Source organism: Parasteatoda tepidariorum, chromosome 12 (genome assembly GCF_982258835.1).
Source record: "Parasteatoda tepidariorum strain Cologne lab strain chromosome 12, Ptep-v5.0, whole genome shotgun sequence".
NCBI classification, from domain to species: domain Eukaryota; kingdom Metazoa; phylum Arthropoda; class Arachnida; order Araneae; family Theridiidae; genus Parasteatoda; species Parasteatoda tepidariorum.
In genome coordinates this window covers 13607783-13869020 of record NC_141766.1, presented here as the reverse complement: position 1 = coordinate 13869020, position 261238 = coordinate 13607783, and the positions used below count along the sequence as shown (strand labels likewise).

Here is a 261238-nt window from a genome sequence, read left to right as displayed (position 1 = left end):
CATTTATCTGGGTGAATTAAAGGATTCACAGATACCATTATGATTTAGTTATTTCTGATTAGATCTGGAATTATAAGGAACAAGTACTTTTTGATCCATCAAAGACTCTTTGAATGCTCTAACAGTAGAAAAACCAATTAATTTCGAAAATATATTATACCGCTTTTTCCATAAAACCACTTTTTGTATCATTTCAATATATAAATTCGGGACAAAACGGGTTAAGGTGAGTGCCCATGAATTTTAAAGGACTAAGACACTTATTAAACAGCATTTTTTACAGTGAATGTGAGAAGGCTGTTGGGGAGCAGAAGAGAAATTGCGATCGAAGAGCGAGGTGATTCATATTTCTCTCCAGAAAGTAAGTGACAATGAAGGAAGTGAGTGACTGGGGTTTGGCAAAATTTGCATACGGGGAAGGGAATCGCATTTGAGGAAGGGGATTTAACTGCATCATATTTTTTTCGTAGCAATCAAATAATTTGCTGCCAATCATCATGATTATTTCATCTTAATTAAGGGCAAATAAGTTATGTTCTCACAATGGACTTATCTTAAGACACGGTTCCCAGCAAGTCACTGAAGTCAAGCATCATTGGCAGTTGTCAGTGAGAGGGTGGGTGACCACTTAAATCAGCCTGTAAAGAGATCGGGAGTACGCGATATTGGTTCTCGTTAAATTGTTCTATCGAAAAGCCCTCAACGTCGTGCACAAATCGTCGGACTACCAAGACATCGGAGCCATCCCCTCCGCAGAGGCATGCCGTCGGATCATCCTGAGGGGTGTTTCCTAGACCGTCGACCTAAATAAAGTACTGCTACTACTTCATTTTGATAAGGCCGTGCTTTGTGATGAGCATCTATAAATAAGTTTATTTTCAGTTTCACACTTTCAGACTATTGTATGTTTCCTTTCTTACTTATTATGCTAAGTTTTAGGTAAAACTTAGAGAAAGTTTGTTTCCTCGTGAAAGTTTGTTTCCCGAACCTCCGTAAAATACAAAGGATAAAAGCAAAATCCTCCGATACATTATCATCAAATTTATGCCTCCCTCAAAACATTCTGTAACTTGGAGGTAGCGGGGTTCGAATCCTGCCGTAACTTTGTAATATCCCTCTATAACGTATGGTGTATGTTCTCCAATTTGCCGAAGGTTTATAAGCCGTGCTTAATAATGAACATACAAGCTACATATGCATGTAGTCTATTTTACTGCATCAATCGAACCTGCTATGTATTGAAGCGTTTAGTGGAAGAGATGTAGCCTACATCCTTTTACAACTATATGCCTCTTACCACGCCCCTTTAGTTGCTTGTTCTAAACTTTAGTGGCTTATTTTCTACTTATACATAATTTCTCTTTCATCTGTTTAGTTTCGATCTTACTTTGTCTTGTGCTATGTTGATGGTAGTCTTATAGTGCTAAATTGAAAATGAGGGTGAGTACTTTCTCATATAGGCCGTTGTTTAGCAAAATTATTTTGTTTTGTTGAGTTTTTATTTAGTACTTCCATAAACTTTAGTTATGTATTTAAAAAACTGTTAACGTAGCTGCACTGCAAAAATTTGATTTATCGCATAATATATGATGTCTTAATGCTGTAATGTAATAAAAATACTTATATGTGTGTGCAATAGAACATTTTTTACTCTTTATGAAGTCAATTTAAACTTGCATGAGTTATTTCTGGACTTTCCAATACATAAAGACAACGTAATAGATATAACTATATACGGAATAGTGCAACAGAAGTTATATAACTTTTAATATTTTGCGGTCATTCAATCCAGCAAAGAGCCATATTGAACAATGTCTTAATCTTTGAATATTCAAAATAATAATTTACAAAAATGCCTTATTGAAAAGGAACGATGTTTAACTTTATCTTTCGTATTATGGTAGTCTAACACAAAAAAATATCCCATCAGTATGATAAACTTTATAGCCTTCATAAATAAAGCTAAAGTATGAAAAATGCTGTTTTGCAAAATTCTACATGCGCGAATTTTTTGTCTACTTATAATTTCGGGATTTTTAACTTGGATGCTGGAAAATTATGTAAAAATTTGTTTCTAGAAATATATATCATACATTTTAATAGAATTTTAAAGAATGTTTAATTATTTCTTTATCATGCATGCAACAATACATTGGGAAAGAAAGTAACATTTCTGACATAACTTGTATCGCTTTAGCGTAACTTAAAACATTTCAAATGACAGTGTATTCACATCAAAATATGATATGTCTTAGGACTATTTAAAGCGCGTAAATACGACCAAGATAATACGCCATACCTAAAATAGATACAAATCTGTGCTTTATTTATATTTAAAAAATATTAAGCAATGAGAGTTTATTTTTTGACAAGTGAAACATTATTTTATCCAATTTGTTTCAGAAATTTTCCTATCTTTAAATTTGGTGAAAGTGAATGGAGGGTAAATTAAATATAAATCGCATTTTATTCAAAAAATCTCTTTGTGCAATTTAGTTTAAAATGATTCTAATCACTTAAATTTACATTAAATTCTTTTAAAATGCAGCATTTGAAATTCTTTAAGTAAAAAACCTAATAACAATTTTCAACTGAATTTCCAAGTTCACTCTTAGTAAAAGTTTAATATGAAGTGAAATTTTGAGATCAACATACATAAATATTTTTTAATTGTAATTTATATAATTTCATTTGTAATGAGTTTTTATTCAGCATTAATTTAGATAACAAATTATTCAAATTATGGACGAAATTTTTTGTATCCTACCATTGAATACTCTTTAAAAGAAATTACTTTCAGATCAGATTAATTTATTTTATAATTTATTGTATTGCTTATTTGTGTTCCATTATTTTAATGTACTAATGAGTTTTTCGATTCCATTTTAAATCAAATGTTTGAGGATAACGAATAGAAAATAAATTTTAGGAGAAATTTTATCGTTTATTTTAAAAATATTTTATAGAGACAGTTCTAATGTTTATAACGATAAGGAATTTCCTTTCAATTATGAGCTATATTTTATCGTTATAAAATGATGCATCAAAAATTAGTTTCATTAATATTTAAGTATTTATACCACCCCCGTATCAGAATTTAAGGAGTGAAACACTACTTCATAAATAAAGCTTTGTCTGTGATCTTAAAGTCAGAGATTGATTGTAAAAATTCAGATTCATGTAGCTAACTTTGAAACCTTAAAAAATATACATAAGAATTTTGTTTTTAAGTATTTTATATTCTAAAAATTGAATAAATTCCTTTACTGGTTTGTCTGTTATCAAATAACAGATTAAAAAAAATTCCTTGTTCTTTGTGGTGCTTTTAATTTTTATCACATGCGAAATGTTTTAAAAAGGAATTTCGACTGTTTTAACCTCATTTGTTTTTAAGGATAAATTTTGATAAATATTAATCTGCAGCTGCAGAAATAATCTGCCCTGATGAGGAGTTTCGGCTATCCCCGTTCATCATATGGAATGAATGTTAAAACTCTTTTGAGCATTCATTTTTGAAAATAAACTGAAGTAATCCATTTTGGTCACCACCTATGTCTTCGATCACACCTTCTTAAACTGAAGAAAACTAACTTATTTGCATTCCAGTGATTTTTATTAAGCATACTTTTTTCATTACATACTAAAATAAAGTGTTTAATAATTAAAGTGTTTGAACGGAGTTTAAAATTGTGTTCAAAAATTTCTTGATTCAGTTAAAAATGTTTCTGAAATTTAACAACTGTAGCAGCCATGCCAATTTGCTAAGTAGAAATTCGGTTTATTATATATACAATGATGAAATGACGAAAGTACTATAGTCTTAACTACAAAGCCAGTAAGATAAATAAGAGACATTGAATATTTTATATGAGTAAATGGTAACTCGGGTACAAACTTAGGAATTGAATGTTTAAATAAATACAAAAATTTCGGAGTGTCCGCACGGATAAACTTAGTGTCCAAGGCTTGTGGTGAAAATGAATTCTACGCTAAATATAGAAGATTGTTTTCTTTAAATTTATATCGAATTCAATAAATACCTATTAGAAGGATTTTTATTGGAACAATTTTTTCCTTTTCAGTTTTTTTGTTTTTGGTATAATTTTATACAAGAGAACTTAGAAGTATTTTCTTATTTCTGCGATTTTATAAATATGAAAAGCGTCACGAGTAATTTTGGAGCACTTTAATAAACTTGATTTAGCTTTTAATGATCCTCCAAAGAAGAATTTGCGGATAATTAATCCATTTATTGAAAACCAAGATAATCTTTGTTCCAAAGAAGGAAAACTTTTAGAATCCTCGCCATATCTAGGAATAAAATCGCAAATAAAAACACATCAGTTCTGGATAGAAACTAGGAAAAAAATACCCCATCTTTATGCAAAAGCAGTTAAAATTTTATTGCCTTTTTTTTCCAACTTATTTACGTGAAATGAAATTTTCTGTTATGAGAGTTATTAAAGCAAAGTATCGAATTCAACTTGACTGCTTTACGTGTCTTTGAAACTAAAAAGGCACTTAGAAGTGATTCGTTAGTCAGCAATCATATTAAATTGTTATTTACTGTTGAATACTTATTTTTATTTCATATTTAGTTGTATTCTTTTACTATTACGCACTATTGTATAATTTTGTTTCGCCATTTTGTTTGATAAATAGCAAAATTAATATTTGTATTAAATTAGTATAAATTTTTATTTTTAAATAGAGTATAAGCTTGAAATTTTCGTTGTAGAGTATGTGAATGATCACTAATAAACTTGTCAAAAATGTGTTTAAGTGCCACAAATTTGGAAAAATGAAGCCAGTAAATCTTACATTAATGATTCACGATAAAATACTGAAATATTTTACCGGTTCTTCGAGTAAATTTGATTGAAAAACACTGCATTAAAGTACTTTCAAAATCCCAACGACCCGACCAAGTGGTTAGCATGCTTGATTGCGAAGCAAATGGCTGCGGGCTCAAATCCCGCAAAGGGCATAGAATGTTTCTCTGTGAATATGTGGCAGATTGTGGTATCTGTGGCGTGGGTAATGTTGTATCGATAAATGAGCAACACTTCCGGCATCTTCAAAGTTCAGTGCCTGCCGTTATTTTTAAAAAAAGATCCTAAAAATATGATTCAGTCCAATACAAAATCAAAAATTTTGAGAGATTCACTGAATTTATATTTCAAGGTCATGTAAATAGTTCCCAGAAAATATTTTCTGTGGCAAAACAAAAATAAAAAAAAGATCGTTTTAGTAAACAATGTGAAGTAATACTTTTAAATTCAAAAAAGTTAATAGCCGTGTAAGTTTTCATTTCTCGCTCACTAAATGACAAATATTCTTTCAAATTTGGTTTTGTCAATATTACAGTTAAAAATTATGTAAACATTTGCAACTACAAATTTTCAAAGATTTTTTTTTAATTAACATTTAATTAAATAATAAATCTTTTATTATTAAATGATTTATTTTGAATGAAATTATCTTTTAAAAATACAAATTTTAAAACTGTTTAATATTTTCTTTAAGCTCCGAAGATGAAGAAATACTTTAAAAAAATGGAGTTTACGTTTAAAGGTACAAATGTTTGACTGCACTCTTGTCAAAACTGTCAAGTCATGTTTTTAGGTATAAGAATCCGTTTGAAAAATAGTGTTTACCAAGAAAATGGTTTTTGAGTTCCGTAATCTTTTTGTAATCTCTGCATTAATATAGTATTTTTATGGTGAACCCGTAATCGGTGGAAATGTAATCATTAGATTATAATGCATTCAGGTGTTAATCATCTACGGGCAAAAGCTTAACTCGTAAATTTGTTCAAAAATTTCGTAGAATATTATTTATAAATGAAGATTTCTCTTGATTTTTAACAATTTTGCATTACATCCCAGAGGTTTTTATTCTGGACACAGCACAAAATGCGTTTTTACGGAAATAGACGCAGCAAAATATGCGCCTTTTCAATGTTCAACCCCAATTTAACTGATCAAGGAATTTCGCAGTAAATTTTTTGAGTACCAAGCACAATAATTATTAATCAAAATCCCAAAGTCTGGGTGGTTAGGTAAATTACAAATGTAACTTTTTAGGCTATTTCTTTGTATTCCGACTTCTAGACGCTAAAGTGATTTTTAAACACCTCAATTCGTACTTAGAAAAATTAATACTATGATAGATAAGACGCCCGGTGACTGAATGGTAGCGCTTGAGTTCGGTCTGTGCTGAGTCGTGCCTGAACGGTTCTGAGTTCGATCCTCAGGCCGGGCAAGGTTGACTCAGCCTTTCATCGCTTCAGTAGGTCGATAAATAAGTACCAAGCATGCTTGGGAACTTAACACTGGGGATTTCGCGTTCGGCTGACCACCTAACCAGAACATCTGCTCCTGTACCTCAGAGTCCAAGATCAAGAAAACTGAGATGGGCACAATAGGCCTTCGCCCTCTGTGGGCTGTCACGATACTGAGTTCAGTTTATAAATTTATAAGGCCCGTGACAACCTTGCAAAAACAACTTTTGAATTTTAGTCTTTATCAAAAGACTGATTTAAAAAAAATATTAAGTGATTTACGCAAATGGACATCGCGTTACAAATTTTTTTTGGATCCACTTGTTTATTCTTTTAAAGAACTATTTTTATAAAAGAAGTTCGAAAAATCGAATCAAATGTTTTGACCATTTTCTTAAATATTCATTTGAACCAAATGTACATATTTTTTCATCCGGTTATTACGAATAAAAAAAAAATTCCTTTACTCTAAATAACGTAGATTTATCATGTAGAATATTAGCAGAAATTTATTGCATCTTTTAGCAGTTTCTCTAAGACCAAACTGTAGAACTCGTTTGCATAGCAATAATTGTATTCTTTCAGAGCAGTTCTTAACTCTTATAACCTTACACTGAAAACAATTTTGATTGCAAAAATTTTTCCGAAATAATACTGACTGCCTTAACTTTTTACAAAATCTGACAATTTAGGAATGACAAATCTTGAAAGGCCTTGCTTTTTTGAAAAGAGGAGTAAAAAATTTACGGAAAACAATTTTTTGAGCAAAAATTTTATGACCTGTTTTATTCTGAACAATTTCACGCAGTGTCCTAAAAAACACTTACAAAGTTGCAGTAAAAATATTGAAAACTGAAAATAACATTCATTTTCTGAATTGGAATCTTCTGCTAATTTAAAGCTACTTGTTCGAAGCTATATCATTAAATCTATTCTAAATTCAAATTTTTTCCGATCTGATTCGCAAACCTGCTCGATTTTTAATAATCCTATCAAGTTAAAGCTTGGTAATTAGTTTGAGTATAGATTTTTGCTTAAATTCATACTTGCACATGAATATTGGAAAAAATTTTCATCTTTTTACTCAATAAATTTATGAAAGTTCAAAAAATGAAGCTTTTTTAATTAGAAAAAATACCTTTTTAATTCAATTTCTTTAAGCTAATATTTTAAAGGGAAAATTTGAATGCCTTTTTAAGGTGTTGTTTAAACATGATTTTTTATGACTTCTCCACACTTATGATCTTTTCACCTTCAACTTTTAACTGTAATAAAATTATATTACAAACGTCATTTTCATTATTTCGTAAAAGAGTTTTACGTTTAATTAATGCTTGCGCTTATATTAAGCTCCTATATTAAAAAAAAAAAAAAAACAGAATCTAAAATTTTAAATAAGTTGTAGAAAGTTGAAAAAAGTTGCTCATTGATAAAATCAGAACCACCTAGACGAGTTAAATTCCTTCTATTTAGTCTAATTCAATTATTCTAATGTTAAAATTATTCTAATGTAAAAAAAAAAAATATTTAAATGCCGAGAATATTCAGTGTTCTTAATTTCAAAATTATTTTGAAAATTTTATTTCTAAAGATCTATGCTTATTTAAAATTAAATTTCATAATTGAAATGATAATTGTATAGTAAGTATATAGATGCAGTTCATATAGACTCATGGTTATTCATAACTTCGTCCATATTAGAGTATCTATGTTAATTATGAAAATGTTGCAAAATGTCACTAAGAAGCGCAAATAGTTTTGTGAAAATGAAAAACGATCTAATTGGAAAAGACAACAGAATAATATTTAAGGTTAGAAATAGCAAATTCAGGTGTATGCATTTTTCTTACCAGAGCTCTTAGGTTCGGTTTAAATTAAGATTCATAGGTTTACTATAGACGACATAGATGTCGTTACATATAGTTAATATATAAATCAGAGAAAATTAATGAATTCACATCTCAACAGCGCACTGCGATGAGTGATTGCAGTTGGTTGTAGATATTTTTAAAACAAATTATTGAATAATGTGAATTTCGTTTACTGAAAGATTTTTCGAAATGTTGATCACTGTGAGTGATTTTTTTCAAATTGTTTAAAGCTTGTTTGTTTTGAACTAGAATCAGAAAACTATGCTAAAAACATAGAATGCTATCCTTTCACCTAAATTTAAGACTATTACTGTTTAATGCTTTCCCTTAAAAATTTAAGTCTTTTATACGTAATTTTAAATGGGAGTCTACTTGATCCCTTTTACAAGGTTTAACAACAAAACGTCAGGGATCTTTAATTCTGGATCAAAAGGCGTGCTCAAAGCATTTGATTCAAAATTCTCTGAAAAATGTTTAATGAATAATGGATTCGTAGTGTGATGTCATTTATTTGCCTAAATCACTTAAAACGGGCGGGGACAGCCTGGTCGGTAGGGCGCTGGGCCCATATCCAAGAGGTCGTGGGTTCGATCCTCGCCGCCGAAGACTCCCCGTGTAGTAAATGGTGACTGATGCACGTTAAATCTGTCGAGTCTCAAAGTCCTCCATGTTCCCACAACAAATCAATACCTCTGGGGGTACTGATCCAGGAGTTTCCTTGTCTTCTGGATTGGTTCAAAATTACAAGGCTACGGAGTTGAACGTAAGTAGTCGTAAACCCATGAAATTGGGTCGGCTGTTCAACGACGGTTATAAAATAAAATAAAATCACTTAAAACATTTTTTTTTTAAATTAGTCTCTTTTGAAAATATTTTTAAAGTCAACAGTTGATTTTACAAAGTTGTCACTGGTCTAATAAACTTTTAATAGTGATATTAAATTTTCGTAGTATGATTTTTCATTCTTGAAAACAGTTTTTTCGTTTAGTAATGCGAATAGGAAAAGATTACTATTATAATATACCCAAGCCTCCCGACAAAGTAATGAATGCGCTTAGTGTTTAAGTAAGTACAAAAATCCTCCCTTAGCTGCTAAATTTGTTTTGAATATTGAAATGGCTAATTTTAGGACATTTCCTTTAACACTCATTTTGAGCTGTGACTAGAATAAAAAAAAGCTTACAAACTAGTTTTATACACATCATGCACGTTATTTTCAGCTTTTGGAATATTTAGTCGTCACAATTGGCTTTTTTCACCACCAAGTAAATGCAAAGGCTTTCTGGGCTAGCAAAGATAACGTTAAAGGTATGACTATTCGTTGATTTCATTAATGTCAATAAATTTAAGGCTACTAATTATTTTCTTTCCTGTATACTTAGGAACATATGGCCATATGAATGAAAATTTATATTTGAAGGAAGTGTCTGGTGGTTATGAGATGCGATATGTGCCACACGTGGATGGAAAACCGATTTTTATTCCTTTTGGCGAAAATATTACACCGCCAAATATATTAAAAGCACGACCCACAAAAATGTACCAAAATTACATTCCAAAGAGTCCTTTTGAACCCAATGTAAAACGAAAAGAATTGCCAAGTGAACAACTATTCCCAACATCTGAATATATAAAAATTGGAAAAGATTCGGAAACTAAACAAACTAAAGTGGATCATCCTCTTGTAATAGACGTTGTCACAAAAGCCAATCATTTGAAATATGATCATGATACAGTTACTATTAGACCTGTAAAGAGGAAACCCGAAGTTACTAAAGCAATTAAAATAAAATCTTCTGAACATGGTAAGAAACATCTTAAACATAAAACTTATGAAACTGATGGTTATGCTGTAAAAGAAACCCAAACAGACAGCTTTATAAGATTTGATCCAGTGAAAGTACCAAAGCATGAAGTAAAAGAAAAAACGCCAATAAATTATGAAAAGAAAGATGGAATTTTGATACATCAGGACCATCATTCTCCTACAGATCTAGAAAGCTTAACAAAAGAAATCTCTGAAAAGCAGACAGAAAATATTAAAAATGAAGTTATAAATAAGATGCCATTTCCGCAATATCATAACGAAAAACTAGAAGCTGCAGCTCATAAACTACAAAAAGAATCCATATCAACTGGACAACTATTCCAAGCATCTGAATATATAAAAATGGGAAAAGATTCCAGAACTAAACAAATTCATGCAGATCATCCACTTGTTATAGATGTTGTTACTAAAGTCAATCATTTAAAAAATGATCATGATACAGTCATCATTAGACCTGAAAAGAAAAAACCTGAAGTTACAAAAGCAATTAAAATAAAATCTTCTGAACAGGGATTTGATCCAGCGAAAGTTTCAAAACATGAAGTAAAAGAAAAAACGCCAAACAATTATGAAAATAAAGATGAAATTTTGATACATCAGGACCATAACTCTCAGACATATCTAGAAAGTTTAGCAAAAGAAATCTCTAAAAAGCAGACCGAAAATATTAAAGATGAAGTCATAAACAAGAAGCCATTTCTACAATATCATAATGAAAAACTAGATACTAAAATATCAGAGGAAGAATCTAAATTTGGAAATAACTATGAAGATAATAAAGATGTATTAACAAAAAGTCAAAATGAGATGGAAGCAGTTGATTACGAGGAAATGCTTGAAAACAAATCTATATTTCACCCTATCGAACGAGACCAGGATTACGATAGTCCAGTCATCGTCGAAGCACTTGTTAAAAAGAACCAAGATTCAGAAAATCCTGTAAATGAAATGTATGACAGCCCAGTTATCATAGAAGCTCTTGTGAAAAAGGAAGATTTCACAAAGAAATACCCAGTCAAAGACCATTCAATCAAATCTCATGATCCCGTTGTACTTGACGCTAGGTTGAATAAAAATCCCAACAAGCATAACGAAGAACACGTAAAATACTCTACTGAAATGGAATATTTTCCAAGCCATTTAGAAAAGCTTCCTCCAAGCCATTTAGAAAAGCTTCCTCCAAGTCATTCTAAACAAGACATTGAGTCATCTGAAAGTTTTACAAATGAAGATCTCTTCATCGATGACAATGAACAATTTGATGCTGGTAGTGGACTTCTAAATGAAAGAGCTTCAGAGACATTTTCAAATTCCAATTTTTGGCCAGTATTACCAAGTTTTCTTTCTCAAGAACGTAATAAGTTTAAAAAATGTACGACTTCAAATGATGAACCCGGAAACTGTATGCCAATTCAATTATGTCCTACACCGAACTTTCAACTTACGTTGGATGACTTAATAAAAAAATTGTGTCCTATAGATGAATTATTTATTGGCATTTGCTGTCCTGAGTTTCCAGCTGAAATCTTAAAAGTTGATTGGGAGAATGTTTCAAGTAATGATCAAGAACCTTTTGAAACGAAATCTGAAGGTAATAAACCTGCTTCACTTCCTAATATAACATATAACCGTCTCAACATTAGGACAAATTTTCAATATATTCAGTTATTATACAGTAATTCCAGTTTTCATATAAGGCTTAAAAATAGTAATCGACAACGCACTCAACTCGTTTAATTTGATTTAAAGCAAGATTTGATGAGTAACTCAAATTGCGAAGATTTGACACAAAAGAGATTGCTGTCAGAATTATTTTAAGGATAACTATTTAATTTTATGAAAAAGTGAAAATTAGTTACCTATTTGTGTAAAAAAAATTTTTTTTTATTTGTTTTGCAGAATATTCTGAACATAATAAATCAAATTGTATAACTGTTTGATAGATCTTTATAATGATTTCGATCCAATCAGCAGTATATTTTCACTCTAATAAAAACGAAAAAAAAAACGCTACTATTTTTTTTCCAGCCTAAACTTAACATCGAGCTTGTAAACTGAATTTAGCGGTTAAATAAGTGATTTAATAAAATTGAGAAAATTATGTTAGATATTTTTTACATGATGAAAAGAGGTGTATCGATAAAATTCAAAATGTTATTGCCTTTATTTTTTTGCTTAAAAAATGTAGCACGACTCTTTAAAACTCGTCAGCTAAATTCGTTTTTTACTTTTCTTTTGAAAAGCATTAATTCAATAATATAAGTATCTACAACATTTAAAAACTTCATATATTTAATGACATTTAGTCCACCACTTGTTATTGAACTTCATCAGCCAAGTCTTTTATATTTGGTTAGTCTTTAACTGTTACAAAATTCACTTAAAGCTGTTTTTTATGATAGATTTTTATAGAATTTATTGTTAAAACTGCTCCCAACAATTTCATAAAATTTAATTTCATTTGCATTTTAATTGCACTTCTTCAACATTCTTTCATAGTACTAAAATTAGTGTCCTAGACAATGACACCCATAGTCAGATTTGTTTATCAATAGATTTTAATGTTTTCAGTGTTAATAGTGAATAAAAGTAGGTGGGATACCCATTTGTATATTTTATTAGTATACCCTTTTATATAGTAAAATATATTTTGGTATTTTTTAATTATAAGAAAACCTTCACAAATGTGCACTTAAATAAAAAAAATTAAAAAAAATGTAGTTTTTTTTCATTCATATTCCAAAATGTATCAATAATTAATTTTGTAAATGAAAGAATGATGAAATACTTTATCTAAATAGCTGCAAATTTGAAAAATAGTTAGAAAATGAGCCATGTTTGGAAGATTTTACCTTGTCCCATGCTGTATTTCATAACTATGAATTGTTAAAACATATTTTCCATTTATTTTGACCTAAAATAATACAAATTAATTAAAAATATGTAATGAAAATTCTGCGTCAAGGGGTTAATATGCACTTTGCCTTAAGTTCGTCATATTCTATCGTCAAAAGATAGTAGTTTCATAAATTGAAAGAGAAATTTATGTCAAAATTTTATATTGAATAAAAACTAACTTTTGTTTTTCTAGAATGTGGTAAAATGCAAGAAGAATCTGACACGTGGCCATGGATGGTAAGACTTTCAAATAACCACAATTTTTACTGGGTTGGTTAGAAAAGATATTTAATTCATCCTGCATTATACTGAGCATACTGAAAGTATAATCAGAGAACCCCATGCTCATAAAGTGCAGTGCTCAAAATAAAAATCTTTAACTTTTGATCTAATGATCGGATTTTCCCGTATTAGGTCTCAATGGTTTAAGAGCTTGACCCAAAATGCTAATTAATTAATGCAAATGATATTTTAAATTACGAAATTAGACACGAAACGTACTTTATATGAATAAACATACCTTTTGTTGACTAATTCCTCGCCCTAAAAATATATTAGTCACATTTAGGAAAAATATGGTCTGAATGAAATAGGAAAGCAGTCGAAAGTTTGGATCCCTTAATGTTTATTTCACTTTTTGCGTATTTCGGTACGTATTGAGAACTTAAGGTGGCTTTCTGTTCTGGTGGTCCTATTTAAACTTCATGGTTTTATTTCATCCCCTTTCAGTAAAATTTTAAAAAAAATTCTAGTTCGAAATAATTATAAATTATCTTTTAAAGCGATGGCAGTGCGCGGCGAGCACTGATGGACAGGGGTAGCTCTATTATTTTCATATTTGTGGAATTTTTGAGGACTCTTTATATAAAATTATGGTTTTTACATAGATATGAGGAAATTTACTGTAATTTCCTTAAAATAACTACTAAACACTATATTTTTGAAAGGAATTTTGGCTGAGTCCTTAGCTGCCCCCGTCCTTGAGTACGGCATTGATTACATCCCATGTTAATTACATGCATGATTTTCTTAAATTGTCATAACATAGAAATGTGTGCTACTTTTTCCACTGAAATTCTAATATTTCTAAATTTTCCATAGTGTCTGCCCGGTACGACCAGATTTTACTTTTTCTAGGAAAAAAAATTTAAAAAAAATTTTATCTTCGAGTTCACAGGTGTGATATAGTGTACACAACTAATCAATAAATATCTTGATAGTGTCTGACAGTTTCTAAGTCACGTGTTTTTGTGTCTGATTTCATAACTTAAAATATCGTTTGCACTAATTTGCATATTTATGGTCACGACTTGAAACCATTAAAATTGAATCATAGTGCGCGAAGATCCGATCATTAGATCAAAAGTAATTCAGGGTGTCCAGTTTTTTTTCCTTCTGCACTGTGCACACATGGCTGGTCTTAGCTAAGCCACCACTCGTGGTTGCATTAAGTACCAAAATTTTAATACAGAATATGAAATAGAATAACGGTAAAAAAAATGTTTGGAACAAAACTCGCTGAATTTGAGTATTAAATAGTTAAGAAACAGTTCACGTTAAGTAAATTTAACCTGATTAAAAGTGGAGAGTAAAAATGAGACCAAAACCCATATTAGTATTCTATAAAGGCTGCTCTTATTATATATTTTTGCTCTTTATTAAGAAGAGAGACAAAGTATGCACAATGAAGGTCATATATAAAATCGATGGAAAGAAATTCTAATCGAAAAAAGACGTCACAACGAAGGAAGGTGGGTTTGCAAACACAAACTTTCCTGTTTGCCCGATGAATTAACCAGCTAAGTGTATTTGACGAGTTTACACGTAGGGCTAAATCTCCATTGAGATGCATATGTCTCGTTCAATAGTCGTGTACAATGAAGATTTAGCATTAAAACTCAAATGTTTCCAAAGTATTTTATATTGCAGAGTCTCATATCCCGAAGTCCAGCTTCGTGTGGTAATTTGCTTCAAGAAATATCACACCGAAACAAAATCTTTAATTTCTTTCATGTGTAACTCTTACAAATACATCTGTTTAGATTTTTTATTCTTGTATTCTTATATTGTATCCTATGAATCTGATTATCTTTTGAAATTTTTTTTTCAAAGTTTCGCATAACCTCTTCAAAAATTAATTCCTGCTTTTCGCAAAATAGGACAGTTTGCGTTCATCGTGTATTCATTATTTTAAATAAAACTATTGTTTTTATTTAAAATGACGTTTCTCTTTTCTAAACTGTGATTTGTCAGATTTCAAAAGCGTTTTTTTTTCAATTATTGATTTTCGACTCTTAATGTACATACATTTTAGCAAGAATTCGAAAATTTTTACGAAAAGCGTAGCAAAGTTGTCAGACCTAAACATAGCGGTATGTTTTTTTTAAAATTCTAATTTATAAATCCCGAAAGCTTTTTGCATATTATTCAAAATTTTTTAGCATCAATGATTATTGTTGTGCATTCATTTCACTATATATGAATTAAATAATTTTTTACGGATATTCAAAAAATATCAGACTTAACTTTTAAAATTCTTATTCTATGCATGCATTTATCATACTAATTGCGGAAAATTTTAGTTAAATTCTATTTACTATCCTTAAGGATTCAAAAAAGCATCCATGCAAAAAAATAAATTTTGTTTTTGCCTAAGACCGCTTCATAGCTTTTTAAAGCGTGTAAATAAGGATGAATTTCTTTCAGATAATTTTATAATAGAATTTGTTTCGATTTGTTAAATTTCTTACATGCAATACATATTTTTACAAATGTCAATTTTAGGGTAACGTGACTCTTTATTTGCCTTACAAATAATCTGATTTAAAAAAAAAGATTAATAAGCATTGAAATTGAATTTCTTTTAAATTCAGAGTTGTAAATAGGACTCACGCTAGTAATTGAGTTCTATAGAATTCGTATGCCACTGAAAATTTAATATGCAGTACGTCCAAAACGTACGTGAACGGTCAAATATCTCTATATACGATCAAAAATCTAAAAAATCTAAATCTAAAAATAAAATATTTTAAATTTGCTGTATTAAATTTTCTGTATTTTTTTAAAAAAAACATTTGTAAAATATCTATCTTTTGCGAAACCAAAATAACATTCAATAAATGCTTGAATTCTTTTGTAGGCACCACTCATATCTGTTTCAACCCGTAAGATCTTTTGTGGTAGCATATTGATAAATCCTCGATATGTTCTAACTGCAGCACATTGTACTAGAAAGTGAGTATTCGAGTATTCTCTTTTTATTGGATCTATAAGGTTTTCCTTTACAAAATTTTCGATTATTTTGACTGAACACTTAAGTTAACTTTGAAACACTTAAGTTAACTTAAATGTTTTTACTACTTAAAGTTAACTTTTAGGTAAATTATAGAAAGTCTAATGAAAAGTTGTACGTTGAATGAAACAATCGTAAACTTAAAAGCATCGGAAAATACTCAAATACGTCTATGGGCTGAAACATGGTAACATCACGTAATCATTGAGGAAGGCCATTTAGCTTAATATTTGAACGGTATTTATAATTATTAACACTAGTAAAATGAATTTAAAGTAACATAAAACACTCTCTGGGGTCAATGTCATTTTTAGGTAGTCTTGAGATACCTATTTTATTTATGTTAGTCTTATAAACTTTATAGCAGTTATCAGCTTACTCAGAATGTATATCATTTGGTACTTTACAGCAAAGTTTGGCTCTTGTATTAAATTTTGTATCCAATTCAAAAATAGTTTTTTTCGCAAATTTTTGCAATAGCGTTTTTAATGATTGTAATGTACATAATTGCAGTAGATTTGGTTCGTCGTGTATATCCGACAAACCCATTTCACTCGTAAATTGTACAAAATATTTTTGAAATGGCACCGCTTATTAAACGACCGTATTAAATATTTAAAAATGTGCTTTCAATGTAATTGAGAAGATCTTAAAATTTTGTAAGAAATGTAAATAGAACGAGAAGCATTTTTATTCATCAGAATACTGCTCAAAATTTATTGCAGGATTCCACATAACCAAATAGTGGTTGTTTTGGGACCTTCTTCAGAAGATAGTAATCCTCAAGAATATGAAGTTATAGAGATTAAAAGACATGCTCAATACAATGCAAGAACGATGCAATATGACATCGCTTTGTTAAAGCTCTCAAGAAAAGTCTCAAGGCCTTTTATTTGTTTACCTCGTGAAGAAAGTTTTGTTGGAGAGACAGCTCTCATGCTTGGATGGCGGGGCACTTTTAGTAAGCTATTTTATTTTTACAGTACTTCTTTTAATTGAAATAATTTGATAAAAATATAATATGTTGGTTTACATCTTTCTTCATACTTTTAATAATAAAAACCTTTCGATTCGCGACAACATTTTGACTCCTTTGACCAGGGATGGGCAAACTTATTTGGTCGAGGGCCAAAAATCGAAGGAAAAAATTTTTGGCGGGATAAATAAAAACATCTAAAATAAAATAAAAAATACTATATGCGATTTTCAATGTAAGTATTTAATGAGATGAATGAAATTGCGATTTCATTTTTAAAAGCTCCTTATATTGAGGTTCCAAGTGAGATGTACCTATTTTAAGGAACAAGGTTAAATGTTTATCTGTTATTCTACTTCTGAAATGATTTTTTATCAGGTTCGTAGATGAAAACACCTGTTCACACATAAATAAAAGGAAGCAAGCATAGCCCTGATTTTCTAGGTATGAAATATTTGGGAAACTAGCTTTTTGTAATGATTTGTAAAACCAATCTACGGCTATTCTATAAAGAACTTCTGCTTTCAACATTTTACCAATTGAAGCTGTCTGTGCTAGCTACTTCCATCAATTTATGTTTTGTAGAACAAAAATAGGGAAAGTTAAAAGGTCCGCAGAACTTAGATAAAAAAGAAAGAAAAATAACTTTAAACAAAGTAGACAAGAAAATGGATGTATGTTGTTTATATTCGCCAAAGATCAGCAAGTTAAAATTCCATCCGCGGGCCGGATAAAACCTTCCGGCGGGCCACAGTTGGCCCGCGGGCCGTAGTTTCCCCATCCCTGCCTTAGACCCACAGCGATATAATTCGAAATAGAGCACAGAAGTCAAGCATCAATGAACAGATTTTATAATTTTATAACCGTCGTTGAACAGCCGACCCAATTTCTGGGTTTACTACTACTAATGTTCAACTCCGTAGCCTTGTAATTTTGAATCCAATCCAGAAGACAAAAGAACTCCTGGATCAAGTATTGGGAGAATTTTGCCTTCGTGGAGGACTTTTGGATGGAACTAACCCGCATTTGCGTTACATGGAGAGGAAGACCACTAGAACCTCCCACGGTTAGCCTGACTGCAAGGGGGGTCTAACCCATGATCAGTCTTCCACTGAGGATATTTCACGTCAGCACTGTGGTCGGTGCAAACCGGATGCGGAATTCGTATCGACTTGGATTCAAACCCGGTTTGCCTCATTGGAAGGCGAACGCTCTATCCCCTGAGCCATCGTGGCTCTCAGTGAACGGATTGATCAGCCTGGTAAGGGACCGGTCATCAGACTACCAAAGTAGGGAGCCATCCCCTCTGCAGAAGATAAAAATTGTGAGAGTCAACACGACTGCGGCATAAATAAAGTACTACTTGCACCACTTTCTAGCGGTTTCGCTGTATGACTCTTTAAATCGCTAAATTTTACGACTTTTTAAAAATGATTTAAATAAAACTTTCATCTAGAAAGTATACCAAATAACTGCACTAATATATAAAATAAAACTACTAAATATGTGATAATAGCTCATTTAAATCAAATACAGTTTATAAGTGGGGTTGCACCGAATGAAATTTTATGTTTGTTACTGTATCGTTATTCTGTTTTGAACCGGAAAACGAAACGAAAACTTATATTGAAGGTCAATCCCCTGTGAGATATTTGAAATTGTAACTGATTTCAACAAAGGTTCAAATTAAATTAAATGGTTCAAATTGAACTCTCGTCCGTGTGATCATGGCCTCTTAAGCCATGATTTGACACCGGTTTCTATGCGTTAGATGCAAGATATAAATGACTCGCGAAAAATGAATAGCCCTTTATGTTCTCAAAAGTTTTGCAGATTTTCTGGACCTCGGTTTAGTTAAGCTTCTATTTCATAGTTTGGCGAATCAAAGCTTAGTGTTGAAAATAATCAGTGAGGATCAGTTTGAACATTGAGATCTTAGAAAAATCAAACTAATTAGTTGCTGAGTGTCTAAAATAAAATTTTCCTAAAAAAAAATTTGAATGATAGGAATTGTAACAATTCTACTGTATTTAATGAATAGTTAATTATTTATTCTTCCTAGAAATGTTTATTTTATTTATTTTTAATTTTATTCAATGTGATTATGATAGTTAAATCGATAATCAGATTTTCAAAAGAAAAATCTATTTGAATGCCAAATAAATAATGCACAAAATACTGTAAGTCTGTAGTAACAATCAACAATCATATTTATGTATTAATCGTATCTTAAAGGCAAAACAAACAAAAAAAATTAAATTATGCCGATCTGGATTTGATGCATCAAGGGTTAAAAAGCATTAGTTTTAAAATCATTTTAATAGGCTGTGGACAAAGTGAAACTACAGGAAACTGACTATGACGAATTGAAAAAAAAATCAGAAACCCCTTCAAAAGTGTATTAGATATTTAAAAAGAATAAGGATAAAAAAATCTGTCTGTTTAAATTACAGTCGAATTGAAATGTACCCTCGGAGAATTTTCAAGAAATTTTTAGCAACACCATTAGTTTCCTATTTGCAATTGATTGGCTATGTCATACCAGTAGAATTATGGCAATTGTTATTAGTCTAAGTATTATACATATAAAAATCTTAAGTGATGATAATTGAGCCAATAAATATTTGAGCCAATAAAAGAAATTCGAAAAAGTTGAAATTTGTGTGAAAGTTAGAATTTTTATTGCTTAATTAGATTGTTTATTGGTAGATTGTTTTTTTTAAAAAAAAAACTTCTTTAAAGAAAAATACTTTTAAAAAATTCTGTTAGACCTAAAATTGTATGCAACAAAATGATACGACAATACCTTTCATTGATTAATAATTTTCTTTTAATTATTTGACGAGACTATACTACTATACTTAAATGAACATTTTATAAATTTGCACTGTTTAAAACATAGATATCGGCAAAAATTTAAAATATATTTCTAAATTTGACTAAATCTTCTTTCAGTCCAATTTAGAAAATTTGCTTTCATTCGTTTCTATTGTTCATCTCCTGTTTTGGTGTACCTATACCTTAAAATTCAAGGGATTTTTTGACAATCGTTAAGTAAGATAAAAAATTAAGTATTTAAAGCTTTTTTTTTTTTGCATGGTAACATTTTTATATACACTAGTTTTCTTATTGTGTGAAAAATTTTCGATTCACTTAAAGTTACCCGTGTATGGCGAAAAACGCAAAAATAACTTCTTTCGATAACTCTCCTGACTAAACTATTGGGATAGGGACCAAATTTTCCAGATTTCGGCAACCCACTCTCATATTCAAGAATCCAAATCCACAAAAAAAAGTTATGTTTATTCAGAGAAAGTATGCTTTGGGGACTATTTTCTTAAGATAATAGTTAGCATTAATTAATTAGCAAATTTAGTCAGCGTTCTGAGCCATTGCATACGATACATAAAGCAAGTTACTCAGGGTGTTCTTATAATTAGCATTTTAATGTACATAGTTGGTCTTCCGCTATTGATATTGCTCCTTCTGATTTTTTTATCCTTATATTTTGCACACCAGTGCAAGATGAAAGCTTTGCTTTAAGAGTTAATTTTCTTTAGCAAATGAAGGTTATTTCCTAATTTACCTTCAGGGTTGTTCTTCCGAGGGAATTCGTCATGCTTATTTCTACCTTGAGGCAACAGTTTAGTTGTCCGATATTATAAAATTTTTGACTGAATGCAGTTCGATCATCGAATCATGCGATAACTGAAACATGTGATCACTGAATGCAGTTCGAAATCATTCCAACAAATTTATACCATTTAAAATTTTTGCAAACTTCGAAACAAGTGATAAACCGAGATTGAAAAACCTGGTGACATGATTTCCCAATCAAGCTCCAATAATTCCATACATATTGTTAAAGATGTATGTCAATCCTAGGATTTTAATCAAATAGATTAGGGTAATATGGATTTAATTTTTTAAACGATTAGGAAAGTAATTTCAGATTTTTGGAGTGAAATAAGACTGTTTTCTATTCAGAAAACAATGAACTTTTGTCAGTCAAATATATTACATTTTGTAGAATAATCTTTTGCCTTCTGTTTAGTAACCCTCGCTCATAGAACTTCTGGTCCTTATCAGCAGAAAAACTTAACAATTCAACAGGTCATTGTTATTGCTGAAATTTTTACCATTTAAAAAGTTACTTAAACTTCGAAATAAATGATAAATGGTCCAAGACTAGATGAGAGTAGCAAAGAAATAGTATTCCACCAAGGCTCATACATCTATAACAATACATATTGAATTATTATTGGAGCTTGATTGCGAAGTGATGTCACCCGAGTTTGCACTATCGGTTTATCACTTGTTTCGAAGCTTTATTTTATAACTGTCGTTGAACAGTCCTCCCAATTTTATGGGATTACGACTACTAATGTTCAATTCCGTAGCCTTGCAGTCTTGAGCGCCATCCAGAAGACAAGGGAACTCCTGGATCGAGTATTGGGAGAAATTTGCTTTCGTAGAGGACTTTTTGAGCTAACCCGTATTTGCGTTACATGGAGAGGAAGACCAAGAGAATCTCTCACGGTTAGCCTGACAGCAAAGGGAGTCTAACCCATGATCCGTCTACCACTGAGGATATTTCACGTCAGCACTGTGGTCGGTGCAAGCCGTATGCGGAATTCGTATAGACTGGGATTCAAACACGGTTCGCCTCATTGGAAGGCGAACTCTCTATCACCTGAGCCATCGCGGCTCTGTTTCGAAGTTTGCAAAAATTTTAAATGGTATAAATTTTTTACAGCGATTTCGAACTGCATTTAGTTGTGACTGATAAGGACTAGTAATTATGAGCATACCAAAAAGATAAATGGAAGATATAATTGAATAATAAATGTTCATTTTTGTGTAGAATAAATTTGGTTTTATTTCACATTACAAAAATTACTTTCCTGCCAGCTCAATAAATTACCCCATAGCTTCTCTGTACTTTAAATAATAAATTGGGTCATTTGACTATTTCTTTAAAAAATGTTTCTGTAAAAAAGAAATTGTTCTGAATTTTCTCTTTCTAATTAAGCCGCAAGTAAAATAGAAGAAAAGCTCTTAGTTCTGTCATCAAGGGAATGTTCTAAAGGAATTGGCGATATTTTGTGTACTGAACCTAGGACAGAAGACGTCATGTGTAATGTAAGTATATCTTCCCTCTCGATGGTAGAGTAATATTCGAAAACCCTTCTTTTTTAAAAAGTAGAAAATGAAGTAAAATATTGTAGAATAATTTTTCTCAAATGTGTGGGCTAAAGGCTACCGACAATGTCAGCCTTCATCTATCAAAAGGAATCCCAAGAATAAAATAGAACAGAATAGAGTTAAGGGGAGTCGGTAGGTCATATACTTATAATGCTATAACTGACCTTTTATGGTGTACCTTTTCTCAACATATAAATGAGATATTGCTTCATTTTTTTTTTCTTTTAGACTATTTAGATATACATGTTTACACTGTGATAACTGTAAATACATGAATTTGAAATCAAAGTAAGACAGATAAGAGATTATTTTCTATAAGAAAAATAATAATTGGCACACCCGAAAATAATAAACAGTAATTTAGCTGGCACACTAATCTAAAATTATAGACAGACTGTGAATGGAGATATGTGATGTTCCTCAATTTTTTCGTTCATTAAAAGTATTTTTGCGCAGAATTTGTTAACAATCATTACAGATCCAGTTTAAACATGCGCAAAAAAAGTTTATTTGATTTGTTCAGTGCAATTTCAACATAGTTTGCTTCGTTATCTATAAGTGCAATTACAATCTTTACTTTTAATAAACTCATTCGTCATCGTGCATATAGCTATTTTTTTAAAATAACTCTATTTCTTTCGCTTAAAGCTTTCAAATAGAAATAATCTCTGATATGTGATTAAGCTAAATAAAATGCTTATTTTGCTAACAAATTGTTCATTTTCATATGCACAAAAGACGCAGTATATATAGTTAGTTAATCTGCATTTTTATTTTGACAGGTATTGCGCGAAACAAAAATTTAGCTTAATCTGCAGTCAAAACTGCCTAGTGCGTCATCCTAAATTATACAGTTTGAAGTTGCGCTTTCAAGTAAAAAAAGGTGACCGATCAAGAGAGAACCTATTTGAGAAAGATCCTAGATTATTTTCGATTAACTTTTTTTATTTATTAATCCTGATATTGTTGAGATGCACTTTACTTTCCAACGCGTAAACTGTTTACTTAAAAGATTATAATTTTTTTTCCACGATCACGATATTTTTCTTTTTTAAATTTACATTATACTTAAATATTCTTTTTTGATTGGTAAAAAAAAATTCTAAACTTTTACCAAAGCAGAATTTTAGAAAATATTTTACTATTGAATTTCTTGAAATGTGATTGGTTGTGAGCACAACAGAAAAAGTCTATAATAACATTTTATCGCTTTTGTATTTTTGGAGCGGAAACCCACGCTGTAAACAAATGTATTGCTTTAAACAGATATATGTAAGCTATATATTGCATCCCAAAATATTTTCGAATATTAGATTTAGAATATTAGAATTGGAATTTAGATCTTGTGTGTGCTAATCTGTTTTGGGCAACGATATCGCAATATAAAATAATTAGCTGTTCTGTATTGGTAATATAAAGAAATACACCAAAAAATTTATTGAAATTTTGAGTTTCAATACTCAGTGGTAATTTATTTTACAAAAGTATATGCTTTGATTTGGTCCGGCGTGTATACATACTAAACACGCTTAACAGGTTAAATGAATGTCTTGAAATTGCTTAATTGAATGAATTAAGTAATCTGCTGGAGAAATTTTGGAAAGTATAAAAAAAAAATTTTTAAAGTTTTGAGGGCCATAAAATCTTTTTTTATAGATAAACTTTGTCATTTCAGGTTGATTCTGGTGCTCCATTGATAATAAAGCATAATGAAAGATATGAAGTAATAGGACTTCTAACATGGAACAGGAATGATTGCAATTTTCCAGCTCTTTTTACTAGGATCTCTCATTTTAAGGGATGGATTGAAAATCATTCATCTTTTTAAATTCAATGTTAAATACAATGTTTTTAAATCCAATGTTTTTCAATAAATAATCTTCATTTTAAGTTCTTTTGTATTTTTCAAAGCTTTTCCACTTTTTGAGATGCTTTAATTTTGAACTATCTTGCTGAAAAAGAACTTTCTTTTAACAAAATAGCTTAATTTCTTTTTTTTAAAAAAAACCAGATTTGAAATGTATCACTAAAATCTATCAAGTCTAAGTGCAGTATTTTCGGAGTCTAAACAAAATAGCATCTTTTGAAAGATTAAAAAAATTAGATCACAAATGCTTGTCAGTTTCCCAAAACAGGGTCCCCCCCCCCTTATATTTACATTTATATCAAACATATTTATGCAAAGGAAACCTATGCATTATGAATCCCAGTTAAGAAGACTATATCAGAGCAAGAAGCTTTTATGGTAAAATCTATTCCACTTCCGTTGGTATTATAAAGTTTGGAAAAGTTTAGGTAAATCAGGGAAAAAACGAAAAACGGCAGTACCCGAGGAGGGAAATAGAAAATAAAAATTGAATAAAAGCAAAAACAAAAAACCACTATAGCCGGAAAAGGCAAATCAGAGCAAAATGCATTTCCTTGAGCAGTGTGGTGAAGCTTATATCGTTAACAAAGGAATCCGCATTCATATGAATAAAAAAAGATTCCCGGGTATCCAGATGAGCTGATGTATCAGGGGCTGACAGGATTTTGGCATTGTTGAGATTAAATTTATCACAAAGAACCTGCAGTCATAGATTTATTGAATTCTTAAAAAGGGACTTATCTGCAGTGTTCTTTTAGTCTACATTTCGTACCTGCCAACTTTTAAACCTATCGAGGATGATTTTCCATAGTGGTAGTAAAATGGAATTTTAATTAAAATTTTCAGCAGAAACATGCGCTGTATTTTGAAAAAGCTTAGGCTAACTACCACGACAGTATTACATATTAATATATATTAATTTTTTTAAAAATAGTGGTTGTCGAAAAGATTATAAATTAAATGATAGGAATATATAGAATGCATACATTTTACTACCACTTTAAATATGGAAATAAAATTTTACGCCAAATGCGTAAAAGTTGGCAGGTATGACATTTTAAAACCAGTCTGGTTTACGCAGTATGGTCAGGGTTTGATTGGCAAGGAATTCATTCCCTGTTTCACTCTCGGCAACCGCGGTTTCTCTAGTTTTCCATTTTTCGTTCGCAACCATGTATTTTTTTTTTATTTTAAATAACTTCAGTTTCCTTTATTCAAATCTTCCGAGCCTTAAATATCGGTGCCTGTTTTTGGGTGCTCAAAACATTTTTCCATATTTTCATATTTTTTATTTTCATTTTAAGAAATCCTACTTTAAAGATTCCCACTTTAGTTTCTTGGGGATTCGTTTAGTGAGACAGTAAATTACAATACTTACCACGATATTGAAATTAGTTTTGCGTAAGTAATAGTTATGGCTCCTAGGTTGAAAGAAAATATATATATTTTATCAATACTTTCAACAGCAAAATATTCAAACCAGTAAATTTCTGTTTTTTAATTCATCTTTATTTCATTTTATTTTGTTTTATGTTTTGACGGCTACCCTGAAAAACATTTTTAGGATGTTAAACAAATCAACCGACAATTAAAATTTCAAAAGTCTGAGACAATAGAATGACCCCTCTCTCCTGGGTTCAAAGTTAAGTAGTTAAAATGTGAATTATTTCGAACAAGTTAACGTCTCTGCCCTATTTGAAATTTTTGGAAAATATATTTTTTATTCATCGATCCAAAATCTATTCTAGATATGTCTTAGTGTATACTTAGACATATTTCAATAGGGTTTATATAATACCCTTTATTTTATTTTTTTGCTTAAATTACTCAAGTAATAATATATTAATATATATTAATTATAATAAATATGATAATAAATGTGGTTATTTTTCCTAATCTTTCCTGCCGTTCTACAGAAAATAAAGGAATCGGTTTAATTTCTAATAATTTTAATAAGTTTGTTTCTGTTTCAAACAATTAAATGTTGCATCCAAACAGATTTTAATTCTGGAGTCAATTAGATCATTTTCGCGTTTCAATTGAGCATAAATGAAACATTCTTTTTTACGGCGAAATAAGAGAACAATTTCTATTTTTAATTTCTAAAAAAAAATGTATTAACTATTTCCTGAACATATTAATTACAGCTATAAAATAATTTGTTTTCAAAAATTCTCCTAATATATCTTGTTTTAGTATTAAGGAAATTCTAAATTTAGGAAGAGTATTTTTTTGAGAGGAATAAGGTCACAGTTGAGATGATCGTGATTTTAGAATGTTTTTACAATTTTCTATTTTTTGTATTTGATGTTTATCAAAATAAAGCATATTTTCCTGAAATTACAGTATTTTTTGAACTGTGCTAATGTTGAGAAATAATAACTTTTTTAAGCAAGTTTTTTCAACATTAATCTTTTTAAAAGGGCAACTTTCGTTTTCAAAGTTAGCGGGTAAGAATAAGTGGGAATGTCAAAATAAAAATGTATGTCCATAATTTTTATTCATTCAAAAAACAGTAGTCTGTTGCATTTTTTGCTATGCACATGCATTTAATTTTCATTACTCAAATATGTAAAAAACAATAATAAAAGACAATAACTGATCTTCATTTTTCGAAAAAAAAAATAGTATGCTTAGTAAATAGTCAGCCGTTTTGCATCGAATAATTTTAAGCAACAAAATGTTTTTAATTTTTTATCAAGACTTAATTTTCAACTAGCTAACACTATTTTAAACTAGCTAGCAAAAGTTTTCTTTTAATAAATATTGGCAATTTAAAAAGGAATTTTACTTTAAAGGAAAACTTAAAGTTCTAAAAAAATTGATTAGTATTTTAATGAAAAAATAATATACGCGTTAGCGTAAAGGATAAGATTTCTAAAAATGTTAAAATTTGATTAAATAATTATTAAAATAATTCTGCGAAACACGCTCGGACAGGTAATTAAAAAATTTATTTTAACATTAAGATTATATATAGGGTGTTGAGAAATTTTAAGATGTTTAAAAATGTTGACTACGTATCGTATTCTTATTAAAATTATAAGATAAGTATAAGAGAAATTGATAAGTATATTCTAAATCTATACACACATGTGTATATTATTGAAATTGTGTCAATTTATTGAAAAAATGAACTAAAAATTAAAATTAAAAAAAGTTGATGTATAATCGCATTCTATCAGAAACATGCTTTTATAAAACTCTACATTCGTGGAATAAAATGTTTTATTCAAATTAATTTACTGAATTACGAATAAAGTTTTAGACTACTAAAAGGAACCATCGTACTTTATAATTAAAAAAAAAAAGATTAGCAATCGGCCATTAGCGAAAAAAATATTATGAAATTTTACGCAGAGCGCGCGTAAGTTAACCGCATAAGTTAACCTCGTGAGTTAACCGCATTTAAATATGAATCGCCCCATTTAAATATTTCTTTATTGTCACCAAATTAACTTTTAGAAGACTTCAACTTTTAAAAAAAAGCAGATGAAACTTTAGGTTTTTCAATGGAAAAAAATATGTAGATTAACGTCGTATAAAAAATTTATTCCTCATAAATCATAATTTATTTCATACAGAAATAAATAATAAAAAATAAAAAATTATTACAAATTATATATTGCACGAAATTATCTTTGGTTAAACGGGCTTTATGAGTGGGTGCAATTTTTATTAATTGCTTAATTAGTTTTAAAAATATGAGTAAAAACGCACAAATTGAAATTAATATTAAGGGCTCCTGATCAAACTATGGGGACCAAATTTCCCTAATTGCGGCTACCCCCTATATCTTTAAGGTTAAGAATCCAAATATGTATATATATAATCAGAGAAAGTATATTTTTGCGTCAGATTCCCTAACTGAATAGTTTAGTACAGAATAATTAGCCAATTGAGGTCATTTCCTGGAACCATTAAGATTGACACTTAGTACGTGTAAATCCGAACATTAGAACGAAAGTTTTTCATGGTGATGTACACACACACACACCTATATATATATATATATATATATATATATATATATATATATATATATATACAGTCAATTCGCTATAACTCGAAGTACGATAACTCGAATATTACTATAACTCGATTTTTTTATGAGGTCCCGACCCTTTTATCTCCAATTTCATGTTAATTATTCTCGATTACTCGAATTTTACTCCCTTTAACTCGATTTTTTTTGGATCTTTTGAAGCAAGAAAAAAAACCTAGGAGCTGATATCTTGTCCCTTCCTTTGCAACACACACACAATGTCTTTCGCACTCTTCATGGAGAAGCTAAAGCTGTCCCTCTTGAAGTATGTGAACAGTGGTTAAATGAAACGTTACCAAATTTACTTCAAGGATACAATCAAAATTATGATTTCAATATTGATGAAATGGGTTTATTTTTTAAATGTCTTCCAAATAAGACTATGATGTTTAAGGATGAAAACTGCTCAGGGGGTAAAATGAGCAAGGAACGTTTGACTGTCCTTGTTGGAGGAAATGCGTCTGGGATGGAGAAATTGCCCTTACTTGCTATCGGAAAATACCGAAATCCCCGATGTTTCAAGAATGTAAAAACGTATCCTTTGGATTACAAGTCTAGCAAAAAGTTTTGGATGACATCAGTATTATTTGAAGACTATGTAAGAAAATTGGATCGGAAATTCTTCGCTAAGAAAAGAAAACTGATACTATTTATGGATAAATGCATAGCGCATAGTGATCTACCTAATTTGAAAGCAGTAAACTTGCAGTTTCTCCCGCCAAACACAACAGCAAAGTTGCAGCCGATGGACCAGGGTGTCATAAAGTGCTTCAAACAGTCTTATCGTAAATGGCTTGTCAGAAAAATGATCTTAAATATTGTAAGCGTTTAGAAGATTTGTAATTAATAAGCATTAATTAAATAATCCGACAATATTTTGGAAGTCCAAAACCGAAACTAACGGTAAGTCGAACTTCCGATATGTCGAAGTTTTTCGTCAGTCCTTCAGATTCGAGTTATCGCGAATTCACTGTATATATATATATATATTTCTTTTTTTGCGCTCTGTACGTACATGTCGTAGCATTTACTCAGACTCTGAATGTAACATTTGGGAGTGGCATTCCATATGACTTCGAATTGAAGTCAAAGTTCAGTCATACTGTGTGCCCAATCAGCCGTACAAGCAAGACGCCGACTGATGAAATCCTGGATATGCTCAATGGGTGACATATCCGAGGAATAAGCAGGTCATGGAGGAAGCAATACCTACTGTTTGCTAAAGAAGGCTTGTGCAGTCTTAGAGACATGTGCCCGGGCAATATCTTGCTGAAATACAGCTTCCGGAAATCATCGAAGAATGGGAATGATCTCTGGCTCTGTAGTTTCCCTCATGTAGTGATCATTGTTGAGATTGCCCGCAATTGGCACTGATGGGATTACAATGACACCCCATAGCTTCCCGTTCCACAATACCATACGTTTTTGCAGTATGGCGTTCGATAATAATCTGTGGGAGTAAACATCTCCCTCTGTAACGTCTGATGCGTACTCTTACATTATTGTACTCCAGATTGTAGCGAGATTATCAGAGAAAATTACTTAATTGCCACTGGGTATGTTACTGAGCTCATTGAAGTGGCAGGAGTTGATGATTGGTGGTCGAAATGGGCTGCAGATAGCGTAGAACAGAACTCTCTACTTATGACAACACTTCACTTGCTTTCACCAATAGCGTGTGGAGAATCATAGGAGTAGTTAGTTTCTGTTTCTGTCTTGATTTTCAAATAGATAAAAAAATTTTAAGTAAGGAAACTATATGGAACTGAAAACTACATTGAACATAATTCCAAAAGAAAGCGTCATGGAAATTTTAAAAATATTTGTGACAATTAAATACGAATAATTTTAAGAAAGGTGAAAATATCATTCCTATACAACTGAGGATGAAGGGTCAAGCCATGGAACCGGTCTTCTCTCCAAATGGCGTATTCGAGCAGTTGCGATTGTGAATTCAAAGACAGGCATCATGCGTAGAGGACTCCTTTGTTTCGAATTTAACTTCACATAATGCAGAGAAATCAGTGACCTTTTGTATCTTATTAACATTCGCAATGCAATATTACGTTTGATTTCTCTGGTTATCTAATGCTATCTAATATTATGTGTTATTTGGGGTTAATCATGTTAATGAAAATAAAACAAACCAGGAATGTAATTATATTAAATTTGTTTCGTTCTCTTAACAAATGAAAATAAACTCGATTTTAAAGCTTAAATTCACATAAAGAGTAAGTTTAAAATATTCATAGTTTGCAAATCGTACGCGAACGCTTATGCTATCAGAAAAAATATTCATTAATGTAAATCAAATATTGTAGAAAAAGTTACCTTTTTTTTTTTTTTTCTCTTTTTTTAAATTTTTTTTTTTTTTTGTATTTTTTTGAAAATATTTCCGTAAAAAATTGATACTGACATTTTATGCTTAACCAACAATCTTTGACTGAAAATTAATATTCTTAACAACATTTAAATTTTAAAGCAAGGAAAAAAAGTTTAATATTTCAATACTTTAAATTAAATATGTTACGAGCAAGAGTACAAAAAATAAAACGGTAAGTACAAGTATTCTACAATTTTTAGGCAAAGAAATTTGCTAAATGTATTTTAAAATTTTCTTTTTTGAATCACCCAGATTATGAATCAGAGTGATTTAAGAATATGTTGAAATATGTATGAGTATTATTTGCAATTATTTAAAATAATAACAGTTAAAAACAAAATTTTTCATTTATTCGAATTCTAAGAAAAGCTTCTTTTGACACAGCTAAAAAGTTTTTAATAATTGATTTTAACTTCTGCAGTTTTTCGATCACACTCTGATTTATTTCTCTCTCTCATTATTGATTTACTGCTGCCATCTGTTAGTAAAGTTATGAAACTAAAATAAATTCCAGTAAAAAAAAAATAATAATAATAATGAACTTATGAACTTGAGAATAATAATAATTCCCCTTGACAATAAAATTTGAAATAATTGCTAGAAAATACTTTGTGAGAGCCGCCTAATTAGTGAGAGCCGCATTGCAATTTTTATAGCAAAGCGACCCATAGTATGAATCGAATTATTTTCAATTTAAAATAATTAATGAATTTATAAAATGAAAAAAATTGTTCAAGATATCTAGTGACACTTAAAAAGAAAAATAATAATTTATTTTTTTAGGTATTTCTTGATTTTTATTTTAGTTTGATAATTTTAATCTTGATGTTCTTTTTTATTAGCCTACGTAAATAAATGTTAAGCTGTGATAATCCAGCATACTTTTTACATAAAAAATTATTTAAAAAATTAAAAGATCTGTTTCTTTTAATTAAAAAAAGTAATAATTTAAACAAATTTATTCTTAGCTTAATTTCATAATATTTTATATCAAACTGATTAAATAGCTAAGGTTAATTTGATTTTGAAATATATCATTTATTTTTAAAAATTAAATTTTTTTTGATGGAAAAAAAACCCTTAACGACACGTCACGCAAAATAATGCAGAATTTTTTTAAACTGAAATAAAAAATTCATTTTTTGTGAAACATTTTCTAAAAAAATTTGGAATGGGTTCCACCAAAAATTTTATAATTCTTTTTAGATATACAGGAGGTGGACAAAATAATTGAAGTACTTCTATACAAATACATTTTTTATATTTCTTCTGAAATACCTAACGAATTATTTTAAAACTTAAGAAGTGTTCAGATCATGCTATTTATCATACACATCAGGAAAGTTTAAAGCTTTCAGAGATTTGAGGAACCGACAATAAATTACAAGATGAGAAAATAATGTTTTTAAACACCCTATGCTTAAAAACGTAGCAATAGATTTGTAATTTCTGACAATTATTATAATTATTATGTGTAATAATCACATTAAGTTTTGTAAGCCAACCTTAAATATTTATGGATATATAGACGTTTTTATACAAACTAATTTTAAATGATTTTAATTTTATAAAAACTAATTAATAATTTTATAAAAACTAATTTTTTTTTGTCTTACGTTTTTTTGCTATAACTTTAAAAATATTTAATATAAATGAACAAAATTTTTAGAGCACTTTAAAATTAATTACAAAATGATTGTTTTAAAATTTTAGAAAAAATTGTTTAAAAGTGCCGAAAGATATGAATTTAAATAGTTTTTTTATACTGCACATGCGCGGGAAAATTTTGAAATTTTTTTTCTCATAATTTTGTTGAGAATTGTAATTGCCAACTAATTAAAAAGAAGTCAAATTTGAATATCTTAAAAATCAGTGAGAATGTAAAGTGCATTAGATTTAAACGAAAGGCGAAAAGTTTTTAATACAGAAAGGAGATGATTACTGGAGAAAAAGTGAAGAAATCTTGACTGAAAAAATCTCGCCGCTTTATTTAAATGTCGATTTTTTTAAGCTCCATTAATTTGATTTTAAAATTGTAAATTGCACTAAGAAATGAGTAAATAATGATATATACTTAACAGTCTACTGTTTTATGTTTTATTGTTCCTTTTTAACAGTACTTTATACTAATGCATTACTAAGAAAACCATGCTTTTTTTCAGTTCTTTATGGCATAACGCCTCGGTGTTTTGTCTCCCATAATTATATCTTTCAATTACAGAAAGAGTTCTTATAAGATCTCTTTATTTTAGCTTATTTAGAAGGGGAAGAACCATTATTACTGTCTCAAATAGGAGGAAGGATTAGATTTATCATTTATTATAACAGAACTTTATACAAATTCATTACTTAGAGAACTATGCTCTTTTACAGTTTCTTATGGCATAATGCCTCGGTGTTTTGTTTCCCATAATTATATCTTTCAATTACAGATAGAGTTCTTATAAGATCTCTTTATTTTAGCTTATTTAGAAGGGGAAGAACCATTATTACTGTCTCAAATAGGAGGAAGGATTAGATTTATCATTTATTATAACAGAACTTTATACAAATTCATTACTTAGAGAACTATGCTCTTTTGCAGTTTCTTATGGCATAATGCCTCGGTGTTTTGCCTTCCATAATTATATCTCTCAATTACAGATAGAGTTCTTATAAGATCTCTTTATTTTAGCTTATTTAGAAGGGGAAGGACCATTATTACTGTCTCAAAAAGGAGGAAGGATTAGATTTCTATCATATCATTTATTATAACAGAACTTTATACAAATTCATTACTTAGAAAACTATGCTCTTTTACAGTTTCTTATGGCATAATGCCTCTGTGTTTTGCCTTCCATAATTATATCTTTCAATTACAGAAAGAGTTCTTATAAGATCGCTTTATTTTAGCTTATTTAGAAGGGGAAGAACCATTATTTCTGTCTCACAAAAAAAGGAGGGATTAGATTAACATAGCATTTATGTGCAACTTTGGTATTTTTTTTTTCTTCTTGATAATGAGAGTGGAGATCGTCCCATTGATTTTTCTTTCCCACGTGTTAGTAGATACTTTTACCTATAAGATGGTATAGTTAGCTTTTTTAAGCGACGATAAATAAAAAAATGCAGATTATGCATTTTTTTCAAAGTTTGAATGATTGTATCTTCTAAAAGCATCAATATCCCAGGAGAGTGCTAGATCACAGAGTTTGTCCTAATAGTGAACTTTATAATTCAGAAAAAAATTATGAGGGGGCTGATGTTTAATCAAGATTTTCAGAGCAGAAAAAAGCCAGAAACTGAATTTTTGACAGCAGCACTGCTCCATGGAAACGAGTGTATGTCCATAACTAGACAGCGATATACTAATAATGTAGCGAAAAAAAACTTTGGGGTGCTAGCTTTGTTTAGATAAACCCCTTAAAATATGCTTTTCTTTCACTTTTAAAAAAATGACCTTGAACTTTGAAATTTTCTGCAGAGAAAGGAAAATTTTTAAGAGCTTAAACTTGACATTTATTTTTCATAACTTACTTCAAAATAAAATGATCAAGTCAGTAAAAAATACAACTATCACACATTCTCTGAAGTTCAAAATAATGGCTCTTAAAATATAATTATCCTTATTACGCAACTAAACATACATATTTTAACGGTGAACTTTTGATTCAGTAGATTTAGCAAAATGGCGTTAAAGAGAACCTACGCCAACTCTTACTCGATATAAACAAACTACTGGTGATATACAAAATGCGCCAATGTTGGTGTTTTTACTAATGAAAATAATTTTGAATGCATATGATCTTGATGAAAAATTTCTCATTCATTGAAATTCAGATTTAACAGCACCCTTTAAAGTGAATATTTGAATCGGTATTAACTTGAAAACACACAAACTTTTTAGACTTCTCCAACACCAAATGCATTATGGTGCATAAGTCATAAAGGTGAGTAAAAATGCTGTGTAAATAAAAAGTTGTCCAAGGATGTTTTATATCAGTGGTTTCCAACTGGCGGCCCGGGGGCCGCATCCGGCCCGCGAACTGAAATATATTAGCTGTCATTTTTTTGCGGACAATTTTCGTAAAGACTCTATGTGGGTTCTAAATACTTTTCTCGCTTATAAAAACCTAATTTCTTCGCTTCTGTGAAATTATCATACCAACGGTGCAAAAAAAATAATTTCTCAGGTTTTGCATCTAAGAAAATATGTATTCAAATACAAAAATAATCGTGTATGTTGCTCTTTTTTATTTCCTTTTTTTGTATTTTGTGAACATAATTTAGCATGTGTGTATCAGAAATTTTCTCGAAGAAATTCTCCGATTTAACTTTTTGAAACCACTCATTTTGGACGAAAATATTTACACACACACATTTGTAAATTTTAAATTTAAAATGTAAATATCTATTCTCTGGTGGTTGCAGCAGACAAACCTCAATTTTGTCACTGAACATTTTTTTGTGCTACTAAGTAAGTTTTAATACTAACCTTTTTAAAGTTTTATATCTTAACAATTAGATATCTGTTGCACATTAATTGTACCCCGAATTTTCTAATATGCAATGAAATATTTTTAAAAATCTACTTATTTCAGTTTGTAATTCAATACTTTTGTTTCGTACAACTTGGTAAAAATCTGACAGTAATATTTAATGTTAAAGCATAAAAGACATAAAGAGTCCTCCAAACATAAAAGAGTCCTACATAAAATTTTGATAAAGTTGCGGCCCGCCATTTGATTTATGTTCTTAATTGTGGCCCCCGGCCTCATGTAAGTTGGAAACCCCTGTTTTATATCCTTTCCGACGACTACTTGGTTATTCCTTTTACATGCCCACATTGATATTCTGAAACACCCTATAAGTCAAATATTTTCCCAACTGTAATTGTAAAAAATGGAATTGAAAACATACTGATCAATCATACAATAGTGTGACGGAAAAAAAAAGGAAAAAATATTTTTTCCAGGAATTGTTTGCGAAACTTGATAAATAGTAAATAGTTAGAATTCCAAGCAAGGACACAATGGAAATCTGATACCAAATATTGAAGGAAAAAAATTACTTGATAAGTGAAAACAAAATCCTATTTTTCCTTATCGGGAAAAGCTTAAATGACTTGAGCTGTTTTCCTCCTTACAAAAGTCTAACTTTAAATTTAAGCTGTAAGCAACTTATTATTTTTTTCTTCATAGAGTAAATATAATATTTCTCTAACTGTAACGTGATTATATCTTCGAAGAGAAAAAAATTTCTGTCATCTCATTATTTTTTTATGCATCCTTAAAATGACTTAACAAACATTTTCTTTAAATTTAAGAAGATTTCTTATAATAGATTGTTTTTCCTACTAATCCAAAAATATGAAGGCATGCCCTTCGTTGTGAAATAAGGATATTTATATTTTAATTTTCAAGTCTATGTAAGCAATAGAGTGATTAAAAAAAAAAAGGAAAATTTATTTTTTCCTGGAATTGTTTGCGAAACTTGATAAATAGTAAGAATACCAAGCAAGGATGCAGTTAAAATCTGATACCAAATATTGATAAAAAAATGACTTGATAAATAAAAATAAAATCTTTTTAATCTTGTTTTTCCTTACCAGGAAAAGCTCAAATGACTTATGTTGTTTTTCTCTTCATGAAAGTCTCACTTTAAATTTAAGTTTTAATAACTTTTTTTTCATAGAGTAAATATAACATTTATTTAACTAAAACGTGATTATAATGCAATAGGAAACATTTTCTGTCATTTCATTATTTTTTTACGCATCATTAAAATGACTTAACATTTTCTTCAAATTGAAGAAGTTTTTTTTAATACTTAGTTTTTCCTACTAATCCAAAAATATACTTTTCGTTGTGAAATAAGGATATTTATATTGTAATTTTCAAGTCTATGTAAACTGTATTAAATAATTTTATAATACATAATTTCCATCTGCTCCTTTTCTGTTGCGAGGACGCAGTACCGAGGAAGAAAATGTTCTTCGTAAATTCTCCTTTTCTTGCATTACTAATTTGAAATTTTAAAGAAAGAAAAAGTAACTGCAGGAAAACTTAGAGTTTGTCACGAGTTTTCAATTGCTGAATTGATCATTTGCATATTTTAAGATTTTCGTTTCAGTATTTGAAAATTCATGGCTTACTCTAGGTTTGTCTGAACGCACATTTTCTACACTTTAAATTTCAAATTAGTAATGATCATATATGGCAGTACTTTTACTTTCGTTACTTGTACCGCCGGTACAAGTAAAAAGTACGTACTTTTACTTGTACTTCGTTACTTTTTAAATTTAGTACTTTTACTTGTACTTTCGTTATTTTTTTAGGGAAAAAGTACAAGTATTTGTAACGGAAATGTCGAATGAAATCGTTACTTTTTTCTAAAACTCGGTAAGCTTTCTAAAAAAAAAAATGCTTTCGAAATGCAATTATTTTGCAAAATGAATAAAAATATTAATTAGCAAGTTATTTTCATTCATTTTCGAATTTTATGCATTTGTTTAATACATTTTAAATAAAAAGATGTTGGATTTTGTTATTACGTTTTTCAATTTTCTTTTTGAGCTCACTAATAATACAATTTTTGTCTTAATACATTTTTTACTAAATACATTTTTACCTAGTACACTTTTTACTAAAATTATGTTTATGCCCGACCTTGTCAAACAATGCCCAGTCAAATCTCTAAGAACTTCAGAACAATTTGTGCTACTGAAAACTATTATAATTACTATTATAATTACTATTTTAATTCTTGAAAACTCGAAGGTATTAATTTAGCCGCTGATACTAAAATTCGTTTGCAAATTTTAATTATTCCGTTAGGCAGAAATGTTCGGAAAATGATTTTCTTGCATAACTTCAGCATTAGCCATTGTTACAAATAAAACTGTAGACTGTTCTGTTTCAACTTATACTGCACATTCAATTATTTTTTACTAGCTCAAAGATCACAAAGCTTTCTGAAACCCCGTGTTTGCTTTGTTTATGTTTGTGTTTTTAAAACGCGTTTCTATAAAGTAAAACAATTTTATATCAATGGTAATTTAAATAAATAAAAGTGAACTAAAAATTAAAATCAATAGATAAAATTTCTTTCTCGTGCAAATCCATAAAAAGTTTGATATTAAAATTATAGTTGATTTTAAAATTATATTATACGATTATATTATAAAATTATATAATAATATTCTTCCGAATTTAAAAATAAATCCATAACTTTCAAAATTAAAAATAATTAAATAAATAACTACAATTTTGCAAAAACATTAAAGAACATAAGAATATTATTCAATCAAATTTTAGGTTACTTTGAATTTTCGATTTCCTAGAATTGTACTTTTAAATCGTTACTTTTTTTGTTTAGTACCTGTACTTTTACTTGTACTTTTTACTCGTTACTTTTTAAAATAAGAACTTCTTACTTTTTACTCGTTACTTTTTTTAAAAATACTTGTACTTTTACTCGTTACTTTTTAAAAGTAACGTTGCCATATATGGTAATGATGCCGATCCTTGAGAGAATTTTCAACGAAACTTTTCGTCCGCAGGATGACGTCCTCTTAAGCTTAGTTCAAATTTATCTTAATATTCTCTCTCGGCTACCATATGTTTAATTTACAAACTAATTTTATATTAAGAATTAATGTATGTATGCAACCTAAATTACTAATTCCTACTTTATAATATCTCGTAAAAATAACTTTACTGATTCTTGTATGTACAAGGCTGCCATCTTTCTGCCCTTTTTGAGAAAATTTCACCCAGTGGTAGTTTATGTTTTAATGTATAATTCTCTGTTTTTTCAAATTTAATTTAAAGTTATTTTCCACACAACTAAAATGATTCTTATATGAAAATCATTTCGTCTCGTGGTAAAGCTTATAAAATATCAACAAAATTACCAAAAATTCAGAAAATTTTTTAATTGTCAACCTCTCAGCAACCATTAGTTTGATTTACGAACTAATTTTATTTTAAAGAATTAATGCATGTATACAACCTAAATTACTAACTCTTACTTTATGTTGTCTCATAAAAATAGCTTTACTGGTTCTTATATGTATGGGGCTGCCATCTTTCTATGCTTTTTGGGAAAATTTAATCCAGTGGTAGCTAAGTTTATGTTTTAATGTATCATTTTTTGTTTTGTTTTTTAATTTTAATTTAAAGTTATTTTCTACACAACTAAAATGAAACCCATTTTGTTTCGTGTTGAGACTTTTAAAATATTGACAAAATCACCAAAAATTTCGAAAGATTTTAACTGTCGACCTCTCTTTAAGATATTTAACGTTGGCAGCCCTGTGCGTATATTTACTAAATTTCAACGAAGAGCGTGGTTGGTGACAAGTAGTAACCATTCCAGGTATTTCAATGCACTATCCATGTGTTTTGGTGTAGTGGAATACCAATTTGGTGTAAAGTAGCTGACACCATTTTTAGTGTTATTTTTTGTACTATATGAACATGTAAGATAATTTTTTCCACTGACACCAATTCTAGATGATCAAACACAGGTTCCCAACATGGATGCTGCTACGCAAAAGGAGCGATTCCAGATTTTTAGATGGGATAATAGAGCATTTTAGAGAATCAGCTTTCAAAGGAAATCTTTATTCGACGTTTTAAATAACACATTTTTATTAATCCATTCTTTTGCATAAAAAGTTAAAGAAAATGTTTGCTCTGAATGTATTATTATGAATATATATATATATATATATATGATTATGAATTGTAAATTATTGTGAATTATAACTTTATTATGAATTGTGAGTGCGAGAGAAGGAACTGACGTGTAGCATGAAGACAGTATTTCTAATCAAGAGCAAAAAGCAAATCACAAAAAACGAAGCTAAAAGTCGGGGAAAAAAAAGAGTGAAATTTGAAACGCTTTTGAGGCATTCTTTCATACATTTTTACTGACGATATAATTACAAGCAAAACTATATTTTGGTATGAAGTCTAATAGTTAATCTGTTAGATTGTCGTAATTATATTAGTACTAAAAAGCAATTTGAAAAATAATTTATTTTGTAAATTAAAGTAATTTCAACGGTAAATAACTATTTCTTTTAGATCTAAATAACTACAAAAATTTTTGCTCAGAACTGAGCCGTGTTTGCTAAATTTCACAGTGTTTCGTTGTGTTTCATGCTAAATTACATAGCCATGAATTATTAAAAAGCTAAATATAATATTTTCGCTAATTTACCTAAATTAATACAAAATGATGAAAAAATATGTTTAGTAAAATTTCTAAGGGTTATCAGGTGTTGAAGGAAAGAAATTATTTCGCCGGGAAACTCAATCGCAAGCGACAAATGTTCCGTCCAATAAGCAAGATGAGTATCAAAGCAGAATATCAAATAAAAATTGCTGTCGGTAAAGATACCATTCATAACGAGAATGCAAATATATGATTTTGGAAAAAAAATATTTATTTAAACTTTCAAGAATGAACTGAGCAAAAAATGGTTCTGGAACTTAAGGTATTTCTTCTGAAGGAAGGAAGGATTTAATGGGCCAATCTTAAGGGAAAATCTGAGACAGCCCTGAGAAGAGCTGATTGTATAGGCCACAAAAAATTCTTAACAACACTCACTAAATTGGCCTGCTCCCAATCCAATTAAGAACCCTCTAAGTATATAGAGCAATATAACGAAGACTATCCCCCCCCCCCAGAAGATTCAATAGAAAAACGTGTATTATTTAGAATAATGGAAGATTCAAGTAAGATTATTTTAAAACTGTTGTCGTTTCAAATCTTGTATTTTAATTTTTAATACTTTTTTTTTATTTATCAAAATTATAATAAAATACGTTTCCTTCCGCTTTTTATTATATCACATGAAAATGTCTTTTTGTAAACTTTCTGTTGCCTTTAAAAATCAAAATTTGTTGTTTGTGTTTAAACTTTTGAGACTTGTCTAGTCACTCGCTTTTTTTCATAATTTGTTTCTAAATTCTTTAAGAGACGTTAAGAGATTTCTCCATAAAAGCCTCAACTTGCGACCAAATCATGCTGAGTAAATAGAATCTATGAAAAATTTTTCCAGGAAATCTATGATTTAGCTTAACTATTTCCTAATTTATAATCCTTCTTTAATAGAACCTTTAGAAATGTGTTGAGTGTAAAAAATACACAATATATATTTTATAAAGACAAAAAAATTAAGAAATAATAATAATAATTGGAATATGTTTAATGACTCTCAGATTTTTATCCAAATATTACAAACATTATGGAAATTAGATTTAAAATTTGATTTCGGCTCAAGTGTGGTTGCCCGACGATCTGCGAGGCCCAAATACGGCACATCCGCTATTACTTCCGAGGCTGATCAAAGTGGTCACCTACCCGCTTATTGACCTCCGCCAGTGATGCGTATCAATTGATAACCATATTATAACACACTTTTCGATTAAAAATGGTTCTTTTTCTTATTGCCATTTTCAAAATTAGCATAGTGTTATATATTAATTTTCAGCCAATTAAAAAAAAGTGAAAAAAGAAGAAAGGGGGAAAAGAAATGGAACAAAAAAAGAGAAAAAAATCAAGACATCACAGACCAACCAATATTTGAGTTATAAATAAATATTTTAATTATTTTCAATATTATTTAATTTTAGATCAAGAAATCCCTTCACGCAAACGATAATTCCCTAATAAGCGGTAAATGGTTGAAGATGAATGACGTATTAGGACGAGAACCAATCGCGGGCAAAGTTTAATAAACAATGATAAATAAGTGATACATAAATACTTACCTCGCTATAATGAACCCGGGATATAGTGAACGATGTACCAAACGTTCCAGTACGAGTCATTATTTAACTAATCTTATTTAATCCTCTAATAGTGAACAGATAAAGAATTGGTAGGAGACTCAAATTAGTAGACAAAAAAATTTCTGTCTATGTTATCAGTTAAAATAAACATTCTAAAGTAATATGTTGCTTGATAATATGCTGCTAGAGTAATAGTTTTTTTTAGTTCATTTACGTCACATTAGAGCTACAGCAATGGGCTATTGGCAACGGTCTGGGAAACATCCCTGAGGATGATCCGAAGACATGCCATTACAATTTTGATCCTCTGCTGAGGGGATGGCACCCCACTTCGGTAAACCGACGACCCGCACGTGAAGTCGAGCACTTTATGGTAGAATAGTTTAACGAAGACCAATACCGCACACCCTCGGTCCCTACGCAGACTAATCCAACTGGTCACCCACCAGCACACTGACCGCAGCCAGTGATGCTTGACTTCGGTGATCTACTGGGAACCGTGTCTTAACGATCAGTCCACTGCGGGACTTAAAGTAATATGTAAACATGTATTATGTAATATGTAAATATAATGCAATGTTATATAATGTAATGTCAAATATAATATAACATAATATAATATAATATAATATAATATAATATAATATAATATGATATAATATAATATAATATAATATAATATAATATAATATAATATAATATAATATAATATAATATAATATAATATAATATAATATAATATAATATAATATAATATAATATAATATGCAAAGTTATAAAGTAAAGTAATAAAATGAGTAAATTTGCTGCTGATTCCGCAGACACAGGAGAGCACAGAAATTTCTACTTTTAAATGGCTTCAAAATAACGAAAATAAAGAAGATTTAAAAAATGACGAAAATTTAAACTTCTAAAAAAATTCCTAATTTAAAATTTTGTTATGGGAGAAAAATTTTGTAGAGATTTAATTAGTTAATAATTTAGAATGCAAACTATACTATCACTATCACAATATTACTACAATATACTCAGAAATATTTTTTCACGCATTTTGGGTTCGGCGAATGCAGTGGACTTTTTGCTGGATCAGCAAACGATTTCCTATAGACTGTATTCTCGAAAAAGCGTTATTTTATATGATGAAATTAGAGAGCGCTCATCAAATAATTTAGAGAAGAAAAAGAGCAGCCGATGGGCCTATCAGGTCATCACCCTAGGTCAGGTCAGAAAGTAAAACTTGTTTTCTTGAGAGCAATACTCCATTCTCTCTAGAATATTTTCAATTTTGGAATGCATTGGATTGTCTTTCCTTAGAATAAATGCAAGGGTAAATGAAGTAAAAATAATATGTCGGAAGTGTTTTCAGCAATATTTCAAGATTTATTATTGCTTTCGGTCAAATGCGTCATTTTTTAGAGAATTTGTTTTGTTAATTATTTAGAGTAACATTCAGTTAGAGCGGATTGCAAGATACAATATTGTTCAAATCCAATATGAAATAATAGAAAAATTTAATTCGAAAAAGTTAAATTACATTTGTGTTATGTTTGTTCCAGTTTAAGAGGTTCTGTAAATAACAGAAAATGTCACTGTAAATTATACATAATAAGATTTATAATCACTTTTCAAGCACTCTGCAACATTTCTCGTACCCAAAATTAAACAAAAAAGAAAATTCTGTTGATTTAGTATGGCAACATTCATTATGAATTGTTGGATGACAACCGGCTTTACCATCAAAATTCACGAAGTTTTGCCATAATATTTTGTTTTATAATAAGATTGGATCACGTACTTTAAATATATTAGTGTTTTCATTAATTTAAAAAGCATTTAAGAGTTAATTTACTTTATAGCCGATGCTGACATTTCAATCAATATACTAAATATGATTTTTCAGAAACTATTTTATTTTTGAGGTTTTCTTCATATTTCGTTGTTTAAAATGCGAATTATTTGAAGGAAGTGTACTATAGTAAAATGAGCTAAATTCTCTACTGATAATTTGTTAACAACATTTGAAGCTCACTAAATTTTAGTCGAGATGGAACTAAATTTCTCCCAAGGTTTTAGTGCTCCCGGGAGCGTATTTCGAAACTTTTTGGTGACTTGGCGGATTTTAAAGGAATTCGGAGACAAGACGGTGTAAACTATAACTTTACGTTATATAAAAAAGAGAATAAAAAAAAGGTTTTGCAACAGAAAAAAAGAGTGAATCACCTTTATGCGTACATGCTCTCAAACGCTTATTTTTTTTTTCAGTCTGCTTTCTATCAAAGTTTCATATAAGAACGTAAATTGTAGAATATTTTCGCTACATAGCATATATATTTTTACAATAAGCTTCTTATTTCAGCCAAACAATACAATTATTAAAATGTATTACAAAGAATTCCTTTTATCAGAATGCTTGTTTTTCAAAAAAAAATTTATAAAAGATTTTTTTTCTTCGTTTCCTGCTCTAATTCAAAATTTTATTAATACCGTGTTAATAAATTTCATTTTTAAAGCAAATTATTATTTATATTTTTTATATTATACTCTGAATATGGTTTCAGAAAATGAGAAGTAAACTTTTGAACTAATACAGGCGGTAAGACTTCGTATTGAATACTTCAAAAATTAAACAAAACATTATTTCACAGAATATTCGTTCTATAAATATTCTACTTAATCATTTTTTAGTCCAAATTGAAAAGTAAAAGCTTTTAAAGTTATGGTAGGAAAGAAAAAAATTGAGAAAATGGTTATGGTCAAGAATATTTAAGTTTTTGTAAACAATGCTTATTCTATGCAATATTCATACTATAAATATTCTTCTTGATAATTTTTCATTCAGAATTGAAAAGTAAAGGCTTTTAAAGTTATGGTAAGAAAGAAAAAAATTGTGAAAATGGTTATGGTCAAGAATATTTAAGTTCTTGTAAGCAATGCTTTTTCTATGCAATATTCATACTATAAATATTCCTCTCGATAATTTTTCAATCAGAATTGAAAAGTAAAAGCTTTTAAAGTTATGGTAAGAAAAAGAAATTGTAAAAATGGTTATGGTCCAGAATATTTAAGTTTTTGTGAACAATGCTTATTCAATGCAATATTCATACTATAAATATTCTTCTTGACAATTTTTCAATCAGAATTGAAAAGTGAAGACTTTTAAAGTTATGGTAAGAAAGAAAAAAATAGTGAAAATGGTTATGGTCAAGAATATTTAAGTTTTTGTAAACAATGCTTACTCTATGCAATATTCATACTATAAATATTCTTCTTGATAATTTTTCATTCAGAATTGAAAAGTAAAGGCTTTTAAAGTTATGGTAAGAAAGAAAAAAATTGTGAAAATGGTTATGGTCAAGAATATTTAAGTTTTTGTAAACAATGCTTATTCTATGCAATATTCATACTATAAATATTCTTCTTGATAATTTTTCATTCCGAATTGAAAAGCAAAGGCTTTTAAAGTTATGGTAAGAAAGAAAAAAATTGTGAAAATGGTTATGGTCAAGAATATTTAAGTTTTTGTAAGCAATGCTTTTTCTATGCAATATTCATACTATAAATATTCTTCTCGATAATTTTTCAATCAGAATTGAAAAGTAAAAGCTTTTAAAGTTATGGTAAGAAGGAAAAAAATTGTGAAAATGGTTATGGTCCAGAATATTTAAGTTTTTGTAAACAATGCTTATTCAATGCAATATTCATACTATAAATATTCTTCTTGATAATTTTTCATTCAGTATTGAAAAGTAAAGGCTTTTAAAGTTATGGTAAAAAAGAAAAAAATAGTGAAAATGGTTATGGTCAAGAATATTTAAGTTTTTGTAAACAATGCTTATTCTATGCAATATTCATACTATAAATATTCTGGCATAAGAGTAAGTTTTTATTCCTTTAATTTTCTTTAATTCATGCCAGGGGAAAGTTTTACTTATGAATTTAATCAAACAAGTTTGGAGGCTTATATAAAAATAACTATTTTTCATTTGCTTATTAACTATCTAACTTTACTCAAAACTAAATTAAAATAAGCAAATTAAATTGCTCCATAATTCGTATTAGTGTGAAAATACAATATGTATCGCGTTTTATTTTGATGTTTTTGTTATCTTGTTCGATGATTTTATTTTTTAAATGACTTAATTTTTTAATGTTTAATTCATAAAATTTTAGGAGGGTTGTGTAACTCATTTCTGTCGAATTTTTAATGATTAATTTGAATATTATTAAAAATAGCAGTTTACTTTAGTGTCACTTCTGATGACATATATTTAAATTAATATAAAAGATATTAAAAATTAAAGTGAAATTTGTTAATAACTTCAGCTTACAACAATTAAGCTTAAAATATTATGAGAGTCATGAATTCACGTAATGCAAACAGTATTTAGCAAGTTTATTCAAAATTATAAGGTGGTGCTTTTCTGATAGAGTTTTCAATTATGCCAGCTACTGAATATGAACTTATGTATCAAAAAACTTATGACATAAAAATAAATTTTAAAAAAAACTACTTTTTTATATACAGGGTACTTATACTCACCGGCCTTAATATAGAGCTTTTTAATAGCCTTCTCAAAGGGAATTTAAAAAAAGAAATTGGGAGATGCAAATTAATATTAATCGAGCGATGCAAATTAATAATTAAAGAGTAAAGAAATGCATCCTCTAACTTCGTCAAATTTTTAGCGAAAAAAGCAGAATAAAACAAAACCAGTTTGATTGCCCGATAATGCATGGAAATGCTAATAAAAATCATTTTTTAATTCCTTTCCAATTCCATAGGCAATCAAACAGGTTTGGATACTTTTAGCCTCCCTTTCCGTTTTACTGTATGTCGTTGGACTTTAATAATATTTTTGTTTATCTCTTTACGAAAATATTGATTAGCGATGACTAATCTTTTTTTTACTAGAAATTCGACAAAGATTTTAAAAATATATAATAAGAACGGTAATTATGGAACACCTGCACTTAACGTGCATAATTAACGAAGAAACAATTATCTACGGAGATTAATCCATAACGATTGCCTTTTGCATATTTTCTTTAGAATTCTTGTTAAAAATGAAACAAAATATTTGATACATTAAGGATAGCAAACTAATATTTCAATGAAGGGAAAAATCTATCAAATCAGCTCGTAGATTGGTATTGGCGTATATTTTTTGCAACATGATTTCAGTTTAAGGATTTCAAGGAGCAGATAAGTTAAAGGCAAATAAAATATATTTATATCAAAATAATTATGCACCCTTAAACAAAATGTATTCAACCAGTTAAGCGCGGTTTTTAATTTTAAAAATCTCCCCAAGGGTACGGAATTTAAATCGAGCAATGACGTGTATAAATTTCGAAAGCAGGGCAAATGTTCCTGTTATAAATTTGACGAAAAACGAGGACGAATTACATTTTTAGTTAATTACAAATTAACAATTCATTTCTTAGATGGTTATCAGAAACTTGTTACTAAAATTGTCAAAAATAATAAAATTTGAAAGATACAATATAGGAATAAAACATTGCAAAAGTGAGATAGACATATTCAATGTCTGTGCCTCTTAGAGCTCTTATTGTTTATGCAATTTCTCTGTAAATCGAAGCTCCTCTTCGTGGTTGACGTATGAGGAACGCAATATAAAATATTTCTGCTATGTACAATATTAAACATTGAAACATACAATCAAATTATATATAATATTAAAATTTCGAGTTTTGATAGCTTTTATTTTTTTTTATTTTGCAAGACGAGTATATACGCCCTGCAATAGATTCCAAAATGTATACATTGCCTTCCTTTTTGATAAAAAATCTTTTACCCTCAGATTTTCACCTAAATTATATGACATGATTTATTTATTTAGGATTTTCTTGTAAATTTCATATCTAGAAAAAAACGAATCAATTCTTTTTTTTTTTCAAATATACTTAAGTTCTTATGAATGTTTTCTTAAGCCCATGAATTTAAAATGTTTAATGTTTTGTTAAATCATCAACTAAACATGTTATATTTTCTAATTCTATAGTTTCGATTTCTATAAATAGTTTTCTTATGAAATATGTAGGCAACTGAATTGAAGGGTCATGCTTAGGTTTTACCTATAAATAATTTTTAAGAAATATTAATGTAAAAGAAAATCTAAATTTTACAAGTATATATCTATAAATGCATCTATATATCAAGATTCCCACTACCTGGAAAAAATATATGAGTGGTAGCTAAGATTTTTCAAAATTACTGAAAAATCTTTCATTTGTAAATGGCGAAATTGTTTTCGAGTTATATTTTGCATATAACGAGTTATATTTCACTATATATAATTCTTTTAAATTAAATATTTATTAATAGCTTAAAACAACCAGATATATCTCCTTTTACTACCACTTTAAAACCTTTATGACTTGATATATATATATCAAGTCATAAAGGTTTATATATATATATATATATATATATATATATATATATATATATATATATATATATATATATATATATATATATATACACAAATTAACATGAAAAACATGAATAAAATAAAAATAAAAAACAAATGGTAGAGAAACAAGAATGGTATAAGCAAATAGTCGTTGTCAAGACACATCTAATTGCCATAAATAATGCGATATTTCTGAATAAAGAATAATTATCCTAAGATAAAAATTATTCTTTATATGTGTCGATATCGCAAAAAACCTTATTTTGAAAAAAATCATGAAATAAAAGAAAAATGTAATAGGAAATCAAACTTACCGGCGTGAATTAAAACGCGGTTTAGGTTTAAAAGTACAATAATAAAACAGTTAACAAAAATCGCGAAGATGTAAAATATTGCTTATAGCTTGAATCGAATATAATAAAATTAAAAAAACATTTGATCGAAGAAGAAGAAAAAATGTTTAGGTAAAATATTAGTGCTGCCATCTATGAGAAACAATTAGTAAAAAGGTAATAAAATTGAAATAATAATAAAAATGTTTAACGGATTGAATAAATTAGCAGTCTTAAAAAAATAAAAAAATAAAAAAATAAATAAATAAAAAAATAAAAAAAAGTAAAAATAAAAAATTTAAAAAAATTAAAAAAATCATTAATAGGGAAATTAATTTAAAAGTCAGTCTGTCAGGATAGAAAGCCGTTTATAGACTCATCCATCATTCATAATTTTACAGAATACACATATCCATCTTTCATAGGGTGACTTATTTAAAAATCAGAGCCTGCATACAGGAATAGAAAACCGTTTATAGGTTTTATTCTTCATTCATACAACCTTACATAATTTTAAAGTATACACGTATCACCTGCATTCATTTGGGGTGGTTCTTTATGAACCAGAGCCCATTCCACTTATACAAAAATAAAAAATAATTAAATAAATAAATAAATAAATAAACTGTTTATTATACTGGACAATTAAAATTAAATTAATTTTAAGAGGCTACAAATATTAAAAAGTAACTAAAAAATATTTAACTAATCCAGTATAAAAGGTCATACATCCAAACTATTCCGTCCAGTGGCTTTAGGAATAGTTTATCATAGTTAGTTCCTACCTTGAAAAAATCAGAGCTTATTCTTAAAACAGAAAAATTAAATAAAAATTAAAAATTAATGTACCAAGTTTTTTAAGATTTTTTTAAAATAGAAATTAAGAAATGAACTAGGAAAATGGCTATTAATTAAATCGTTTTTATATATATCAGTATCTAATAAAAACTCGTTATAGTTAGAATTATTCCTGTAAAATCTATGAATTTGATTGGCAATAATATTAGAAAAAACCTTATTGGCTAAGTTAGAGTTGAAATCTATGCATTTTTTAACTGGAAATTTAAATTCATTTCTTTTGTCAAAAAGTTTAAATGTAATATTTTTATCTGCATTAATATCAAGAGTCAAATCTAAAAAATTTGCTGAAGAATTACTATTATTTGTTTTATTAAGAATTAATTCATTTGGATAAATATGTTTTGCTAGAATATCGAAATCATTAAAATTAATAACTAATAGATCATCAATGAATCTGAGAAAGAGAGAATCAATTGGAAGATTAACATGTGATTTTACAAATCTATATTCTTGTAGAAAAAGAAAAATATTGCAGATGTTAGTACTAAAATTATTTCCCATGGGAATACCATTAATTTGTTGAAAAAGGTGGTCATTGAAAAGAATATAATTGTTGTTAAGGTTAATATGTACTAGAAAGTTCCAGTTATCTTCATTAATAATATCACTGAGATTAAACATGCTATGAATTTGAAGAAGGTCATCATGAATTTTATTAGTTGGAAGGGAAGTATAGAGGTTTTCGAAATCAAAACAGTGAATTGAATCTACATTTTTTAAAGTTTTTAGTGTATTTAAAACCTGAATGCTATTTTTAATATTCCAATTTAAATAGTTATTATTTTTAGTAAGTTTATTAATTTTGTTATAAACTTTTTTAAGAATGTTCTCAAAGTAAATACCGATTTTTTTCATGTTACTATTAACGCCACTTGCAATAAACCTGAATTTGGTTGGAGTCTTATGGAATTTTGGATTGGCAAAAAGAAAAGGAAAATTGTTAATATTATTTGGTTTAATTTTAAGTCTTTTATAGATAGCATTAATTTTATTAATAATAATATCACTGTTGGTGTTAAGTTTTTGTAGGTAATATTGCTATTAAGTTCATTGGAAAGAAGTTGTTTGTAAAAAAATTTTCAAATAATTGCAAAATTATTACTAGCTTTATCAACAGTGGTTATACAAAATTTATTTTGAATATTTTTAATATCTTGTCTTAAAACAGAGTTAAAAATTAAATCCTTTTGAAAAACTAATTTGTCCCTTTTAATATTGATTTTAAAATCTTTAATGATATTCTCTCTCCATTCAAAGAAACCTTCAATTATATATATATATATATATATATATATATATATATATATATATATATATATATATATATATATATATATATATATATATATATATATATATATATATATATATATATATATATATATATATATATATATATATATATATATATATATATATATATATATATATATATATATATATATATATATATATAAATATATATATATATATATATATATATATATATATATATATATATATATATATATATATATATATATATATATATATATATATATATATATATATATATATAAAATACGACTGGCTGAGGCTCTCCTAGAAATGGGGCATCTAGGGAAAACTTCTATACCGTTTTTTAGAAAACTTGCTATATTGATCAATCTTTATGTTGATTTTAATTTTGATTATGAATCGAAAAATCTGTTTCAAACAATAAAAAATTTATTATATTTATTTTTTGAAGTTATGGGGTGAAAATTGAAGAAAAAACAGCTTAAAAATAACAGATTTTTACTAAATCTAAAATGTATAATTAATCTGTGTGCCTTCACTTGAGGTTATTGATTATGAATCGAATTCTTATTCATTATGAATCGAAAAATATTCCTCAAACAGTAAAAAATTCATTATTATCTTTTTTTCTTGAAGTGAAATTGGAAGAAAAAGCACCGTTCCTGCAAAACATGATTGTTGGAAAAATTTACTTAAATCTAAAACTATTTTCTGTGTTAACGTCACTTGTGATTATTTTAGGAAGCTAACTAGATCAGGGATTACATAAATTTTTTTTTCTAGAAATTAAATTAGAAGAAAAAGCACCGTTGCCGCAAAACATGATTGTTAGAAAAATTTACTAAACCTAAAACTATTTTCTGTGTTAACGTCACTCGTGACTGTTTTAGGAAGGTAACTAAAGATCAGTGATTTCAAGAATTTTCTTTCTTGAAATTAAATTAGAAGAAAAAGCACCGTTCCTGCGAAACATGATTGTTGGAAAAATTTACTAAATCTAAAACTTTTTTTTGTGTAAACGTCATTTTTCATTGTTTTAGGAAGGTAACTAAAGATCAGTGATTTCATTATTTTTTTCCATGAAATTAAATTAAAAGAAAAAGCACCGGTCCTGCTAAACATGATTGTTGGAAAAATTTATTAAATCTAAGACTATTTTCTGTGTTAACTTTACTTGGTATTGTTTCTGGAAGGTAACTAAAGATCCGTGATTTCATTATTTTTTTCCTTGAAATTAAATTAAAAGAAAAAGCACCATTCCTGCAAAACATGATTGTTGGAAAAATTTACCAAATCTCAAACTATTTTCTGTGTTACTGTCACTTGTAATTGCTTTAGGAAGGTAGCTAAAGATCAATGATTTCATAATTTTTTTTCTTGAAATTAAATTAGAAGAAAAAGCACCGTTCCTGCAAAACATGATTGTTGGAAAAATTTACTAAATCTAAAACTATTTTCTGTGTTTACGTCACTCGTGACTGTTTTAGGAAGGTAACTAAAGATTAGTGATTCCATTATTTTTTTTTCTTCTTGAAATTAAATTAGAAGAAAAAGCACCGTTTTATGATTGTTGGAAAAATTTACTAAATCTAAAACTATTTTCTGTGTTAACGTCACTCATGACTGTCTTAGGAAGGTAACTAAAGATTAGTGATTCCATTAATTTTTTTTTCTTCTTGAAATTAAATTAGAAGAAAAAGCACCGTTCCTGCAAAATATGATTGTTGGATAAATTTGCTAAATCTAAAACTATTTTCTGCGTTAACGTCACTTGTGATTGTTTTAGGAAGATAACTAATGATCAAGGATTTCATTAATTTTTTTTTCTAGAAATTAATTAAAAGAAAAAGCCCCGTTCCTGCAAAACATGATTGTTGGAAAAATGTATTAAATCTGAAACTATTTTCTGTGTTAACGTCACTTGTGATTGTTTTAGGAAGGTAACTAAAGATCAGTGATTTGCCAAAAATAAAATCTGGTAAATCATGTTATAAAGGACAAAAAAGCAAGGAACCAAACAATCCAAATAAAATATTTCAAAAAATAACTTCCTCCAATAGTGAATCTATTAAAAAAGAGAGAGAGAGATAAGAAAACCGGTCGCTACGTCACAGAGCGGAAGCATGCCTTCATTGGTTAGTGTTGCATAGAGGCTATTGTTGTTAACGGAGTATGTGGATGTGGTGTTTGTGTGCCTTTCTCATGGAATAGTTTTTATTTGTGTTCTGCTTATGGATAACATTTCTGGGTAATTAACATTCTTTTTTATTATATCAGACATTCCAATGGATTACCAATTTTGGTAACTGAAAATATCAAAAAAGATATATCATAAATAGGTAAGTTTGATTATTTTATAGTTTTTATTATTTTATTAGAATGATTAGTAAACAATTATAGAGTAAGTAAAATGTGTTATAATTCTTTTTTTTAATATTTTATAATCGATTGTTGCAAAAATTATGTCAGATTTTTACATGCATAAAGTAACCGACTGGGTTTTGTGGAAAAAACAGCCTTAATTGAAGTTTTATTTTTTTTAAGTTGGTTTTTGAAATTATAAATAAAAATAATAAATCAAGTAAACTTTAAAAATTTATGAAATATTTTTCAAAATAAGGGTAAATTTGAGGATAAAATCTACATATTTTTTACGTCACGTTAATAACTCTTCGAATATTTTATAGTTATTTTTTTTTCTTTAGAATGATTGGTTAACAATTAAAGAGTAAGTAAAATATGCAATAAATTTTTTAATATTTTATCCCCGATTGTTGCAAAAATTATGTCAGACTTTTGCACGCATAAAGTATCCGATTGGGTTAAACAAGTGTTTTTTTAAAAAAACTTCCTTAAAAAATTTTATTTTTTGTAAGTTGGACCCTAAAATTAAAATTAAAAATAATAAGTTAAGTAAACTTTAAAAATTTATTAAATATTTTTTAAATAAAGGTAAATTTGAGGATAAAATCTACATATTTTTTATGTCACGTTAACAACTCTACAACAAATTGTAATGCATAAATATCACTTTTTTTTTTATTAATAATATAGTTGCATGCCGACTTTCGCCCAATCGGATGCATAAGATATTTGAGATAATACTAATTCTCTTTTTAAAATCGAAAATGAAAAAGTAATTTAATATTCCTAATGAAATACAGTTTTATATCCCTGGCAAGAATAAAACCTCATAAAACTGACCAATGCTATACAATTGTCGAGCAAAAATATTAGTTTAATATTGTATTTATTTATTAAATACTTTATTTAACATAAAAAAAGCATCTTAGATTATTATTATTTTTTTTAATTGAGAACTGAAATCTTGCGTAGGCAAGTTGAAGTTATTCTCAATTTGCAACAATTTGATTATTAATTTTTTTTTTGGTCTGGTATTCAAGACAACCAGGTATGTTTATTTTATTTAAAGCAACTAAGTTTGCTTGAACTGTGCTGGTGAGTACTTTTATTGCAGGCGGAAGAACTTTTATTGCAGAAGAACTTTTTATTGCAGACGGAAAATTAGAGAGTTTTTATTGTGGAAGTATTTGGAGCAGTTTTCAAGATCTGCTTACAAAGAAGCTGAAACTTGATTGAAGTTTTGCACAACCTTGGAAGAATATCTTTTATATTTTAGTGAATAATTCATTAATACAGAACTAATTGTCGTAAAGAAATTAGACATTTCCACCAGATAAAAAGACACTAAGTGGATATGATGAATAAGTTGGGCGAAAAGTAACACTTGAGATTGCACACATTGTTTCGTTAAGATAGCCACATATTTTTTAAAAGAAACAAAAGACACACTATTTAAGTGAGTATATATTGAAATCCCAATTGAAAGGATATAAGAAACGCCTGTTTGATTGCGGAAACAAGTTTCATTCTGCAATCAAACAGGTTTTCTTATTTATTTAATTTTTCCTCGCTTGAAAAATTGACGCTAAACCAGGGGAGAAACTTTTCATAGCAAATTTTGATTCAATTCCATTATTTTTTTGAGAAAAGTGATCTCAGTTAAACCTAGAGAAAATCATGAAATTTCAAATGCTAAAAAAATCATAAAATTTCAAAATGCTCGTTTAGAAAATTCGTTTATGATCTGTATTATTGCATTTTCAATTGAATGACACAATTGCAAACTTTTGAACTTATCACATAGAAAAAATAATAAACAATTATCTAAATACTTGCTAAATGTAAATTTGAACTAACTATAAATTAGCAACCAATTTTTAGACCGTGCAGTATAAGCGAGTGAAATAACATTTGTTAGATAGCAATTCAGACGGGACAAATAAAAACGTTCACTATTGCCGAGTGTTCACTATATCAGGGTTCATTATAGCGGAATTACGCTGTATTTAATTGTATTTATTGTGTAAAAAAGTATTTCTTTGGTGTGCAGTAATAATAATGATCAGAACCCGACGAGTTTCTTTGATTTCATTGAAGTATCAGTGTTCTATTGTGAAAAATAGCCTGAGGCTGAAGAGATTGTTTCAATGAACTTTTCTATAGATAGGGTCAGACAGACAATCAGCCAACCATAAAGAGGAAACTGTTTTAACCAAGAGTTTTTCAACCAACAGAATTACTTTTCTAATAGTCTTTACTTATTGTCATGATTCTTTTTTTTTCTCTCTAAAGTCACAGATTTACTAACGTTTTTTGTTTCAAGTTTATTATTCTATTAACGTTTTTGTAATCAAATTGAAAACATATTTAGGGATCCCGGAATGGGCCTTAAGTTCCCCCTTAGAGGGGGAAAACGTTAATTTTAATTTTAAAAAGAAAAAAAAACACAAATATCAAAGAAATTTTAGACTTTAGGGAGTCCAGAGGATTTTTCCTAACAAATTGCTCGATTTCTTAAATAAAATTTACACAACTCTACAATAATTAAAGAAACGTCTTCGGTTTTTAAAATTTTTTAAACATTTTCAAAAAATACTTAGTTTTTTATTAAATAATTTTAGAGATGTTTATGTCATGCAATTTCTCATACTTGTCTATAAAGTTTAATGTTTGCAGAGGTTTGAAGGACAGGTAATGAATTACGATTGAAAGCAAGTTTGAGCACGCTATGTCAGAAAATATAGCAATAAACTTGCAATTTGTATCGATTACTTTGGCTATGATATGCATTAATTGCAAAATCGTGAACCTAGTTTAAATGGAGATACTATTATTTATTGTCTTACTTTTATTTCTTTGCAACAACTTTAAAAAGATTCAATAAAATTGAACGAAATTTAATAACAAAATTATTGCTTTAAAATACGATAAAAATCCGTTACAAATTGCGCAAGATATGAGCATTTAAAGCAATTCTTTCATACTGAACGTCCGCGGAAAATATTTTAGATAAATTTTCTCAATTCTTTAGTAATATTGATTAACTTATTTAGTGAATAATATTCAGTAATTATTGAGTAATATTTGGTAATTATTGAATAATATTTGGTAATTATTGAATAATATTTGGTAATTATTTAATAAAATTTAGTAATTATTGAATAATGTTTAGTAATTACTGAAAAATATTTAATGATTACTGAATAATATTTAGTAATAATTTAATAATATTTAGTGATAATTGAATAATATTTCGTAATTATTGAACAATGTTTAGTAATTATTTAATAATATTTAGTAATTATTGAATAATATTTAGTAAATATTGGAAAAATTCTGATTTGAATATCTTGAAAATTTAAAAAGTTTCTAGCAATCAACAGTTTTTTAGCGAAACGTTCCCAAGATAAACTCATAGAATTAAACTTTTACAGGTGCTAGAACTTATAGAAAAATCATATACAGAAAATTAACTGCTAAATTGCATTAGGTAGGCGATTGAAAATTGGTTTACGGTAATCAAACTCGTACAGTTATCAAAACTTGACAATTTTTCCTTTTTGAAACAAAAATACAATATGTTTTTACAACTTTATACTGAATTTACAAACGAAATATTTGAGAAACTAATCTTCGCAATCATCAGATCACTTGGAAAATCGAGAAATGTATCTTTCATGTACCCAGTATTTCATAAAAGATAATTCCTTATTATGGATTTGCGTCGATTTTAAAGGTTAAAGGTATCACAAATATGAGGCTTATTGAAGATGCGCATAAAACTTAAGCATATTTCTTACATCGAGCTCTGGATGCGTTGTTTTTTATACAGCGATCCATCGATAATGAAATCATTCGGGTTTTCAAGATACCCTGGATGTTCGTATATGTATGAACAGGTGTTTCACGCGTGAGGAAAACTGATTGTATTTTAAAAATATTGCCTCTATGGAACTAATAAGTTGTTTGGTCAATCTGGAAATTTTTCCACTTACTTATTAGGAGAATGAGTGATTTTAAGTCTCGTGATAATACGCTGTTGGTCTGACACTGTCAATCAAATCTCTATTTTGAAAGGGCGTCCAAGAATCCAATAAAAATATAGTTTCATCTGGTATATTCCTAAAATACATCTTCCATAAATATTCGCATTAATCCATTTCCCCAGATTTCGAAGCATAAGTATTACTAGTTTGAAAGGTATTTAGTCGAACTCTGGTTAGGAATTGTCCTTTGGATTCCGGACAGGACTGATTGTTGGCAATAAATCGTAGCATGGATAGATAATGTAACACTTCCGATTTTTGGGCTCCAAATAGATTGAGTCTGCCTCCTGAATGAACTTTCTTTTGAAATGATGATAAATCACAAAAAATATTTTACTATAATCAAATTGTGAATCTAAAAAAATTGTCCTTGCATCAGCAATAAGTGCTTTTAAAAAATTAACTCGAACTCGAGAACTTTTATTAAGAGAATGTTAATTTTCCTACTAACACTTCCGCATTTCTTTTTTTTAAATTGGAATCATTTCGGTGAAGGTTTAAAAAGTATTTTTAGAACTTCTTCAGAAGCCCAGTTTTTTCAAGTTTGACCCATGCACATTCAGAAGCTTGCGTTTTCTATCTTCAAATTAATTAAAAACACGTTTTGACTATCACCCCGGAAATGTTGATTGTCTTTCCCACAAATAAAACTGCAAAGATTATTGACAAATCTATACCTGTTTTGTGCGATGCTTGTTCGTTTTATTTATTTTTTTACTGCTAAAAGATCTAGTTTTAAAAAATAAACATTCCACGAGCAAGTTTTTTCATCATGAAAGAAAAAAAATAGCAGTCTTACTAATTGTTATAAAAATTCGAGTGCTACTTGTAGTTTTAAATTAATGTACGTTTTTTTTAATGATGTATAATGAGCATTTAAAATCATTCTTTCATAATACGCATGCGCGGAAAATATTTCTTTTTCTTCATAATTTTGTTCTAAATCGTATTTGGTAAATTATGAAGAAAAAAAAATCTAATTTGAATATCTTGAAAATTTAAAAAGTTTCTCTCATGTTTTCTAAGTAGTTTTTTTTAAATTCGGGAAGAAAGCTGTGAATGGTGAGGGGTTTTCCGCAAATTCTATTTTGTACCGTTAAACAAGATTTCTTAAAAATGACGCCATCATTATATAGGGCCACATCCTATTAAATTATATTTTATTTCACATGCTTCATTTACTAATACCATTACATTTTGTTGTCCAGACCATTATTTCAGGGTATTATAATTCATTATGATTTTTTATGACACAAATTTAAATTTTTGGGAGACCCCTTATCATTTAAAATTTTTTATAATATAGTGCAAAATCTACGTAAGAAAGCGTAACGCAAAAAAATTAGTCTTTTTTTTTTATAAAATGTCAATATCTCTATGAATATTTAAGATCAGTTTACGAAATTGTGTGCAGTTATTGTATGTGATAAATAAAGTAATCGATAAGAGTAACAATTCTCTCGCTATATTTTTTGGCGTAGGGTGTTCCAAAACATTCTTTTCCATTCAGAATTTATTGTTGCTTCCTCAAACCGCTAAAAGCGTTAAAATTTATTGAAATGTGTGAGAGATTGCATAATCTAAACTCTTCTAAAGAAATAAAACAATTATCTGAGTATTTCTTGAGAAATACGAAAAAATGTGTTTATTTAGAAATGTTTCTATAATTTCATCTTGCTTAGGTATCTTTAGTATGCGATTTGTTCATTTACTAGCATTAATAAAATCTGATTATGTTATTTTAGCTGTTCTTTATACAATTATAAAATTAGGGGTTGCTATACTGGTTTACATAAAGTAATGAAAAACTACTGTTATTTAAATTTCTTTAAGAAATTATATTAACTTGTCCCAATTGTTGGTTTTTAGTTTTTACTTATTTAAAAACTATATATTATATAGCTTGAAAATTAATGTTATTACTAAATCTAAATTACAATTATAAATTGTTTTAATATTTTTGATATTTCTTTTTGAAAAATGTTTCTTCTATTTGGGTACAAAGAACCTTCTTTCTTCCCCGTCGATTTTTTTCCATGGCTTTTTCCACGGTTTTTTCCACTGTGGAAGAAACTCGTCATCCCTGAATATATTTTTTCAACTCCGTTTATACAATTTTTAATTTAAAACCTAAGTATAAACTCCTTTTAATATATATGCTTTAAAAATCTTTAAAATATTGATTTCTGACAGAAAACAATAAAGATTCAAAGCCATTCTGGGAGACCAAAATATTTTTTAATTTGACTAAAAACAGTTATAGAAAAAATGGGATGTATTTACCAAACTAGTAGATTATAAAATTTTAACTACTTGATATTTTAAATTTTGAAGAAGAAAAAATCAATACACCTCATAAGTTATATAGAAAATAATTAAAATTCTGAATAATGTCCTATTGCAGTAACTTTTTACACTTTGGGGAGCCTTTTGAGTTAACTTCTTGATCAAAGCTTTATCCTACTTAAACTTATAAATTTATTATTACATCTTTATTTTGTCTTAATCATTATTTAATTGAATTTAAGATTTATTTTACCCGCAAAATATTTAGTCATTATTATATCCAAACTACCTTTAAGAATTCAATCTTTTACAAAAATTAAAATTTGGGAGCTTTGATTACGCACTTATGGAACTCCTTTCAAACTTCCAGCAAACCTAGGTTGAAAACCTCTGTCATATCACATTGATGTCAATAAGAGTTTACCACTCATTTCGCTATAAATATTTAATTTTTATTTATTTATTTATTTTACATCCTTTACATCCAACTTTTTACATTCTTTATTTTTTCTTACATCCAAACTACCTTTATGGATTCAATCTTTTATAGGAATTAAAATTTGGGTGCTTTGATTACGCTCTTATGGAACCCCTGACAAAGTTCCAGGGAACCCGGGTTGAAGACCTTTGTCTTATCACATTGACGTCAATAAGAGTTTACCACTCCTTTCGCTATGAATATTCAAGTTTTATTTATTTATGTATTTATTTATTTATTTTTACATTCAACCTTTAAATCCAACTTTTTACATCCTTTATTAACTTTTATACTTAAACTAACTTTATGAATTCAATTTACTATTGCACACAGTAAAATAAAAATTAAATTTGGACGATTTGATTACGCACTTTTATGGAACCCCCGTCAAAGTTCCAGGGAACTCAGGTTGAAGACCTATGTCTTATCACATTGACGTTAATAAGAGTTTACCACTCATTTCGCTATAAATATTTAATTTTTATTTATTTATTTATTTTACATCCTTTACATCCAACTTTTTACATTCTTTATTTATTCTTACATCCAAACTACCTTTATGGATTCAATCTTTTATAGGAATTAAAATTTGGGTGCTTTGATTACGCTCTTATGGAACCCCTGACAAAGTTCCAGGGAACCCGGGTTGAAGACCTTTGTCTTATCACATTGACGTCAATAAGAGTTTACCACTCCTTTCACTATGAATATTCAAGTTTTATTTATTTATGTATTTATTTATTTTTTTTTTGCATTCAACCTTTAAATCCAACTTTTTACATCCTTTATTTACTTTTATACTTAAACTAACTTTATGAATTCAATTTACTATTGCACACAGTAAAATAAAAATTAAATTTGGACGATTTGATTACGCACTTTTATGGAACCCCCGTCAAAGTTCCAGGGAACTCAGGTTGAAGACCTATGTCTTATCACATTGACGTTAATAAGAGTTTACCACTCATTTCGCAATAAATATTTAATTTTAATTTATTTATTTATTTATTTTACTATTGCACGCAGTAAATTTAAAGCTAAGTTTACGAAATTCCAATTAGTGGTTTAATGAATAGATTTTTCACGTATCGAGATTGCATGATTACGTGATCACGATTACGTGAAATACGCGATTGCAATCTTGTTCATTTTTGCCAAACTTTTTCGGAAACTATAATTTTTCATTTATTCTATTTTTTTTTTTTGATTAAATATCATTTTTAATCACTGTCTACTGCATCGATTTTTGAAAAAATCTTTTTGTTTTGTACCTGTTGCCACATTTTTAAGCATTAATACAGTTTTTATTCATCCTTAAAATCAAAGCCTTGACCTAAAGAGAAATTAGATAACAAATACAGATATAATCAAGTAAAATTCAAATATTTCATTTTTCTAAAAACTTTTTTTATTTTTAAAGAGTAAATAATTTTAAAAAAAATTTTTTTTCCATAAAAACAACCCAATACAAAAATAGGGAAGTGTCAGAAACTGAATTCAAATGTTGCACTAGTTAAAACATGTACAGCATTTCTGAAATATATTTATTTGCACATCAAAAAGAAGATATCATTTGAAAACGTAACTCTAAAATCCTTAACTATTCCATCGTTTTTAAATAAATACACAGATGTGAAATGAGTTAAAATTATCACACTGAACAACTTTTGTTCGAATTTTCACATAGCTTAATGGTTCAAAGGGTTGACTACACTGTAAAAAAGTGTCTTAAGATGGTGGCAACTACCTTTCATTAATAGTATTCCAAGACATGACTTAGTAGTATTCCAAGAAGCAAGAATAGTTCCTGGTGTAGTGGAACACTAAGAATGTTCCATTACACTACTTGGTGGAAAATAACTGCCACCATTTTTGATATTCAGTAACACTAAAAATTATTATTACAATAAGATAATAAACTCATAAAATTCAGTAAAATTATTTTTACAATTAAATTCAATATGAAGTAAGAACCATTAATATATGATGCATATGTATAATAATTTTTAAAATAAAAGTAGTTTGTAAATATACCCTTTAGCATACTGAGAATATTAAAAAAAATACGAACTAGGTTTAACAGAGCAGAAACGAATAGACGTTATAAACTTATTTAAAACAGTTCGCATTACTTAGAATATAACGCCTTTTTTATATTTATTTTTGTTGAATCCATTCAATTTTAGCGGAAAATGAATTTGGAAAACTTATACGTATTCTGTGATGCCTTCAAAAAAAAAAAGCTGCGATATTTTTCACAAATATAGCTAAATATGAGAAAAAAAGCTTTATTTATATTGTGATATTACTTTTTCTAATTTTATTTAAGTCTCAAAACCTTTTAAAATTTATAAATTGCAGAAAGCTCTTATGATTGGTGAAATTAGGCTTGAGTCTAAACACAAATCACATACTAAAACTTCCTAGAATATCAAACAGAGAGATACACCGGAAGTTTTCTAAATTTCTTCCGGTTTTTGGAAACACTACCTAAGAAACTATGACTCACTTACTCAGATAACAATGTCAGGTTCGTAAAAGGGTACGAATACAATTTTGTTCCATGAATTGTGCTCACGACGGATTGTCCTACAACAAGTTGTGCGCGACGAATTGACACAGAACCAACGGTTTTACGTTGTCCGTTTTTTACATTATCCCGCTTTCTACGTCATTATTCTGCCTGTTCGTGAGAATTGTCTATCGGTAATGTTAAATTATCTCGAATTTTACGTTACCCTTTTAAAGAAATTATAACTTGATACGCTTTTCTTGCAGATCATAACAATTTTTTTTCTCCACTAAGCTCGTAGAAACTTTTTCCTGGTTCTTTTTTTTTTCTTTTTCTTTTTTTTTTGAAAAGGGAGACTAGCTTATTAGTTGTTTAAAGTTGTTTTGACATTCTTCCTATACTTTTTGTCTGTGAGAGAGGATTTCTACCGTGAATCAAAATCAGAAAGGTGGTAGAAAAAACACAGGAAGGGTGATTAAATTGTAAAATTTCCGAGAGGATAAAACAACTGATTAGTTAATTGTTTCTTTTTCTTGATTTCGGTGACTTGCAAGATGTTTCAAAAGCAAAAATAAATGTTCTGGAAACTCTGCTTTTTATTTCTACAATGGCTGTCAGTGTCGACTAAAGTGCATTTCAAATGGATTTAATAAAGCATATTCTCGGTATCTACCTGGAATATTGAAAAGTTTCCTTGTCTTCCAGATTGGATTCAAAATTACAAGGCTACGGAGTTGAACATTGGTTGTCGTAAACCCAAAATTGGGTCAACTGTTAAACAATGCTTACAAAACAAAATAAAATAAAATAAAATTCCATGCCTGGATATCTTCTGAAGTCGATGGCGCGTATATGAACTACAATACACATCCCTATCATTTTCTAATTCCTACAATATCTGATTTAATATTTGATGCGATGATGGTGGTGAAAACCTACAGAAAGAAATGTCAGAGGATATACCAACAACTGACCAAGAGTTTCAAAACATACAAACACTGCAAATGTAAACTAAAATGCAAATTTTCAAACAATAGTAAATATTGGATGTGAAATTGTGTCTAAAAAATAAAAATAAGGAAAGATTACGCATTTTTCTCCTAATGGTCAATTCACAAGTGTCAATTTTTGAAAAATATGCTTATAATTTTTTATCCCGATGTTACGTTTTCTGCCAGACTATCGCTAAAAAACGCACGATGGGAAAATGTAAAACCGAGGGAAAAATATAAGTATATATTTCAAAAATTGACACAAGATGACTATTGAAAAAAAAGTGTAATCTTTACTTGTTTATAGATAAAATTTCAGCAATATCCCTCTCACTACTTACTTTCTTTTTCTAGTACTAAGCTTTTTGGTTTGCATTAGCAAATAAAAATTGATTCAGAGTTTTCATCTTTTGAAACTCTTAATCAGTTGTTGGTATATCTACTGATATTTTTTACTCATCTTCATCGCTTTCACCACTGTCAACGGGAGCAGACATTAAATCAGATATTGACGGAATTGTAAAGTAAAGGGGATTTGTGTCGCAGTTGATAAATTTTATTTTGAAATTCCCATGTTCCTGTTGGCTACCAAGAAGTTAACTTCATTAAAGCAATTTGAAATGCATTTTTGTCAACACTGTAACACTATAGAATTTGAAATCAGAGCTTCCAGAACACTTGTTTTTCTTTACAAAACATTTGCCAGTCACCAAAATCAAAAAGAAAAAGAAGAAAAATATTAACTAGCAAATTTTTAATGTAAAGTTCTTTAAATGATTAGATTATTCCAAAATCCAAGAGATGAAGTTAGTTGAAAAAAATTACACTCACAAATTTAACAATTTAGGCTTCCATACTTACTTTAACGACCCTTCCTATTCTTTTTCCATCTCACTGATTTCGACTCAAGATGGGAGAATATCTTCTCACAGACAAAAAAAACAGTACCATAGAATAGAAAGAATATCAGAGCAGCTTTAAACAGCTAATAAACAAGTTTCAAAAAAAGAAAAAATAAGAAATTAAAAAATTAAATGTTCGTGCAGGCAATAAATTTTTAATTTTTATAAACATATAATTTTAATATCCTTTTTATTGGGATTTTAATGATGACTAAGAAATTTGTCGCAATAGCGGATTTATCCTAATATGTTAAATCGAGCTTTTCTGCATGTTTTCATGTGATTTTATAATTTATCCATCGCCTTTCACAATTTATCTACCAATTTAAAGTTTGCTTTATTGAATCACCGTAGCGCGTAAAAATCCGCTTTTTAGATTAAAATATATTTAGAATATTCTGCTTTTCATTTTGTTTAAAAAAAATTGCTTGAAACTTTTACTGATCTCTAAACCTAAAAAGTCCCTATGTATGCGATGAAATCGCTACCAATTGTGTCCGTGACGAATTGTGCCTTAGATGAATTATGCTTCCGACGAACTGACGAGTCACATATGAAAAGGAGTTAGAAAAAAAATAATGGAAACACTTCTATACTCATTTTTTCATATTTCGCAAGAAGTATTCAGAGAATTACATTGAAACTTTAGAAGTGTTTAAGTCATGCGATTCGAATGGTAAAGGGTTTTCCAACTTTGCACTATTAAACAAGATTTATTAAAAATGACATCGGTAATGTGTACATTGGTGTGCAAAAATTAAGGACGAAGTTGCTTTTCAAATGTAATTTGAACAGCAGTGTTGAAAAGCGATAAAAATCATACCATAGGATTCTCAAAATGTAAGAATATTAGAAAGTAAATAACTTGCAAAAAAAAATGTAATCCATTGGAACAATAAGGAACTTTATTGAAATATGGGCATAAAACACAATTGTACAAATGACCAAAACTTCAATGTTGCACGGGATTGGCTAGGAAATTCCTACTCTTAATATGGGGTATGATCACCTGTGACTATGTAGGATTGACATCGTCTGCCCATGCTGAGTACCATGTTGTTAAGAAGTTCTTGAGGAATTGCTTCCCATTCCTGTTGTTGAACTAATCGCAGCTGCGAAATTGTTGCTGGCGGCTTGGTACGTGCCACCAAGCGTCTTCTTAGTGTGTCCCCTTCATGTTTAATCAGATTGAAATCCGGGGACCTCACCGGCCACTTCATGCGTACAATATCTTCACTCTCCAACAGTTCTGTGATAGCCTCTGTACGATGGGGTGTAGCTTTATGCAGATGAACTCAGAACCCACAACACCTCTAAAACGATGCACATAGGGAAAGATAACCTTGGTACATTAGCGGGCACCAGTGACTGAATCCTGAATCATTTTGGAAGAAGTATAGATCAGTACGGGTACCAAGCATAATACCGCCCCATACAGGAATTCCACCTCCTCCAAATCTGTCTCTTTCAATGTTAGAGAGGTTATTGCGTGTTCCTCGTACTCTCCAGATGTGTATGCGACCAGAATCCCTGGTCACACTAAATTCTTCTCATCCACAAAGAGTGCTCAACCCCAGTTCGCATCTATCAAGTTATGTTCCCAACACCCCATTAAAAAGCTCCACCGGGGAACTGGCGTTAATGGAACACACCGTACTGGCCGTCGAGAAAATGAATCACCTTTGTACCTCTGGACCACGGTAAAACGCGATATCGGGCGTCCGGTACTTTGCTGTATGTATGTGCCCAGCTATTTCTCCTGCTCTCAGCCGTCTATTCCTTCTAGCCTGTAGGACTATATACCGGTCGTCCTCTGCCATGGTTGTGCGATGACTAAACCTTTAGACAGATGTTTCTGTCCTCTAAAAGGTGTTTCAAACTTGTGAAACGATACTGTGGGTGATCCTGAACTCCACAGCCATACTGGTTACAATTCGACCTTTTTCCAACTTCCCAATGAATTTACATCGCGTAATCCAAATGTCGTCTTCTGTGTTGCCTGTTGGCCATATCAACAAATTAACTTAGTTTAAACTGATGTATAACCTTGCAACACTATTCACATAAATGCAGAGCTTCCACCGCTAGCTCGTTTTATTTCCTTACAACACGTCGCCCGGTACGTCATGGTGCATATATGAAAAATTTCTACTTTATCTTACCGTGATTGATCTTCTCAATGACCTTACGCTCCGTTGTAACTACCTCTTTTATTGTTATGCTAGTTTTCCATTTCGTCCTTAATTTTTTCACACCAGTATAGGACCACACCCTATTAAATTATGTTACATTTCCCAAGCTTTATTTTCCAATGCCATCACTTTTTGTTGTCCTGATCATCATTTTACGGTAATATCTTTTATTATGAAATTTTGTTTTATGATACAGATTTAAATTTGAGGAAACCCACTTATCATTTATTCAAAAGAAAGGTACAAAAGCTACTTAGAAATTTGCTAGAAACTTTTTTGCATTTTCAAGATATTCAAATCGGACTATTTTCATAAGTTATCACATACGGTTCTAAACAAACTATTGAAAAAATGTTTAAATTTTTTCCACTCTTGGGTAGCATGAAAGAATTATTCTAAATACACTTGGGCAATTTTGAAAGAATTTTTTCAGATTTTAAAATTATATTTTTATTATTAATTACAAATTACTCTAAAAATTTTTTTTAATTTCGTTGAATATTTCTGCAATTTTTGTAAGAAAACTTATGTCAAAAAAAAAAATTTCTTTTTTATGAAAGTGTATTTATCTTCATAACTATTTTAGCTAGGTTTACGAAATTTTGTGCAGTTATTTCATATGATAATCAACGTAATTTACATAATTCACAAGCTTTTCGCTGTATTATTTGGCATAGGATGTCCAAAAAAACATTCTTTTTCTCTAGATATGTATGAAAAATCGCTTGACTTAAACACTTCTAAAGTAATACATAAAACAATTATCTGAATATTTCTCGTAAAATGTGAAAAATAAATTTATATAAAAGTGTTTCCATAATTTTATCGAGCCATATTGTTTCCATAATTGTGTTTGTAGAATAGAATAAATAAAATACTTCAAACTGAAGCCAGCATAGTTAATTAAGAGCCATTATTTTGACTTTCAGACAATGTGCAATAGTTATATTTTTTGACTGGCTTTATTTTTTTTTATATTGAATTGGTTACTGAAATATGAATACTGTGTAAGTTTAAGTTCCAAAAAAAAAATCGTTCTTCCTCTGTTGAAAATTTCAAAACTCGCGGTCATTTCTTTAAAAGTGAAATATAAGTATATTTTAAAGCTTTCATCTAAAGAACACAGCAACGCCCCAACGTTTGGATTTGCTATAGTATTAATATTCCGTTGCTTAGCTATGGACATGCACTCGTTTCCATGGGGCATTTTTCAGAATTAAGTACTTGAAAAAAAAAGTGGAAAATTCAGTTTAAGTTCCGCTCTGAAAATTGGTGAAACAACAGCACCCCAATAATTTCCTTACTGAGTATTAAACTTTGCTCTTAAGACAAGGTCTATGACCCACGACTTTCCGTTGTTTTTATAGTTGAAGAGTTCTCTAATTTATTATTGCAAACATTTCTAGAAGACAATTAATGAACGATTCAAAATTGAAATTCGTTTCCAATAACAGAAAAGATTTATCCCTAGATTTCACGCATTAGAAGATTTTTAGAAAAATTCTCCAAAATCAGAATAAAAGCAGCAGAAGTTGCAGATAAAATTAGCGAGTAAAAAATTTCCAGCAATCTATCCGTCGAAAATATCTGTTTTTTCATCAATTATTCTGAAATATGTTGAAGTAGTTGTTCATTTACGTCGCACTTGTGTTGCACAATTTTATAACCATCGTTCAACAGTTGACCCAATTTTCGGGTTTACGACCACTAATGTTCAACTTTTTAGCCTTGTAATTTTTAAACTGATTCAGAAAACAAGGGAACTTCTGAATCAGGTATTGGGAGAAATTTGCCTTCGTGGTGAACTTTTTCATGGAACTAACCCGCGTTTGCGTTACAGGGAGAGGAAAACCACGAAAACCACCCATGATTAGCCTGACGGCAAGGGGACTCTTACCCATGATCCGTCTACCCCTGAGGATATTTTACATCAGCACTTTGATTGATGCAAGCCGGATGCGGAATTCTTATCAACCAGCCATCGCTGGGATTCGAGCCCGGTTCACCTCATTGGAAGGCGAACGCTCTATCCCCTGAACCATCACGGCTCTCCAATGCTTTTTGTAGATATAGCCATTTAACTGTCAAAAAAATGAGAAACCTGCAATTTTTTAAAAATTTTTATGATTGATTGTTTTCTCGTAAAAAACTTCAAATCAAAATAAAAATTTACTATAATTCGAATTATTTTAAAAAATGCAAATTCAAATCAAGAATCAAATTACAGTTGGGGTGGAATAATTGGGCAATGAATGGGAAAGAAAAAGAAATAGCAATAGGTTGGGGTTAATTTTCGATTACTTCTTAGACTGGAGCAGTAATATAAGGATAAACCTGAAGCAACATTATGTTGTTGTCACGTCATTGATATGTTATTGTCACGACGAAATATATTTTCTGCAAAAATAGTTGAATGATAATATGCATCTTGCTACCACGTAATCTGTTTATTGACACTAACTGTAATAAAGAATTTCGTCACGTGATATCGCGCTATTCGGTTACGAATGTATTAATCTGTATTTCACGGTAGTTTGTCGCATGCTTACGTAATAGCTCTTGTTACTTATGCTTACATTTTCTAGATATATTCTAATTTGTTATGCGACGTATGTAATAGAAATTATTGTAATCGAATGAAAAAATACAAGTTTTGTTCAAATTCCTCTTGATTTTTTTCCAGGATTGAAGGGAATATATATTTTCCTTTTCAGTTGAAAAAGATCATTTGCCAATACTTTCGCCAAAGAACAATTTTTCTCGGTGAATTTATGATTTTATCGTATTTGGTAAGGTGCTTAGAGCGAACCCTGATTATACATTACATAAAGTAAATATCAGAGCTTGCAAATCTGAGATTTATTTGAAAGAAATGCATATCCTTTCACACTGTTTATATATGTTGTGCAATTAAAAAAAGCAAGCTTTTATAGTAACGAGTGACAATATCCATTTAATAACATCGGTTTTCCGGATAAATTACTTAGACGGTAAATGTATGAATTGAGAACGGTGTTTGGGTTGGTTAATTGCATATTTTGAGGCCAGTCACTAGTTTTATATCTTTAAATTGCAGACAGGGTTCTTGCAAAATTTTACTATTTTTGCTTATTTGGAAGATCCCTCATTACTGTCTAAAAAAGGAGAAAATTTCCAACATAGCATTTATATGCAAAGTTTGAATTTTTTTAAAGGGGGGGGGGCAGGAGATCCCATTAATTTTTCTTTTCCTCCGGTTAGTAGATGCGTTTACCTTCTAGATGGTATAATTAGTTTTTTTTAGAGCAATGCTTTTTTAAGAGAAACTTAATAAAAAAATTCCAAATTTTGCATTTTTTTAAAAAATTTGAATGGCTATACTTATTAAATGCATTAATAACCCAGAAAAGTTCTGGGTCACAGAGCTTGCCCAAACAGCGAACTTCAGAGAAAAAAAGGCTTTGGAGTGCAGTTGTTTAACCAAGATTTTCAGCTCAGAAAAACATCAAAAACTTTAATTTTTCACTAACTTTGAAAGAGTATAACTCTGAAAAATATCAATGCCCCATGGAAATGAGTGTACATCCATAACTAACCAGAGGTGTACTAATAATATAGAAAGATCAAACTTAGGAATGTTGTTGCTTTCTTCAAGTAAACCTTTTAAAACATGCTTAGATTTTAATTTTAAAGAAATAGCCTTGAACTTTAAAATTTTTTTCAAATGTGGAAAAATTGCTTTAAGAGCTCTAACTTGCCCAGTGTTCTTCTTTCCTAACTTACTTCAATATTTAAATAAAAAATATTCAATCAAATTATACAGCTATCAAAATTTCAATTTTTTTTCTGAAATAATATTTCTTAAATACTATTTAACTTTTAATACAATTATTTAACATTTCTGCTAATTTACTTTTGAACTCTCTGATAGTGTTACTTTTGACTCTCTGATAGTAGAAGCTTAGCTACTGGTAGGTTTACCCAAGCCGGAAAGGTTGAAGGGAAAACTTTAGTCAAAGTGGAACACCCTGTCCCACCAGGTTGGACGTAGGGCTAAAAACTAGAAGGAAAGAAAGCTGTTCTGAAATCTCAAGTTATTAAAAATGCTCTGGACGGTGTTTGAGACCGTCCGCCTAGTAGTCCATTCACCCAGCTGTCAAATCGCTACTGGATGTAACAGGGGTGAACTTGATTAGCTGTTAAAAGAAAATCTATCCCAGCACCCAACTCATTAAAATCACATTAATCTTCAATCGAGAGAAATGAAGTCATGAATTATAACTTGAGATTTTTTAATGTTCTTATTAATGTTTAAACACCTACAGAAGACAAAGATGAAGACGAAAAAGAACTTTTTTTGCACTCTCTCTTCGCATCTTGCCTAAAAATGACGTTAAAATGACGTTATTAATGTTCTTATTAATGTTTAAACACCTACAGAAGACAAAGATGAAGACGAAAAAGAACTTTTTTTGCACTCTCTCTACGCATCTTGCCTAAAAATGACATCAAGATTATACAAGCGATTTTAACGCCAAGATAGGAAGAGAAGCTGAGAACAGACGAACTATCCGAAAATATATTCTCCATAATATTGACAATGGACAAAAACTTATTCATTTTGCCGAACACAGCATGGTTATATCTAGCGCATTATTTCAACACAATAGAATTTACAAAATGACCTGAAGATCTCCAGATAAAGAAATATTTAACCAAATTGATCATATAATGATTGACACTTGATACATGTCAGGCGCACAGTGCGAAAAAAAAGATATCACCCTGAACAACTTTTATTCTAATGATCGGATTTTCGCGTACTAAGTGCCAATCTTAAAGGTTCCAGGGAGTGACCACAATTATGCTAATTATTTAGTACTAACTATAATTTAAGTTACGAAATCGGACGCAAAAGCGTACTTTCTCTGAAAAAACATAACATATTTTTTTTTACATATCAGGATTTTTAACCTTTAAAATGGGGAAACTACAGTCGTGTAAATTTGGTCCCCATAGTTTGGTCAGACTCCATAATGTTAATTTCACTTTTTGCGATTTTAGTCATATTTTTAAAACTAATTAAGAAGCTTTTTAAGAAAAATTAACCCAATCAAACTCGTTTACCCAAAAATAATTTCATGCGAAAAATACTTTTTAATAATTTATTGTTTTTTATTTAATTTAATTATGGATGAAAAAACTTTGAATTATGAGGTATATTTTTTATAACGTATTAATCTTCACATTTTTCCATTGAAAAATTTCAATGTTTCAACTATTTTTATTTCGTGAAAGCCGAGAAAAATTTTAATTATGTTTCAGAAAATAATTTGGAGACAATGAAGAAATATTTAAATGGGGCGATTAATATTTAAACGTGGTTAACTTACAAGGAACTTGATTTGCGCTCGTGTTGTGCAAAATTTCATTCATATTTTTTTCGCTAATAACCGATTGCTAATCTTATTTTCTTAATTATGAAATACGATAATTCTATTTTAGTAGTCTAAAAATTTTGTCGTAATTTAGTAAAGAAATTTAAACAAAACTTTTTATTGAGTAAAAAATATTTTATTCAACAAATGTCAAGTTTTATGAAAGCATGTTTCTGACAGAATGTGATTATACATACATCAGCTTTTTAGAATTTTATTTTTTAGTATTTTTTAATAATTGATACAATTTCAATAGTATACATAAGTATGCATAGATTTGGAATAATATATTTATCAATTTCTTCAACTTTTTATAATTATGAATAGGAATACGTAGTCAATATTTTTAAGCATCTTAAAATTTCGCAACATCTTATATATCGTCTTTACTTTAAAATAAATTTTTTCATTTACATGTCCGGGCCTGTTTCGCAGAACTATTTTACCAACTGTTTAATTAAATTTCAACATTTCTCAAAATCTTATACTTTACACTACCAATTATATTATTTTATTAATATACTAATCTGTTTTTTAGTACTTTTATTATGTTTTCCTTTAAAGTAAAATTCCTTTTTAAATTATTGTCAAGTTTTTATTAAGCGTAAACTTAGACTTGTTGCTAGCTAGGAATTAAATCTTGTTAAGAAATTAAGAGCATTATGCTCTTAAAAATTATTTGATTCAAAACAGCTGACTATTTACACAGCATATTAGTTTTTTGAAAAATGAAGATAAGTTATAGATTGTCTTCTTTTATTGTTTCGTATTTATTTGACTAATGAAAAACAGCAACAAAAATACAAGAGATTGCCATGAACAGAAAATTACAATTTCATTTTGACGCTCAAACTTTAAGAAAGTTGCCTAAGGTACTTGGCCTAAAAAAGGTGTTAATGTTACTTTAGCACAGTTCAATAAAATATTGTTGCATCAGAAATGCTTTATTTTGTTAAACAGTAAATAGTAATTTGTAAAACGATTCCAAAACCGTGCTATTTTTAGAATCCCAAGAAATTTTTATTTTCTAACTTTAGAATTTCCTTAATACTAAAATAAGATATATTAAAAAAGATTTTTGGATAACAAATTATTTTATAGCTGAAAATAATATGTTCAGCAAATAGTTTTAATATACTTTTTTTAGAAATTATAAATAGAAATTGCTCTTTTATTACGCCGTAAAAAGACAAGAAAGTTAATGTTTCATTTATGCTCAAATTAAACGTGACAATGATTTAATTAACCCCTGAATTGAAATCTCTTTGGACGTAACATTTAATTGTTTGAAACAATTAAACTTATTAAAATTATTAGAAATTAAACTTATTTCTTCATTTTGTTCAGAGCGACAGGAAAGATGAGGAAAAGTAATGAAAAGCCTCGTTTACCATCATACTTACTATTCATGCATCTAATCATATAACTTGAGTAATTTAACCGAAAAATAAATAAATAAATAATGTGTAAAACATAAACCCTATTGAAATATGTCCTTAAGTATACACTAAATTATATCCAGAATAGATTTTTGATTGATAAATAAAGAATAAATATTCCAAAAATTTCGAACAAGGTTGAGATGTTAACTTGTTCGAAATAATTGACTTTGTAACCACTTAACTTTAATTCCAGGAGAGAGGGGTCATTCTATTGTCTCATTCGACTTTTGAAATTTTAATCGTAGACGGAATCGTTTAACATCCTGAAGAAATGTTTTTCAGGGCAGCAGTCAGAAAATAAATATATAAAACAAAATAAAATGAAATAAAATATTTTTCTTTTTTTATGTCAATCTACTCTTTTAGAGGTTAGAGGTTATCTACATTTTGAGCATCTTCTTTGACCGCCGGGCCTACATTTGTTTCTATATGTTCCAAAACTATCAACTATCCTTTGCAACCTTGATTAAAAACTATTACAGCTTCGTTAATACTCATTTCATTTTTAATGAATATTAAGAATTATTATTCATTAAAAATTATTACAAGTTGCAATTTCAGCTATTTATACTGAAAGTACCATAAATTCTTTTTACACAGTTTTAAAAAAATTATTTCAATCAAGTAGTTGAAATGATAGTATTTTACTAAAATGTTTTGATAGGACTGAGCAAATCCATCTATCAACTGAGCCATCACCACCGATATCAGAAAGTTTTCACGCTGTTTTTTTTATAAGTAGCCTGCGCAACTATTTAAAAAGTGAACCAGTTGTGCCCATGAACCCAAATTCTATTTTAAAAGTAATTGGGAGAAATTTATTTGAGAATTGAATCTGTAGTGGTTGATAAGTAAATAAGACAAACCAATCATATTCATAAATTAAACAAATGTTTAGACATATATTTACCACTTTCTAATTTTTAATAGGTTTTCTATTAAATGGCTCTTTCGCAAACTGGTTTACCTTCATAGTGGTCTACTAAGTATATACTGCCTATAAAAAATCGCGTGGAGGCTTTTGTTATAGGAGGCGTTGACTGAGCTCACATATTCACTTGCTAATACATATCACAGCGTGTTCAGCGCCCCACTCGACATATTACGCTGTAATTTTTGCATTTTACAAAAAACAATATTTTGGTACAATATTCTTAAAAAAGATAACATATCCGGGATTTCCAATGCTGAGAAGCATCAAGATAAATGCCTTGAGAAGTTTGATTGTGCACAGATCGCTTGGTTAGACATGATTTCCAGGAACAACTAGCGAAGAAACTGGAAGCTACTGAACGTATTGATAACGTAGATGAAAAATGAGTCCAAAGAGTTCAGTGTAGAGTTCAATGTTTTTTGTTTCAGTGTATATGGTGGTTAGAAAAAAAAGATGAGAAGAGGAATCTATTTGATCCAGACTACGATATTGTGAATCAAAGAAAAAATGACGCCCATAGAAAAATGTTATCAGAAATCATTCAAGAACGTTAGTAGAAGAATATATGAAGAGAGGAGAAAAGAATCCACAGGATCAAGAAAAAAATAGTTTTTTCAAACAAAATCTGTTGAATAGCTCAGAGGTTCAAATGAGAGCACAGCTTTCTTTCGTGAGATAAACCTTAGACGACAGGATTTTAAACCAACCTTTGCTGAAACAAAGATGGAGATATTTCGGAGAACAAAACAAGGAGAGAATGATTACTTTGATAAACTATTTAATCCAAAAGTACTTGCAAACTAAAGAGTATAGCACAGTATTAACCAGGATTTCACTGCACTTCCCAAATTAATTGATGTTGAAGGAATAAAAAAAATAAAAAAACTTATAAGCAACAAGGCCTCTGACCCAGACCTCAAAACGACCGAATTCTTCAAAATGTCGAGACTAGATGCGATGGGGGTGAAAGCAATATACCATATTCTTTTCTTAGTATGGGACAACAAGAAGACACTTCCAGATGAACAGAAACTTTCTACAATCTGCACACAGAAAAGGAGATATTCTTAATTGCTCTATATAAAGAAGAATTAGTTTAAATAGCATATAAATTGCTTTCAAACTTTTTGTTTGGTAGACTCTCTCCATATGTGGAAAATATAATCGGAGATTACCAGTACCGCTTCAGGAAGGAAAGACCTACAGGGGTTGGACAAAATAATGGAAACACTTCTATACTGACATATTTTTTCATATTTCTCAAGAAATACTTAGGGAATTATTTTAAAACTTAAGCAGTGCTTAGGTCATGCGATTTATCATTCACATCAATAAAGCTTTTTGAAGTTTCAGGGACGGGCAATAAATGACGAACGAAAAAGAATGTTTTTGAACACATAATGCCAAACAATATTAGCTTGTAGCTTAAGTTAATTGCGTTGGTTATTATATGGAATAACTGCACAAAATTTCGTAAACCTAGCTTAAATATTCATGAAGTTATTGACATTTTTTAAAAAAAAATTTGACTTGCAGTTTCTTACTCTAACAACAAAAATATTCAATAAAATTAAACAAAATTCTCAGACTAATTTTTAACTAATAATGAAAAAATCCTTTTAAAATTTGAAAAAATTCATTAAAAATTGCACATATATGAGTATTGAAAGTAATCCTTTCAGAATTCATTCATCACAGTTTTAAAAAAAAATTCCTAATTTTTTTTAAATCTTATTTGTTAACCTATGAAAAAAGTCTGATTTGAATATCTTGAAAATTTAAGAAGTTTCTAACAATTGTCAAAGTTTTTGTTTATTTGGAAAGAAAGCCTTCAATAGTAACTGGGTTTTCCACAAGTTTTATTGCGTACTATAAAACAAGATTTATTAAAAATGATATTGGCTTTATATGGGATCACACACTATTAAATTATTATTTTATATCCTAATACCATCACATTTTTTATCCGAACCATCATTTTAGTGCATTGTCATTTGCTATTAAAGTTGTTTTATGATACAAGATGAACTTTGGGGAAAACCCCTTATAATTTAGAGTTTTCAATAAAAACGTACAAATGCTGCTAAGAATTTTACTTAGAAGCTTTTAACGTTTTCAAGATACTCAAATTGGACTTTTTTCATAAGTTACCAAATATGATTCTAAATAGAAAATATGAAGAAAAAAAATTTAATATTTTCTGCGCAAGCTCAGTATAAAAGGATTAATTTAACTACTCATATATTGCGCAATTTTTAACTAATTTTTTTTCAAATTTTAAAATACTTTATTATTAATTGAAATTACTCTAAAAGTTTTGTTTAATTTTATTATTTCTGCAGTTATAGTAAGAAAACGTAAGTCAAAAAAAAAATTTTTTTATAAAAATGTCCATATTTTCATGAATAATTAAGCTATGTTTACGAAATTTCATATAGTTATTGTCTCAGTTATTATAATCGGTATAGGTTATAGCCTATTGCTGTATTTTTTGGCATATGGTGTTCCAAAGCATTCTTTTTCGTAAGTAATTTATTGCCCGTCCCTCAAACCTTTAAACGTTTTAAACGTTATTGCTATGTATCAGAAATCGCCTGACTTAAGCACTTCTAAAGTTTTAAAATAATTACCTAAGTTTATAGTAATATGAAAATATGAGTTAGAACAAATATTTAACATATCACAAATTCAAGGAAAAACCAAAGAATTTGGAACCACTTTGCACTTATTATAGCCTAAATAAAAATCTACTAGTTGAAATCAACTAGTAGATTTTTAAATCTACTAGTCCTAATCTAAATAAAAATCTACTAGTTTACCTGTCAAGCTATGCAAAACTATGCAAAGAGTTAAAATTAAGGGTGACTATTCAAAAATGGCACTGTAGAAGATCATGCAAAGATCAAAAATAGAGAAATCTGTTTTTACCGGAGCAAAAATACTTTCTGACCTGAAACCACATTTTTAGCTTTGTAGGTAAAATGCTGAACTTAATACATGCAGTGCACAAGACTCATTTCTAAATTGGTAATTTGAAAAAGTCGATAGTTTAACATATCTCAGCTCTGAAGTTAACACATCTGGAATACAGAATTGCCAATAGATGTTTTTACAAATAAGTATTTAAAATCAAATCTATTTCAAAAGGAAAACTAGAAAATGTTTTTTAGACTCAGCACAAACTATGATACAAAAGGATGAAAACGCTCATGGAGTCTTAGTGCGGCAAACTTGTTGGCGACACAAATTGATGGTCTTCTTAGTCTTTTTTTTTTACTCAATTGTGTTTCTAAAAATTGGTTTTGAACTTGGGTGATTTTCAAAGTTGAAGAATTTTTGAAAATTGTTATAAGAATAAAATTGTTGGTGATTCTTGGATATGTTTTGCTTTTAAGATTGAATAACTATTTAGACCTGTGTAAATTTTATACGCCATCATAAAACCAAAAAATCCATCTCACTTTTATGTCATATGTTATCATTAAACAATCTCGTATAGTTTTTTAACAATTTCTGTGATTCTTGAGAAGCCTTCGCAATCTCGGATTTATAAAAATTTTAATTATATATATATATATATATATATATATATATATATATATATCCCTTATTTGTGAGCTTAATAATTTGACTTCTGATTTTTTTTCTCAAAACTTTAAAGCAATAAAGCAATTTGTGGTTTAGAGTCAGTCATTTTAACTATACATTTGTCAATTTTTATATATAGTATAAATTTTATTACAGTTTAAGCAGATGAAAACTGATTTGGATGATGCGTAAATAATCTTATGACGTAAATTGCAGAAGCAAAGATAATAATCAAAAAACAGACATGCTTGCTATTTAATATTTTTCAAAAACTGCTGATTGTAGTTTTGTATTGCTATAATTTCGCCAGACTTCTCTGATTTCTTTCTCAAAACTTTAAAGCAATAAAGCGATTTGTGGTTTAGAGTCAGTCATTTAAACTATACATTTGTCAATATTTGGATACATTAAAAGTTTTATTACTGTTTAAACAGATGAAAACTGATTTGGATGATGCTCAAATAATATTATAACGTAAATTGCAGAAACAAAGATAATAATCATAAAAATTTTTTTAAGAAAACAGACATGCTTGCTATTTAATATTTTTCAAAAACTGCTAGTTTTGTATTGCTATAATTTCGCCAGGCTTCTCTGAATTTTTTCGCAAAATTTTAAAGCACTAAAGCGATTTGTAGTTTAGAGTAAGTCATTTAAACTACACATTGGTCAATTTTTAGAGAGATTAAAAATTTTATTACTGTTTAAACTGATGAAAACTGATTTGCTTAAATATTCTTATAACGTAAGTTGCAGAAACCAAGATAATCAAAAAACTGACATGTACGCTATTTAATATTTTCAAAAACTGCTGATTGTATTCGTAGAATTTCGCCACAAAAAATGAATAGAGAATCGAAAATTCCGCTCACTTTATATCTCAATTTCTGCCGAATAGAGTAAATATCCACCATTAAGTTACTTGAGTAATTAAATAAAGGGGATTAAAATTGGAATTTTCCCTTCTACAGATGAGTTCGGGTGGCCTCTTAATGCGGAAAGATATATTCATTTGCCGATAAACATTATATTTTAAACTAAATGCATTATAAAACATTATATTTTAAACTAAATGCATTATAAAACATTATATTTTAAACTAAATGCATTATAAAACATTATATTTTAAACCAAATGCATTTAAAATAAAGTATAATAGAACTTTTTATAAATTTTATATTAGTTTGTAAGTAGTGAAAAGTAAATTTCATTTTGTGAGAACGTCCCTTTAGGTAGACTAGATTTCAACAACTTTGATAGAAAAAACATCTGTCACCCATGTAGAGGTATTATTTCCGCTCTTCACGCACTGAATAATCTCGCATTTCCGGTCATGTCACCTGCTTCCACTTGTTACCTTCATAATTTTTGATCTCAATATTTTGCGGGGAACGCCTGCAAATTAATTAAACATAAAAAACCCTCTTTCCCTCTATCAAAGACTGCCAACGTTTTTTGATCACCGACCCCTCTATAAAAAAATGATTAAAAAAATAACAACTTACCTGTCTCTTAAATGATTTATTTTATTTTGACGGAATCAAATTCTTACATAAATCAATGAGAAGGATGTTATTGATTTTAACTATGTGTAATTATTTATCATATCGCAGAATTTATTAAACACTAATTAAAGTTAAAATTTATTAAAAATTTGTAGGAATATTAAGTAATATATAAATACTAATTACAGACATAATTTTCTTTCAGACTCCTTTTAACTTGTCTTTATTTTCATTTGATAGATTCTACTAATGAGTAATGAATAATCATAACTAATATATTAAAATAGTCGTAATTTATTTTAAAAACTTAATCTATTTTTTTTTTCAAAAAAGATTATCTTTTAAAATCTATCATTGAGAGATAATCATTTAAAGATAATCATTTGATCTCTTTGATTCCCCAATACATTACATTTACAAAAACATTAAAATTATTTTTCTTTAATTACATGCAGTCCCAGGCCAAATTATTTGACTCAATTTTCTGGATAAGATTCTAAGTAAAATCTTAATTATCAGATGATACTAAACAACTTTATTGTTTTTACGTGGCTGAAACCGGTTTGCAATATTTTACGTTCGTGTATCAATTGGTTAACAATGTAATGCAATACGCTAAAAATAAATACAAATAGGAAGTGTATAAAAATCTCCTGAATAAAAACCCATTACATATATGTTTAAATATAGAAGTATTGCATATAAACTCGTGCAAAACATGTAATTATTAAAAAACTACAGTGCGTCTAATAATTTGATATAATTATTACAATATAATAACATAATACATGATATAATAAATATTCTATATTTATATAATATATCTTCTAATTTATCCAATCGTCGAATTTATATTATATATCGCCTAATTTAACCAATAGATACACAAACGTAAGCAAGTGCAAACCGGTTTCAGTCGCGTAAAAACAATAAAGTTGTATAGTATCACCTGATACTAAAGATTTTACATAGAATCTTATATAGTGCGTCGAATGATTTGGCCATGGACTGTCTATCCAAAACAAATATTAGTTTTTAAATGAAATGTCAAGTTGTCAGAAAATTCTGTGTGTTACATTAAATGGTTGAAAATATGTTTATGGGAATAAAAGTTCCGAAAAGCGTAACACTTCGTATATAGTTTTTTACTGCATAATAAAAATCTCAGTAGCATAGGTATGAAAGAACTTCCTAAGAATCGCGAAATAGCACAGGAAAAAAAATATTACTATTACATTATTATTACTGTTACATTAGCTATTACATAAATTTTATGTCCGATTCTATTCGGGTCGTTAAACTCAAACTTATTATAAAATAATTATTCAACCGTAATTATTTTTTGTTTGTAATTGATATAGTAATTGATATTCAAAGTTCAATTTGGAATTGGCTAAACGGAACTTTATATACATTTTTGAAGCAATTATATAATATATAATGGCATCTTTTTAAATATTGTATCAATTAAATCAATGAACAGTAAGTCTCTCAGGGGCTGGATCTTTTGATAACTTAAAAGTATAAGCAAAAATGAATTATTTCAATTTAATACAACCTAAAGAATAATTAACTAATTGAAAAAGTATAATTTGTATATTATTATGTCGCAGTATAATAAGCGTAATTATTAAACAATTTTAGATTTGCTTAAGAATCCTATTCATTCTGCTGAAGTGGGGTATCTAATTTCGTTTAAATACATATTTAATTATATTAAACTTTGGCTCAAAGGCCCGAATTGAATTGGTTGTTAAATTCATATAATTACAAATAATGCGCTCCTTATCCGATGCTCTTTTTCGTTGCTTTTTGTCAGCTTTTTTTCCACCTTCTTGGAATGAAAAATTACTGATCTCAATAACTTCTATAATATTATATTACCTTGATATTTTTTTATCTATTTTTTTTTTAATGGAAAACCACAAAAAAACTACTTGGCTGCAAAATAGGATAAGGCTAAATTCATTCTGATTTATTGATGGCATAAATTTCTTTATTTTCCAATTGATCTGAAATAGTGCGAAAATAATTTTTTCATCTTCGATTAATTTTGGAGATAGTTTCAGGTGTGGAAATTTTTACGTTTATTTAAATTAAAATATAAAAATTGAATTTTGTTTTAAGTACTCTATTTAAATAAATAATTATATTTAATAATTATATTTAATAATTATATTTAATAATTATATTTAATAATTATATTTAATAATTATATTTAATAATTATATTTAATAATTATATTTAATAATTATATTAAATATTTATATTTAATAGTTATTTAAATTCACAATGCTTTTTCTATTGTAGTAATATAGTGAGATGGAAACTCTTTTTAAAACAATATTGTAAATTATTAATAACGCCTCGAGTCTTCCTATCAAAAATTTAGTTGTTTCGCCTTTCTTTTAATATCAAAATATCAGCCTTTTTCATTTTTTATTTATTTATTTATTATTTTTTTATTATAATTATTATTTTATTTTTATTGTTTTGGTACAGTCCGGACACTATACGAGAATAACGTCAAAATACTTTAAGATTAACTTAAGAAACAGAAATTCTGTCGAAATTCCATTCTATATCAAACAGGTTTTGATGTTGTTAATGATTTTAATTTCTACGTCGAAATCGAATTGGGTTCACATTTAATGGTGACATTGTTTAAGAGGTTGTAAAAAGCTCTGTGACTAATAATTTAATTTCTTTTCGATCATTACTTAATTAAATAAAGAAAATACAATAAATAAAAATACTTTATGTAAACAAATTGTCGTAGAGGGTGCAAAATATATTTCCCTCCAGATGTTTAAATTGCATCTATAAACTAGTCTGTTATAACACTTATTTTGTTCTCTAAACAGTACGGGAAAAAAAACACCCTGAATTGCTCTTTATTGATCTAATGATCTGATTTTCTCGTAATGTGACTTGACCTTAATGGTTCTTAAACGTTACCTCAAATATGCTAATTAACTAGTGTCGATAATATTTTAAGTTACAAAATCAGACGCAACGTACTTACTCTGAATAAACATATATTTTTTTTTCCAACAGATTTGAATTCCATACCCTTAAAATATGAGGAGAGGCCTCAATCTAAATCTCAATCGTTTGGTCTGTGGGATGTTGAATCACTTGATATTGTGTTGTTCCTATTACCTTATCCTATTACTTTTTGTATTTTGTGCTATATTTCTAGAATTTTTAAATCCTTTGCAGTGCAGTGCTTCTAGTCTATCAACACTTATTCCAAAAATATTTCACAGCACTAAAAAAGTTTTAAAAAAATTCATTCTTCTAAATGTCCACCCCTTTTTAGCAACCACTATTTTCTCAAGAGCATAGAAAGTTCAAGTACATCTGTTGACTAATAACGTATGTTTTACGGAAGCAGTGTCAAATTTGCTACATGTCAAACAATTTCAGTCAAAATTCAAATTCAAAGTTGAGTGACTAGAAGTAATATTACGGGCAATTATAAAATTCGTTTATCCAAATATAGTTTTATGCAAAAAAATTTTAATACTTCTTTATCATTAAATCATTATAAATTGTTTATTATTAAAAATTTTGAATTGTAAGGTATACTAATTTTTACATAATTTTAGGGAAAGTAATTTAAAATGACAAAGTATCAAATTTGAAAAATTTGTTCAAATAGAAATCAAGATATCGAATTTTAAATATACAACTTTTTTGAAGTTCGATATTTGAGAAACAATACGGCCGATTTCGATCAAAATTTTTATTCTGCCATGAAAAAGTATATTCTTTAAAATAATGTAAAAGTTTGTATCCTTACGGCTCAAAATATTTGCAACTATTACAAATAAAATAATAAAAATTGTATTTAGCGTAGAATTATATTTAGATTAACGAAATTTATTATTGAAAGTAAAATTCGATTAGCCTATTAAATTTCTTCAATTCACTTAAAAAGTCTTTCTCACAGATATCGGCTACCCCCCATAGGTCAGAAATCCAAATTCGTGGGGGGAAAAAATTATGTTTATTCTGAGAAAGTACATTTTTGTGTCTGTTTAAACTATCGTCGCTCTAGTTAATTATCATATTTGTGGCAACCCTTGTGAGCCATTAAGGTTGAGTCATAGTACGTAAAAATCCAATCATTAGGACCAAAAGTTATTCAAGGTGAGACTCTTAAATCATCTAATGACTTGACACACAATTTTAATGATAAAAGCGATAACAATAAAATTGTATCATAAGGGAGTCATAAAAGTTAACACAATTTCGAGACCAACGATGTGATGGGGGCAATATGATTTATTTACTTTCGTGACAAACTGATACCCCAGTCTTTCTCAATAACAGATAAATGCCTTAACTTTAATACGACCTTAAATCTGTTAATTGATAACTTCCTAACTATTTTGAATAAAAAGCAGCAAAAACCTGGATTATCTATTTTTCTATAAATAAATAAAGAAATCCAACATAATTTGTATATTTTAACCATTTCCAACACCCACTTTAGAAAGTAAAAAAAAATGAAAAAACACCCTAGAAATGTAAACAGTATTTACCTTTCTATTCCTTTTTAGAAATCGCTCTTTTTTAAGAAAGATGAGGTCTATTTATATAAAATCTACAATCGCAGTTGCAAATATTTGAAAATCGTGATTATTCGTGACAGATTCTCAAACAAAACTTCGTAAATTGAATATTTTCTGACTTAAAACGAGATTCTTTATTTTATAATTTCTTTTTATTTCTATGGATATCCTTTCAAGAAAAACTATCCATCTATCTGGAAAAACATAGATTGTTTTTCTATATATTTTGCTACATCTGAGAGTTTTTTTAAGTGCTGTAAAATTTATATTTATGCAAACTCTCTTATTTTGCCCCGTTTTTATAAAAAAAATAAATAAATAAATAAATAAAAAAAAAATCTACGTCTCAAGAAAGACTAATGCAACGAAAGAAAACAGATAATAATCAAATAAAACTTTGATTCTCTAGGAACACCGAATCATTGCTAATTCTCTGTCGTTTCTAGAAATCAACCATGCTAACTAGTGTTTTCCTTAGAACTGGATTTTTAAATTCTGGAACTTTAAATTTTCCCATGTAGTTTCTTAATAGCCCTTTTTTTTTTTTTTTTTTTTTTTAGCTTTTCAGCCTAAGATTTAAAAAAAAAAGATAGAGAGATTTTTGTGTATTGAATACAAATACAGATAATTTGTAATAATACAGATACAGATAATATGAATACAAATACATAAATGAATACAAATACTGATAATAATTTCTACTTTGTATCTGGCTGTATATATATATATATCTGGCTGTATATATATGTATATCTGGCTGTATATATATATATATATATATATATATATATATATATATATATATATATATATATATATATATATATATATATATATATATATATATATATATATATATATATATATATATATATATATATATATATATATATATATATATATATATATGTATGTATATATATATATTTGTAAATTGGGTTATGTAGCATTTATAAACGAGTTAGATTCAAATAAATAAACCCTTAACAATTTTGTGAGTTTTGCGTTTATAAACATACTAAAAAAATAAAGATTTAATGAAAAAACAAAAATAGAAACGTGTAAATTTTAGCTCTCATTTACTCAAATTCACTGAAGTGCCACTTAGCCTGTTTTTCCACTCAGCTCTTTATATAAGACGAGTCCTTCCGCAGACGTGATTTCAATTTACACCTTTTATTTCCAATTATTAAACAACAGTAGATGGCCGGTTATAATACCGAACCCAACAAGCACACAACTTTTGGGCTAGTGAAGGGACAATGCCGGCTCACCTAAAGTGCCATTACGGCGGGCTTTTCATTGCCGTATCGGTTCCGTTAATAAAGTGAAATCTGGGCCAGAATGAGGGCCAGTGCATGGCATTTCAGGCAAACTTCTGGCAATCGTTGAAGGACCGGGACTATTTTGTTGCCTCTGGATTGCTTTGCCATTTTTGCCTGTTAAATACCGGGGAAATTTTTTTTTTCACAGAATAAAGAGAAAATTGCCGTAAAGGCTTTTATTGAACCTTTATGATGTCTTTTTTGCCTTTTTATCAAAAGCTGAATACGTTCACTGGCATACGTCGTTGCCTCGCTTGCCGTTAAGGCACCTTAACTGTAGGCTGATTAGAAAACGTCTATGCCGTTTTCGCCTATATCGCACCTTTATTTCAGGTGTTTAGGCGAACTTCTTTGCCTTATTTACCAATGCACCACCCTTAACTCACCTCAAACTCGGTTCAATAGAAAGTTTTAATGGCGTCCTTGCCGGTATCACACCTTTATTTTAGGTGTCTCGGCATTTTTTTTATTTTTTATTATTAGAACTTAGCTTTTAATTTCAAAGGCTTCTTGCTGCATTTTGTTACAATTCTTATTTAGGGAACATAAATTGTCACGAGTGTTTGTTCTACTCGGCTGATATCAGTGATAGTAATTTATTGATTCTTAGCTTTTTATATTGTAATATAACAACAACTGTCATTACATGCATACTGTTTTATGACAATATAAAAAACAAAATGGTGTAAAACAATTATTTAATTTATAACCAAATGTCCAATGAATCTTCGTACAATAAAATAGACTTTTTTTTATTTCATTTTAAACAATTATAAGCGCTATCATTTAAAGTAGAAGCATATAAAAAAAAATCTTTTTGAATTGAGTATTTAAATTTTTTAAGCATTTTGAGATAGAGGAAATTAAGTACAAATTTTTATTCTAAAATAAAACACAATGCAACTCAATAAATAAGTTATTTAAGTTTTTAAAATAATGCTTATATATTTAAAACCTACATCTAGCTTTTATTGATAGAAACTTACACACAAAAGTTTATTTATCCTATAATTTTGTGTATATTCATCAAGTCATTAATTTTATTAAATATTAGATAAACAGTATATATCATAAATAGTTTTTTCAAAAAAAAAATATTTTGTACTAGTAAATAATACACCATTTTAGTAATTTTAAATATATAAAAGCAGGAATTTTAACAACAATAAAGCTTAAAATAAACCATGAAGGAGTTTTATTTCCTTGTAACAAATCAATACATCTGTATACACTATTTACATATGGACAAATATATTTTCTTTATCCCATTCCAGAAGCTTTATTTCAATGAGCCTTTTTCCTGCAAAAAATAAAGCAATTTATTTTACTATAGATATATTAAATGTTCACAGAAAAAAAAATATCATTGATTTAAATCAACTGATTTATTAAAAGCCATGGATTAAGACAAGCTGATTATTTTTACAAAAAATTATTAATTTAATTATAAAAATATGATATTGAATTTAGTTAATAAATATGCATTCTTTAGGTTGCATTTAAAAAAAAACAACTAAGATCTGATTTCAGAGATAATGATAGTATTTCACTAAGAAATAATAAAAGAGATATGTATGTAAATTATTATAGTCATACATCCCTTTAATGATTATACTTAAGAAAAGTATTGATTTAAAGAAATAGATTTGAAAAAAATCAATTACTTAAATAAACTTATCATTTAACTATTATAATTATAAATACTTTTTATACTATGTAACTAATAAAAACATTATTTATAGTATGTTTAATTCAAGTCTTCTTTTTTTTCCATTAATAAGGTTATTTACTAAGAAATGGTGAAAGGGATATGCAAGCAAATTATTATTTTTTAAAATAGATCAACTGCCAAACATATTAAAATTATTCACATTTCATTTTTTAATTATTTAAATGCAGTTCATATATATGTAGCTCATAGATATCAAGACTTATTCTACCCAAAGTAATTTAAAAAAGTTTTTTCAGCAATGCAATCTGATCTAAACTAATTTAATCTGCTTTAGATATCTAATTGAAAAATAGTATCACAAACTTTAACATTCATTAGCAAATTGAGAATGAAAAACATAATTATAATTCTATTTATTCAATTAGTTTTGTAATAATTAAATAATTTTAACCATCTTAGTTAGAAATGTTAACTATTGTAGCTATAATAATATTTTAAAGTAATGTTAAGTGTTATGAAAACAATTCATTCAATGTTTTGAATGGTAAACGTAGAAAAAAAATTTTTTTTTAAATGATTTTCTTAAACCCAACAATTTATTAACAATATTCATGTTATATTTAATTTTATTTAATGCGACATTATATTAATAACCAAATTGCTGGTACATTATACATTTATCAGTTAACTGTAAAAAAAAAATTAACAAAAAAGTATAATTTGCTCTAAATATAAATTTTTTAATTCCAGAAACAAAGCTTGAATAATTTTTTTAATTCTATTAATGAGCGATTCGTAACAGTTTGAGATTGATAATTAGGAAATGTTAATAGTACTTCTGTAACCAGTATCAATTATTTAATATTATTTCATACCAATATTTATTTAAAATCTGCAATTAAATTCGTGACATCCTTAATAAATTACTTTTAAGTGGAGTTTCAATTATTTTGAAAGGAAGGCAAAGTAAATATATGTGTCTTGGCATTTATATATACAGTAGGGAACCGATTATCCGGAACGATCGGGACCATCGCTATTCCGGATAACTGATTTTTCCGGTTTTCTGAATCGCTATAAAAAGCCGTTTTTTTTATTGTTAAACTCAACTAAAAAAAAAAAATATTAGGAAATAATCTTAAAAAGAAGAAAAAACGATGAAGTAATACAGTAATGATTATTTCTAAAGAGATGGTATGGTAAACATCTTTCAAAGAAGAAAGAAAAATCCTAAAATCTTATGAGGAAAAAAAAAATTTTTTTTTAAATTCCGGGAAAATTTACCGAATTTCGTTCCGGTTTTTTGGTTTTCCGGTTTTCTGATTTCCGGATAACTGGTTCTGTACTGTATATATATATATGTATATGTATATATATATATTACATCAGAAATACAAATCTTTTGATTATTCAAACTGATAGTTTTAGGAACTGCATTAGTATTTGTAGAATATGTGATAACAAAAACAACAAAATCGAACACAGACATTGTCAGAAATCAGAGCAAAAAGCTAAAAAAACATGAGAATAAAGTTTTTTTTTCTTTATCAGGAATTCAGAAATTTCAGGACTATGAACTCGGATATTATTTAACTTATTAAATAAACTATTATGCTAAAATAAATGGAGAGAAAATTTATACTTTATTATTAAACTATTAGTATAAAAACTTACTTTTATTATATCTTTCCTTATCAATTTTGTATCTTTTTTATCAAATAATTATAATGCACCATATAAGAAAACACTTTTTAATTATCATTCATATAAAATATATATGATATATTGCCTTAAATATATAAAAATTTATATTATGTTAATGGATTAAAAAATAATTATGTTCCATGAAATTTAATTACATACTAATATCATAAATTATACACATCTAAATAATAACATTAATTAAACAATATTGAAATATAGCATTTCTATATTACGGGCAAGCAAGGTAGAAAATCATTCTTTATGGTATCACTAAAATCAAATTTAAATGCTGAATGTTTATTTTGCTTGCTAAATAAAGCTGCATACTTAAATATTTAGTTCTTTCCTTTTTTATTAGATATTTTGTTAATATATTTAAAGAAAAGAGTGGATATTTTTAGTTGTTTATTGAAAATATTAATTAATAGTTAAAGGAATAGTTAAATGCTATGAAAGACCTTGAATTGGCTCGGTTAATTTCAATTGGCTTAAAATAATGTTCCACAAATTGTTTTAAAAAAACACAAAAACCCCAGTTTAAACAAAAAAAACTGGTTTCTTTTCAACCATATGGTAACCTAAGGTAAAATATAAATTTATTTCTTACCATCCTTTTTGTTGATTTTTAAATTTTGAGTTTTATCTTCATTGTTGATCTTCCATCCTGACTCCCTATGAAAGAAAAAAAAAACTATAATTAGAATATGATAGTTGTAAAATTAGTTAAAACAAAAACAACAAAATCGAAACATTAAAAAAAAAAACTGTTTCTAAAATCATGTATGAAGATTAATGTAAATATTTTTATTTCAGTTATGGAATATGACAATAAGTTCATTGTTTATCATTTATCTTGTTTATACTCTAAGCATGTGGTGTGTTAGAGGAACTAAATGTGAATTGATAAATTCAATAAAACTTAGCACGAGCTTGTAGGGGAATACTTTTAGCCTTTCAGCCCAAATTTAATGTGGACAAAGTTTTTAATTTTTTTCATGTATTTTTTTAAGTAAAAAATATTTGCTAAAATAATTGCTTTAATACGAATATTATATGCTGGTGAAACTTATGGAAAAATGAAATGTTATATAATATTATCATTTCAAATAAAATAACGAAAAATATTTCATTATTCATTCATAACTTTACGTAGTTATTTTAACAGTAAAAATAATTTCTTTTAAAATTTTGTTTTCTAACTAATTAAAAAAATAGAATGATAAAAAAATGTTATAACAGGCATGAAAACAGAGAAAACAAATACTAAAATATCGTAATGATATAAAATTGTCAGCACATCTTTTCACCTAATTTATACATTTATAAAGTGCATTTTTCATTTATTACGAAACCTTATTAAGAAATTATTAAATAAGAATATTGCAAAAATATAAATATAAAAGCTTATATGAGTAATAAAAACACTTGTTATTAATAAAGACTGTGTTAGAGAAATACATAAAGTGAACTTAATTTTGATAAGCACAATAATTATTAATTAAAAAAATCAAAATTCTTTTGCAAATCAAAAATATGTGATTTAATTGAAAAAAATATTAATATTTAATGTTTCACTATGTTCTTACCTTATTTAGCTGTTGATGGCTGTTGATCGCTGGATTAGCATTTCTTGGATCTTTCGCCCTGTCTTTCCATAAAAGAAAAGGAATAAATTAGAGTATGATCGTCATAAAAACAGTTAAAAATCAACAAAATCAAAACTGTTTCTAACTAATTATATTTTATAATTTTTGTTAAAAACAATTTTTTGATTTAAATGAAATTAATTTTGATTTAAAGGAAAGAGAAGGATCATATATTAAAATTACGGCGAATATTTATATTTTTGGTAACTGACGATAAGTTGAATGTTTACCAAATTTTACCTTACCAAATTTTCTCTTAAAATTTTTTTGATTCTAATTTAGAAAAAGAACTAGTCTTTTAGCCAATTAGAATTAAAATAAATAGATAAATTAGAATTAAAATAAATAGACAAATTCTAAATAAAGCTTTTGTTAGTTAGGGCTCCCTCTCAATTTTAAAAATATAATTTCCTGAATTTTTGAGGAATAGTTTCCAACAATTTTTAGATTATATATTTCCACTACACAGTTATCATCATAAATTTTAATTAAACAATTAATAAAAATTCTTTTTTGTAGAAAATGTATACACTTTCTTAAACACAAAATTGTCAAAGGTGAAGGCTGAACAGGTATATTTTAGAATTAACAACCATTTAAAAACTCAAAATAGTAAATTAAGAAGAAGATAAATTACATGAGATAAATTATAGATTTTGCACAATAACTGGAAAAAAAGAATTAGTAATCGTCTTTATAGCATTGAGGACCAACAATATTTAATACAAAAAGCTTTATTTCATGAAAAAAATTATTATACAGAAAATATTATTATACTTATGAATAAATTTTAAAAATAATAACCATGAAATAATATTCTAATTTCTATTCAAAAAAATTGAACGTAATTTTAAATTAAATTTGCTTTATAAAAAATTCAGTTTTACAACATAATAATTTTATAACGAATTAATTCATTTTAAAACAAATTTAATCGTAAAATTAAACTTAATATAAAGATTTGAAATGTTCTTATACCTCTACAGCAATTCATTAAATGCAAAAGAAGTATAAAAACAACAAAATAAAAATTAGAAATACTGTCCTTCTATTTAATATGTCATTTTGTTATTTATTTATTTAGAACAAAGAATATATTATATTGAGTATCAAAACAAATATTTAAATTGTTTAAAAATATATTCTGAAAATACTCAAAAAAACTTTAAAAGTGGAAGTGTTTAGTGGAACAATTTTTACATGTTTACCAACGTTATTATTATTTTTTTTAATTTAAAAAAGTCAAAGCAGAAAAATATCAAAATTAAAGTATAATTTAAATATAAAGTAACTAATTAGAGATGAGAAAATTTAAACTCTTACTATTTATTTATTTATTTTATGGTGGTTCAAAAAAATATTTCTTCTTATATCTAATCAAAATTATTATTTGAAACAATAAGTGACACCCGCGGTTTAGATAATTCAAATAATGTTTTTTAACAATCCTTCAGAGAAAAAATATGGCTACCGAAATGAAGTAAATTATTAAATTAATCAATGCTTCCGAAAAATGAAAGAAGCATTTTTAATTAAAGCATAAGAAATCATAAATTTTTCTTTCATTAGATAGAGTTAATTGAACTTTTATTTATTAAAAAAATCGTCTAATTCATTTTAAAACTAAACTAGCAGCTTAAACTAAACAACAGGAAAGCATAAGATAAAATAGCCAACTGAAGTATTATAGTTATAAAACATAATTTCTAAAAACTTAGCAAATAAAATCAAAGCGAATTAAACTAATTTTAAAAAGCTATTTAATAAATAAGTTAAAAATTTTTTTAAATTACATGAACTAAAGAGAAAAAACTTGTTACTTACTTGTTACTTAGTGCCACCATTTCTATTTTTCGAAGAAAGAAGAAAACTAGGGGCTACGTTTATCTCCTTCTTTTTACACCCTTTTCGCCAAATGAATCTTTTAGCTTGTTCTATACATAGAAGTAATCAACGACCTCCTACTGAGCAGCTTTTCCGTACTTGAAAGGAATGTTTCTTAGAATTGGGGGTAGGGGACAAAATGTGCTTCCCCACATTCTTTTTAGTTCAAGGACTTCAAACATACTTATCTGGTGATTTCAAACCGTAATGAATATCTATTTTGAATTCTTAAAGACAATTTCTGGTCCTCATAATAAAAAATTAATCTGCACTAAAATATTTTATTAACTATTAGCAATAAGCAAGCTTACTAAATTAAAAAATTATTGAAGTCAAAATTCATTTGAGTACTTTTCGTAAGAAAAATTTTTTATACATATAAACTGGGAAATAATGCTTACATATATATTTTGATTTGCGAAGTAGTAAATTAGAATATCGTTTCTTTATAATGAACAGTAAAGATTCCATAATTAAGGACGTTTAAGTAAATAAACCATTTTTTAGGTTTCATCAGCTTTTTAACAATTTTAGTACATAAAAACACGTTCTACTTTTATGAATTATTTTTTATAAATAATTAAATAACTTTAATTGGGCAAATTTATTTACATTAGCAAACTGGTTTAGTAAAATATAATATTAGCACTACAAAATTATAAATTTTTAAAAAAATATATATATATTTTCGTCTAAAAGTCTTTATAAATCACTCCCCGAGTTAAGAATTTTTTTGTTTTTGTTTATGAATGAATGCATGACGACTGGTTTTTTTTATATCATTCAATTACATTACTAAAAAATAATTATATTTTTGGTTGAAAGCTAATGATCAGAAAGATTTAAAATCCTAAATAACCAACTGCAACAAATTCATTACCTTGGATACTTAAAGCAAAAATTTGAGGTTACTTTATTTTTCTACTAAATACTTACTTCTTTTAACTATCTTTATAAGGATAATGATGTTCTTTTAACTTTCTTACAGACGATATTCATACGATGAAATTCTATTTAGCTATGCATATTTATACTTTCTATGGCATTAAAATTCAGGATTTTTAAATTCTTTAACATAAAAATCGTAACTTTAACTTTAAAACTTTATTTTATTTACGTTTAAGCAACAACATTGATTTTAGAAATCCATTATTAGTTTTCAAACAGTTTTATTTAGTTTATATTTTAAATTTATACTTTGAAACACACTTATATACACGCAGTTTATATTTCAAAACATGCATCGAAATTTTTTGAAGTAACATCAGTTTTTATTTTGCTATTATTTGCATAGCTATAACACATGAAAAACGTTATTTTTTATTTTATCATTTGAAACTTTAAATATTTCATTAAATGCATAGTTAAAAATTACCTGTCTATTTTTTGTTTAAAAATCATTCCATTTATACAAAAATAAAAAATAGCAGGCTTTACCCTTTTCTTACTCCGCTCACTCCCGTAATTGCTTATCGTTCATTCATCATTGATTTTTTTTCTTTATATATACTTCCTTAAGCTGCAATATTTTTCACTTTTCGCAAAACACATAACATTTTATTTTCAAAATATACAAGTATTGCAGCTTTATGTAAGAACATTTTGCTAAGCATAATGAAATAGAGGATTTAATAAATTTGAAAAATAATTATCTGTACTTGAAAGAAAAAAAAACTTAAGGAATTTAGATTGTGTAACTCAACTGGAAAAAAAAAAAGAGAAGTAATATTACTCGTTAACAAGACTTATTGAAGTTTAAACAGGGAACGGTTTTAGCGTTATTTATTAAGTTTATTGTTTTTAAAAATGTCAATATAATTATTAAGAGTGATATTAGGCAACAAACAAATCTCTCTCTCTCTCTCTGGCTGTCTTTCGCTACTTTTTATTGACAACAACTTGAGCGCATGTTTATAAAATAAATTTTTTATGACAATGGATAAATAGTCAATGGTCAATATTTAAAGCAAAAAAACTTAAAGAAAGATATAACGAATGAGTATTTAAATTTTCAATTGCTTTCAAACATATTGGAATTTCAAAACAAAATTCTTGTTAAGTTTACACATAAACCCGCCCTTTCAGCAAATTAAATTTTAACCAAGTTACCTTTCAGCCAACTACGCGAAGAAAAAGTTTTTCTTAAATTACCGCATTCTATGATAATAACATTTTTTCAAAACAAAACCATAGCTCTGTTAATAAAACCAAGTATTTAAACCATTTATTTGGTAATTTTTTTGTTAAAATGATAGCAGTTAACCGGATACTCTAGCTTTCAAAATTATAGCTCTTTTAACCTCACATTTAGTAAAAAATATAAAACTGAATAGTAAATTTTTCTGAACAAATGGTTTTTATACAGTGCTCTAAACTATCATGGTAAAATTATAAAATTTTACCACGTTTTTCGCATTTCAACTCATATTATAAAATCTAAATTTTTTATTACTTTACCGAAAACATTACTAAACCACTTCGTTAAAAAATACTGAGCTTTTTGGTTTTTCCCTATAGCCGGAAATAAAGTAAGTTTTACAATATTTTGGTAGTTTTGATTAAATTTTCTTTTCTAGCAAACATATCAACCAATCGCAGTATTTTTTTATTAACAATTAGTGATTTTTAAGTTAACAATCGAAATCGAAATTTTCTCTACAACTCATCATAAGAACAATCACGTGAAAAGAAAAAGAAGAAAAAAGGTGCGTAAAAGGCAATAATAAAATTGCAATTAATTTTCGAACATATTTGAATACCGGTATTAATTTCAAGATCAAAATTAGCCTTTACAGAGCGCAAAATTTCTAATTAGTATTTGCATTTCTGTGTTCTACAAAGCAGCCAGTACAGTATTTTTTTACACCAGATTTTGCAGATAACAATTTCCAAACTAATTATAGAATAGTCATTTTCATTTTCATCGCACTCTCTGTTCATTTTTCTGTAATCCTTTGTAATTTTATTTTATAACTGTTGTTGAACAGCCAACCCGAATTTGATCTCATGGTTACCAGTGTTCAACTTTATATCCTTGTAATTTTGAATCTAAACCAAGAAATAAGAGAACTCCTGTACAAAAGTATCGGGAACGAATTGCCTTCGTGGAGAACTTTTTCATGGTGAGATAAACCACGAAAACCTCCCGTGATTAGCAAGACGAAGATGGGACTCTAATAATCCACGATGCGTCTATCACTTGGAATATTTTATGTCAGCCGGGTACGAAATTCGTATCAACCAGCAATTCTTAAGATTCAAATCCTCAAAACTCATTAGTTGGCTAGCGTTCCTTCCCCTGAGCCTCCACCGCTTATCCTTCGTAATTTGAAACTTCTAAATCTTATACTTTTTGTACAGCAAAGCAAAATGTAAAGTTAAAATAAACACCCAAAAATAGCGGAGGGGACTTCGCTCCTTAGGACTTTTTTATTCAGAGGGAAACGTATTATAGTAAATATTTCTTTCAGGATTCGGCTCAATAATTTAGTAGTTTTCCTGCCACTGTTTATGAATTTTTTCATATAAAAATTAAATAAAAATACAATATATTGATAATTTTTTGCAGAATATTTTTCTAATTAAAAAGATTAAATCCAGTTTAGAAGTATCTGAGTTAACTCCTCAAAGTAAATATACTAAAAAATAGACATTTAAGTGCATGATTTATAAAAGATCCAACATTTTACGCATTTGTGTCTAGTTGAATAGTACTAATTTTTGAAGTTGCGAAATAAGAAGACTTAACAATTTTATTACCATTAATTTTCTTCCTTTTTTTAATAATTTATTAACAGTGTCTAACTTGTGCTTGAAAAAAAATATTAAACATTTCTTTAATTAGTAAAACAAATTCTAACAAGAAATTTTAAAATAATCCTACTTAAAAGTTATTACTATAATGGGGAAAAAAATACTATGATGCTTCTTCAGAGTTTCATAACAGTTAAACTTCTGTTTGCGCATTTGTTTAAGAAATATAATGTGCTTACGTTGTAAAAAAATCAAGATATTCAAGAAATATCGCAGTGATGCATGAACACGAAGCTTATTACAAATTTATCAGATAAATTACTCAAATTTTTGAGGGATCAAAGAATCTAATTTCTTGTTTTTTAATGTTCTTTTTTTACCTGCACAAAAATATATATGTGTTTATATTTGAAGCATTTAAAGAAACTTGATTAATTTGTATCATGGCGTACTATAAACGTACTATATTATCTCAATAGTTGTGAAAGACTCAAATAGTCGTTCACCATGATTTAAATAATTTACAAACTTTCGACTGCTTAGATAAAGAGATGGAAGATAAAGAAAAGAACGAAAAATGATGTTGTGTAGTCTGAACATTTTAGCCAATTTAATAAATGAAATACGGTTAGAAGTTTCCACCTTAACTCATAAAAATTAGGACATTAAAAAATTAAAATGTATGAATTACAAAAGATCTAACTTTTATTGCATTTGTGTCCAGATGAGAGAAAAATTTGATTTTACTAATTTATGAAATAAGAAGATTTAACAATTTCGTTACCGTTAATTTTTCGTTTATAGTTTTCTTTTTATATTTTAGCTTTCTTTATTAGTGCACGAACCACGAGATATAGCTAATTAAGTAAGCTACCGATTTATTATATCAATTGTTAAAATTAAGGAAGGTTGAAACTGATTTCTCGCTTTATAATGTTTTTTTTTCCTACAAACAAATATATCTGCTTATAATTTTAAAACACATGAATGAGAATGAATTTGATTTATTTGAATCATTTACAAACTCTTGACTGTTCAGATACAAGGGGTTTAAAAATCCAAAAAAGTGCAAAAAATTATGATGCTTAGTTGTACCCATAAATCATAAAAAGCGAAACTCTCTCCATTTTTAACAAGTTATATTACTAATCAAATAAGACTTTAATATTGAATCAAAAAATATTTTTAAAAAGTTAGAGTTTATTTATGTATTTATTTTTTATTTACTTTTACAATTTCCCATATCCGGTTGAAAGATTTTTGTTAGATGCATAAGAAATAGAATTTTGATCTGTAAAAGATTTTTACTGTGTATTGCTTTTCGCAATCTATGAAATATGAGAATTTTCCGTTTTTCTGTTATACATTTGCTTATTTATTTTTTTAGAAAAAATAAATAGTTCAATTAAAAGCTTATTGCAAACAATTGAAAACAAAATTGGTTTTATGAAAATGTTAAATAATAATAATCATCAGCAATATAAGGAAATAAATAAAAACTGAAATTTTAGTGAAGAAAAAAAAAAAAAAAATTGGAAAAGTGTAAAGTTCCTCAAGAACTCTGACCCCCAACAGGGTGGGATGCGAGAAGCGCATAACCGGACGTCGTTAACTTCTCAATTTACCATACACTAACAAAGAGAGGAAAAGCTCAAAATAAGATCCTGTATTTGTAAGTGTATTTGCACACAAATACACTTACAAACTCCTTTTTATTCCTGAAATTCTATTGCATAAAATTAATTGACCATTAAAATTCTTATGATTCTCTTTTTGATATAGACTTTACATTTAATATATACAGTAAAAAATCGCTAGTTCTTACCACGTACAAAAGTGCTTGCATTACAAACTACTAATTTTAGTGCAATAATTACCAATAATACAAATTATTATAATTTTATCGAAAACTATTTAAAACAGCACTAATTCGAGGAATTAATTATCATGATGGGTCGTGTAAAGAAGGGACAGTGAGTAAACTTTGTTTTTACGAAAATAATTCAAAATAATATTTTCATTTAATATCTGTCATAGTAGCGTAAAGATTAAAGTGTTAAAATTCTGAGTAGGAAACTAAACTCCTTTAATTTTCTATTAAGATATGTATACTGAACTGCTCTAAATTGATTTTATGGGGATATTTATTTGAGCTAAGTCAAATAAAGAATAAATAAATTAATGCGGCAAAAGAATTACGCAGCGTAAATTACTCAACGTTATGTTGAATTACAAGTTCTTCAAAATAAATATTCTACAAAAAATATGCATATCAAATAAATTTTTTTTTTTTTTACAAAATAAAGAGTAAAAATTTAACTTAACTATGTCGTATTTGTTAAACTTCTTTATTCTTACTATAATTGCGAAATTTATTATATTTAACTGTAAATAAACTAAGAATAAGTTACTAGATATCAGATATTATTTATATAAAATTTTATTGAAAGATTGGTTTGAACTGTTTTCTAAAAACAGAATCAATTCAAAAAAAGATTATTAAAGTAAAAAATTAAAAAAAAGTATGTGTTATTAAGAGAAAGAAATATACTATACAATTACAATTTTATTCGTTAATAAAATGATTAATGGAAGTTACAGAATACTATTTGCTTAATAACATGAGAGAATTGTAATTGCACTATTCCAATCACTGGACACCCATTAATCATTTTTTTTTCTTGGATAGATTTTTTTTAAGGTCGTCATTAATTACAGAAGGTGTCTAAATTAATTTTTGTCCTTTTGTCAGTCAATGGGCTAAATTGATTTTTAATTCCAGCCAATATACGTTTCGCAGAAAATTCTTTTCTTTCTTCAGTATTAATATTTATATAATAATTGCTGCCAAAAAGAAGAACAATAGTTGTGTATAAGTTAATTATAAAACGAATATAAAATTGCTTTAAGGTAATTTAATGTAACACTATTAAAATTACCCTCTGGTGAAAGTAAAAAGAAAAAGGTCAGTCTGTAAAACAATGAATTCCAAGAATTTCAAAAATTATCTTCTTTATTTTTAATTATATCATTTCGAGATGCTTTTTGATTTTCGAGATGCTATCATGATTTTTTTCATGACTCTTAGAATTCTTTACTTAAGATAATAGTGTTGAAGTTAATCTAATCGATTAAATTGGTCTAATCGAAAAGTGCGAACGCATGAGAACCTAGAATAATAGCATTAACACTGACCATTCCTGAAAATTCTTTTTATATGAAGTTGGAAAAATAAACTGCATTGTTAAATTAACGTGAAACGAGCAGATATTAATAAATTTCCTTCTCTGTCAGAAAACTGAATAAATTTCCTTCTCTGTCAGAAAACTGAAAAGGTCACTGATACCGCCACTGTTTTGGGGTTTTCAACTTAACGTTACATTTTATCAAACACTGCTTGATTTAGAAACTTCAAATTACGTTAATATGTAGGAAATTGAACGGAGATTACAATGGAATTAAAAAATAATTCTAAAATTAAGTCAAGATTATTTTTACTCTTATACTTGTTAGAAAAATAACATGCGGGCCGCTCTGTGACCGCAAGAATTCAGCTGCGGAAGTTAAATTTGGTATGCTGAAAGAGCCAAATTTGTTTTTAACCGTAACATAGTCTTTATTTCCTTTTAGAAACTCTTATTTGTTTGAAAGTTATTACAATTTAAAAGTTTTTTTTTCATTTTTTCTTTAACTAATAATTATTTATTGATTGTTGTGGAAAAAGTTTTCATTTACGCGATTTTCATAATATCCCTCTTGACTTAATATTAAAAATAATGAAAATAAAGAAAAAAATATTATATAGAAAAAGGCTAGGTGTTGCCAAATATAAAACTTCGACATTTTATACCGACATTTGAAAATATGTGTAGAATAAAGAGAAATAAGAATTGTTTCTTATATGATCGGTTAACAAGAAAAAATTACTTCTAATTTATAAATTCTTTTCATTGTGTCGCACACTCTGCCTTTCTAAAATGTAATTTTTTTAAGCGCAGTTATTTATCATTCAAATCCAGCTATCCTTTTTATTTTGTCAAAATTAACAAGTTAATATAATGAACTTAAATAAAAGTATAATAATTTTACATTAAGCAAATAATTTTTAATCGACTTTTCAGGAAAAAAAAAAACTTTTAAGAACATTGTTAAGAACAGTTTGTGCCAAATGCCTCTAGTTCTGAGAGAATAAAAAAACGAATTTGCGCGCGGGCATAAACTGCTTTTTCCATAGAACATCTTCAATGCGTAATAACTCTCGGCGAGACCGTTTTTCCTTCTTCTTCATTTGTCAAAACTTAGGAATCCTTAAAATGCAACTGCTGGCAATCCAATCGTAATTTTTACTTAAAAAAGTGGAAGAAAACAATTTGTACTTGATCTTCAATTATTTCAAACTTGATGAATGAGATTCAACTACAGGGATTATCGAGCGTAGCGAACAGGTGACGGTGCCTCCATGTAGAAAACAAGGATACATAAAAATAAATTGTGTCGAACAACTATTATCAGTAAGCGTATGATTAATATTTAAAATTGTCTCTAAAAAAGGACTGTAGAAGCTGATCAATTGATAAAAATTTATCTGCTGCAGTCAAGGTATAAATTATCGTCACTATCTGAAAAACATTTAATATATTTAAATATTAGCATGTTTACGAATTATGACCTGTTTTTGAATTTTTTTTAAATTAACGTCAAACTTTAACCGGATTTCAATAAATTAGTTCAAAAAGAACTGCATTCTTTAAAAAGGAGGTATGAAAATGATTCATTGGATTCGTTTTGTACTATGAAAATTGCCAAGTCGATTCGGCAGCATGAAATACTATTTCATTTTTCACCAGTTTATGGTTAAAAGAGCTCCACTTAGTTCTAATTACATAATCATTCAATTTCGTCTAAATAGTTATGCCTTTTCTGAAATATTGATTTGCAAATTTACCGTAAATTTAAAACTATACCTACAGTTTAATGGGACAAACAGATAAAATTTCGGTTCTCTTACCGTTATTTTAATATTTCAGCCATATTTCTGTTATTAGTTCCTAAGATTTAAAACATAGCACAATTTTAAAATTTGTTAACCCAAAACCCCTTGTGAGAAAAAAACAATGTTTTTAATTCATGTATAGGAAACATTTTGCAAATGACATTTGAAAATGATTAAATGTATGTTTATTATTTTGTATTGTTATGTTTCTTTCATTTTTCTACAACTAGGGAACATTACTGGAAAATGAGTAATTTTTCACACAATGCATTTTTATTTAAATCTTATATCGACTTCGTAGAAGAAAAAATCGGTGACTTTTTTTCAATCCTGCTGTAACTTTTGTATTTTTTCCAGCTTTAAATACTATGCTATTTTTATTAACACTTGAATTGAAGTATGTGACGAATGTAGTGTAAAGAAAGATTGAAACAGAGAAATTTAATGTTTAATTTTGTCTAATTTGCTATTTAAAGAATTTAGTTTCAAAATAAAACTCAATAACGCAATTATGGTTTTAAATAACTACTCCGCTATTTAATTGGTTAAGGCAATATGCAGTAGAACATTTTTTTATTTATGTCACATTTTATGCTAGAATAAATAGTGCAGACCCTTGCCACACATGAATGATAAATTTGCTTGACTATAGTAAGCAGAAGGGAGAGGGGGGGGGATATTGTCCCCGCAGTCTCCTCAATTGGTTATGCCTGGACAAAAGCCGTACCGACTGTGATTCTGTGTAAATTGGCGAAATTCTATCAAAGTTAAAAGAAAGGCAACCCTACAAGACCCTACACTTTATATTTTCTGCCATCTATCCGCAGGACTCAGAAACACGTCTAGAGTAAAAAATAAAAAACAGCGCCATCTATGTATTGCATTCAAAACAGTTTTTTTTCCTTAATGTATATAAACTATTTTAAAAATAAATTAATGCTGCATGAAAAAATATTTTTGTAATGCAAATAAAAAATAAATATAATTAACGTTTTGAAAGTATAATTTTAATTTTTATTTATATTCTGTATTATAAGTTTTTAAAAAAAATTATTTGCTTAATATTTTGAAGTTTAATTAATAAAAATATCCAAATGTATTTTTATTACTTAAAAACGTATATTTAAGAATAAAATTTCCTAAACAATTATTATTTTCAAGTATTGCTTAAAAGTTTAGGGGAAAAAAAGTTATTTACTTTATTAGACTAGACATTTGCTATAAACAGTCAGAAAATTTAAACACGATTTTTTTAAAATTCAAAATTCTTAAGACCATTTAAACTATTTTGAATCCAGTTTTTAAGAAGTAAGTGATTAAACTAAGATATTAAATTTGAAATGAACATTAAAATAAAAATAAAATAAAAAACAATTTATATAAATAAAACGTTTACTATTATAAATGGTATACATTCATTATTACAAAACACTTAAATTGTAATAAAAGTTAGTAAATTAATGTAATAAAAAAGCCCATCTCATTAAAAATCCTTGCTCTAAATTCAAGATATTTATAATTTCTAGGAGGATTTAAGCAATTTACAATATTTTTTTATTCATTTATTTTCTATAAAATGGATTTTTTTATTTACATGAATTTTAAACTTACCTATTCATTTTTGTTTTAGAGAAGGTTTAAAAAAGGAGTCATAGTCTGGAAAAAATTTATGTTAATTTCATTTGGGGCTTACAGTAATAATTTTCAAGCGACCAAAACATAAACAATGGGAAAAGTTTTCATATCGCTTCTTCCTAAAATGACAAAAAATAGACAATGACGGACCTTTAGCCTTTTACTGCTATCATATAAATTATACTAGATTTTTTTTTTTTTACCATGAATTACAAAAATGATGGATTTTTTATTGAATCCTTTAACGTTAAAAATAAATGTATCGCTTATTCAATAAAAAAATAATAATAAGTCTTCAATAAGAAAAAGTCTTCAATAAGTATTCAATTCAATAAGTCTTTCTTAAGTACATGTTTGATACAATAAATTTAACAAAATTTTATAATAAACAATCGAAAAAATAAAAACTTTTTCTCAATGAACAAAGGAATTGTTCTAGTTAAAAGTATTAATATATATTCTTATTTTTAAGGGAATATGTATTAAATTTTTCTAGAAAGAAAGAATATATTATATTTCGAGTTAAAAATTATACTTCAGAAAATGATTTCAAAAAGAAAAAATAAATAATTATATATATTTATTTAAAAATTTTAATAAAATTTAAAATGATTATTTTTTAATAAAATTATTTTTTTAAAAAATATAATAGGTAATACCACATAAAGTATATTTAGATTATAGTAAAATAATAAAATTCAAGTTTTTAATATTCTATGTAAAAAATTAGCAGTTTTCAAAGAATAATAAAAGTTGTTTTTTTCCTCTCAAAAATACGGTTAACGTTTTATGGATTTTTTCCATTCTCTCCTGATTTTTTTCAAATTTTTGAGTTAAAAGCACATTTTTTACCAACTCTGCATCTATTCATTATTAATCTATTGTAACATTACACTTAATTAACGGTATACAATAAAGGTCCTGTAACTAATTAAGTGTAAGAGGCCAAACAACGGTATACAATAAAGGTCCAGTAACTAATTAAGTGTAAGAGGCCAAACAACGGTTTTATTTTTCGGGCCTGTATAGGTGAAGAGTTATTCCGCCTCTTCCTGAAATGCCTCAAAACAAACGATAAAGGACCCTATTGTACTTGCCTTTTGCCGTTACCCTACCTAGAATGCCAGCATACGGCCTTACGTTTGCCGTGAGGTGTGTGCTTACTGGGAATATTGTCTCACAGACCTTTAATATGTGTTTCAGTTCCGAGTATTTTTGAAATTTTTATTTATCTATTTTTTTTACTGCGCTCTGGGCTCTCGTTTATATTTTAACGGAGTAGAGAAAGTATGGAATGTTTATTAGTTTATGCGGATGTAGAAATTTGCAATTTGGAGTTTGCTAAATAGTATTTTGTATGTTTTGAGTCAATTCTGAATTTTTTTTAAGAAATATCTCGTAACATTTTATTGCAGTATATTCAGATACAATCAATGATAATAAAAGGCAAATTCCTGCGTATTTAATTGCATTAATTGTTTTATATAAGTTTTTAAATGAAATTAGGCTTAACGAATGTACGTGTACTCTCGAAGTGTGCGGGCTTCCTGAACAGGCTGATGACCTTTTTCAGTATCGTTTTCTGAATTTTGTTATGGAATAAAACAAGAAACTATTCAACTGTTAAAGTTGCATCTAACTTTGTAATTTTTGTTTGATATGTTTTTTAAGAGATTAAAAAAGAAATGTAAACTTTTTTTTTCAATGAATGAAGCATTCATGCAAACTATTTTCTATGGAGATTTCTGCAGAGACAACATTAAATCAACTTGAAATTTTGAATTTTCGTGATCCACCTTAATGCGTAATGCATGAAAGTGCATTAAAGGTCAGTTAGGAATAATTTGGTAATTGAATTTTACATCAATGGTAATATTATTGTCATTATATTAATCATAAACGCTTCAGTTGATTTCTTTTTTAAAAAAGGTCAGTTTCGCGCCTATGCTCAGAAACCTCTTCCATCTGTTATGGTGACATGTAAATTACGCTTCATTGTAAAATAACAATAGCTTCTTATTTCATGACTGGCTATCTGAGAACTACAGGTCAGCTCGCTTATTCATAAATCAGGCAATGTAGTTGACATTATCCATTGTTCTTGACAACAAATGTTTGAGCTTTGTCTATAAACCTTATGCCTTAATGCTTAGAAATACAGACTACAACTATTTGAGGCTGTTACGAATTATTTTCTTCAGTAGTAGTAAACAAAAGCAGGATTTTTTGAAACAAAGAGAATTTTTTTAAAAAAATTTCTAGATATTAAATACTTAAGCATTCGTTTATAAAACCATCTGTGTAACTGTTTAAATTACTAGTGTTTAGTGGTTTATGAAATACTTTTAATTCTAATTTTATAGAATACATTACCCTTGCTACTATTAGGAAAAATGTTTTTTGAAACTACCGAGAATCTGCAGTTGTTGTTGTCTCTAGAAATATTATGAACGATTGAAATAGGAATGAAAGGAATATAGGAATGAAAAAAGTGATAAAAAAAAAGAGAAAATCGATCAATAATCATCAAACCGTTTCTAATCATCAAACAGGGAAAATCCGGCAATTAGAAAAAAATTCGGGGTCTTATTTCAGTTCAAATCAGGTTTTTGGTTTGTTTAAAGCATGAGGTCAAGTATCCTTCGAGAATCCACAATAGTTGTTATCTCTGGAAATATTATGAACGATTGAAATAGGAATGAAAGGAATATAGGAATGAAAAAAGTGATTAAAAAAAAGAGAAAATCGATCAATAATCATCAAACCGTTTCTAATCATCAAACAGGGAAAATCCGGCAATTAGAAAAAAATTCGGGGTCTTATTTCAGTTCAAATCAGGTTTTTGGTTTGTTTAAAGCATGAGGTCAAATATCCTTCAAGAATCCGCAGTAGTTGTTGTCTCTGGAAATATTATGAACGATTGAAATAGGAATGAAAGGAATATAGGAATGAAAAAAGTGATTAAAAAAAAAGAGAAAATCGATCAATAATCATCAAATCGTTCTAATCATCAAACAGGGAAAATCCGGCAATTAGAAAACAATTCGGGGTTTTATTTCAGTTTAAATCAGGTTTTTGGTTTGCTTAAAGCATGAGGTCAAATATCCATCGAGAATCCGCAGTAGTTGTTGCCTCTGGAAATATTATGAACGATTGAAATAGGAATGAAAGAAATATAGGAATGAAAAAAGTGATAAAAAAAAAAGAGAAAATCGATCAATAATCATCAAATCGTTTCTAATCATCAAACAGGGAAAATCCGGCAATTAGAAAAAAATTCGGGGTTTTATTTCAGTTTAAATCAGGTTTTTGGTTTGTTTAAAGCATGAGGTCAAATATCCTTCGAGAATCCGCAGTAGTTGTTGTCTCTGGAAATATTATGAACGATTGAAATAGGAATGAAAGGAATATAGGAATGAAAAAAGTGATAAAAAAAGAGAAAATCGATCAATAATCATCAAATCGTTTCTAATCATCAAACAGGGAAAATCCGGCAATTAGAAAAAAATTCGGGGTTTTATTTCAGTTTAAATCAGGTTTTTGGTTTGCTTAAAGCATGAGGTCAAATATCCATCGAGAATCCGCAGTAGTTGTTGTCTCTGGAAATATTATGAACGATTGAAATAGGAATGAAAGGAATATAGGAATGAAAAAAGTGATAAAAAAAAAAGAGAAAATCGATCAATAATCATCAAATCGTTTCTAATCATCAAACAGGGAAAATCCGGCAATTAGAAAAAAATTCGGGGTTTTATTTCAGTTTAAATCAGGTTTTTGGTTTGTTTAAAGCATGAGGTCAAATATCCTTCGAGAATCCGCAGTAGTTGTTGTCTCTGGAAATATTATGAACGATTGAAATAGGAATGAAAGGAATATAGGAATGAAAAAAGTGATAAAAAAAGAGAAAATCGATCAATAATCATCAAATCGTTCTAATCATCAAACAGGGAAAATCCGGCAATTAGAAAAGAATTCGGGGTTTTATTTCAGTTTAAATCAGGTTTTTGGTTTGTTTAAAGCATAAGGTCAAATATCCTTCAGTTGTAGTAACGAAATCATTGTAAACTTTTTTAACCGTTAATCAATAAACGAATGCCTACTTTTGTCTCATAAATATGATAAATAAATTATCTTAAATAAGCTTTTATATATTTATTTACTACTTCAATTCCAATAAACACTCAACATCTAGATAACTCAAAAAGTAATATGTAAAGAAAAATAATAATTTTTACGAGTTCGATAAATAAGTTTAAGGCCATAAAATTGTAGATTTAAAGAGAACTGATCTGAGAGTTACTTCTATAGACATCTTCGGGAATGTAAGAGTCGAAATAAAAAACGAAAGAATGGTTTTTGAGCTGATAAAGTTGGTAACTTTTTTTTCATTTTGTTTATATTCAAATCAGGGAATTCACCACTTCTACCACCTTTCGTATACAGTATTATCTCACAGATTACTTAATTTTATACTGATTAATTAATGATTTACAGTACATTAAATGAAATAATAGTGACAACAAGGTCAAATTGGAGCTACGAAGCAAAGAATTCGTGATGGACCTACCCAAGTCAGAATTCTTGATGTATCCATCAAAACATTTTGATGGTTTATGTTGGTTTCTGTGCGATTCATGATGGTTCAACATCATTTGATGGTCGCCATCGTGGAAAACCCCTAATGACTTTGAGCTTTCTTTTAAAAAGTAAAAAATTGCTTGAAACATCTTAAAATTTTAGGATATTCAAATTGGAGTTTTTTTATTAGTTGCCAAATACGATACGAAGAAATTTCAAATTTTTCCTAAGCATCCGCAGTATAAAAGAATTACTTTAATATCTTGCGCAGTTTTAACCAAATTTTGTTAATTTTATTGAATATATTTAAAATTATAGTAAAAAACAATAGACAAAAAATAGCTTTTTATAAAAATGTCCATACCTCAATAAAAAGTACCAAAAAATTTAACCAAATTTTGTTGAATTTTATTGAATATTTTTGAAGTTTTAGTAAAAAACAATAGACAAAAAATAGTTTTTTATAAAAATGTCCATACCTCCATAAAAAGTACCAAAAAATTTAACCAATTTTTGTTTAATTTTTTTGAATATTTTTAAAGTTATTGTCAAAACCAATACACAAAAAATAGCTTTTTTATTAAAATGTCCGTACCTCCATAAAAATACCAAAATATTTAACCAAATTTTGCTTACTTTTATTTAATATTTTTAAAGTTATAGTAAAAAACAATACGCAGAAAATGTTTCTTATAAAAATGCCCATATCTCCATAAATAGCTAGGTTTACGAAAATTTGTGCAATTATTTTTTTTAATAGCCAAAATAATTGTTACAAGTAATAAATTTATTTTTTACGTTTTTTTAGTATAGAGTGTTCAAAAACACTATTTTTCGTTTTTAATTTATTGTCGGTCCCTCAAGCCTATAAAAGCTTCAAACTTCATTGAGAAGTATGAGAAATCGCATGATATAAACGCTTTTCTGAAGTTATAAAATAATTCTCTAATTATTTCTTCAGAAATATGAAAAAATGTATTAGTACAAAAGTTTTTCTATTATTTTGTCCACCTCCTGTAAGTCTGATTCTCAGTCCTGTCTCTCTCTTTTCCCGCCTCTCTGATTTGAGATGTCAAACGAGGAAAAATTTCCAGATGAGGTGCAATATCAGCAAAAAAATGTTCGTTATCAATAAGTACTTTTAAATTTTGATTGACCCCAGTCGGTTCGGTTGGTTACATTTTTGTATAAAATAGTCTTAATTTTGATTCAATAGGCAAGAAAAGAATAATACGAGGGTTGCTATTTATATTTCTGGCCTAATAATGAAACAACAAACATGTAGGATCGAAATTGGTTTTATTGTTTTTCAAAATATTCTCCATGATAATCAATACACTTTTGCATGCGTTTGAACCAATTTTCAAAGCACTTTTTCCAGTCCGATTGAGGTAACTCCAAAACATGCGTTTTGAATGCATCAACCGCTTCTTCGGGGGTCGAAAATCGTTGTCCACGTAATTTATTTTTGATGTGTGGGAATAAGAAGAAGTCATTGGGTGCCAAATCAGGGCTGTACGGCGGATGACCCATCAGTTCGATCTTTCGCTCCGTCAGAAATGTCTTTGTTTGAGTCGATGTGTGAGAGCTCGCATTGTCATGATGAAGAATGATTCGCCTGTTCTTCTGCTTTTTTCGAATTTCTTCGATGACTTCTGGCAAACAAATGGTCGTGTACCATTCAGAATTGATCGTCCTGCGTTGCTCTAACGCCACTGTTGCCACATGACCGTTAATGCCGAAGAAACAGGCAATCATTTGTTTCGATGTGCTTCTTCCTCAAACAACTTTTGTTGGTTTTGCCTCGTCTTGGAAGACCCATACAGTTGATTGCTGTTTTGTTCCCGGCTCATATGCATAGATCCATGATTCATCACCTGTGTAGATGTTATACACAGCCTTTTATGTACCTTGAACGTATTTTTCCAACATTTCCTTGCACCAATCGACACGAGCCTTTTTTTGAGCGTTTGTCAGATTATGCGGGATCCAACGCGAACAAATTTTTTTACGCTCAAATGTTCATGCAATATTTTATTGATGCAAGTCATACTAATGTCCAAAGACGCCTCTATCTCGCGGTATGTCACATGACGATCTTGCTTTATCAGTTCACGCACAGCATCGATCTTTTCTGGCACAACAACGGATTTTGGACGACCTGCACGGGATTCGACCTGGATCGAACATCGACCACAATTAAATTCGTTATACCAATTTTTTACAGTGCTGTAGGATGGCGCTTTATCGCTGAATAAGGAATTAAGTTCATCGAAGCACTCTTGTCTTGACAATCCACGTCGAAAGGTATGAAAAATAATGGCACGAAAATGTTCACGATTCAATTCCATTTTTTGAAAGAGAAGAACTTTTCAATTTACTGTCAACGACACAAATAAAGCTATAATGGTAAATCATCTGCTGAATTTATGTTTAAAAATATCAAACTTTCGATTAAAATCGTCTGCGGTCGCCTAGCAACACTTACTGTTGTCAAGGCCAGAAATATAAATAGCAACCCTCGTATGCATTTGATGCTGTTTTGTATTATTTTTTTATCTTGTTATTTTTTTGCAATTTTTTTTTACTAATTAAAATTTAACCTTAATTTGTTATACAAATACCAATGATTTGAATTTTTTTTTGTTTATATAAAAAATTATTAGCACATTATAGCAAGTATTGACAGTATATTGAATCAATAAAATATTGAATCAATAAAATAAGGATGAATTGATAATTTTACATTTCATTTTCACTAAGATTTAATTTTTTATGAATAAATAGTGTGACATTTGCTATTATTGCTGAAAATAGAATTTTAGGATTTTCTCCTCGTTTTACTTTTGCGTCTGATTTAGAAGAACTAAGATTTTAAAAGAAATCTTTGATTAAAAATTTTAATTATAATTTGGAGTAATTTCTTTGATTCAAATTAGTTCTTAGATGTTTCAATAAATGAGCTCATTTGTAAAACAATAACTTAATAATCGCGATAAATAATCTTTAAAACACATAAAATATTTACCGCTTACTACAATTTTAACTGGTGAATCTGCAATTTTAACCGGTTTTTAAACGGCAGGCACTGAACTTTTGTTTTTCACCCCAGAAGATGCCGGAAGTGTTGCTCATTTATTATTACCCAATGGGCACCTATGAACCTAAGTCACGGAGGCGATCAGCATTGCCCACGCCACACTGCCACAGATACCCGTTTATAAGATGGGCCACATTCACACATCACACTCAGAGAGAAACATCCATACCCTGGGCAGGATTCGAGCTCGTTACCATTGGCTTCACTGTCAGGCACGCTGACCACTTGGTCGCCTGGCCGGCTTGAACCCGAAAAAAGCTTTCAGATAAAGCACCGAAAGGAACCCGAAAAAAAGTACTAGAAAAAAAAACATTACTTTAGCAATTATAAACTCATGTTTGTGAAAATTGCAACACCACTAAGGACTTATGCGAGATAGCTGAAATTTTCAGGAAATGCAAAGTAGAGCATGTTATGCAAATGATTAGAATTTCAGACCCGTAGCGCATGCGCATGCTGAGCAGCGCCCTCTGAACGGCTGATGAATCCGAGTAAATAGACGGCTGTAGCGACGCGTGTATGGTTATCGGTGGTAATCTGCTTGTGGTAAACGTTAGCTTAGTCGTTACTTATGCCTCTTCGACGAAAGAGAGCGAGTTATCAGCTACTTACGGACTTTGAACGGGGGAGAACCATCGGCCTTCGGGAAGCTGGATTATCTTATGGTGCAGATGCCGCTCGTGTGCAGCGTAGCAGCAGCACAGTGGTGCGTGTTTGGAAGCAGTGGACGAACGAGTGTCAGACAACTTGGAAATTCGGGAGTGGACCCCGAAATGTCACGTCAGCTCGCGACTATAGACACCTGGCCTGCGTGGCGCTGACTGATCGTACGGCCCCCACTAGACAACTGGCAGCACAGTGGTCAATAGCTACAGGTGTTTCATTGTGTGCTTCATCAATTCATAGGCGTCTGCTGCAGCGTGGACTGCGCGCAAGGGACTCCTTTATACAGGATCCCCCTCACGTTAAACCATCACCGCCTGCTGCTGCAATGGGCCAACCAGCATAGGGACTGGCGTGCTGATTGGCAATGTGCCGTGATTTCTGACGAATCCCGCTTTAATTTGTAGTACCATGATGGCCGCATTTGTGTCAGACGCTATGCCGGTGAACGCCACCTTCCGGAGTGCGTTATCGAACGCCACAGTGGACGAAAACCCGGAGTTATGGTTTGGGGTGCCATAGCATATCATGGACGATCTCGATTGCTATCAATTGTGGGTAATCTGAACAGCAACCGGCACATCAGTGAAGATCTACAGCCTCAAGCTGTTCCCTTCCTTCAAGCCCAGGACAATGTCCGCCTTCATATTGCTAGGACTGTGCAATCCTTCCTTGCACCGCGGCAGGTACAGCTTCTTTCTTGGCCTGCGTATTCCCCAGATATATCGCTAATTGAACATGTGTGGGATTTCGCTGGTCGGCGTCTCACTCGTGATCATCGTCCTGTTGCTTCTACAGACGAACTTTGGGTACGCATATAAACAATATGAAATGCTCTTCCTCAGGCAGACATTCAAAATTTGTTTGGCTTCATGCCACGTCGTCTAACAGCACTTATTGCGGCGCGTGGTGGTTACACAAAATACTGATTTTGATCTCTTGTTATTGTTTGTTTGCTTTGAAAATTAAATCACTTATTTGTACTACTACTAGTCAGCTGTGTATTAAATTTCACTTGATTATGACGATTCCTTCATGGTGTTGCAATTTTCACAAACATGAGTTTAGGAATTTACGCTAAATTTAATTTGTGCAGTTTAGCAAACTAAGCCCGAATTTAAAGTAGTAATTTAAGGTAAACATTTTTAAGGTCTCTTAATATTTCTGAATTCCAATAATTACATACATCTATTGTGTCGTGATAATGTTTTATCAGTCGGTGATTTTTTTTAGAAAAAATTGTATTAAAATGAAAATTCTCATAATTTTTGCCAATATTTTTAACTTATCACAAAATTAATCTCCTGAGAAAATATTGTTAATTGATGCAATATTTATACTAATACAATTAAGTATATCATATAATTGTATTATGCCCTGTTAAGAAAAATCAGAATATGTTTTAAAAGTTGATTTCCGCAAGCTACAAAGTAAATTTTGCATATTAATTAGCTTCTAAAAAGCATCTATTTACATTGGCATAAAAATTTTATTATATTGAATTCATGTTTAACTGCCTGAATTAAATCTGTCATTTAAGTCATATAATTATCAAGGTAGTGCTTTTTTCCCGATGCTCTTTTTCCATGCTTTTTATCCTGGGGCATTTTTTTTTCCTCGGAGCTTTTTTCTGTTGTTCTAGAATAAAATGTTACTCATTGCTAAAATATTCATAAACTCTTAAATGTCTACGGTGAAAATGTGCAGTTGTTGTACTAGATGCAAGAAAACTTCATTAAAATTATTACTAAATTTATTTATTAATTATAAATTATAAATTTATTATTTATTAATTATAATTATAAATTAAATTTATTACTAAATTTGAATAATATCTCATTAAAATTAATAAAACTTAAACAGTATTCTATTAAAAATAATTTTCGTCAATATCCTAAAAGCCAAAGGTGATAAAGTAAAACGGTTTTCAGAATTGAAGTCAACATAAAAAACTACATTAGAAAACGCCTTTCTATAGCTTGTTTATCTGTATAATACTATGAAGAAAAAAAAAGATTTAAAAATCGCTATAAAAAATTCGGTTTCTATAGTTTGGTCGCAGATTGGCACCCAGTATTGTATCGAAACGCCCAAAACAACCTGATATTTCCAACAGTCAGGAAATGCGACACTTTCGAAGAAATTTTAAATCTTCAGAATAGTTTTTTTTAAATGTTTATAGTAATCTTAATTAATATCCTATAGAGAGCCAAGCAGTTCTTGGAAGTTAAGTGCTAGAGTATTAAGTAACATTTTCTCATTTTTAAGCTATTAGTTCTACTTTTAGGCCTTTATTTACGACAAGGCTTTTTAAAAAAGCTCAGACTGAAAAAAGTTTCGAAGAAGGCAGGAAAATAAAAACCTATTTGCTTTTTAAAATCTATTTAAATAAATTTTTCTCTGTCTTCTTTCTTCGTACTGGAAGTTTTGTTGTCGCTGTCGTAGGTCATTAAGTCAAGGGGCCATCTATGGTCAAGAATTCGACTTCTGCCTCACCCATACGTCACACCCGTTTATAGGGTGGACCCATTCATTCATCCACAGATTGTAATTTTGACCTGAACCAGAGAACGACCAATCTCCAATTCAGTACCCCCAGAGGTATATATATATATATATTAATATGGGAACATGGAGGACTTTGTGGCCCAACAGATATAGCGTGCACCAGTCACCATTTGCTTCACGGGGACCCTTCAGCCGGCTGGATTCGAACTCCCGTTCTCACGGACATGATTCCAGCGTCCTGCCAACCAAGCTCTCCCAGCTACTGGAAGATATAGGTTCACAAAATGGCTTTCCTATTGCACATTTAAACAAATATTAGTGCTAGAGTCATTTATGTAAGTTATAAAGAAATGAAAATAAGCGGTTCAAAAAATGGCGTATTTTCGGAGGGCATGCAAATTATTGACTGAAAAACTTACTTTTACAAAATATTTATGAAATCATTTCCTGTGCACATACTCCAGAATGCCTTAATGTTAGATACAAAAAATAAATAAATGAATTACGCGCAGTTTTAAAGCGAGTAATTATTGAAATTATCGCTGAAGACAAGGCAGGAAAATGACATTTTGAAACTAAGCATACATTTTTTAAGATAAATAATAGCTCAAACAATATCAAATTATCCTAAAAAGGTAATAAGAATGGTGTTAATTAAACATAATTTCATCATTTTATTGTATGATACATTAGATTTGTGTGTATAGTCGTATTTGATGAGATTCGCGCATGTATAAGATTCGGCCTTTTCAGGACACATATGAGAAGGCCAATCTATTTTGTTTCGAATCAATATAACTTTTGAAGCTATTCTGTTCAAATTATCCTAATGTCATTGTTAAACCTTTTTAGATCTGAATCTTTGTTTTGTTTTAGTCATCTACTATAGGACGTTAAGTCTACAGTTTTGAGTCGTATTCAGTTGAATTCCGTTATGGTGAACGGTCTGCGGACCCAGCCATATGTCCACTGTAAACGGGAGTTCACTATATCAAAATTCTTAAAAAATTACAATTTAGCGTACGGATTAAAATTACAATTTAGCATTGATTGAGATATTTATAATTTGCTTTTTAATTAACAGCTGATTAAACATATAATAAATCAAGTATTAAAAAGAAAAAATAAACAACAAATTTTAACAAAGTAATGATCGAAAGTACTAATTTCTTCCATATAAATGGAAGAAATTAGTACTTTTTGTAATGCGATTTCAAGTAGAGTTTAATAATCTCAACCATTAGTAATGAATCCTATATTTTCAACTTATTTTTCTCTAATGCCGATTTCGAGATAAGCTCCGAAATTTCTTTTTCAGCATAGGGTAGGGATGTGCTTTCTTAACAACTTGTTAATCAAGTGTAGTTTAAATTTTTAAGAACATGCTAGAGCAGTGGTTCCTGAACCTTTAGTCTCATAGACCCCTTGACATGTTTTTCGGTTTTGGGTAGACCCCTTGCTTACCTGATATTGATTTTTTGTAAATTCATCAACTTCAAATGTATTTTAGACAGCTGGTATAGTGCTACTCACTGTGAAAGATTTAAATTTTTAACTGTGGTGAAGTGTTGTGTGAAAAACTTACGAAAAAACACATGTTAATTTTGTACATTTATTACTTAAATTCAAAATAATTTAATTATTAATTTTATTTAATTAATATGCAAATGGAATAAAACAGTGCACTATAAAACCCGTAGTCCGCTACTAATATTATAATTGCGAAATAAGTTTGTATACAAAATCGTTGTAGAGTATTATCGGTCTGCTTATTACGTTTTCACATAAAAACTAAGCAACAAATCTCCGATGTCTTGTGCGCAGATAAAGTTGGAGGCCTAGCTAGCTATAGAGTTGACACAGGCTAGGCTACAATTAACCGCGAAAAAATACGTTTTTGTTACAAAATAAAACCCTACACGCAGAGAAATTAAAAACGTACTTGGGCGGAGCTGCAGGCGACCGCTAGTTTATAATAATTCAGTTTCATGTATCAAAAAATAATCCTAATAACTTAAATTTTAATAAAATTTTTACTTCATAGCTACTTTTATAAATTATGTAGAATGTAGATAGATATATGTCTTTATATTATAAGATAGTATAATGTAAGTAAATAGTGTTTATGATTATTCCATTCATGAAATGCCAAAATTAAAGTCACGACCTGCTTATATGAGATCCACTATCGTTGACAGTCATTTTCATTTCATGGACCCCTAATTTTTTTTTTCACTTGACATGGACCTCTTGCAGGTTGTCGTCGACCTCTGGGGGTCGATATAGACCACTTTGGGAATTACTGTGCCAGAGTAAGATTTATGAAGAAATGTCGTCATTTACAACTCTTCGAGGCAACTTCCTGTCCGCTATAAATGTATAAAATAACGTTAGTTCATTATATTAGAATTCGACTAATACTTTTATAAAATTTTAATGAGAAATATTTTTGTTTCACTTTCTTGGAGTATCGTTTTGCACCTTATTATCAATGTCAATGGCCATCAACACATAAAGAACTTTTCGATGATGACATTCAACTGCCTTTTGTTCTGAAAGCTACGCCAAAGACGTTTTTTGTTGAAATGCTGCGAACCGTATCCATTGCTTTAAACAACACTCTTGTAAAACGCAATTAAATTTTCTTCATGAGTGAATTCGTGTTGTTTATCTGCGATGCTTTATTCAGTTTTCTTTTTAAATACAGTCAATCCCCGCTATAATGAACCTAGGATATAACGAACTTTTTTTAGTGATCCCTTCTGAACTCCCATTTTTCATACGCTTATAGCGGTCAGCTGAAAAAGTGTCAGTTTTTTATTAGTAAACATTATTTTCATTTCTTCAGTTTTTTTTCCTTCGTTCTATTCTGCTATTGCGATTGCAAAAGACGGAATTTATTTACACCAAGTCAAATCTTACTCTTGCATGCCCTTCGCTTTTTAACTAGGGCGAACAAATTAAGAAGCACACACCATGCCAAAGGAAAAGGAGAAATTTCGGCAACTTTTCTCGTAAGTGGCATCTTAGAACTTTTTTTTTCGTTCGAAATTTTCGTTCGATCCTAGAACTTTTGTTTTCCTGCAGAAAATGAAGACTAGATACTCGACAGAAAATTGAATTGTAGTCAATCGAATATCACTAATTTATTTCACAGAATACAAAAATTATTTATTTTCATTTTAATTTATTATCTAGATAATCAGTTAATGGTTTATAAGACAATATACTTTCGTAATCATTATTTCCCACAATACTGTTATCACGTGCTAAAAAATAATTTTTTAAAGAATTTGGATATAGTGAACCACCGTTTATAGTGAAATTTCTGATGGGATAGTTCGCTATAACGACTGTCTTCGGAGATCTCGAAATTAAACATTAAATTATGGAGTTCAGACATCCATGATTTACATTTATTTATGAAGCAAGAGATTCATAAATTTTCATCAATCACAAAAATCAATAAATTTTAGTTTAGTTATTAGAAGGAAGGAAAATGTCTTATGATTAAAACAAATTAAATTAAATGTGAGTCGAATCAATTTTTGTCTAAAAAAGACAGATATATACTGAGAAACTGCACTTTTAAAAACATTACAAAATTAATTCCGAATTATTGCTTAAGAGGACGCAATATCTCGGGAAAAATCCTTCATGGCAAATTGTCTTTCGCAAATATAAGTAATTTAATATTTAGTGTACAGAAAAAGGAAGCTCGGGTAAACCTAGAATCAACCATAAAGATTCAAAGGCGAAGAAAAATATTTGGCAACGAATTATATCAGAATTATGCTGTTACGCTATGGAAGGTTATCATGAAATAATTTGTTCGCATTTTAATATTTTTAAAACGTTTTTTCGTCCTGCAGTGGACTGATCGTTAAGACGTGGTTCCCATCAGATCCCCGAAGTCAAGCATCACTGGTTGCGGTCAGTGTGCAGGTGGGTGACCACTTGGATTAGTCTGCGTAGGGACCGAGGGTGTGCGGTATTGGTCCTCGTTAAACAGTTCTGCCGTAAAGTGCTCGACTTCGCTTGCAGTTCGTTGGGCTACCGAAGCGAGGGTGCCATCCCCTCTGCAGAGGATCAAAATTGCGATGGCTTGTCTTCGGATCATCCTCAGGGATGTTTCCCAGATCGTCGCCAATAGCCCATTGTGCAGCTCTAGTACGACGTAGATGAACAACAACAATAAAAAGGTTTTTCAACAATTGAAACTTATTAGATGGCTTCTTAAGTCACAACAAAAAAATTACATTTTTTTCAAATATATAAAAAAATAATAAATGAAAAAGAAAACATTTTTTTACACTCCCCTTTACCCTTCAGTAAAATGATGTTCAGATATTTGGAAATTTTGCAAGTATATTATAAATTAGCATGCGATTTGGGATTATTCAGATGTGCTGTTTCTTAATTTAATTCAGCATGATAATTTTTGAATAAAGGTACACTAATTTTAGATTTTCGTCTTTCGTTGCTTGCCTTACCAACGACGCACTATTGGTCTTTACCTGCCGTTCTTTAAATGTCTTACAAAGCATATTAAATGCATTCAAAATATTCATTTGGGTGTATTAAGCCGATATAGATCAATGAAATATTAGCGACAGGCAGTTTAAGGCAAATAAAACCGGTTATCGCGCTGATAAATTTTTTTTTTGTTGTTGTAGGCCTGTTTAGGCAGTGGAGATGCGATCGTTCCTGTTTTTCAGTGGCGCCATCTATGGCCAGAAATTTGACTTCTGCCACGCCATTCCCACAACCCGTTTATAGGGCGGGTCACATTCACACACAAAGGAGAAAGGACATAGAAAACACAGAGAGAAAGAAACATCCATGCCTTGCCCGGGCTTCGAACCCAGGATCTTTCTGATGCAAGGACAGTTCCCTGCCTCCTACACAAGCTGGTCGGCTATCGCGCTGATGTCTGGCTAAATACAGCACTCGCACACACTAAATGCGATGCTAGTCGAAACACAGGGCATCATAAATATGACGCTCGCAATGAAACCGTCAGACAAACTAACAAATGATTTTAAAGAAAACATTTTCTCAAAAACGAACTAATTTTTGGAGAATGAAATTAAATAAAATATGCCCACGGTATAAAATGAAACTGTTCTCTAACTATAGCGTTCAAAAATCACATGGACGTGATCTCAATACGGTACTTTCATATTACAACTTACTACTACGTACGAACATTCTCGTCATGATACGTATATTCTCGTTCGAAGGATGCGCTTCTTTCACATTCTGCCTGTCCTGTAGAGAGTAAAAAGATCACAGAACACAACACATTTAAAGGCTTCAAATGGATTTTTGTAAACTTAAAATGTCCCATTAATAAAGATACAATGAAGATAAAATATTAAATTATAAAGAATACTAAAATATTGTAAAGTAAACAGTCACACACAGATACAACCAACTCAGACATCTTCAGAGTAGATCAGTGTTTCTTTACTTGATTTCTAAGAATTCGAAAATTCTTAAAACAAGAAAATGAATATTTAAAATAATACTCCAGAAGAAAATAGAATATTTTACATGCTTGGATGTACTTTGTATTTCCTGATCATTTTCTTTGGAGTCAGGGTTAGACAGTAAAAATTGAGAAAACTCTCAATCCAATAAAACACTTAACTAATTTTACAATTGCAAGTACAGTTTATACAAATTTATGTATGGGTGATTTTCCAATCAGAAATGATAATGGGTGATTTTCCTACCTGAAATGATTATAGGTGATTTTCCAATCTGAAATGGTAAAAATTTATCCCTGTTTGCGATTAATATGTTTTGTATATGTTTCAATATTCAAAAAGAATTCAGACCATAGGTGATCTTTTTATTCATCAAGAAACTAAAAATTGTGATGTATGTTTTATATAATTTTTATATTAAATTAAAAGTTTTTGAAAATAGCCCCTAAATGGATAATGATAATTAGTCTAAAATTTGCATTTATATCCTAGTTTTGCAAAAGGAAAAAAAATTTATAATTAATTTAAATTAAAAAAATGTCCGCAATTTTATTAGTTATTATAAGTTTCAATTTTCACAAAAAATATTGTAAATATCTAAAGAATTCAAATGCACCATAATCATAACATTTACGAGTTTTTACGGTGATGCTGGGTTTTGTTGCATCGATCTTTTAGGTATTCCTTTTTAAGTGCCATTTGTAAAGTATTCCTTTTTTTCTGCATACTGACGGTATTCTATTAAATAGCAAGGAAGGATCTTTTTTCACCTCTTTAACGAAAGCTATCGATATTGCTCTGGGGAACTAAAAGCACTTTAAATTGTCAATATAAAGAAAGTTCTTCCAGCTTTAGTTTTTGAAAGGGCATAATATTTTGTTTTAAATTTATAACTTATGCTGTTTATGTGACAAGCATTAAAAGATTGGACAAGCTAATGAAGTCAAAGCGTGGCATTTGTCAACGCTTATCTTTAACAGAATACCTCCCTTTCATAACATAATTTCTCAGTCAAGTCATCAATAGTGCCTCGTGCGGAAACTTTTCGAAACAATTCGGATTTACATAAATTTTCTATATATACCGGATCGAAAAAAGTAAGTTATTTTTATTCTGTTTTTAAAGCATTTATTTTGGTCGTATAAATATTTAATATGTAAGAAGTTTTCCTATTATCATATCTCATTATCGGTTGTAAAAATCTGTTCTTAATTTTCGCAGTGTTGGATATACTAGTAATAACTGCTCTGGTGAGTCTTTTCCAATTTTTGTGAACTTTTCTATTACTGAAGGAAACCTCTAACTTATTCGGCAGCTTTGTACTCTAAAATACCTTTGCTTCGGTGTCATAATTTGTTGATTTTTTAAAATTTGAATTTTTTTTACTTTTTGCACTCTTCATTTATTTTTTTATTTATCTTTGCAAAGTCGATGAAAAATTTAAAATATATTTATTTTCTCTAATTTTTAGTTTGTTTAGATCAAGAATCGTTTGAACTAAGTATTCGATGCATTTTTACAAAATCTAAAAATTCGTTTCTTTGAATTTCAGCCTTGTTATTTCAAAATGTCATATTTTTTCAGTTTTATCGCTCTATTTTTGGAGGTGATTTTAGGGACTTAAAGTGTTTATTTTTTTAATGTTATATTTTTATATTTTCCTAAGCGTTTACCTATAACACAAGAAAAATTTATTAAATTCCATCCTTTGGTTCAAACGTCATGGAAATAATGCAAAACAACTACAACTTACGTTTAACAATTTATCGATGCTCGTTGGCAAAATTTTTATGTAAAAATTGTGTACATCTAAGTATTTTTTAATAGAGCTTTTCAATAAATAATTATGATTTTCAGTTGTCCCAAGCCATTGTGATTCTTTGATTTTGTTTTACATCTGCACCTTAATTACCTGACATTTAGTGAATTTTTAGCAAATCAAGTACTTTATTATTTAGTCTATTACTTAATATGCCAATGACTTACAAAACATTACAAATCGTAGTGAAAGTAAATGATTTAATTTCATGAACTCTGGCTGGGCAAGTCATAGATTTCAATCTCAAAATTGCTTCAGCCTGCTTGGGTGTTCTGCCTGTGAATTACTGCTTATTCGGATGACTTTCTTTAAGTACATGTATTTTTTGAAAATTATACTTTTACAATGTTCTGAAGCAGAGCCGCTGTGGCTCAGGGGATAGAGCGTGAGCCTTCGAATGGCTTGACATAGGTTCGAATCCTAGCAATGGCTGGTCTATAGAAATTCCGCACCAGGCGGAAATTCCGCATAAGTATTTTCTATTTCATCCATATTAAAGTGTATTTAATATATTGCAAATTATTACTTTTATTAAAATGATTACTATATGGCACTAGTTTGGACCCTCAAATGCTGTCCATAAACAATTTACCCGACACTGACCAACACTCCCATAAATCTCTTTTTGCTTATAACTCCTTTAATATTGAATATTTTGTGAATTTGTCTAAATTTTTTTTTCATATGGAACCACATATTATACTATTATATACATTAACTTATTTTGTACCATATACTTTTTCATAAATTTTGGACATTTATTTTTATAATTTAAACTTAGATTAAATTTGAAAAAGAAATACATATATAACCTCCACAAGCGACCATTATTTTAACTCTGATTCCAAAATTTTTTAAATATCTCAATTTTTAAAAACATTTCTTGGATCTCAATCTTAAGCCATAATGCTAAATTTTGACTAATAATAATGACTAGTAATAATAATAATGACTAATAATAATGTATCTTATATAAATAAATAAACAACTAAATAAATAATTAAATAAACAAATGCATATTTTGGCATTATTTGAGCCACACATTACTAATAATTTAGATATACTCGACGCTGACCAACGTGCCCCTTACTCTTTTGCTTATAGCTCCCTGAATTTTTAATGTTTTGTAAATTTATTTTGATTTTCTCATGGAGAATACTATTTTATGTTTTTATACTCAATAACATATTATGTACTACATCGACTATATCTCTTTTCTTCGACTATATCTCTTTTAATTTTAAAATATGCTTAACTAGGAAAAACATAATCTCCACAAGCGATCATTATGTTTTATTTGATATCAAAATTTTAAATATCATAATTTTTTAAGACGCTTAATGAACCTCAATGTTGAACTATATCTCTAAATTTCGACTAATAATATTGACTAAATGACATATATTATATCTAAAATAATAACTAAGTCAAGAAATCTAAATTTTGGCATCAATTTTTGAATTGAAAGTTGAATGGTGTAGGCTGTGTTTTTTATTGAAACTCAGTTAATTATATCTTCTTTATTTACCATCTTATTTCATTCTCAAGAATAGAAATCGTACATTATATTTGTTTTAGAAGATCTGCTTTAGAAGATTACAATAAAATCTAGAATTAAATCAAAAACCAATATTTCTGAATCTGTCATGATAATTCAAAACTCCAATAATTTCTTTGTAAGTTTTGTTTTCCTTTAGCAAGAGTGCAATTAAGTTATATGCAAGCTTATACGTCCTGGGTCACTCTTTAATAACATAATATAAATATAATTGTTTTGATAATATAATGAATGCGCCTAAAACTCAATGTTTCTTATAAAATTTAACTGGTGTGTATTGTTACAGATGCTTTTTGGATCGATTAAAATGGTGCAAAGCTTCCTCTGATAAAATGAAAGCTGTCAATCCAAAAATAACTTCTTTGAGGAAGAAGACTTTGAATGAAATTTATATATATATATATTTTTTTTTGTTCCTAATTTTAATCATGTATTTTCATTTTATATCTACCCTAGGTATTTCATGCCTAATTGTTACTGTTTCTTATGTTATATATTTGGCGCTTTTTACGTTTTGTTAGTTTATGACACTAGTACTGCAATAAATTTCTTAATTGGCTTTATACCTTCTTCTGTGTAGTTACTTTATTAATCTCTAAAAATTAAACACAATGCTTAAAGATTTGAAATGTCTGATTTACAACAACAAAAAAAATAATCATAAGATATAAAGCTTCAGTAGTGTATTTTCTTAAAGGAGGATTTTTTACTTGAGTATTCTTTAATTTTAATTAGTTTTATTCGATTGACCAGCTGAAACATTTATAAAATTTCTAACACAATCAGGTATCCAAATTCACGCATTTTTAACTTTTGAAGCACTTATAAAATATAGTTGCGTTATGATGAAGTATTTTTTCTCATCAACAAAGTCACCAAATAAACAATGCAGCAATCTTTATTCATTCAGTTGAAGGGTTTTTTCTTTTTTTTCCCCTTGTCGAATTTTACTACGGATTCAGTTGATAACAAAATTCCAAAAAAAATTTCTCATGCAACACAATTTATATTTTGATTGAAGAAACTTCGTTTTAACAGGATAAACCTCGTAAAAGAAATTCTATCAGTTTAGCAGGATGAACCCCTCAAAAGAAAGACTCTCTATCCATCCTACAAAGAAAGTACTTATGCTAAATACTTCGTAATGCGCCCGATGGAAATACAATAAAAAATTCTGAAATTTGTTTGCAACCAACTTCTTAATAAGTTACAAACTACTGGGCTAAATGTTATTTATCCTTCATTTATTTAGATAAGATTCTAATAAAAAGAACCTTTTATGTATTTTTTTTCTTTTTTTCAAAATAAAAAATGTCAAAATTTGATGTAATTGAGGTATAGCAATTAAAAACACTTTTTTATTATAGGTTAGGAAAATGATGATTTAAAAAAGTGTTTTATGAATACTGATTTTATTATTAATAATGAGCTCATAAATGTGATTTTTAATTTATCTGACTGTATTTTGAAGTCCAGATTTTGAGCGAATCCGAGCAATATTTCACACAATTACATTAAATTTTGGCAATATTTTTTATTTTTATTTAAAAATACATAAATTATTTTTTGTTAAAATCCTGTCTAAGTAAATGAAGGATAACTAACATTCAACCCAGTGATTAATAACTTGTTTCGAAAATGATAGAATAAATAATTTCAGAACTCTTTTAATTGCATTTTCACCGGTGTATTATGGAAATTAATGATGCATACAAGGAAAGTTTGTATTAGTTAACAGTATTCCCCTTCCGTACTACAAAGAAATTCTGCTTTTTTTTCTTTCTTTTTTTTACGGAAAAAAATCTGTAATGTATAAAGAGATTCCTCTGTATTTACTACAGAGAAATTCTGTTTTTTTTTTTCTTTTCTTTTTTTCTTTTTTTAACAGAAAAAAATCTGTAATGTATAACGAGATTCATTTGTATTTACTGCAAAGAAATTCCGTTTTTTTTTTCTTTTTTTTTTTACGGAAAACAATCTGTAATGTATAACGAGATTCCTCTGTATTTACTACAAACAAATTCCGTTTTTTTCTTCTTTTTTTTACGGAAAAAAATCTGTAATGTATAACGAGACTCCTCTGTATTTACTGCAAAGAATTTATGTTTTTTTTTTTTCGTTTTTTTTTTACGGAAAAAAAATCTGTAATGTACAACGAGATTCCTCTGTATGTACTACAAAGAATTTCTGTTTTTTTTTCTTTTTTTTAATAGAAATAGTAAGTATTGGTTAATGTGATTCCCCTGCTAAAGTACAAAGAAAGTCTAAACCTGATAGCATATTTTCTCTGTCTATATTACGGAGAAATTCTGCTGTATACAGAATAAGTCTGTATCAATCAATTTACAGATTTTCTCTGAGCAAATTACAGCGAGAAACTGGTAGGATAGCTAACGGAATTTCTCTATTAAATCAACCGTTTAATTTTTTAGCGCAGGTTTTTAAAGTTCTGTATAAAAAATAAATAAAACATTTTGGTACTATTTTAAATTTAAGGTATTCTTATAATACTTTTCATTTTTCTTTTTCTTTTCTTTTTTTCTTTTTTTTTTTTTTTTTTTTTTTTTTGCTTAGCAATTGTATTGATATATATATATTTTTTTTTTCAGTTTTTTCTATTTCGTCCTAGTTTTTTCCATTATGTCCATTCAGTTTCTCTCGGACGAAATTGAAACACTGTTTTAGATAGTCATTTCTTTAAACGCAACTTATTTAACCATGCAATATGTGATTTAAATATTTACTAATATCGCAGATTTTTTCCATACAGCAAAACCCAAAATTATTCTTCTATTAAAAATCATTCATTCAATAGGTTTGGGGAAGAAACTAAAAAAAAAATATTCAATAAGAGTGCATTAGTTTTTTAAAACTACTACTTCCCCACTACTTCAAAATGGTTTCTGAAAATCAGCTCTCAACAAAAATATTATGAAGGTGAAAAAATATGCTCAAATTTTATTCTTATATGTTTAATTATAAGAATTATTATATCGAAAAACAAAAAAGAAAAATCTTTTTTGACTTCAAAACATTTTCCAAGCTTTATACTTCATAAAGTAGTACCAACTGAAGTAGATATAGATTATTCTTAATATTATTTTTAGATACTCATAAAGTAAATTTAAATTACAAGGTTATTTATTTGAAGAATTTTTTAGAATTATGTTTGACTGAAATATGAATATTTTTTCAACAACAAAGTTATATTTTTGTTCGGCTCTAAAATATTCAGAGCGTTCTTAGTTATTAAAAATATGTTAAACGTGACGTACATATTTTCCTCATTTTTTTATTGAAAAGTCGTGTTAAGCATCTTTCATTATTTTTGTCACAGTTTCACCGGAACATTATTTTCGTTTCACGATGAAAAGTAACCTTTCGTCAGAAACTGGTTCTAGTATTTATTTTTATGGCCAGTTATTTGACCTCGGTCTCGTTTATTAGAAATACAGTTAGCGTTCATTATTCTTATAACTCTTGTGATTTAGAAAACAATTATGCGGATAATTTTTTTTTTTAATTTTGTTGAGTTGTTCTTTTAGGGCTGTTTTTATCGAATCTCGTTCAAAGGTGGATATAATATTCTAATAAAAAAAAGCATAGTTTGAATGCCTTGAACTCGTAGTAAAACTTAATATAATGAAAAGCATTGTTTGAACACTGTTCAATGTGTTTTTGTACTACAGTCAAACCCCGTTATAGTGAACATGGTTTATAGTGAACCCGGATATAGTTAACGAAATGTTCGCTCTCGTGACTTGCTATACACTTGTAATATTATTTTTTGTAGATATAGTGAACCAAAGGACGAGAAGAAATTGGATATTATAAAATTTTTTATGTCTTCGAGTGATTTTTTTTCTTCATTTTTTGGTAATTTTGAAATTTCTACATAAAATACATATACCGATTTTTAACCTTCTATTGAGTGGAATACAGCCATAAGGATTTTTTTTTTGTTTGCTTCTTCTATCTCAGTTTTCTCATCCCTGCATTTTTTGTACGCAAGACGATGAGTAATAAAAAACAAAAGTTAACACATTTTTTGCTACTAGATATTGTTTTTCAATCATTTTTGTATTTCTTTTTATTGGCCATCTATTTATATAATGTGCAATAAAAGAGAGCAGTTCGGAAAAATTAGTTAAAATTGTTTGTAGTACGGATATAGTGAACCGAAATTTCGGTCCCTTCGAGGTTCACTATAGCGAGGTTTGACTGTATTAATTTTTCTTATATCTAGTGATTTAATCCGTTAAAAGTATGAAAAATGGAATTAAATAAAAGTGAAAACCTAAATTTTAATACATTAAGTCAAAATGGAAAAGCGTTAATAGCAGCATAAAACCAAAATTGTCTTTAGTACACAATTTAAATAAATATGGGAGAACTTAAATAAAAACCAAACGAAATTTCAAAAATAAGCATGTCAGCAAAAACAGTACTTTTTCCGGGGATACACTGCCGGGCTAACATATTATTCTCAACATGATATGAACATATGAACATAGTGATGTAATTTTGGCTTATGTGTCTTAAGATATAATTGTGTTTCTCTGAATTTTCCTTCTTATTTTAGTCTTTGAATTTTTTAAGTATTGTATTTTATTCTTAATTTGTCTTCCATTATGGGACCTGGGGACACTGTCAGTTTTCAGTTTAACCACTGACTACAGAAAGACTGCAGTATGTCAGCAGGGCAGTATATCCTCCGAAGAAATACTGTTTTTGCTGACATGCTTATTTTTGAAATTTCGTCTACTTTTTATTTAAGTTCTCCAATTTTTTTAAAATCTAGTGATTTAAGTAATACTGATTGGAATTTTTTGTCCTTTTAAGGCTTAAATTTCGATCTAGGAAACTGTTTCATAATATTTCTTATGCTAAGTAAGTAGTTGAAACTAATAATTTTGAAGCTAGTTTAGTTTTTTATGCGTAAAATGGTATAAATCAAAAATTATAGTTTTTATACACTAAGTATTTTCTAAACGTTTAGTTCTGTCGACTTAGGTCTCATTTAGTTCAGAGAAGAAAAAAAAATTTTTACGAGTATATATAACAATATTTTTTATTTCCAAAAAATATTGTATCGGCTGGGGTGATAAGCAAAAAAATAGGAACAAGAAATTTTTTTCTAAAAAAAAAAAATTTAAACAGCATCATTAACATCAAAAACGTTTAAGAGATAACAGAAGGTTATCGCCCGTAAATCATTTCGCTTCTCTATATCTTGATTATTCCGTACTATATAACAATATAAATCGAAAGTTTTGATCAAAAATAATCATCATAATTTTATTAATCTTATGCAGTTAGTCAATTTAGCATAAACGAATGCATCGAAAATAGCATCTTATTTATCTAAATATCAATGCCGACCCGCAAGTAGGTAAATTTGCAGTGTTTTCAAATACCCTTCTAAATTTTTAGTTTGATGCATTAGGGTTCATTTGATTCAACGTTTAAAAAAATACATCAAAAGCAATACCTCACTTGTCTAGGTAACAATGCTTAAGTATATCCTCCTGTTGACTCAATCAAAAAATTCGGCTTACCTCTTTGGAGGTGACTTGAGATTTCTTACCAATTGTTAACTTATAAGCAATTATTTTTTAAATTTTATCTAATTTCCCCCTTTTTTATAAATGAGGTTGGGGGGGGGGTTCTTAAAAAAGTTTGTCTCAAGGTGGAAAGAGAGGAGTCAGAAACACTTTTAATATGACGTACACTAAATAAAAATGCCGACCCAATAGCACAGATCGATTAATGATTTTGCATATTTTTTCCCACTTATTTACAACTTGCTGCCAAATAAAGTTGAGCGTCAGTGGTATGTTTAGAAAAGAAAATTATTGTCGCAGCTTTTCCATTAAAACTCACGGCGACATTTTTTTCCCCTCATTTCAAGTTTTTTTTTTTCTTTTCTCTCAATGTATTGCAGCATAATTAATGTTTCTGTCGTCAACGAAGGTTTTCGTGACCTCTATTTCAAATTCGATTATCCAACGATGTTGAGGTTTTTAGTAGTAATTAACAAAAAATGTGTTCATATCACCAAATTTAATCGTCATTCGTTTGTAACTCTTCTAAGGACTTCATTTTTAAATTTTATCCTTTGACTGCATTTTAATATTATTTTTGGCATAGTTTTCATTAAAATAAGTACGAACCATTGTTGTTATGATCCCTAAAACACTCATAAGATTTGCAATACGGTTTTGTGTTTTGTTTCTGATATGTAATATAACGTAGCATGTGACAAAGAGCAAACTTTGTAATAAAGAAATGAAAATATTGAAAAAAGTGTCATTATTTATGGTTGCAATTTATTATCATATCATTATTATTATGTCATTATTATTATTATATCGTTATTAATAATTCATATTTTGCTATTATTTTCGTATTGAACTTAAAAAGGTTTACTGTTTTGAAAACGAAATTTCAAAGACTTTAAGACGCCTCAACCCTCGCCGTATTGGATTATAGGTTAAATCTTTGATTTGCGTTCTTTTTTTTTTTTTTTTTTTTTTTTGTAACTTTGGTGATATTATATTATTTGACAGTACAATAACTATATTGAAAATCAATTAAAACAATTTCGTTGTGAAATTTTCGTATTTTGCTTTATTTTTATCACATTTATTAATTTTTCAACTGATATATCACATGAATTATAAATTTTTACTTTATTTTACAGCATGTAATTCCCAATGGAAAATTTTCAATGTGATAGAATGGATCGGCGGCGTCTTCATTATGAATCAGCACAGTGCTGGACACAACCAGTGATTCGATTAAAAAGGCCACCAATCATTTCCAAGAAAAAAGACAAATATGGATCTGTTCATTCAACAAGTGCAATTTATGGACAACTACGAACACCTCATTATTATACTCCCTCTAATATGTGGTATGCGTCCATAAGAAGTCTTAATCCGCGAGATCTTATTTATCCATATCCATATGAAGAAGTTACCAAAGAAGGTAAATATATTTCAGATATTATACTAATTATTAATAAGTATTTGGACACCCATGTGACGGCATTGTGCTTCTTAATTTAAGGTCATTGTTGCCATCATAGATTGGTATGTTGATAATGTTACAATGAGTGAGAAAAAAAAAACAGTTTATTTCCTAAATTCCGAGTTTAATCCCCAAAAATTTCAGGTTTTTTTTTTCGATCTTTCAAAAACTGTGAGTTTCTTTTTTTTTTTTAATATTGGTGTAATAAAGTTTACTTAAAGGACGAGAGACTCTGAAACTAGTTGGATCACCAACTCAAGAGGTGCAACAATCGTCCAAAATTAATTATTATACTAATTACTAATAAGTATTTGGATACCCATGTGACGGCATTGTGCTTTCTAATTTGAGGTCCATGTTGCCATCATAGATAGGTATGTTGATAATGTTACAATGAATGAGGAAAAAAAAAACAGTTTATTTCCTAAATTCCGAGTTTAATCCCCAAAAATCCAGGTTTTTTTTTTCGATCTTTCAAAAACTGCGAGTTTTTTTTTAATATTGGAATAATAAGGTTTACTTAAAGGACGAGAGCCTCTGAAACAAGTTGGATCACCGACTCAAGAGGTGCAACAACCGTCCAAAATTAATTATTATTCTAATTACTAATAAGTACGGCATTGTGCTTTCTAATTTGAGGGCCATGTCGCCATCATAGATAGGTACGTTGATAATGTTACAATGAGTGAGGGGGGGGAAAACAGTTTATTCCCTAAATTCCGAGTTTAATCCCCAAAAATCCAAGTTTTTTTCCGATCTTTCAAAAACAATGAGTTTTTTTAATTATATGGTTACTTAATTATTGGATTATTGGAACAATAAGGTTTACTTAAAAGATGAGAGCCTCTGAAACGAGTTGGATCGCTGATCAAGAGGTGCAACAATCGTCCAAAATTAGTTAATGGACTTATTTATCTAGTCGCACTGTTAAATGAATAATGAAAACTACATAATTTTTTTTTACAAAGTAGTAATATTAGTATATAATTTAATTAAAATAATATAATTTATTTAAAATATATGATAAATATTGCTCTATAATAAGTAATAATCATAAAATAATGTGGAAACGAAATACAAGCTTTTTAAATTTCGAAGCGGTGACAACGGAGGTTAAATTGCTTTGATACATCTAGTTTTTCTTACAATTAAAAACATGTAACATTAATTACCTCAATTTTATTTTACTGTTTGTGGCAAAAGATTGCTGATATTTAGTGATTAAACTGATGACAAGTATTACAAGTATATAAACAGTATTGAACTAATACTGTTTATTTGAAGCACTAAATTCTCTAGCCTGAATACAATAGTTTATTTAAAATTGGCTCACTAGACACTCGAAACTGTATCCACAGGAATCGATTTTACAATAAGAAAACATGAGATATTGAAACTATTTAATACTTTTCTGTGAAAAAACATTTCTTCAAATAATTTTTATATTTTTCGAAAAAAAGTATAGCCTTTTTTGGATTAAAGCTTTCTGCATGCTTGAATAAGGTTTATAATTTGATATGTGAGTTATGATTTCCGCAAGAAGTAGCGAGTGTTCCAAAAATGTTCAGATGGGTGACAAAAGGCAAATTTGCAATGCAAAAATAATGTTGAATATAATTGGAACAACGATTGTCAATTGCTCGACATTATACAGTTATTTTTCAAACCTACATTGAAAAAAATATTAATGAGAATGCAAAATTTTACCTTGTAACTGATGTGTCCAGCGTTTGCAAGAAGCTGCAAAAGTTGATGAGAATTTCGTACCAATTGAATCTCACTCTAGACAATTAACTTATCCATAATCTAAATATCCATCTATTAGGCGAGAACTTCTGGCCATAATTGATTCTGTCAAACTCTTTCATCAATATTTAAATGGTAAAGAATTTATAATATTAACTAACGTTAAGGCATTAACCTTTCATATAAACTTTCAAAAAAAAATAAAAAAATATTGTGAGAAGAGGGTTAATATTTCTCTAGGAATTTAATTATCAGATAAAACATATTCAAGATTTAAAAAATCTTGCTGATTACCTTTCTTGAGTTACGGATATTGTGATCTATAATTTAAATGTATTTGGGATAAATAAAAATCTAAAAACTGAAAATATAAGTAAGTAAAAGTTGTGAAAAAACTCAGGAAATTATAAACAAACTCAGTGATAATAAATAATAAATTCAGTAACAAAAAGATTAAATCAAAAGAATAAATGTAAAAGAAAAGATTTTTTGTTGATGATAAGGGTGCACTAGCAAGGAAAATCAAACACCCTCATTAAACCAGCAAGGGAAACAGCACTTAATTTTTTGTTTAAAGTCAATGGCTGGTCTAATTTTCATTAAATAAGGAAATATCCCTTTCAGCGATTCAACTTTTTTTTCAATTAATCTCTTCTTCTGATAACTATATTTAAATTTTTCTTCCTGTTACTTATCACACTTTTTACTGTTCTTGTAGTATAAGTTTTTTGGTTGAATTGTCAGGTTAAGTCTGGTTAGGCGAAAAAGGGAAGAGAAGGTCTGAAAATGAACAAACGTTTAAAGTTCAATTGTTAAATTGAAATAAATTGAATAAAAATTGCATTTTTTTTTAGCTAAGACTAGTATAGGATTAGTTTGTAAAGTAATAAATGACGGACACGAAAATAAATAAAAATTTTGCAAAGCGTTTGAAATTAAAACTGGAAAATATTGTCAAATATTCACAATAAAATAAAAGAGAGAAGTGTCAAATATTGTTGATGACAATTGAGTGATAATCACCATAAAAATGTAATTGTCTCCATGGCAAAGAGTCAGAGAACTTAATATTTTTAAAACAGCACTTCAAAGAATATGTGAATGTTTATTAAAAAATGAGTTGTTGTCATGGAAAAGAAACTGTGTGTTGATAAAAATTTGCTAGTTGAGAGGATATGAAAAATAATTTATCATTGAAACAAAATGTATTTCAATGTATAATGTGTAAAATTTCATGTTTGTATTTGTTTATTCAATGGACTTAGTCAGAAATGTAGAGAATAAAAATACATGCTTTTCTCAAAAAAGAGACTCCCTGACCCCTATCTTGAAATAGTTTATTATAGATTTGAAACAGTAAGGAGTTTTACTTACTTAGGATGAATTATTACTACTGTTGACCGAATATCTCCTGAAATAAAAAAAACCGACTCCATCTGTCGCTATGGATAAAGTCGTTATGGATAAATTTTCAGAGGAAGGCATTGGCCCGCATTGGGCTGTCTGGCCAACTATGAAGATGATTTGTTTATTCAGAAGCACATGAGCATTTGATCAAATTTAGAGCACAATTTTTAAAAAAATTTCAACAAATGTTTAACGTAAAATAACAAACTACGTCAACACATTTTAATTTATATAGAATATCATGAACGTAATGCAGTGCACCTCAACATTTTTATCAGTGCGGACCGGTCGACATTCGATAATTTTAACGCATGGGGAAGGGACGTTGATATGAATAATACATACTCGCTAACATAATAATACACAGTCGTTACATAATAATGCATAGTCGGTTATAAAATTTTAAAGTGTTTCGATTTAATAACTTTAATTGTATTTAAACATGCCTTCAACATAAAATACAATTACACGCGTGGTATTGGTAGGGCTTTAGGTGACGTCTCTCAGCTCCCGGTTAACCTCTTATCCAAGGAAAGTCATATAGTTAGTCTACGGTAAGAACTACCCCCACCACAAAGTCTGATGCCGTCTGCTGTTATGGAAACAAGAATAGCGCACTTCATGTAGGGTAGCTTCTCTTCACTCTAGGGCTAACACAATAGACCAAAGAAGAAGATTCGCCGACCGGAGCCAAAACTTTTCCTAAACATTGACCCCACAACCCTACTTGAAATAGTTATACCTCGTTACTACAGTCACCGCCATGGGTCCAGACGAATAACTAGGGTAATTCTTACTTTAGAGAAACTATACAAACCCAAGATAAATACACCAAAGTAAATAAAATGAAAATAATTTAATGTTCCTTGATATCATTTGATCCACAAACCGATACCGGTCCACGCTCATGGGTTGGAGACTACTGCTGTAGAACACTCATTTAGTTGATAGATATAATTTTGTGCTCAATTGAGTGATGATAAATCATCGCTCCACGGGATTGTGACTTTTTCTTTATTTAATCACTGTTATCAATAGATTTTTATGTGGGTAAGAAAAAATATATATTGTCTCATTATTTAACCTTTTCCTTCCGTCCAACTTTATTTTATTTTTTCAAAATTATAGTATTTTCCTTAGAGAATCTTTAATTAAATTTAATTGCTCTATTTTACTTGTTGAATTGAATTCAAATTTACCACGTGTTTAAAATATGCGGTGAATTATTAGTTTTTCATTTATTCTCTAGTGTGCAGTAGAATTTAGTAAGTTTGAAATGAAGAACTTGGTGAAAGAACCGACTAAGAGAAATTTTTAAAAAAATTGAGATTTCTCTGGGACAGTTCTTATTTTAGTTTCTGGTCAGTTCTATTCCAAAGATACTCAGTGGAAGAACTGGCTAAGTGACTTAACGATAAAAATAGTTCATAAACATCTCTAGAAAATCCTATGCTTAGGATTGAGCGCTAGGGCTCGAGGAGAAAAAAATTTGTGAAAATGAATAACTTGAAACAGCAGTTTCCATACATTAAGGAGGCATTTTTTTTTACGAATTAATAATTAAAAAAGACAAAAAAATGACCCTTAAACAGCTTCAACATACAATTCTCTGGTACGCATTAGTATGTGTTTAAGACACGCTAAACAAACTAAAGAAAGTTTAAGACACACTTTTTTCTAAACAAAGTAGCGTTGAAAATGAATATTATTTTGTACAACTTTTTCAGTTCTTTTTTATTGTTACTAGCTGAATACTCGTTTTTATTTTTAAAATAAAACTAAATAATCAATAAATCGGTAATGATCAACATTGCGAAATCATGTACAAAATTAAAAAGAGATATGATGCCACAATTATTCGGCATAATTAAATAGCTCGAGACCAACACCTAATAGTCAAAACTTACCATAATATTAATAACTTACTTACCATAATGAATATAGTAATAACTTATAATATCATATACCAGTGAAACATCTACTTTGCGAAAATTGAGTTCAGGCAGCTTCTGAATCGTTTTTCGGAGTAACAAGGCTAGATAAAATTTTATACCAGTTTATTTTTCAAATTAAAGTTGCTAAAATTTCATTCTGCGAATATAAGCCTAGATATGTGCATATTTATTATTTTTTCAAATAAAATTATGTTCGATAAAAGATATTAAAAATAGCCTGTTTAAACAAGCAAATATTACGCACAAAACTTGTCAAAATATTCTTTTATAAAAGAGTTGGAATCAAATAAAGCAACTCCCAAAAATTTTGTGAGTTATGCCTTCACAAAAATACTAAATACGTAAAGATTGAACGAGAAACAAAAAAAGAGGATCGTATAAATGCTCATTTACTCATATTCATTAAAGCGTCACTTAGCCGGTTCTTCCACTAAGCTCTTCAAATATAATTTCAATTAATTTTAATACAGGTTACATTTTATTACCATGTGTACTTCGATAAAAAATTGCAGCTCTGCAGTAATTTGATGTTAATTATATAGACTTTTATACCGCACGTACAATAAATCAATACCAGTATTGTTTAACACTAATGCATGAATACTAGTATAACTATATTATTTAGTACCTAGTTAAAGTATTTAACTTTATTTTGTAGTGCTGCCAAGCTAATACTGCCGTAATGTACTTCTGCGTAAGAAATTTTTAAATTCCCATCAGTAATACTCTTCAATTCCAACATAGAGATTTTCTTTATTTTTTTTTTGTCCATCAACTTTAAATTCTCGTGAGAAATACTCTTTAGATGTTTTTACCATTAATTTTTTAAGTTCCCTTCAGTAATACTCTTCAATTCCACCATTAAGATTTTCTTTATTTTTTTGTCCATCAACTTCAAATTCTCTTGAGAAATACCCTTTAGAGGCTTTTACCACCAACTTAAGTTCCCTTCAGTAATACTCTTCAATTCCAACATTGATATTTTCTTTATTTTTTGTCCATCAACTGCAAATTCTCTTGAGAAATACCCTTCTGAGGTTTTTACCATCAACTTAAGTTCCCTTCAGTAATACTCTTCAATTCCAACATTGAAATTTTCTTTATTTTTTGTCCATCAACTGCAAATTCTCTTGAGAAATACCCTTCTGAGGTTTTTACCATCAACTTAAGTTCCCTTCAGTAATACTCTTCAATTCCAACATTGAGATTTTCTTTATTTTTTGTCCATCAACTTCTCAAATTCTCTCTTGAGAAATACTTCTTAGAGATTTTTTTTACCATCAAATTTTTAAGTACTCTTCAATCTAAAACCTTGATAAAAAAAAAAGCTTCGGAAACAAATCTACGGACTTTCCGAAACTGAAAAATTATGATACAAAGCTCTAAATTGATTCCGAACTTTTAATGTTGCTTCATACAACCGAGTGTTAGTTAAATATATACTAAATTTTCAAAAAGTTTATGTAAAAATAAGTTCTGGAATTTTGTTTGATAATGTTTATTATATTTCTATTTATTAATTTATTTCTATTTCAATGCAGTCTTTGCTTCTCCTGTTGCTGCTGCTGCTGGAAATTGTGTTTGTCTCCGACGTCCTCCTGAAAGTGTAAAGCAACGGCCAAAATGTGTGAAAAGCTGCTATGGTGCAAATAAAAAATTATCCGACAAAACAGTTGAGGATAAGATTCCCTCCAGTCGAATGACTGGTTATAAAAAATGTGTCTCCGGATATTTAAAATATGGCCACAAGGGTACTACCAAAGATGTTTCTAGAAAATCAATTCTTGAATGTGATGTTACTGCTTATGATCTGATAAAAAAAATCGTTAAAACTCCATGCGCGTCAGAAATTGAAGATAGCGATTTGGACGATAATGTATGTGATAGCGTAATAGCAAATGACAAATATCCTTCAAACTCTCTAACAAATCATAATCGACAAAATGAAAACAGTATTTACAAAGAAACTAGTAGTGTATTGGTGTGTGGACAAAGAATTTTTACTCATAGTCAAAATCACCGTTCTAAATCCCCAACTCTAATTCCATTCCAAAATTCTTCTTGTAGTAAAAACTGGTCCTCCAATGACAGTATTTGTATACCAGATCCAGATTATGATGATAATGATGAAACAACTGTGATGAAATATAAAAGTTATTCACCTTTTCGGAATTCTTTAGATAGATCTTACAATAAAGAGTTGTCAAAATCTATGTCTTCCCTTCTTTCTGAAGATGTATCTAATATCGAAAAAAATATTAATTATTCAGCAGCTTTACAAGAAAGAAATTCTTCTGAAATTCTGTGTAGTGCTAAGTTGTATGAATCATCAAGTGATAGTGGTACATTATCATCGGAATATCCAACTTGGACGTCAAATGAATTAAAATCAATTCTTAAGAAAAAAAGACGGCATATGATACAAATGCAAGAAGATCGCCTTTCAGAGAGTCAGAAAAAAAAACAAGTGCAGTTTTTAGGAACAAAATTTCCCGATCAGATGACTGAGTCTGTGATAAATTGTGATACTTACGAGACTATAGCAGACATTTTTAAAGAAAAGATTCCCTGCCATGGAAACCTTGCAAAAAATGGTAAGTTTAGTTTTCTTTTACAACTATTACTTAATTACATAATATTCCTTCTTCTTTGCATTTTTTAAAAAAATTTCCAAAACTGTGCAAATTTACATCGTGGTTGTAAGCTGGCATGTGACATAGCTAAAAGAACGTAAGGTATAATCCTATCTTTGTAATAGGATAAAAAAAACTTATCTGTTTCAATACCACACTCATACACACAGGTACGCAAGGATCGGAAACCGGGGACGTGTGTGCCTGTACCCACAGCCGAAGACGTCACACATAAAGCTCAAAAGCGTTGCATTTGTGACATTGGAACATGATTACAACATTAAAACATTTTAAAGCACGTGATGGGTATATCAACATAAGTCCAGTAAATTAAGTAGGCAGCACTAAATTTCACAAAAAGTTGAAAATTAGAGAAATCGCAGAAGCTCCGATATCAAATCTGTACTAGAAAATCTTTATTTTATATGCTAATATGAAAATTTATCCAAAGGTTAGAGTAGAAAATCTTTTTCAGGAATGTGTAGAAAAAGCACTAAATAAATAACGCGTAAAAAAATTTTGCAATTCTAAAATTTTCAAACACAATTTCTGGAGCAGCGATGACTCAGGGGATAGAGCGTTCGCCTTCAATGCGACGAACCGGGTTCGAATCCCAGTCGATACGAATTCCGCATCTGGCTTGCACAGACTACAGTGCCAACTTGAAATATCCTCAATGGTAGACGGATCATGGGTTAGAGTCCCCTTGCCGTCAGGCTAACCGTGGGAGGTTCTCGTGGTCTTCCTCTCCATGTAACGCAAATGCGGGTTAGCTCCATCAAAACGTCCTCCATGAAGGCAAATTTCTCCCAATACTCGAACCAGGAGCTCCCTTGTCTTCTGGATTGGGTTCAAAATTATAAGGCTACGGAGTTGAACAATAGTAGTCGTAAAATCATAAAATTGGGTCGGCTATTCATCGACCGTTATTAAAAAGAAAAAAGCACAATTTTAAGGCCCCGGGTATAAAGCGCTCGCTTACCAATGAGATGACCCCGGTCAATGGTCGATTTAAATTCCACAACCCGGCTCTCGCCGACCACAATGCTGACGTAAAATATCCCTAGTGGTAAACGGATCATGTGTTAGAGTCCCCTTGCCATCAGGCTAGTCATGTGATGCTTTCGTGTTTTTCCTCTCCATGTAACACAAATGCAGGCTAGTTTCATCAAATAAGTCCTCCATGACGGCAAATTTCTCCCAATACTTCAACCAGGGGTTCTCTTGTCTTCTGGATTGGGTTCAAAATTTCAAGGCTACGGAGTAGAACATTGGTAGTCGTAAGCTCAAAATTATGTCGTCTGTTCAAAGCTGCTTACGAAGCACAATTTCAATGATTATTTTATGCTACTAGACTGTTTAAGACACTTTAATCCCGTTAACGTCATTTTTACATTTTCGCTTTTTATTTTATCTATCGACCTAATTATACTTTTCACGGACTTTTTTTTCCAAAGCTAAATTAATGTAAAAAATTATTAATATTATATTGATTTTTGTTCAACTTATTCATGTTCAAAAAAATTTGACTTTTAAAATAATGAATGTTTTACATTTCGAAAAAAAATATTCACAACTCATATTCTTTTATTTCTTCGAAATTATTCTGCCAATTTTGTTCAAATTTTGCCATTTAAAAAGTAATTGTTTGAAAAATATAAAAATTTGTATACCTTACAATTCACAATTTTTCCGATTATTACAATTATTTTACAAGATGGCAACGATTTTAATTAAATAATTGAAATTGACGATTTAAATCACTTGACTTGTTTAAAAAATCATTGATTCAAATCATTGAAGTAATAAAAAAAGAAGCAAAAACATTTCAGTAGAAAGAGCAAAAATAACATTTTTTAAAGAAATTAAAATAATTTTAAAAATTTTATCTAAGCAATATTAAATAAAATTATCAAAAAGCTCCTTTATTGCATTTTTATTAATAACTTTAATAAAATTTAATAGTAGTTTAGAAGTAAGAAAACATAACAATTCTATGAAAACAACGCTTCGTGCGCTGCTAAATTAGACCCTTTGAAACGGGCTCTAGCGTGAAATCTTAAGAATTTAAATCAATTATTAAAACCTTTAAAACTTTTTCCAGATTAAAAATTTAAAATTTTTAGTCAATAATCACTTATTAACACAAAAAAATTTTAATCGAAATAAATGACACGCAATAGAAAAACTTGCAGAAACAAAACATTAATTATGGTTTTAAAAAGCAATCAGTTTTAAAAATCCACAATTTTGATGAAGACATTATTATAAATTTCTGAACTCTGAGCAATCACTGTTAAGTTGTCAAATGACGTAAGAAAAACATAGTTGACAGATCTTCATTGAGAAAAAGTATATCTCTCTCGCAGTAATTATATATCACCATTAAAACTAAAAAAATGTTGCTCTTAACTATTATGGAACTTGCACACGTATAATTAAAGCATAATATGAAACACTTTGTTTACTAATATGAACTATTCTCTTTTTAGCTCTCCATATATACATATATATATATATATATATATATATATATATATATATATATATATATATATATATATATATATATATATATATATATATATATATATATATATATATATGGGTCATTCTCACAAAAACTGTCATTTTTCAGTTCATAAAATCCCAAAAAAGTAAAGTCAATAAAAAGCTCTGAAACTTTTTATATTAATAGAAATATGTAATGGCATTATAAAGAAAGTATATATCCTATAAATTATGCTTAATATTTTAATTAATTAATTTTTTAAATAATTAATTTATAATTGATTGATTTATAATAATTAATAATTAATTAATTAATTTAATAAATAAATTAATTAATTTAATAAATTAAATTATTAATTTTTTAATTTATTTTTCAAATTAATTAATAAGTAAATTAATTATTTTCACTATTTAAAAAGTGAGGGAATGACACTAATAGTGAGGGAATGATATTTTATTTTAATACATGTTTTTATCTAAGTTACATCTACCTAAAGTTTGAAAATAATAACATACTAAGTATATCTAATATTTATTATAATTTAGTCTTATATATTTAATAGTTTTTACAGGTTTGAGAAATAAAATTGGCTGGCACGATTGAACAAAAAAAGATTTGATAATATACTCATCTTGAATCATTCCCTCACTTCAGCATCATTCCCTCACTTTATACACTAGTGAGGGAATGACGAATTCAATAAAATTTAAAAATAACAGTTAGACCTAATTAATTTCTGAAGTCAATCACATACAATTATATTCATACAAGAAAGCAACATATAATTATCCACTTTCTCGACAAGGTTGTATTTTATTTTACTCTAAAAAATGACATGAGGGAACGACAAATGTAAAAAATTTTACCTGGTTTGATTCATTCAAATTTATTCCACAGCAAAGCTTCTTTAAGTTGAAGATGGAAACATACTGCAATTTTGTTCTATGATGCCAGTTGTTAACTTCTGAAGTTTTTATTAAAATATTTTTACTCTAAGAAGATTGCAGGTGATAAAAACATTGTTGTGAGGGAATGACGCGAAACACTGGGGACAAAGTTTAAAATAGTGCTGTGTTAATATTTTTATCAGAAATTAAATATAAAATTGATTTTCTGAATTCTATATTTCAGTATTCTGAAATAAAAAACACGAATTTGTAAAAAAGAAATTTTTATTTCAGAAACAATTTTTTTCTTTTTTTAAATCAGCAGTGGGGACAAGTGAGGGAATGACATATTTTATTTGATATATTTAAATTACCTAAAATAAATAAAAAATAAAAATTGATAATTTTATTTTCATTCTTTTGTTAGCTTGCATTCCGAAGGACACTTTCTCTGAATTTTTTTTTTCGTAAGCTGTAAAATAAACATAAAATATACTGGGGACATGAAAATGACTGTTTTTGTGAGAATGCCCCATATATATATATATATATATATATATATATATATATATATATATATATATATATATATATATATATATATATATATATATATATATATATATATATATATATATATATATATATATATGTCACGGCGAAAGACCGAAATCGGTGGTTGTTGACTTTCACCGGTGAATGTCGACAAACACCAGATATGTCGGTGAATGTCCGAAATATTTATTACATTCGCTTTGATATGAATTCATTCGAGGATATAATTACATTTATTCGATATTTTAACCCTACACAGATGTTTTTTTAAGAGTAAGTGCCACTGCCCGGTATACATTTGCCCGGTATACCCTACACTGATGTTTTTTTAAGGTTAAGTGCCACTGCCCGGTATACATTTGCCCGGTATACCCTACACTGATGTTTTTTTAAGGTAAAGTGCCATTGCCCGGTATATATTTGCCCGATACTCCGAACACTGATGTTTCTTCTAATCTATCGTCAGTAAGTATTAAAATATAGAATAAATATAAATATATCAAATAAATATAATAATATTAACGAATAAATTAATATAAAATTGGATATAACAAATATTTCGGTCATTCACCAAAGCGACTATGTGATTGTTGACATTCACCGGTGAGAGTCAGAAATAAGGGTATTTAGCAAATATTTCGGACATACACCAAGCGACTACGTGAATGTCGACATTCTCCAGATTTCGGTGTTTCACCATAACATATATATATATATATATATATATATATATACACATACACTATTGAGGACATAAGCAACTTTTGAAAGAAATATATTTTATCAGTTGAATATTATATATATATTTTAAATTTATGTATATTGTTCAAAGTTGCTCTCTCTACCCGATTTTCTTAATGGAAATTTAAGAATACCGTTTCCCTGGAAAGAAAATTATTGATATTCTACTGCACTTATTTAATTGATTACATATAAATGTTAACAAGTAACATATAATTTGAGTTTACCTTTAGTGTAGAATTGAAAGAAGTTGATATTTAATGAAATGAAGGTGATAGAAGTTACTTTCTCTGAAAAAACATACCGTTTTTCACCGAATTCGAATTTCTAACCGATTTCTATTCGAATTTCTATTTTAACCGATTTCTATTTGAATTCCCCCCCCCCCAAAAAAAGAAATTCAAATTTCTATTCGAATTTCTTTTGGGGGGGGGGCCCAAAAAAAAAATATATGAAATTTTTTTAACCGATCATTAAACCAAAAGTTATTCTGGGTGTTAGTTTCTTTTGTGCACTGTACACACATACTACAGAAATACGTATATATAGTGTATACTTATCAACATAACATACATTACCTATGCATACAATGTATGTACAGTTCTCAAAGAAAAAAAAAGATCACCTTTCTAACTTTCAAACGGTTGGTCGTATTTTTATTCTATAAAGTGCTTTGGTAATATCTCCAAAAAAAAATTTTAAATATGTATAGCAGTTAAATGCAACCATGGCGGAATATGTTTTGACCAAAAAACGCACTTTTTCTGAAGAAATATACCTTTTTACAATCGAATTCAGATTTATCACGCCAAAAGTAGGGGGGGGGGACAAAATTTTGAAACGCTTGCCGTCATAGCTTAACCACTGTAATGGTTTAAAAATTTATTACTCCAGTGTTATTTTAACGTGTCACGTTTCTCTTCAAATCTCTAATTATTTTTTGTTTTAAATTATTTTTGCACGAAATTATGTTTAGATAAAGAAATTTTACAATTGGGTGCAAAAAAAATTTCTATTCGCTTAAAAAGTTCTCGAGATAAGGCGAAATGCACAAAAAGGAAATTAACACTAAGTGGTCGGAACCCATCAACATTGATTCCTAAAACGTGAAAATCTAACTTTTAGATTAAACATTATTTAGAAGGTTCCGTTTTTTATTTATCGCACCGCACTACTGTTTTCTCAGATAAAGAAGAAAATGTTTTTTCAGATCTTCCTTGCAGTGCTTTTTTATTATAAAACAGAAGTCACGTTTGTGTTTAAATGTCTATAAATGTCTATTGCCTAAAAACTATTTAATATACTTTAACGCTAACTCATTTTCAACAGAGACTCAGATAACGCTTAATTTTTGAAGGCCAGGGTATATCACTATCGAATTCAAGCTAAGCAATTTTCTCAAAGCTTTATCACAATCTCTTATATTCCTTTCTTTTTCCTTAACATCTTCCCCTATTACTTTCCTTTCATATAAGCAACCGTTATTAAAACTTTCGTTCTGTAAATTGTTTGTTGCGCATATCTTGCGCATAAAAGTTGCGCATATCTTTATTGCGAATTTTTAATTTACATAAATTTTAGAATTAAAATATACTAAAATACTTTGTAAAACAGTTTTTTTTAATATAGAATTGGATCTAATAAGCGGTTGTGGGAAAATCGAAATTGGAGAATAATAATACAAAAGTCAAGTTTGAAACTAAATTTTTGGGAAGTTTTGGTTTATATAAAGGAATAGAAAGGTAAAAAGTATATATACAGTAGAGTCCCGATTATCCGAGCCCCGGTTATCCGAGTTTCCGATTAAACCGAGCTATCAAAAATTTCAAGGATTTTTTTTTTCTAGTTTATTTTTAAAAAAACCGCTGAAAAATAAATCTGAATTTTATCTTCCAAACACTCAGAAAAGCAAAATCCATCAACTTGGTCTGATGAAATTATCGTTAATATCCTCAATAATGATAATGAATCTAGCGAAGATGATGAAGACAGTGATTATTAAAATCAACATATAAAAATCTCTCATACAGATGGACTAAAAGCTATCGAATGTACTATTGAATATATAGAACAACAAAAAGAGGCGACACCATCCTTCCTCTTATCCCTAAAAAAGGCGAAACATTACTACAGAAAAGTGCCAAAGTTACGCAGAACGAAAAACGATTAACGACTTTTTTTAAGTAAAAACTATTTAATTCTCGTAAAGTATGCTTTTTAAATGTTTTTAAGTAAGTTTTTTAATTATAATATGAATTGTCTGTGGTATACTCGTATACATTTTGTATTTCTTAAATATATTACATTTATACCTTTTCTTTTTCTTTCCGTTTTTATACTCTTCGCTTTAACCGAGTTTTTCAGTTATCTGAGTTTGTTGCGGTCCCCATTAACTCGGATAATCGGGACTCTACTGTATATATATATATATATATATATATATATATATATATATATATATATATATATATATATATATATATATATATATATATATATATACATACAGTCGGACATCTATTTAACGAAGTAGCTAAATCCTGAAAATAAGTTCGTTATATGGAAAATTCGTTAAATAGAAAATCACCTTTTGAAATACTTAAACAGCACAAAACTGGTTGTAAATTCACAAACAATAGGCACAACTAAGATAATAATGGATGCTTCTTTATCTTGTAAACTAGTATCAACTATTTATTTTATAAATCTTAGCCATAAAAGAAATCTGCACAGAGATCAAAAACATTATCCAGTGCTACATGCTACATACATTTTCATTCTACATTCACTATCATGCTACATACATTTTCAATTTTAAAAAAAAAAGTTAAATTTATGTATAAAATTATAGTTGCATTTATTATAAAAATAATTTTAAACATCCATTACCACATGTGTTATTAAGTTTAATAGCTACTGATGAAATCCGTGAATTTGGTCTGAGTTTTTTGTTTCAAATGAAAACAAAAAGGGAAAGGGATTTTACTGCTTTCTCCAAAATAACTTTTAGAGAAAGCAGTAAAACGTTACATAAAGCAGTGGGTTCGAAAATTAATTCAAGGTCATTTTCTCCCCATAAAATGCGTTCTCAAGTTTAAAATGTTCAGAAATATTTTGGAAAATAGGGAAAGTGGATCTCAAAGAAAAGTTCGTTAAATAGAAAATTCTTCCATATTCGCTATTTGGAAGTTATTTTACGAAGAAATTTCGAAATGTTCTTGGTTCCTCGAAAAAATTTGCAAAATAGAGAGACTCGTAATAGAGAATTTCTTTTATATATATATATATATATATATATATATATATATATATATATATATATATATATATATATATATATATATATATATATATATATATATATATATATATATATATATATATATATATATATATATATATATATATATATATATATATATATATATATATATATATATATATATATATATATATATATATATATATATATATATATATATATATATATATATATATATATATATATATATATATATATATATATATATATATATATATATATATTAAAGAATATATGTAAAATATTTTTCAACATATTTATATTTATCAGAAAAGGAATTTAGTTCTACAAACTTTGAAACAGGCCTCAAAATCAGAGTCATAACAAAATCTTCAAAAAAGTTTCAAACATTCATTATGGGATCGGCATTATAGTTATACACTAACATCTGTTAAAATTTTAATTCTTTAGTTGAAATTTTTAAGAACAGCTCCAATTAGCTTTAATGATTTTCCAAATCACTAATACTTATCATTGAGGTTAAAATTGCAAAAACAAACCAAATTTCCAAATTTTTTAATTGTGTGAATCAATCCTAACACGAAAACAAAAAAGTGACTTACAACAAAACTCACTATTAATAGTATTATGTACAACATAAAATTTAGGACTTTAAAGGAAACAAATACACGTTCGTGAAAAAATACTGTCTTTATAAATGTAGGTAGGACTTTAAATATATTTTTGAAAAATTAAGTGTCCAAAAATAAGAGAAAAATTTTATAAATGTTAAGGAAATTTGCTACTTAACCAACCTTGCAGTTTAAATCTAAAGATTGAAAACATAACTAAATCAGTTGAGTTTTTTTTTTCTTAAATACTGACTTATCTTATGCCATCTGAAGTTTGAAAGCTTGTATCGGATTTTAATTGGTAATTGATTATGTGAAAAGGGTGGTAATGCAGAATCAGAGAAAATTTATCACTTTTTCTGATCATAAAAGAGATCTGCCGTTATACATTACGCCTGAAATTCAGGTTAGAAATTGCCAAAATAATAATAATGATAACGAAAATAAAATCATTAATAAAGAAAAAGAAAAAAATTCTAAATCACATTGCATTGGTGTTAAATAAAATAAAGTTTTGGACATAAATGTAAACAAGAAAAATAAAATTGTCAAAATTGTAAGCAAAATAAATTTAGAAAAGGAATATGAATAGAGAAGAGAGTGGAGTTAAAAATTTGAATAGAAAGACTGAAAATAATTTTTCAAATATTCTCGAAACTGAATATGATAATAGAACGTTACATTTTCAAAATCATGTTGACAGAAAATCACAAATCCAAAAATAATGAAATGATTTCAGGAAATTTTAAGAAAGGACAGTTAAAATTGAACCTCTAAGGGTACGACTTCTCAACAACAAGAGTACAAACAAACTATTAAATTCCTTGACACCAGTAAAAAAGATGAAAATTACTATTTAGCCATTACTCCTTATAGAAACTCTCATATATAAATAGTGTGTTATTTGGATGAATCTAATATGACCCTGATGAATGAATGAATCCTGCGTGGAAGAATACTTCAAGTATCTTTCCAGGAATGCGCACAAAACATAAATTTTGCAACTAATTATTTCATTATGTAGTTGTTGTGGCTTATCCTCCAATGCCTGAAGAAGTCAGGCAAAGTCCATCAGACCATTGACCCTAAGAAAATCGAGGACCAGAAGAGGGGATAAGTATATGTTCTCGCTGGAAAATCCCAAACAGTCCAGGATGTGTACGGGAGAGGCCTGCTCAGTTTGACATTTGGAGCAGACCTCCAAGATTCTCCTGCCTTCGAAAAACGAGAGACTTTTTGCGTGACCGCTTGCTAATCTGGAAATTTTGGTTTTAGAAGCTCTGTCACAATTGCGGGCGAATGAGGAACCTGGCTCTTCTTTATTATATTATTGTTTTTCCTAATATTTTTGAAGATCATTTAAATCACCTTATGAGAGTTTTTGAACTATGTAGTTTAGAAAACTTAAAAGTTTCTAAATATTCTTTTTTGTAAAGTAGAATTCAATTTTAGGATAAACAATTATGCAAAAACTTTATTTTTTTCAATGTCCACCGGTGTCTACATTTTTTTCGTTAATTTAGGCACTTATAGGACAATTTGTTGGCCTCTTTTTCAGGGGCACCATATTAGGGGGGCCAATGTTCTCCCACAGTAAGGACAGATAATGCAGAGAACATCTATGCCTTGCCCGGGATTCGAACCCAGAACCTTTCTGAAACAAGGGCAGTTCCCCAACCCCTACACAGGCCGGTCGGCACTAAGCAAAAACTAGAACCTATTTAAACATTCTTATGAAGAAAAATTCTTTAATTTGCAAAACTGAAATATATAATCCTAAAATACAATGTCTTGTTGTGTCTGTCTTGGGAGTTAATTTAAAAAAGCTGTGATAGATTAAATTACGAGGTGTTGGATATGGTTAGCAGACTTGTTGCCACTGGTTTGGCATAAAACAATTTTTAACGTCATTCAGCGATGGAAAAAAAAATGCGTGTATTTTCCCAAAGAATTTAAAGTAAAATGCGTTTAATTTTTTATGAATTACAAGCTAAATTAAAAAAAGGAATTATCTCATGCATGAAAACTATTTATTTAGTAAGAAAAAAGTTCGATAAATCCAAACTTATTGATGGATGTGCTTTAATGAAGAGAAAAATAGTTTAATTTGAAAATTTTGATTTGAAAAGAAATTATTTAAGAAATTACTAATTCGAAAAGAAATTATTTAAGAAATTATTAATTCGAAAAGAAATTATTTAAGCTGTCTGAAAAACGAAATATTTTTAACATTAATATTCTACCTTGAAATTAGATTTATGTATCTTAAAACATTTAAAATATTACCTGCAGCTGAATTTTGTATATTATACCGAAATTCACAATAATCTTTCGGGTAAAATTTTTGATTTACGAAGGGAAAAAAATCTTCTTTTTAGTAAAATATTTTCGAAAACTTCGTGAGAAGAAAAAAGGAAAAAAAGTTTTTATTTTCAATATATTTGTTGATTAAAATCTGAAATGTCCTATAATTTCGATTTTCTAAAACAGCTTAAGAATACTCTTCTATGTCGTTTTCATTCATATTTCGACTTTAAGAATGTTTATAAATTGCTAAAACCGCTTTGAAATATACAGGGTGGTTATAAAGTTCCGATTTCAAAAATCAATAATTTTAAAACTATTCGTCAGAATGACCTGATATTTTAGCATAAAAATCGTAAGGCAATGGAAGTTTGTTTGGCTGAGGAAAAAATAATTACAAAATCTACCCACAGATGACGCTGTCAGGGTAATGACAGGGGAAAGACCAAAAATGATTCGTTACACACAGAGATGTTGTTAGCCAAAAGAAAGCAATAGAGTTCAGGGATTTACTAAAAATTTATTAGCGAAAAGACGAGAGAACGTGTTTACAGTGACAGCAATGAACGAATGAATGGTGTATGAATGGGTTCGCCCTATAAATGGGTTGTGAAGAGTTTGTGACTTAAGTTGTATTCTTTGGCCATAGATGGCGCCACTAAAAAACAAAAACAAAAACACATTATTTGCTTTAAATTCGCTTAGTTTCACCAAACAGGCTTGCTGATATTGATTGATTAGCGAAAAGACGAGAGAACGTGTTTACAGTGACAGCAATGAGCGAATGAATGGTGTATGAATGGGTTCGCCCTATAAACGGGTTGTGAAGAGTTTGTGACTTAAGTTGTATTCTTTGGCCATAGATGGCGCCACTAAAAAACAAACAAAAAACACATTATTTGCTTTAAATTCGCTTAGTTTCACCAAACAGGCTTGCTGATATTGACAAGTGGTATTAGAAACAACAAGAACACGGTGATAATGACAAAAAAAGAAGAAAAGAGCTTCATGGAACAAGCATCTTACTGATCATTATGACATAAGTTGTTCGATGTGCCCTTCGCCTTTTCCGCTACTTATTGGAAGCGCAAAACGGCATGCTCCACAACAGATAGGAGGGTATCTGTACTGATGCAATGGATGGGGTGTGTGATGATTTTTTTCAAGTCGGCCAGATTCTCAATTCATCCGCTTTAAACAACATTCTCCAGGTACTCTCAAAGTCAGAAATCACACACCGGTTTAAGTCGGGGGAACGTGTGGCTTCGTTAGACCACAGAATGTTCCATGGCCATTCGTTGTCTACTCCTATCTGAACAAACAATCGTAGTGCAAAAGATTCATGTGCTTCCAGGTCAGTGGGTGGCAACTGCACTACTGATTTCAGTATCATTGCTCATCTGTTCCTGTAATGCTGCAGCAGAAAATTGTTTTCCTTCCTCTACGTCACGTCAAATGAACAGACCTCTTTGATTTTTAGCAATAATTTTTCGCAGACCGTTTGTGATTATCCGACCCGACTTTATGGATTATAATGTCCGAAACTTCCGAATAGCTGTCTCATCCATAGTACACTCGTCGTTCTTATAAAAAAGCTTCAAAAGCAGAGCGTGGTCCTTCATAGTCAGAGTCATGATGAAGCATGCGAGCAAAGAGCTGATGCTCTGCATTTTTATGGCAGAGTAATTTGCATACCTCCAGACTTAACCTTGACAGCGCCTTCTATCGACAGATTTTGGAACCATTTTTCACTATGTTTGGAACTATTTTCAACTTCGCCAAACAAAATTCCATTGCCTCACGATTGTTCTGCTAAAATATCAGGTCACTCTGAGGAGTAGTTTTAAAATTATCGGTTTTTTAAACCGTAACTTTAATTATAATCCTCCTGTACTTGGATCTATATGCATGTTATCATAAAATACTAAATGAAAGATCAAGGTTCTGATTTAAACTTGAAAGCAAATATTACTGCAAAAATGAATTGAGAAAAGTAGATATTTTCAAAAATTATAAGATACTAGTTCGGATTGTTTTTTACTAACTCCAGTAATATCATACTGCCTGGAGGACTGATAAAGCCTTAGCTGGGCTGTAGTGCTAATGAAGAGCAACTTTATTTATTAGCGTCTCCCTTGAACCCTGAAATGAACACGATGGGTCACCTCTTAGAAGTAATTCTGTGAGTTAATTTTCCTGATTTGTCAGAGGGAAAAAAACTTGTTTTGTAGACTTTCTAATGTGTACATTATTATTAGATACTAAACAGAATGGTGACCTACCAGTTAAAAGAAACGTTATATGCCTTTCTTCCCTTGACTGAACTCAACTGTGAGAAGAAATATGCCTTTAATCTTCTTTGTTTAATTCTCATAAATAAACTGATGATAGACTCTATTTGGCAGTATCTTTTTATACATGTGTAAAATACAAAACCCAGCATAATTTCAGATAGAAAACTTAATTTTAGATTAATTTTTTCTGACAAATTTATGCCAATTCTGCAACCAGCAGTTTTGAGAGGTAGTTAAACAGTTGCCTGTTTAGAATTTTTTTTATAAATATCTTTGTTTTCATACAATTGACGTTAAAGGAATTTTTTAGTGTCATACAAATCAGTTTTCATCACTTTAAACTGTAATAAAATTAGATTTAAAGAAAAAAACCCAAAAACTGAGAAACGTGTAGTTTTAAATTGCTTACTCAAAGTCATAAATATCATTTTACTGCTTTAAAGTTTTGAGTAAAATTTCATGAAGTTCTAAAAATCATCGAGGGCTATTTATCCTTATTTACTAAAACGACCCCTCTATTTTCTATTTTTTATAAACATATTGTGTTGTCTAAAAATACTATATTATCAAAAGTTTATGATCAAAAATATCGAGAAAACACAAATTAAAAACTTCACGTAAAATCCAAAATGGTGAGGATAGAAGAAGCCATTTAAGGCCGTTGGCACCTTGCAAGGGAAGTGAAATGTCGAAATGGAGGAAGAATGTGGAAGAAACACTTGTAACATGGCCCCTGGTAGTCAGTTAAAGTTTAAAATCCCTGGAAAGTTGGGACAGTTGATACTTCACAGTGCGGGGTCGACAGGCTTTGAATGGTTAATGAGACCCTTCCATTTATTGCCCAGGTTTTTATTTTTGCCAAGTCATCGCTATGTTACGTTCTCAAAACAGTTAGCTACTATATTGGAATGCTTTAAATGGCTGATAAGGCCCTTCCATTTATTACCCAGGCTTTTCTTTGGCAAGTAATTGCCATGTTACGTTCTCGAAACAGTTAGCTACTATGTAAGAATACCATGAAAATTTATACGAAAGGAATCACAAATAGGACAATCACAAAAGGAATCACAATCTCTCTATATTGTATTAAAATATTGTAAGCGCTGCCGCTGTTCTGGGCGTTCTACTTCACATTACAATTTTCTTTGATGCGGAAAAACAATAAGACTTAAAATAAAGATGGTTGTGTAGAAAATGCAAAAGGAGTACGACAGGAAAAAAATGTTAAAGCCGCCTGTATATTGCAAAAGTAACGGAAAACAGTTGCCCAAAGACTTAATGCTGGCGGCCTATAGGTTAGACACCCTGTAGTCTGCTTCCCTTTGACCGCGAATCACAAAACCGTCAAGCATGGTGCCGAAAACACTTGTCTTGGACAGAGGATGATTGTGGCAGGTTCTTTTAAGTGATTGTTCGTGATTAAGTCTGGACAGCGACTCGAGACGTGTTCTCATCTGGAGAGAATTCGGGAGTCGATATAGACCATTGTTGAAAAGGACCACTATAGTCGAGGGACCGACTTTCGTGTGTTAGATAGAGGGACTCTGACTGGGACGAGATTCTGGTACCCTATTTGAAACTTTTCGGCGGAGCATATGAACCAAATTTCAACCTTATTCATACACCAGTTCAGACAGGGCTTAATTGGTGGGCGACTGCTTCTATTTGTAGGATATTCAACGATTGGAGTGACCTACTATATCCCCTGACATTAATCCCATCGAACACGTATAGGTTGACCTTGGATCCTCAATTGCAGCTCCAACGACCATCGATGAGCTCAAGCGTGCCTCGATGCAAGAGTGAGTGATATTGATAAGGACACTGATAAGGACGTGAGAGTTGTGTAACTATTAGAGGCAATCAGGCTATTAGACATATTTTTTCGATGACTGTTGACGGGGTGTCGGTCAGCTAATGTGCCGGATAAGTGACCAGCTTCCTTATTCAGGGTATAGCTTGTGGTCATTTTTGTATTCCCATATATTGGTCTTATGTGGAATGATATTTTGATCTGGTTCAATTTTATTTGCTTTATTAGTTTTTTTATTGCAAAAGAAACCATTTCCCCCTTCAATTGCTTTCACCAGTCCACTTAAATCAATCTATTAATGTAAGTAATAGCTTATTCTAAGATTATTTTTTAAAAAAAAATACAGTCTAGTTAAAATTACTTTTTAGTTAAATACTAATATCAATCGAAATTGTGATATTTTGAGCGAATACAAAATGATCACAGCATTATTAAACCCTATGGAGTCGAATGCGTCTATTATCGTAACTGATAACATATTTCAAGATGACTTTATATAATATATGTATGAAAAAGCTATATTTTCTGAAGACTCTTACTGGCTATTAAAGAATATTACTTTTTTCGTATCAAAAAGATCTATAAACTCTGTATAAAAAATCCGCACACAATTTCCTTAGATGGAATGAATAATCTAAAAAAAAAAGAAGGAAGGAAATATCATGCGTCATTTTTTTTTCCTTTGCTAATCTTTCTAAATAAATTTTTATGAACGGTTTGAATTATAATAAGATATAATAGTATGCAAAATAAGAAACATTTGTGTAATCATAAAAAAATCATTGATATACTATATTAGTTACGTTAACATTTACATACGAGGGTTGTAAATTAAATAGTGGCAACTTAACCTTGAAACTCACAAAAGGGCGCGCATGCGTAAATAGGGTATGGGTGCGGTGAGGTGGCGCTGTTGTCGATGTGTAGAGTGCAAAAAACAGTCGATTTGCTTAGAAGGGTAGTTGTTGCGTGGCGTTAAAGTGAGGAGTTTCGTTTCCATCGCTCTAAAGCATGTTGTGAAAAGGCTTAATGACGAAAAAAGACGAGATGCTTGAATCCATCGTGCTACTGTCCTATATGGTAAAGCATTTGCTCCAAAGGCTTCCACTAATCCTCGATAGCATTCTGTTGCATTTTTGCCACGGGCAACCTCGATTGTAAGCCACGACCGCTGATCACCTTTTGAAAACATGCTTTAGAGCGATGGAAACGAAACTCCTCACTTTAACGCCACAAAACAACTACCCTTCTAAGCTAATCGACTTTTTTTTGCACTCTACACATCGACAACAGCCCCACCTCACAGCTCCCATATCTAATTTGCGCATACCCGTCCTTCTGTGAGTTTAAAGGTTAAGTTGCCACTATTTAATTTACAACCCTCGTATTTAGAAGAAAAATCTTATAGTTTTTTTTTCTTTTAATGGCGGTCACTTGGGTCTATTTCCCCTTGGCCTCGGAAATGCCAGAATTACTACTCTCTTATCGTTGCCCAGTGGGCAAGCCACGTGGCTAAGCCACGGCGGTGGAATAGCGTCCCCCACGTCATACTACCACAAACCCGTTTATAGGGTGGGTTACATTCACACAGAAGAAAGGACATAGAACACAGAGAGAGAGAAAGTTACATCCCTGTCTACGGTGGGATTCAAACCTACAACCACTGGCCCCGTAGTCCAGTATATTCGATTACCGGTTTTAACTTGATGTCCAGTGCTAGATTGTTTTAGAAGAATAGACGGCTAGTGAGCAATGCTGCTTTCACGTGTCCCTCACACCGTTGGTAATGAAACTTTCGAGCCTTAACCTCCAGCATCTTTCTGACCTACTATGTTCTATTACGAGAATGTTTTATCCTTTTTTTATTTATTTATTTTTTTTATTTTACAAGTATCGCGTTTGTCTGTTAAAATAAAAGTATACAATAATCTAATTTTGACATTTCAAAGAATATTATTTTTAAAATTACATAAATTATTTTACAATCGTAATTAATAGTTTATATTTTTTTTTTATTTCGTTATTTATATGGCAATCTTAATGATTTTTAATATAAATATTATTGTTACCGTTTTTCTTTGCTTTTCAAAAACTATATAATATTTTTTTCTTAAGTAAAACAGTTTAAGCGTCTTAAAGAACACCCCGATAATATCAGGATTAATGTATTACAAAGATATAATTTTAATAAAAAATAATCCTGGATCCCTGTAGGGAGAATAATCCCTATCTTAAGAAAGGAAAAATCTCGAGTTATAATTAATGACCTTACTCCCCTTGATTAAAGATTAATGTGATTTTAATGAGTTGAGCTAACAGAGCACTGGAGTAGGTTCTCTCTTGACAGCTAATTAAGTTCACACTCATTACATCCGGTAGCAATTTGACATGACAGCTGGGCGAATGGACTACTGTGCGATCCGCCTCAAACCATAGCCACTGATAAAATAAAACCAGTCGAGATCACTAAGAGCTTACAGTGACATCACTCACAGTAGTTTTGACTTATTTCAAATATTTGTCATTAAACAACAACTTTGCTTGACCGTCGGTTATACCATTCTTTCTGTAGTATTATTTTATAGTTTTTAATAATGGCCTATGCCTGTACCGAGATATAAGTGTAATTATAAAAATTATTATTTTGAAAACAAGTAAAAGAAACAACATGGTTTTATTTTTGAAAGAAATAAAAGTTAAATGACAGTGTTGATTGACAGCTGAATGTTATTTATTCTCAACGATAGCCTACTTTTATAGGATTTAAATTTTATAAATATTCATACTTGAATGCCGACAACTTCATGTGATGATAATAATCATAATAAATGATAGTAATAACAATAAAAAGAAGAAGGAATTTAAGTCGTAGTTAAGTATTTATATGTTTTTGGGTAATGCGTTTAAATTAATTTTGATGAAACTCATGCTTCATGTGGCAGGATTTTTTTCTTACACAGATGAATTGCCTTTGTTTATCTTATAAGGAAGTCTTAAATAATTTGATACTATATTAAGATTAATTATATTAAATTTTGTAAGTTAATTTTAAGGTGTCACATTAACCAAATATAGACAAAAGTAAGGAGAAAAACAATTCATTTCTTACATAGAAGTTTCATATCCAGAAATAGTCTACCTAGACTTCCTTCTTTCTTAATGTTGTTTGGCAAAAAGACAGTGATTTTTACAGCAAAAACAAAACTTTTTCCAGTGCATGATTTTTATGTATATCCATGCCATTTGAATCCTTAGGGATTTTTTTTTCTCTTGATCTTGAAGTTAGAACTTTAAAGTAATTATTTTTTAACTTAATATACTTCATAAAATTGTGTTTTGAATAAGCGTTCTAAAAATTAATAAAATTTTAATAATACATATTTTTACAGCATGATGTATTTGTGCAATTGATATGTTTTAATTTTTGTTTCCAATTTCGCTCATAATTAACCATAACAAATGCTCCAATTGATATATATATATATATATATATATATATATATATATATATATATATATATATATATATATATATATATATATATATTATATATATATATAATGAATACCCAGATTTATAGCCGTAACCAAAATGCTAAAAAAAATTATAAAATGCAGTATCTTGCAGCTTTTAAGATTTAAAAACTAAAAATTTAATTGGTCATTTAATTAAAGTTAATTGAGTCATATAATTAAAGTGTGCACGTAATTCAATTAAAAGGGTGTTTGTTTTGATTATATTAACAAAAATAATAATAATAATTGTCCTGAGGGTATTTTGACCCCTTAATCCTTGAGGAGTTAAAAACAAATTTGTATATTTTAGATTTGGATGAGTTCTAAAATTTTATTTGTTAGAAATTTTTCTGATATTTTTATGTACAGTACGCAAAAAAAAAAATTTTTTTAAAAATATATTAACCTTATTTACCCCTGTTCTAATGAGTTGATTTTCACGTACTAAGTGTCCATCTTTATGATTCCTGGGGGTGAACTCAATTATGCTAATGACTTAATTAAGTGACGAAATCGGATGCAAAAGAGAACTTTCTCTGAATAAACAACACTTTTTTTAACATATTTCTGGGAAATATGTAAATCTGCCCTCCAACGCAATCTGGGAAAAATGGTCCCCAAATTCCCAAATTTCGGACCCCTTAGTAGTAATTTCCCTTTTTGTGTTTTTAGTCATATTTTTGAAACTAATTGAGCTAACTGTAAGAAAGTAACTTTAGAGAAAGGTTAATGTTGAAAAAATTTGCTTAAAAAAGTTGTTAATACAGTCAAACCCCGCTATAGTGAACACGGTTTATAGTGAACTCCCGATATAGTGAACGAAATGTTCGATCCGGTGCCTTGCTATACACGTATAATGTTATTTTTTGTGGATATAGTGAACTAAAAAAGTGAGGAAGTTGGATATAATGAACTTTTTTCTGTCTTTGAGTGAATTTTTTCTTCATATTTTAAAAATAATTTTGAAATGTGTACTTCAAAATAAATACTTATGCTGATTTTTAAGACCATCCATAAGAGTGGAATGTAGCGATAAGCATTTTTTCTGGTTTGCTTCTTTTATCTCACTTTTCCATTCCTAAACAAAGGCCAACCCAGGCAGATGTATGGACAAATTTTTCCCTGCATCAGCTAAAGATCACTAACTTTTTTTGTACGCAAAACGAAGAGTAATAAAAATAAAAGCAAGTTAACACATTTTTTGTTCTTACGTATTATTTTTCAGTTATTTTTGTATTTCATTTTATTGGTCATTTATTTAAATAATGTATAATAAAAAGGAGTTAAGAATCGTTAGTTAAAACTGTTTGCTGAACGGATATAGTGAACTCCCGGATATAGTGAACAGAAATTTCGGTCCCTTGGAGGTTCACTATAGCGGGGTTTGACTGTATTATTTCTGCACCTAAGCACAGTTCCAAAAAAAAATATTGTTATACCAGGAAAATGTTGGATATGCCTTATTTGGTTAAACAGCAAATACTTAAAAAAAATAGAAAATTGTGAAAAGATTACAAATAATTTTATTTAAAATTAAGTGATTTAATATTAAAACTAAGCAAAAAATTTACGTCACTTCAGCTTCAACAGAAAACACGATGTTAAACTTCGCTTCCATTTCAAGTTTTGGGGGAGGTGTCGTTGGTGACGCCGCAGGACTAACCCTGTCTGTTAGAATAGAGTATGGTTATAATAAGGTTGCTTTTCAAAGGCTCCATCGTAATATTTTTTTTTCTTTTTTATTTCCAATGAGCTGCACAATCGGTCTTGCCGATAAGCAGACCTAGTGCGTTCTCCAGAGGTGGTATCCACTCTTTCAGGACCACCACAATGGGTGAGATACCGTTGGTCATGTTAATTTGGACGTCTAGTTTCTGCCACACTAGATGGCAGCACCGAGACTCTATTTGGATGCTAAAGGGCACTAGGAATTTAATTTTGCCGGAGATGCCATGAGTCAATAAGGCACTCCAGGGATCTTTTACATGCCGCTTAATCATACAACATGGCTACTGAGGATTTTCTGCATCCCGAAAATCCGGTGTCTGGGCCGCGGATCGAACCCGCAGACTTGGGCTCAGATGGCCGACGACAAACCAACTGCGCCACCCAGCCAGTCCATCGTAAGATAAAATTATGTTTTTTTGCGAATAATATGCTATTTTTATAACTACTGTGACTTCGCATATATGTTTTTTTTTACATAAACTGAAAATAAAAAAAAAGCTTAGTTTATTTTTGAAAATAATAAATACTATTTTAAAATTTTACAATGTTGTAGGTAAAAATACTTTTCTAAATCATTTTGCCTTGTTTTTTTACGTCATTTTCAAAATTAACCTATAAATAAATAAAATTGTTAGACTAATATAATTTTTGAAAATAATTAAACATATATAACTCTTTCATATTATTTTGATGCTTTTCGAATAATTTATATTTAAAAAAAATTTACTTGTTATATTTTTGTCTGATTTGTTCAAAATTGTCAAATTTTAGCACACAATAATGTAAATTGGAATTAATTGTAACTTTAGAGTCCTACTATACATTAAGTAAATAGTTTTGAATTTAAAAAGCATTGCTTAATGGTTTTAAATTTTTTTTTTCAAGTCTGTTATCATTGTAAAAAAATTTTCAACTATTGTTTTATTATAAAGCACTGTAAAACGTAATTAAAGATTTACCTCTATTATTTGCTCTTGTATTTGATAAAGGGAAATTATATTGATCTTTTACAATCTTAATAATAATAGCCGGGATATGCTGGTTGGCAGGGCTCTGGACTCACGTTCGTGGGAACGAGAGTTCGCATCCAGTAAGCCAAAGAATCCCCGTGTAGTAAATGGTGACTGATGCACATTAAATCTGTCCGGTCACAAAGTCCTCCATGTTCCTATAACAAATTAAACCCCTGGGGATACTGAATTGGAGATTGATCAATCTCTGTTTCAGGTCACAATTACTATCTGTGGATGAATGAATAGGTCCATCCTATGAAAGGGTGTGACGTATGGGTGTGGCAGAAGTCGAATTCTTGGCCGTAGATGACACCAATTGAAGCAAGGGCAATAGCAGCCCTTGCTTTAATGGCTTACGATGACAACAACAACAATATTAATAATACATCGATTTGAATTTTATAAGAAAAATTATCAATGTTAACAGACATGACGTAAAGTAAAAGAAATTACATCTTTTAAAATATAATAAAGTGTTATATTTAATTTATCTTTCAAAATAATAAACAGAGTCCTTGCACCAGGTATATCCATACCCATTAAGACTTCTTGGTCACCTGCTCGCTTAATAACAGCCTTCTCAATCTGTAGCCTTCTCAGCCGTGACCAGTCTCATAAAATGATCACGATTTATATTTAAAATTGCTCATAGTTTGCTTGAGTTTGTTTAAAAGGGGGGGAAAATTGATATTTCACTGTGGGACCATCCGAAAGTGTCGATTCTGGTGGGATTTAAAGTTGATCTAATATTTGTTAAAATTGAGTCTAAATCGCAGCTGGCTCATGATCATTTTAACACTATGAAATTTCATGGGGGGGGGGGGGAACTAGATTCTCTCTCTCTCGCTTTTTTTTTTCTTTTTTTCTTAAATGCAAAATTCTAATTCATGAAAAAACTTGTTTTCTTGAACCTCCAAGATGATTTACTTGAATTTCTGTGGCAAGTTTGCAAACTTAACATTTTGAAATGCTGAAAGCTTTCTTAACAATTTTAGTATACATGATATTGCTGTCTAATGTTGAAATTGTAATCTGCTCATATCAGTTTTGAATTTTGTTATCAGTTCAGAAATGCTAGTCTTCATTATTTTTTTCAATATAGCATGCACTCTTTTCTTTTTGTCCATACTAGCTTTGATCATCTAATTTATTGGACTAAGTTTACCATTTTATTTCATTGCTGGCTTCATTAAAACTTGTATGAATTCATAAAATTTGTAAGTAATATGTATATTGTCCGCTGTTTGTAATACAAAATAAAATGGACTAAGCCAAATTAATACATACATAAAATGGACTAAGTCTTGTAAACGCGTTAAATTCTGTAAACTTTCACATAAACGTTAACTGATTGTTTAAATTTCACGAATCTTCTGTTTATTATTATTTAAAATAATGTAAGTAGGTCTAACCAACCCCCTGAAAAGAAATTCTGATCTTGACCATCTATCACGGAAAAAAGTGACCACTTGTATTAAAATAAACAAAGCAAAAAGAGCCTGAGTTTTTAAATTAAGAAGAATTAGTCCTTAAATGCTGGCTGCTGTTAGTCGTTTATTACAGCAATCGATAAACAATGTTATTGACTACAGATAATTACTACTATGTAATTAATTGCTTTTAATCACCATAACAAGAAATTATGATCTCTAGATACGTGTAGTCATGATTACATAGCAAAACAATGGTTACAGGTAATCATGATTGCAGGGAATCAAAATTTATGATTATATGCAATCATAGTTACAGCGAATCAAAATATATGATAAGGAAATATCAGGATTAAAAGTAATCATGCATGTACTACAAGGAACAATATTTAAAGTTAAAAGCAATCAAATAAGTAATGATTACATGTCAACTTGATCACAGCTAATAAAAAAATTTGAGATTAAGTTATAACAATTAGCAGTAATTATAATCTGAAAAGTAATAGTAATCATGAGTAAGAGTAACTATAACTTGCGATAACAGTACGAATTCTGTTTATCAAATCTATGTAAGATACGACTAACAGTGTACGTAAATACATGTAAGTACCGTGCGGAACACCCTGAATAACTTTTGAACCTAATGATCTGATTTTCACGAACTAAGACTCAATCTTAATTGTTTAAAAGGATATGTAAATTATCCTTACATATGTTAATTAATTAGTGCAAACAATGTTTTAACTTACGAAAGACACAAAAACGAACTTTCTCTGAATACCTTTTTTTTCCTCTTTTTTTTTTTTTTTTTTTTTTTTTTTATTTTAATGATTTGGATTCTTGGCCCTTAAAATATGGTAAGTGGCCACAGTCTGGGAAATATGGTCCCATTAGTTTGGTTAAGAGAACAGTCGAAAGTTTGGACACCTTAATGTTAAGTTGTCCAAAGCGGGCACCTTAGTTGCTTATTTTTGCGTATTTCAACAGATTTCATGAACTTTTTAAGCGAATTCAAAATTTTGCAAAGAATTATAAAATTTGCTTGCCCGAAAATAATTCCTCGCAAGAAATACGTATTAATATTTTTTTTTATTTTATTTAATATTTTTCTTATTATTTTTTCATTTTATTTAATATTTTTTTCATTTTATTTAAAAAAAATTTATTTTATTTAATATTTTTTTAATTTAATATTTTTTTATTTTATTTTTTTATTTTATTTTATTTAATTTTGAATAGTAAGGGATAAAAAATTTTACATAGTTCTTATAAACGCAATTTTATGTAACAAAATATAAAATTTAAACGTAATCGGTTAAATATTTTCTGAGTAATCAAATCATAAAAAAATCGTATATTTAAAATTCGATTTCTTGAGAACTATTTTATTAATTTCGGTTGAATTTTGTTTTTTTACCATTATATGGTGAAATGCAAAATTTGATCATTGAATTTTTAAACCTTACTATTCAAATTTTCTCGACTTTCAAGAAATAGAATTTTAAAATATAATTATTAAAAATTATATTTTTATGGAACTATCGTTTGATGAACGAATTGTATTATTGTGTGCAAAAAATTTTTAATTCACTTAAAAAGTTTTTGATATTTTCGTTTAAAGTCTAAACAAAAGTGTATTTAAATTTCAAAAGCTCTTTCTTGATACTTTTAAATAAGTATCAATTAAGATTGAAACAAAAATAACTAAATGGCAACCTGTTAAATCAAATGAAATAAATCGAATAAAAAATTTGGGAAGCTTTATATGTTCTAAAAAGTTCCTAAAAAAAGGGGGGGGGAAGTTATTCAATTTTGCTATTAACATTGTGGTGCAAAGTATTTTCAATTACAATTTTCGAAACCATCCTATTTTATCTTATTATTGGTCATATCAGACTACTTGGTTAATTTTGTACTCAACCTTGAAGATCAAGCGACCGGACCTTCGTTTGTTGTGAAACCCATGTAGAGGAATGTTGGGTTAGCCCGAAGGTTGGTGGGATCAATCACCCATCGCTCTAATTCAACATTCTATTAAATTAGCTTATCTTAAATACAATAAGATATCTTTAAAATTTTTGCCATGATTGAGAAGGAAAGAAGAAAGTTGAGTTAACCCGGAGGTTGGTGGGATCGAGCAGTCATTGCTCTAATCCAACAGTCTATTATATTATACCTTAAATACAATAAACACATCTTTAAAATTTCTGCCATAATTGAGAAGGAAAGAAGAAAGTTGGGTTAGCCCGGAGGTAGGTGGGATCGATCAGTCATCGCTCTAATCCAACAGTCTATTATATTATACCTTAAATACAATAAATATATCTTTAAAATTTCCGCCATAATTGAAGAGGGAAAGAAGAAAGTTGGGTTAGCCCGGAGGTAGGTGGGATCGATCAGTTTTCGCACTAATCCAACAGTCTATTATATTATACCTTAAATACAATAAATATATCTTTAAAATTTCTGCCATAATTGAGAAGGAAAGAAGAAAGTTGGGTTAGCCCGGAGGTAGGTGGGATCGATCAGTCATCGCTCTAATCCAACAGTCTATTATATTATACCTTAAATACAATAAATATATCTTTAAAATTTCTGCCATAATTGAAGAGGGAAAGAAGAAAGTTGGGTTAGCCCGGAGGTTGGTGGGATCGATCAGTTTTCGCACTAATCCAACAGTCTATTATATTATACCTTAAATACAATAAATATATCTTTAAAATTTCTGCCATAATTGAGAAGGAAAGAAGAGAGTTGGGTTAGCCCGGAGGTAGGTGGGATCGATCAGTCATCGCTCTAATCCAACAGTCTATTATATTATACCTTAAATACAATAAATATATCTTTAAAATTTCTGCCATAATTGAAGAAGGGAAGAAGAAAGTTGGGTTAGCCCGGAGGTTGGTGGGATCGATCAGTTATCGCACTAATCCAACAGTCTATTATATTATACCTTAAATACATAAATATATCTTTAAAATTTCTGCCATAATTGAAGAAGGGAAGAAGAAAGTTGAGTTAACCCGGAGGTTGGTGGGATCGATCAGTCATCGCTCCAATCCAACAGCCTATGAAATTAGCATACCATAAATACAATAAAAATATCTTTGAAATTTTTGTCATGATTGTTCTTTTTTTTCTCCTTAAGATGAATTGCTATAAATATCATTTGAAATATTTCAGAATATATATTAATTTTAGAATTTATTTTTCAGAGACAGACGAACAAATCCATGCATTGATACGGTCTTCATCTTTTGAAAATATCAAGGATCAAAATCCTTTTTTGTTTTGTGGAAGAAATAGTCGGTCATTACCTGACTCACCCACCCAACTAAACTTTTCTTTTGATTTTCCCTCGGAAGAAAAGGTAACTATTAAAACTATTATTATTTTGTTAATTCTTATGATTCAAAATAATTCTATTAATATTACTTCATTCGGCCCCTTTTGTTAATAAAGGTGTTTATTTAAAATTGAATTGCAATGCTCAAGTTAAGAAATTTCCATTTGTAAAGTAAAATACTTCTTAATAAAATTGACAGAAAATGAAAAACATTGTGGAATAATTTTTAGAACATAAAAATGGATGTTAAGCAAACTATAGATAGTTAATTTGGTGGCCAATTGAGTGGATTTCAAGAAATTAGATTAAGAGAAAATATACTTTATGTTTTCCTCCTTTTTAATTCTGTTTTTCAATTTTTAGTTCACCGTTTTTATCATTCCTTATTTTTTATCACCTCTGAATTGAAATAAATGATCTCCCTTTTTAGAAAAATTCCAAAATCATGCCTATCATGCTTAATTTCACTACAGTATAGGAGTATTTTCTCAATATATTTTTTTACAGTATTCACTACAGTATAGGAGTATCTTCTCAATATACAGTTTAAAATTCTTAGGTTTCACTCAAGTTCAGGATCATTGGCAGGTTGGGTGACCACTTTGATCAACCTGCGAAAGGATTGACAGTTTCTCGTTATGCTGTAAAGTGCTCGACTTTGAGCCCAGGTCGTCGGACTAGCAAAGCCATACCCTCTGCAGAGGATCAAATTTTTAATGGCATCGTCCTCGGGAATATTTCCCTGGCAGTCGCCAATAGCCCATTGTGCGTCCCTTTGCTGTCAAGCTTACTGTGGGAGGTTTTTTGTGGTTTTCCTCTCCATGTAAAGCAAATGCTGGTTTGCTCCATCAAAAAGTCTACCACGAAAGCAAACTTTTTTACTCCCAAACCTTGATCCAGGAGTTCCACTACCTTCTAGAATTACAAGGCTACGGAGTTGAACATTGGTAGTCGTAAACTCAAAATTATGTCAGCTGTTCAAAGACAGTTATAAAATTGCCCTTTGTGCAGTTCTAGTTCTGCGTAAATAAATTACGTCTACTACCACCTAGGTTTTGCTAACAATGTTCATTTGTTAAGAATATTTTACTATTTCGCCATTTCACACCCAGTTTTATGACCTGATTGGTTAGTTTTTAGCGGGAGAATATATTTCACCAATCAGGTTCTCATTCTCTCTTGACAACAATCGAGGATACATGAATCGCATGCAGTGTGAATGGCTTTTAAACCATTTATTGGTGAAGGCAGGTGGCATAAAGAACCTTTTCTCCCTGGATGCGATTTTTTACGCATACGAACGGAATCTGATTGGCGGGTTTTTTATGGGTAAATATTTTCCACCAATCTGGTTCTCATTCACCTGCGAAAAAATCGCATTCAGTGAGAACAGTTCATTAAGGGTGAAAAAGAATAAAGAGGCTTCCGGGTGATTATTTCTGATTGATTTTTCGCCAAAATCTAGAATTTACGCCATCGTTAAAATTTTGAGGAATTGTATTTATTCGTTACAAAGTTATTCCTTTACAAACCACTGTTTTTCTAACTTTTTTAACATTTAGAATGATTACGAGTAGAAAAAAATTTTATTTCGATGATGAAGCAAATATATAACCAAAATAAGTGATTCAATAGCACTCAAAGATAAAATTTCATAAATTTTTTGTAATCGATTATCTAAAACATTTTTAGTTCAATTTAGGTCTCGAAATATGAGGGTTTTGAGGTCTATTCTGATTTTAGTAAGCTTGTGGTTCTTTACACATCACTTGTTATTGGGAGAAGGGTTGTTAGGATTCAAATTTTTTTCCCCCTGGTAAAATTGTTACTATTTACCATCTGATACAATGTTAAGTTTTCTTGTTTTTTCCAGGTTCCTTCTTCGTGTAAATCTACATTTTATGTTCCTATAGAAGACCTTGCAAAAAATGAATCTTGTGAGAGTCTTACTATGATACTGCCATCTACCGATCTGAATGAAAAAGAATCCAAAGAAAATCGTGACACTGATGATGGTAATTTAGAAAACAATTACGAAAATTTAGATCCAATTTATGAAGAACTGAATGATATTTCCAGTACAAAACGTAAGTAAATTACATAGTTCATTATTAGACTGTTATGCCTGTTACTGCTATTGACCTCCACCATTATTTTCGAAAATGTTAAATTATTAATTTTATTTACTGATTATATAACTCGTAATTATTTTATTATAAATATATTACTTTACATATAATTTTATGTAATTTAGTTTATTTACTAATGGATAATATAATAACTTAGTTACTTTATTTAAATCAATTCATAAAAGTTTTTTTATTGCATTAAAAGAGTTGTTTTCAAAAAACACTTTAATTTTGTAAGAAATTCTTTTTTTAAAATAAATTCGTTTGAGATGATATTTAAATATTTTTAAAGCTTCATAACATAAAAAGAAGAAAAATTGCATTGATAAGTTTTTTCATTAGAATATTGTCTTTAAGTACTTCTTTCGAATTTACTGATTTTATTTTATGTTAAAAATTAATTATAATAATAAAGGGTGCAAGCTTGATTAAAAATATACAAGAATCGAGAAAGGGAGATGACACATATCTCTTTTAATAATAATAATAGATACTAAGAGTAGAATTAAAATATAAGATAATTTATTCAGAATAGTGAAGTCTTGGGACTAAAACAAGAGGAAAGAATCTTTCTTTTTTTAATTTTAAATTCTCATATGAAAGTAAAAACTAATTCTTACGAAAAATTTATTTCCGCTGGCACTATTGATGATTGAATCGGCTTGTGCATCACAAAACCTTTGGAAAAACTTTTAACCATCATTAGCGTGTGGATAGCCACAGGCATAGGAAATATGTTATTCTCTCTGTCTTGATTTTCAAACTGATTGAGATTTGGAAACTATATGAAACTGCATCATTGACATTTTTAAAAATATTTTTGACAATCTAAAAGTATAACAAAAGTAGAAAGCAACACATCTAAAAAGAGGAAAGCTACCAAAGAATATATTGGGAGTACAAATTAGCTCGGTCCATTTTTTTGTGGTCAAAAATGAATTTACTTCAGAGCAAAATGAATGAACAGATTAATCAAAGTACTGTCCATCGCTGGCTTCTACTTTTTCCCACTTCTCAGGCAATTTTCGAATTCCATCTCGAAAAAATGTCTCGTGTTTTGAGGCGATCCAAGTTAGGAGCCAATTTTCGATTCATGCGAAAAAAGTGAACTGTTGACCTGACAAATCATGCTGTATCCGTCTGAATAACCAGTAATCAGAAGGAGCAATGTCCACGGAATACAGCGGGTGTGGTGAAATATCCCACTTGAGCTTTTCCAAATAATACCGTTATTATGCAGAAGAATAACTTTGCCATGTCCTTGCTCGTATTACGGCCGTTTTTCTCGTAATGCACGGCTCAAACAAATCAATTGTAGCCTATACCGATCACCCGTAATGGAATCACCAGATTGTAGCAGCTCATAGTATACAACACTATTCACCATTCATCATTCACTATTCACCATTCTTGAAACGTCGAAACCATTCCCTACATGATTTATCAGTTGGAGCATTGTCACCACATACTTCTACAAGCATTCGATGCTCTTCAACTGCACTTTTCTTCCAATTAAAGCAGTAACATAAAACCTGCCGCAAATGCTGCTTCGTTACCGCAAAATTTGACGTATTCAACAAAGTAAAAAACAGGGTGTTTGTATGAAACTTAAAGCGATATAAACTGAATATTATTGACAGATGCTTAACCTCTCTGAAACCACCGAAACCAGCTGTCACTATATAACATTCATAACAGCAGAGCCATCTTTCGAAAACGAACCGAACTAATTTGTATTCCCAATAGAAATCCGTAACTAACGTGGGGTGCTGCGTGCGATACTCTGTCTTGATTTTCAAACTGATCGAGATTTGGAAATTATATGAAACTGCCTCGTTGAAATTTTTAAAAATATTTTTGACAAATTAGAAGAATAACGAAAGGTGAAAATGGTACATCTAAGAAGAAGGCTACCAAAGAAATAGTAACTAATGCTGGGTGCAGAAATACAGAAGAGCGTCATATGTCCTAAACAGAGTGACAGTCACCTACAATTCTACACGCACGCTTTCCTTCTATCTCAAAATATATGTTAGCAGATTTAATCAACATTCATAATCTAAATTAGTTCTCAATCTTTGTACAGTACTCTTTATAAATAGTGCAAAAATGCAGTGAAATCAAGAAACATATACTCCCCAGTAATAGTAAGGAGGCGGAAAATCCGTCTCAAAAACCTCTGCTGCTGTGCCCCTAAACGTTGCTTTTTCCTTTATACACAGGGACCTTAATATGCCTTGGAGGGCAGGTTTACATTATGTCTATCGAAACTAGCCTTCTTCTCCTTTGTATATTCTTTGTTCGATCTTTGTATTTAGCTTTAATTATTTAAAAAAAAAAAAGAAACATTATTGAGGTACACAATAAATGAAATTTTCAACAGTATAAATTGAATTAATTTCAGTTTAAAGCATTTTATGAAAATGGAATTTTTAGCTGTTTAAAAAAATATTGAAAATAAATTTAAATGAAGAAAAATAACTATTAAACTTAAAAAAAGGAACACATATTTTGATTATTTATTTTATAGACATTTTTTTTAATTGAAATTTTGTTAATTAAGTTAGATGAATAAATATTGAAACGATATACTTTTCTGCCTACTTAAATTTTAAAAATTATTTTTAATATTCTAGAAGCCATTTTATTAGACTGTTTCTTATTTCGCAACAAATTAGAATTACCTTAATGCTAGCATTTAACATTCACTTATATAAATAAATAATCCCAAGAAACAGTAGCTGTATGATATTACTTGATTAAAAAACTTCATTCGCTCAAAAAATTCATCGAAGGTAAATAATAGTCAACATGTTTCAAGTTCTTCCAAAGCAGGGGCCCATTTTAAAAATTTGCCAGACGTGAATGAAAAAAAACCAAAGTGCTTTGATAAATAAAACGTAAAGTTGCCAACGAAAAATGGAAAAACAAAAGATAAGAAACCAAACGAGAAAAACTACAGTAGCTGAAAGAGAAAAAAGATAAAAAAGAGAACAAGAAAACCACAGTGACCGAGAGGGGCAAATCACGGTAAAATACATTTCCACGTGCTATGAAGAGAGGGTACAAAACATGACAGAGAATGCGTACAAGAGATGCTATATACATTTCTATTTCTTAATGATGAAAAAGTTATTTATATTTCATTTTATTTTTGGCCATAGATTATACGAAAGACCACCTAGGATAAAAAAAAAAAAATAGATAGTCCTGTCATTTCATAGAAAATTCAAGATGTTTCACCTTTATTGAACGGTAGCATGGAAATAAATAGTGATTTAAATGGTCTCATTTTGATTTTTGTTATTCATTTATTATTAAATTTATTATTTATTATTCATTTATTATTAAATTTATTATTTATTATTCATTTATTATTAAATATTTGTTTAGAAAGCTCAAATATGTTTAAAATCTGCTTTTGGATATTTTTTCTTGAAATTAAGGAAATAAAAGAAAATTGTGGTCGCTATATTGGAATAAACGATTCAGTTCGGACGTTTTATTGAACACTTGAATAACATTGTATCCCAAACGAGACTAATAAAGAGCGTAGACTGCAAATGTTTCTTTGTAATTTAGTCTCCTAATTGAGTTATTATTTAAAAGTATTTTATAATCATTTAGATTTAGGTTTGACATCATTAGAAACAGCATCAAATATCGATATTTCAAGCTTTATGAATACCAAATTTTTATTTTGGAAACTTTAGAATAACTTGATTAAAAAGATATGTTCCTTAGTAATTTAAATTCCTAATAGAGTTATTATTTATTAGAATTTTATCATCATTTAAATTTGGATTTAACATCACTAGAATCGAAACAAAAATCTTCTTTCTTTGAGGAATATTCTAAAATCTATTTTCTGAACTTTATGAATTCCAAATTTTTATTTTAAGTTATAAGAATTCCAAATATTTATTTCAAATTAACATGTTTAAAAATGTATGTTTCTTTGTCATTTATCCTGATTGAGTTATTATCTTAAAGTATTTTATTATCATTTAGATTTAGGTCTAACATCATTAGAATCGAATCAAAAGTCATTCTTTGAAGGAGCATCAAAAATCGATATTTTAAGCTACTTGGAGGATGCTAAAGAGCGTGGAATATCCGAAGGTCTCTCTGAAGATGTTATCATTGAAGATGAAGAAGAAGACAAAGTTATGAGCGGTGAAGAAGATGAAAAGGTTTAATTTTCTCTGCATTATGAAATTGAAGGAATGTTAACACATTCGCTGCTAGTCAACATAGATATAGGCCATTTACTTATTGTAACAAATATGATTGAAAAGTGGTAAAAAAATATTATTCGTATCAAACTAATTACTAATACTTAGGCAGTTTCTGATTTTAAAAAATATTTTGATTTTGTGACAGTATTACAGCTTAAATTCTCTCCATAATTAGATGGTGCATGATGTGTAAAACTAAAAACAAAATACCTAATAAGTGACAAAATGCATTATTTTTGTTTTTGTTGTTCATTTACGTCGCACTAGAGCTGCACAATGGGCTATTGGCGACGGTCTGGGAAACATCTCTGAGGATGATCCGAAGACATGCCATCACAATTTTGATCCTCTGCGGAGGGGATGGTTCCCCCGCTTCGGTAGCCCGACGACCTGCGCGCGAAGCATTATTTTTGCATGATACTTTATCAGTAACTATTATTTGACACGCTCCGCGATGGCTCAGGGGATAGAGAGTTCCCCGTCCTATGAGGTGAAACATGTTCGAATCCCAGCGATGGCAGGTTGATACGAATTCCGCACCCAGGCTTGCACCGACCACAGTTCTCACTTGAAAATATCCTCAGTGGTAGACGGGTCATGGATTAGAATCCCCTTGCTGTCTGGCTAATCGTGGGTGGTTCTCGTGGTCTTCCTCTCCATGAAACGCAAATGCGGGTTAGTTCCATTAAAATGTCCTCCACGAAGGCATATTTATCCCAATTCTTGATCCAGGAGATCCCTTGTCTTCTGGATTGGGTTCAAAAATACAAGGCTATGGACTTGAACATTAGTAGTCGTAAACCGAAAAAAACTGGATCGGTTGTTCAACGACGGTTACATAAAAAAAGAAAAATATTTCATACTAATGAATTATAAGTTATTTAGAATGTTCTATAAACTATCATTCACATTATATATTTTTTTCAATGAATACATGAGCTAAGAATTCAGAATACCATAATTTCACAACTTGCTTCTAACCTTTATTCCATGCCAATACCATTAGTTACACCTAAAAGTAATGCCAAATAAAGCGGTGTGAACGCGTGACTGGCTACTGAAAAAATAGACAAGGTAAATGATGGCTTCTATCGTCATCCTCTCCTTCTGGCGGATTCGAAACATTCTTTTAAACTGAACCCTTATCATAGCGCCCCCCGAAGAACGTAAAGTGACGCATGTTTTTTGTCAAATTTTTACACAAAAAAATTTCATTTAACTAGCTGCTGGTTTGGATCGAATGTAATCGAATGGCTTGATGCAATAGAATAATTAATTTTCACTTCAAAGCCAGCTAAGACGTAATATAAACTGCTGTTTGTAGAAAATGCAACACCATGAAAGAATCATCAGAATCAAATGAAATTTAATGCAGAAACGACTTGTACTGATACAAATAAATGATGAAATTTTCAAAACAAAAGAAACAAATTAAGCGTCCGAAATCAGTATTTGGTGCAGCCACCACGCGCTGCAATAAGTGCTGCTATACGACGTGGCATGGAGTCAAACAGATGTTGAATATCTGCTTGAGGAAGAGAATTCCATATCGCTTGTATGCGCAACCAAAGTTCGTCTTTGGAAACTGCAGGACGCGGATCACGAGTGAGACGCCGACCAACCATATCCCACACGTGCTCAATAGGCGACATATCCGGCGAATAAGCAGGCCAAGGAAGAAGTTGCATGCGTTGTGCTGAACAGAAGTCTCTAACAGTCCGCGCAACATGTGGGCGTGCATTATCCTGCTGAAAGATAGCTCCAGGGATGCCTTGAAGGAAAGGAACGACTTCGGGCTGTAGCACTTCACGGACGTATCTGTTGCTATTGAGATTACCCTCAATTCGTATCAAATTGGATCGTCCATGATACGAAATCGCACCCCAGACCATAACTCCGGGTGTTCGACCACTATGTCGTTCAATAATACACTCAGGAAGGCAGCGTTGACCGGCATAACGTCTAACACGAACACGGCCATCATGGGTCCACAAATTGAAGCGTGATTCATCTGAAAAGACAACTTGGTGCCAATTAGCTCGCCAGTCTCTGTGCTCAAGAGCCCACTGCCGACGCAGCCGTCGATGATCCGCCGTGAGGGGAATCCTGTATAATGGCACCCTTGCACGCAATCCACGGCGCAGCAGACGACGACGAATTGACGAAGCCGACAATTGTACACCTGTAGCAGTAGACCAATGTGCTGCCAGCTGCCTGGAGGAAGCTGTGCGATCATTCACCGCCATGCGGAGCAGGTGTCGATCATCGCGCTCTGACGTCACCTTCTGTCGTCCAGTGCCTGTTTTTCGAGTTGTTCGGTGCTCGTCGGTCCACTGCTTCCAAACTCGCATCACTGTGGAACTCTTCCGCTGCATACGAGCTGCTATTGCGCGATAGGAAAATCCTCCTTCTCGAAGGCCGATTATCCTCCCTCGTTCAAACTCCGTAAGTTGCTTGAATTTCTTATTCTTCCGTCGTGGAGGCATACTCAGGTCTCACTAAACGTTTGCCACTAACAAATAATCATAGACTATTTTCAACGTCCCGCTACAGCACTTTATTTATACGCTTTCAGCATCAATTCAGAGGGCGCTGCGCGCGCCACGCACGCGCGATGGCTCTGAAACTTTATTAATTTGCATAATATCCTATAATTGACATTTGCTGCGAATTTCATTTGATTCTGATGATTCCTTCATGGTGTTGCATTTTCTACAAACAGCAGTTTATATATATATGTATATATATATATATATATATATATATATATATATATATATATATATATATATATATATATATATATATATATATATATATATATATATATATATATATATATATATATATATATATATATATTATATATATATATATTATTATATATATATTATATATATATATATATATATATATTTCGCTTTAACTCGAAGTACGATAACTCGAATATTACTATAACTCGATTTTTTTATGAGGTCCCGACCCTTTTATCTTCAATTTCATGTTAATTATTCTCGATTACTCGAATTTTACTCCCTTTAACTCGATTTTTTTGGATCTTTTGAAGCAAGAAAAAAAAAACCCTAGGAGCTGATATCTTGTCCCTTCCTTTGTAACACACACACAATGTCTTTCGCACTCTTCATGGAGAAGCTAAAGCTGTTCCTCTTGAAGTATGTGAACAGTGGTTAAATGAAACGTTACCCAATTTACTTCAATACAGTTAAAATGATGTTTTCAATATTGATGAAATGGGTTTATTTTTTAAATATCTTCCAAATAAGACTATGATGTTTAAGGATGAAAACTGCTCAGGGGGTAAAATGAGCAAGGAACGTTTGACTGTCCTAGTTGGAGGAAATGCGTCTGGGACAGAGAAACTGCCCTTACTTGCTATCGGAAAATACCGAAATGCCCGATGTTTCAAGAATGTAAAAACGTATCCTTTGGATTACAAGTCTAACAAAAAGTTTTGGATGACATCAGTATTATTTGAAGACTATGTAAGAAAATTGGATCGGAAATTCTTCGCTAAGAAAAGAAAACTGATACTCTTTATGGATAAATGCGCAGCGCATAGTGATCTACCTAATTTGAAAGCAGTAAACTTGCAGTTTCTCCCGCCAAACACAACAGCAAAGTTGCAGCCGATGGACCAGGGTATCATAAAGTGCTTCAAACAGTCTTATTGTAAATGGCTTGTCAGAAAAATGAACTTAAATATTGTAAGCATTTAGAAGATTTGTAATTAATAAGCATTAATTAAATAATCCGACAATATTTTGAAACTCCAAAGCCGAAACTAACGGTAAGTCGAACTTCCGATATGTCGAAGTTTTTCGTCAGTCCTATCAGATTCGAGTTATCGCGAATTCACTGTATGTATATATATATATATATATATATATATATATATATATATATATATATATATATATATATATATATATATATAATACACAATAAAGTGATAAAAAAGAAGTTCACAAAGAGAACAAGAAAAAAAAATAAAAAGGAAAGACATTTTTTTAAAAGAGAGGTATTCAAAATTATTTTGTAATGTAATGTTTAGTAGTTCTTTTATTTATATTACATTTGAGCAGTAAGTACTGACAATTATTGTTTTTGCAAGGTCTGCCAAGCTAACAGCACAATTTTAGGAAAGCAGTTACCTAATTCGTACCGCCTGCTACCTAAGTCATACCAACCTCAAAAATATTGAGTATTTATGATTAAGTGAATAAATAGACCACGAGTAAGTCCAATACAGTTTTTAATATACATGAATATTAAATTTTTGAATTATAATTCCTTTATAAAAATGAGTGGCAGTTTAACTTACCGATTAATTGTATCTAAAGACAGATACTAATCAGGTAAAATATTAATTCGACAATGAAGTTTATATGAATTCATTTATGTGAATTCATATAAATGAAATCACAATTTTATTTATACGATGTTCAATACCATGAGAATCAAGAGCAAATATAGAAAATAATTGCAAAAATTTTCTTTTAAAATAATGTTATTTTAATGGACTCAAAACTGCATTTAGAAACAAGAATTTAAATTAACAGTTTTAATAAATTTATGATGACGAAAAATTGAGAAAAAACTGTTTTGCGAAAAAGAGCTTTAACCCGTCAAATATACGGAGAAAGCCTGCAAAAAAGCAGAAAGTTTTGTAGCGCATGGGAAACGATTAAAAAGAAAAAAAAACTGTATTTATTTTTTAACAGTGATTCCCTGAAAAATTTTCAATAAAGTTTAAGTCATTTTTGCAGTGTGTCTTATCCTAGATAATTAAACAGGATTTTTTTGCATACTCTATACGGATTCATTTAAATTAGGCAATTTTTTTCATTTTAATATTAACTTTCAACCCCTAATATTCGCAACTTTTTTTACAAAGGTTAGAAAAGTGTTTAGTATACATTTTTGAAAAAATGTGACCTGCATTAAAATGACATGATGATCAATAGCGAAATAATAAATTTGAAGAAAAACAAGTTAGCAGTAGCATCTTACAAAATTTACGAGAAATGCCACCAAAAAAAAATCATACTCTCTTTCCACATCAAACATATAAAAAGTGGAACACAATCCTGCCTTTTTAGCAATTTAATTGATTTTAAACTAAAAATTTATGCAGCTATTGCATCAAACATATGATTTTCTATCAGTTCAATCCCTTAATTTAATTGAATAAAGTATTTTGACACTTAAATTGGATTAAAAACATTGATCACTCCCGGTTTAACGGGAAACCCCATGTTAAGAGTTCAGTTCAAAACATTATCTGGATACCCCAATATCTGGAACACGCAGAGCTGTGAGGGGACAATTGGTGACATCGTGAGGGGACAAACTTCGTCTCAACCAGCAAATGCGCATCTTTGGCGTCTTATTGTTAGCTACACATCATGCACCAGGTCAGCAGCGAATGTGTTACGAGAATGAATTTGAAAGAATATTCTTTATAATGTGTAGAAACATCAAGAAACTGCAAGGAATCATTCTAAATAACATAGTTTAAAAGGGAATAAATTAATTTTTTCGTACTTCCTTCCAATTCTGTGCTTTTACATTAATGTTTTCATTTAACACGTCCTTTCCATATGCTCTTAACACCTTTTGATGCATCTTACGATGCGAAACGCTATTTTGTGAAAATTCTTATAAAAATAGAAAACCTGTAACAAAACATATTTTTCTCTAGTATTTTCAGGGACTACTAAACCGGGAAGGTTTTCTACCCTCATATTTTATAAATGATTCGGCACAGCCCCTCTTAAATCCACTCTTTAACTCTGAATACTATTTCTCTAACAAGTCCTCCTCCCTCCCTTGGGGGAGGGACGCAAACTGCACACTTACCATCTTTCATTGCCACTCTGTTTCTCTCATTTCGTGAACCGAAAAAGAAAAAGCCATTTTCGTTTCCTTGGAAAGAGAGTCTCCTAACGCTGAGCTATTTTTTTTCATTCCTTTTAAAAATTCTAAGGAAGCAAAACCCATTCTCTTCTTTTTACTAATCAATCACTTACCATCTTTCACTCCCACTTTTTTCTCTAATGTCACGAACAAGAAACGAAAAAGCCATCTTCGTTTTTCTATAAAGACAGCATCCTCAATCAAAAGTCAGTCTTTATAATAATTCTACAACATCTAGTATCTTGTGATTTCTAATAGACGATAATCAAGTCAAAAATACCATATCCTGTTTTTATAAACCTATCCGGTTCTGTCCAACTCTTCTCTACTAAAAAAAAATGGAATTGTTTCGGAATTTAAGGAATTGTTTCTCAGTTTATATCATAACTTTATTTATTTCATAGCAAAGAGTAATAGCAAGAAACGATCTCAACCACAAAGATGTCCTGCTTACGATTAAAGAGATCCAAACTGAATCTGAAGAGATCGAGCAGTTTGAAGAAGATAAGGCGAAGGTATTTATCAAGCAAACCATTTTATCAGAAGTGTTCTGAAACCCTTTTCTTTTATCTTCTGTCAAAAAATGTTCTATGTTTACAATGCCAAGCAACGTAAATATTGTTACTTTTTCAGGAATTCTAAATTCTATGAGTTATCTGTTTATGTATGTATATATATATATATATATATATATATATATATATATATATATATATATATATATATATATATATATATATATATATATATATATATATATATATATATATATATATATATATATATATATATATACACTACCGGTCAAAAGTTTGCGAAAATTTTGAAATCTACAAAAAAAAGTTCTAAATTCAAATGTTCATAGAACTGCGAAAAATCATTCAAATGGCATGAAAATTTGATATGTTCTAATGTGAACTCTTTACAGTTAGTTACATATGATCAAATTGCAATATTTTGTTTTTTGCGAACTGAATCCACCTTTTCATCATGAGTTGTTTCTATGGTGAAAAAAGTTGTTAAGTTTGAACACTTGCCAAACTTGCAAAAAAATTTTTTTGTACTTTCTGTTAATAGAAAATAGTTATTTGAACAGTTCTATGTAAGTCCTCAAAATTTCAAATCGATTTGATTTTTTTTGACGAAGTTATAGAATTTTGAAAAACATGTGTACTTTTCTCGATTTTTAAGCATTCCACATTTGCGGTCCTTTGGTCTATACATCTTCGACCAAAGAACTTTTTAATTTTAATGTTTTCTATATTTTCAAATAATTAATATTGATTATAAAACAAATATTCTTATTTATTATTGTAATTATTGTTACTACAAGGAACTTATTATGAATATAATTAAAACAATATCTCATAGATGTCACATTTCATCTAAAATTTGTTTGTTCTTGCAAACGATGCTCTGATATTTGAATCGAAGTCAGTTATGGGACATTTTACAACAGGAATGGAACTCTATATCACTTGAAGTGATTAATGGTTTATTAGAACGAATGCTATGCATATGTAAGGCTATAATAAAAGCAAAAGGTGGATGGTTCGAGGAATCTAAGATTTAAATGTTAATTTATTTAATTACAAAATACGAATAAGAATATGTTAAATATTTGACCTGTTGTAAATAAAATAGTTTAATAAAAATGCAAATTTTTTATACTATTGCTATTATTTTTTTAGAATTATTTATGTAATTATTGTTATAACTTTTTAATTTAATTTAATATAAAGTAAAAATATCACAACAAAATTAATACAGGTAAGCAATAAATATAAACAATAAATATAAACAATAATAATTACAATAATGAATAAGAGTATTTGTTTTATGATAAATATTAATTATTTGAAAATATAGAAACATAAAAATTAAAAAGTTCTTTGATAGAAGATGTATAGACCAGAAGACTGCATATGTGGAATGCTCAAAAATCGAGAGAAGTACACATGTTTTTCAAAATTCTATAACTTCGTCAAAAAAAATCGAATCGATTTGAAATTTTGAGGGCTTACATAGAACTGTTCAAATAACTATTTTCTATTAACAGAAAGTACAAAAAATATTATTTGCAAGTTTGGCAAGTGTTCAAACTTTACAACTTTTTTCACCATAAAAACAATCCGTGATGAAAAGCTGGATTCAGTTCGCAAAAAACAAAGTATTGCAATTTGATCATATGTAACTAACAGTAGAGGGTTCACTTCAGAACATATCAAATTTTCATGCCATTTGAATGATTTTTCGCAGTTCTATGAACATTTGAATTTAGGCCTTTTCTTTGCAGATTTAAAACTTTTCGCAAACTTTTGACCGGTAGTGTATATATATATATATATATATATATATATATATATATATATATATATATATATATACACCGAAGAGCCATCACATTATGACCACCCTGCTTATGTTCAAGTAGCTCACAGACGTCAGGGATTGTTCCATGAGGATTATGGGTCCTAATGTGCCCCTTGAAAGCATTGTTCCTGTGCGAGAAACCATGAAAACCTGGGTGAGCCCATTGTTATAGATGGAGGGTGGTCAAAATGTAATGGCTATATATATATATATATATATATATATATATATATATATATATATATATATATATATATATATATATATATATATATATATATATATATATATATATATATATATATATATATATATATATTATTGACGCTACATGAAAATCTCTGGAAATGGATATATAACTACACTGAGGAAACGGTGATGTAATATCCCAGAAAATTGTGTGAACTTTATTTCAAGTTAACACCAAATCCATTTATCAAATATAATTTAAAAGATGTAAATAAATGAAATACAATCGAAAAGCTTTCTCGTATATTCACACCATGCGCAAATTAATTACCTTTGAACTTTGGATAGTAGATTGTTTACGAGTTGGCATGAGTTTGTTGTTGCCCTCATGCTACTATACATCGGCAGAAAAACACGTTAGAATAAGTTTTTAGTTGAGTTATAAGACTATTTATATTTCAATCTTTATATTCAATAATATACCTTCCGCTCTGTTAAGCCATTCGTCTTCCCTCCGCATTCGAATAAGTCTTATGTATCTTACTGTAATAATAAATTCTACCGAATATTCCCAGCTACAGAACAATCTTTCACTTGGTGTGGTGGAACACCACTTTGGAGGATGCATTTACATTGAAATGTCATGCTCATAATTATTGAAGTATTTTTTGTGGAATTTTGAAGATCTTCTGTTTGTATTAATGAATGAATATTTTTAGATCCGAATATCTGATGTTGAAAGAAATGACAGCGGTGTTGGAACGGAAACCAGTAAACCATCTCGCCTGAAATCAACTGATTGGGAAGAACAATTATGTGCTGATTGCGATAATCATGTAGAGCCAATAGAAGATGAGAATTCGGGTCTATTATTTAGTCCTCTAGTGTGTCATAAATGTGAATTCAGTCGGTCTGAGAGGAAAGAAATTATTATAGAGTTTGTAGATACAGAACTCAAATATGGAAGAGACTTGAGAATTATAAAAGAAGTAAGTTCACTATGTGTTAACAATATGCTGCATTAATTTTTTTTTTTTTTAATATCAAAATTTTCTTTCACAATTTAGGCGTATACGGAAATGTGCGTGAGTTAGATTTAATAGTACAGTACACTTATTAAATTATAGTTGTGGACGAGGGTTGTCAAGTATGCCAGCAACAGCATTTTAAATATATATATATATATATATATATATATATATATATATATATATATATATATATATGTCACGGCGAAAGACCGAAATCGGTGGTTGTTGACTTTCACCGGTGAATGTCGACAAACACCAAATACGTCGGTGAAAGATCGAATATTTCATTACATTCTTGTACATTTGGACCCTCACCGGTGTATATCGACAATCACAGATATGCTTTGGTGAATGTCTGAAATATTTATTACATTCGATTTGATATGAATTTATTCGTGGATATAATTACATTTATTCGATATTTTTACCCTACACTGATGTTTTTTTAAGGTTAAGTGCCACTGCCCGGTATACATTTGCCCGGTATACCCTACACTGATGTTTTTTTAAGGTCAAGTGCCATTGCCCGGTATATATTTGCGCGATACTCCAAACACTGATGTTTCTTCTAATCTATCGTCAGTATTAAAATATAGAATAAATTTAAATATATCAAATAAATATAGTAATATTAACGAATAAATTAATATAAAATTGGATGTAGCAAATATTTCGCATATTCACCAAAGCGACTATGTGACTGTTGACATTCAACAGTGAAAGTCAGAAATAAGGGTATTTAGCAAATATTTCGGACATACACCAAGCGACTACGTGAATGTTGACATTCACTGGAGAATGTCGACATTCTCCAGATTTCGGTGTTTCACCGTAACATATATATATATATATATATATATATATATATTATATATATATATATATATATATATATATATATATATATATATATATATATATATATATATATATATATATATATATATATATATATATATATATAATCGTTATAGCATTACATAATCGTTAGTCTTAAAAACCAATTCAATTTTTTCGATTCGTCATTAAAAAGTGGTTGAAAACGAGGGTGAATACATTATTGATAAAAATAAAAAATAAAGTAAAATAAAATCTTAGCAACAAATATGAAATGCACCATTGCGACATTACTTTCGGGCCCCTTTAATATTTCATGAATTTAAAAGTTGTTCGATCAGGTTGGGCGAAAACAACCAACTTAGAGCACTGACATTTATACTAGAATAGCAAATAGATTGATTATCTGATATCTAAGTTGATGAAACTTCTGATCGCGTGTTGTTCTTGTCAAATTATTAAAAATAAGTTCGTATAACTGTTTCTATGGACCAACTTGGTGCAAAATATTAAAATCAAAAACAAAAATTGGCACAAAAAAAGTAAACAAGTAAAATTTTGAAAAAATTGCTCAATGTTAATTATATTAAATCAATACTTACGAAAATTTCTAAAAATATGTTTCTATTTGTATAGTTAAATCTTGTTACTGCGACGTAATTTTTTTTAACAATATCTATCACAACATGATTTATATTATAAAAATCATTCACATGAATTTAAAAGCTATGGACAAAATTGAAAAGAATTAATATATTGATTCTCTAAATGATATTTTTACAATAATTCTTGAGCTAAATCCTCATATGCAAAATTTTATAAGATTTTGAATTCTTTTCAATCTTTCCATTTTTTTTAACCCTGAAAATATATTATAAATGCACGAATTAATAATTTAAAATGCAGTTTTGCTTAATAACTACTAATGTAAACGGAAATTTATATTTATAATCGTTTTCATAAATTGTCATAAGAACAGCTAATGATTTAAACGCTTAAACCACGAATTAAGAATGGATTATTCAAATAACTTAAAGTTCAATATAAGAGTACTACGAAAAAGTTTCTAAAAAGAAATATAAGTCCATTTCAAAGAAACAGAAAAATAATTCTTGAAGTAAATAAAATAATATCTACTGAACTGCAGCTATTTTTCTTATCTAACATTATTGAAAGCACTATTAATTGTTTTTTAAATTTAAAAATGTTATTAATATTGATTAAAAAGATATATAGGACTTTTTACTAACATGTATATTACCGAACTCTCCCTACTTGAATTTGGAAATGAGGCAATTTAAACAGTAGGTACACATATATTTTTTTTTTAATTTAGCAAGTAGCACCAAATGCATCTGGGAAATAATAGAAAGAAGAAGTAAATCATCAATAGCAATTAACTATTCAGTACAGGGTTCAGTACTCTATCCTTGTCAAAAAGCAAAGCAAAGTGATTTGAAAGCAATCATCTTATCAGCAAGAACTTCATTGCTTGCAGAGAAAAATTGTATAGAGTTCAGCAACAACTTTCAGAAAAGTGAATCCCAAAGCAGGGCTCATCTCTGTTTTGACCATCCCTTTTAACCACAAATTGAACCAGAAAGGGGAAAGCATATCTTTTGTCTCAACCTTTTAGGTAGCATTTTTCTAAATGCGCTCGACCCTTGTAATAAGACAGAGGGGAGACCCCAGGAGGGTTAATATTCTTTCTATAAAACCATAAAATAGTGTGTGATTAAATCTATTTAGTCTTTGTAATTAATAAATTTATTTTAGGAATTCTACCGACCTATGGAAATAGCTGGACTTTTGGCAAAAGAACAATTGAATAGTATTTTTTTAAATCTTGATGAATTGATTGCAGCTAATGCAAAATTTTCTGAAAAACTTCAAGATACTTTGGATATAGCAGTGGAGCAAGGTGATGAGGTAAGAAAAATCTTGAGAGTTATTATTCAATTTGACTGGAATTATAATATAATTTTGGCTTTAAGCCTTTTATTTTGAAACCCGTTGATGAAACCCGTCAGTTAAAGTGTGATTAAATCCTTCCCTACTTAAAGGCAATAGTGCTAATAAATGAATCTTAACGTTTAAATTCTTCTTTTTTTTTTCATTTTGTCCACACTCTCAAAACCGTAAGTTTAATTCACAAAATTTTTACTACTACTTTACAAAGGGTCCAGATTGCCTGGCTGGTAGGGCACTGGGCCCATGTCCAAGAGTTCGTGGGTTCGATTCCAGGCCGGCCAAAGACTCCCCGTGTAGTAAATGGGGACTTATGCACTTTAAATCTGTCGAGTCGCAAAGTCCTCCATGTTCCCATAACGAATTAATACCTCTGGGGGTACTGATCCAGGAGTTTCCTTGTTTTCTGGATTGGTTCAAAATTACAAGGCTACGGAGTTGAACATTAGTAGTCGTAAATCCAAAATTGGGTTGGCTGTTCAACGACGGATATAAAAATAATATAAAATAAAATATAATAGTTTGCAAAGGATGTTCATACGATATAAGTGATATCAAACCTAATAAAGCATTGAAATAATGAAATGGAGGAAGCATGTTTCCATTCAGCACATATGACGTCATAACCAACCCAGGATCGTTTTTTATTGTATCCCTTACAGAGGCAGTTTGGGACAATTTAAATAACTAGATAAAGAAACATTTGGCTAAAAAACAATCATATTTTCGGTTTTAGAAGAGAATTTCCAGAAAGCTGGGATTGAAAATTTTGAAAAAAATTTAGAGACAATTGCGCACATAATTAAATACACTGAAATCTTAAACTAAGGAAACTGCATTGTCATTTCTTAATCAAAAGATCAGATCATAACAACTTCTTTTTCTTTTATCATTCCTTATATAAGCTTAATTCATCCAATAGACTTTTTTTTAAATTGTTTTATAGGATTATATATAGGATTATATATTGAGCATTGGACAAAATTATTAATTGCAATAAGATAGTTTTGATGTGAAATATGAAAAAAATATTTAAAAACAGTCATTATAGACACATATATATTTTTCTATTTATTAATGCCTTATTTTAAACCACTTGTACATTTTATTATTTCAGGATTATACTACTGTGAATTTAGGGAAATTGTTTTTGGAATGTTCTTCAATGATGGATGCATTTGAAACCTATTGTGTGAAACAGGTAAATGTGTGCTTTAGTCTTCTTTAAATTGAATTCAACTTGAAATAGTAAATAATTTTTTCATATATTTTCTTGATATGCTGTGAAAAAACATTTTTAAGAAATATTTTCAAGCACTTTTAATTGAAAAATATGAATGTCATATTGATATTTGTTTAAAATTTAAATGAATTAATCTTTTAATTGCTAATTGTAAGTTACGCAAACAAGATCAGGATTGCGTGTAGTATCTTAAGAGGACGTTATGCAGAAATTTTGCTTTACCTCTTTAGGTTTAGAGAAAAAGGAATAAACCTAGAGATGCTGAGAAAATATTTTTAAAATTTCAAATTTGAGACGCAGTAGAGGAAGAATTTCAAATTTGAGGATCAGTGGAGGAAGAATTTCATATTTGAGACGCAGTAGAGGAAGAATTTCAAATTTGAGACGCAAGGCGGAGCAAGTTGGCAACTCTGCAAATTTATTAGAATGATTCATTTTTGTCCATAAAATGCATGGAACCCATTAAATATGCTTTTAATCCCTTATATTTCACAAATAAACTGACTTTAGTTGGCAGATCTTTTTCGAAAAATGTTGCTAAATATCTTATTTTATTCTGTAACCGACGTTGGACAACCAGCCCAATTCTGATAATGTCAAATATCATCAAAAGTTTGTTTAGAAATCAAAAACTAAGCCTAATATCAAAGATGGCGGGACCTTTGCCGTTCTATTACCAAAAAAAAAAGTGTTATTGAATACAAAATATTGAATGTTTGTTTTTTGAAATAGGCTTCAGCATCAGTTCTACTAAGTGCCTTGGAAAAGGATAAAGAATTGTTGCGGATTTTTTTACGAGTTTCCCAAATGGAAAATACATTGCTGAGAAGAATGAATTTACCAGCTTTTCTCATGGTTCCAGTTCAACGAGTAACTCGGTAAGCTCTGTTTTCTCCATTAGTTACTAAGATGTGCTTAAAAATGGAAGAAAATTTATTTGATTAATCTATTCAACCACGTTACAAGTTATATTTACTTAAAATGAAAATATTTCTTGCATTCACTTTCAGTAGTAAACTGAAAGAAGTGTGCTAGGGGAAAAAATGCTAGTTTGAACCTCTTTTAATACGTTTTCGCTTTTTGTTAGTCACCACTTTTTGCAGTTTTAATGTACGTAGCATTCCTGCAGTTGACATCATCATTCTACAAAATTACACATTTTTTTCTCAAATATTGGAAAGATATAAAAAGTCGCTGTTTTCTTATCACTATACTAATAATACGAAATTTTAAGTTAAATTAATATCGAGAAAAACAAATAAGGGTAGAAGCCTCTTAAGAATTGCACAGGAAAAGTCTGGAAATGACACTGTAATAAACATTTTCTTCCTGTGCCTTTGAACAGCTACTTTTATTTATCTAAACTATCTTAATTTTATGTTGTTGTTTTTTAATAATTATTGTCGAAACTTACATTCAGCATTAGCTGCTTCATCGTAATTTACTGATTTGGCGTCTTACTAGACAAGCTTGCCAAATCATTAAATTTCAATAGAACAATTATTTCTGAGCCTATAAGAATGCAATTTTTGATAATATATAATGAAAAACATAAAGTTAACATCAAATTGAGATATTTTAGGAAAATAAAAGGCACACAACTTATCCATATTAGGCAAAATATGACCGGGTTTTCGTGCAAATTTACTTCCGTTAAAAATTAATCTTTTACGCAGTATTTTGTGTCTAAGAGAAAAGTTTTTGTGTTTTTAGATACCCCTTGCTGTTGAGTCGTTTACACAAAGTGACACCAATTCATCACAAAGATCGTGTAGCACTGAGAGAAGCACAACAAAAAGTAGAATTGCATTTGGAACACATCAATCAAGTAAGAGAATTTTTCAGTAGTTGATTATCTTCAGAACAGAGTTAAATGAAACTATATTTTTTTTAATCAAGAATTAGAGTTAATATAGAATTTTTTCGGCTGAACCAAAATAATTCAATGTATGAAAGTCAAATTTTCTGTAAAAGATTTTCAAAAAAGTAGTTTTATTTGCAGTTTGTATGTAATCTGTAGCATTAAGAACAAAAAAAAACTATGAATATATTTTTTCAATGCAGACTATTATGTTAAGGGCATCATTTTCACCCAAGGCAGTTAAAAATATCGCACTGTTCATTATTATTGTGAGGTTTTATTTATTTATTTATTTTTTTATTTTATTTTATTAGTTTATCTAATAATAATCTCTTTTGAATGACAATTTTCGACATTCGAATGCAGATCAATCCGAAATAAATCTAATGATTCAAAAACCTGAATGTTTATCACTAGTTTTGAAACCATTTCATTAATAATTGAAGTTCGAGGGAGAAGAAAGGTTCATTTTTCCCGCAATCGCCAACTGTTGTATTTTGTAGATTACCGAGTTTTAACAAATCAATAACCTGAAAAATTGTTTCTCCGAAAGTTGGGTAACAGTGAAGATGGTTCATACTGGTTTAAATTGGTTGCGCCTGAGGAAAAATGGTTCCAAAGAAACTTCAGAAAACTTTATAACCCCTGTGTTCCCATAAAGGGTGCTTAAAATCAAAATTAGAAGTCCCTGAAAAACATGTTGGCAAAAATTTGAATGAAAAATCTTCTGTATTTTCAATATACCTCTAAAGAAAAGACGAGGTGGCTCAAAGAATAAATGAAGAAAACGAAAGAAATGCTAGTGAGGTCTTGACCAACACGTCTTTTAAATTTTAGTTCTTTTCAAAATCAAAAATTGTAAACATTGTTTTTAAATTTTTGGAGGATGTAAATAAACAATTGTTACATCCGTATATATTTTTATTTTGTGATTTCAATCGCTTCTAAAAATTTTTAAACCTTGAAATTTCTTCAAATCAGCTTTCATTGACCGCTCATTCCCTTTGGTCATCAATTATAATATGTAAAAAATAAAATAATTTTCTGTTGTTATTGTTTATAGCAAACTAAGGGAGTTGGCGGAACAAAAATTTGGCGTCGAATTTCTAACATTTCTGCATCTCATCGACGTCTAGGGAAGGATATAGGTAGCATAAAACTACGGAAGGTAAGAACCAAACTCATTAACGAATAAAATATCTTATAAAAATAAGACCAATTATTATTTTTTATTTTTTCAGATGGCATTAGAAGTATTGAATTGGAAGCAAGATGAAACACGATTTGTCATGGCGGGAAATTTATTCTTCACTGATAATCCATGGAATAAGAAAGGAAAATTTACATATGTACATGCACTGCTTATTGCTCTTGGTAAACCCAACTCCAATTATAGGCCAGAGCTTGAGAATTTTGTTTTATTTCCTAGAAACACTGGAATTAGAGATGCAAGTTTAGTTCTAATGAAGGAAAAAAATGGTCGTTTTCTAATTACTCGGGTAAATATCTTGAATGAAAATATGTTTACTTGTGAGAGTTGCATAAGTATGCTTTTAAAGTTTAACATATTATGAATTTAATAACTGAAACAGTTCGCAGGTGAGATTTTTATTCTGGACACAGCTCGAAAAGCGTGTCTGAGAAAATGGGCACAGCTAGAAGTGCGTGTTTAAGAGAATGAACAGAGTTAGAAGTGCCTGTTTAATAAAATGGGCACAGCTGGAAATGCATATTTAAGAAAATGAGCACAGCGACAGCTGGAAGTGCATGTTTTAGAAAATGGCGCAGATGGAAGTGCGCGAAGAAAATGGGGTGCATGTTTAAGAAAATGGGCGCAGCTGAAAGTACGTGCTTAAGAAAATGGGCATAGCTGGAAGCGGGTATTTAAGGAATAGATAACTATTTTTTTAAAAAATGGATGCAGCCTTTGGTTTTATTTTTCAAAATTCTCTTAAAGCAATTGTTCTTTTTTAAAAAATAAGTTATTGAATTCTAATAAATTCGTTATGTGATATCATCCCAAAATCATTTAGCAAAAAAAAAAAAAAAAATTTTTTTTTTTTTTTTTGAGAATGCAGCATTTGTTTCTGCAAGGTTCTCACAGGTCCCATAAACTTCTAATAGTAATGTTAAATTAAAGTTGCTCGAAGTTAGATTTTTAAAATCACTTAGCGTTCTAAATAAGAAGAAACGTCAGAAAAATTACACGAGTAATATACCGAAGTGCCGTAATGTTTATGCTTAAAGTACAAAAAAGTAAATGAACAAAATTTCTCGTTTAGTTAAATTTGAGTGGAGCAGAGAAAAGGCACATGTTTTGCTACGTCTATTTATTCAAACACGTAACACGTATATTTTTGCAAGGTTCATTTTTTTTAAATAAGTCTCTCTCTCTCTCTCTCTCTCTCTCTCTCTATATATATATATATATATATATATATATATATATATATATATATATATATATATATATATATATAAAATGCTTTCCAAAAGTGACAAAAGGGACACATTGGTTGTGACCGACTTTCCTATTAAAGATTAGTGCATGAATTGTTAATTTTATGTATGTTATGATGGAATTTAATAGTTTATTTTAGAAATTTCTAAATGCAAAAACTGTTTACTCTCAATACTTGAAAGTAAGAGTATGCAAATATAATAATGTGCATTGAATTGTCCTTCATTAGCGCATTCACTTGCATGTATTATGTTGGTAATTAAGCCAATTACGTGTTTTTGTGAATAACTGTTGTGATCTTTGTCCTGCACTTTCTGAAAATGACGCAATAGGAAGAAAATCCACAGTTTTGTAAAAATCACCGCATACAAAAATACTTCATAACTAAATGCTTCATAACAAACATAATTAAAAGCAATTCATAATTAAATACATTCGGATAGGCGAACTAGAACTTGATTGGTACAATATATTTACCCAAGAAAACTCGCCAATCAAGTTTTCGTTCGACTCTCCGAATTCGTATGCAATGAGAATGGCCCTTAGAAGCTTGTTCCTTCCGTATTTCGAAAGGATAAAGAGAATCTGATGACAGATATTTGTGGAAAAAAATTGGAGAATATGGGAAAAGAAAGCATTTTATCAGTCCAGTTAATTGGCTCGACGTTAATCGGATTAATGTTAATCTATGTTATTTGTTAGAGGATATATATAAGCTAACGTCTTATACAATGTTCTTTCTATAAATATAATTTTATTCTTGGTATGAAATAATTATTGAAAAGAGTGGTTTTTTTGACGTTCATTTATCTCATATTTTATTTGATATGTATATATTAATTTTATATTTAGGATTCTTTTATTAAATTGTAACTATGAGTGCACTATTCTATAGGATCCATTATATCTTGGTAACTGTGTTATCAGCTGTGAATCAGAAAATGATGATGTCTTTGAAATGCAAGAATACACAACAAAGGACTCATATGTGATTAAGGTAAAAAAATCTTTAGTGATTACCTTTTAAAGTGATTCTTCTTTGTATTAACACATTTACTATTAACTATTGTTCTAACACATATTTTCGACAAAGAATTGTACTCAGCACGGATGCTTACAATTTAAATGCGACAAAATAGAATGTATGTATATTTAGAAAATGCTTTTAATGGTAAGCCTTTTTAATGCTTTACTCTGCATATCACAAAGTATAGTTTTTAGATGCTTTATGTACAGAAAATTTGATGCACTTATTCCCCAGCTCTTCCTTTAATACTCTTGCATGCCATCATAAGAACAAAACATGAGCTAAACGTCGACCCAAATCTCGTGTGTGTATATATATATATATATATATATATATATATATATATATATATATATATATATATATATATATATATATATATATATATATATATATATATATATATATATATATATATATATATATATATATATATATATATATATATATATACAGTAGAGTCCCGATTATCCGAGCCCCGGTTATCCGAGTTTCCAATTTAACCGAGCTATCAAATATTTCAAGGATATTTTCTGTTCTAGTTTATTTTTAAAAAAAACGCTGAAAATTAAGTCTGAATTTTATCTCCCAAACACTCAGAAAAGCAAAATCCAACAACTTGGTCTGATGAAATTATCGTTAATATCCTCAATAATGATAATGAATCTAGCAAAGATGATGAAGACAGTGATTATTAAAATCAACATATAAAAATCTCTCATACAGATGGACTAAAAGCTATCGAATGTACTATTGAATATATAGAACAACAAAAAGAGGCGACACCAGCCTTCCTCTTATCCCTAAAAAAGGCGAAACATTACTACAGAAAAGTGCCAAAGTTACGTAGAACGAAACACGATTAACGACTTTTTTTAAGTAAAAACTATTTAATTCTCGTAAAGAATTCTTTTTAAATGTTTTTAAGTAAGCTTTGTAATTATAATATGAATTGTATGTGGTATACTCGTATACATTTTGTATTTCGTAAATATATTACATTTATACCTTCTCTTTTTCTTTCCGTTTTTATACTCTTCGCTTTAACCGAGTTTTTCAGTTATCCGAGTTTGTTGCGGTCCCCATTAACTCGGATAATCGGGACTCTACTGTATATATATATATATATATATATATATATATATATATGGCTTTATATATTATCTTTCTATATATATTATATATATATATATAAATGGCTTTACACCAAAGTGGTGTTGCACTACAAGAATGTACACTACTTGGTGTCAAGTAGCCGCCATTTTTATAATTCAGTAACACTAAAATTTATAATATATGATGCACATAAAGAGTCTATAAAGTGACGATACAATATAAAGTAAGAATTTAGGATGCAATATTTCTTAAAATAAAATTAGTTTGTAAATCACGCACATCACAGAGAGTTTTTTATATTCTGTTTTTATCCTTTTTCTCTCTCGGCTACTATGGTTTCTTTAATTTTGTTTCTCCCCTTTATTTTTCGATTTCCCGTAGGCAAATTTATGTTTTATATTTCAAATTACTTTTGCTTCTTCTCCTTCACGTCTAACAAGTCCTGAAAGTGGGAGCCTACTTTTGAGCTCTTGTCGAAAGATTATGTTGAAACATGTCGACTGCTATTTGCAATTTATATATTATAAAGTGAAAGCATTGTTATTCAAGTAATATCAGTGAAATAAGTAATGGTCTTTTGCTTTAGATATATGCAACCAAGATGAATGCCACAATTTCTCAGGTGTACTACGCATTAAATGTATTCATTAAAATATTAGACATGTAAAGGTAATATAGGCAAGTCTTAAATCCTCCTGTAAAAACTAAACGGGTAGAAAAACAACGCCAATAACTCGTTATCAAAATGGTGGACTACCACAGACTTCCCCAAATCTCAAACGTGGTGGTTTAGTAAAAGAGCGTGGCATCCAGGTCCAAAGATATGACTGATTTATATCACAGATACTATCACCAGCTTTGATAGCCGTGTGTTTAAGTAAGCTTATATCGAACCTCTGATTGCATATACATTTTTAATGATTAGAATAATTAATACATTGACCTGTAAAATTGGGGCACTTATTTCGATTTTTAATTTTTATATATAACCTTTTATTTTGAGTGGGGAAAAAAAGAAAACTGATAGTAACTTTATTTTTTAGGGTGAAACAAAGAAAGATACTAAAGAATGGCTACGAATGTTAAGATATCATGCAAAAGATTTAGGTTCGTGGAGAAAACGAAGAAATGCTTTAGCTAATATCATGATTAATGGTATGATTCGTCAGTGAAGTTCCTGATTTCATTTTCTGTGATGTTCACGATTTTAGAGATGATCTTGGATCTAGTCTTTTATAAAAAGAGCGCTTCAATGTATTTTATATTTACATGATTATTCTATATTAAATGTTTTGTATATGATGAAACATTAAAAGAATTAAAGCCCACTTATTTTATGACCGATAGAATTTTTTTCAAAAAAAAAAGAATAAAAGAAGATTGGAAAAGATTGTGTTATATATCCTAATCATACCATCGAAATAACAGTAAGATTATCATTTTCAGAAGCCAATTTCCGAAATAACACTTTTTTTCCTTTGGAAGCTTGGTTTAAATTAAGCGCAAGGAAATTCAAAAAATGTATGCTTCCTTGAAACGACTAAGATTTTTTTGAAATAAAGAACAACAAAAGCCTTTAAATTATTTAATAATTTCAATAAATCATTAAAATAATATCATAATATTTGAATTGTAACCAAGGTAAAGGAAAATTTCCTAAAACGTCTACAAAATAAATTTTGAAGTTAAAATTTAAACCCATGTTTAGTTTAGTTCATAGGTGGATTGGGGTTAATAACCCAAACCAATATCTAGTTTAGTATCCAATATTTAAAGTTTGCCCCATCCCACCAGGTAAGCTATGAATAGTTTCTAAAATTTTCTGAAGGAGAGAAATGACTAGTGAGCTATTGTTTTCCATGTATTTTTTTTTTCTTCACTGAATGAAATAAAACTTAAATTTATAGAGTGAAGTTATAATAGTTTTATGCATAAATGGGCATTCCTAAAAAATTATAACCTTTATGTATAAAACACTCGTAACTTCTTAATTTTTATAAGCTATGCCTTGGTCCCATTTGATTCAGTAGAAAAATATCTCATTTGTCTAGATAGCAATATCACGCAAGTTAGCAGGCGTCCCAAAAAACAACAATTTGAAAAATCAAAGGAAATAGAAATGCGTTGCTTTCTCCCAGAATTTCAAAACTATTTGTACTATCAAGCTTGGTTCTTATCTAGTTCAATACACCTAACAAAAGTGACGGTAAAACTAATCATGAAGGTAAAACTAATCACGTGCTATAAAACATAAAGGCAGAACGTATAAACTAATGAAAGCAAGCTAAATACTTACAAAACATTCGTTATAAATGAAGGTTAGCATGATAAACTTTGAGACAAGGCTTAAAGTGACGTCCTACCTTCGTTGTTTTTTTCTTATTTTATTTTTTTTTTCCTTTTTTTTGCAACGAAAAAGCACGCTTTAAAAAACGAGCAAAATATTGCAAAACATGCCTGAATATTTCTCAGAAACGTGGACATCTAAATTAAAATTCGGATCTGAACTGAAAATTAAGCCTCACAGAAAAACCGATGTGAAACCATGAACTAAAAAAGAGCGGGTTGCACAGTTAAATTGATTGGAAAAACGCACGGATTGTGCATATTTTGCTACTTCCACATTGCCTGTGGAAATAGCGGCATATGCAACAAGGGCTAAAACTTATAACAGAACAATTTTATTACAGATTTGAAATAATTTGCGATCCAGAAATGTCTTAATATATCTTATTTTAGAAAAAAATATCTAAGGTTAGAAAAAAGAAGAATTTTTGTGAGATGATGACTTAAAAATTAGCATGGCTTTGGAATCTTTTTACAATTTTCTGTTTTTAGTATTTGCTGTTTAACAAAAGGCATGTTGGGCATTTTATTGGTAACAAATTATACTACAATAATATTTCATAAATTGAGTTAAAGTTGTGAAATAATTATAAAAAAAATTTTAAGTAAATGTTTTCAACATCATCTTTTAAAAAATAGTTTCTTTAAGTTAACGGCGGATTAAGTTTGAACGCCAAAATAAAATTGCAGTTCTGAATTGCTCATTTAAAAAACATAGCGAACTGTAAGTTTTTTGAGTAGCACTAACGTGTATTTATTTTTTCTTATTTCAAACAAATAAGGAGAGAATAAATTATTTGTTTGTTCATTTCTCTAGAAAAAAGATGCTTGACAGCATTTAAAATGAATGTTTAGTTTAAGGAATAACCTACGAAACCAAAGTACTAATAAAAATAAAACAAAATAGATTTTTACATGATCGGGAAAAAAATCTATGTGGTAACATAAAGAATGAGAATTTGAAAATTCAATTAATTAATTGCTTGAATAGATCTGCTAAACACGCATGACCAGATAATTAAATATTTAATTTTAAAATTAAAATGCTTATGACTCTATATCAGATATTAAGATATTTTAAGACGTTTATACATTTTGGCTGCATATTCAACAGCTCTGTTCGGCAACTCTATGCTCTTTGTAGTGATCTAAAACATTACAACACAATTTCAGATAATCATTGTTGATGTTACTAGAATTTGATTCAAAAAGATATAAAGATAGATTTTACAAAACTAGTATCTTCGTTTTAGCTTTTATGGTTTAGTTATTAGAATATATATTGAACAATGGATAAATTATTCCAAATAAACGCATGCCAATACCCATTACTGAAATTGAATCAACTGTAGAATAACTCAACTAAAAGGAGAAAAGATGCACAACCACATTCAATCCTAAACATCTTTTTACTAAAATCAGTAAAATTTAGCAGATGACTTAAAAAGGAGCCTGGTGTTTGTTAATCAAAGAAAAAAATATTTGTAATTGACTATTAATGAAAAATCATGAATGAAATTTTACGCAACTTTGCTCAAGTCATGTTCCTTGTAAGCTAAAGACATTTAGGTATTAATCTCCCCATTTACATATTTGATTCGTTGTCGACAAATTATTTTTTAGAAATAACTGATTTTAGTTTTTCTCGGCTTTTACTAAATAAAAAAAAGTGAAACTTTACATTTTTCCATAGAAAAGTTCATTAATATGGTATAAAAAATTTATGCCTCATAATTCAAACTGCCTCCGTCCACTATTTAATCAGATAATAATAAATAATTATTAAAAATTATCTTTGGGTAAACGAGTTACATCAGTGGGTGCGAATTTTTTTAATTGCTTAATTAGTTCTTAAGATATGAGTAAAAACACTATAAGTGTCATTTAAGGGGTTTCCAGATTTCGGTTATAGAACAGTCAAATTAGCACCGTCAAAAATGCCGTTCTTCGAACTAATTTCCAGAAATTATCTTATTTCACTTTAAGCATACCAAACTAGAATAATACGAATTTGCAACGGTTTCTGATGTGAGTTAAATTTTTGGGAGTCAAAAAACTGTAAAACTTTTCGTCACTTTTTAGTTTTTGCCTAATATTATTTACGACTTACGACAAAAATTAAAATCAATAAATTCCTCATCGAATTACTTAAACATTAATTTTGGTTTAGCAGTTTAGTCAGGAACAGTTACAAAACATGAGCAAAATGTTTCGCTTTGGTTGAAAAAATCATTACGCTTATTTTAAAATGCCTGTAACCTAAAAATGTCTTTCCAAATAAAAACATATATTACGAAAATTAAACATTATCTAAATTTGCTTTCAGGGTGCATATAATTTTAATATTTAACTCATTTCTATGTATAGGTACTCGCAAATAAATAATAAAACGTGGCTATAATTTCTATGAATAGAGTTTTCACTATAAATGTAAACAACAAATATCGAACTCTTGACCTGCTCTACTTCCTGCTAGACAGTATACAGCTGCTTACTACCGCTTATTCTGCGAGGCGATATTTGAAAACAGATAATTTTGTGCTTAATAAATAAAAAAATTATGTAATTTCTGTGCTCAAATCTGCTGTATTTCATCGGCTGTATTCAATGATATTAAGTAACTCTGGGGATTTTGAAGTGAAAATTTTTTAATTATTTATAGATGTATTATTTAAAAAGGAGACATGTTTGCTAGATTTAGAGAGAACTCATTTTATTGGCAGTCCCGATTTGGCCTTATTTATTACTGTTTGTTTTTATTAAAATCGTGTTTTAAAATGATTCTTTTTTTTTTTTTTTTTTTTTTTTTTTTTTTTTTTTTTTTTACTTTGACTGCCAATAAAAAATCTGTATTATTTTCAAATAAACATAAATTTGCAATTTATCAAATGTTTAAGTTGAAATGATTTTGCACTATTGATGATTTTCCACAAAATATCTATCTGAAATAGATTTGGCATTTCGTCCAAAAGAAGCCAATTTTTTCCAGGACAGAAGAAAAAACAGGAAAAAAAACTGGAAAAAACTTGATAAAATCGATGAAATTGAAAATTACCAAAGAAGTTGTTTAAAAAATGTAGTAAAGTATTACAAGAATAACTCAAATCTGAGTTTACGACTATTAATGGTCAACTCCGCAGTTTTGTAATTCTGAACCAAACCCAGAAGACTAGGGATCTTTTGGATTAAGCATTTGGGCAAACTAGACTTCGTGGAGGACTTTTTTAATGGAATGCACCCCCATTTCCGTAACATGGAGAGGGAAACAACGAAAACCACCCACAGATCAGAAAAAAATATACTTATTCACGAATGGTTGGAAAAATTTAAGGGTAACTAATATAATAGCTGAAATGTGCAATATTAATGATTTAAATATTTAAAAAAAAATCTTTAACTGATAAATAAGACATTGGTTAATAGTATAGAAGTTAAAAAGTGTACATATTAATATACATAATAAAACAGATGCTAAAAAATGTAAATGATAAAACGTATAAATGTTAAAAATTATATATATATGCTTATAGCCTAGAAAGAATTGCCAGAAGTAAATGAATTTTTTCATACTTAACAGGGTACCCACAAACTAGGAAAAAATTTTAAGTGGCTACAAAAGTGAGATATATCTAGATGTTTTAAGCTATCAATAAACATTTAATTTGAAATAAATATACATTGGTGCAAAAAATAACTCAGGAATAATTTCCTTATTCACAAATGAAAGATAACTTTAAGCATTTTTCAGTAGTCTTGAAAAATATTAGCAACCACTCGTTTATTTTCTCCAGATTGTGAGAACCCTGCTTAAGGAGCCTTGCCATAAGTGGCAACATATGGAAAAATATCATGAATGTACCACTGGGCTGTGATGGCCCCGTGGATCAATATTTGGCGTGTGACGTATGCGATGCACCTTATACTAGCTGTTGAAGCGTGGTGCTGCTGTAGGAGGGATTGACATCCAAACTCCATTTAGAGTAATGTCGCCCTCTACGGGATTGTTTTGTAAATGAATGGAACTAGGTCGCCTTCAATAATGAATCCAGATTTATTTGGGCAATGATCTTGTACAAGTATGGAGGCCGCTTCCTCAATCCTGCCTACAATATACAATAGCACACCGCATCCAGAATTAGAGTGATTTTATTGGGTGCCATCGGATACGGCACGCGATCAACCCTAATATTGATCCACGGGTCCATGGTAGCCCACAGATTAGTTCGTGACACTCTCCAGCCACGTGTGCTGCCACTAATGTCAGAGCTCCCAGGAGCCATTTTTCTACCAGATAATAATCGCCTACACGCAGCAAGGGTGCCACTTCCCCCATTGCTGCCTTTCTTTGACCTGCTTGATCTCTAGATTTGTCCTCGAACTGGGGTATTTGAGATCACTTGAGACGCAGCCACCAAACTTAGCTGATTTCGCGGTGTTTTTACAGCAACTCTGGAACGAGATGCCACTGGACATCATAAAGGACTTGTATGCCTCAATGCCTGAACGAACCGTATCGCATCCTGCATTCTCGGAAGTGGTCCAAGATGCACAAAAACCTCCATTCATTTGTATTTTTTCTCGCAATAAATGATCAATCACTTACTTCAATAACTTATTTATTGATTTTTCAATAACTTTATGATATCAACGATGTACTAACGTATGTAAAATTTCGATTCTTTCTGACAACTCTTTCTAGGTGTGCTAGTTTTTATGGCAATAGGTGTAAAAATAGATGTTAAAAAATAATAATAATAATGATAATATATATATATATATATATATATATATATATATATATATATATATATATATATATATATATATATATATATATATATATATATATATATATATATATATATATATATATATATATATATATATATATATAAGTGCATTTAATAGAGTAAAAAGTAAGAAATTGTTGCTTATATCCTGGCATACATATATAATCTTATATCTCCCTTTAATCTATAATATTTATTATAATATAATAAAGTGCCATTAAATTGACAAGTATTAATATAAAAAAAATTAAAAATGCTTAACGCGAAATAAATTAATAAATAGTTTAAATTACACTTTAAAACTTTTATAAAAAAAGCCCTTTTAATAATAAAAATAAGTACAATTATAAATAATCGATTCAAAAATCCGATTAACTAACTCTTTTAAATCGATCCATAGTAGCTAATGATGCCCATAAAATTATTAGTTTTCTTTTTTATAAGAGTGAATAATAGTTTAAAAATGGAGAAATTGTAGCTCATATACTGTGTATATAAGTAACCCCTTATCTCCCTTTGATATTAACCTATAATTGTCAATATCGACCAGATGATTTAATATAATATACTATAATACAAAACTAAAAGAAATAATTATAGACAAATTAGGGGACCCACGAAGGGACAAAATATGGTTCCATTGGAAAAGCGCGGGAAAATACTTAACGGTTAATATGAGTGGTAAAGCTGTCTGTGGCAAGGCCGTTAATGTTACGTGATAGGAAGCAATAAATTAGTAGACCCAAAGGTTCGGTGTTTGAACCCTGTTAAAGGTCAATATTTTAAAAATTATATTTCCTATTTTTTCAATATTGTAACGTAAATAAAAAATTCCTTTTCCTTAAATTATTATTTTTCTTTTAATAAGAGTGAATAATAGCTTAAAGGAAATATTGCAGCTCTTATACTATGCATATAACTGACCCCATATCTCCCCATAATATTAACCTATCATTTTCAAAGCCAACTATATATTATATTATAGTATACTACCGTACCAAAGGAAATAATTATAGACAAATTAAAGGGCCCATGACGGGGCGAAATATGGTTCCATTGAAAAAGTGCTGGAAAGTAATTAAAGGTTAATATAAGTGGCAAAGCCGTTTTTGACATGCGAATCACTAAACCCGAGGGTCCGGTGTTCAACCCCCGTCAATGCACAATATTGTAAAATTACATTTCATGAAAATAAATGTTTTTTCTATTTATTTTACAATATTGTAATGTAAATAAAATATTATTTTACTAAATTATTATTTTTCTTTTTTTTTAAGAGCGAATTAAAGCATAAAAATGGAGAAATTCTTGCTTATATACAGTACATATAAATGGCCCCTATCTCCTTTTCCTTGTACCTGCTGGCCTGGCACTGAAAACTTTTTTGGTTGTCCTGCTATCCTCCATTCTTATAATGTGGCCTGCCCATTTAATCCTTTGAATTTTGATAAATTTAATGATGTCAGGTTCTTTATATGCCTTGTAAAGGTCCGTGTTTGATCTTCTAAACCAGGTACCGTTTTTATTTATTCCTCCAAAAATGCTTCGCAGTATTTTTCTCTCAAATCTAGCTATCATATTTTTATCTCCACGGGTCATTGTCCATGTCTCACATGCGTATGTAAGGACTGATCGTATAAGACATTTATATAGTAACACTTTTGTTTTTCTTTTTATTATGCTTGACTTAAGGTATTTTCTTAGACCATAAAAACACTTATTGGCCATCGTGATTCTCGTGTAGTGTCGTTTTTGTTGTTAATCTTAGATCCCAAATAGGTGAAGCTATCAACGGCTTCGAATTTGCACGCTCCAATTTCAAACTGTGTTTCTTCATCGCCAGCTTTTGTGCAGGGCATATATTTAGTTTTATTTTCATTGATTCTTAATCCCATCTTAATGGCTTCCTTCTCCAGACATAAAAAGGATTGTGTTATCGCTATCTGCGTTCTAGCGATAGTATCTAAATCATCAGCAAAAGCCAATATTTGAACTGATTTGTTGAAGATATTTCCTCGGGTGATGATGTTTGTAGTACTATTCTCCTTTACTATTTTTTCTAATGCTAGATTAAGGAGGAGACATGCCAATGCATCTCCCTGTCGTACACCATTTTTAACTTCTATTGGGTAGGAAAGACTATTCTGTATCTTGATCATGATTTTGGTTTCACTTAGTGTCAAGCTAATCAGCTTCACTAGTTTCTCCGGTATATTAAATTCTCTTAAGGCTGATATTAGAGTTCTTCGGCTAACACTATCGTAGGCTGTTTTGAAATCAATAAACAGATGGTGCGCGTCAATACCAAATTCTATTGTTTTCTCCAAAATTCGCCGGATGCTAAAAATTTGCTCTGAGGTGGATCACCCCTTCCTGAATCCGGTCTGATACTCTTCAATTATATTTTCGACAAGTGGGGAGAGTCTTTTGAAATGGATGTTAGAAAATACTTTATACCTTGTACAGAGTAAGCTAATTCCTCTGTAGTTTGAGCAATCCAGTATATCTCCTTTCTTATGTATCGCACAGGTCATGCTGGTTTTCCACTCTTCAGGGATTAATTCTTACTCCCATATAGCTCGTACCAGATCATATATTCTCTTCGTGACGCATGTTCCCCCATTTTTTAGAAATTCTGATGGGATTTGATCGGAGCCTGGTGCTTTATTGTCCTTTAGCTTTTTCATTCCGTCATCGACTTCTTCTAATGTTGGTGGTTCCCCAATATGTTGGTTATAAATTCCAATGTCTTCTGTAGGTGGTTCATGTTCATCGCTAACTCCATTCAGTAGTTCATAAAAATGCTCATTCCATCTCTCCAATACTTGCAAATTGTTAGTCAAGATTGCTCCATTCTTGTCACGACATGAGGTAGTTCTGGATTTGAATTCCTTTCGTCCTAGGTTTATTTCCCGAAAGAAAGCTCTGCTTTCATTAGATCCCCTTAAATGTTCAACATTTTTTAAAAGATCCTCGAGAAATGCATTCTTCTTTGTTTTATGAATTCTCTTCTCCTCCTTTCTTGCCTCTTTGTATTTGATCTCAGCATTTCTAGAATGTCTCTTATTCAGCACCTTTTTATATGCTTCATTCTTTTTTTCTGCTGCCATGTAGCATTCACTATCAAACCAATCTTTCCTTTTAGTTTTCTTAACTTTTCCAACAACTTCGTTACCAGTCTTAACGATTTTTTCCTTCAAAGAGTTCCATTTAGCGTTTATGCTATCTTCCTCCCTATGGTTATCCTTAGATTCTTTAAGGCTACTGTCAATTTGATTCTGGAATTTGAGCTTAATTGCCTCATCTTTTAGTTGCTTGCAGTCAAACTTTTCCAAACATTTTCCTCGAATCCTTCGAAAGTTGGAGATTCTAGCTCGTAGTTTTGCTATTATTAAGAAGTGGTCTGAATCTAAGTTGACACGTCGGTAGGTTCTTACGTCCTCTATATCCAATTTATGCCTGGAATCACTCAAAAAATGGTCGATTTGATTGAATGTGATCCTATCAGGAGATCGCCAGGTCATTTTATGTATCTTCTTATGATGGAACATCGTGCTTGGTATGATCATATTCCGGTCTGCAGCAAAGTCAATAAGTCGCTTTCCATTGTCGCTTGAAGTGTCATGGAGACTAAATTTGCCAATTATTGATCTAAATTCCTTTCCCTTGCCAATTTTTGCATTTGCACTCCCTAGTAACACTTTGGCATCATTTTTTGGGCAGGATGCATATAAATTGAGCATAAAAATATAAAAATTGAGAAATTGTTGCTTATATACAGTACATGTAAATGGCCCCTATCTCCCTTTAAAGTTAACCTATAATTTTTCAAACTCTACCGGATATCATATTATAATATACTTTAATACCGTACCAAAGGAAATAATTATAAACAAATCCGGGGGCCCAAGAGGGGGCAAAATATGGTTTTATTGGAAAAGTACTGGAAAGTATTAAAGGTAACTATAAGTGGCACAGCTATGTATGGTGTGGCCATTTGTGTCACGTGATAAAAAGCACCAAATTAGTGAACCCAGGAGTAGGGGGTTAGAACCCGATTGAAGATCAATATTTGAAAGATTATATTTCATAATTTTTTTTCAATATAGTAACATAAATGAAATAATCCTTTTCTTTAAATTATTATTTTTCTTTTTCATAATAGCGAATAATAGCTTAAAAATGGAGAAGTTGTAGCTCATATACTATGTATATAAATAACCCCTTATATCCCCTTGATATTTGCTCATAATTTTCAGTCTCAACCTGATATTATATTATAATACACTATTGCACCAAACGAAATAATTATAGACAAATTAAGGGGCCCATGAGGAGGCAAAATATGGTTCCAATGGAAATGCTCGGGAAAGTACTTAATAGAAGTTGCAGAACCGTGCTTGACGTGTCACGTTATAGGAAGCAGCGAATCGCTAGACCCGAGGGTCCGGTGTTCAAACCCCGTTATTGTTCAAAACTGTAAAATTATATTTCATAAAAATAAATGCTTTTTTCTTGATTTTACATTATTGTAATCTAAATAGAATATTATTTTCCTAATAAATGGCCCCATATCTTCTTTTAATATTCACCTATAATTCTGAAATCGACCAGATATTACATTATAATATACTACACTACCGTACCAAAGGAAATAATTATGGACAAATTAGGGTGCCCTCGATGGGGTACAACATAGTTCCATTGAAAAGGGGCCGGGAAAGTACTTAAAGTTCAATATAAGTGGCGAAGCCGGGTGAGGGGTAATCGCTTTTATTACGTGATAAGAAGCATCAAATCGGGTGACCTGAGTTTCACGGGCTTAAGCCCCGTTAATGGTCAATATTTTAAAATTATATTTCATAAAAACAAGTGCTTTTTTAATTCTTTTTGCAATATTGTAAAGTAAATAAAATATTGTTTTCTTTTAGGAATTATTTTTTTTATAATGCCGAATAATAGCATAAAAATGGAGCTCATATACTATGCATACAAATCACCCCATATCTCCATTTAATATTAATCTATAATTTTCAATCTTGACCAGATATTTTATTATAATATATTATAGTACAGTGCCGAAGAAAATAATTATTGACAAATTAAGGGACCCACGAAGGGACAAAATATGAATCTATTAGAAAAGCGAGGGAAGGTACTTAAAGGTTAATATAAAATAAGGTAGAACATGGAACACCTCACGTTAATAAAAAAAAAACTTTCTAAGATAATCAAGAAATACCCTTGAAGTTGATTTATAATAACCAAAAGAGTAAAATGTAACACCTTCGGTAGATAAATAAATACCTCAGCAGCTATATAAAACCACACTTGAGGTTGAAAAATGACCTAAAGTAGAACAACGAACACCTCCCGTTCATAAAAATCATCCTATCTAACCGTCGAAAAATACACTTAAGCTTGATCTATAATAACTTGATGTGTAAAATGACACACCTTAAGTTGATAAAAAATATTTCTAGATGCATAAAAATGTATACTTAAGGTTAAAATATAGGTAGAGCATGAAACACCTCACGTTAGTAAAAAATTGCCTTTACCACTGTCAGAAAATGCACTTTAGGTAGATCCATAATAACCTAAAGTGTTAAATGAAACACCTTAGGTTGTTGAATAAATACTTCCACAGTTGTAAAAAAATATACTTCTGGTTGATAAGTAAGTGCCTAAGGTTGAAAACGAGACATCTGAAAGTAGTAAATACCTACCTCTCCACAAATGAAAAATGAAACACATCAAGTTGATGCACATATACCTCTGGAGGTATATTTAAGTTATATTCGAAGTAAATTTTGAGATGTTCATCTAACGACGTATTTAAATAACAACCCCATTTATACCTTTGAAAAATTTCTTATTTATAGCTCAAAAATACCTCAATTTTTTTGAAAGGGTATCGTGATCTGTGAAGTCAACTAAATTCGCTAAGACGCAGCATGCTTGTAGAGTTCTCCGAATTTGTTGTTTGTTTCATTGAAATTCAAATGTAAACGATGCATTATATTGTAAATACTACGTCTATTGGCGATCGCAACACTCGAATACGCCATCTGGGGAGAGACCAGTTTCATGCCTTTAGCCCTTCTCCCTTCCCTCTCCTCCTCTTTTCAGTTGTATAGGAATGTACTGCGATATTTTCCCTTTTCTTAATGGATGGTGTTTTCAATAGAAATGTAAACAATAACAATCTCGAGCTCGGGACCTACTCTAGTTCCGGTTAAAAAGTTTGCAGCTGCTTACTACGTGTTATTCTGATAGGCGATATTTTCAAACGGATAATTTTGTTTTCAATAAAAAAAAATAAACTAGATAATTTCTGAGCTCAAATCTGCCGTATTTCATAAGATATTAATGTTATTATGTAATTCTGGGGAGTTTGGAGTGAAAATTTGTTTCAGTTATTTTGTTATTTATTATTAAAAAAGGTGACATGGTTGCTAAATTTTGAATAACTCGCTTTTTTTGGCAGTCTTGATTTGGCCTCTTTCCATTTGTTTATTACTGTTTGTTCGTGTTGCAAGCTGTGCACCATCTTACGTTAGTGTTAAGTATTGTAAACAGTATTGTTAGCATTATAAACATAAGTAATAAGTAATCAAATGCATTGTTTGCAAGAATCTCAAAGCACAATGATGCCAAATGGCTTTAAAATACAACTGAAACAGTAACCCGGAAATTTAGGCAGTCCCGAGCTTGCAGCGCTCCCTAGTGTAGAAAACACCATCCATATTTTTCCTTTTTATTTAATAAAAATATTTTTTTAAATTTGCGTGATACTTTTCATTAGAACTATGTTTAATGTAGTTTGCAGTTCCATGTAGTTTTCCAACTTAAAAGATTTTAATCCATATAAAAATCGAGAGAGAAACTAACGTACTTCCTTCCTCTATGACTTTCCACGCGCTAATGGGGTAAGCATGCGAAGTGTTGCCATAGGTAAAGAGTTCTGCTCTACGCCACCTGTAGCTCATTTCGATCGCCAATTGCGTCTTTACAAGCACAGGCATAAAAATAGAAAATAGTAACCCGGAAGTGTTACGGTGAGTTGTAACATCTAGCGCCACCTGTGCTTTGCTTTACTAGGTCAACCATCCATTGTGCTATCTGTTTTTATTTTACAGAAAGGCTTATAAGCCTGGATTGAGCACTGAAGCTGCAAATGTATGTAATTTCAATAAGTAAATAAATATTTTTTTATTCGTTTAAAATCATGGATATAATAAATTCATTATTGGGTCTTGAAAACTATAGAATTAAGTTTTTAACGGGGGAAGGAGATTATGAAGGCACTATATCAAGAATTGCTCCCGAAATTCAGCTCATAGTTATAACCAAAGCTATTTGGTTACCCAAGGATAAAAAACTGGGTACATTGACTTTTAGAGCTAAGGAAATAATATCTTTCGACGTGATCGGTAGATCAGAATCTTCAAAGATTTCAGAATCTTTAGCTAACAACTATAGTGGCTTCTACGAACGAAATGACCAAAGACCAACTATTTTCGATGATGAATCCGATGAAACTTCCTCTGTTAATGAATCGGAACTATTCTCAGAGATAGATTCTGAGGAAAGAGTATACACGTTTGATTTACCCCCATCTTTATGCAAAATCTTGCCATTAGACAATGTCGTTATAAGCGAATTTGATGAAAACTTTGACTACTGTATCCAGCATTTCCGCCAACAAGATGTAATTGGAATTTCTTTTGAAAGTCCTAAGATAAGACGTAATGAACTTTTGCATTGGCTATGCATAGCCACTTCTTGCTGTACTTTTTTAATTGATATTTTCACTCTTGGTGAATCTGCTTTTACTAGAGGAATTAAAGATATTCTAGAGGATCCTAAGATAGAGAAAGTGGTTCACGATTGTCGACAAATCTCTGATTGCTTGTTTCATTGTTACAATACTAAATTGATTAATGTTTTTGATACTCAAGTAGCTGACTATATAATAAATCGACAAAGGACTAAAGATGGAAAGATTATCCCTTATGTGCAGCCATTAAATTCTTGTTTATCTCATTATCTCTATGTGCCAGAAGAATTTTTATTCCGTCGCAAAAAACGATCTTACCAAGATGATTTGGTATTTTATGAATTACGACCTCTCAGGGAAGATTTAAGGAATTTGTTTACAAAAAATGTTATATACCTAAGACCCTTAAAACAAGAATTGGACATTTTGCTTTTGGAACCCTTGGACAAATGTGTTGATATTTATATGAAATCAAGGCGTTGTAAAACAGATAGGGAACTTAAACTTGAGAGATTTGTACACAATGTGGTGCCTGATGAATTGCTATTTGAAGAAATTAAACTTTTTCGATTTAAAGATTATGTAGACATTCCAGCTACTGTAAGTTCAGGGCCACCATTTAGAGAATTTCAGGATTCTTTTAAAGACTACTGCAAAATAAACACGAAAACAGTTCCTTTAAAAATAGACTAGTAGTATGAATAAATTAAAACCAGAGTTGTAGTGATTTAAATCATTTGACTAAAGATGTTGATTTAAATTACGATTTCAATCGACCACTTTTATTTGAAAGGAAAAAAATTTGAAGGATTGTATATATAGAGAAAAAATCAAACCTATTTTTTTATTCATGATTTTAATTATGAAACTATAGGTACATTTTAAAGAAAGTCAATTTGTACTTGAATGTCTAAGATATTTTCATGGTTCATAATGTAGATCAATGAGAATCTTTACCTAAATGACAACTAAGATAAACTTAAGATATTTGGATCAATATTCGGGTATTTTCATTAATTAAGTCTGTAAAATTATACATCTGTAAATAATGTCTGAAATTTCATATCACTGTGTTCATGTCATTTAATGTTATGTTCAACTATATGTATATTATTTGCTAATTGTTACATAGATTACTTTACTTTTAACCTGGTTATATCTTAGAGGTAACCAGGGTAAGCGTAACTTAGAGAATGCAAGCCCATTCAAATATCACAAAGGGGCAGGGACCCTGAGCTAAAAAATTTTCGATGTTCCAACTCCACTCAAGGTAATAAGCTAAAACTCAGGCTCCAAAAATTTCACTATATACACACTATTGAGTTCCAAATTATAATTTTAAATTTTTATTACTGAAAAGAGCATTATTAGTGTGTCGTAATTATTAGAATGCAAATAAATGCTGCATAACCCAATTTAAAACAAAATTAAGAGCAAGAATCTGAGAAACTGTCACACCTGACATTATGAAGTGATTTATGCCATCTCATATTTTCTCCAAAAAATTACTAAATGTTACACATCTTGTCAAAAGACAAAATCCAGAATTTTTTCGTCCCGCAGTGGACTGATCGTTAAGACTCGGTTCCCAGCAGATCACCGAAGTCAAGCATCACTGGCTACAGTCAGTGTGCGGGTGGGTGACCACTTGGATCAGCCTGTGTATTGGACCTCGTTAAACTGTTCTACCGTAAAGTGCTCAACTTCACGTGCAGGTCGTCAGGCTACTGAAGCGGGGCTGCTTTCCCCTCTGCAGAGGATCTAAATTGTGATGGCATGTCTTCGGATCATCCTCAAGGATGTTTCCCATACCGTCGCCAATAGCCCATTGTGCAGCTCTAGTGCGACATAAATGAACAACAACCAGAATTTTTTCTAGCAAAGTTGAGTTGTTCATTTTTTATGGCCCCCAAGAAGTTCAGAGCGTTGCAGGTAAATCTCAGTGTTTTTATAGAAAATCTGAGATGGTGTGTATTTCAAGTGTGTCACTCTCTCAGATTCTTGTTCTTAATTAAAATATATAAACCAGACAAAATTATTTGTATTTGTAGAATCATCCAGAAATTAAAAGCCCAAAAATCTTTGATTTTTTTATTAAAGAGTTCCAACTCCCTGCAAAGAAGAACCAAAGTAGATGTTGTGTTTCCAATGGCTTCTTATATTAAGTGAGAAAATGCTATTTTAACTAGAGACTTCATTGCATCAAAGTGATTTTTTGTCAAGATATGTTTGTTTTGAATGTAAGGATAAACAAAAGCAACTTTTTTGCATTTACTCACTTTCCTAGCATTCTGATATGCAATTGCCAACTAAAATTGTATTATATATATACAGAGATAAAAACTTTAAAATCTATTTTGCTTCTAAATAATGCATTAAATTTTTTGAAAGTTTTTAATGTAAATTCCTCATCACATCAAGCATGTTTTCAACATTAGAAGTCCTGTCCTGAAGGCTTACCTTTTTTTACTAGCTAATCCAGAATTTTTAACTCCATACCCATTTTTGTAAAAAAATTTCATGATGTTTTACTTTTGTGAAGAGTTTTAGCAAATCATCATTTTCTATGGGAAAATATCTTCAAAAGGCAAAACAAAAGAAAACATTAATATTAAAGGAACTTTTTTCCTTAATAATAAAAAATTATTAAGATATTTTTTTACAACTCTTTATGACAAATACTTATTTAACGAGACTCCAGGGATGTATCCAATAGTGATCCCATAAACGGAAGCCAAATCCACCTGTAACAGGTCCTGCATAAACCCCTGATATTGAAAATATAAGGAGAAAAAACTGTCATGGGCATTTTTCTTTGGGAAAGTAAGGGTAGGATATATCTATCACCTTTCTAACTTCTTATTTATCAGCGTTGCATCTCTTACGTTCAGCGATTTTGTGCCTGTTTGGTCGGTGTTGCATGCCATGTGACAAAGCGAAAAATTTCAATATTAAAACTTAATTTGTCATTACTTACCCGTCTTTTTAAAGTGCACGATTATTTTTTTATTTCTGAATATTGCTAAGTGATGGCACAACTAGTCCCACTTTCTTCACAATTTTTGCAATGATATTTACCACCTTAAATTGAAATCAAAATTATTATTTCTGTATTACAATTGTATGTCAAAATAGTTAAGATGTATTCAGAGAGTGAGTCTGAGTAAAGTGAATTTATTATCTCTCAGTTGGAAAATGATAGTTCTGATTTATCTAGGAAAAATTATTTTCCAAATTATTTTTTACCTAATTTTAAAAATTATTTTACTCAGATATTTATCTTAAACACCTTAAAGCAATAGAGTTAATAAATATGTTATCACAGAGCATTTTTTAAGATAAAACTAGGGTGCATTGCAGGGAAAACTAGAGTTCAGTGGACGGGACATCACATATTTCGAAACCAATAGGTCAAGCAAAAAACTGCTTGCTTACAAAAATATTTTGCATTTTCGAATTTAGGATAGAAAATATATAAATTTTCTGCAATAAAAAAAGCTTTATTTTAGGTCGGAAATGTTATGTTTCGAATTATTTAAATGAACCTGAACCATTAACTCCTTCTCATTTTACTGTTGGATCACGTTTAACTACTCTACCTTCTCCAAATAATTTTAATTTAACATCAAATGAGGTGAAATTCACCAAAAAGTGGACATGTAGATTATTATCGTTGGATCATTTTTAGAAAAGATTTTTTTTTAAGGAATATTTATTAGAGTTAAGATCTGTTATATTTTCTAAACAATCGAAAAATTTGAATACTTATAAAGTTGATAATGATAATATTAAGCGCCATAATTGAAAGTTGGGAAGGATTAAAAAAATTTTTACAGGTAGAGATTTCAAAATTAGACCATGTGAGATTCAATTCGAAAACAGTATTCTAAGAAGACCCATTGAAAAAGTATGTAACCTAGAAGTGTAATGAATGTTTAATGCATCCAATAAATGGATGCATGGTGGAAAGTGTTAAATAATGGCTAAGATTTATGATTTAAATTTATAATCATAGTTATATGGCACTATGCCAATGGTTAATTATTTCTCGCATGTTTGTTATACTTTTATTCTTTCTTGTGCTGTCTATATGAAATAACCATTGTGTTCATTTCTCCGTCATCATTTTATTTTGGAATCCAGGTATCTCTATAGAACCATTTATTAAATATAATGTGAACTGTATAATTTTTTTAAAATCTTCTGAAAATGTTTTACGAAAGATTTGCATACAATGAAATAATAAGGAGAATAAAATTGTTATTAAATTAAATCTTCTCTATTTTATCTTTACTGATTTATAAATATTGTTTCCTTTAAAAATTATTAAATAACAATTGCAAGTAATTTCTGTAATCTTTAATTAGACTTAATGTTTTTTTAATTATCAATTAAAATAAATTGATTTTTGAATGTTTATTGCTGCAAATATTTAATGAATAATATGAACCAAATTTTATTAATAAAATAATGGAACTTTTTCAGATCAAATATTTATATTTTTATAAGAAATGGGATTGCCAACCTTTTCGGGGAAGAATGCAACTGGCTTAAAGATAAAATTATACCATCCACTTCCAACATTCTAAAAAATATAGAAATATCATTTTTAGTATGATAATAAGATTTATGTATGCAAATAATTCTTTTTTTCATTTAAGTACGAGTAGAGGAATTATAAGAAATATAATTAAAACAAAAATTATAAATTTAGGTTTTATTGTTAGTAAAAATTTTAAAGTTTTAGTCAGTATGTTATGCATAAATAGTTGAATAAGTAAATTATTTAATTCAAAACTGTTACTAAACAGTCAGTGATTAATAATTTTTTTTTTTATTCATAAATTTTATTTTTTTACCTAGTCATCTATATTAGGAGTAGTTCTTGAAGTTTCTAACAAAATTAGGTTTTTATTGAATTTATTATGTTTGTAAAAGTTTGTTCACATTTTTGTTCCGTTGATTAAGGGGCCGTTCAAAAAGTACGTACATCCCGAAGGGGGGAGGAGGGGGTTTGCTATTATGTACGGTTTTGTACCATGGGGAGGGGGGAGGTATACAAAGTATGTACTTTATAAACATACACCAAATTTAAGTTTGACTTTATCCTACACACTCCTTAAGTAAATATTTAATTTTATTTAAAACATAATTATTTTAATTTCTATGAAAAAGGGGGGTAGACTAATAAAATGTACGTACTCTAAGGGGGGGAGTAAGACCTTATGTACGAAGGGGGGGAGGGGTTTAAAATTTCTCCATTTTTGTGTACGTACTTTTTGAACGGCCCCTAAAACATTCAATTGTATATGTTTGCCAAATTATGTAAACATGAAGAATTATTTGTTGATGCAAATTTTAAAAATTAAATTTCAAGTGGGATTTTTATAGTATATTTTCTAATTTTTCAATAAGTTTTCAGGTGTCACTGCTATGACTCAGTGGGGATATAATTACTCAGTATGTCAATCTTCAATTATCAAAAGGTACCTCAAGATGGAATTAAGTTTACATGTTTTATATACTAGTGAATTGGTATTTAATATTTTTAGTGGTAGTTGTGGTTGACTAGTCGTGTTCTACAACGAAAATAAAGACATATCTTCACAGATCTTAACTTAGTATGTACAAATGAATAATAAAAAAATAAAAATTGATATATAAATAATTATTAGCAATTTAAAAGCATACTAATTCAGGTTCGTTAAATTTAATTAACATGTCATTTAGCAAAAATTAAAAACTTACAAAATCAGTGTAGTTACACAACAAGTTAAATAATAACAAAAGAAAATCAGCAATTTATTAATTACTACATTTGAAACTATAAAATTGGGCTCAAACATCTGTATCATTATCGTTTTGTGTGTAGCACATGCCCAATGAATTATTTGAGCATTTCAGCAAAAGTTAATTAAAAATAAGAATTTGCAAAATGTTATAGGACTAACAGAGACTTGTTTTTCATTACAAACATGGGCACAACAAAAATAGCTATTTTTGAATTAAACTATTCTTCAAGGCCGCTGACTTCTGGAAGAAAGTATTGGATTATGATCTCTCTACCCCTCAATTTCTACACTAACAATTCTATTGATATTAACTAAATTTTAGGCGTGGTATGTCCAAGACATGGTGAAGATTTGCAACAATCAGTATTTTTTTAAATATTTCTACAATTTAATTTTTTGTGTAAAAAATTCTATTTTTTACAATTAATAAACCTAATTCTATCCATGTACCTGTAAAAAAAACGTTTTAAACAAGCATTTTACCACAGTTTGCTTGGTGTTGACCCACATGGGAACAAGTTTTCTGTGTATAACCAACAATAATCCTTGGTTTATTATATTGCTAATTTTTATTATATTGCTTATATTATTTTTATTGGTTGATATTACTTTTGAAAACAATTTTAATAACTTCTAATTCATTGGAAACATTTCTCACTGAAATAAAATGTATATCTTATGTTTTTGCAATCATTCTGTATACAGAGCCTAACTAAGGCGGGGGCATACCGGGGCAGCTGCCCCTGGCCCCCATATCGAATAAAAAAAGTTTATTTTGCGTTTCCTTCTTTATTGAACTTTTTTAAACAGAATATCAGTACAGTGTAAAATCTGTCAGTTTTATGTTAACTTCTTCATTAATATCGTCGCACACATTCTTCGTTTGAACACTTAATATATTTCATTAATCCCGCTAAATTTTCACAATTACGATGGACATATTTGACCAATCAAAAGCCTGTATTTTTACCTATCGCAAAATGCATTATGTTTACAAGAATACGGCTTTCTGATTGGCTTAATTGAGCTATCGTAATTGCGAAAATTTAGCAGAATTCCGCCCTAATGTCAGCAACGATATGAATTTTTCGCAGCTAGATGATAAAATTAATAATTGGAAACTGCCCCCCTCTTTATAACTATTTTACCTTCAAGTCAATTTTCTTGTTATGTATCTAGAATGAGGTGAAAAAGTTAAATACATCCATAAAGTTCGGTTCTTCATTACTGAAGTAGTGAAGCAAGGGGAGGCCCCAAAAGAAGTTTTTGCCCCAGGGCCCCAATTAGGCTAAGTCTGTCTGTATAGATATAGGGAAAAAATCATAGCTGAAATCCAAAAAATCAATATAGAAAACTTGTGCATATTATTTAGAATTTTCTCTGATAATATTTTAAACAACTTCTTCATAGTTTCTACTTCTGACCATTTTATCGACATACAATTTCATGGACAGGCCATTTCCTTGATTAGGTCTTTTCATCGATAGGTTCATGCGTAATTTTGGACTTTACTTTGGTAACTTTTTTTAGGATCTATTTGCTTTTTGTTGTAATTTAGTCTATCTTTTCGCAAAATATTTTTGCTATTTATGAAAATAGTATTATATAATTTTTAGAACCATTTAAAAAAAACTGATAAAGCTCAATCTTTTAGTTGTACAGAGGGCAAAAACAAAAAAATATATCACCCGGAATAACTTTCGTTCTAATGATCGGATTTTCACGTACAAAGTGTCAACCCTAATGGTTTCTAGAGATAACTTCAAATACGCTAATTAATTTGCGCTAACTATTAGTTAAGTTACGAAATCAGACACAGAAACGCACTTTCTCTGAATAAACATATCTATATATATATTACATTTTTGGATTCTCGACCCAAAAATAGGGTTGTTGACAAAATTTCGAAAAGATTGGATCATAAATTAGGAGGGGGGGCTAATAAGTTACATGTATTTTGCGATAGTCCCAAGAAACAGACAAGCAAAATCGCCGCCGCAAGTGAATATTTTAAGAAAACCCATGCACTAATTCAAGAGAGAAATACTTAGTTTCACTCCATTGCTAAGCAACCAAGTTCAGACTATTAAAAAAAAAAAAAGAAATAATGTTCTGTGATCGCTCAGTTGTTGTAGTTCATTTACGTCGCACTAGAGCTGCACAATGGGCTATTGTGCAGAGATGTGCTCTAGGCAATCGACAATTTTTCAACTGATTTCTGTCCAAAAAGCAAGGATTTTTTTTCTTCTTTTCTCCGTTGAAAAGAAAATTTGAATCAATTTATAAATGATCTATGATTTTCAAAGCTTTTCGAATTTGAATACATGAACTTTTTAACAGATATTATTTGTTTTTTTTTTATGTTGTTTTTAATTTCATTTAAAAAAAATTTAAATATGTTATGTTTAAGAATAACGTATTGAAATAATGTTGCCTATTGTATGATTCAGTGTTTAAAAAATCATTGTATTCTGCCAGATATTTAGGTTACATGGTTTTCTTCGGATAAAAATCATTTTCAAATGCAAATAGCATCCTGATGTTTGGCGCAAATTCACCATAAAATGTCACACATGTTCTTCGATTACGATAAGCTACATTTATTGGCGATCGAAATGGGCTGCAGAGCAGAACTCTTTTCCTATGGCAACACTTCACATGCTTTCCCCATTAGCGTGTGGAAAGTCATAGAGGAAGGAAGCACGTTAGTTTCTCTCTTGATTTTCACATAGATTAAAATCCTTTAACTTAAAAAACTATATGGAACTGAAAACTGCATTAAACATAGTTCTAAAGAAAAGTATCATAGAAATTTAAAAAAATATTTTCATTAAATAAAAAGGAAAAATATTACGAAAAGGGAAATTATCGTAGTACATTCCTATACAACTGAAAAGAGGAGGCGAGGGAAGGGAGAAGGGCTAAAGGCATGAAACCGGTCTCTCCCCAGATGGCGTATTCGAGTGTTGCGATCGCGAATACCAACTCTAACATATTAGAGATCACAACACTTGAATACGCCTTCTGGGAAAAAGAGCGGTTCCATGTCTAGAGCCTCCTCGCTTCCCTCTCCTCCTCTACTTAGATGTGCAGTGCACAAAACAAAAAAGATATCACTCTGAATAACTTACGTTCTAATGATCAGATTATCACGAACAAAATTTCCATATTAATGGTTTCTGGGGGTGACATCTTATATGTTAATTAATTAGTGCTAAGTATTAAGTTACGAAATCAAACTGAAAAACAAGCCTTCTCTGAATAAACATGTACTTTTTTTTAATTTTTTTGCGTATTTGAATTCTCGATTCTCAAATTAGGGGTAGACAAAACTTAGTTGTAAACTAAAAAAATTGGTTCATAAAGTAGGAGCTATTTACTTTTGTAGATAGTCCCAAATAAGGGGCAAGCAATGTCGCTTCCGCAAATGGAGTAAATTAAGATGACCATAAACTAATTCAAGAGAGCAATATTCAATTTTTCTATTCTGCTAAGCAACCAAGTTGAGACAATAGAAAAAAGAATGAACTGAAAACTGAAGATTTTTTATTCAGAATTTTGTGATATCTAGCTCGGAAAGGTCTATGTATTAATAGTTAATAGAAAGGTAAATACCGCTACTATGATTTCTTATATATATATCTGATTCGATACTCTCCTTTTAAACAGAATCCTTAAAATACTGAAATGGTGGCACAAAAACTTATAAGATAAAATATTCTATTTCATTAACTCAAAATATCTGGTCTCAAAATTTTTAAGTTAAAAATAACTTCATAGTTCAAATATTGATGCTACTGTTCTCTTACTTTTCTAAAGACCACAAGAATCCTGTTAAAATGCATATGTTTACTTTTAACAGCATAAAATCCTTATCAAAATAATGATCAAGACCCAAAGATAAAACGTATAATTCATGATAAAACTTTCACTAGCTTCAAAAAATATGAAGAGGGAAATAAACGTCGACATGTTTGCAGCGTTCGAATATAAGCGCCCATTCTCAAGACTCGTCAGGCGTGAATGGCTTGCGACGTTAACTATTGGACGCTTAAAACATGTCTACTTTTATTATCATCTATTGTTTTTTAAATCGATGAAATTTTTATTTTTTCGATTCAGTTACTTGGGATTATTCATTTAGTAACACAGTATATTAAATTACTTCACGTGATATTAAATTAAGTCTTACGTAAGATAAAGGCATAGGTTCTCAAGATTGAAAAAAATAATTATTTGTCAATACTTCTAAAGAAATCATTGCAGTACAATTTTTTTTTTCTGCTAGTCTTAATAACATTTTTAAGGACATAAAAAAATTCAGTTTAAAATTTAAATTTCGAAAGCCAAATGTGAAAATGGAATATCTTCTAGCACCAGGAATCAAAATTAAACAGTTACAAGGACAGCTATTTCAAGCAAGTTAGCGTTTCCATCCCTCGAAGTTGTTTGAAAAAGTATTTTTCATTTATAAATTCCAAAGTTTATTCTACATATATTTTAGGGCGTACTTTGATCGAGTTTGCTTAAAATAATTTATTCCAGCTATATAATTTAATTAGTTTATAGTATTATAGGCAACGAGGCTTACATCGCATATCCTTAACCTACTTGATAGGACCTTTAACTTTTAAACAGTTATACCTAAATAAAATATTATAAAAGGAATACATTCATTTGAATTAAATTTTCTCTAAAAACAACTGCAGAATAATTCAGTCCATATTTGGAAGATTATCTTTGTGGGGAGAGACCATTAGATAATGTCAACCTTTGTCTAGCAAAAGGTGTCAAGTTAGCATGTCTTATTTGATGTTTAATAATCGCAGTGGTAGTTAAGTTATAATATTTTATGATTATTATAACAAATATTTTTTTTTCTTTCTCACTTTTTCTGATACCTTAAATGGCTGCTATTTAAAATTTGTACTTTCATATAGGATTTTTTATTTTTATTATAAAAACTTAACAGTTAATATATTTAATGTTCATTGCTATTGTAATAAAAATTCAACAGGTTTTCAAAAAAAAAAAGTTGAGGCTCGAAAAATAAAAATCTTGAGGGGCAGTTTTTTGTCACGTCTGTAAAAAAGGCCCATTTGGTTTTTTATTTAAATTTGTCATGCAAGAGATAAAATGTTTACTTTAGATACATGATTTTTCAGGAGATAGATAAAATTCAGTCACATGATGTTGATGCTTTAATACAATGCAGAATAAAGCTTGTAAAAAATATACTAAATTTATCAAGTCAGTAATAATAAAGGGAAGGTGCAAGTGTCACTAACAGAGTATTTTACATCAAATAATTCTAATCTACATCTTAACTTGTTGCCATATTTTATTAAATGTGAATTTGTTATGCCTAATAAATTTTCATACCAGAAAAAAAAAATTCACATACTTTTTAGTTACTCATTAATTAGAATTAAAAAGGAGACAAAATTCTACTTTAAAAATAATTTTATTTACAATTCATAAAAGTTTCAGCTTGTTTTTCCATACTTTTTTCTGGCAATTTCATTCAATCCTTTTCTATTCCTTGCAATCTCTATGGCTAAAAACTGAACACGAAGCACTGCAAAAGTTAAATATATGTTTACTTAGAACCAGCATGTTTAAAATTGACAATAGTTGGCAGAAAAGCTCCCTGCATATGCACATTGTGTTTGTTTTAGCTGATGACTAACTTTTTTTATTGCTCAGAATATTCTGAAGCTTCCCTTACAAATGTTTTGTTTGCAAAAAGCGTTTTTCAAACAATGCCCACAATTTTCCAATTAACATGCACAAGGAGAACATTTTCTTGCCAATTATTTACAGGAATGTAAATCCAATGAGAATTAACAATAAGATGAAAACTAATTTGTTTTCAGGAGAGAAAATGTTTTAGAAATAGTATTTAATTTTAGAAATAGTCTTGCATTCATGTTATAACTGTTAAAAACTCATGGATCACAGAATTCTTACTCATCCTGAAAACAAATTAACAATAAAAATTTTATCAGTTAGTTAGCAATATTATCAGTTTTATTTAAATGCCTAAAATATGTAATGTTCGGCTGATCAATGAATCCAAAAGCAAGGATCAACTGATGTTATTCATCAAATACTCAGCAATTTGTTCACTTTAGAGATCTTGTTTACATCTCAGTAAGCAATTAGCATACACACTTATCTTGTTTAGGGTCATTAATAGTTAATATTAAACATTTAGTTGTTGCATTAATGTTATGTAAATTAGATTAAAAGATAAATAAGGATGGGTGACCAGTACTCGTGCTAGCTGGCTAGTCTCAGGTCATAGTGAGTAATATGCCCTAATAATTAAAAATGCTGTTGGAGAAACCCATCAGATGTGAGAAACCACAATATGCAAAGAACTCGATTCCTTGTATATCTGTAGCTGTTGGCAGCATTGTTGTCAACAAACGTTTGAGTTAATGTCAAGTAACAATCTATCTCATTTAGGTGAATGCTTGAAATGTATAAAAAGTTTTCCTACTATTCACCTCTACTATCTCCGTTATTTCTTATTTTTCTACTATTGAGCAGTTATATGTGTGAGCCAACCTCAAGGTACAATTACATTGGCAAACAAGAGGCTTGACATTGGCGAGTCGTGTTCTGGTGAAAGCAGTGGTACTTAGATTGATGAGCCAGTCATTAGAGGAGACCTTGGATGTCTGGAGTTTTTGCATTGTTTGGTCAAGTTACTAAGCCTGAAGCTCTGAGTCCTGCTAATTGAAGGGTATGTCACCAAAGGTGACCGAATTTTAATTTAGTGATGTGTACTGGGAAATTTCGCTAATGTAGCTTGGAGTTTAAACATCGAAAGGGTAGTGCTACATAGTACTTGCACCTCACATGTTAATTTACTTTATTCTTTTTTAATTGACCCCACCTTATGTTAAAATTTTTGTGATAGGTTAATTTTTTTGTTTTGAAACATAAAATTTGAACAATAGAATTTTAATTTAGGTTGATTCAGTGGAAGTAATTGAGAAGTTAGGAATAAGTTTTGGGAGCATTGCATTAAGAGATTAGTTTTTTTTAAGGGTGCATTTTGTTACTATTGTATGTTGATAGGTATTAGAAACTTAGAAATCAAAGTGTTTGGCCTAAGTATATTAGCAGCTATAATTTTTATATAAGTGTAGGATCTCTCGTATATGGCGTTGAGTCTGCTGTGTTGCCGGGCAAGTAGGGTACAAGCTACCATTCAAGAGCTTGTAACTAATTTTTTGGAGAGTAAAGCAAGGAAAATGTTAGAGAATTTACGGGAGCAGTAGAGCAAGGGTCTCATTTTTTTAGTTATGTTGAAAAATTAAAATAAACTATTTCAAACTTAACAGGGAATGCGAAAATGTGGTTCCAATATTGGCAATATCAAGTTTCAGAATTAACGTGGGAAGTATTTAAATATTATATTGTGAAATAGTATGGGAAAGAAAATGATCAATTCTTAACAATTCAGGATTTTATGGCAATAAGATTTACACCTGGGAATGATTTTGAACATTTAGTTTGAGTGTTCTGGGATGCTTACCTGCAGTGGCCACCATTGACTGAAAGGTTGAAAATTGGGGACAGGATAGATGAGGTTATGCGGGGCTATGTAGCATATATGTTTTCAAATGCCCAAATACTGTTCACTGGCAAAAATGATTCAACAGTATAAGCGCTTTGGAAATTGCAAAAGAATTTGAAATAATGATCGTACAGATAAGGTAGTAGTTAAAATAGCACCCTGAGAGACTGTACCTGAGCGGGCTAGTTTTTCAGGGGACGGGAGAGTTGGCGTGACATGCTTCAAGTGTGAAAACTGAACTATTTTGCATGAAATTGCAGGATGAGTATCCGGTCGAGAAACTGACATTCAACATTGCGGGCAGGGTACTGATGTTAGGGACTAAATGTCTGCTTTAGGAGGTTGTTTCATTTTTAGGAGGTTGTTCGTGTTCCTTCAGAGCAAGGATCAACACGGGAGCAGATATTAGTCTAATAAGAATGCATGTTGCACAGATGTTGAAGGGTGATCGGTGGTTATGGGATCATCACAGTGTATCCAGTATTCGGACAGTCTCAAAAGCAGAAATAGCTTTACAGGGGCGGTTGGATAGTCTTCTTTCTCAATTGCCAGGTTCTGCCACAGATACGGCATGATCGGAAATGTACTATGCAGACAGAGGAGTTCCTTTATTCATCCGATCCTTCATTACACAAGTGCAAATTACGGTTTTGAAAACAGAAGAAATCGTACTATTTGATAGAGTGTCAAACTTCTTTACAATTCCCAGTTTTGAGGAAAAATTTCATTTTTCTCCTGACTTTTTTTTTAAGTCTATAGTTTTTCCTTCACAAGTATCGATATTCTTGGTGCTTACAAAAGCCTGTAAATATTTGGGTAGTCGGACAGAGCGATGGATTAGAGCTCAAGGAAAGAGGCTCAATGATGGATGATGAGATCGCTGCTAGAGGTAGCGAAGAGAGCATTGCAGCAGGATCATCTAGAAAGACAAGAGTAAAAATTGATTTCCCAAAATTGGCAAAATTTCAGCATCAGAGTTCATCATCATTCTCTCATATTGCTCCAAGGGAGTGTTCCTAACTTATTTAGCAATATTGGTGGATCTGTGGTTGGGAGTCTAGTCTGGTGTTTGGTTGTAGACCACATGAATAATTTTTTAATTCTGTGAAACTGGTTAAGCCATCCAAATGAACAGAAGCATTGGCAAGCAAAAAATAAAAGATATAATTTTTTATTAGGGATTTATTGGTTCACATTCAAGGAATTTTGCGGCTTACTCATTCTTGAATTTGGAGCTTCCCTGGTCTCTTTTGTTAGGTTATACCTAAATTTTGTATTTTGTGTGTGTTAGCTTGCGTCCTTCCTACGGGAGTGTTGTGAGGTAAAAATGTTTAGTAGGTCAGGGTAGTATGTAACTTTCCGTAGATCAGCAAATCTAAAAGCAATGATCGACTGACATTACTCATCAAATACTTAGCAGGGTTTTGTTTACTTTAGAGGTTTTGTTCATTCCTCTTTTGGTAGTTGCCCGATGGCCTTCAGGGGACAGAAAGATCGCAATGTATGTTATCAACACAGAATCTTTCTGCAATATTAGTTGTAAGTGGACAATTTGCATATATTTATCTTTCTGAGTGATTTTAAAAATTTAAACATTTGTCCTGCTCCTTAACACAACATTTAGATAAAAAAATTCTTCTATATAACAAGCACAATGTTTACAGCATTTAATTTAGAAGACAGAAGTTGCGTCGTAATGCAACTGCTGGCGCTTTGGTGAGTTTGAATGATGCCATTAATGCTAACCCTTTTTCCCACTCATTAGTTTGTGGTTGGATTTAATTGTGAATCATTTGAATTACATTTTGTTACAAATTTCGTTGTTTTGGTAAATATATTCCTCTATGGTGAAGTTTCAGTTCATTGGGACCATATGATTGTTGCCATATTCACTTGAGATATAATATGTTATGTTTACTGTTAATTATTAATTAAACTGTTATTTGTTCATAACTTTTTCGCTGTACTTCATAATTAGAATTTGATTATCAATGGTATTTGTCATAAATTGGCCTTGTACAGCAACACTGGTGAGGAATCTAAAATTAAACTTCCTGGAAGGTAAAGTCCCAATTTGATTGGGTATGGGTGATCGTACACATAGCAGCGTTCGTACACATAGCAGAGATGGGACGGCTCAGCCTGAGTCTAATATGGGGGATTGTTTACTGGAAAAAGGTTTCAAGCTGAAGTAGGCTCAGATTCATGATAAAATTTTCATTAACTTTTTTACAACTTTAAAAAAAAATATTTAGTTATTAAATATAAAAAATTTCAGGGATCTATTTTTTTTTGTTCGGAGTTCTTGCTTCGTAAGGCTAGTACTAATCGTCAATGCCTTATTTAGCTTAATATTTTGAGTTTCTTTCATTTTAACCATCTTGGAGTTTCAATTGGTTTAGTTTTTTCACTTTTCTTTTTCTTCTACAGGTTGGTGATGGAAAAGCCTTTAATTTACTAATTTCCTTTCTTAGACATCAAAGGCTGAGTAACAAGATTGCAATATTTTGCCTTTATCCAGCGTATATTTCGATCGCTAAATAATCCTATGTACCGTGAGCTCATCTATAACACATAGCCTCAAATAGCTAATACACCACATCTCCTCCTTATGGGAATTTAAAGGTCTAGTCTCTAAGGAGGCCGCCTGATCCTTTGTTATCTTCTTGGTTGAAATGCAATTTGTTAAAAGGTTGTAGATGGAGTACTTCTCGGCAAAGCAGTTGGACTTTGTTTCTTGGTTGGAGATGATTGACCAGTTTCCAATGTTGATTTGACTGGTTCAGAGTGTTTTTGGATATCTCCACCAGGATCAGTGGATGCAGGAGAAGTATAAGAAGTGCCGATGTGAAGAGTTTTACTGTTAAACCTATTTTGAAGAAATAAGAAATAACATTCACATTCTCTGCTTGCATAACCATAAACACCAGCAAGTAAAATAGAGGCCTATTTTCAGGGTGGGTGAAAAATTAAAGATCATTCTGATTAGTAGACAGTCATGGAAAAAAAAAAACATAACCTTTTCCTCCTTTGGAAAATGGTTGAATCTATCCCTTATCCACAAGAACAGGTTTTTTAGTGACGTTGTATTTTTTAAATATTTTTTTTTCTCCATTTTTGCTTCCCATTTTGGGAAGTTTTTTTTTTTTTTTTCTTTTTTTTTTTTTTTTTCTTTCTATTTGCTGGGCAGCATTTCAAGGAAATCTTACCTAAAATGCCAAAATAGAAACTTTTTTAAATTAAAATATAGGGCAAAGCACTGCTTTTTTAAATATAGAAAACTTTATGGCACTTTTTCAAAAATATAGGAAAAATAAGAAATATAGGACAACTGCGAAGACAGCAAATTCAAAAAAATCATGCATATACATTTTTTCCCTTTATTGATTGAGATGTAGAATTCTGAAAACATTTATAGGATTTACCAGTGATCTGATAAATATTTCAGTGAATGTGTGATCCAAAATATTTTGATCAGGAGAGAAGTCATAGGATTGTCTATTTCTAAAATTTTTATTACTTTGTATAATTCTTAAAATATTTCAGTTGCTTTACTAATTTTATCTCAATCTACAATAATTGGCTTAAAAGAATTTTCAATTAAAAAAAGAAGAAAAAATTTTTGCTTTGAAAATCCTATCCCTCATTACAATTGTATAGCTGTTTGACATGGTTCAATCTCTTATTAGCTGTGAGAGGTACTACATGTTAACTTCCATTTACATTTTGCTTTTTGTTCTAATATTCGCTTTCCTTACAGTATAAAACTATTTATGGATCAATAATTTAAAGATAAAAATTTGTTTAAATAATTATTACCTAAATTTTGGCAATGTGCGTTTTACATTTGCCCCTTAAAAATATGGGTAAAAAAAATATAACTTTTAATAAAAATTTTAAAAAATTTGTAAAATATTAACATACCTAGCTTTGTATTTTCTTCCGTATATTCACCAGTAGAATCTAAACGAACTAATGTACCAAATTTGGCATCTTCAACTTTATCACTGAATCTTTCTATAAACTCTCGCCATTTCTGTAAAGCAAATTAAAGTGTTACCTTAGTTTTTCAAAATCGAAGTAACTATAATTTACATCATTTACTAAGGAAATTTATTAAAGAATTATAATTAAAACACATGAAGAAAATCTAATTTCAATTTCAAAAGAAAATGACCTGAAACATGTATATTAAAAGTATTTTCTGAGTTATTATAAAACATTTTCATTCTTTACACGAGGAGTAGACTATACAAGTATGAAAATCATCATATACTTATTACAGGGGGGAAATTTATAACACAAAAAAAAAAAATAATAAGATGAAGAAATATAACCTGTATGATAAATAGAAATGTAGAAAACCAAACATTTTAATTAAATGGTTCTTGACGGGAAAAAAAACTACCGCGCGTATTGTACTTGCCTATGTTTAAATATCAACTTCTGTCGGAATTAAGCGATTTATTTGTCATCAAATACAATCCATTCTATAATTTTACAAAGACTAAAAAATTAACTTAAAGTATTTCACACTAACATTTCTATGAACATTTTTCAGCAAATCCAATGTTATTTTGCTCATAACCTCAATGTTTGAATTTTTAAAAAAAAAAAATAAACAAAAAGAATAAATAAATTCAATAAAAAACTTACTTGTTTATTTTCTTTACTATCTAAACTTTCAGCACTAATCACGTCTAACTTAAAGTCGGGGAACTCTTTTAAAAAGGCCTCATATAACTCATCATCACAATTTGTTAATTTTAACTTTTCTGTAGGCACAGATGTAATGAGCTAAAAGCATTTTACATAGAAGATAAATAATACAATGATCTCATATATTATATTAACTACAAACATCATACATTAAAAATAAAAACTGAAGCAGAAATAAGAATATTAAAGAGGTGAAATAATTAGACAGAGAGGATAATAAAAAACATGAAAAAGTGAAGTAATGAGTGAAGAGTCACTTGCACAGCAGGTTGACTAATGAAGGGTCGCAGACATATTTAGTCATGTTAGTGTCAAATTTTGATAACTTTTATACAAACATTAGTACTCCAAGCACTAATTTTTTTTATCAATAAAATTACTAACATATCTGCAGAAAATTAAATACTTTATTAATATTCATTCAAAAATGAAAAAACATATATTTCCCCCTTTTTATCTATTATCTTACCTTTTATATAGATATTTATATTAGGGGAACCAGAAAGTAATGTCGTTTTGGCACATTAAATATTTGTTAGTCTAAACCAATTCATTTTTTCCCGATCTATTTTGATTTGGCACTGAAAGGTTGTTGCTAACAAGGGTGAATACATTAATGATTAAAAATAAAATCTTGATAACAAATATCAAATGCACCAAAACGACATTAATTTCTGTTCCCCCTAATATATATATATATATATATATATATCAGGGTTGGATTTTTGCCGTCAAAAACTGGTTTTTGACATGACAGTGGTAAAAACCGTGTTTTTACCGGTAAAAACCATCAAAAACCTACTGTTTTCCTTAATTTATGGCATATAGCAGACAACATATTATTTTCACATAATTGCCTTTATAAATGAATGTTGTAAATGATTGCTATTGATTTTGCAACTATATAAATGTATTCTTATAGAAGGATATACATTCATATAGAAATATTGTAATATACTTATTGAAAATAGAGATACTTACTTTTATCATTATAGCTGGAATTGCAAAGGATTCAAAATTTTGCACTTCTTAATTGTTAGAAATATATAAACAAACAAAAAAGCTTGGAACTATTAATAAATTCAAGAACTAAAAAGAAGAATTTCAAATTTGGCATTTCTTAAATATTAGAAATAAGCTAAACAAAACTTGTAACTACTAACAAACTCTAAGTCAAGAATGACTTGACATTCTTCAATAATGTTATATGCCAAACAAAATGATGCTTGGAAATGTTGAAAATTTTGTTTAGTATCCTAATATTTTACTTCAATTAGTATGTTTTGATATAATTATGTTGGGAAAATGCAAGAATCTGCTCTTAATATCTTTTAACAACTTTTTTTCTAATTTTATTGCCCAAAGATGAATTAATTTTAAATTATAAGCAGTTAAACTCAAATAAAAATGCAGTTTTACCAAAACTATGGGTTTTTAACACTTTTTGACGTTTTTGACAGAGGGGATTTTGACATGACAGTAAAAACCATGGCATAAACCGGTAAAAACCGTCATGTGTCAAAAACTTGCCAACCCTGATATATATATATATATATATATATATATATATATATATATATATATATTGTGTATAGTAAATATAAATTCTGAAAAAAAAATTTAATGAGAAATACAAATTTGAATTAAATATTTTAATTAAAAAAATTTTATAGATTAAGAAGAAAAAAATCAAAACAAAACCATTCTAGTACAAAATAAGATTAAATATTTATTTGGCATTATACTTCAGTTTTTTTTTCTATTTCTTGAATTATTCACGTTTTATGAATTAACATTTAACAATGAATGTTAGCATTACTCTCACATTCTGTCACTGGAAATTGCACTATTGCAGGTTGTTCTATAGTGAATGCATGCATTTTTAAAGCAATTTTGCATTAACTGCTATCATGAAAGCTGGTTAAATAATTATAATGTAATCATCAATCACACCTAACTTCTTTTAAAATCCTAAATGATGAGACTACTATGCTATAAATTTCTGACACCATTGCAAATGTTAACTTCTCATTTTGACAAAATGCCGGCCAGGTGGCCGAGCTGTTAGCGTGCCCGACTGCGAAGCCAATGGCTGCGGGTTCGAATCCCGCTCTGGGCATGGATGTTTCTCTCTGTGTTGTCCTCTGTTGCGTGTGATGTGTGAATGTGTCCCGCCCTATGAACGGGTTTGTGGCAGTGTGGCGTGGGTAATGTTGCTCGCCTCCGTGACTTAGGTTCACAGGTGCCCACTGGGTAACGCTAAATGAGCAACACTTCCGAAGTGAAGAACGAAAAGTTCAAGTGCCTGCCGTTATTAAAAAAAAAAAATTTACAAAATTATCTAGATTTATTTAGGAGACAGTGAATTTTTTATTAAAATCACATTATAATCAAAGTTATCAATTCTTCAAAATGCAATTTTGAGAAAATTTCATTTAAAACCCTATTTTAACCACATGCATCTCATTCACATTTATAAGAGTTTCAAATTAAAACTTAAAGCAAACTTTTTTAAAATATACTTACTGTAGAACTAAGAGAAAACCAATTTTGATATTGGAGTTACATGCTGTATCATTAGTTATAATAAAATTATATTTCTTCTTGAAATAAAATTTCAATACGAATTTTGATGAACAACAAATCTGTTCAACGTTAAATAATATTATAGAGTAAAGTTACTTTTCATGCACTTATAGTGCTTTTTTATTTTAATGTAAGTCTTTTTAAAAACTCATAGATTTTCCTATAAACCTTTAACTTCAGAAGATAATAAATTATAAAAAATATTTGTGATCTCGAAAAAATTTGTTTAACACTTTATAAAAAAAAATTTTTCAAAGAGGAATATTAGTAATAAGAATGACAAATCATTAGATTGAAAATGAATACACAGCAAAAAAAAATTTTTCAATATATTTCCATTTTGCTTATCAAACTTTTGGTTGTAAATACTTTTTAGACTAATTTAACAAAAATTATAAAACAAAGCTATTTGCAGTATTATCTAATAACACCATTCTCAATCACTCTTGAAAAAAAAAAATGCATTTTATACTTTTTTATAGAATTCAAAATCGTTAAAACATTTCTTTATAAGTATTAGCTGCAATATTTATAGAAAATTTATAGAAATAACTATTAATTTTCTATCAAGTAGAAGTTTATAGCCGAATTATAAATGTTATTTTGAAGAGGGAACCTTATACTAATAGAGAATTTTAGTTTTGAAAATCAAAGAAATATTTTTAACAATTAGGTATCTGAATTAAAAAAACTAAAGACAACCAAATTTTTGTACTAATGTGCCATTGTTAGTGGTTTTTTTTATACATAATTATGTTAAAATATAAAGATTATTTTAATCAACTAAATACAAATTGTTATGATAGAATGTTTGTCTTCATTTCAAAGAAGAAGAAAAATAATAGCGAGCTAGTTAGCTATACGCATGTTTGAAAGTGAACATGTTTGGATAGAATTTTATTTTAATTCTCACTAGCTTTTTCATTAAAAAAAAAAAAAATAGCAAGCTTGTGTCAGAGAGATTAATAAACAATTAAAAAATTAGATACATAACTTTTAGGTTTAGAAATTAAAATTCTTACATTGAAATGAATTTCCATATGTTCCACAGCAGTACCTGCCCAGGCAAGTGCAATTTGAGGCTGAAATAATAAACAAATGACCACATTAATTCTAATGTGTAAACCTAATAAGAAGATGCTCTCTGCAATTCGGCAAGTTTTGATATTCAAGTGTGATAAGCAACAAATCTGGACACAGTAATTATAGCATGTTATCTTTACAGATTAATCTAGATCCTGTATACAGTACCATGATGGTCACATTTGTAAAGCAGCAGCATGGAAAAAGTGCAATGTAAACTTACTCTCAACATGGTCTAATTGACCGAACACTTAAACAAATGGTATAGGTGACATAACTGTTGTTCACATTCCTGATATTTTGAACAGCAGCCATTACATTTCTGATGTGTTAAGACCTATGGTCTTCCTAAGACTATGTTTCAGCAAATCACTGTAAAAGTTCATGCTATCTATACAGTCTAACTTTCAGATAAATAAAAATTAATCAGTTATTTAATAATTATATAATAGTAGATAAACTAATCAAAAAATGCAATGACAAATAACAGATCTATTAGTCAAATTAATTTAACACTTTTTTAATTAACACTAAAATGAAATAGTGACCATTGTTTTAATATGGTTAAAATTTGAACTGCCAAGCTAGTAGCTAAAATGTAAATTAATTATATCCACAAAACACAAAGCGAGATATTCCGTGTTGTACAGTCTTGTGTACTTAATCATAAATTCTAACATTTAATTATGATTCAACCATTAGCTATAATTAGGGCTACAGGTCTGTCGTGGCACAAGTGTCCTCTTTTTTTTTCTTCTAAAAACTGCAAATTTCTCAATGTTTCTATGTGTCTAAGGAACAAATATGTAACTTTCCATTTTTAAAGCATGTAATTTTTTTTTACCTTATCCACAATTAAAAATATTAAGCTATTTCACTACTAAAAAAATCAATCATTCTCCTTTTATCTTTATCTTTGCAAAGAAAGGAGAGAAAATGATACTGCTCATGTGAAATATTTTAGACAGTGGCATTTTTTGATCTTTTTATCTCAATAATACTGGTTATGAGAACCCACAAGCTGATATACCTTAAAATTTAAGGTTTATAAATGTTCTCAATTTCTTTTCCCCACTGAAAATTTCTTTCAACATATTATCAATTTGGAGACTATTTTTTAACACAACTTGGTTAAAAAAGAGAACAGAAATCTAGTCATTAAGGTGTTCATATTAATGAAACATTTATTTAGACATTTGGCAGATGTACAATTGTGAATATGACATAGAACCTCCTGCCTTACAGGTATGCATTGATGCTTTCCTTTTTTCTGTGCATAGTGGGGAACTTATTATTCAAGGAGGAATTGCCATGTTTCCTCTCAAGTGATAGGGGTGTTAACCCAATAATCAAACCGTCTCAGGAAGTGACATAGCACTAAAAGCATATATTCGGTATCATGACTAACATGAATGTTTGTGAAAATAGGAAGAACATACTCATTTCTCTATAGCTACTTCTAGAATTATGTGTACACATATATCAAATGTTTTGATATATTTGTTATTGTATTGAAAAAAGTATTTTTTAAAGTTTAAATAAATATCATTGTAAATAGTTATTGTAGATTAACTTTTTTCTACATCATTGCAATTATTCTAAAAACAATTTAGAGCGTTAAACTTCATTATTAGTGTACCCTTCCCGTAAACGGACAATTTTATTGCTCCCAAGAGTGTCCTTTTAACAGAGGTTTCACTGTATTTCGAATAGCAAGGTGTTACTCACATCATTATCATAATTTTCTGCATCAAACAAACTACTGGCAATATCTTTTTCTGGTGCTACTTCAACCATTCTTACTTATCTATCTTCTAAAAAATTAATAAAAAATATTTAATACAATTTATGCATAATCACATAGATTTAAATATAAAGATTGATAAAAATAATAAACAACAACAAATAATAGGTTGATTTAAACAGCTATCACGGTGACTTAATAATCAGAGAATCGTAAGTTCAATTTTAGTCACATGATCACTTGCATAGTTTTCTTGTAAAAGCAAATGTAAACAAAACATTTTCGAACAGTGACAATGGCGACAGACAAGACTCTTTCCACCTGATTTAATAAATTTATCAACCGGCAAAATTTCAGTGCTGATACATCCTATCAGCTTAGTCTTGCCAGGTCTGGCTAATCCTCTACAGGACTACATTTGAGTTACTGAAGCCTAGTTTAATGTTTAGACAAGGTAAATCATGGAACCGAGTCTAAAATACCTAGTTTAGACTGCGTTCGGGGGATATTTCCGGATTGTGATCTGTCTCGCCAACTACAATCACCAAGGTGCCAAATAGATTTTACACTTGCAATTTATTTCTTTTTTTAAAATATGTAGATGTTTGCCCGGGTGGTGGTTACGAGTTATATCAGGGAGATTTCCGCATTGTGATCTATGGCAGAATAATCGTCAAATCTAGCAACTTCCATGCAGCAGCCAGCGAGAAAACTTAAAAAACATCTCAGAAAGGGACCAACTCGAAATGTATAACTCGTATCCACCCCCAGGCAAAGATCTACGTGTTTTTTTTTTTAAATTTGCAAGTTTTAAAATCTATTTGGCACCTTGGTGACTGTAGTTGGAGCGATAGATAACGATATGGAAATATCTCCATACCGTTATACCTTTCGAGTTGGTCCCTTTCTGTCCTGTTTTTTTTCTTCTTTTTTTCAATTTCTCATTGGGGGGGGGGAAGTTGTCAAGACTTGGCCATTATTCTGCCACCGATCACGATACGGAAATCTCCCGCAGAATTCTGACAATTCAGTCATTAGGTTTGAGGAAAAAGTGGCTACTACGTCATTAAAGTCTACCGTTCCGGACCACATGCTACTAACTGAAAATTTAAGCATACGATATAAGCATATTATAATAAACAATTAAAAATCATAAAATATTAAATAATAATTCAAAATATTCACAGGAATTAGAAAACAATGAATAGTATGGTCCAAAGAGTAAGAAAAGTGTGTTTAGTTCCAATGATTGAAGAAAAATATGACAAAAACTCTGCGTTAGTTATGAAAAAAGTAAATTATCATTTTAACCCTTCTTTGGTGGGTGCTTGTTTTCGACATTAATACTTTATTTTGAGGAATTGTCTTAGCAGCCGCGATATATATTAAGTTAACCCTATACATCTGTGGCGCAGTGCCATAAATTAGGGAAGGGAACACCAATGCTATTGTCACGCCAAGTTTTGTCCGACTGGCTGCAATTGAATTTTGTGCGGGATGATATTCAAGGAATACAGGTTCTTTTTTTTGACACTTATAACAAAAAAGGTATTTATGAGGTATAAAAAAATTTATCTCATTTCAACTACCCTTACGAAAATTTAAGGTATATTTGAAGTTGTTTTGTGGTATCGAGGTTATTTTGAGGTATATTTGAGGTTGCTGAGAAAACAACCATAAAAATTATACCTCGTAAAGGTTGTAATTGAAGTGTACGAGGTTGTTTTGCGTACACTTCAGCACATTTTGAGGTTGTTTAAAATTCACTTCAAATCAACTAGGCTGATGAGGTGATTTTCAAGGTAAAGGGTTGTTTTTTTAATGCTTATAACAAAAAAGGTCTTAATGAGGGATAAAAAAATTTACCTTATTTCAACTAAAGAGAGTGAGGTATTTATTGGGGTCTATGAAGTCATTTTATTTATATCTAAGCTCAATTTGAGGTTGCTTTAAATTAACTTCTTATCAACCAGACAGATAAGGTCATTTTTAAGGTATATCAGGTTGTTTTTCTGACTCTTGTAATAAAAGAGGTATTTAAGGTGCAAAAAAAAAATTACCTTATTTCGCCTAAAGAGAGTGAGGTATTTATTGAGGTGTATGAAGTCATTTTATTTATACTTAAGCTTATTTTGAGGTTGTTTTAAATTCACTTCATGCCAACCAAATTGATGAAATGAATTCTAAGGTAGACAAGGTTGCTTTTCTGATACTTGTGACAAAAGAGGTATTGAAATATTTACCTTATTTCAACTAAAAGAGTGAGGTATTTATTGGGGTGTATAAAGTCATTTAATTTATACCTACTAAGTCCTTTAATTTATACCTAATTGTTTACTAGGCAGATTGTTATTACTTATTGGAATATTAAGCAGAATTAAATAAAAACCCGATTTCAAGTTTATATGACAATTTGTTTCAAGGTTATGAGCATTTTTATGTAGCTGTTTATGGTTCTCTACTTCAAAAATTAGCGAATTTCGGAAATCTCAAATTTTTTAGAAATAAGTCAGTATTGTTTTTTTTATGCAATTTTTATGCTTAGTTGAATAAAAATCAATTGCAAATAAAAACATTTATTTTTTAAAAGTTATCTGCATTTTTTTGAATTTCATCTTATGGGACATGTTTTTATATTTAAACTAATGTTTGCAACAACTAACGATTAATTTTATTCTTCTCGGTATTATAAGTTATATAAGAGTTATTTTATTCAACTTCTTTTAAAGCATTATTTCAAATTGTTTTCTCTTAGACATTTTCCTCACATAAAATTGCTCACAAGTTTAAAACAAATTATCCTAACCAGCTTATAATTAGTTTTATTTGATAGAGTGTAAAAATTGGTACATAACTTTAAAATTTTAATTTATTAAGCGGTTGTTGATTCTTGATTGTTGTTGATTGTTGTTGACATTGATTAAAAAAAATTAGATTAACTATTTTTTAAGAACCTCTGATGTGATTGACAATGACGGGAGTTCTTCTCAGAATCAGCGTCAAAAATTAGCAAAAAGGTTATCAGTTTCATGAAGTTTGACAAAAGGTTTAAAAATATAGACTGGTTTATTCGCGATCGCAACGCTCGAATATGCCATCTGGGGAGAAGACCGGTTCCATGCTTTTGGCCCTAATATGGTTTTGGCCCTCTCCATGCTAATATGGTGAAAGCATGCGAAGTGTTGCCATAGGTAAGGAGTTCCGCTCTGCGCCACCTATAGCCCATTTCGATCGCCAATTGAGTTTAAAGATGTGTAAGAAAAAAAGAAAGAACATCTAATTATCAAAATTACAAGTATCATAATGATACCAGATGTAAAGGAAATTAAAACTGCTAAAATTTCATCATGAGACTGGAATTATATATTTGAATTTCTGTAAAAATGTTGTAAATGGTATTACTTTCTTCAGTGTATTTTATTTTGTGGTTGTGGTACTTGTCATGCTTTTTAGCAACGAGGATTGGAAGCGAAGCGAGAGGATTTAGCGAAATGGAATGCCATTCATCTGAAAAAGGGAATTAATTTCATCCAGTTAATTTAAACCATGAAAAAAACAATTTCTAACATTTTAAAACCTGTCACTATTATTGTAAGTATGACTTTCTTACTAATATTATATATTTGAATTTCTATAAAGGTTGTTAAAGATAATACTTCTTTCGGTGTATTTTATTTTGTGGCTATTGTACCTGTTACACTTTTTAAAGCTTTTAGCTATGGGGATTGAATAAAAATGATAGAATGGAATGCCATTGATCTGAAAAAGAAGATTAATTTCATACAGTTAATTTAAATCATGAAAAAAGTTTACTTTGTTTAATAAATTCTGTTGAAGATCATATGATTCTCATATTTTAAAGCCAGCCACAATTATTGTAAATATGACTTTCTCACTAATTCATATTTTCTTTCTTTTAGGTTCTAATACTTCCAAGTTTTGACAGGGAGACAGAATCAATGTTTGAAATAATTTTGTTGGTTTGAAAAAAAAATGACATTTTAGTTTTAAATAAAAGTAATTTGCATTTCAACTGACTAATTATTTAAATTTGTAGTTTTATAGCTATAAAAATTCAAGCACCTTAGACAACTATCTTCGAAAAATATGAGTTCTCACAAATAATTTTTACTAACTGTGGAATTTTGTTAAGTGGTATTTCAAGATGATTTAATTCAATTTATTAAAATTACTGAAGAATTGTGCATTTGAAACTTTATTTTATAGCTTAACAAATGAAGCAAGTTAACTGCCGAAGGTTTAATATTTTTTAATATTGTAAATATAATATATATTGTATAATATATATTGTATAATATATATTGTATAATATATATTGTATAATATATATTGTAAATATTTTTAATATTGTAATATTGTATTTTTTAATATTGTATTGTAACTTCAGGTTGATAAATTAAGACCTCTAGTGAAAAAATGTAATGATATACATTATTCTTCATATAATATATATAATATCTTTATATATATTATATTCTTTATATAGTGTGGTTAAAAATTAATAAACCAGGTGGACCTTTTTTATTCTTATATTTTAACATACCCTGAAGAGATTACATTCTAAATAAATTATGCAATGTGTGTAATGGGTCTGCGTATTAGATATAATTTGTTTTATAGATTTTTTTTAATGGCGGGCACTTGAGATGTATTGTTCCATTGGCCAGGAGTGCCAGAACTGCTACTCTCTTCTCGTTACCCAGTGGGCACCTGTGGCGAAGCCACGGCGGTAGAGCAGCGTCGCCCACGTCACACAACCACAAACCCGTTTATAGGGCGGGTCACATTCACACAAAAGAGAAAGGACATAGAACACAGAGAGAAATAAACATCCCTGCCCTGAGCGGGATTCGAACCCGCAACCATCGGCTCCGCAGTTAGGCACACTAACCACTCGGTCACCTGGTCGGCGTTTTATAGATTACAAAGTGATGTATTACAGTTTAGTAAAATGGTTTTTCTTCTTCTTTTTTTTATATAAATAAAACACATAATAAATATTGTCATCTTTAATTATTTCATTTTAAATTTTGTTTCTAGAACTCAGAAAATTGAAATATCTTTAATTACATGCATTTTTGTTTGTTTAGTTACCAATTTACACTTATAAAACAATCAGTTGATAATTTAAAAGAAAAAATTGGTTTAATAATTGCATAAGAAAAATAAAATATTGGTAAGGATGCAGTTTTTGAACTGCTAAAAATGAAAAAAAAAAAAAAAAAAAATGAAGTAAGAAGTTAAGAAAATGAGTGAGTTTAAAGACAGGTATTTTTAAGTGGGCCCAGGTGGAAAAATAACGCCAAGTGTTTAAACTACAGAAGGATTTTTACTTCATTTTTAAAAAGACTAAAATTAAATAAAGTGAGAATTTTTCATGTAAGAAGTATTTGCTAATGAAATAATATGTACATTTAAGCTCACTGACATCAATTATGGTATAAATAAATTAGCCTAGTCTGCAATAATAAAAAATAATTTTATCTGATCAATTATATATAAAAATCATTTTTGTGAACCTGTAAGTACATATTCTTAAGACAGTTAAAAAGTTTGAAGTATAGTTAGTAAAGTAAGAACTTAAATATTTAAATTTATTCTTAGTTTATTTATATATATTCGCAGAGCTTATCCACAAGTGGCTTCCTGATATTGAGATGTCCTAGGTCGTATATAGCACAGGTGCAGCAACGAGGAAGAAGTGGCTGGCAAGCTACTGCTCATCAGCCTTTTCCAGGGAAATAGTTCAGCATTTATACCAAAAAGAAAAAGTAATCTCACGTAATAAACTACTGAATTTACGTAATTGCTGATGACTAAGGCCCGGATTTTGATGACATTTACATTTTTTTGCATTTTTGGACATTTTTTGTCCTTTAGAGCATTTTTTAAGATTTATAGGGCATTTTTTTCTAAATTTTGGGCCGTATTTTGCATTTTAAAGCATTTTTTAAGCTTTTTGTTAATTTTTTCCTATTTTCATTATTTATTGGGGCATTTTTATTACATGAAATGCAATATTTGTCTTATAATTTTAAATTTCATATTGTAGCTCTCAATACCACCTGCATGCCATTATGTTTTTCCATTATGTTATTGATTGATATAAAATCTTTAGAAGTAATTCTTTGTTACAGCTTTCCCATTTTCTCTGTTTTGTATAGTTTAGAACATTACAATTTTCTAGGAAATTTTCTTCTCCAGGAATAAAAATTTGCCTTAAGACAAGAGACGCTCGTTTACATTTCAAAATATCAAAAAACATTTAATAATCCAATGTAATTCTGATATTTAGTAATATTATAAGATGGAAGTTGTTATATTAATAAAGTTTCTGTACAAAATGAAAATGTTTTGGAGTCAATATATTTTCCTCTTTTTTTTGTTATTTTAGGATGTAAAACATATTTTTCAAACTTTAATGAACGTAGAACAAGTATTGCATTGCTTTATATTTTTTGAAATGACTCATAATAATTTTAAAGAGTAAAACATTGTTTTAGTTTAATATTTTTTCCTTATTTAAGTCATGTCATAAGGCATTTTTAGCACATTTATCGCATTTTTAAGGGCATTTTTCGCACTTTTTAAGGGCATTTTTTGCACTTTTTAAGGGCATTAGTTGAGACTTTTTAGGTCATCAAAATCCGGGCTCTACTGATGACAATAGTTTGCTCGATATTTGGCAACTGAAAACTAATAACTGTACTAGCTCACTTTTTCATGTTTGATTACAGAACTGTTACTTTTTGCTACATGTTATTTTTTCGCAAGTTACCCATGTTAATTATTTACTAAGCAGAAGTTGATATGATAATTTCATGCTGATAATTTCAAGTTGATATGACAATTTGTTTCAAGGTTATGAGCATTTTTATGCAGCTGCATTTTTTGGAAATAAGTCAATATTGTTTCGTATGTAATTTTAATACTGAATTGAAAATCAATTGCAAATAGAAGCATTTATTGCTTGAAAGCTATATGCATTTTTTTCTTTTTTTAAATTTCACCCTATGAGATATGTTTTTATATTTAAACAAATGATTGTAGCAACTAACAATTAGTTTTATTCTGCTCGGTATTATAAATTACATAGAAAATATTTTACTCAACCTCTTTTAAGAGCATTATTTCAAATCGTTTTCGCTTTGACATTTTCTTCTCATAAAATTGCTCACATCTTTAAAACAAATGATCCTATCAGCTTGTGGTTAGTTTTATTAGACTGGCTGCAAAAAATGCATAAAATTGGTACCTAACTTTAACAGTTTATGTTATTAAACGATTGTTGATTCTTGATAACATTGGTGATTAAAATAACTATATTTTGCGAAACTGTGATGCGATTGACTATAACGGAAGTCCTTTTCAGAATCAGCTTCAAAAATTGATTAAAAAGCTATTAGTTTGGCTAAAAGTTTAAAAATATTGACTATTCTTATTGAATTTATGTAAAAATTGGTAAGAAAAAAGGAAAGAAATTCTAATTATTAAGCTTATAAGTACCATAAGGAAAGATGTTGGCTCAATTATTGTAAAATAAAACGTATTAAAATTTCCTTATAAGATTGGAATTATATATTTGAATTTCTATAAAGGTTGTTAAAGATAATACTTTTTTCAGCGTATTTTATTTTGTGGCTGCTGTACCTGTTACACTTTTAAACGTTTTTAGCTATAAGGATTGAATAGAAATGACGGATTGGATTGTCATTGATCTGAAAAAGAAGATTAATTTCATACAGTTAACTTAAATCATGAAACAAAGTTTATTTTGTTTAATAAATTCTGTTGAAGATCATATGATTCTCATATTTTAAACCCAGCCACAATTATTGTAAATATGACTTTCTCACTAATTCATAGTCTTTACTTTTAGGTTCCAATACTTCCAAGTTTTGACAGGGAGACAGAATCAATATTTAAAAAAAATTTTTGGGTTTGTATTAAAAAAAAAAATGAAATTTTAGTTCTAAATAAAAAAAATACTTTGAATGTCAGCTGACTAATTATTTAAAATTGCAGTTCTATAGCTTTAAAAATCAAGCACCTCAGACATCTGCCTTATAAAAATGTGATTTCCCACAAATAGTTTTTTTTAACTGTGGAATTTGGATAAGTGTCATTTCAAGATAATTTATTTGAATCTATTAAAATTACAGAAGAATTATGTATTTAAAATTTTCTTTTATATCTAGATAAAAGAAGCAATTACTGCCTAAGGTGTAAGATCAAAAACTTCAGGTTCATAAATTGCGATCTGTACTAGTGAAAAAAATATAAAGTTTAGTGAAAAAATATAAAGCACTATTCTTTGTATAATATAAATAATAATGAGGTTAAAAATTAATAAACTAGGTGGACCGTATAACATTGAACGTTTCTGAATTATTACCGTTGTAAGTATTAAAAAGACAGCAACTTTAGATTGAGCTAGAAAAGCTTGAAGTGTAAAACGTCGCATTTTAGGTTGATAAATTAATACTTCTAAAAATAAAAATACGTACCTCATGTTAAAAAATAATAGGACCTGAAGTTGAACATGGAAGGAACACCTTACGTTAATAAAAAATTACCTTTCCAAGTGTCAAAAAATGCATTAGAGGTTGATTTATAATTATCGAAAGTGTAAAATGGCGCATCTTAGGTAGAGAAATAAACACCGTAACTTTATGAATCTATACTAATAACCTAATGTATAACATGGAATACCTCACGTTCATAAAAAATAATTTATTTAACGGTCAAAAAATACACTTGAGATTGAGCTATAATAACTTAATGTGCAAAATTGATATACCTTAAGTTGATAAAAAAATACCTCTATAAGAATAAAAATATATACTCGAGGTTGAAATATGATAATCTGAGGTAGAGCATAAAGCACCGCACTTCAGTGAAAAATTACCTTTACAACTGTGAAAAAATACACTTGAGATAGATCCAGAATAACCTGAAGTGCTAAATGAAACACCTTAGGTTGTTGAATAAATACTTCCACAAGGTGTAAAAAATATACTTCAGGTTAATAATCAATAACCTGAGGTTGAAAACAAAACACATTATAAGTATTAAATATCCACCTCTCCTCAGATGTAAGATGAAAAATCTCAGGTTAATATATGTATACTTCTGGAAATATATAAAAGGTATATCTGAGGTAAATTTTGTGGCATTCATATGTACCCTTTTCCCCCTAGCAACGTATTTGAATAACAACCTCATTTATACCTTAAAAATGCTTCAATTTTTCCGTAAGGGAAATGGCCCTCTGGTTAAGGAGTCACACTAAAAACCATTTTAAATTATTTACTTTATTTAGAAATTCAACACTTATATCCATCGCGGCCACAACTCTCTTTTATTGACAAGGATATTATAGATATTCATGATCTAGAAAATATGGTAGTTATTCAAGAAATTATATTCAAAAAAGTGTGCAAGAAAAAAATAGCGATCGAAATGGGCTACAGCGCCCAAACTTCGGTCAACCCAAGTTCTTCTAGGCAATAGAATTAGCTTGCCGATCAAATTGCAAATTGCGATCAATTGCAAATTGAAAGTCTTCGACGCAAGACAGTGCGTTATGGATGGTGTTTTCAACAGAAATGTAAACAATAACAATCTCGAGCTCGGTACCTACTTTAGTTCCGGTTAATAAGTTTGCAGCTGCTAACTACATGTTATTCTGATACGCGATATTTTCAAACTGATAATTTTGTTTTCAATAAAAGAAATAAATTAGATAATTTCTGAGCTCAAATCTGCCATATTTCATAAGATATTAATGCTAATATGTAATTCTGGTGAGTTTGAAGTGAAAATTTGTTTTAGTTTTTTAGAGATTTATTGTTAAAAAAGGTGACATGGTTGCTAGATTTTGAATAACTCGCTTTTTTGGCAGTCTTGATATGGCCTCTTTCCATAAGTTTATTAACGTTTGTTCTTGTTACAAGCTATGCACCATCTTACGTTAGTGTTAACTCTTTTAGCATTGTAAACAACAGTATTGTTAGCATTGTAAACACAAGTAATAAGTAATCAAATACATTGTTTGCAAAAATCTCAAAACACAATGATGCCAAATGGCTTTAAAATACAACGGAAGCAGTAACCCGGAAATTTAGGCGACACCGAGCTTGCAGCGTTCCCCAATGTAGAAAACACCTTCCATTATCCATCGTTATACTTTATGATATTGTAATATTCCATTTCATAACTATTGCAACTAAACAATTACTATAAAAATGAAATAAACCACAAAAAATTGTTTTTTTTTTCTTTCGAAAAGCAATACGCCATTGGCACACCGGTTTTATGAATAAAAAGTGGCGCTCACATCTTTATGTATACTATTTTCGGACATTCCCGCAGTGAGTGTAATCAATGTTAATCATTAAAAAGCAGTTTAAGTTCAATTTTTCTTTTTATTTCTGAAAACCAATTTATTATTTTGCATATTGCTTAAAGGTGTCTACATCGCTTATAATTTACTTTTTTTTAAATTATTATTTTAATTTTAAAACCAAAGTTCATTCAGATTACGGAAAATTATATATTTAAGTTTCGGTTTTGTTTATTTTCAGTTTTCAGAACTTGGGTTAATAACAATCGAAGGAAGGATACTTGCTTATTCAATCATAGTTACTAGTTTGAAGCTCCTGGTTCTATTATAATTTAATTATAAATGCTTATTTTAGCATTTTTGGGAATATAACGAAATGCTGTTCTTACTTTTAACACAACCCATAAAACAAAGTAAGTCGCAGTTTAAGTATCGGGGTACAATGATGTCTATAAAAGTTTTATAAGATAAATTTATTGTAATTAAGATTAAATTATAATAATCAAATTTTGTGTCGCACTCAAAGGAAAACCAGGAAAATGTTTTTTTTTATTGATAGTTTGGAGGTAATTGGATTGGGTTCCAGCTAAATGTTCATCGTTATCTCAATGAATTTTTTTTTTATAAGCAACCATTTTTTTATTATTATTATTATCCTTGACAGATAGGGTATCATCTTTCTAAATATAACGAAAAGATCTTTTTATTAACTCAACGCAGAAATCAAAGTAACTCGCAATTTAAGTATCGAAGTACAATTATATTTATGAAAACTAGAAAAATAACCCATTTCAATTAAGAACTAAAATCATCTAATCTTGCGTTGCACTCAAAGGAAAACAACAAAAAAGTCCTTCAGATTCCTGAGCGGTAATAGGATTCCAGCTAAATGTTCATTAAAGCAATAAAATCATTATTTAATAATCAATCATTTTTTTACCATCCTTGATAGATGGCCTATCATCTTTGTAAATGTTGTGAAATGCTCTTCTTACTTTTGTACTTTTTTGTTTTTGTACACAACCCAGTTATCAAAGTATCTTGTAATTTAAAAACAGGAGTAAAATCATATTTTGAAAGACTTTTTGAATGAAAATAATTAGAATTTACATTAAACACAACTGAAAACCACGAAAACGTTTTAATGACATAATTGAACTCAAACAGACGATACTGAAACTCCATCATTGGCGATCGAAATGGGCTGCAGGTGGCGTAGAGCAGAACTCTTTTCCTATGGCAACACTTCACATGCTTTCCCCATTAGCGTGTGGAAAGTCATAGAGGAAGGAAGTATGTTAGTTTCTCTCTTGATTTTCATATAGATTAAAATATTTTAACTTGAAAGTCCCGCAGTGGACTGATCGTTAAGACACGGTTCCCAGCAGATCACCGAAGTCAAGCATCACTGGCTGTGATCAGTGTGCGGGTGGGTGACCACTTGGATCAGTCTGCGTAGGGACCGAGGGTGTGCGGTATTGGTCCTCGTTAAACTGTGCTACCGTAAAGTGCTCGACTTCGCGCGCAGGTCGTCGGGCTACCGAAGCGGGGGTGCCATCCCCTCCGCAGAGGATCAAAATTGTGATGGCATGTCTTCGGATCATCCTCCGGGATGTTTCCCAGACCGTCGCCAATAGCCCATTGTGCAGCTCTAGTGCGACGTAAATTAACAAACAACAACAACTTTTAACTTGAAAAACTATATGGAACTGAAAACTACATTAAACATAGTTCTAAAGAAAAGTATCATGGAAATTTTAAAAAATATTTTTATTAAATAAAAAGGAAAAATATTCGCGATCGCAACACTCGAATACGCCATCTGGGGAGAGATCGGTTTCATGCCTTTAGCCCTTCTCCCTTCCTTCTCCTCCTCTTTTCAGTTGTATAGGAATGTACTACGATATTTTCCCTTTTCTTAATATTTTTCCTCTTTATTTAATAAGAATATTTTTTAAAATTTCCGTAATAGTTTTCTTTAGAACTATGTTTAATGTAGTTTTCAGTTCCATATAGTTTTTCAAGTTAAGAGATTTCAATCTATATGAAAATCAAGAGAGAAACTAACCTATTTCCTTCCTCTATGACTTTCCACACGCTAATGGGGAAAGCATGTGAAGTGTTGCCATAGGAAAAGAGTTCTGCTCTACGCCACCTGCAGCCCATTTCGATCGCCAATTGAGAAAGGGGAAAATATCGTAGTACATTCCTATACAACTGAAAAGAGGAAGAGAGGGAAGGGAGACGGGCTAAAGGCATGAAACCGGTCTCTCCCCAGATGGCGTATTCGAGTGTTGCGATCGCGAATAGCAATTATCAATATTTTCCAATTTATTCTGCCTTAGAAATTTTATGTTTTGAGAAGCTTAGATTGCTTACAAAAATGTTTTTGTCTTATTTTATGGAGTTTTTTTGTAATGACTTAAATTGCGTTTTTTTATTTCAAGCATTTGAATTTCAAAATGATATAAAAAATTAATTTTTAAGAATTTTTTTTTTTTAAATTTTAAAATTTACAAATCGTAAATCTTTAAAAAATTTGAGAAAGAAATGTGTTTAGTATTCGTAAAATTTGCGAATTTCAGATTTTTCTGGCACAGAGACAAAGATAAAATATTAGTAATCATTACTATTCGCGATCGCAACACTCGAATACGCCATCTGGGGAGAGACCGGTTTTATGCCTTTAGCCCTTCTCCCTTCCCTCTCCTCCTCTTTTCAGTTATATAGGAATGTACTACGATATTTTCCCTTTTTTTAATATTTTACCTAATAAAAATATTTTTTTAAATTTCCGTGATACTTTTCTTTAGAACTATCTTTAATGTAGTTTTCAGTTCCATATAGTTTTTCAAGTTAAAAGATTTTAATTTATATGAAAATCAAGAGAGAAACTAACGTACTTCCTTCCTCTATGACTTTCCACACGCTAATGGGGAAAGCATGTGAAGTGTTGCCATAAGAAAAGAGTTCTGCTCTACGCCACCTGCAGCCCACTTCGACGAGCTCTCTGCTTATCGCTTATAGCTCTGCGTTTCAAGCAGCTTTCATTACTATTTATCAAAATTAATTTATGAAAGAACAAATTATATACTGCTGACAAAAGGAAACAACTTCAATGAAATTTTGTTTCGATAAACTGCTCGCTAGAGACATGGATATAGAGTAGTAACTAGTTATTGGGCCATTGATGTCAAGTTCGTTTGGGTCCCGCAGTGGACTGATCGTTAAGACACGGTTCCCAGCAGATCACCGAAGTCAAGCATCACTGGCTGCCGTCAGTGTGCGGGTGGGTGACCCACTTGGATCAGTCTGTGTAGGGACCGAGGGTGTGCGGTATGGGTCCTCGTTAAACTGTTCTATCGTAAAGTGCTCGACTTCGCGCGCAGGTCGTCGGGCTACCGAAGCGGGGGTGCCATCCCATCTGCAGAGGATCAAAATTGTGATGGTATGTCTTCGGATCATCCTCAGGGATGTTTCCCAGACCGTCACCAATGGCCCATTGTGCAGCTCTAGTGCGACGTAAATTAAGCACAACATTGTAAAGTAACAAAATTGTACTAAACAACTTTCTTAGCAGAAAAAAGAACTATGTTTTACCTAATTGTAAAAAATTTTATTTCTTTATTGTTAAAATTCGATTTTCTGAATTGAATTATAGTACATCCGAATGAGCGATATAATGTCGCCAATAGCCCATTGTGCAGCTCTAGTGCGACGTAAATTAACAACAACAACAACAACATCAAGTTCGTTTGGTCGATTTGAATTATTTTTTTGCAGTTCTTCGTTGCTACTTAAAAGATAAAACGCACTAATAACTGATTATACCAGTTTGAATAAAGGAACAACTAGTGCGGAGCACTGGTATTACTAGTTTTCATTTTGGTACGGTTAGTGCGGAAAACTAGGTGACCAGTGGCGATATTGAAACGCGCCTGCTGTGTGGAGGGGGGAAGAGTTTTTTTTCGTCAATACTGACAGACCGTGTAAAATAAACAATAATATGATTCGAAAACTGAAAACAGATTATTTTAAATGATTTCTAATTGTAAATGCGCCCACTTAATATATCTACGATCTTGCGTAGATTTTTTACTACTAATTTATTATAATGATCTTTTATGTCGGAATTATATTTGCTTTTTTCTTATGGGAAAATAACGGAACTCTTGGTATGTTTAGCTACGTATCAAAAATTAATACATTCTTGTAAAAAATAACAAAACTTTATCTTTAAATTTATAAGAATTATGAAATCGAATTTTTTTAGGCTGATTTGTATAAAAATTATGCTTTATAAATACATGAACATTTCCTAGATTGAAATTAGTGATATGTAATGTTATCTTCAGCAGATTTCAGCTTTGTGGGACATATTTACCCTGATTTTTTATTGGTAAAAGTTGCGATTCAAACAATCTCTTTTCTGACTACCGTGCACTGGTTATTTTTAGGTCTGAATGCTCAACTTAAAATGTGTGATTTGTTATAATTTGTTTGATAGCTTGAAGGTTAGCTTTGAAATATTCGTTCTACAATTTTTTGTTTTTAATCTAACGTTATCAACTATTTTTAATTGTAAGTTTTTATTTTAATAATTGTCTTTGAAATATTACTTCCTATTAATATACAGCCATTTGTCAGATATAAGTGCTAATTCATGTAAGTCGCATGAATGCCTTATGTTGTCAGATTTTTTGGGTATCAAAATAAACTTTTATGTGCTTCATTTACAGGAGGTGATATATAGATACCCTGTAACACTACATTATATTCCTAAACAAAACAAATTGCTTTTATGTTTAATTCAAAATCCATTTATAAGCACATCAATTAATTGTGAGGCAGTATAAATTTCAGCAGACACCACTAAATAAGTCCTACATTAATGTGAGAGTTATACCAGATTTAAACGCTAGTGTTCTTCAAAGCAAGGCTGAAGTAAAGGGATATTTTTTCTTGGAATCGCATAGCTGCCAATTTGTAAGGTTGTAAAGTAATGCTGAAGTAGAAGGAATTTCTTAAAATTACGCATCTTCAGAAAGCATAACTACTTAAATAACAAATCTTAAACATATTTTTTAATTGATGATTCATCATTGTAGGTAAAATAATTGTTTTTAAACTTTAGAAACTAAGATAGATGTAACAGTCCCTAAGAAAAATTGACATATATAAGCTTATATATATTTACTTATACATTAGACCATATAAGCTAGCTGTTTTGGTTTAGTAAAAGGTGGTGGGATTTTAATTCTCTACTTTTTATTACTTAATGGGGTCAATTCAATCATATGAGCAAATGCAGGTTAATGATCAATGGCTTTGCAATCATATGGGCAAATGTAGGTTAATGATACTGCCCTGAACATTGAGGTTTTACATACTTGCTATTGAGCTCATTAAATTTTATTAAATTAAAACTTCTAAGTAAAACTAAAATAAAATTTATCATGACTTAACCTTCATTAATATCATGGTTTGAAGAAAACCTATTCAAAATAAATATTAAAAAAAAATGATTCTTTGGATTTAAGGAAGCATTTAAAAATTTTATAAGGGTTTATGATTTCTTTATTTTTGCTGACAAGGAGAAGAGGAATATGGGCAATGCTTACGAAAGATTGTGAAATCTCGTCATTATCAGTTTTTTTTTTTAAAAAGGGGAAAACTTTTAATTTTGAAATTAAATTAAGGAAAAGAAAGTGAAACTACTTTCAATAGTTTCAGGAGTCAAGAGTTTTAAACATTAAAGGTTCTTGTTGAGCAATTTTGCTTTCTGATTTTTCCACTCATACGCCTGCTTTCTGACTCATACGCCAAATATTTGCCAAGACCACTGGATGCACCAGTAATCCATACAACTTTATTATTCGATTTTTCTGGAATATAGAGTGTTCTGAAAGTTCTTATGTTGACGATTCAGGAATTTTTTATTGAAAAAAACTTTTTTTTCTTCTTGGAACAGTTATATGTGCCACGATGGCACAGTGGTTAAGACATTAAGCTGTCATTTTTAAGAACAGAGGTACGATCCCCAATGGCAACTTGAGGCTCAGATGCAAGAAATTCGAGCATGCGAACGAGAACCTTATTGGTGAAATATATTTACCTGTGAAAAACCCATCAAAATTTTTACCTGTGAAAAACCACCATTCTCGTTTGCCTCTCCAAACTTGCTTACAAGATATTTCATATCCAATGTAAATGCCACTTAAACATGATCGCTTATTCACTCGCCCGTTTCCTTGCCAATGTCCATTGGCTCATATATGATGAAGATTTCCCCTCAATATGCGAGCAAAACTTGATTCCTTGTTTCTTTTAGACTAAACGAACAATCCTATAATATGTGGATTATGCACTGAAATTTATCCAATTCGGCTGAAATTCCCACCTGCAGAATCTGCATCACCAGAGATACTACGCAGGAAATTGTGATGCATGGTTATAGTATATTTATCTACATAAAATGAATAATATGTTAGTATTAAAAAAATACTTAAAAATTTAAATAAAAAATATTTATTAAAATGCTTGAAAATATTCATTCATTTTGTTTTACTTTGCTCAATCTACTGATAAAATAATTTATTTTCTTACATACATGTATATATTTTTTTAAAACAGTGTTTTTTCCTGTGGCATAGAATAAACAATTTGAATTTAAACTATTTGTTCTCTGTAAAAAATATAGTTCTTCCACTAGATCTCTTTCCAAATCAATTGACTGAAGGATTTTGTCCTGCTTTCTACTAGTCTTATTCATTTGATATTGAATCTGTATAGAAAAATCAGAGCCAATGGAACATGCTCAGAATTGCTTCAACTTTTGAATTGAATTTGGTTATTCAACTGCCAGTTTCTCAAAAAATCCTAAAATTTTTATGTTTAAATGCAGGCAGATTTTTTGTACTTTCATGCATTTAGTTTTGTTTAAACTTATTAAAATTTCTCTGTTTAGCATTGAAGTGCCATTGTGATATATGTGGAGAATCAGCAAACCACAGTTGTGACACTGATGGTCTCTGTTTTACGTCAACATCCTTAGGCGATAATGGAGTTATTACACATTCATATAGGTAAATGAAATTTTATACAATTTATGTTGATTATTGTTTGTTGCTGCATTATAAAATTACCAGTCTTTTGTACATTAAGAACTGATTGTTTTTTCTATTAAATTTTTAAGTGCAGTTTCAGTTCATAAACTTATTGCACTGCTTTATTTATTTTATATTCTAATCGTATAAAGCTAAATTTCGAAAGGTTTAAAATAGTGCAAAATATTTAATTTCCAGAAATAAGGAGAACTTATTTGCTTTGTTAAAAAATAAATATTACGATAGCAACTTAACTTAACTTAACTTTTTATATTATTTATTTATTTATTAAATGTATCATTTGTCGGAAATATATTCTTTCGTTTCTTTTTTGTTCAATTTTGGTGCATTGCTGAACTTAAATTGATGCATTACAATAATTTTTTGCATTGCATAAAGAATATATTCTTTCATTATATTTTATTTGTTCAATTTTGAAGGATTGCAAAATGGAAAAAAGTTTTTAAAGTTGTTACTTTTAAGGACAAAGTGGTTTATGGAGGAATTTAAGGTAGGAATATATATATATAGAGGAATTTTTTAGGGAATTTTAAATGTGAAAAGGACCGATTATTACATTTCAAGTATTTGAAAAAATATTCAATGCTAAACAATATTTTTACCTTGAACTTAGAACTACTTTGAATTGTCAAAAAATAATTAAATGCATGATAATTAACTACCAATTTTGCTAATTGTTTAGTCAGTTATAATTATAATTTCCTACCGTTTGACAAGTTCATTTTAAAATAATCATAATTTAAATATAAATGAAGTATACTTATAGAGTGAAATGTCCCATATCCGTAATCGCTGAGACTTTAGCAAGTCTGGAAAATAGATTTTTCCGGATAATAGGTCATTGAAGTTTAAAGGCAACAAAGCTTGTATGCTGGTGGGTGTTCTTTTCAAACACTATTAATATTCAGCTTCATTAATGTTCATAGTTTATATTTCTGACTGAAGTTTTTCTTTAATTTCTTGTGTTTTCAACAATTCTTTTAGTGTGCTTATTGAAGCATAGTAAATGTTAAGCAGTAAAGTATAGGAAAAGCAACAAAAAAAAGCATTTTTTTTGCAATACTTTTTATCTAACAGATTTCAATCGTAAAAAATGATTTTTTGTTTTTTAATGCAAAAATGATTTGTTTATTTTGATTGTTGAAAAGTCCCCGGAAAACAGACCTTTCTTGTAAATAGACAACCAGAAATCAGACTTGTCTATTCAGTACCATAAAATATTTTTATATGTATTACAAATGAACTCAAAACTTTTCTTTTAAAGCAATATAAAAAAATTAATGATAAAAATCAATGACAGTAATTAGTTTCTGCAATATATTGTAATTGCTTTTTGAATGTATTACTGTATAGCATTTTTATATGCACTACAAATGAACTCGAAGCTTTTTTTTCAAAGAAATATTTAAAAAAAATTAATGAATAAAAATCAATGACAGTTATTAGTGGGTGCGATGTATTGTAAATGCTTTTTGAATGTATTTGTATTGAAGAGTGATTTCTTGTTTATATCAGTATAAATTAAAAATGTTAGATTCTGGAGCTTCTTAGCCTGAAAGTCAATAATGCTGAATTTATGTAGATATATTTTTATTATATACCTAATCTTTATTTCAACCACTTAATGCAGAAATGGTATAAAACCATTGATTAAATTCTTTTCTGCAACAAGTGAATCAATTATTAAATACATATTTATATAATTTTTTACTTATACATGCATAAATTATGTTTTCTAAGCAATTCAATAGAAAATTTATTATTGTAAAAATCCTCAATGTTGTTTGATAGTCATTCAATAAAAATAATTGTGATTTTATTTTTAAAGGAAATTACTTTTTTAGAAAAAATTCATGTTTATTTTATCCTTTGTTAAAGTATTTTGTTTTTTATTTATAAATTATTACTTAAGGTGTTTTCCAAAGAAGGAATTACAGCCTCCGGAACATCCTATGGTTTGTCAACACTCAGAAAGTATAAAATCAAAGACTCTTTTTGTCATCAAGTGTTGTCAGAATTATGATTACTGCAATCGAGATTTATCTCCCACACTGGCTCCTCCAACATCAGCTGCTGGTAAGATCATTTCATTATATTAAATTTAAAACTAGTAGTTTTAATTATCTTAAGGTTATTGTTTATAACTTTCATTTAATCATATACTATTAAATTTTGTTTTTGTGTAAGATATATCAAAGCCTTGTAGAGTCAAGGCCAATACATTCGTTTAAATCATGTGATATGGGGTCTATTCCTTTTTCTCTCCCTTAGAAATTAAAACTGTTGCTGCATTATATTTTCATTAAGCATTGAACAGTTATGATCGATCATGTTTGCGAAAAATATTGTTAAAATATGTATGTTATTGGATCAATAAAATATAACTGTCGAAATTAACATTTTTACCTGCAAAGAGAAATTGATACCAGTCATGCAGTATCAAATTTTTTCCAATTCAAATTGTTAACTAAGTAAATAAATTTTTTGTTGTTGTAATTTTTATGTATTGGCAATTTATTTTAGAAAGTGGCATGCTTGATAAGGAGCCTCGATTCAATACACTGGAAGTGATTATAATAACTGCTACACCTATTTGTGCAATATGTTTATTTGCACTGATATTTTGGGCTGCATGGCAATTGCGTCAGAAGCATCGCAGGTACCAAGTTGATTGTGAAAATTCTTTAGAAAGCTGTGAACCGATGTTACCTCCTGATCATTCGATAAAAGATATGATTGACATGACCACATCTGGCTCAGGTTCAGGTATGGTTAATTGTAATTTATACATCAATATTTTTGTTAAGAGGATTTAATTATTTTATATAGAGAATTGTATTATTGCTGAGAGCTAAAATTTATATATGGAATTGCTTGCATTAATTGTAAAAATTCTGTTCATTTTCTTTTAAAAATTGTGATATAGAGAGAAATGTTTACCTTTTTTTTTTTTTTTACTTTAGAGAAAAGGCTAATATCTTGAATATGAGTTGAATCTATACCCCACATTTCCTTTGTTGCGTGTTACCAACATTAAGCAAATTAACACAGGGTTCCCACAGTCCTTAAAAACTGCTTAATTTTTATTTTGGAAAATAAGGGCCCTTAAAAGTGCTTAATTTTGGTTCAAGGTTTTTAAAAGTCCTTAATTTTTTGGCATCACTACAGTTGATAGAAACAATTTTTTTTAACAAAATGAATTTCTTTTAACACTTAGAATTAGACCATGCATCGACGGTAAAGCGTTTTAGTGAGACAAAAATTAATGTGTGTAAAGGGGGGGGGGTACAGGCAAGGGGTAGAAAACATGACTTTTCATTCATATATTGGTTCTTACATTAATATATTCTGCCCTTTGCGTAGAATGATACTTTATGAGGTGAAGCATTCTAAAAGAAAAGAATAGCGTGGACAAGGGGAATACTGCACATGGAAGAGATAGTACTCTTTTTTTTGGGGGGGGGAGGGGGCAGTTTTAAGGTACCTAATTAGATCCTTTTACACAAACCCCTAACAAACAGGAAAAGAGGTAGACCCAGGCTGAGATGGCTGGATTTATTTGAGACTGATTTCCTTACTCTAAAAGAGAAAAACTGGCGAACAAGTATCAAAAGTAGAGAGAAGTGGATTCGAAATCAAAGGAAGGCACTTGCCCACCCTGGGCTGTCTAGCCAGATATGATGATGATGAATTAGAAGACCCGCATTAACCTTCAAAATTGGCAGAATTCAAGAAATTAAGTTCTACTAGTAATGCATCTGCTTATAGGGATTAAGTAAAACGCTAAGAAAAGAAGTATCAGAGAAAAAAAGATTGAACTAGAATCCATAACAAAAACTATTTCCTAAAATCTCTGATTAAATAAATTTGTATAATATTTCAATGTGTAATAAGTAACTGTAAATTTATAGAAAGCATAACATTTTTTAAAATTCATGATTGTACTAAAAATTAAGCAGATTTGTAAGAAACAGGATTTGAAAAATCCCATCCCACCTTGGTTTTTCTTCAAGAACCTAGGGTTTATTGGTAAAAACCAAGTATTTTTTCAAAAATACTTAATTTTTTTTCCTGGGACTAAATAAGAAAGCACGATTTGCTTTTAACAAGAAAGTTAAATGTTTGATAACTATTCATAATTTGTTTTGTTGCAATGTAAAATTTTTTTTTAAAGTTTAAGATTGTTACGCTATTATTTTTATTTCTTAAGGATAAACAGATTTGCCTGGTAATTCTTTGGCGAGCCTGTTGTATCAGTGCTTAGACTTAGACTTAGAGGTTGGGCAGCTCTGACGAGCAGGGCACATCTACCAGAGGTCTATTGTACCCAAACCCTAAAATTGTGATTAGCATGAAAGCCCTATGGCTGAAATAAAATTCAGCAAGCACCTTACAGGAACATCTTGCAGTTCCCAGGCATTGACGATATGCTGCCCTAAATGCTCAAATCTTTGAGCAGAATAGACCTCACAATCACAGAGTATGTGTCGTGATGTCTCTTCTTCTAGATGACATCCCCGACAAAGAGAATTGGATTCTATTCCCATAATGTTTAGGTGTCTCCTGAGGATACAGTGACCAGTAAGAAGACCTATGATCTTCCTTATACTGTTTCTATTAAGCTTTAAGAGCTCCTTTTGACGTACACTAGGACAGTCTCGATTCAGCTCCTTAGCTTGTCTCTGACCGCCAGCAGCGCGCCACTGCTCATGGGCGATCATGCCGTAGAGCTTGAATATGGTTGCCCTAAATGAGGAGGGAGAAATTCCCAGCGCAGGTTCAGGGCCCCAGAAAATTGCATTAGAGCCAGCCCGTGCTGCTTCGTCAGCTAGCTCATTTCCACCGATACCCATATGTCCTAGTACCCAATGCAAGGATACCTTGTTATGAGCGGACAGGTCACAGAGGACCGAGAAGCATTCCCACACTAACAAAGAGGTGAATTTACACCTTGACAGTGATAGGAGAGCAGCCTGACTGTCAGAACAGATGCGGATAGTCGTATTTTGATATCCTTTGTCTAGGCATAACTTGCAGCACAAGATAATGGCATAGACCTCAGCCTGAAAAACGGTGGCATAATTTCCCAGGGGAAAGTGAAGTTTGGTACCATCATTGGAGCAATAAATTCCTGCTCCTGATTTGGCACCAATCTTTGAACCATCAGTGTACCATATCAGGCATTTGCCTTTAAGCCACCGAGGAGAATTAAACCATTCATCTCTAGTAGGAAAATGGATCTTGAAGGGCTTGTGAAAAGCGTATCTTAGCGACATATAATCACTAGGCATAATAAAAGAGGATAAATCCATCACTTGTGAAACAAGATGTCCCCATGACAAGTGTTTGGAATTCTCTTTCCATAGGCCAAGGTACATAAGACGCTTTACACCTGTCTGAGCTTCAACTTCAATGTGTAAGTTCAATGGAAGAAGCCCAAGTAAGCTCTCTAGAGCAGCTGTAGGAGTGGTCCTGAGACAGCCTGACAGGGCTACACAGACCATTCTTTGTAGTCTGTTAAGATTAGACCTTGCGGAGCTCAATCTAGTCCTTGACCACCAGACGATTGCGCCATAAGTGATGATAGGACTAATAATCATTGAGTATATTCAGTGGACTATTTTGGGGGACAGTCCCCATGTTCTATCAATAGCGTTTCAACAAGACCAGAAAATTTTCCTGGCCCTGTTGGTACAGTATTCAAATTGAAGACCCCAATTTAGTTTGGAGTCAAAATAAACCCCGAGAAACTTGACTTTCTCCGTGAGTTCCAATTTATGGTCCAGGTAGTATACATTACCTAGATCAAGTTGCCTTTTCCGTGTGAAGGCTACATAACTTATCTTGGATGGATTGACAGATAAGCCTGATTTAAAACACCATCTAGCTACTTCTAGGAGTGCATTATTCATGATATCAGAGACAGTTTTTCCATGTTTGCCTCTGACAACAATAACACCGTCATCAGCGTACCCGATACAGGGAATGCCAAGAGCAGTTAACCGAACTAACAGGGAGTCCATTACCATACACCATAGGATAGGGGACAGAACCCCTCCCTGGGGGCATCCTGCAGTTGCATGCACTTTCATGCTTGCACCCAATAGAGAGGAACAAACATACCTAGAGGATAGCAAATTCGCTATCCATCTAGTAATTATTGAGTTTATGCCTCTGTTCCTAAGTGCATTGATGATAGTCTCAACAGGGACTTTATCAAACGCACCTTCAATATCAATGAATACTGCGAGAGCCATCTCCTTATCTGTGATAGATTTCTCAAGCAGGTAGGAGAGCTCATACAGAGCGGTGTCTGTAGACTTGCCTGGTTGATAGGCATGCTGTGTGGAGGACAGTGGCCTTTCTATGAGCACAGTGTCTCTGAAGTGTCTGTCAATTAGCTTTTCTATCGCTTTCAACAGACAGGAAGTGAGGCTGATTGGTCTGAATGATTTAGCCTCAAAATAATTCTCCTTACCTGATTTTGGTATGAAAATCACCCTGGTATTCCTCCAAGAGAGAGGTATATACCCAAATGCTATGCAGATCGAAAAATCCTACATAGAATAGGGGCCAGTGTACTCACCCCCTGGATAAGCATCATTGGTATGATGCTGTCCATGCCTGGTGACTTGTAGGGCTTAAAAGACTTTATGGCCCATACAACCTTCTCATAGGAGACCACCATTTTGGCGGCCTCCCAGTCATTCCTACTACAAGTAGTTGTGGTAGTAATATGTAGATTTTCATTCTCCACAGGATGAAAACCAGGGAAGTGTGCTTCTAGTAATTCTCCAAGAGCCTCTTCCCCTGATTCACTGTATCTTCCGTTTGTAAGACGGATGGCATTTAAACTGCAATTAAAGTCTTTAGTAAGAATTTTTGCAATCTTTGCAGTGGCAGAATTAGTATTAATGCCATCGCAGAAAGTCTGCCATGAGCGACGTTTAGATGCTCTGATCGCCTTGTTATAAGCAGTTAGAGCGTTTCTGTAGGACTGCCATTCTCCAGATTTCTTTGCTCTGTTAAATAACTTCCTACATTTCTTACGTAATTTACTAAGCTCAGAAGACGACCAAGGAACTCGCCTTGAGGAGCTAGTAGACGTAACCTGACAAGAAATATGATATGAATCGAGTATGATCTGTTGCACTTGGTCAACAGTCCACTCCACATCATTAACATTATTGTACTTACCAGAGAAGCTCCCCATCTTCCTCTCCAGAGCTGCTCTAAAGGAACCCTAATCAGCTGTTCTGGGGTTCCTCCTTACGACCTTCAGTCCTGAGAGGCCTTTAATAGAGAAAGTAATTAGTTGGTGATCTGAGGCAGTGACTGCCCCAGATACCTTCCAATCATTAATGTAATCTACTGAATTAGAGTTACATAAAGTAAGGTCAATGACTTCCCTTCTGTTATATGTAACAAAGGTAGGTTCATTGCCTTTATTAAGGACATACAAATTAAAATGTAAAATGTGTTCCTTGAGTACATCCCCCCACTGGTTACAATCACTGCTACCCCACACTGTGTGGTGAGCATTTGCATCACAGCCAAAGATGAATCTACAGCTTGAACTACAGTGGGCAATTAGGGCCCTAGTAATGTCAGCTAATGGATTCTTCTCCTCATAGGGGAGATAGGCTGAAACTATGACAAAATCAGAGATTGACTTATTATCATAGAATTTTAGCTTTACTGCAACTAAATCCCTGTTAAGAAATTTTACAAGATTAAGGGCATTTAGATTAGACCTAGCCATTATGCAGGTCCTGGGAAGATCACAATGGGTATCATAAAAGATATTAAAACCTTTAACATTGAGACCCATTATTCTGCCCTTGCGGGTCCAAGGCTCTTGTATAAGAGCAATATCTAGTTCTCCATCATTCAACCTTTTGGCCATAAGGCTTGAGGCAGCAATGCTATGATGGAGATTGATTTGACCAACCTTGATTGTAGCCATTGGTTAGCAGTATGAATGAAACCAGAATGGCTCCTACCTATCCTGGTTATTTTTGGAAGAAAGATCTTCCTTTATCAGCTCCATTGCTTCATCAATACCAAGCATGGAAACTGGTGAGTCGGGTTGTAATGTTACGTCTGACCCCGAGTCCAACCCAAGCTCTGAAAAATCAAGAGCCCCAATTCAGTACCGTCTTTACGCATGGGCACACCCGGGCAGTGCCCAGGGGCCCCAGGCACTCAGGGGGCCCTTGAGAATCTTACTTTTTATAAATTGTATTAAAAAAAAAGCTAAGAATAAATAACTTTGCATTATATAATTTTTAAAATAAATCCCAAATAGCAAAATATGGTTTATTTTCACTCAGCAGAAACTTTTTAATGTAAACCTAAAAAGGTTGGTTATGCGGCTTACGTGTAAATCTTCTAACCTTAAAACGAGATCAGTGGCCATCTGCTCTATTCTACGCACATTACCCTCATCCAAAACCTCGGATAACAACCTTCTATATAAAAACCTTAAATCGAGGTTGACTTAGAGTTTTCAAGCTTGAAAAAAATCCTTTAATAAAGCTAGTCTCAAAGTGAAAATACTCTTAAACCTAGGTCATTGTAAGGTTTCTTTTCTGCATGCTCAGCTAAAATCCACCTTGCTTGTCATGAAATTCTAATGAGCAATGCAGTTTGATCTTATCGTTAGTGTGTGACGTCAGCTAAGCCGTCATTATGGACCTAAGTGACCTTATTTAAAAAAAAAGTCTTAAAAAATAATTTGTAATCCTTTTAGGATGAAAGGTTTAAAAACTGCAATATTTTTGTCCTAAAGCTTTTTAGTACAAACACTTTCGTTCGACAATAAGAAGAAAATTCTGACAGAAGGTAGCCGTAAGGTTGCATGCTTTTTGGGATATATACTAGTGTAAAAAGTGCGCTTTTTTTTTTCTCTAAGAATAGTGATTGATTACCATGCAAACACCAATAGTTTGAATAGTTTGTCACTAGGAAAAATAAAAAGTCAGCCGAAATCTATTTTTCTTCGTTAAAATGAAGTTTTTAGGTGCTCAACTCCTTAAGCGATAATGTCTCTTAATATGCTTGAGAACACCGAAGTCAAGCATTACTGGCTACGGTCAGTGTGAGGGTGGGTAACCACTTGGATCAGTCTGCGTAGGGACCGAAGATGTGCGGTATGGGTCCTCGTTAAACTGTTCTACCGTAAAGTGCTCGACTTCGCGTAGGTCATTGGGCTACCGAAGCGGGGATGCCATACCCTCATCAGAGGATCAAAATTGGGATGGCATGTCTTCGGATCATCCTCAGGGATGTTTCCCAGACCGTCGCCAATAGCCCGTTGTGCAGCTCCAGTGTGACGTAAATGAACTACAACAACAACAACTAAATCTGGTTGACAACTAACTCTGTTTAGTATTCATAGTTAATTAAAGTAATAATTGAAAGTGTTTGGAATCATACGACAGCAACTTTTAAACTGGTTATGTCTGATGTGCATTGAAAGATGTTTAAATATTGATATTATAATAACTGACTTTTTAATAGTTTGATGAAACAATTCATACGTTTTGAATTTTTTAAATTGCTATACCCTAGCCGCAATGGCTCAGGTGATAGAGTGTTCGCCTTCCAATGAGGTGAACCGGGTTCGAATTCAAGGATGGCTGGTCGATACGAGTCTGCATCCGGCTTGCACAGACCACAGGGCTGACGTGAAATATCCTCAGTGGCAGACGGATCGTGGGTTAGAGTCCCTTTGCCGTCAGACTAACCGTGGGAGGCTCTCGTGGTCTTCATCTCCATGTAATGTAAATACGGGTTAGTTCCACTGAAAAAGTACTCGACGAATGCAAAATTTCTCCCGATACTTGATACAAGAGCTTCTTTGTTTTCTATATTGAGTTCAAAAGTAAAAGGCTACAGACTTGAACATTAGAAGTCGTAAACCCAAAAATTGGGTCGGTTGTTCAATGACGGTTATAATAAAAAGGAAATAACTGTTTAACCCTTGGCCGGGATAGCCTGGTTTGTAGGGCACTGAGCCCATGTACGTGGGTTTGATCTCTGCCGGCGAAAACTCCCCGTGTAGTAAATGGTGACTGATGCACGTTAAGTCTGTCGAGTCACAAAGTCCTCCATGTTCCCATAACAAGTCATACCTCTGGGGGTACTGATCCAGGAGTTTCCTTGTCTTCTGGATTGGTTCAAAATTACAAGGCTGCGGAATTGAACATTGGTAGACGTAAACCCAAAAATTGGGTTGGCTGTTCAGCGACGGTTACAAAATAAAATACAAAACTTTTTTTTATATCCCTATGCTTTTTAATTTACTTATTTTAATTAGCTTCTTCGTTTTGAAAATTACTTACTATTTGACGATTGCAATTTGTTAGCATCTCATTTATTTAAGAAAAATTATGCCTAGTTTAAAAATGCTTTATTTTATGTGTATTGAGTTTTTGGGGCTATAAAAATGTGTTTTATCTTTGTTAAAATTATTGCATATCTTAAAAATGCTTAATTTTATGCATGTGAAGTTTTTTAGTTCTATTTTAAACAGTATGAAATGTAATAGGGGCCTAAAACATTTCTGTGCCCGGGGGCCCTGCTTGCTATTAAGACGGCCCTGCCCCAATTGAACTTACCTTGGAATCAGGGGAATTTGCCGGCCAAGGTTCATCCTCCTGTTCCATGTCCTCTTGGACATCAGGTTCTACAGAGAGGTCCGATGTTGTTGGAGCCTCAACTGCTTTTTTCCTGTTAGAATCGTGGATAATTTTAAAGACTCCACGATCCACTCCAGTCAGTGCGCAAAAGTTTGCCCTTGCGATTGCTTCAGCGTCTTCAGGCTCCACCTCAAAGATCCATCTAGAGGTGCCAGGTCCCACAGCACTTTGCAGAACCCTCCACCCCATCGACTTCAACCCTGGGTTTAGTCTCTGAAGACGCCATAAAAAGGTGCTCTGTTCAGAGAATTGCTCCTTAGTTTTAAAGGCAACCTTCACGGACTTGGGAAGCTCGTTTGCCCCTATGACCTTGAGCTTAAGGTTACCCAAGGCTTTGTTGTTAAAGTGGTCTTTGATCCACCCAACAGTAAAATCATTGCATTGAATTACCAGCGCTCCTCTTTGGAGGTGGTTCCTATAAATCTCGGGCAGTCTTTCGCCACCAGGAGTGGCGTCAGTCCGCTCCAAGATTTCCTTCAAGATGTTATTTGAGTTTTCCAGAGAAAGCTTATCCGGAGGAAAATCCTCCAGGACTATAGCAATCTTGGTAGACCCAGTTGCACAGGCAAAAGAGACCCCAGATTGGAGGCCCCCGATTGGATCCCCCTCTCCAGCTCGGCTATCCCCACTAGGGGGAACCACTCCGCTGGATTGGGCTTTCCTCCCAGGAACAACATCCTCCCTGGGCTTCTTTCCAATTTGGGTTGGCGCATTGGGAGAGGGAGTTGCATCAGAAGACCTAGGTCTCTTAGCTCCTCCACTCGCCGCAATGGCCCTCATTTTCCTTAACTTCTTCTTTCGGCTCTTGGACAGTCCAATGGTACCAGACACACTGTCTCCCTCTCTCTGGTGACCAGAGACTCCTACAGAGGAAGGGCCTGAACCTTTGGACGCCTCACCAGCATCCGAAGCAGACTGCAAAGCAGCGGTATTAGCACTGGGCTCACCCGAGGGCTTACCATATGCTACTGGAGACTGTATAAGACTTTTCGAACAGGAACCTCTGACTAATTCCTGAACGCATCCCTTGTTAACCGGCGCGATGGATGATGCCGTATCCAAGGATTTTCGTTCACTCTTCATGATGTTTGCCTGCCATTCAGTTACCCAGTGAGGGGTATCCAGGGGGCACCACGTGGAGGCGGCAGGCATTACCCCCCTGTATCAGTGCTTATAAAATAAAAAATATAAAAAGTGCAATAAAAATATAAAAGTGCAATAAATAAATAAATAAAAAAATTTTTATTATAATGTATCAGTGCTTACATTATAATAATTTTTTTTTATTTTTTATTTATTGATTTTTTTGGAAGGTAAATAATTTGCACTGTCAGTGGTGGCATATGTATATTCAATGATAAACAATCACACTATTTTTTGAAATCCTTAATTTTTCAAAAAACTCTTTAATTTCTTCAAAAAAAGTCCTTAAAAGTGCTTAATTTTTGCTCTGTTGAAAGAGTGGGACACCATCCCAAAATGTCAACTTTCGATATCATGTTAGCTTTTGAAAGACATTACCTCTTCTAAACCATCAAAAATGCCTTTCAGGTTTTGTTACATAGTAGAATTATATGACTAAATATGAAAAAAATAAATAAATAAAACTCAGAAATTGAAATAATTTCAAATTATGAAAAATCATTATAAATTGATTGATTCATTGAACAAGAAAATTCATTTGAAAAATTATGTAATTGAAAGTACAGTTTTGTACTGTAGTACATTATATAATTGTACTACAGTTTTACCATGTGGTATCGTTGTGGTTTGTGATATCTAATTATCAATATTTTTAAGCTAATTTTAAATGTTCTTGTGGATAACATTGCTATGTCAGTAATACTCCCCCTCTTTTTTTCCCTAACTTTATTATTAGGCATTGTTATAAAAGCAGACCAACAAAACAAAGTGATAAAATTTTTTTCTTCTATTTGTATTGCAGAGAAATATATTATCATTTTATTACTTTAATATTACAGAATAAAATCTAAGAAATGCACTAAACAAAGACATGTTTTACTGCTTGAATCATGCACAAAGTTGCGTTTTACTTAATAATGAAAGAAATTGCTAAATAATGGTGTGGACTATGGGTATCGACCCTGCTCAATACACCTTCTTTTACATTTGTTTTGCTTTCAAAATAGTTTGTCTCCCTCTCACATAGTGGATTGCTTTCTGAAAGGGATTCAAAGAAAAGAACTGTTCTGATAATAGATTCTGTTTAGAGATTCTTTACTCAATAAGAAAGAATACTTAACTTCCTTACTCAAATAAAAATTAGTTTTAAAGTAATTTTTTTGATTAAATCTCAGATAATCAAATTAATGATTTACAAAAACTTTAAAAACAAACATTGCTTGCAATTCCTAGGGGGGAGGGGGTTTAAACCCTGAAAACCCTATCCATGGTGCCACTGCATATGGGACACTATGGAAACGCTTTTGTCCGCAGCCCCCAGCAACAATTCCGCAGTTGCAATTCACACTACGACAGGAATGGGCAGCAATTCCCGAAGAGCTTCTTAACAACATGGTCAGAGGATGTTAATCCTGCATAGCTGTCAGAGGTGATCATATACATACTAAAGACTGGAATTTCTTTGCCAATCTTGTGTAACATTAACGTTTTGGTCGATTGTACAATTGTGTTTTAAGCCTATATTTCAATAGAGTTCCTCACTGTTCCTGTTGATTACATTTTATTTGCAAGTTGTTTACTTTCCCATATTCTTACATTTTGAGGATCCTTTGGTATGATTTTTATCGATTTTCAACACTGCTGTTCAAACTTACATTCGAAAAACCACTATGTCTTTAATTTTTGTACACTAGTGTATTTATGTGTATCATTTTTTTTGCTAATATTTTATTAAAATCTTTGTTTTTAAATGTGTGCAAAATTATTTTTATATTTACTGGGGTGAAAAATTCTAACTAAATATATTTTTTTATTTAAATATTAGGGCTTCCCCTTTTAGTCCAGAGGAGTATAGCAAGACAGATACAGTTAGTTGAAATAATAGGAAAAGGAAGATTTGGAGAAGTTTGGAGGGGACGTTGGAGAGGCCAACCTGTAGCAGTAAAGATATTTTCATCTAGAGATGAACGTTCTTGGTTTAGAGAAGTTGAAATATATCAAACAGTTATGCTAAGACATAGCAATATATTAGGATTCATTGCTGCTGATAACAAAGGTGTGTATTTCCTAGAGCTTTTTTTTAAACTCAGTTAACATAATATTTTTTATTGTAATACACAAGAAGTATTTCACCTATGTGTGTGGCGCAGCTTATCCTCTCTGGACCTTGCGCCATTAAAACTTACATTCAATTCAATTCACTTATGTGTGAACCCCTTAAATTGTGCACAAGATGCTGAAAACTTTCTAATTTAAATTGTCCACATTTTTGACAAAGTACCTTCATTTACGAGAGAAACTTGCATTCACGTTTTTTTTTCTCCTCCAATTCTAATATTTCTTCTAGCTCACTAACCCTCTCTTTGCGATGTTAAGTTTTATCAACAAACTTTAAAGTTTATAAAAGCTACTCAAAATTTTGATCCAGAACAAGTGGCCAATATAAATATTGATGAAGGCCATGTTTTCAAAGATATTCAAGAAATTAGTGGTCTATCTAGAAAACTTGAATATGTTTCTTAACAAAAAAAAATTTAAAAAATGATCGATTCTCGACTTAATCAGATTCTGGAATTCAGAAACAGTCTCAGAAAGATTTTTACAGGATGGCCAACCACCTTGAAAACCTAGAATTATCAGGGAATTTTTTTATACTGGAAAAATCGGGGAATTTTAAAGAAAACTAGAAATATTTTTCTTAGATTTTTTTTAATTTTACTAATTTAAATTATTTACTAATTTTCTTAATTTAAATTATTTTACCATCCGCTATACCGATTTTTTTTTTAGGTTACGATATTTGCTTCTGTTTTTAAAAGTAGGTTTTTTTTCTTCTAGTCTTTGGGCTGAATCCATTTATGGTTTGTACCGATGCTTTGGTGATAATTTTTTTTCTATTTTGGCAAAATAATTCAAAATGTTTTCCAATGAAATCTGAGAATTATTTTTCCTCAACCAAGTCAACCAATCACACATTTTCTTACCATCTCTATCAGCAATGTTTGTCAACAAATAGTTACAATTGTTGCATTAATGCTAATTTTATTTTAAACTTTTATAACATACCGTCGTTCGGGGCTACTTTGTGCAAATTCGAAGTCGGCATTTTTCAAGTGCTGCTATTCAGTATTATGTTTATTTCACGTTAAAAATGTGTGGAATTTGAAGATAGAAGTCTCTTCTATTACTACAAACATTTTTTCGAATTATAAAACAATCTCAGAGTGTGTTTCGTTCATCCAATGTCAACAATTTTCCGAGGACGTCGGATGTCGAGAAGTGTGCGTGGAAACTTTAGCTGTGAAATGCAAAGACGTTGATAAAACAATTGTCGTAAGTGCAAAATTTTTTATTTGTACATTAATAAACAATTATATCATGTTAGCGTTAAAAAAAAATTTAAAATTAATAACAAATAAACGGAAAATGAAAAAAAAATGCACTGTGGGTCTACTTTGTGCAAAGTTTCATTCGTTTTTTTTTTTTCGACAGAAAAATTGTCAGACGTTATAAAAAAAATACCTCAAACGAGAAATTACCTTGATTACACTTTAGAAAAGTTGCTGCAATGTTTGCAAGCAGTTGCTGGTGGTATGTCGATTGCAGAAGCTTCTCGGAAGTACAAAATCCACAGAAATACTATCTCTAATAAAATTCACAAGAAACACGTGACACGTGCTGGTAAATTATTATTTTTCTTCCAAAGAATTAATCAAACGATTTAACACATAAAAATATATTTTATAGGACATCAGGTGATTTTGACAGAAACTGAAGAGCAAGTTCTGTCGTGTTCATTCAAGCATGTTATGTTCAAATTTATCAATATTATAAATGTTAATGAATATGTAATAACTATTATTTTTGAAATATCATCCGTTTCAATGTTAAAAAAAGTATATGGTTTCCTTTTGCTTAAACTCAAATTTTTTGAAATAAACATTCTTTTTAAGAAAAAAATCTTCAAAATAAATGTTTTTTTTAACGCTGAAAATTATTTTCAAACTAATATCTTTACATATCTTGATGTTTTTGTCTTTAAAAATGTCAACAATTAACTTTTTTAACAATTTTATATCAATATTTTACTAAAAACATGATTATTAAACTGAATTCCTATTGCTGCACAAAGTAGCCCCATTTGGGGGCTACTTTGTGCAAGGTATGTTTTGACTTATTATTCGTAAATATTACATACAAATAATGCCAATATTGATCAAATTCACTCGTCTGAGTCCAGTTATGAATATAATATCGATAAATTTTACTAAAGTTTGAATTAACATAGTTTTTTTACATGTCAAAGTTCAAAAACTGCGAAATCCTGCACAAAGTAGCCCC

At 29.9% G+C, this 261238-nt stretch overlaps 7 protein-coding genes and 1 long non-coding RNA gene across 11 annotated transcripts in view; 4 read left to right on the top strand and 4 right to left on the bottom strand.

Moving 5' to 3' along the window:
• The first annotated feature begins 1153 nt into the window (after positions 1-1153).
• LOC107449520 (uncharacterized) lies at positions 1154-24243 on the top strand. The gene is made up of 8 exons (XM_016065071.4): positions 1154-1440; positions 9375-9462; positions 9537-11573; positions 13074-13117; positions 16020-16114; positions 16898-17133; positions 22181-22290; positions 24029-24243. Exons 1-8 carry the CDS (start codon positions 1435-1437, stop codon positions 24179-24181), a joined length of 2769 nt encoding a protein of 922 aa, XP_015920557.3. The 5' UTR covers positions 1154-1434; the 3' UTR covers positions 24182-24243.
• A 28186-nt stretch (positions 24244-52429) lies between these two features.
• On the top strand, positions 52430-190456 carry LOC107449499 (uncharacterized). 3 transcript variants are annotated; one of them, XM_087156068.1, is made up of 16 exons: positions 52430-52588; positions 128612-128898; positions 135590-136642; positions 162584-162738; positions 164588-164801; positions 168855-169036; positions 175423-175533; positions 178300-178569; positions 181225-181377; positions 182534-182617; positions 183392-183537; positions 184373-184487; positions 185584-185688; positions 185762-186019; positions 187877-187978; positions 190168-190456. In XM_087156068.1, exons 2-16 carry the CDS (start codon positions 128625-128627, stop codon positions 190294-190296), a joined length of 3351 nt encoding a protein of 1116 aa, XP_087012194.1. In that variant the 5' UTR covers positions 52430-52588; positions 128612-128624; the 3' UTR covers positions 190297-190456. The 3 variants fall into 3 exon arrangements, with proteins under 3 accessions (XP_087012194.1, XP_087012193.1, XP_087012192.1); XM_087156067.1 differs by having other exon boundaries at positions 52450-52679; XM_087156066.1 differs by lacking the exon at positions 52430-52588 and adding an exon at positions 119608-119628.
• LOC147800954 (uncharacterized) lies at positions 86082-91987 on the bottom strand. The gene is made up of 4 exons (XR_015430886.1): positions 91750-91987; positions 89866-89927; positions 88887-88951; positions 86082-86203 (listed from the first exon to the last, which is right to left on the bottom strand). It is a non-coding gene; the product is annotated as an uncharacterized LOC147800954 (long non-coding RNA).
• Positions 190457-197960: 7504 nt separating the features above from the next.
• LOC147800953 (uncharacterized) lies at positions 197961-198419 on the bottom strand. The gene has a single exon (XM_087155697.1). The coding sequence runs from the start codon at positions 198417-198419 to the stop codon at positions 197961-197963; it is 459 nt and encodes a 152-aa protein (XP_087011823.1).
• A 405-nt stretch (positions 198420-198824) lies between these two features.
• LOC147800952 (uncharacterized) lies at positions 198825-200003 on the bottom strand. Its single transcript, XM_087155696.1, has one exon. The coding sequence runs from the start codon at positions 200001-200003 to the stop codon at positions 198825-198827; it is 1179 nt and encodes a 392-aa protein (XP_087011822.1).
• A 3220-nt stretch (positions 200004-203223) lies between these two features.
• LOC147800951 (piRNA biogenesis protein EXD1-like) lies at positions 203224-210614 on the top strand. The gene has a single exon (XM_087155618.1). The coding sequence runs from the start codon at positions 203492-203494 to the stop codon at positions 204734-204736; it is 1245 nt and encodes a 414-aa protein (XP_087011744.1). The 5' UTR covers positions 203224-203491; the 3' UTR covers positions 204737-210614.
• A 4666-nt stretch (positions 210615-215280) lies between these two features.
• Positions 215281-229256, bottom strand: LOC107449517 (protein PBDC1). 2 transcript variants are annotated; one of them, XM_016065065.4, is made up of 6 exons: positions 228744-229256; positions 227543-227628; positions 225754-225813; positions 222083-222223; positions 221351-221462; positions 215281-215413 (listed from the first exon to the last, which is right to left on the bottom strand). In XM_016065065.4, the coding sequence occupies exons 2-6, from the start codon at positions 227609-227611 to the stop codon at positions 215322-215324; spliced, it is 474 nt and encodes a 157-aa protein (XP_015920551.1). In that variant the 5' UTR covers positions 227612-227628; positions 228744-229256; the 3' UTR covers positions 215281-215321. The 2 variants fall into 2 exon arrangements, with proteins under 2 accessions (XP_015920551.1, XP_015920553.1); XM_016065067.4 differs by having other exon boundaries at positions 228870-228996.
• A 12577-nt stretch (positions 229257-241833) lies between these two features.
• Positions 241834-261238, top strand: part of babo (TGF-beta receptor type-1 babo) — a 25909-nt gene continuing 6504 nt past the window's right edge. Inside the window, exons 1-5 of the mRNA XM_071188165.2 lie at positions 241834-242099; positions 244892-245009; positions 246964-247127; positions 247575-247817; positions 258723-258953. Of these exons, the coding sequence (XP_071044266.1) occupies positions 242039-242099; positions 244892-245009; positions 246964-247127; positions 247575-247817; positions 258723-258953 (817 nt within the window). The 5' untranslated portion in view covers positions 241834-242038. The remainder of the gene's footprint in view (positions 242100-244891; positions 245010-246963; positions 247128-247574; positions 247818-258722; positions 258954-261238) is intronic.

Coding starts and splice junctions, on each gene's coding strand:
- LOC107449520 (XM_016065071.4), top strand. Junction 13,118..16,019: donor CTGACACGTGGCCATGGATG/GTAAGACTTTCA, acceptor ATTCTTTTGTAG/GCACCACTCATATCTGTTTC. Junction 22,291..24,028: donor CAGAAGACGTCATGTGTAAT/GTAAGTATATCT, acceptor TTGTCATTTCAG/GTTGATTCTGGTGCTCCATT.
- LOC107449499 (XM_087156068.1), top strand. CDS start 128,625: ATGGAAAATTTTCAATGTGATAGAATGGATCGGCGGCGTCTTCATTAT. Junction 178,570..181,224: donor ACTTGAGAATTATAAAAGAA/GTAAGTTCACTA, acceptor AATTTATTTTAG/GAATTCTACCGACCTATGGA. Junction 181,378..182,533: donor CAGTGGAGCAAGGTGATGAG/GTAAGAAAAATC, acceptor TTATTATTTCAG/GATTATACTACTGTGAATTT.
- LOC147800953 (XM_087155697.1), bottom strand. CDS start 198,419: ATGATCAAGATACAGAATAGTCTTTCCTACCCAATAGAAGTTAAAAAT.
- LOC147800952 (XM_087155696.1), bottom strand. CDS start 200,003: ATGCTCAATTTATATGCATCCTGCCCAAAAAATGATGCCAAAGTGTTA.
- LOC147800951 (XM_087155618.1), top strand. CDS start 203,492: ATGGATATAATAAATTCATTATTGGGTCTTGAAAACTATAGAATTAAG.
- LOC107449517 (XM_016065065.4), bottom strand. CDS start 227,611: ATGGTTGAAGTAGCACCAGAAAAAGATATTGCCAGTAGTTTGTTTGAT. Junction 225,814..227,542: donor CAGAAAATTATGATAATGAT/GTGAGTAACACC, acceptor TTATTATTTCAG/CCTCAAATTGCACTTGCCTG. Junction 215,414..221,350: donor GGAAGAAAATACAAAGCTAG/GTATGTTAATAT, acceptor TAACTTTTGCAG/TGCTTCGTGTTCAGTTTTTA.